The sequence below is a fragment of the Phacochoerus africanus genome, chromosome 6 (assembly GCF_016906955.1).
Source record: "Phacochoerus africanus isolate WHEZ1 chromosome 6, ROS_Pafr_v1, whole genome shotgun sequence".
Taxonomy (NCBI): domain Eukaryota; kingdom Metazoa; phylum Chordata; class Mammalia; order Artiodactyla; family Suidae; genus Phacochoerus; species Phacochoerus africanus.
In genome coordinates, this window is record NC_062549.1 from 2375469 (window position 1) to 2654242 (window position 278774).

A 278774-nucleotide genomic window follows, 5' to 3' on the forward strand; every position below is an offset into this window, starting at 1 on the left:
CGCTCCTCAAGGAGGAGACGGAAACCCGGCTGGAAGGCGGGTCCACTGGCCCCCCAGCACCCCCAGGCCACACTTGGCCACTGCCCAGCTCACCATGGCTCCTACCCCCCATGGCTGTCCCCACCCTGGGCTCCGTGTCCAGTCCTACGAAACGGGAGAAGGCCGGAGGACTCCTGCCCCATCCGCACAGTCACAGCCCCACCACAACCACCCTCAGCCCAGCACTGGGAGGCGCCCGCCACCCCACCGTGTGGGTGAGGAAACTGACGCCCAGGCCGTGCCGTCAGCGACTTACCTGAGGCCACACGGCCGAGCCGCCAGCCCCGGGCGGCCGCAGGTGGGGGGGGGCACTTTCTATGTCCTTCCCCCTTAAAACAGCCCCTGAAGGGACACTGAGGCCCAGCCCTCCACTAGCTGTCCAGGCGCCTGCCTCTGTCCCCAGGGTCCCCTCCCCTGGTGCCCCGGAGCGCAGGGGCACCAGGGGGTCAGGCGGGCAGGAAGGGTGAGCGAGATCCCAGAGGTCGCCAGGGCCGCTGGCCAAGGCCCGGGTGGACGCACGTCAGAGGGGCCGGCAGGAGCCACGGGAAAGAGCTCTGACCTGGCTTCAGGAGGCCACGTCCAAAATAACCAGCCCCACCGCCCTGCAGGGCCCCAGCCGGGCGCACGTACGCCTCTCCTCCCTGGGCGCTGCCAAGCTGGGTGCGGAAGGTCATGGCTATTTCTGGGCCGGCCTGGCAGGGAGACGCGGCACCCCGGCACCCCCAAAGAGCCAGCGCAAGAGGGGCGACCGAGGCCCGTCAAGGCCGGTCACAGCCACAGGACATGCGGCCTCGACCTGGCGCCGAGGGCCTGCAGGGGGGCCGCATGCTGCTGCCCTCCCTCCCCGAGCCGACTCCCTTTCCAAATGCCCCTCGGCGCTACTAGCATGTCAGGGTCACGCTGGCCCCTTCTCAGTCCACCAAGCCCGTGCTGGGCCCTTGGCCGGACAAAGAACCACATCTACCCTGAAACAGCCGTGGGCCCTGCTCTCCGCTCTCCAGCAGTCCCGACCCTGAGCAGAGCAGAGCCGCAGGAGGCTTTGACCATGGCGGGGACCACCCCCCCACACCCCGTACCCACACAAGAACCCCATGTCCTGCCAGCCCACACCCCCAGAAATGCCAGCACTGCCTCCTGCAGCATGCAGCCTCCAGCCTGAGGCTCCACCTGCCCCCGTAACTTTGCGGGCGCCGATGACCACCTGACCGATGGGAACATGAGGCCCAGAGAAGGCGTGAGGCAGCCTCACTCAAACCCCCAGGCCAGGCAGGCTCTCTGGGGACAAAGGGGCAGGGAGGTAACAGTTCCCTATCACACCCCATACCCAGGCTTCTGCCCCACACGCTCCTGCAAGCTGCTACTGCCCACAGCACCTGCCCCCCAAGCATGTGGCCAGATGGGGAGCCTGGCCTGGTTCCCATTCTGGCTCCCACACTGCAAGCTGCGTGACGTGGGGCACATCCCTCAACCTCTCTGTGCCTCAGTTTGCTCAGCTGTTACGTGGGTTCACTAGGAGGCCACCCCTCATGGAGCTGCCGCTGGCTGTCCCCCTGGGTCTAGCAAGATGCTGCCTCCCGAGCAGCCTTGCCGGAGTCCCTCGCGCGCGTCCACGTGCTGGGTAGCCACGGGGCTCTGACAGGACCCTGGGATCCCAGGGAGCCCACATTCACGTTGGCGATTCTCCCCATGGGTTTCCTGGACACCGAGGGGATGCCTTGCCCCAAGGACGTCTCTGAGCCTTCAATTCTCTATGGACACGGGGGTCTGAAGGGGGGGCAGCCGGTGGTGCGTTTCCAGAATGTTTCTGAAGCCAGGTCCTAGCAATAAGGTACATCACAGACCCGCCTCGGCAACACCAGGCCAGCGGGGCGCCCCTGCTTCCCCACTGGGAGGGTATGAGAGCCTCGTGGCCAGACCCCCACCTCCTGCTCGCCTCGCTGGACCCAGGCCCCATCTGTGAAACGGGACCCTGCAGACCCCTGGTTGTAGCTACGAGCAGTGGCAGGCGGGCCACGCTGGCGGTCCCTGTGTGACCATCATAACAGGGGAGGGGCAGAGCCCAGGGCCAGCCACTCCGACACCCCGAGCCCCGCCCCAGTGTCCGCACCCTGGCTGTGCCTCGGGACCATGACCTGAGGGTGGCAGGATTAGCTCCTGGATGCAGGTACCCCCTGCCATGAGAACTGGGGCCCAGCAGGAGCAGGCAGCAGAAAGGCCCCACCACAGGGAGCCCAGCGCCCCGCCAGCTGCCCAGCCACGTCACCCTCCCCACTGCCCCTGCCGCCCGCTTGGCAGCCCCGCCAATGGGCAGCCCCGCCAAGGCCAAGAGAGCTGCTTTCCCAGCCAGAGGCCGCACAGCGCGCCCTGGAGAGCCAGGCATCAGCACCCAGGTGCCGGCACCACCTCCCTTACTGTGTGCCTGTCTCCAGAGAGGAAGCAGGGAGCCATCAGAGCGGGTGACCCAAGGACCTGAGGATCCCGGCAGGGACGGGAAACCTACCAGCCTTTACGAGGGGCTGAGGCACCTTCCAGCCCAGGGGCCCTTGGGAGGCCCTGTGCATCGCTGCCAGGTGGCGGGCAGCTCCCGCCACCCCACAGCCTGGCTTTCCCTGGGCTGCACGGCCCCCAAGGGGAACGCTGTGGGGAGGGCTCAGAGGCACTAGCCTGAGGGTGGCACCCAGGGCCCAGGAACTCGGCCCCACCTGGCAGTGTCACACACAGGCCAGGCTCTCAGGCCTTCTCCAGCAGAGCCAGGTCAGAACTCGGGAGGATGGCTGCCGGTCAGCATCTTGGGGCCCAGGAGGCGCTGGGCGGCACCTGCTCCACGCCGGGCACAAATGCCCAGAGCCAGGTGGTGCAAGCCCGGCAGCCCCTCCTTGGCAGGTCCAGCAAGGCCACAGTAAGGACAGGACAGAGACAAACAAGTGTGTGCCCCCTTGGCTCTATCTGCCCCTTGGCCGCTCTGTGAGCCCCGCACAGGGCAGGGCCCGGGGTGCAGAGTAGGGTGGGGCGGCCCAGGTTCCCGGCTCAGGTGGGGCTGCCAGCAACACCCCCAGCCACAACTCTATGCCTGCACCCCGTGCACCCTGCCGCCCAGGCTCTGGGGACCCACAGCAATGGAAACACCCCAGGGCGGAGAGACCAGTGACACACCCCCGACAAAGAAGCCAGGCCACGTATGTGGGGGGCCAGGGTCACAGAGAGGGGAGCGGGGACCCTCTGCACACAGCCGTCGACCTGCCCCTAAGCCACCTCCTTCCTTCCCTGGACAACACCCGGGGCGGGGCATGGCCTACCTGTTCCCCCCCCCCCCCCCCCGCAGCTGAGCCCCGCATCCCAAACAGCGAGCAAGTGCTGGCTTCACTTTCTTCTCGAAGAGCGAATGAAGTCCCTGCCTGCCGCCAGCCCGGGCCACGGCCAGTTAATCCTATCTTGCAGACAAACCGTGACCCGCTCAAGCCAGGCCACGTGGCGCAGGGGAGCTGTTGACTTTGTTTTTTCCAATTGACATAAAATTCACCGGTCATCACAGTCACCGTTTCAACCATTTTAAAGTGCGCGCTCCAGTGCTTTTCAGCGGGTGCCCTGCGTCGCCTCATTGTCACCACCCCCGAGCTCCAGACCACGGCCTCGCCTCCCAAGAGACCCCACGCCGGAGGCCCGCCTCCCCCCACCCCGCCCCGGCAACCAGGAATCTGCTCCTGATGGCTATGAGTTGCCTGTTCTGGACACGTGGCCCCCACGGAACTATCGCCGGGTGGCCCTTTGTGTCGGCTCCTCTCACGCAGCGTGACACTTCCAAGGGTCGTGCATGCCTCGACGCAGCTCAGGACACCTTCCCTCGTGGCTGAGTAACAGTCCCGGGTGTGGGGAGATGGCATTTAGCATCTCTGCTCTTCGGCTGATGGACGTTTGGGTCATTCTGGCTTCCTTTCACCCCCGGGACTGAACAACAGCACATACCAGGGAGAAATGCTGGACAGGGGTCCAGGTGACACGGGGTGGCAGGTGCCTGGTAGCCCTTCCCCAGCCCATCAGGGCTGCACCAGGCTGCCAAGAGTGCTGACAGGCCTGAAGGGACAGAGGCCCAGCAGACCAGGTGGGAAGGGCCCCCCCAGGGTCCCCGGTGGGACGGGGCTGGCCTTCAAGGGTGGGGGATGTGCCAAAGCCTTGCGAGAACTTAAAACACAAGCGCCCCGCAGAGAGTGACCAGGGGTCTCAGACCTCCACAATCGCTTGCGACGGGCCTGGCAGGAGGCAGCGCCGGTTCAGAGGGTGTGCAGGGCCCTGACTGTGCCTTCAGCCTCACAGACTGAGCGCTAAAACCAGAGACGGGAGCAGAGATGGGCAGTGATCCATAGGGCAAGGCCACCCTCGCCCGGGCGAGGCCACCTCCTCCACCAAACAGCACGTTCATGTGTGACTTCCCGCCTCCAGGAGCCACTCAGTCGTAAGCAGGCAGGACATCCCCGGAGAGCTGGGCTGGCCCAGGTGGCGTCCTGGACAGCACCCAGTAGGACACAGAAGGACATGCCACCCCCCTGTGGCCTTAAGAGAGCCAACTGGGTGAAGGGGGGTGGCTGTCCCAGCACAGGGCACATCCTGAGCAAAGGCCATGAGGCAGGAAAGGGCAGGGAGCTGCCCACCATGGCAGACGGGCTTTGGGTACGTGGATCAGAACCGCTGCGAGGAGATGGGCAGGTCTCCGCAGTCCCACATCCAGGCTCGTCAGAGTCAAGTGCAAGGTGAGAAAATGGAAGCTCCCCAGAACCCCCAGCTCGGGCAAGAGGGCCACTGGGGTGGTGACATGGTCACACCTGGGGCCAAGTGTTTGGAGCCACCTGGGGTGGCCAGGAATCTGGGGAGCATCTGCCTGGAGCCAGTCCCCCGCTGGCATCCCTGGCACCCCCACCCTGCCCCCTACTCCCCGCATGGTGACACCAAGTCGATCCTATCCTCCTTGGCTGAAACCCTCCAATGGCACCCAGGTCCCACAGAAGCAAGGCCTATGACGTCCTCAGCACCCACTCTCTCCTCAGGCTGTTCCAGCCTCATCTGTCCTCCTGCTGCTGCTGAGACCTGCCACAGAGATCCAGCCTCTGGCCCTTTGCACCTGCTGTGCCCTCTGCCAGGAGCTCTCTGTCCCTGCCTCGTCCCGCGCTGCCACAAGACCTTTGCCTACGGGTGCCACTTACCTAGCGGCCCTCCTGGCTCCCCTGTGCTGCCCAGACCCCGCCTCCGCGGAGGCCTGCGCACCAGCTCACAATCATCACGCACCGACTGGAGGCTGCGGCTGTGCTGCAGGCCAAGGGAGCTCTCAGGGAGAACAGCTCAGGTCCTAGTGTGATGGCGACCAGGTGGTGACCCCCAGGCACCCCCAGGCCACAAGCCCAGCAACAGCAAGAGAAGGAAAGGGACCCTTGGCTGCCGAGGAGCCCCTGCCCCAACCACACCCCCAACACACTGAGGAGCTCTTATCTTTGACCCAGTTTCCACCCGGACGCCCTCACAGAAGCGGAGGGCCGTGGAGAGCCCAAGCCCCTCGGCTGCCACCAAGAGAGCACGGTGCACCCAGGAAGAAGTCTGGGGCTGAGGCTACCACTGTGCCAAGGCCAGCCTCCCCGGCTCCAGGCCCACGGCTCCCCCAACACCCCTAAAGCTTCTCCCATTTCAACGAGCGCCAGGGCCTCCCCGCCTCCTGCACTCCTGGTCACGTACGCAGCCAACGCCCCTTAAAGAAGGCGCCCTTCCTTCTCCCTGCTGCGTGGGACTCAGTGTCGCGTTACAGGCAGTGGGTGAGGTCAGCCGCACTCTGCTCGGGCAGGTAGCTGACCCTCCACTAACAGATCAGCGGCGAGGCTGGGTCACAGAACAAGCCTGGCACACGGTAGGCGCTTGGCAATGGTCAGTGACCCTCCTGAGCCGGGACAGGCCGGCAGACACGCCTCCTGGCAGTGGGCTCCTGGATCCCGGATCCGCCCCAAGCCCTGGTTCTCACGCTCACTTCCTGGGGGGCGGCGTAGGGGCGGGGTACCCAGCACACTCTCTGGGAGGACTTTGCCTATAAGGCCCCTGCGCCAGAGCCTCCCGGGGCAGGGGAGGGAGGGGACCAGGGAGAGAAGCAGAGGAAACCAAGGTGGGCGCCCCGTGGCCTCCCCACGGCTGCCCAGGCGGAGCTGTCTGACACCAGAGTGCATCAGGCAGGCGCAGAGCAGCCAAGACCACAGCCTCGAGGCCCCAGGGCTCAGCGTCCCTCCTGGGCCAGGCAGGCCCAGCTGGCAGTGTCCGTGGGAACGGTCCCCAGGCCCGGCCAGCCACACTCGGGTCAGGCAATGGGCATGGGGCTGCGGCAAATGCCAGGGCAGCTGGGCATGTCCCGAGGGGCGGAAGCCCAGCCCAGATCCTGTGCCAACTGAGTCCAGACCCACAGGCTGGTCTGGGGGTCTGGCCCAGGTCCCGAGGGAGGGGCGGGAGGGCGGAGTGAAAGCGGGCACGACCACTGCGACCTCCACCTCGCCTCCTGCCACCCTCAGCCGCAGCCCCGCCCTCCCGGAGGCTGCCCTCTTCGGCCCGCAGCCCCGTCCCCCACCGCCTTCCCCCAGCCCCTCCTCCTTGATCCTGAGCTGGCTTCAGAGTCTCTTCCTCGGGCCCCTGCCCTGCGGCTTGGGGTCTCCCCCTCCAACTTCTGGAGCCCACACCTCCCCTAAGGTCACACATTCCCCCCAGGGCTCCAGCTGCAGCGGCCTCGTCCGGGTCTGCAGACCGAGACTTCGCGGGCTGCGGCCGCACTGCGCCTCGTCTGGGGCCTCGGGGGGCAGGGCTGGCTGACAAGGTGCGTGGACACAGCGGACGATCGGCTCAGCCCACACTCCGGCCCACATGCTTGGCAAGGCTCTGCCCGGCTGTCCCCCGAGCTCCCTGCCCCCCACGCTCCACCCGGGGACCCCCAGCCACTGGCTGTCCTCACAGTCCTGGGGGCCCCTTGGGACGGCCCTTCCGGTGACTTCCTGCCAGGGAAGCTGGGGGGAGGGGTACACAGGCCTCCAGATGGCTTCCTGCGGCTGCCTGGCCACCGTGGGAACAGCCCAGGCCTCGAGGCCACGGAGGAGCCGGCGGGGGGGGGGAGGGGGGCGGGCGGGGGGGAGCAGGGAAGGGCTGCTTCCCCATCAGCAGAGCCCTTCAGCTCGCCTTGGGAGGCCCCCTTTTGCACCCCTAACCTGCCCACAGAAGGGACTCCCACCTCCGTTTACAGAGGGCGGAACGAGGCCGGGACAGGTGAGTTACAGCAGAGGCGGAAGCAGGACCTCCAGCCCGCTCACCGGGAGGAGGCAGGTCCTCCCCGACCTGTTTGAGAAATAAGAAAAGGAGCTCCCTTGTGGCCCAGCAGGTCAAGGATCCGGCATTGTCCCTGCAGCGGCTCAGGTCGCTGCTGTGGTACAGGTTCGATCCCTGGCCCAGGGACTTCCACAAGCTGTGGTATGGCCCAAAAAAAGAGAAAAATAAGGAAAATTGAGGCCAGAGAGAGGAGGGTCTCCCAGGACAGGATAAGCGGGTGGCCGTGCTGGGATGGGGGCCATCCTCCCCCCCCCCACTCACACCTGTAAAGGAGGGCTCCAGGCCACTCTACAAGGACCGCACAGCCCCAGCTGAAGGGGCACCGGGCGCGACACGCCCGCCACCATGAGTGGGGTATGTGGCCTGGAAGACGAGGCAGCAACGGCCACTGCCACACAGCCGACCGTGAGGATGGAGGCGGCGGGCTGGACCAGCGCCGCTCCAGCCCAGGGAAGGCTCAGGATGCTCTTACCCCAGGGCGGGAGCCTGCAGCTGCCTCCACCCAGCCCCGCCCCCCAGGACCCCGCCCTCCAGCTACTGGGATGCCCGCCCCCCCAAGCCCAGACGACACCCCTCCAGGAGGGCAAAGCGGCCCCCTGCAGGTCCTGTTCACCCACGGTCCCTGCTGGGCTTAGGACCACCCCTCTCCGTCTTCTCAGTACAGGCCTGGCAGCCCCTCTAGAGGCACAGGAAGGGAGGAGCCCATAGCCTGGGTCCCCCACCCCCTACACAGCAGCCAAGATGTGGTGACGGAGCCAAGAGGAACGCAGGGCGCTGGTTATGAGCCCATCGCGAGGGGTCCAGCTCATAAACGGGGTCCCTCTAGCCTCGGGGCCACAGTTGCCATCAGGAGAGAGGCCCACGGCCACAGCGACATTTCACACGCGATGCATAACCACACATGTGGGCTGGGAGATCCAGCCCGTGCCCAGCAGCCCAGAGCCCGCAGCAGTTGTGAGAGTCCTGGGCTGCTTGAATTTTCAGAAGGGACGTGACCGAACCTGAGCTTAAAGCCCTAACCGAGAATGCTGTTTGGACATCACCCGAACCCCAACATAAGTTCCTGGTGTCGGGTGGCACTGTCCCTGGAGGACCCCGGGCCCTGGCACAGGGCCAGACCCAAGAGCACAGCTTGACGGGCAGGAACTGCGGCACCCATGGACAGCCCCTCCCGAGGTCGCTGGCCTCAGAGACCACAAACAGCGAGTGGGTCACATGGGGCGGACGGAGGGCTGGAGGTGGGTTACCTGGCTCCCGGGTGACTCAGGCTTAACCAGCAAGGCCACCAGCTTTGTTCTGGTCCCTCCCCAGTCTGCTGCGGGGTCCAGGGTCTGCTCCAACCTCCTCATTCTCTAGAGACAAAAGCTGAGGCCCAGGAAGGGCAGGGGCCAGCTCAGGGTCACCCCGAGAGGCCTGGCAGAGCTGGGGCCATGGCTCTGGGCTCCCTGGGGCTGTGTGGAGGGGACGGTGAGGGCGAGGTCACTGTGGGGAGCCCCAGGCACCCTCAGGCACCCCCTGAGCTGTGCATGGCAACTCCCAGCAGATGGGCCACAGGGCAGCAGGCCAGGAACAAAGGCCAGAAGGAGGCCCAGCAGCCGACCCCGTGGGGAGATGAAAGACGAGAAAATGTTTGGCTTGGCAGGGCCTGGGGCCAGGCCAGGGAGGGAGGAGGGGGCCTCTCGCAGCACCAGAAGCGGGTCCCCGGAAGGTGACAGCAGAAGCAGCAGGCAGGGGCACCCTCCGGGGGCAGGCGCTGAGCAGACACCAGGTAAAGGCCACCGTATGCAGCCGTGGGGCGGTGATGGGACGCGCAGGCAGTGGCGGGAACTCCGGGTGGGGTGGCAGGGAATCCTCGTCGCCCTCTCGAGCCTCTTCCAGGAAGCCTGAGTCACAAGAGGGGCCCCAAGGCCAGGAGAGCAGCCGGAGCTCCAATCCCACGGGGATCGGATGGGGCAGGGCTCCTCCAGCTGCGCCAGCCCGGGCTTCGGGGTCTCTGCGGCAAGTGAGGCCGTGGGAACAGGCCCCTGCAGCTCCCAGGAGGGGCTGGGGGACGGAGGGGCTGATGACAGCAGGTCAGAGCCCCCCCCTCCCCCGGCAGAAAGGGAAACTGAGAGCCCCGAGGAGAAAAGCTGGCCCAAAGCCAGATGGCTCATGACCCGTCATCCACTAAGCGTGCTCTGGGCAGCCAGGCCTGGGTGCTGGGGAGAGGCCCTGCAGCGCTCTCCACGCCTGGCCAGGTCCTGTTCCCACACGTCAGCCATAGGCCACGCACCACACGCCATCCCACCAGCCCGCTCTAGAACGTTCAATGCCGCCCCTGCACCCGGAATCTGAGTCAGGAACTGGAAGCACAGCCTGATGCAATCTGGGGGTTCCATCTACCCACGGCAGCAACGCCTCCCGCGGGGGAACCCAGCGTCTCCTGGAGGATGTGTGGGAGCCCCTCAGAGAGCACCAAGCGACTGGGGCTCGTCCCCTTGACAACCACGGATCTGCTCCAGCCCCTCACCTGCTGGTGGACACCCACCCCTGGACTCAGCCAAGACCCAGCCAGGCTTGGGCTGGGCACACAGTAGATGCACAATAAAGGCAGGGGCTGAGAAGATCCGGCAAAGAACCTGGGGCAGTGAGAGGAGCCGTGGCGGGCTCAGGCCTCACTCCTGGGTGAGCTTCTCCTAAACTCCTCTGCAGCTTCGATGGCCCAGGACAGCAGAACCCCTCCAGCCCTGCTGCCGGAGCGCCACCTTCTAATGAGAACGCTGGTCTCCGGGAGGCCTGAGTCCCCCCCCCCCCAGGCCCCCTGAGGCCTCGGGCACCATGGCTCACGTGCTCACGCCCAAACGTCCACACCACCTGCCTTGTGAGGGCTCGCGGGGGACACGCCCTCCCCACTGAGGCCTGGGCACGGGGAAGGGACAGGCCCCAGGCCAGGGCAGGGTGGCCGGGCAGCAGAAAAGTCACTGCAGCAGGAACTGGGCTCAGCTGAGGCTTCCAGTCACCCCTGGCCTGGGCGGCCTTCCAGATTCCCAGCCTGCCCGCCCGCCCGGGGGCTCGGAGCAGCGGGGCCGGGGGCGAAGTCAGCCTCCTTCCTGAGCCACCACAGCCCAGGGACCTCGGGACGTGAGGAGCCTCGGCAACCTTTGGCCTCTCACTGCAGGACGGATGGACAATGACTCCCAGCTGCTGGGGGACAGACCAGGCTGCACACAGCAGGGACCCCACACACCCTGGCGACTACCTTCTCCGAGCCTCAGCCTCCCCACCTGGAAGTGGAGCCACCATGCTGCTGCCCAGAGCCGAGGTGGCAAGAGCCACTCTGGCCCTGGGGACGTGGACAGAGCCTTGCTCCACAAAACGGATCTGCCCTCGTTTCCTCCAGCCTTCAGAATCCCTCCAGGCCTGGCTTCCTGGCCAGAAAAACAGCAGGGCCAAGCGTGGGGCCCTCCAGCCAGCCAGGCAGCCCAGCCCCCGAAGGCAGGGTCCGAGGGGGCAGGGTCCCATCTGTGCTGTTCCCTGGTCCTCAGTGCCTGCAGCCCCACCTGGACACATGCACCTGTCGGCACACACGGCCCCATCGGTGGCGCAGTGTCACTGTCCCAAGTGAGAGACGGTATGGTGAGGCTTGGCAGGGACGTGCCAAGATGGCACAGCCACACCAGCCCCTCCTGGGGCGGCCCTCCCCCACCCCATGCCAACCCCCAACCCACCTCGTCTTGGAAGTCATCCCCTGTGGGGCGGGGGGAGGGAACACCTCCCCCGACTGCCAGCTCCATGGGGGCGGGGCCCGGGTGCGTCCTAAGAACAGCCTATGGGGACCCAGCTCCCAGTATGTGCTCCAAGTGGGGAGCCTCAGTGGAAACCGAAGCCTGACTGGCTGCAGAGAGCCAGATTCCAAACCACCTGTGACCTCACCGAGGACTGCCACTCAGGTGACAGAACCCTCCCTGCTCCCCAGAGGAGGCCCAGTGCCATGACCTGAAGCTAGACCCGCCATCATTTTAGCGCAGCCTGACACAGACTGACTGGTAAACTCCGTGGGGGCACGGCTTGGGGGCGGCAGCCTGTCCCCCAAATACCTGCAGTGAGGGAGGCCTGGGGGGTGGTGGGGAGACCCCAAGCCTGTCTCGAGTCCCGTGTACTCCTCACAGCAGCCTGCCCAGGAGGCCAAGCAGAACCCACTTCACAAATGGGAAAACCAAGGTCTGCAGGCTGAGAGGCTGGACAAGACACTTCCTCTCTGGGCCTCAGTCTTCGCATCTGAGAAGTGGGATGAATAACCTCATGGGAGGATTCGAGGTCCGCAAAGCACAGCGCCTGCACAGAGCTGCAAAGGGTTCTCCTCTGCTGGGCGAGGCCAGAGGCCCCCTGCGTCCACCTCCCTCCCTAGCCCGCAGCTCCACGCAGCGCCAGCCCAGGGGCAGGGCCCTCTGGGTCCACACACCATGGAGGCCAGGCATTTACTGTCACATGCCGGGCTGACGGCAGAGCCGGCCAGCCGAGAGAGGAGGCGCAGGGCATGTCCACCTTCAAAGCTGGGGTGCCCACCACACAGTGACCTGCTGGCCTGGATCCCACAACCTCAGAACCACTGTCAGGGTCCCACCTGTGGGGTCACCACACTCCACCCGGGAAGGCCAGGAGGCCAGGGCAACAGCTGCTCTGCTGCCTTGGAGGTAACATGCCACCCACCCCAACTCTGCCACCAGCCATCCACCCACAGCACAGGAGCATGGCATAAGCCGCCTAGGACAGGGCTGCTGCCCTGCTGGAAGCCAAGGTACTGCCTGGATGGATGAGGGCCCGCCGGGCTACCTGCCCCAGCATGGGTCTGAGAGGCTCCGACTGGTACCGCAGGGACCTGGAGCTCAGCCTTGACGACATCCACTGACACCCCCTCCATCTGTCAGGCAGCAAAGCCCCGGGGGTTGTGGCGGGCAGAGGTGCCAGAGCTCAAGTCCCCCCAAACTGTGCAGAGGAGGAAACTGAGCAGGGAATGGGGGAACAGCGAGATTCCCGGCCGGCCCTTGGGGAAAACGGACTCTGGGCGGGGGTCGCTGGCCCCCAGCATTGGGAGTGGGGGGCATCAGGTTACCGCGGGGATAAGTGGCGGACGGACGGCGCCCCGACCAGCCCCTGGGTTGGGAGGAGCACGTGGCAGCCGCCAGGCCCGCGTTTGCGCTGGAGCGGCCGCCAGGCGCGGGGTCCCGGCACGCCGGGAGGCAGCCTGCCCTCGGCCCGCGCGCCCCGCTACGCGCCCGCACCACGCGCGCGCCCCCGCACCACGCGCGCGCCCCCGCCCAAGCGGGCGCGAGGAGACTGACCTGGCAGTCCGGGCGCCGGCTTCACGGGCGGAGGGCTTGGGGCGCGCGCGCGCGCACGCGGGCCGGCGCGCGCAGGCGCGGGCCCGCTCCGGGGGCGCGGGTTAGGCCCACAGGGTCACGTGGACGGCGCGGCCCAATGGGAGCGCTCCCCACGCAGGGACACGCGGGCACACGCGCGCGCGCCGGGGCCCTGCCGGGATGAGAAGGGGCGTGGCCGGGGGGGAGGGAATCCGCCTTCGGTCAAGTGTCCCCCGCAAGCCGGCTGCGGCAGGACGGCGGGGCGGTCGGCAGTGGCCTGACCCCGAGCGAGGGTGAAGGGGGGGGTGCGTGGAGGCTGAGGGGTGGAGTTCGGGGTCCAGAGGTTTCGCCAAACTTCTGGCGTCCCCGCCTTCCCCTCGGGTGGAACCCCGCGCGCGCGCGCGCGAGCACCCGGCCCGGTGACTGCTCGCCCAGCCCTCTGTTACAGCGGCGGGGAAGTGGCTTTCCGGGGCTGGGGCCCTGCACCTTTTAAGGCCAGGCCCACACGGAGGTGCTCGGAAAGTGGCAGCTGTCCCTGTAAGGACCGCAAAGAACCCGGCGGAGGTGGGGTGGGGTGGGGTGGGGTGGGGTGGGGGTGGGGGACCTGGGGAGATCTTAAGGTGCCCCCTTGGGGACCGGTGAGGAGGTCCCCTTCTGGATCAGCCCTTCCTAGGGAGCTCACTGCTCAGCCAGTGGTGACATGTGGAGACTCAGGGCAGAGTAACGAGAGGTGGGCATGAAACCTGACGGGATCTCTCCCTGGCATCACTCACCCAACCCTGTCCCCCACACCAGTCCCTGGACCCCTGGAACCCTGGAACGCAAGAGAGCCTGCCCTTCTCTGCAGAATGCTACTGGCGGCATCTCACTGTCTCCAGGCCACCTGACCAGGCTCCCTCCACTTGCCGCCTCCCTGCCACAGCCTCATGCGCCTTCACACTGTTCCTCCAACGATCAGGGTCCCAACTGCCTCAGGGCCTTTGCACTTGCTGTTCCCTCTGCCTGGAAAGATTGCCCCTTGATGCTGCCCTTCACACGTGCTCCCTCTCAGCTGCAGCCTCCTCCCCTCACTCAGCCCCGCTGTGCCGGAAGCTCTGCCAGGGAGCCTCCCCCGCAGGCAGTTACACACACCGCTGATGATCTGGGTGACGACCCGGCCTGTATCCCCATCTGTGTCCCCAGCGCACAGGCCAGCATCTGGCACGCCAGAGGTATGCTCGGCCCTGGATGGGGGGTGGTCAGGTGATCCCCAGGGGCCCCACCCCACTCCTCCCTGAGACAACAGGGGGTCAGAGGGCAGAGCCCTGTAGGCCTGGGTTCAAACTTCAGTTCACCAGCTCATTGAATGTCTGCACAGCCTCCTGAGATAAGGACTGTGGTTCTCATGTGTAGATGAGACACAGAGAGGTTAAGCAACTTCCAAAGATCACACAGCAAGTTGGGGGTAGAGCTGGTCCAGGCCTCCCACATTTAACCACCAAGCTGGGGGGTCCCTGTCCTCAGTGACTTCAAGCAGGGGACAGGGGGGAAGTCCGTGCTGCCAGGAGAGGCAACAGCTGGCATGCATTCCAGCTCTGAGTTCCAAGGGCCCCGCCGCTGAAACGGGAACTCGCACCGCTAATGCAGCCCATTTCCCTCATCACTGTGGGGCTTCCGGGTCCATGTTAATTATTCCTTGGCGCTTTTTTTTCTTTTTTTCTTTCTAGGGCCGCACCCGCGGCATGTGGAAGTTCCCAGGCTAGGGGTCAAATCAGAGCTGCAGCTGCCAGCCCACACCACAGCCACAGCAACGCAGGATCTGAGCCGCATCTGCCACCTACACCAAAGCTCACGGCAACGCTGGATCCTTAACCCACTGACTGGGGCCAGGGATCGAACCCTCATCCTCATGGATACTAGTCGGGTTCTTAACTGCTGAGCCACGTGGGAACTCCAGTTATTGCCTTTCTTTTAATGTTCAGTTTGACCTCCCAGAGCAGCACCTGCATCCCTCCAGGTTCCTACTCTTCCTCTTTTGCTGCCCGCATCTCAGGGAGGTTTCGCCGGTGCCCTTTGTGTGGGGCCGTGGGTGTGGCCTTCCGCACGGGCTCGCAGGCTGGAGTCTCCTTCACCTCCACGCTCCTGGCATCGCTGTGGGAGGAGGATCCCGGGGCTCCATTCCCCAGGCGTTTGCTGAATGCCAGCCTCGGGCCATCCCACCGAGTCCACGCCGTGCCCTGCCGAGGAGGGCCCGCCACCCCCATCGTGCAGATGAGGAAGGCGACGCTCGGGTAAGGCAGAGCTGGGATTCGAATCCAGGTCTGGGGAGGCCAGAGCCTGCACCCCTGCTGTGAGTGGAAGGGGTGGGGCACAGAAGGGGAGAACTGAGTGGTGGTTTCCTAACAGGAAGATTGGCTCAGAACTGGTGGCCTTTGCCCGGGAAATGGGCTGCTGGAGCTGATGGCTGAGTGAGGGGAAGGCGGAGTCGGAACCAGGCCTAAATTCCAGACGCCCAGAGCCTCCGTGGGACTGTGGCCCCAGCCCTACCTGCTCCCAGTCCCTGGACCTGCTGAGAGGGGACCCCCAGCGGGGGAGGAGGACCTGCGGGAGCCGGGGGTTGGTCAGGGGATCGGCCCGGGGCGGGGCCGCTGAGGCGGGCAGGATTAGCGGATTAGCACCAAGGGGGACAAGGACGAGGTCAGTGCTAAGTGGATTTCCAGAAAGTGGCCTCCAGACCAGCAGGCCTGGCCCCGATGCAGCAGAGCCCCAAAGGGGAGGCCAGGGGTCCCCGCCCCTGGGCTGCCTTCGCCTCTTCTGGCCTCAGTCTCTTCATCCACACGGGGTCAGAGTGACAGCTCCAGCCGGGGCAGAGGAGGGGAGCAGTGCGGGCCTGGTTCCACCTGGCACCGAGCACACGTGGATGGTTTTTAGGACCGCCCTTCTGGAATGGTCCTCAGGTCCCAGCATCGAACAGGAGCAACGACAAAAGAGCTGCTGGTTCAACATTAGGTCGGGTAAAGGCAAAAGCTGGCTGCGAGGTATAGGACCAGAAGAGCAGCCTTGGGACTGACCCCTGGTGGCCGTGTCACCCGCATTCCGGCTGCAGAGGCAACAGCTGGTGATGATCTTGGCAGGACCCTCCTGCCCCGACCGTGCCTCACCCCAGGTGCGCCCTGGGCCCCTGAGGTGTTAACACCCAGGACAGCCCTCACCTGTGGTGCTCACCCCAGCCCCCCGCCCGCACAGACCATCCTCGGGGTGTCCTCTGGGGGGCCTGGAAGCCTCTCGAGGTCTCCACCATGCCGGCGCGTTGTCTGTCCCGCCTGCACTGCACCCGCGTCCCCTCCGGGCTCTGCTGTCTCGGGAACTGAACAGCAGCCGTGTTCCATATACGAAGAGGACATTGGACTTGGAGGACGAGCACTTGGGGGTTCATCTCTCTCAGGCCCCCATTTCCAGGAACACAGTCAGGTTGCTCAAATGATGAGACATTTTAGGTGTCAGCCATGTGTTGGTTACCCCGTGTGCTGCAGAACAGTCATCTCAGACTTAGCAGCTCGAAACAGCAATAACCACGTGCCCTCTCTGGGCGTCTGCGGGTCAGGAGTACCAAGGCTCAGCTGAGTGTCCTGGCTCAGGCTCTCTCGCGAGAGGCAGTCATGGCACCTCGGAAGGCACACTCGGGGCGCAAGGACCTGCCTTCATGCCGGCTCACTGTCCCAGCCGGCCAGCTGTTGGCTGCAGCCCCGTCCATCCTCCCGAGACCAGATCTCCAAGGGGCTGCGTGGGTGTCCTGGCCACACAGCAGCTGGCTTTCCCCCCAGTCAGCGATCCCAGAGAGCGAGGCAGAGCGGCCATGCATGTGTAAGCCGTTCCCAGGAGTTCCGCGTGCTCCTCCCGCCCTGAGAACGGCCACAGCCAGGTCACCCCAAACCCTGCCGGCCCCTAGGTCCATGTGCATCAGCTGCTCCGCACCTAGAGCCCCCAGAGCCCCAGGCCAAGCCCACCTCCTGGCCTTTGCACAGGATGCTGTGGCAGAGAGCCAGCAGCCAGGGGACCCAGTGGACCAGGGCTCCCATCCACGAGGAGGCCCGGACACCCACACTGCCCACGTTCCCCACACCTCCCAGGTCAGTCGGGGCCAGAAGGCTTGGGGCAGACCCCTCTGGGCACCGGCCCTCCGGCGCCCCTAACAGCCATAGGGCACGCCTCGCAGACGCCCCCTTGTGGTGACTGTGGAACGGGCCGGTTGCCTGGGAGTAAGAGCTAGGGGGTCACAGGCCTGGGCTCAGGGCCCAGTTTAACGCTCTAGTGTCCCCATCAGGCAGCATTTATGAAAAAGGAGGGCCGCGGTTTCACTCTGCGCTGGGCCCTGGAAATTATGTAGCCAGTCCTGCCTGGCCCCTCATCCAGCCCTGGGCACCGGGGACTCCAGGGAGATGGCGCCAGTGAAATGTGTGAGCAGAAACCCTACGCCACCCCGTTCAGAATGAAGCACAGACACCCGCAGGCACCACATCCTGGGACTGGCTCCTAATCCCTGCCCAGGGCCACCTCAGGGAGGGAGGGAGGGAGGGCGGGAGCCACCCATGCAGGACGTGTCACCACCTGCTGACAGTCCCGCTAAGCTCAGCCCGGGGGTAGGTCCCTTATCGCGGTCCTTTAGGGCCCCAGTGTATCTGAGTGTGTCCCCACCTCCTGTGGGCCCATCAAGGACAGGGTCCCGCCCTGTCTCCCCTCTGCACCCCAGGGGCCAGCAAGGCCGGACCAGAGTGGACACTGGGACCGGGGCCAAAACTCTGCTCCAGGAGCAGGCTTGGGGCTCCAGAGCCAGGCGGGGCCCGAAGGGTGGCAGGAGGCTCAGGGCCTCAGGGTGCCTGCAGCCACCCTGACACTTCCACCCGCAGAGACCGCGGTCCTGGGCGAGGCCCCTGCAGGTCAGAACCCCTGCCACACAAAGTCCGAAACATCAGCCCAGGCGGGTCTGTCCTTCCACCCCGACCCAACTGGGGAGAGCCCGGTTCAAGGCACTGACCCCCCCTCAGCACATGAGGTCCGGGCTGATAAAGCCGGGAGCCCTCCCAGGGGTGGTCCACAGGCAGGGGGCCACAGTGGGCACTGAGGGTCACTGCAGGCCTCACGGGAGTTAGCACAGAGGAAACAGGGTGCGATGCCTATGCAAGGGGGGAGGGTGGTCTCTGTGGGATAAAGCCAGGAGGCTTCCTGGAGGAGGAAGCTCCCACCAAAGCGAGAGTGGGGCTAGGGTTTGTCCAGAGAAAAGGACGTGGGGAAAGGACAGACAGCCAGGATCAGCAGCAGGCCAGGCATTGGGCGGGGGGGCAGAGAGGGGACGGTGGGGGCGCTACAGCAGGGCCATCAACTGTGTCTCAGGAAGCTCACCTCCAGTATAGAAACCCCCTCAATGTAGAAGCCCCCCAAAGTAGCATAACCCCATTCATAAGAGCCACAATGAAGGTCCTGTCTCCCCAGCCCCCCCCCCCGACCCCTCTCCCCGGCGCCGTCTCAAAGGTGGCAGCTCCTGACAGTCTGGGGAGCAGCAGGGTCAGCTGCTTGGAGGGTGGAATGGTGCAGGGAGGGTCCAAGGAGACCCCGTAGACCCAAGAGATCAGAGGCGGCCAGCCAGCCATCTGGGACACAGGATTGGACAAGAGCTGTGTGGTCGCCCAGGGTGGTGGGGACTGTCCAGCCAGGTCTCCCCACGTCGGGCATATTCTGACCTTGTGTAGTGAGGCCCCCTTTGGGGATCTTTGTCGGGGACACACAGCAGCCTCAGAACAGGTGACACCGTCACGACGTCATGGGGCCCCCAGCAGTGACACTTCCCGGGAGACAGCAAGTCCAAGCCAGGGAAAGCTGGTGGGACAGGGCCCACGTGAATCCAGGGGCTATGCGAGGCCACCATCAGTCCCTGGAACCTGAAGATGCTCCATCTTCCACATGTGTGTGTCTGTCTTCTCCGTGGGGTCTGTGATCCACTTTCTGCCCCTGCCCCTGCCCCCTGCATCCCCAGTGGGAGGACCCCCAGAGGGGTGAGCCCTGTGGCCGGGAGAGCTTGGGCGCCTGCAGGCGGGGGCCACCAGGGGGCAGCACCCCTCTCTCTGGAGCTCCCAGGGAGTGGGTGGCGAGAGGGACCCCGTGGCTCATCACACCCACCATCTCACACCACCCCAGGCTGACTGCGCCCCACCCCCCCAAACAGAGACAGTGTGAGGAGGCTGAGCCCTCATTCCTGGAAAACCGCCAGCGCTGCACGTAAGGCCCAACGGTGCAATGAGCTCCCTGTCACAGGAACATCCAAATGCACGCCACGTGCTGAACCTCTGATGCTCTAAGCCCGAGGGTGCAAACCGCGGCGCCCTCCCTGCAGTCAGAGCTAGCCACGACTCAGGAGGTCACGCCCTGCACTTCACGCACTGGGACGTCTCTGATGGGACAAAGCCAGGAGGCTTCCTGGAGGAGGAAACTCCCACTGAAGGGGGAGTGGGGTGGCTTGGCCATGGCTCCCTGGGTGGAAGGAGGGCCCGCCCTCCACTGAGGCCCCCATCCATCCCCCAGGTCACCGTCTGCGGGCTCTCCAGGGGCAGCAGATGCTCAGAATCTGGGTGACATCAGGAGGGTGCTGCAGGTTCCCAGGTGGGCAGGCAGGGGAATGACAGGTGCAAAGGCAGAGGTGCAGAAGCTTGTGGCATGGTGGTTACGCGAGGGGTATGCGAGGGCAACTGGCAGCACCAGGATGTGGGTGTGCCCAGAAAGCAGAGGGCCTCAGACGCCGTGTGATGTGCCCAGGCCTTGCTCTGTGGTGCAGGATGTCCTTCCAGGGCTTGGCGGGGACTTGTTAGGCGTGGCTATGGGCCACATCTGGCATCTACTGGGCGCTCGGCATGTGCCAGGCTCAGGCCAAGCACGTTTCCTGCTGCATCTCCTTATCCTCATTGGACAGAGGCAAAAACCGAGCTTCAGAGAGTGGCAGGAGTGTGCCCAGCCACGGAGGAACCAAGGCCACCCGGGGCCAGGACACCAGTTCTCTTAGCCACTCACCTGCTTGGGTGCTGAAGACACACTGGAGTGCCCTGTGATAGAGGGGGAGCTACGACGATGGCCCAAGGCAGCAACAGAATAGGAGGCTTGGAGGGAGGGGACTCCCACGTTTCTCTAGGTCTTAGAGAAGAATGGTAAAAAATGGACCCCACTCCTGGGCTGGTGACGAGCGCCCCGTTCTTGGAGGTAACCAAGCCCCACCCTCTGGCAGCAGATGCGCAGGCAACGCCCCCAGTGGAGGGGAGACCAGCTTGCTGTTCCAGACATAGCAGCATCTGAAACTCCTTTTGGGGAATTTTCTTGTGAGTGGTTTACAAGGCACAGGAAGGAACAGGCGCCGCCCAGCCCCACCTCGCCTGTGCCCAAACACGGCGTTTGGCAGTGGGCACCCTCAGCTGGCTCCCAGCCCAGGAGGAGGGGCTGCCCACCAGCAAACGACCCCCCACCCTGGCGCTGGGGACGTTTGGGCGGTGCTGGTGGAGGAAGCAGATCAGTGCAGGGTGGTGGTCAAATCTTTAGCAGATTTCTCTCTGCAAATAAAACTCCCCAGGAAGCCCAAGTTATGGCTCCAAATTTCTTTGTGATGCAGGGAGCGTCAGTAGAACACCTGCTTGTGCCAGGAGGAGACGGTGACAGGAAGACGCCAGGCAGCTAGGCGGCACGAGCCGAGGGCAGCAGCGTCTGATCCCTCCATGCAAAAAGCAAAACACACCTCACGTTCCATGTGCCTTGTGGGAGGCAGGGATTGTCAACATCCACAGGTGTCTGGAACGAAATAGAGGCATAGCGGGAACGTGCGCCTGCAGAGAGGAGTCGGGGTGAGGGAGGAGCGCTGGGGTGACACCCCAAAGGCTGAAGGTAAGGACTCAGACCCAGCATGTTCTCGAAGGTGCCAAGGCTCCGCTCAGGAAGCCAGAGGTGTAAGCAGTCCAGGTGTCAAAGAGCAGGCACCGCACAGTCCATCCGCCGTGGAATGTTCCGCAGCCACAGGAAGGAGTGACGCCCGGACACAGGCCGCGACGCAGATGAACCTTGAAAATATCGTGCTCAGTGAGGGCGCCGGGCACCCAGGACCACGTGTCCCTTTTGCACGCAGTGTCCAGAGCAGGCGAATCCATGGAGGCTGAGAGGAGACGAATGCTCACCAGGGGCTGGGGGAGGGATGGGGGTGACGGCTTAATGGGAACAGGGCTTCTTCTTGGGGTGATGAGAATGTTCCGGCCCCTGAAAAAGGTGATGGTTGCACGACATTGTGAGTGGACCAGCGCCACAGGATTGTCCATGCGAACATGGCTAATAGTCTGTTATGTGGGATTTTTTTGTTTTGTTTTGTTTTGTCTTTTTGCCATTTCTAGGGCCGCACCTGCGGCATATGGAGGTTCCCAGGCTAGGGGTCGAATCGGAGCTGTAGCCGCCGGCCTACACCAGAGCCACAGCAACGCGGGATCCGAGCCGCGTCTGCAACCTACACCACAGCTCACGGCAACGCCGGATCCTTAACCCACTGAGCAAGGGCAGGGACCGAACCCGCAACCTCATGGTTCCTCGTCGGATTCTTTAACCACTGCGCCACGACGGGAGCTCCTGTTGTGTGTATTTTTCCTGACTGAAAGCAGGGTGACAATGTGGATGGGGTGAGGAGACCGAGGGCCCTGGGAACCCCGAGGTGGGTGCCGCTGCTGTGTGTCCCCTCCCTCCCAGTCTCGGCGGTCACCGTCCCACCCCTGACATTAGGCGTGGCCGTGCCACTGACTTAGGCCCTTGGAACATGAGCAGAGCGACAGGGGCACTTCCAGGCCAAGCGTTTAAGAGCCAGTGGCTGATGTCCCCTCCTCCCTGTGGCAGTGGACCCCGAAGCCCCACACTGGGACAGCAGTGGCTTCATGTAATGGGGGAACCTCTGTCACTAGGGTCCGTCCCTCGGCCCAGGAGCCCCAGGCCCCCTCCCCTGATGTGCAATGGACACGTGGTATGAATGAGAAACGCGCCTTCACTGTTTCGGCCCCTGAGACTCGGGGCACAACCTAGACTGTGCTGACGTCTCACCCACTCTGGCAGATGACATCTGAGCAGGGCCCTCCGTGAGGCTAGAGGTGTCACAGTGCAATACAAGGGAAGAGCATTTCCAGCCAAGGGAACAGCAAGAGCAAAGGCCCTGGGGCAGATGTGTGCCCAGTGTGGTCAAGGAGAGCCAAGGTGCCAGTGTGGGTGGAGCCCAGAGGCCGCAGCGGAAGGCACAGCCCATGGGGCCTCTGGGGCCCCCCAGGAAGCACAGGCTGTCCCTGTAATGGGATGGGAGCCCGTCGCTGTTTTAGGCAGGGAATGACACGGCTAGATTTAAGCTCTAGGAAGATGGCTCTGGACTGTGTGGAAAACAGGATCTTTGGGCAGCAAATGATGAAAACCAGCCCTAGAGGGGCTTCCCCAGGATGGAATATTGTCTCTCATAACAGGAAACACAAAGGGAATGAGGGCTGCAGGCATAGGTTGATCAAGGCTCCAGCTGTGCTTCTCCGAGAGTCTCCCCCACCTTCACTGTTTCTTTTTTTTTTGTCTTTTTTTTTTGCCTTTTCTAGGGCTGCTCTCGCAGCATATGGAGGTTCCCAGGCTAGGGGTCTAATCAGAGCTATAGCCGCGGGCCTACACCAGAGCCACAGCAACGCGGGATCCGAGCCACATCTGCAACCTACACCACAGCTCACGGCAACGCTGGATCCTTAACCCACTGAGCGAGGCCAGGGATGGAACCCACAACCTCAAAGTTCCTAGTCGGATTCGTTAACCACTGAGCCACAACAGGAACTCCCCCACCTTCATTCTTTTTTTTTTTTTTAATTTTTTTGTCTTTTTGTTGTTGTTATTGTTGTTGTTGCTATTTTTTGGGCCGCTCCCGCGGCATATGGAGGTTCCCAGGCTAGGGGTTGAATCGGAGCTGTAGCCACCGGCCTACGCCAGAGCCACAGCAACGCGGGATCCGAGCCGCGTCTGTGACCTACACCCACAGCTCACGGCAATGCCAGATCCTAACCCACTGAGCAAGGCCAGGGATTGAACCTGCAACCTCATGGTTCCTAGTCGGATTCGTTAACCACTGCGCCACCATGGGAACTCCCCCACCTTCATTCTTAAGTGGGCTCCCCTCATGGTCACAAAAAGGCTGCCTGTTTATCCAGGACAACAGAAAGCATAGAAGCTGCAAGGTCAACACTGGTCACCTTTCACTGGCTTAAATCAGCCTATATTGCCCATCCCTTAACAAATCACTGGCTAGGAGGGTGAAAGGGTGACCCGTGATTGGTCAGAGGGTTGCACTGTAAAACCTCCAGCCTGACTGCAGAGAAAGGCACTGGGAGCTCAGAGCCATGCACCGTCTGGAACCCTGGCCAGAGCCTCAGGGATCTATCCACCTCTGCACTGCTCGACCACCTGCCGTGGCTCCCCCTGGCCCTCAGGGCGTAGCCCAGCCTCATGAGCGTGGCTCCCACCTGTGTTCCTAGACTATGTCATCCCTACGATGACCCTGAAAGGTCAATACTATTCCCTTCACCCTCAAGAAGAGGAAACTGAAGCACAGAGAAGTTAGATAATGTGCCCAAGGCCACACAGCAGGGAAATGGTGGAGCCAGGATTCATACCCAGGCAGCTGGCTCAGAACTCCCCGCCCTTCCCACACTGCCTGCATTCTGGCCACTCCCTCCATGGATGGCCACAGCCCAGCCTCCTCTCTCTGCTAGTGATGGGCCTTTCCCTCCCTGCCCACCACTTTGCTCCCCCCTCAGTTTTCAGAGACAACCAATATTCAGATGTCACCTCCTCCAAGAAGGCTTCCTGGACTCCACCTCTGAGGGAGCAGGGACCTGGAGGTCTGGGGCCAGGACTCAGGTCTGTCCCTGGTCCGCCAGTGACCTCTGAGGACTCATGTGTGAAATGGGGATGGTGACAGGTCTGAGACACCATGTGGAGGATACCCTGAAGTCCCCTGTGCCACCACCACCACCCCCACCACCCCTGCCAGCCAGAATAAGCTCAAGACCTCCCTCCTGCACTTGGAGTTTCCGCTGACAGCCCCAGTGTAAACACACAGGGGCGCGGGAAAAGACATGTCAGCCAGCCTTAAACAAACCTGCTCAGCAGGCCGGAGACAAGGAGCAGGCCAGCAGGCTGCAGGGGCTCTGGCTGGAAGGGCTGAAGTGGGATTTAAACAGGATTTAATTTACACAGGGGAAAAAATAATTATCTACAAGGCCTCGGACAAAGTAAGGTCTGCTTGTTCTTCAATGGATGGAGGGATGCAGGGAGGGAGGGAGGGATGATGGATGGATGGAAGGATGGATGGATGGATGGAGGACAAATGGCTAATGGATGGATGGATGGATGATGGATGGATGGAAGGAGGATGGATGGAGGATGGTTGGATGGAGGATGAATGGCTGATGGATGGATGGAGGGTGGATGGATGGATGAAAGAGATCATGCCCGCCTGAGACTAACCTCGGGCAGTAGCTCAGTGTCGGCCAGGGTCTAGGTTAGAAACTGGGAGGAGAGCATCAGTGTCCCCTCTGACCAGCAGCTCAGTGTGCTGGTCGGAGCCAAAGCTGACCCACTGCTACTCACTCCTGGCTGCACATCAGAATCTCTGGGGAGCCTTTTGAAATGCTGGTGCCCAGGCTCCTACCCAGACCACTGAAGCCAGCCTCTCCAGGGCCCGGCCTGGGCCTCTCTATTTGATCAAATGCCCAGGTGATTCTGATATAGACCCACACACTCAGCCCCACCCGGCCACTGGCTGCACCCCCAAACACAGCTGTCATCTCTCGGCTCCTCACTGCAGCACCCACACCGCTGTCCTCATCACACAGGTGGGGACATGGGCTTGGAGAGGCTCCTTGGATAGGAGGCAGCAGGGCTAGGATTAGAGTCCAACTCTGTCACCCCCAAATGTCCCCATCACCTCTGCAGAGGCCCCATCCCAGTCTCTCCAACCTCTCAGGGGACCAGGCCACGCTCAGACGTGGGACCCAGAAGGAGGGTCCCGAGGGTGGGGGCAGACGCACTCAGGCTGCTAACTGGCCTGTCCTGGCTCTGAGCCTCCAACTCTGTGCCGCCGTGGGGCCACGTCCCCATCTGCAGAAAGGCTGGGCCACTAACCCGCACACGGCTCTGGCAGACCCTTGCCACACAATTTCACACACAAGTCCTGGGCATTCAGAGGTCTGCTGAAGCCACCCAGGACTCCGGATCCAGACCCCTGCATCAGAGGACTCGGCTAAAAGGACGGAAGATTCTAAGAGCTTCCTCTTAGGGAGGAGGGTCTTGAATGACCAGGTTCAAGGTGCCTGGTGGAGGGAGAAGAGGCCGGTGGCCCCACCCAGGGGTCTTCCTGTGGTCTGAGAGATGCACACCCACCGCCATGTCCAGCCTGCCCGCCCCCGACACCCACAGACAGGACACAGAGAAGCCAGTGGCCTCCAGACACAGCCCCCACTGCTCCCTGCCCCAGGTGACAGGAGCACCCCCAGAACTGGCTGTCAGCTGTGACTCCTGGCCCTGGCCCCACTCCAGGCTCCCACTGGCGGGGTCTCCCTTCCCTTACCTCCCCTCCCCTGTTGGGCCTCAGCCTCAGTCCCACCAGCTGCCCAGGCCCTGTGGGCTTGGGGAGCGGGGCTCTCCAGGGGCTGGATGGGGTCCATGGAGCCCCAGGGCTCTGCCCAGTCCTTGGGCTACAGCTCAGGGCAGAAGAGGTGGAAAGCGGGGTGGTGGTCCCCTCCCCCAGCACCCCCAGGGCAGCCTCTCCCACGGTTATTCGTGGCGTCCGCATGCGATTTCTTCAGACTAGCACCCCACCGCTCCCAGCTTTGGGGACAGGGGCAAGGGACCTGCTCCCAGCTCCTTTCCCGCTCAGGTCGTGGGGAGCAGTCCCTTCTGTCACCAGGGTCCTGAGGCTGCAGGTCTCCGAGGTCCTGCCTTCCCAGGACAAGTCAGCGGAAAAGAGCCTGGTGCTTCTCAGTCCAGCAGGTCCTCCCCCGAGCCCCAGCCCTGCCCGGTGGTGACTGGCCCTCCCGCAGGCTTATTTCAGCCACACGGGGGAGGGGTTCTCTTCCGCAGCCATCGGAGCGGGGCCTTGGGGGAGCCCGTCTAGGCCCGGCAGCTGGTTGGCTGCCGTCACCTCTCACTGATGGTCCTGCTCCATCTCCGCCATCACCACCAGGTCCACTGGTGTCTGTGCGCTACGACCCGTTTCCCTGCCAGATTCGCACACTCACGAGGGGCCTGAGGTGCAGGGCCTGGGACCAGCACCCAATCGGGACACTTGGCTCACTTCCTGAGAGCGGGTCGGGGAGGGGCCAGAGCCTGGAGCCCCCCTCGCTGGAGGGAGAGCAGGGCCCATGCCCCCGACCTTCAGCCCAACGCTTGTGCCCTCTGCCCACTTACCCAAGGTCACCCCGGCGGGGATGGGACCCAGACTGCTGGCCACCCGAAAACACCCTTGACCACGCGCAGGCATTCTGACAGCCTGCAGAGGGCCCCACCCTGGCTGTCTCGCTCCTTCCCCAAGCGCCTCCGACCCACGCCGCACCCTCTCCCCCATCTAAACACCTTCTGGGTCTGGCCTCTGTCCTCCTGACATCCTTGTAAGCAGGAAGTAGCCAGCAGGCCCCGCCGGGCGGATCCCAGACACCACCAGCTCCGCGGGGAGAGAGGGGAGGGCTGGGAGGACCTCGGGGAGCACCCAACCCCCCTTCCCCTTTCAGAAGGAGGAACCCCCGCAGGGGCAGGGCCAGGCAGGGCCATTGCGAAGTGTGAAGGCCTTCCTTAAGAGGTGCCAGGGTCGGATGGGGGGTGGCATATCACCACGCTGGGTGCCCTGACTGCTGACTCCAGCCTGGTCAACATGAGCCCTGACCTAGGTCACACACTGAGCCCCGACTCTGGTGGTCACTGAGCCTTGACCCTGTCCCACTGTGGGGCAGGGGGCAGAGCTCTCCCTGTTTCTTGCTCCAGGGGAACCAGCTGAGGCTCGGGCCGTGAAACCCCAGCCCTGGCTCCCACCGTTGGGCAATTGCCAGGCTGGGACCCAAGCCCAGGTCTTGAACTGACCCTGGCACTGTCACTTCTCTCCCACCAAGGCTTCTGGAGACCTGGTCAGGGCCCTGGAGGGGCCACACGGGAGGGAGCACAGTCTCTCCTGGGCAAGTGCCGGGGGGCAGGGGCAGAGGGCCTGTGTCCAGCATTGACAGAGGGCAGCTGGGGGGTCGCTGGAGGAGACGGCTCAGGGCAGAACAGACTGATCTGGGGGCAGGTACTTCTTAATGGGGGAACACCTGGCCTTGCACCCCATCAGCAAGACCAGAGACTCTGGCCTGGTGGGGAGCAAAAGTCCCGACCCCCAGGGTAGACCCCGCTCACCCCATCTGTAAAATGCGCAAGACACTCAGATCCACAGCTGCTCCTGAGAACCTTCTGGAGTTGCATGCATTTCTGGTTCCAATTTTAGAAAGACAATAAATGCATATACTGTCTATTTTGTGACACCCCCATGGGGTCTGGGGTAGCCCCCCTCACACACACACACACACACACACACACACACACACACACACACACACACACACACTGGTGGTTCTGCAGCCGGAAGTGACAAGCTCACTCTGAGCAGGACGCACAAATCCTAACACCCTCTGGCTGGTTTTGATCCACTGATGCCCCTAAGGAGGCCTGAGTCAAGCCCACCTGCGTGCTTCCCCATCTCAGAGCAGTTTCGTCCCCAGGAACCTGGGCGAGGGGACTGTGAGGGCACGTGGCACCTGGCCTACGCCTTTGCCCGACTGCCTGCTGCCTCCCGCTGCCCGACACCGGCCCCAATGCCCAGCCCTCCCTCCAGCCCAGAGAACTGGCACCAGCTTTCCGGAAAGCCACCATTCTGGCCAACAGAAACACTGTCGCTCCTCCTGTTCCCACCAGCCCTCGGGGCAGGGGCAGTGGGGGGAGGCGGGGCCTGCGTGGACAGGGACCCTGACATCCTGCCAGCACCCTTGGCTGGGCTTTGGTCCCCCTGCCCAGGTGGACAGACCAAGATCAGGAGGCAAGCTGGGATGGGGCCGACGCAGGCTCTGCCAGCAGCAGGTGGGGCTCACATCCCCAAGTGCCTGGTTCCCTCCTGGCTCCACCTCCCACCAGCCTGGTGGCCTTGGGCCCTGCCCTCTCTGAGCCTGCTTCCTCCCCTGTAAGAGGGAGGCTGGTATGGAGGGTGGCCGCCTGGTCCCCGGGGGAGAGGGCCGGCCGAGCAGCCTAAACCCAGCAGCGTCAGAAGAAGCCGCAGGAAGGAAAGGTCGGCATTCTCTTTGTAAGGGGGGTGGGTGGCACCGGGAAGGCCCTCTGGGGACGCCTGCAAAGGCAGGGAAGGGCTCCAAGGGCCTGCCACCCGCCCGCCAGCCTGCCTGCCTGCCCATTTAAGTGGGCGGGCATTTGCACTTATTGAGCTCCTACTGTATAGCTGAGCTTCCGAGAGAGAGAAGAACGAGTGAGACTCTGGCCCTGTCTCGGGGACGGAGACACCTGGCCAGCGACAGAATTCAGGGCTGAGAGAAAGAGGACTGGAAACGCCGGTCACAACGGTGTGGATGTGGCAGGAGCTCGGCCTTCCCCGAGCCGGTGGGGAGAGGCCGCAGGGTGGCCTCCTGACCCGGGGCGGTGGGCGGAGCCTGGGGAGGGTCTGTCCTGGAGCCTTAACCCCAGGCTCTCAGACGTGACAGCAGCTTGGAAGTCTGGAACCACAGACTCTTAGAATCGATGACGACCGGAGCCTGGCGTCTCTGTGTCCCTCTCCTCAGAGGTCATCGTCCCCCTGCCCACCCGACGCTGCCACCCACACAGCAGCTCTGGGATGTGTCCATCCAGCCTTGGCTTGGCCGCTCACAGGGACGGGGAGCTCTCCACCTTCTGTGAGGGAAGGTGGACGGGGTGGTGCGGAGAACGGCACAGACGCCACCCCCTCGCCGTCCCCACTCCCACTCCAGGGCTGGGGAGTCGAGCCCAGACACCCAGGCCACCCCTCTAAGGCCTGCTGAGCAAACAGAGACAGACGGGGCTGTTCCGGTCCCACGGGGCGGTCCAGAGGCCAGGAAGGGCTGAAATAGAAAGCGGGTCCGAGGCCCTGCGGGGAAGTGGCCACCCTTGACCTGAGTGGGCTGGACTGGTTTGGCGCCGCTGAGCAAACCGAAGCCCAGCCCAGGCCGGAGCGGCTTTTGGGGGCCGGCCTGAGCCCCTAGGGCAGGCCTCTGTCCCTCTCTGGGCCTCAATTTCCCCACCGGTAAAAGTTGAAGGCAGCACAAAGTGAGCTCTGAGGGACTTCTGGGTGACAAATGGGGCCTGGAAGAGTGGCCCAAGGAATTTGGAGGACAAAGCCCAGGGGTGGCATTTCCCTAGCATTTCCAAGTGAGTCCCCACGACTCTGCACCAGGCCCGCGCTCAGGGCCCTGCACGGTTCCCCCCAAGGTAGGCTGTGGTCCAGGGCTGGTTGTTTCCTCTAGGAGAAGGGGTAGGGAAGCCCACCCCCCACACTCGTGTCTGGAAAATCCCACCCCAGGTTCTCCAGCTCCCCCACTCGCTGCGGTGGCCCTGACCCTGGGGACGAGGGTTCCCGTGGAGCGTCCCGCGTGAGGCGGGACCAGGACTTCCCGAGGGGAGAGGGGCCTGGCCTGGGGCCTTTCACAGGTCTTGTCCCCACTTTGCGGGGGAGACACTGGAGGTCGGAGCACATAAGTATGTGGTCCAACCCGGCTCAAGCCCCAGAGCCCCCCCACCCAGACGTGCAGCACCACGTCTCCCCAGGGGCAGAGAGAGGCCCTGACCACCTGGGCCTCCCCCGTGGGTGCCAGGCCCTGCCAGGGAGGCAGAGCACAGGAGGGGGCGCCTGGCCACCCGCCCAGCCCCAGCAGTCACCGGTCTTCTTCGGGTCACCCCTTCGGAGGGCAGAGGCCTCCCCCCGAGCTGGCTGGCATCCCCTCTCCCACAGGTCCCCTGGTCCCCCGCCACCGCCTCGCAGACAGCAGCACTCGGGGCCAGCAGTCCCGGCGTTTGCATCCTCCAGGGGCACCAAAATGAGGGGGCTGGTTGAGGTCTGGCACTGCAGGCACCAGGCCGGTGACAGGAGTGGCCTGGCAGTCGCGGAGTGTCCCCGCCTGCCTCTGGGGGCCCCGGGCTTCGCTGTTGCTTTTGTGGTTTAGTCCCTCAGAACGGCAGGCCCTGCAGTGGCCCCGGGAGCGCTGAGTCCTAGAGATGCCATCATGGAATCTCACAACACAGACACCGGGGACAGAGACACAGAGGGAGGGCGGGGCTTCTGTGGCTCAGAGAGGGCTTCCCGACAGGTGGGGCTGCCCCACCCTAAACTGCTCACATCAGACCCAGAAAGGGTCTTGACCCTTCACTTGGCCAACATCTGACCTCTGACCCCAGACACAGACAGCCTGGCCTGGCCTGGCCCAGCTCGTGGGAGGCGACCAGGGTAAAATTGCTCCTATGCTCTTGTCTCTGCTGCGGGCCACAGGAGAGTCACCCCGAGCCTCGTGGGCTCCAGCACCCCCACCCCGGGACCCCTGGGAACTACGGAGAAGAACCCCAAGGGCAAGGAGCGCTCCCCCAGTGCAGGATGTCAGCCGTGTTCCCAAGAGCCTCTCTGAGGTCTCTGTGGGGACCAGCCCTCCTGTGCCAGGCTAAAGCCCGCAGCCCTCACAGTGGGCACCAGGCCTGGCCGTGCTGCCTGTGACTCAGCGGCCCATAGCCGTCTCCAGCTCATAAAATTTGGGCCTCCGTGCGGCTCAGCCCTCCTGCCCCCATCCTCCCCCCCAAACATCCTGGCCGCCTCCAGCACCCCGCACAGGAATAACACCGAATCCACACTGCTTCCCAGCCAGGGACAGTGACAGGGATGGGCCAGCGGCCCCCACACCTCTCTGACCTCAGCTCCCCACCCCCGGAAAGTTACGACAATGTGCTAAGGAGATGATGCCAGCCTGAGGGGCTATGTCAGTGGGGGTCTGGCTGAGGGGGGGCAGGCAGCTGGGACCACCCTCCCCCAGATTCTGCAAGGACTCCCTGCAGCCCCCGGGGTCAAGTTCCCTTTCTGCTCCCTGCCCACCCCAGCTTCCTGGCTCATCCCTGCCCCCGCTCCCACTCACAGGGACCCTGATTGGCTTTCCCATGCCCAAGGGCCCCCCTCCCTCTGCCCATCCTGCTTCCTGTTACCTGGCTTTCTGGACCATGGCCCCCAGGCTGGCCAGGGCCCCCCCCAGCCCACTCCCTTGACCCCAAAACCCTGACCCCTGGGCTGGTCACAAGCCTCCACCCTGGCCAGGGTGTCTGTCTGGGGCGGGATGTCCCCTCGGCCACCACTTCTAGAGCCGGCCTTGGCCGGTGTGGGTCACCACCCGCTGTCCCGCCCCCCCCATCCCTTGTCACATCCAGGTCTTTCTCACGGGCCCGACCCCATGTGTCCCCACAGAGCCACCACCACTCATAGAGGTTATGCCAGGTCATGTGTGCCACCAGGCTGGTGCCAGCGCCGCAAACACACTCAGGCCTGCGTGAAGCCACATCCGCCCCGGGGACACACAAAAGCCCAGACACTGCAGGCGCTGGGTCACGGTCATGAGCACACACAGGCCCCTCAGGGCCGGAACTGGCAGAGCTGAAAGCCGTGCGGGAACCCAGGCTGGCGAGGGGCAGCCAGGATGGCCAGAGGCAGCCCAGGGCCCTTGAACCCTCCCAGGCAGGGAATGAATCTGCGTGTGCCCCCACCTCCCACGCGTGAGTGCCAGCGAGCTCTCCCGGGCCCAGACTGCGCCCCCAACAGGATGCTGGGGGGACCGACAGCCCAGCCAGGGAGGGAGCCGCCCTCCCTCTCCTTCCCTCCCCGCTCCCGGGTGCCTCAGTTTCCTGGGTCTGGACTCTGCCGCCCTAGGCTCCCTCCCCCAGGGCCCTGGACCCAGGCTTCCCAGGGGGCCGGCGGGGGTGGGGCAGAGCCTGCCCCGCCCCCACCCCGCCCCCACCCCGCTGCCTTTGCCCAAAAGGAGCCCCGAGCACTGGCCTGACGTCAGGCCCCAGGAAGGCGCGGTCGGTCCAGCACGGCAGGGCAGGAGTAAGTGGCCTGTGGAGCTGCGGTCGGTCGGAGGCGGCTCCTCTCCAGCCGCCGGGCGGGCGAAGGTGCGGTGAGCCCCCCTCCCCGAGATGGTCAGCGCCCACAACCTCGCTCCCCAGCCGGGCAGGCAGGGGCAGGGCGGAGAAAGGCGGGGGCACCGGAGAGCAGAACTCAGAGCCCCAGAGGGGCTTTGGGGTCCTGCTCTGCAGGGAGCCAGTGCACGGGGGTGAGGGGGGGGTGAGGGGCGAGTTGGCTGCCGATGCCCAGGCCAGCGTGGGGAGGGGGAGGGAGAGCCCCCAAGTGCCACTTGTGCTGCGGGGCTCCCAGTCCCCCTCCTCTGTCCTTCCTCCTTCCCTCCCGCGCTCTCACTGGTCACCCCCTGGGTGCCTGGATGTCCCCATCTGTCAAGGCACTAGAGCTTCCCCAGAGGCCAGGCCGGGAAGGGGGTTGGGGGACCCCAGAGGCATTGATGAGCTCTGGGACCTTGGCCACCCCACGCCCCCAGGCAGGGCAGGGCTGGGGGTTGAGGGACTTGTGGGGACAGGCTCCCGGTGGGGCACGGCTCCTGCCGTCCCACAGCCCAGGTCCTGCCCTTGCAGGGACAGAGAAACTGAGGCCCAGGGCGGCCGGCCCATGCAGACCCCCACGTGGACCTCACAGCTGGCACTGCCCCGCCTGGCTCCTGCCGGCGGTCACTGCCCTGTGAGAAGGCAGCGGGAACAGGGTCCCGAGGGGGAGGGCCGGCTGGGAACTGGCCCGTAGCCAGGGCGCTGGGCAGGGCAGACAAGGAGCAGCTGTGCGTCCTGGGGCAGGACTGGGAACGGGAGCAACCGGAGGGACGGTGGCAGCAGCTCGCAGACCCCGGACAGCCAGCTGGCCCTACCCGCTGGCCTCCGTGTTCTTCTGCCAACATTTGGTCCGTCCAGCTAGAGGGTCACCCAGGGCGCCACCTTCCCTCATGGCTGTGTGGCCATGGACAAGTCACTGCCCCTCTCTGAGCCTCGGGAAAAGCAGAGTCTTCTGCTTCTATAGCCCGGGTATATGGGGGAGGGGGTTGGTGTATCCCAAGTGCCTGCTGGGAGCCTGTGGGCTGGTCTCACTTTCCTGGGGTGACCTGAGGTGACGAGGTGGGCCTCGGCGTGCCCACCCTGCGGGTGAGGAAATAAGGCTTGAAGAGGCCAGAGGGCTTTCTTTGGTCACCAGCCAGTGGGTGGTGAGAGTGGAACGGAGGCGGAAGCCAATTCTAGGCTGGCGCTGGGACCCCAGCCCAGATCCTGGCCCTCACGGTGCTGCCAGTCCAGTCAGGGCAAAACGAGAAACAGGAAACAAATAAATATGAAGCTGTCGGGTGTGGGTGGGCTGCGAGCAAAGAAGCAGGTGGAAGGCCAAGCGGCGTAGGCAGCTGGGTGAGCCAGAGGGCCTCCCGGGATGCGGCCTGGGGCCGAGGAGCACCAGGCAAACGCGGAGCCCGCTCTGCCCCGCCGCCCAGGCCGCCCCAGGCCTCTCCCGGTGCCCCGAGCACAGAAGCCTCATGGCCTGGCATCCTCTAGCCCCCAGCAGCATCTCAAGGGCAGGTCTGGTGCCTCCGAAGCACATGGTCCTCGCTGTTCCCCCACCTTCCCACGGGGCGTGTGGCCTGAGGCAAGCTGCCAGCCCCCAGACCTCCGATTCCCAGGCCATGGTAAACTTCCAGCAGCGTGGGGCAGGCAGGAAGGTCCACAGGGCAGAGTTCAAATCCCAGCTCCTCCTCCCACCCGGATGGGTGACCCCAGACGGGCCACTTAACGTCCTGTACCTCAATTTCCTCACTGGAGATGTGGGACCAGCCACACCCCTGTGGGGGCATCTTGGAAGAAGGAGTGAGACCTGGCGGGGGTCACATCTCAGAGGCACCCATGAACTGTGGGACTGCAGCTCTGTCCCGGGGGAGGGTGTCCAGGGGCCCAGGAGGATGGCAGCGGTGAAACTTCAGCAGGTGCCACAGGCAGGAGGGCCACGTCCAAGTTCCAGGCTGAGGATGTACAGGCGGAGGAACCAGGCAGAGGTCAGGCCCGTGCAGCCGCGGGACCCACCCCGCCGCCCCTGGGCCGGCCTGGGCAGTCAGGTGCAGCAGCAGCCGCAGCCACCAGAGCAGGGTGGGTGACCCGGGGATGCCCGGTGGCTACACCCACAGGACCCCCAGGGGTGGCAGTCCCTGTCGCTGCCCCTCCTCGAGAAACTCACTTTTCCATCAGAGACAGGATCTCAGCCAAGAGGTCTCGGATGGCAGAACGCGAGCCCAGGGCAGGCATGGTGGAGCCCAGGTGCCCAGAGCTCCGTCCACACCCACGAGAGACCCGTTTCCCTGAGCTGGGCGGAGGGAGCCCTGCCTGGCTGGGCTGGGGATTTTGATTCTGGGTGGCGCCACCTGGGACCTGCGGGGTGACCCAGGGCCAGTCCGGCCCCCCTGGAGGCCTCAGTAAGGGCCCAGACGTCCCTGGATGGAACAAGCAGAGACGCAGACTAGCCAAAAACAGCAGGCAATGTTCTAAAGCATATGCTATGAAACCAAGAATAATCAGGAAAATAAACAGGCTGATGGTTCCCCAATAATGGCTATTTCGGCCTCAGAAGCCTGTGAGGGTCACCCCATCAGGGGCACAGGCTTTTCCAGGTACTCCGTGTACCCAGAATCTGATTGTGCCCAAACCCCGGGTCCAGAGATGCTCACTCGACCCTGGACACCCAACCCCCCACCCCCGGCCTGGGCCAGGAGCCAGTGGACCTGAGTTTGATTCTCAGCTCCACCAATTTCACACTGTGTGGCCCAGGGCAGAGCGTCCTCAGCACCACAGGTAAAGGGACTGAGGCTCTGAGATGAACCAAAACGCCATTAATGAGCACAGGCGGCCGGGGGGTGACAGGGGCTGACAGACCCGACGTGCGGGGTGACTGGGGGGCTTCCTGGAGGAGGTGGTAACCCTGCTCAGCTGGGAAGATCGGTGGGTAGTGAGAGTGGAACTGAGGGTGGAAACCAGTTCCAGGCTGGCGCTGGGACCCTGGGAGGGTGCCGAGGGGCCGGGCTGGGGGGCGCCGAACAGCTGGGTGAGAAACAGGCCTTGCCCTGCAGGCTCTGCTGGGCTCCTCAGGGGCTCATCCCACCAGAGAGAGAGAGAGGCGGGTGGCACGCTGTGCCTGGCTGTTCTGGGAGGCCCACCCGAGACGCTCGCAGTCTGATGGGGGAGGCACCGTGGGGTGGTCGTGGGCTGGCGGAAGCTCAGGATGCTGAGGGAGGAACAGCCAGGCAGGCACCGGGCCAGCCATGGAGGACAGAGATGGCTCCTGAGGAGCTGAGCGCAGGAAGAAGTCCTAAAAATGGGCCGGAATCCTGCAGGAGGGGGACAGGGAGAGGGAGCAGCTTGGGCGAAGACCCAGAGCTTGGAGGGTGCCTGGAGCACCGTCATGCAGTTGGGGTGCAAGGATCCTGAAGGGAGGGCTCCCCCAGCTCTGCTCAGAGCCTCGGGCTTTTCCCAGGGGGGACCCCGGCCCGGCAGCCCCATCTCTGCAGGCTGGTGTGACCGCACCCACCCAGCCTCCCCCAGGGGTCCTGGAGCTCTCCGTCTGCACATCTGGAGGGGTGGGGGAGAAGCGCCACCCTTGCCCTACAATGAGTGACAGCAGATCCCTCCCCTGTCCCCTCCCCCACCTCCCCACCTCTGGCCACACCTGCACCACCTGCTCTGCACACAGCTCAGGCCCACAGCAGCCCCCAAACCCACCTCACAAGCGAAGAGGCTGAGGCTCAGGGAAGACCCTTGCAGGGTCAGAACCCTCACTCCAAGGCCAGGCAGGGCGACCAGTGGCACACAATCTTTGGAGGGAAGCCCACAAGGTCACCTCAGCCAGAAGCCTGCCCCCCACCCCCACCCTGTGAGCCAGCTCTACTCCAGGCTCTTTGCACAGTGTGCGGGGCAGCAGTGTCAGGGCAGCAGTGGCCCCAGCATCTATGTTCCCCTGGCAGCTCACCCAGGCTTCCGTATCAGCTGAGTCCATCGCCTCCTCCAGGAAGCCTTCCCTGATCCCACCTCCCTGTGCTTCCCCTGTCACTGTACCTAGCATCCAGCTAGGGGGGCCTCCTGTCCCACCTGGGAGACCCTGGACGGCAGAGCCATGGCCCCCAATGCTCAGGTCCCACCGGGGAGCCATGGGTGAATAGAGGGATGGCGGGCAGGGGGTGTCAGGCCTGGGCCTGGGCCTGCTCAGCACAGGGCTCATCTCTCCCCTCCCTAGTCCTCAGCCTCCTCACCTGGAAATGGGAAGGGCTGGGCTTCCGAGGCTCTTGGGTAGAGGAGAGTGAAGCCCGGGCTTCTGTGAGGCAGGAGGCGCCCTAGACACCCGTGGAGAGCACTCCTGGGGTGCTTTGAGGGGTCAGCCCGGGTCAGCTCAGCCTCACACAAGCCCAGGCCCAGCTGGGGGCCCAGGCCAGCTGCTGAAGCTCCCTGTCTCTGGGTCCTGCGTCCTCATTCATAAAACGTGGATGAATGTTTTCCTCCCATGACAGGAGGAAGCCAAATGTCTCTCCCCAGGTCATTCTCACTGCAGGGAGGGGGAGGGGGCAGAGGAAGCAGGCATATCCACCAGAGGCGGGGGCTCTTGGCTCGGGGCAGAGAAAGCCGGCTTAGGCTACAGTATACGAAGCCCTTCCTTATTGTCAGAGAGTTTTGCAATGCACGGGGCTAACCCGATAGGTAGCAAGTTCCCCGTCCTCAGAAGAATGCAAGCTGAGTTTTCCACATTCATTCTCTCGCCCCTTTGACATAAACTGAATGTGAGTGTACTGGCCTCCCCCCCAAAAATTCACCTGGACATGTGGCTAGGCAATGACAGAGCCACCAATGCTGTGAGGGCCCTAGAAGTGGCAGCACATCTGCTTGAAGCAATCAGGGAGGGCTCTCTGAAAGAAGAGGCATATCTAAACTAAAGAAAGCTGACTGGTGAATAAGAAGGCATAGTCAGAATTATTTTAGTCACAAGGGACAGAAACTCCACTCAAAGTAACTTTACCTAAGAGAGAGATAACCAACAAGTCCCAGACTATTGGCTTCAGGCAGGGCTGGATCCAGGTGCTTGAACTATCCCAGGAGGTCTTGGTCTCTCCTCCTGGTGGGGTTCTTCTAGAGGAATATGACCATCAGCAGCTCGAGTCACATCTGACTAGCCTGGCAACCCCGGGGAAGAGAGCTGCCAGCCAAAGTCCCAGGGCTGGTAGTGATTGGCCAGGCTGGGGTCATGAAGCCACCTGTGACCAATCACTGTAGCCTGGGGGAGGCTGTCACCAGGGGTAGCCTGGGGTTTGGAGTTGCAGGAACCCAAACCTGAGACTAGGAGTTGGGCGGAGCCAAGCCACCAAAGGACTTTATCGCACAAACAGTGGGGGTGCTGGGGCTTCCTGCCTGGAGGTCCCCAGGGCTCCTCCTGTCCTGGGAAGAACTCAGCCTGTGTCCCCACCCCAGACCCCCGAGACCCCAGCCTTCCCTCCCCATCCCTCGGCCCTGCTCCCAGAAAGAGCCCTCAAGAGCAGTCGTGCAGGTTTGTGGCAGAAGGTACAGAGAGAGGGGCAGCAGAGATGTTCTGGAAGATGCAGGCGTGTTCGAGCCTCGGAGCACTTCAGGGCCAAGTGCATTCAGAGCATCTGCCCTTTGTGGACATGGGGAGACCGAGGCCTGGGCGGCCTGGGCAGTGGAGGAGCTCCTGACATGCCTCCCAAGAGGGCAAGAGGAGAAAGAGGAGGAAAAAGATGCAGGGAGAAGGAACCCCCAGAGCCAGAAACCAGTGGGGGAGAGAAGGGGCTGGTGGGGGCTGGTGGGGTGCACAGCCCTGGGCTCCGCCCCTCCTTCCTGCACAGCTGCTCGGTCCATGCGGGACCAGGACTCACCCGCAAGGCCATCGCCCGCCTGCCTGCCCTGCTGCCCTCCTGCTGTGCTCCAAAGAGGCCCCCTCGACCTAACCTCACCTTGGCTTGTAATCGGCCCGTCTCCCATCCCCCACCAGCTGAAACCCTCTCAGTTCCTTTCCAATGCCACCTACCTCTTGATGTGTTGGTCCAACCTCAGAAGTGGATTCCAATTCTGCCCACTTTCCAGACGAGGAAACTGAGGCTCAGGGACTTTGAGGTCACACCCTGTTCTGAGATGGAACCAGGTTTTGGATGGGGCACCCAGGATGGAGCCGGGCCTCTGGATGGCGACACGCCAGGCCCCTCACCCTACTGTGTGTCTGCTCCACTGACCGACCCTGACCCCGGAGAGCAGGTCCGCAGCCCTGAGTGTATGCCAGGGTGGTGGGCAGTGCCAGGCTGGTAGACAGGGCGAAGGGGACAGTTGCCCTGGCCCGGTTTCTGGGCCTTGAGCCCCGCACGGTGTGGCACTACCAGGTCGTGGCCCCTGCCCCCTGGGCTCCGGCCAGCAGGCCTGGGCTGCAGGGTCCACTGTTCCTCACCGGAACCAGAGCCAGGCCTCCCCCCTCAGGCTGTGGAAAGCACTAGTGACCCCACTGAACAGACAAGGAAAGCAAGGCTCACTCACTAGCCAAGGTCCAGGGGCCAGGGAGTGGCAGAGCCGGGCAGGAACCTAGGTCTCTGGGATTCTGCGTGCTCGCCACGTGGGACGCGTCTGAGGGCCAGCTCTGTGCCTCCCCGCTCAGACTGGCTATGAGGGCCGGGGTCCTGTGGTCCCCACCAAGGGACAGAACCTTCTCTCCTTTGCTCTCATTCCAGGCCGCATCTCCAGGCAGAGCAGGGGCAGGCACGTGGGGAGGGGCCACTTGCCCAGGTCCCCGCCCTCCCTCAGCACAGATACCCTGGCTGTGGGCTCCCACCAGGCAGACCGGGGTTCGCGTCCTGGCTCTCCCTCCCCGAGCGTCCCAGAAGCTGCAGAAAGAAAGCACTGCTGTTCCCTCACTTCGCAGGCAGGGAGGTGCGGGCTCACAGGGGCGGACCCGCACCCGACGTGACTGGTGGTGAGTGGGGCTGCCCCCGGCCCACACCGCCCCTGGCCACTGTTACTATTCAAACACTCCTCACCTGGCCACCACCCTGCTGCCACCTGCTGTGACATCCCACAGCGCCCTGAGCCCCATCTTCCCACGGGAGCGGCAGCCAGGGTGTGGGGCCTGGTGTAGACAGGGTTGCGGGGAGAGCAAGCAGGAGCATGGGGGTGCGCAGGGCTGGCGCTGAGGGCGTGGAAGGGGGGCCACTCTGCTCAGGGGTCTGGGTGCAGGGGGAGGATACACGCTTGACCAAAGCAGATTCGGGGGGTAGGGGACCCGTCTCATGGAGCGTCAAGGATGCAGTGGAGACCGATGGGGAAGTGAGGCCCAGAGTGGGAGTGTCTCTCGGAGGCCATGGGGAGCTGCTCAGCCCAGACACCTCCAGCCCAGCGCCTTCCCTGCCCCGAGGGGGCGGGGGCCCTGGGCAGTGGGTTCCCGAGGCCGTAGGCAGGCCCACCTGCCCTGGCCGAGTGCAGGGTCCGGGGACTCTCACCATCTGAAATCCTCATCTTTCGAAACAAGAGATGGTGGCCAGATGCCCAGAGAGTGGTCCCCGAGCCGTTAGACCAGCGCATCAGCAATGCGCGGGGGGGCAGAAGGACGGGCGGGCTGGGGTGCTGTGCAGGCGTCTCACACGCAGACAACCAGGCTCAGCCGAGAGCAAAGGGCGGGAGACGGTGGTGGAGGGCGTCAGGGGTGAGCGCCAGGGTGGGGCCGAGGTGACCGCAGGGTCCATGGTGTTTCCGGGGGAGCTCAGTGTGTGAGCGGGGTTGGCGCCCAGGCTGACAGCAGGAGCTGAGAATCAGCGTGGGTGGCTGGCGCCCTGTCCTCACCTGGCTGGCCTCGGGGGCATCCCACCCAGCCCCCTGCTCTGGGGCCCCAAGCCCACAAGCCTGGCCCGCACCCCCGAGCTCCTTTAGCCGGTTGCCGGCCAGCGTGCGAGCCTGTCCCTGGAGAGTTTTCTGGGAGGGCAGGGTCCCCAGGCCGGCGTCATCCTGGGACTCTCTCCCGGAAGAAACATTCAGGGATGTTTATCAACATCTGTCTGTGACACGGATTCAGACCTCGGCAGACACACTGGAAAGCCCAAAAGCACGTGGAAGGAAATTCAAAGACCTGTTGGCCGAGGGTCCGGGCCAGCTCCCCAGTCCCTGGGCCCTTCCTCTCGGGGTGTTTTTCATAGCAGTGGAGGGGCACGGGGAGCCATCTCCCCCTTCCCGGGGGGGGGGCCTTCTGCCAGAGGATGAAGCCCGCAGCCCCACAGCCCAGCCTCACCACCTACCTCACTGCACCCTCATGCTCACGGAAAGCTCTCCCTGCCCTGGCATCCTGTCCCTCCGGCTCACTGACTCCCTGAGCTGCCATTCGACAGAAACATCCACGGACCCCGTGTCTTAGGGGCTGGGCATACAGGGCAGAGGGCCAGCCCTCCCGGAGGACCCCGAGAGCTGAGCCTGGGCCGGGCCTCCCTCCAGGCCAGGTTGGGACCTGAGCCTCAGCTGGCAGGGGCTCCCCTGCGGTGCCTACCCTAGCCAGGCTGGGCATTTGGTCCCCAGGTCCCCAGTCCCCCAGAGGGCAGGACAGCCACCAGGTGGAAGCTGCCAGAAGGAGCCTGTTGCCTGAGGCTGAGCAGTAGCCAGCCGGGGGGGAATGGGCAGCGCCTGGCCCGTTCACAGCCAGAAGGCTGCAGGTGGGGGAGGGCACACCCTGCCGCCTGGGTGACCCACGTGCCAGCCCTTCTCCCTGCTTCCCCACAAGCCTTCTCCTTTCTCCCGAAAAAGCCAGAAATGCCCTTATTAGGAGGATCAGCCTGGCCCGGGATGGGGTGGGAGCCTGTTAACCCTTCATTTATAAACAAAAGGATAAATCTCAGCAAGTTCAACAGCCCCGCGGCGGGAACTTAAACAGAGTGGGCGGCCCTGGCCCAGTCCCCCCACCCGCCACCCCCACCGCTGTGCCGGGGCCACCAGAGCTGGACCAGGCAGGGAGCACGGCGTCTGTTTAACTCACACCCGCTCTGCTGCTGCTGCTGCTGCTGCGACCTGGCTCCGGGCTCGAGCCCCAGCGAGCCCCCCGTCGTGGGCCTCCAAGATAGCAGGGTGGCTGCCTGTCGGGACAGAGGAGAAACCGGGGTGGCCAGGGGGCTGGCTCACCGCCCCCCATCCTAGCCTCCTGGGCAAGGTCCCTTATAAGGACCCTTGCCTGGGGCACTGACCTCGTGCCACCCTTGGAGGAGGTGAGAACAGGTGGGCAACCTGGAGGACAGGGGCCTCGGGCTGGAGTAACCGTGGGCCTGGCTCGGTCCAAGGAGAACTGTGGCTTATCTGGCAGCAAGTAACAGTGCGCTGAGCCCCGCGGTGCTCAGTTGATCCTCCCAGCAGCTCTGCAGGCCCGGTGGTATAGGTTAGGACATGAGGCACAGAGAGGTTTAGCAACTTACCTGAGGTGGCACAGCGAGTGAGGGAGGAACTGGGCTTGGAGCCCGGGCTGAACCCCACTCTCTTGCCCATCATCTTACCTGTGCCACGCCGGTCACCCTGCCTTCCTCGGTCCCGGTGATGTCTCACAAGGCTCTCCACCTCCCGCTACGGGAGGAGCAGGCTCGGAGTCCTAGCGTGCTGCCAAACTCCACGCCGGCAGGTTCCAGGGCCGGGCCAAGCAGAGGTACCAAGGTGGGAATGTGGGGGTGCTCCGTGGGCAGGTGAGCCAGGTGCGATCCAGCCTCCAGGGTCACCCCATCTCCTTCCTTCCAGGCCCCGGGCTCGCGCTGGCCGCCGTCATGCCCTCCACATCTCCTGCCCCCAACGCCACGGCGCCGGCGGCGTGGACCAACACCAGCACGCCGGAGATGCCGCTGTTCCACCGGTTTGCCCTGCTGGACGAGGAGCTGTACGCTGCCTTCCCGGGCCTGTGGCTGGCGCTGATGGCCGTGCATGGCGTGATCTTCCTGGCGGGGCTGGTGCTCAACGGGCTGGCGCTGTACGTCTTCGGCTGCCGCACCCGGGCCAAGACGCCGTCGGTCGTCTACACCATCAACCTGGTGGTGACCGACCTGCTGGTGGGCCTGTCCCTGCCCACACGCTTCGCTGTCTTCTACGGCGCCCGCGGCTGCCCCAGCTGTGCCCTCCCGCACGTCTTTGGCTACTTCCTCAACATGCACTGCTCCATCCTCTTCCTCACCTGCATCTGCGTGGACCGCTACCTGGCCATCGTGCAGCCGGATGGGTCCCGCCGCTGGCGCCAGCCTGCCTGCGCCAGGGCCGTGTGCGCCTGCGTGTGGCTGGCCGCCGGCGCCGTGACCCTGTCCGTGCTGGGCGTGACGGCCACCGGCGGGCCCTGCTGCCGTGTCTTCGCGCTGACCGTCCTGGAGTTCCTGCTGCCCCTGCTGGTCATCAGCATCTTCACGGGCCGCATCATGTGTGCGCTGTCGCGGCCAGGCCTGCTGCGCCAGGGCCGCCAGCGCCGCGTGCGGGCCATGCAGCTGCTGCTCACCGTGCTCGTCATCTTCCTGGTCTGCTTCACGCCCTTCCACGCCCGCCAGGTGGCCGTGGCCCTGTGGCCCGACGCGCCGCCCCACGCCAGCCTCGTGGCCTATCACGTGGCCGTGACCCTCAGCAGCCTCAACAGCTGCATGGACCCCATCGTCTACTGCTTTGTCACCAGCAGCTTCCAGGCCACTGTCCGCAGCCTCTTCCGCCGGCACGGAGTGGAGTATGAGCCCAACAGCTGCGACGTGGTCAGCACGCTCCAGAGCTCCAAGGGCCCAGGCCACCGTCACATCCTCAGCACCAGACCTCAAGCCCCCTCGCGGGCCCTGGCTAATGGGCCTGAGGCTTAGTCCGCAGGACTCTGCAAGGGGACCAAAGGTCAAGACTGGGCTGGGCGTGCCAGGTCAGGGACAGAGCGGATACCTGCTCCACCCGGGTGGCACGTCAGGTTCACCTTGATCGATGGGTGATGGCTTCCCAGCGCACTGCAGGAAGGAAGAGTCTGAGGCCCCTGTGCTATGATTGATTAGCAATGTCTGCCATGGGTGCTCGAGAGGGTGTGGTGGTCTGAGTGCTGACTCGTTGACATCCCTAGGGTATGTGTTGTGTCCCTGGAAAGCTCAGAGGGGGTAGCCAGGAGCTGCTTCTCACTTGGGCCATTCTCCCCACCCAGCAGGGGCTCCTGAGAACAGAGACAAGGGTGTTCTAGGTTCTGGGAGTTCCGAAGAGGGTCAGAAAGGTAACTGGAGAGGCCCCCTCCCCACAGAGAGAGAAGAACAAGACCAGAAAGCAAGTCCCAAGGACACGAATGTCGCCTGAGGTGTTCACGATTGCAGGACCCCCACCTGAGGAGCCACGGATCACACGGAAAGCAGGCGGGACACCATGGGATGCTGGGTCGTGAGCACCGGGGCTTCTGGGCTGACACTTGAAGCAGAAGCCACTCTACAGAGAGACGATTTTCTGCCCACACGCCGTGTAGGAGGGTCTAAGTGGCACGTCCGGGGCCCAAGTCAGAATCAAAACCCAGCCCCATCTCCTCCAACGCCCCCATGCCTGCCCCATGGAGACCGCTCAAATCTTCCCAAAGCCCCCAGCCCAGCAACTGTCTCAGAAGACGCTGCCCACTGCCCCAGAAGCACGGTAGGGCTTGTGGCCCCATCCTGTGGATGAGCAACCAGGGGCAAAGACAGCAACAGGAACCCAGGCCTGCCGGGGTCCCCACACAGAGGCCTTTCCTCTCTCTCGCCTGGCCTGTCACGCCCCCTGCCTTTCCCAGGAAGGGAGCATCTCTCTGGCCTCTGGTCGCCTCCTCTGAGCTGGACTCGGGGATTGCCTCCATGTGTCTTCTGCTGAACATCCAAGCTCCCACGAGCCCTTCCTAGTCTGCAGTGGCGGGGGGGGGGGGGGCACCTGTCACGGGAGAGGAGCTCTGGGCCTCCCAGGCACCTCCAGCCACCAGGCTCCACCTCACACGTGGCCATCACCACTGAAACAGGTGAGATGGACTCTGAGCCCTAGGCTTGTCTTTTGTCTCCCGAGAGCTGTCCTACACGCTCGGTGGCTCCAGGAAGAGAGCCCTGGCCCCTGACCAAGCTCAGGGTCCTGAGGTGAGGCCTGATGGGGGACAGAAAGGCCATTTATATTCCCATATTACAGATGGGGAGTCTGAGGCTCAGAGAGGCAAGGGACCTTGCCAGGGCCGTAGAGTGAGAACCTGGGTGCTGTAAGGCCAGTGTGTCTGCTGGAGCCCCGTGGCAGGGTCAGCTCCTCTGGCGCCAGGACCTTGTGGGGTGGCCAGGGTGGGGGATGCTGGGGCCCAGTGGAGCCCATGTCTTGCTCAGTGGGGTGGTGGTGGAGCTGGGCCCCCAGCGCAAAGCTGCTTCCTGGCCCGGATGCTCGAGCAGCGAGGGTTGCGGCTGTCAGCATTAGGACCGCCATCCTTGGCCCTGACTGGGCGCCGGGCTCCGTATCCAGCCTCCCCCATCTCCCAGCTCAGGAAGGGGCCTGGCTCTTGGGAAAGGAGGGCAGGGGCACGTAGCAGGCTGACGCTGGCCCCAGGGGGTGGCACTAATGGTGGGTGTTCAGGCAAGGAGGCTCCAACAGAGCTTCGTCTCTTCCTGGCCTGCAAGCTGGCACCTGGGCAGTCACACTGCAGAGGGGGGCAGGCCATTGTCAGGTGTTCGCCCCAGCCCAGCACCACCTGTGGACTTGCCTCCAGGGTCAGCGGCCCTGGTCCCATCCCAAGCTCTCACTCTAATTCCTACTAAAGAGTGAGAGGCTGACACTAGCTGACTGCTGTGCTTGGGGGTGGAGGGCTTGCAGTTCTTCTGGAACAATCCCTTCCCCTGGGAGAAGGGGGTCTCCAAGGGAGGCGAGCCAGCATGGGTCTGACCAGGCACCTGCTGGGCCCCACGACTCTGCAGCCCTGCTTCACTCCGTTGCCTCATTCACCCCCACCGTCTCTGGAGGTGAGGATCCATGGGCCAGCCCCAGGGGGGCCCGTGCCCTCTCCCCTTGTCCGCATGTGCAAAACCACCGTCTATCCTTGGGGGAGAAAGACGCCAGGGCCCAGGGGAGGCCCCCACCACCCCAGCTTGAGTGGGGTGGCCTCACACCTGCCAGAGCTGTCGGTGGAGCCCACGCAGAACCCTCGCCAACTGGGCCTCCGTTCCCCACCCTCCACTCCTCACACTCTTCCTGGCCTTGTGGCTGGTGGGCAGGGGGCTGGGGGCATGCAATGCACCCACGTGACCTTGCCTGGCCCCCCCCCACCCCCTCAGACACTGGCCCCTGACCACTGACTCCCTCGCACTCCTCTCCTCCGTGGGGCCCCAGGCCCAGGAACCCCCAGAGTCCTGGCTGGGACTGTCCTTGGTCGCTCGGGGCCGGGGTGTGAGGTCCCTGCGTCCCCCTCCACGCGGCCTTCCCTCCCAGACTCTTGAAAAATCCAAGCAACGTGTGACGGCGTGTGTATTTATATCTGATGTAAACACTCTTCTTAACGAGGAGTCCTGGTCCTGAATTAAACCTGTTTACTCTCTTGTGCCCTCGATTCAGCGCCCTGGTGGATGGGCAGGGCTTGCCGTGGGGCACCGAGCCAAGGGGGGTCCTGCTCAAGCCCCGACTCCCCTCACTGTCCTGTGGAAGGGGTGGGGGACCTCCACAGGGCGGGATGTGGTGGTGGGTCTGAGGTTTCATCATCGCTGCTGAGGGCAGGGGTAGGGCCCCTGCAGGGGCTGGTTGGAGGGATGCGGGAGTCGAGGTGTGGGCAGCGTATGGGCACAGCAGCTGGGGTGGGGCGCAGAGCAGCAGCATGATGGGTCCTCGCCCCATCCTGCTCCCAACTCCGCCTGCCCAGGGGGAGAACATAGATGTGGGCAGGGCATCCAGATGTGCCCCAACACCTGGTCGGATCACCAAAGGTATGAGCTGGAGGGAGAGGGAGGAGAGAGTCAGCTGGTACACACCCAGCGCCAGCGAGAGAGGAGGGACTGAGGCACGACTTACAAAGAGCGGCTGAGCTGTCCTGTTCTCAGAACCGCCCCGTAAGCTGGATCGTCACCTCCATTTCCCAGACAGGGAAACTGAAGCTCTGGGTGTCTGGGAGGGGGCTCTAACCTGAGCCTCCAGGCCCCCAGTTCCTGCCCCACACAGCTCCAGGGAAGCTCAGGGTGAGAAGGGAGCTGCCTGCACGGCCTCATCACTCTGCTGTCTGGCACCCTCGGCGGCCGGAGGCGTCTAGAGGTAAATATTAGGGCCTGTTTAGATTGAGCTCCATTAATAGCAGGAAATGTCGCCAGGCGCCCGCCCTGGCTTCCTGGAGGCCTCGGAGGCCTGAGCAGAAGAGGGGGCCTCAGAGACGGATGTCCCCGCCTGGTGTCCTTCTGCCTTTCACCCACACTTCTGCCCCTCCCCGTCCCTCAGTCCCTCCGGAGGCTCTCAGTGGCCCCCCAGGCCCTCCCCTCCCTGAGCCTGGGACACGGGAGCACAGGAGCAGGTGTGAGATATGGGGCCAGCACCCCTCACGCCCGCCCACCCACAGTGGCCGTCCCCACGCCCGAGGGGCATCTGCTCTCCGTTCACAGAGGGGAAAACGAGGCTGGGTGAGGGGTTGGGACCGATCCCAGGCTAACCAGTGCCACCTTAAAAATGCCCCACCTGCATCCCTGACCCCGGGCCAAGGCCACGGCCACCCCCAGCCCCTGAGGAAAGCTGTAGGCCAGGGAGGGGCTGAGGGTCAGCAAAGCCCCCGGTGCCCAGGGGCGGGAGTTGGGGGGGATGGGGACAGAGGGGAGGGGCTGCCCCACCAGGGCTGGACAGGCCTGGAAATGGCCTCCCTTCCTCTGCCACCAGGCCAGGCCCTGCTGCGTCCCTGGCTTTCCCACCACCCCCGCCCCACTGTTTCCACACGACCCCCTGCCACCTGGGCCCTCCCCAGACCCACTGGCAGGAAGAGGGCACAGGACTCTGGCACCCTCCCCAGGGCGCCCCATTCTCTTCTCAGGCTTAGCGGGCCCACTGCCCTGCCAGTCTGCCCAGCCCGACCTCCTCTGTGAGGGTCCCGACCCCTCTGCCCTCCTCCCCCGGGGCCAGCCTGACGAATTCCCCCCGCCCCCCCACGGCCCAGCTGCGCCCTCCAGAATGGACCCCTGCCCCTCAGCGTCCTGGACCCCCCCAGCCCCCAGGGGGCCCACACCGTTTTTCCCCACTTTTTCACTCCCCGCCACCCCCCGTCATCCTGGTTCCAAACGTGGTGTGGACGTGCAGCATCTCCCAGGGTGGCATCTCCTATGCAGCCTGGGGACACGGCCAGGTGGTGGGAGCTCACAGCCACCAAACCACGTGGGACCAGCCCAAAGGGGCCTCCGGGAGGGCTTCATGGAGGAGGTGGTGCTCAAGCCTCTTCCCTCCTGGTCCTTGTCTTGCCAACCTGGCCGCCGAGGGGCCGTCAGGCTGAGCCTCTCCTGAGGTTGTGTTGCTGGGAGTTTTTCAGGTATTGAGCGCCTGAAGGGATGGCAAGGCCAGGGCTCTTCACCCCATTTTACAGATGAAGAACAGGCCCAGGGGTGTGTGGACCACACGCACTGGTCCCGGTCCAGCGCCTCCGCAGATCTGCTGACTCGGCCCTCCTGAGCCTCGGCTCTGTCATCTGTAGGTGGGAGCCTGCTACCCAGACTGCAGCTGCCCCCAGAACTGAGACAGCCCTGCCACCTCGAGACACGACATAGGAGTCCCTCCAGGTCCCTTTTGACCCCAGCCGCACCCCTGCCCTGCCCTGGCCTGTTCCCTGCCTGTAACACAGAGCTTAGAACAAGGGGCCTCTGCCAGTGGTATGAGCCCCTCAGTGCGAAGCTGAAACAGGAGACGTTCTGTCTGAGTCCCCCACCCCCGCACCCTGCCAATGCTCGGGCCCCGGTCCTGGGCAGAGAGCTGGCCTCAAAAAGCCTGGGCTCCCCAGTCCCACCCAGAGCCAGGGAAGCTGAGTGGGGGCTCCCGACGGGGGTCCCAGATGGAAGGAGGGGTGGCTCAGGGGAGGAGCTGCCCAGGTGCAGAATCACCTGCCAGGCCTGAGCCATCAGGACCAGGACCCATTGACTCTCCCACCCAGGGCCCATGGGGTGAAATGCACCTGAGCCTTGAGGTCTCCAGGCGTCCAGACGGTACCGGTGGCCTGGGGACCCGCAACGTGGAGCAGTCCTGGGAACTGTGAAGCTCTTCCTGCCCCACCCGCCTCCACGGGGACCCCTCCCAGGGGCCCACTGAGGTCAAGGGTCAAGTTCTGATCCATGGGGGTGAGGTCCAGGGCTCTGAGCCCCCACTCCAGCCTTCCTCCCCAGAGCGAAGCCATGGGGGCAGCTCCTGGGACCCTCACATCAGAGGCTCACAGAGCGGGTGCCACAGCAGAGCCCAGGGCGGGGGTAGAAGTATGTCCTGCCCATGCCAGGCCCCTGGCCTCGCCAGCTTCTCGGGCCTTAGTGAGTCACACGCTGTCCTTGAGTCTGTTTCCTCTTCTGCCAAAGAAGGGACAATTTACACCCTCTTGTGTGTATGTGCGTGGTGTGTGAACATTGTGTATGCACATATTGGAGTGTGTATGTGTGTGTGTGAATGCAGGTGTGTCGGTGTGCATTGCGTGACTGCACAGGTAAGCACAGGTGCGTGTGTGGATCTGTGTTGTGTGCAGGTGTGTGTGTATATGCATGTGTGCTGTATATGCATTTATTGCTGTGTAGGCACATATGCTGTGTGTATATCGTGCTATGGACATGTGTGTTGTGTGTACATGTGTATGTATATCGTGGGGCGTCTGTGTGTATTCATGGGGGTACCTGTATATACGTGTACATGCATGTGTGTGTGTGTTGCTGTGCCTGTGTATCTTTAGGTATGTATACTGTTGTGTGTGTGAGTTTTGTGTATGTGTGCATGTGCATTGTTGCGTGTGTGTGTGTGTGTGTTGCTGTGCCTGTGTATCTTTAGGTATGTATACTGTTGTGTGTGTGAGTTTTGTGTATGTGTGCATGTGCATTGTTGCGTGTGTGTGTGTGTGTTGCTGTGCCTGTGTATCTTTAGGTATGTATACTGTTGTGTGTGTGAGTTTTGTGTATGTGTGCATGTGCATTGTTGCGTGTGTGTGTGTATGTTGCCAGGGTGCTCAGCCGTCAGTAACTGATTAAACGGAGCTAAGGAAGGAACAGTGCATCTCCCTTCGTTCCTTCCGCAGCATCCTTTATCTTCCTGCGGCAGCTATGACCTGAGGGTCTCCCCTCAATCCCCCAACAGTTCGCCTACTCACCTCCACCCCCCCCCCCGGGCCACACACACACACACACACACAATCCACTCACATCGACGGAGGCCTCTCCATTCTCACTCACCCCTCTGGGTTGGTTGGGCCGTCTTGGCACCTCCTGATACCGCACACATGGCAGTGGGGGGCACATTCTGGCCTCGGCCAGGGCAGGATGCCTGGCCCCTTGGAGCTGCCAGTGATCTTGGGCCAGCACCTCCCGGGCTGGCCCCAGGCACCCCCCCGCCCAGCTGATCCCTGGGGAAGGCCTGGTGGCCCGAGGTGTCCTGGGGGCCTGGAGCCACCAGGTGGCGCTGCTGGCCTGGGAGAGGCACCTGAAGCGTCTGCCGCCCGCCAGGACCCAGGCGGGCAGGGGACCTCCCAGTCGCCTCTGCCACCTGACCCTCGGAGGGCTGGCCGGCCCCAGAGCTGGCAATCCTGGAAAGCTGCTCAGAGGGGCTGCAGCTTCCCTGTGTCCTGGAGAGAGGAGTGACACAGCCGGGAAGCCCCTGACCTCTTCAGCTCGGCCACCTTCAAGGCAGCGCCTGGCTCCAGGTCCCTGTCTGCCCACCGCCAGAGGGAGGCTGGGTGAGGGGGTCACAGAGCGGGAGGAGTGGACGGAGGGCCAGCCCCGCCTTGTGGGCTGTGGAATGAGGCTGATGACCCAGGGCACATGTGGACGGCGGCTCTGTGGCAGCTGCTTCCTCCTCCAGCTGCATATTTTAGGGGAGCTGAGCGCCCCCAGGGCCATACACGGTCTCCAGGTCCAGAACCTCCTTCACCACCTCATGAGCCCAAAGAGGGACAGACAGCTGTCCTGAGTCACACAGCGAGACAGGTGAGCCCGCTGTGTGGGCAGGAGAGAGAAGGGTGACGAAGGGTTGCGATGGCCCAGGAAGCAGCACCCTGCGCTTCCCAGCACGGGGCTGGCCCCGGCCCCAAAGCCTGGCAGAGAGGAGGCAGGAGACAGACAGACAGACAGCTGCATGCCAGGGAGAGACTGGGCTGGGTATGAGTCACTCAGTGGTCCCTGCTCCCTCTGGTCAGGTGGAGGGGACAGGCCCTATACTGGACACAGAGGGGGTGTGTGCCCTCGGCCCTGGCCAGGCACCTGGGCAGTGACACTGCCCAGACCTCATCTGCCCGTCTGTCCAGCGGTCCCCATGGGGTCAGGGGCAGCCCCACCCTGGCTCAGTGAGGAGGGAGCCTGGCCTGCACCAGGGGCCACAGGGCCTGGAGAGGTCGGGGGGGCCTGGCCTCACCGGACACTCCCTACCGGTGTCCCAGGAGGCTTGAGTCAGGGGCCCTGGGGACCGAGGCCCTCAGCAGATCTCCCAGATGAGGGCCCGCCCATTGCTCCCTCAGACGGGCTTTCCCTGCAAGATATGCTCGCTCGGAGTTCCCACTGTGGCTCAGAGGGTTATAAACCCAACTAGGATCCATGAGGGTGCGGGTTCAATCCCTGGCCTTGCTCAGCGGGTTAAGGATCCGGCATTGCCGTGAGCTGGGGTGTAGGTTGCAGATACAGCTTGGATCCCGCATTGCTGTGGCTGTGGTGGAGGCCGGCGGCTACAACTTCGATTTGACCCCCAGCCTGGGAACCGCCATATGCTGCAGGTGTGGCCCTAAAAAGACAAGACAAAAAAAAAATCTCTCCTTCCTTCCCCGACCCCCACAGCCTGTCCCCCGTTCCCAGAGCTTCGCACCTTCCCCCAAACCTCAGGCCCCCAAAGAGCAGGCCTTTGCTGGGCTGAGGGTGGAAAGGACCCTAGAACCCAGAGCTCAGTTACCTACACCAGAGCCACGACGCCTTCCCGCCGTCCATCATTCTCTGCAATGGCTCCAGAACCTTCCGTCCACTCCCTTCTCCCTGCCTGTGGCCTCTGCCCACCCCCAGCCTCTCCCAGAGACCCCCTCAAGGAGGACAAGAAGTGGGGGCTCAGGGTGACGGAGGCGAGAGAGGAAGCTTTGCAGACGTCTGGTCCGTGCATCGAGCCCTGGCTTCCCGGGAAAAGCTGCTTTCCTGGTTTCCCGTTGGCTGCACGCGGCACCTCGAAGGATCCCTGCGGTGCCCTTGGGACGGTATACCCCCCACACACCTGGGGGGGTCCCTCCGGAGACAAGCCAGACCCCACAGAGGGCGTGCTGGGCGTGAGGAAGGGCCCAAGGGACAGCGGGCCACGGTGTGGGGAGAAGGGAGTGGACAGGCTGGGCTGTCGGAGGCCCACCCCAGCCCATGCCAGGCACGCCGGAGGCTCTCCAGAAAGATCTGTGCTTGTGGGGCTGGGGTGAAATTCCAGATCTAGCCCTTAGTTGCTGTGTGAACTTGGGGCAGGTGAGTTGACCTCTCTGAGCTTCATGGGTAAAATGGCCATATGAACTTGGACTTCTCAGGTTGTTGTGATGAAAATGCAGGGGAGGGGATGAAGGGGTCAACTGACCTCCACTCACATGCTAATGGGAACAGTCCATCGATCAGTCACTCAACAAGCACTTACTGAGTTCTTACCAGGCTGCTTGGCACAGAATGGAGGACGCAGCCACAGGTCACCATCTGCTCCAGTGTGGCAAGGTCCTGGCAGAGACTATGGTAGGGCTGCGCTGCCTGCCAGGAGGCTGGGAGAGGTCTTTCCAGAAAAAGTGACATTTTATTGGGTTTTGAGGGATGCGTAGGAGTTTGCCCTTCAGAGAAGCAAGCGAGGGCATCTTTGGCAGCAGCACTGTGGAGGAGAGGCTCAGAGGTGTGGTGGTGCAGCCACATCGTGGGAAGCATGGGGTCAGAGACCCAGCTGCCTGGCAGAAAGACCTCAGGCAGGTCACTCCCTTCTTGGGCCTCAGTTCCCTCGTTTATAAAATAAGAATAAAAATGCTGTCTCCCCAATGAGATAATGGCTCTGGCAAGTGCCAGGCGAATGCTAATGTTCCCTACTTAATTTTCCATGTTCTTTTTTGAGGCCAGGGTTATTTCTGTCCACACTTGGCTATTTCCAGGCCAGAGCTCGCCCTTTCCCACAAAGGATGCAGCTCCCAGGCTGGGGGGGAGCACAGTGCGGGAGGCAGGAGCAGAAACAGGACCTGTCTTCCAACAAGAGCAGCACAGCCCCCCCCCCCAGTGGACAGGAGCTAGTGTGCGCTCCCTCCCCCCTGGAACCCAGTTTGAGAGCCCCCCACACACACTCCTAGCTCCAAACCCCCCTTTAGGATGCAGTGGGACCCTTGCCCATGAGATGTCAGGGGGCGGGGATGAGAGCAGTGACCTACCTACATGTGTGACCTCGCCACCCCCCTGGAAAGCACCCCCCAGTCAGCCCATCCCCCACCCAGAAAACACCTGCAGGACCAGATGGGCAAGGAGGGACTCCTGGGGTCTTCCCTGCCCTCCAGCCAGGTTCTCTGCCACTGGCCAGGGAGCCTGGGCACCTGGGCATCCTCCCCCAGCCTCTGAAAGCCCCCATCCTGCCCCCTCTCTCCACCCCAAGAGGCCACAGGGCCACCCCAGCTGTCCACAGGCCCCGCTACAGTGCGGGGTGGGGCATAAGAAAGAGCAGGGCCCACGAGGGTGCTGAGGGCAGGAAGGTCCAGTGGGCATGAGAAGGGGGGGTGGGTGCCAGGAAGGAGGGAGGGAGGGGTCCCCTAGAGATGAACAGTTTGCTGGAAGTGGGGCCAACAGGCCTCCCCCCAAGCAGGTGGTTGTCTGCTCCAGGCCCTTGCAAGGACGCTCAGGCCCAGCCAGCTCGATTGGTGATGTCTGCTGTGGGCACAGTGTGTGGGACGGGCATCTGCCAGGACACTGCGGCTCCTGGAACCTTGGAGCTGAGTGTTGGAGACGTTGCATCCCCAAGCGTTCCGAGACCAGGGAACTGTGGGACTGGCCAGGCAGGAAGGTCACCTGCAGAATGTCCCCGGTCCTCAAACAGCCTGGGGGGACGTGCATGCTCCCTGGCCAACCCCTCCCCAGCCCAGCGTGACCCTCAGGACGGGGCTCCCCCTGGGAGGACAGAAGCCACTAAGTCCAGGCCCTGGTAGCAAGGGAGGCAGGCCTGGAGCGGCGAGGGCTGTGGAGAGAGCACAGCTAGGACCCTGCAAAGAGGAGTGCAAACCCCGGCTTCAGCCCGAACGTCTGGATGGCTTTAACAGATGAGCCATTAAACAGACACACAGTGGAATATTACTCAACCGTAAAAGGGAATGAGGCATTGAGACATGCCGCAACACGGATGAATCTCAGAAACATTTCTGCTGCGTGAAGGAAGCCACACACACACACACGCAAATCATACTGCATGATTCCATTTATAGGAAATGTCCAGAACAGGCAAATCCACAAAGACAGAAAGGAGATTAGTGGCTGCCAGCAGTGGGGGGAGGAGGGGGCAGTGCCTGCTTCACGGGAACCCGGTTTCCGTTTGGGGCGATGGGAATGTTCTAGACAGAGACAGAGCTGGTGTTTGTGCACCCCTGTGAATATACCAAATGCCACCCGATGGTACCCTTTCACGGGGCGATTTTGTGTTATGGGAATTTCACAAAAAGACCTATTAAAAAGTCCTTATCTGATAACGACGCCCCACAAGATTAACCAGAAGTACCACCTGTGCTGCTTGTGACCCGCCCAGCGCTGCCTCCAGCCAAACCCCGGGCTCGCCCAGGCCGGCTGAGGTGAGTCAGCGGGGACAAGAGCAGCGCTCACCCCGGCTTCCAGCCCCCAAGCCTTCCACGCCACCCGCCACCCTGCTGTTCCCGAGGGGACCCCAGCACCATGCGTGGGCCCAGGGTGCCACCGCAGAACTGCCTCCAGAAGGGCCTGCACGTGGCCTGCGGGGGCGGGGGGGGTGGCGGGGTCACAGCTCTGGGCCAGCCTGAGCCCAAGTCCACCTGTCGCCAGGGCTCCTGGCGGGTCCTGGGATTGGCCTGACCCACCCCCGCCCCATGAGGGCAGCTGGGCAGGGCACTTGCCAGCACCAGCCTGGGGCCGCGGCTGGCCTCTGGCACTAAAGAAGCCTGCCTTCGTCTCCCGCCGCTGCTGGACCAAAGGACCACACATTTAGCGCCTTAAAACTACACACGTTTAGGGTTCCCGTCATGGCTAAGTGGTTAACGAATCCGACTAGGAACCTTGAGGTTGCAGGTTCGATCCCTGGCCTCGCTTTCAGTGGGTTAAGGATCCGGCATTGCCATGAGCTGTGGTGTAGGCTGCAGACGCGGCTCGGATCCCGCATTGCTGTGGCTGTGGTGTAGGCTGGTAGCTACAGCTCCGATTAGACCCCCAGGCTGGGAATCTCCATATGCTGCGGGAGCAGCCCTAGAAAAGGCAAAAAGACAAAAAAAAACAAAAAACAAAAAAAAAACTACACGTGTTTATCATTGCCCTGCCTTTCAGCCACTCCTGCCCCTTCCAGCCAGGAGAGGTCCCCTCAGGGCCCATGCAGGCCCTGGCAGGTCCTGCCCGCCGCCCCCTCACCTAGGCCCCTGGTCCACCCCTCCCCTGCTGCCCCCATCCAACGGGTGCTCCCTAAGGGCTGGCCCACTGGCAAGTACCCCGCCTCCCCGTGCTGCCCAGCAGACCCTGGGGACTGAGCAGGGGTGTCCTGGGTGGCATCCCTCCCCCACGCCAGCACCCTCGGCCCAGCCTTGGCAAAGCCTTCGTGTCTTCCAAGGCCTTGGCCACACCAGCCACTCGAATAAATTAATGTTCCCATCACTGCTGACTCACGAGCGAGAACACCAAGGCCCCTGCCAATGTCCGCCCACCCCAGGCCTTCTGGGGAGCAGCACTTCACCCCATGGGGACAGTGCCATGAGCCCGAGAGGCCGCCAGCTGCCCACATCAGGGCGCCTGGGCGTCCCTCCTGATAGAGTTTCGGGTCTTGGCACCCGAGCCGTCGGGGATCTTGCTCCAGCCCCCACAAGGAGGGCAGACTTGAGGAGGAAATGGAGCCGGGGTGGGGAGGAGCCTGGGGGTCCAAGTTCCCTCCCAGCTCTGACTCCGAGGACTAGAACCGGCCCACGCCCTGGAGGCTGCGTCCGGGCCCCCACCCTCCACCCCACTCCCACTCCTCCCACCCCAGACCCATCCCATCCGCACCCACTCCCCCGGGGGGGGGGTGTAAGCTTCAGCTCAGACTTCTGGGCCTGGGAGGACCTGGAGGACCAGCCGTAGCGCCTCATCTCTTAGAACAGCCAGGGGACCTCGGGGACCCCACGTTCCGGGAGAGCAAGACCCCTCAGCGCTGGACAGCCCCCAGTCCCCTTTAGCCCCCTTCCCTAGGCCTGGCAGCCGGGCAGGCCTGGGTCCGCAGTGCCCCCTAGCCTGGGGGGGGGGGGTGAGCTGTGCTGGCTGAAGGCCCAGCGAGGTCCTGGGCACGGAGGCCAGGGGCCAGTTTGCTGGGAGAGGAAACCGGAAGAGGGTCTCCAGGGGGAGTGTGGGGACGCCCAGGGTGTGTCAACCTGCTGCTCAGACACGGCTCTGGGTCTTGGAGGAAGCCACCCTGGGCCTCCATTTCCCCCTCAGTAAAATGGTTAGAACTGGAGCTCGCCCACGGGGCAGAGGTAGGCAAGGGGCTGGGTGCCTGGGGCTTGACCACCCAGGGCAGGAGCCCTCACCTGGCTCTGAACATGCAGCTCGGGGGCCGGAACCCAGCCTGGGCTGACCCCAGAGCCAGCCCTGCATTTCTCCCACCCTGAGACACGGGTGGAGAGGAGACACAGGCGCCCAGGCCACCCGGACCAGGACCCAGCGGCCTGGCTCTGCCGGGACGTTCTGCAGACTGAAGGCTGGATTGAAAAGGAAAGTTCACATTCTACAAAACCTATTTGGGGTAAGCTCTCATTTTTAAAGTACTTAAGCCCTACAATAGCACACCACATCCAGGAATGTTTGACGGCTTTATTTTTAGCGAACAGTTTGTATGAGCACCTTTTGAATTAAAAGCGCCTGAACATGCGGCAGCAGAGGAGGTGGAGCAGGGCAGAGAGTGGGCAGGGAGGGTGTCTCCCCCAGCCAAGGTGTGACTAAGGGCACGACACCCCTCCAAACGGGACAGTGGACCAACCGGGAGGAGGGGAAGGTGGGGCAGACGGGATGCGATGCCATCAGGGATGCTGAACTGCTCATTCATTACAGACCTTGCCACGCTCTGGATCTGAGGGGGCGCTTTACCGTCTCACCCCTGCTCTTCCCCGGCCAGCCTCGCCGGGACGGGGCGCGGGTGGGGGCTGCATCCCAGTTTACAGGGAGTCAACGGGCACCAGGGCACACGGGCCTCAGGGAATCCTGCCAAGGCCCAAGCTGGATGTACCTCTTGGGTCAAGCGCTCCGTTTGAAAGCCAGAAGGTCCCCTCCTATCCCACCTTTCCAGCATCCCTCGGGAAGCCCTAGCTAACGCAGCCAGCCGAGTAAGGGCTAAAAAATGTCCACGGATGTGGGAGGAGGAGATACACTGCTTCTGCTCCCAGATAACCTGATCATCCACGTAGAAAATTCCAGAGAATCAACAACAAAACCCCGGACGCTGCTGAGCAATTACAGCAAAAGTTACAGGAAAGGAGGGTCGGGCCGGTGAGAAAAAAGAAATGAGCTATCGAGTAACAAAGAGACAGAGAAGAAGCTCAGAAATGCGTCCTGCTAAATGAGAGGGGTCATTCTGAAAAGGCTTTGTATTGTATGATTACAACAGCAATGCATCCTGATAAAGGCAAAATTGTGGAGATGGTAAAAAAAAAAAATCTGTGGTTGCCAGGCGTTCAAGGGCATGGGGGGGGGAGGGTGGATGAACAAATGGATGGCAGAGACTTTTTAGGACAGTGGAACAGTCCTGCAGGATGCTGTGGGGGGATACATGTCATTATTCATTTGTCACAACCTTCAAAGCGTAAAAACATAGTGTCAACCCCATTGTAAAGCGGGGACTTGAGTTAGTGAAAATGTATCAGTATTGGCTCATCAGTTGTAACAAAGGCACCAGCCCATGCAAGCTGTTAACAATGGGCAACACTGCGGAGGCGGAGGCGGGCAGAGGCCAAGGGGTATATAGGAACTCTGCGCCTTCAGCTCAGGTTTTCTGTAACCTGAAAATTACTTGAAAAAAATGAAGTGTCTTAAATAAATAAACAGCCCTGCTGCATGTAGCAGTACATACATTAAAAAAAAAAAAAAAAAAAACAGAAGGCACAGAAGACCCCCAGCACCCCTCGATGTCACCGTGATACCCAAGAAGGGCTAGGCTCGGGGTACTGCGAGTGGTGTCAGGCGGGAGCCCCCAGCTGAAAGAGCCGCCTTGACCAGGCTCCAGCCATAGCGGTGAAGCCAGATCCAGAACACTGCCGTCCATCTCTCTGGGCTTCCTCTGCTGTGTGATGCAGGGTGTTCCAGGGCCTTCTCGGGGCTCCTTTGCTCTCTGCAGGATGAAAGAGCAGGCCACTTGCAGCAGGGACTCAGGCTCTGGGGTCTGCTGGGCCGGGGGCATGGGTGGGGAAGGTCCTGCCTGATGTACCTCTTCCTGATCTCCACCCCACCTTACCCTGAATTCTCACAGCATATTTTTTCAATCACACCCTAGTACCCTATTTGATAGAGGAGGACACTGAAACTCAGTGAGGTAAAGGGACTTGCCCAAGGGCACACAGCTCTTTCATGGCAGAGCAGAGTTTGAATCCAGGACCCCCAAGAGCAGCCTCCCTTCCCCTCCATCTCAGCGGCCTAGTTAATCACCCTCATTGAGCCAGTTTTCAGGGGTCCCACCAGGATTAGGGTGGGGTTTGAAAGATGAATCGGGTGCTCCCCACCCCATCAGCACGTAGGCAAGGTTCCATCCCGGTTCCACCCACCCCCCCACACACCCACGCGGGGTGACCTTGGGCAAGTTACCTAACCTCTCTGAGCTCCTGTTTCCTAGTCTGTCGATGGGCCGTTAAGAGGATTTATTTCCTTTATAAATAAGAGATAATGCACAAAAACAAAGCCTGCTGCACAGAACAGCCCTAGTAAGAGTCAGCTGCTGGCAGCACCTCATGAGTGTTTGCTTAACCCAGGAATGTTATAGGATCAAAGCCAGGCGACCCCTCTGGTGGGGTTTCAGGGCTGTGACAGCAGCTGAGGGAAGGGGGAGCCCTGCAAAGACCCGAGGCCCACATCAAGGCCCCTCACGGAGTGTTGGGTCACCAGAGAGCTGGCCGTGGGGATTAGGGGGCCCAGGATAGATCTTATCGGATCAAATGCTGCCCTCCCCTCAGGGAATTTATAATAAGTGCTCCTTTCTGCTCAGCACTGGCCTGTCTCCAGTGTGGTGTGGCACTCTCCCACCCTCGGCCCAGAACCCCACCTCTGAACAAGTGACCCCTCTTCCATCAAAGTCCCAGACTGAGAAGAGGAACAGCTGCCAGCAGAGCCCAGGACCGGCTCTCACCTTGCCCCCGCTGCCCTGGCTTCATCTGCACTCCTCGGGCCTGTGTGCAGACCTGGGACCCACAACAGGAAGGCTGAGCTAGTCCAGCTCTGCAGAATCCCCACCAGCAGGCGGCTGGGGAAAATGAGGCTCAGAGGTTTAAGCAGGCATCCATGGCCACCCAGGGACTCCTCTCCTTCTCTGAACTTCCAGCCCGTGCCACCCATGCCCAGGGCCCAACCTCAGCCCAGCTCCATCCCCATCTCCTGGTCCAGTGCTGCTCTCCAGTGGGTGCTGGGCCCGTTCTCCCACCTTTTTTTCCCAAAAGGGCCAGTCTGGCAAGGACCGCTCAGGATAGGGGAACCGAGAGGGAATAAAGTCTGATACAGTTGAAAGTGGAAGCAAAAGCCCCAGTGGGAGGGATGGGTGAAGGCAGGGCCAGAACACAGCAGGATGCTTCAGGCGCCCAATAGCTTCCAGGAGACATGTGGCATGAACTCTGGGCCCTGAGAAGCGGAACCAAGTCCTGGAGAGTAGCCCCGATCAGGCCGCCAGGCTCCCCCTCCAGCCCACCTGCAGCCTACGTAGGGGGAGCCTAGCCTTCAGCTCCTCCCACTACCGCCCACCCATGGAGGCGGGACCAGCAGACGATGCACCCCATCTTCCCCAAGTTCATTCTCCATGAGCAGATAAAAGATTAGGAAGGTGAGGCAAACACTGCCTTTATTCCCGAGTCAGCGGATTCTGAAGTGGGTGCTCAAGCACAGAGCCACAGTGGGCTCCCTCTCAGTCCTTACCGGAACCAGGCAAAGTCCGGATCCCCGGGGGCCCTGTGACTCAGACTGTAAGAGCCGCGCAGAAGGCGCGCAGCCTGCGGGCAAGGCTCCCGCGGTTGGGCATGCGCAGAGGGCACCCCCGCCCCCCCCGCAGGCCGGGCTCGGGGCTTGGGCATGCGCAGAGGACACACCGCCTGCGGGCGGGGCTCCCGGGCTGAGCATGCGCACGGCGTCCTTCTCGCCCCGGGGGCGGCGGGGGCGGCGGGGGCGGCGGGGGCGGCGGGGGCGGCGGGGGCGGCGGGGGCGGCGGGGGCGGCGGGGGCGGCGGGGGGCCTGGAGCAGCACCTGGGAAAGCGCGCTCCAGGGGGAAGGGCTTCCGGCGGGGAGAGGGCGCCCCCGGGCTCCGCGCACCCGCTCTACCGGCCAACCTGTCGGGAGGCCGGGTGGTTTGCCTCCTGCGTGCCATGCCGCAGCCACCCACCTCTGCCCTTGTCCTGTCCGAGCTCGCGGGCCCCACGCGCGCTCCTGGGAGCCAGGCTGTGCTTTTAGGTCAGATCACACCAACCCTGCTCAGCCCCGGCTCCCGCTGCTCTTAGCTGAGAGGACCACCCTCCCCGCCAAATCCCCAGGGCCCAGCACAGGGGCTGGCACTTGGTAGACGCTCAGTAGATATTTGGGGTGGGGAGGGAAGGGCAGGGGAGAGTGGCACCCCAAGCCGGGCATCGTGGGCTCGTTGGAGGACCCCACGCCCGTCTCCTGAAGGAGGGTGCACGGAGTGAGGGAGTTGGGGCTGCCGGCCTGGGAGCCGGGTTCAGCTCAGGTGAGCAGAGGCCTCACGCCAGCAATGAGGAACGACCGGAAACTTCCACGATGTGGCTACAGACGGCTCTCCTGCGGACACACAGGATCCCGTTGAACTTGCACCCTGGCCTGTGAGAGAGGCGTCCAGTGCCCCCGTTTCACTGAGGAGCAAGTGGGACATGAGACCCTCGGCCAGGGTGTGCTCCTGACCCGGTTCTCTGCCGCCCTGAGTCCTGGCGCAGAGGCTGGGGCTGCACAGGCGTCTGGCGCATGTTCCCCAAGAGCCCTGCTGGCTCGTTGGGGCAGCCCCATCGTGCTCCCAGTGCCTCAGGACCGCCAGGCCTGGTGCTGGCCCTCCCGTGGGCCCCCGGGCCTTCTGCAGCTGCTGGGCCGCCCTGGCTGAGCGCCCACCAGCGTGTCAAGTGCTTCCCGAGGGAGTCCCCAGGGCGGCCCCCGGCCTGCCGCCTGCTGCACAGTGCATCTAAGAGGAGGCCTTCCTTCCGGGCGCATCCGCCAGGGCCGCCAGGGTCAGGCCTTGGGTCACCCTCCAGCTGCGACAGGAAGCCTCACATTAGTCTGGAGTGGGGGGCAGGCAGGGGCCAGGAGACTGACCCCGGGCGGCTGGGGACACCAGCTGTCTGGGCTGAAATCAACTCAGGCAGTTGTGCAGCTCTGTGACCTACCCACTGGACACTTGCTACCTTCTGGGCCATCTGGGAGTTCCTCCTGTGTGCCCTCCCATCTGAAGCGGGAGCCCAGTGCCAGCCCCAACTTGCCCCTGGACAGGGGCCTCCCACCAAGCCTTGCTGTCTCCACTCTGGCCCCCACAGCCCATCCTCCACGCCTGTGTTGTCCAAGGCTGGGACCGCTGAGCCCCTGTGGCTACTGAGCCCTGGAAAAGCGGCTAGTTCGAACCTGAGATGTGCTGTCAGTGGGATTTCGAAGACTTAGGGTGAGAAAAAAAACGCGGCCACGGATGTGGCCCAAAAAAACAACACTAAAACATCTCAATAATTTTCTAGTATATTAGGTTAAATAAAATACATTATTAAAATGATAATCAACAAGATCCCACTGTATAGCACAGGGACTTATATTCAATATCCCGAGAGAAAACGTGAAAGAAGATAAAGAATGTATATGTGTGTAACTGGATCCCTTGGCTGTGCGGCAGAAATTAACCCAACATTGTAAATCGACTGCATTTCGATTTTTTAAAAAAGTTGTAAAGCAACTACAATAAAAAAATTTTTTAATAAATTGCATATTTTTTCCTTTTTTTAACATGGCTATTAGGAAATTTAAAGTTGCTTATGCATCTGGCATTCGCTTTCTAGTGGGGAACAATGCCCACACCGCCAACAGAGGGAACTTTTCAAACCGAAGTCATTCCCTGACTGAGAAGGACTCAGGGAAAGTCCTTCACACCCAGCGCGGGGACTTTTCTTTGGACTCAGGGTCATTTCCAGCTGCAAACCCCATCTTCCACCTGCCCCACAGCCCCACCCCCTGTGTAAGCCGTCGCTCCCCTGGGAATGCCCTTCCCACCCCTCCCCTCACCCCCTCCCTCACCCGCTGCCACGCCCCACTGGCATGGGGTTGAAGAGGCTTGGACGCGGTGCCAGGGTCAGGCGCGGTCGGGCTGAGTAACGCACCTCTGAGCCTCAGTTTGCTTGTCTGTAAAATGGCGCATTGAAATGGGTCCTACCTCATAGGGCCGAGGTGCTGCTCAGAGAGAGGGTGGGCGGGGCACACTGCAGGTGCTTGGGAACCTTTGGCTGGAGTTGCTAAAGGGGCGAGGTCAGTGGAGCAGCCAGGAATTTCGCAAATGTCCGGACCCCGGGGCTGAGCTCCGGGTGGCAGGTGGGGGGTGGCGGGAGCAGATCCCACCCACTGGTGTCACCCAGCTGTTCTGCCCGGGCTCAGAGGCAACCCAGAGCCCCGCCTTCCCCCAGTGGTGGAATGCCCGACAGTTGTTTTTCTGTTTCCTTGAGGAGGGCGTGCTGGGCTTTTGAATGTTAACGTGCCTGCGCACACGTGGGTTGGCGGCCTCCCGCTCGCACTTCCCACCTGTTCGTGCAACTGCCCTTTACTGCCTCGCTGTCTTCGTTCACCGGGCTGCTGGAGGCCGCACCGCAGCGCAACGGCTGAAAAGAGACTTAGAGACTCCTGGCTCTGCAGGCGGAGGTCTGAGGTCCAGGCGTCGAGGGAGAATTGGTCCAGGCGATCTCCCGGTGCAGTGGGCCCCTCTGAGCCCTGGGCATGTCAGTCACACTGGACGGGGGTCACTGTAAACCACCTTAAGTGGATGGCCTCTGGAAAGGCCCCATCTCCAAAAGAGGTCCCGCTGAGGTCCTGGGGCTCAGGGCTCGGACACAGGCATTTAGGACACGATTCAACCTGTCACACCCCCCCAAAGGGAGGACACACCCAATTTCACAGAGTGGGGAGGCACAGATGGGGAGGGAGCGGGTCCCATGTCCCCCTGCGGGGAGGGAGGCAGGCTCTGAAGATGAGGCTCCCAACCTGTGGGTGAATCAAGTTCGCCAGGGTGGTTGTCACGGTCAAATTTCAAAATCAGAGCCGTTGCAACAGCCTCCTCCTCCTCAGCTAATTGGCCGGGGGCGCCTGGGGGGTATCGATGTTTCCTTCCAGGTCCTGACGTTCTTGCCGCCTGGCAGCGGCCCTCCCGGCCACCCCAGGGCTGCGATGCTGTCCCCCCGCTGGGACCCAGGCAGGCCCGTTCTCCCCTCAGTGTTCCCGTCTGCAAAATGGGCCATATGAGGGTGAGGGACAGAAAAGCCCACCATCAGAGCCCACGGAGATTTGTGGAGAGCGGGTCTCTGCATGCCAGCCAGCAGCCTCGCTCCGCGAGCTCCAGGGGGGTCTCCGGAATACTCAGAGACCCTGCAGGGGCCTGACCAGCGCACTTAGAGATGATGGGATCCAGGGGTCAGGGAAGGGCGGGGCAGGGCTGGTCCTCAGGGTTCTGGTTCTCACCCCTGTGTCCCTCTTTGCCCCCCCAGGTCCAGCTGTGAGGTGACACCAGCCCTCAGGGAAGACTCTCCAGCCAGCCTCCTCACTGGGTATTTTGAGCTGGTCCAGGCGTGGCACCTTGCATCTCGGTGGTGGGAAGGAAAGCCTTCGTGAGGGAGGTTGCACCCTAGGTTAGTTTGGACGGGGTGAGCAGCGTGGGCAGGGCTGGGTTGCGAAAGGAAGAGACAGTGTGATTGGGAGTGTGGCTGACCCCCGACAGTGACAGCAGCCAGCTCAGGACACCCTCATAGTGCAGAGAGCTGCACCCCGCCCCTCACCATACCCCCAGGCCTCCCAGGGACCTGGCCTGTCTTGAGCAGATCTGCAGACCTCAATATTTTTGCACATGCTGTTCCTTCTGCTGGAATGCTTTTCCCTGTCTTGTCTGTTAAAAGAGACTAGCCCCTCCTTACCACCTGGCCCAGACACCACTCATGCCAGGAGGCCTCCCTTAGCCCGGCTGTGCCCTTTCCCCATCACAGCCCCGCCCCATTTCGCAGGTGAGGCAACTGCAGCACGGAGGGCAGAGTCACTCTCAGGCAGCGGCCAAGACCCCATGAGCTAAGGCAGGTCCTGTGGCCTTTCTCCCTGCGTCTCACCTGCCGGCTCGGTGTCTTCACAGGCAGGCTAATCGCCTGCCCACCTCACCCCTGGGAGGGTTGTAGGGCCTGGGAGCCCCGTGGGAGTGGAATCCTTGTCAATGGCACGCCCCACACGATGCCACAGGAGGCTCAGAGCCAGGCCAGGTCTCAGCACCCCACTGGGGAGCAGGGACAGCTGGTTGGAGGGCCACGGGGGCATGGCGGGCACAGGCCCCCCGCTGCTCGTGGTTTCTGGTGGTTTCCTCCACGCCTCCGGGGCCACGTGAGGGCTGCCACATGCTGTACGAGATCCCTCTCTGCCCCAAAGGGCTCAGAGTCGGAGGCGGACCGTGCACTGTGGTTACCGAGGATGTCGCGCCGCAGAGACCGGGCAAGACCCTTCAGCTCCCCGCCAGCCTCAAGGAGTCTGAGATGTGCCTAGAAGGAGTTCCTGTCTCGGGGGTTCAGATTTCGTGTCTCCTCGCTGCTGTCTCCTTTAGCAAGGGCATTTCAGGCAAACTACCTCTTAGGTCCTCCCGGCAAGTCCTGTGCTTTCCCATCTTACAGATGAGGAAACTGAGGCTCAGCCAGGTGAAGGCTACAGATCTTCCCACCCACCAGAGGCAGAATCCAGAAGGGGCCCCGTGTCCCTGATGAGGCCTCAAGGGACGAGCAGAGGCCCCCTTCAGGGGCCCCGGGACACTTTGGCTCCAGAGCTGGCAATGACCCTGCTGGGGTCTGGAGGACCACCCCCCTGCGGACAGGGCCTCGCTCTGTGGCAGGGACTTCACTCATTAGCCCCTCCCCCTCCCCCAGTGCCCAGCCCACAGCTGGGTCCTGCCAGGTGCCCCATTTCACAGGTGAGGAGACTGAGGTGGAAGGAGCCCAGCGTTGCACAGTAGGGAATGCTGGAGCCAGGATTCCAGACGGCAAATGGAGTGCGTAGCGGGGTTTCCCCACTGAGAAGCATCCCAGCACCTCAAAAAGGGGAGCCTCCCTGGGGGCTGCTGCTGGGCCCAGGGGTCAACAGGGCGCCAGATGCAGGCAGATGGAACGGTGTGGGGTTCACGGGTGAGCATGGGTGGAAGTGACCTTTGCTGTGGGGACCCCACTGGGGACCATGTTGGGACAGCAGCTCCTATTTCTCTGGGACCCGGGGCTGACTCTCTCCGGGATGTGAGCTGCAGAAACAGGCGACCTGAGGACAAGGAGTGCCGCGTAGCAGGTTTCAGGTGTGCCTGGGACCAGGAATGTGCGTGAGAGCAGAGAGGATGGGCCGCGCAGGGGGGGAGGCGGGAGGGGGCGGGCGTGGTATCTGGGCGGGCTCGGCGGGCACATGTGGATAAGTGTGCCCACGTTCACGCGCGCCCATCTGAGCGTGTTCCCCTGCGGGTCTGAAGGCCGAGGATCCCCATCGGGTGCCCCCTGCCCCCCGCATCTTTCTGGAAGGCGGCAGAGAATCGAATGCCCCAACCGTCCGTGCTAGTGCCAGTCGCGCCCGGGCCCAGCAAGGCAGTGACAGGGAAGTAGGCCAGTGGTGGGGGTGTGGACCTGAATAGCTGTGTCTGATTTCAGCCCACGCCCTTGGACCCTAACCCCAGAAATTAGGGGGTGGTGGCTCTCCGGGGCCGGTCGCAGGGCCTGCACTCGGAGCTGTCACCCCACAGACCCTCTCCTGGCTTCAGTGAGGCTGCTCCCTGCCTCAAGCTGCAGATGTGGAAGCTGAGGCCCTGACCGGCTACGTGACCTATGTGTGTCCAGATGGGGCTGTCTGCGTCCCCAGGGCTCTGACGGCACCGTGGCCTCAGGAGCCATGTGGCCCTGGGCTGCCACCTCTGCACACCTGCGCTCCCCTGGGGGCTAGTGGCCTTGAGGCTGCACCGGCTCCTCTCCTGAGACCAAGGAGGGGGTCCCTGGGACCGGTAGCCCTCCTGGCCATAGCTACCTCCAAAGTCCCTGCTCTTAGAGCCACTGGGGAGGGTGGCACCACAGGGCTCCCCAGGCGTGGGGCACTGGCAGGGCCAAACCGCCCCAGCAGGTTGGGCAGGAACTGGGTGGACCTCGTTCTTTCCCTGCACCCCACCCCTGCAGGACGAGGGTGACCTTATTCCTGGCCTTGTGGACATCCTGGGGCAATGGACAGAGGGTCAGATCACTGCTGTCACCTCCAGGGGGGCCAGGCCACAGCGCTGCTCTCAACCTTTGTTCTGCTTTCTCCAGTGGAGTTCAGAACACGGCCCTCGGGTTGCAGGATGATGCTCAGATGAGCGAGGCGGGTCGGGCTCAGCACAGGGTAAATGCTCAATAAAATGCGGCCCCGGTTAATTCCGGCTCAGCAACGCCTCATCTATGAAAGTGACGGGTCCACCAGTGTGAGGTGCCAAGTGGGAGTGGGGGCGGCAGGCAGGGCCCTCTGGGGGTCTAGAAGGCTGCTGGGGCAGGACCCCCCCTCCCCCGCCCCGTCACCTCTGAATTCAGATACGCCCCCGCCCCATGGCATCTGGTTCCTTTTCTTTTTCTTTTTCGACCAAATCCAAAGCATATGGCAGTTTCCAGGCCAGGGATCAAATCTGAGCCCCACTGCAACCTATGCCACAGCTGCAGATTGCCGGATCCTTAACCCACTGCGTCACAGCGGGAACGCCGAGGTCCTGACAGCTCTCGGGGCTCAGAGCCCCAGCTCTGGATCAGCCCGCCTGGAGTCTAGCCCTGGTTCTGCCCGATGCCCGAGTGACCTCATGTGCATCTCACTTCACTGCTCTGGGCCTCAGTTTCCTCAGCTGAGCAGAGGGAATGAAGGAAGCACCTGCTCCAACCAAAACGGACTCTTTGAAGACGGAAGAACCTGTGGCAGTCGTGCTGCCCTGGCCCACAGAACCCCAACCTGCCTGACCTTGTTACCCGCCACCGCTCTGTCTGCGGGGCCGGGCCTCCGCATCTCAGCGTCCCTGCCCCCCCCACCTCTCAGCCCTTCCTGAGTTCTCCCTAACCCTCCAGCTGTTGGGAGGCAGCCCTAGTCCCTCTGACAGCCCTGCTGTCACCCCCGGAGCCCCGCCTCGGACCAGCGGCAGCCCTCAGTAGGGAGGGGACACACGAGCCAGGCTGTCCACATGTTCCCGAATAGCCGGTGGCCCAGGCAGGAGGACCGGAGGGGAGCCAACCAGGGGTAGGATCTGGGCCCGTTGTGCTTGAAAAAGACAACTCTTCAGCTTTGGGAAGGTGGGCACGAAGTGGGCCAGATGGGATGCCGAGGCCAAGCTCTGGGCCCCCTGGAGGCCTGGGCCCTGTGGGCCGGGGTCCCCCACCCCCACCTCTGGTCCTTCGCACCCCTGCAGAGGTGGCAGAGCAGAGGGAGGATGCCTCCAGCCTGGGCCCACAAGCTCGAGGTGGGGAGGGGAGGCCTCAGGCCGCAGGGACGGCCTGTTGACCCAGCCCTCAGAGACTGCCGCCCGGTCCCACGGTGTCCTGGGCCCCCATCGCATGTCCCAGCTAATCGCAGCTAATCGTGTGCAGCCTCGCCCTCCCGCTGCCCTGACCTCCTCCTGGCCTCCCTCGCCCTCCCGCCCCTTCCCGCCAGCCGTGCCCACGCACCCTCGTTCCCCACGCACCCTCCTTTCTTGCCATTGTCTGCTGGTCTGGTCCACCCACTGTGGAGGGTGTGCCCTCCAAAGCCATCACCCTCTCACCTGCTGTGAGCAGGCTGGGGCCACTTCCCAAAAGGCTCATCTGAACCTCACTCCAATGACTGGACCCTATTCGACCACAGCCAGACCCCAGCCCTGACACTGGCCAAAAGCCCACCTTGGCACACAGATGCCCTTGCTCTGAGCTGACCAGCCTCCGAGCCTGCGCTCAGGTGGTGCCCTCCTGCCCACTCCTTTGAGCCAACCAGCCTCCAAAGCCTTCTCCAGGAAGCTCGAGTACGGGGGAAGACGGCTCACTGGTCCTTTGTCGGCCCCAGAGTGTTTTGTATGATGGAGACCTGGCTGGGCTGCCGAGGGGCCAGGAGGTCTTTTAGGGCTGGAACTGTTGCTGAGTGACCCTTGGGTCTGAGCAACTAGAACAATCCTGGCACAAAGTAGACGATTCTTTTTTTTTTTTTTTTTGGCCACACCCAGGCCAGGGATCAAACCCTCACCACAGCAGCGACCTGAGCTGTTGCAGTGACAACACTGGATCCTTAACCTACTGAGTCACAAGAGAAGGCCAGATGGTTTTTTTGAAGGGGTTTTTTGGTTTTTGGTTTTTGTTTTTTTTTGCTTTTCAAGGCTGCACTTGCGGCATATAAAGGTTCCCAGGCTAGAGGTCGAAGCAGAGCTATAGCCACTAGCCTACACCCCAGCCACAGCAACACAGGAACCGAGCCATGTCTGTGACCTACACCACAGCTCACAGCAACGCTGGATCCTTAACCCACTGAGCCAGGCCAGGGATTGAACCCGCATCCACACTCGGAACTCCCAGATGACTCTTAAATGAAGGAGAAAGAAGACGGGGCTGCACTGTGCAGAGAAAGAGACGGACGGCCCTGAGTCCACCGTAGGGGTGTAGCTGCTACGGCAGGGCAAAGGGCACCAGCCCTGGCTGAGCCCCGTCGGCATCACTGCTGAGCACTGATCCCACTCGTAGACTCATCCTAATGCTAATAAAAGACCGAGCCCTGATCCCGGCTGAGTTCTAATCCGATGACAACTAAGCCCTGGTCCCGGTCACAGGCTGAGCCCTGACCTTGCTCGGAGACTGAGCCAGGATCCCGGTCACATGCTGAGCCCTGATCCCTGTGCACACCCTGAGACCTAGCCTTGGTGAGACCCTGAGCCCTGACCCTGGTTATACATTAAGCCCTGATCCTACCCTCCCTGTTGGTTCTAGTTTTCCTGGCTGAACCCTGACCCAGTTTTCTCCCTGACGGAGCCTGTCCCTGTCTCCTGAGTCCTGACCCTGTGGCCCTTGCTCCTCCTCTTCCTCGCCAGGCAGCCTGGAGAACGGGGGTCTCAGCTCAGTTGCATCCTAGGCCCCAGCTTTTAGCTGATGCGGGAGGGGCTGAGCTGCTCCGTCCTTTCCCGAGGCCCCCGCAGCTTCGGCTCAACCATCCCCATGGCCCCCTTCCTGCCTCCCAGCATGCTGCCGGGGGTGACCCTGGGACCCAGCTCAAACGCAGAGCTCCTTGGAGCCGGAGCTCAGTAAGAAGCATGGAAATCAGGCCTCCTGGCAGCACCGCCTGGGAACGTGGGGTCAGTGCTGTCTGCAGGCTGCCCTGCTTCCCTGCTTGGCTCTGGACTCCGGTCACCCCCGGCCACTTCCCCTGGGCTTTCTGACTGCAAGGTAGGACACTTAACAGGGCTACACCCCTGTCCCCTCAAGCGGCCTACGTCCACCCCCACATGGTGGCTGCGGTCCCCGTCCCCTCACCAGCACCTCATTGCCTCTGGGCTCAGCACCACCCTTTACCACCTCCTTTTATAAAATAAGAAACCGGAGCTCCCTGGTGGCTGGTTAAGGATCGGGGATTGTCACTACTGTGGCTCAGGTCACTGCTGTGGCACAGGTTCAATCCCTGGCCCAGGAACTTCTACAGGGTGCAGGCATGGCCCCCCCCATAAAAGGAAAAGAAAGAAAGAAGCCACCATTTGTAAAGCCCTCGCGGCATCCTGTGTCTGTGCTAGACCAGGGCCAGGGTTGGTCAGGCCTCCGTAAGGCTGCCCGCATTTTCCCAGCGTCTTTTCACCAGAGCCTGGGCAGTGAGGTCCTAGCACTCCATTGACCAGGTGAGAAAACTGAGGCTTATGGAGGCTTAGATAAAGCTTTACTGCAGGTAATGGCTCCATCCGTGTCCTGCACCCATTGGCCAGTCCGTCCTGGGGTATTCGCGTTCACCCAGAATCTAGCCACTGGCCCCCTTGAGGTCACTGGCCAGTCTCCCCTGCACCATCACAGAAGCCCCTGTGGTCCCCCTGCTTTTCTTCTTGTTCTTCTTCTTTTTTTTTTTTTTTGGCTTTTCAGGGCTGCACCTGCAGCATATGGAAGTTCCCAGGCTAGGGGTTGAATGTTGAATTTGAGCTGCAGCTGCCGGCCTACACCACAGCAACAGCCACAGCAACACCAGATCCGAGCCGTGTCTGCAGCCTACACCACAGCTCACGGCAACACCGGATCCTTAACCCACGGAGCGAGGTCAGGGATCAAACGCGCAACTCCATGGATGATAGTCGGGTTTGTTACCTCCTGAGCCGCAAAGGGAACTCCCCGTCCCCCTGCTCTGCCTCTGCTCTAGAGGACCTTCTCAAGTGTGAAGTTCACTGTGACCCCCACTGCCCAGACCATCCCGACCCGCACACCCGCTCAGGGGCCTTCCTGGTCACCCCGTGGGGACGGCGCTCCACCCCGGCCTCCTTCCTCGGCTTTCTTTTCCCCCACAGTATTTGCAACCACGGGCTTCTATTACATACTTGTTGCTGAGTCTCCCCACTAGAATATAAGCCCCGTGATAGCGGGGACTTGTCTGTGTCACACAGGCTCAGTGAGACCCCAGCATCTCAGAGACCGTCTGTTCTGTGTGCTGAATGAAGGCGCGTGTGGACCGGTGATCGCGTGGATGGACCAGAGGGTCAGCAGAACCAGGAGGCAGCCCCATTTCCACTGGTTTCCAAAGGGCAGAGCCTGGGCGGGGGGCACTCCTCTGGCGCCCGACGCTCACACCCCTGCATGGGCCTCAGAGAGCAGGACCAGGACCTTGTTCTCTGGGACACGTTCTCTTGTTTGCTGTGCCCTCTGCACTGGCCAGGCGTGGGCACGTGCCCGCCCCAGCCAGGGAGCCGGGGAGCAGTGAGGCAGGGCTGAGCCAGCCAGCAGGGCTGAGAGGGTCGTAGGGCCAGTGGCTGGGGCTGGTGTGGGGCCAGAGAGGGCTACAGCGAGGAGCCCAAAGAGGCCCCCCTGTGCCACGCAGGGTGCGGCAGCCAATGCCCAGCCCCTGGCATGAGAGTAGGCCACTTCTGGGGTGGACACCTAGGAGCCATCCCCTGCCCTCCTTCAGGCCTCTTGCAAAGGATTCCCTAAGGGATCTCACCTGTCCTGCCCGTGCCCTGGCTCGCTCTCCTGCTTCCCCTGGGGTCTGCCACCCACTCCTTGCTGTGTGGTGCCCGTTCCTTGTCCTCTCCTGACCGGGGTGCAGATTCCAGCAGGAAGGGACTGCATTGTTCTGTCATCCTCGTTGCTGCTTCCCCAGTCTCTGTGACAGGGCCTGGGACAGAGCAGGTGCCACTCCACGTTTATCGCAGGCATGAATGGAAATCACCGAGGCCAGCCCCTGGCACCCAGGGAGGTCACGGTCGGAGCTGGCCATTGGTGCAACTGCAGCCCTGTGTGAGCTCGGGCCCTTCCGTTGACTCTTAGGTCCCCATCTGCAAAATGGGGACAAAAAAAGTCGGTCCCCACAGGGTTCCTGTGAGGCTCCAATGAGACCTTGGACAGGAAAAGTACCTTAAAAAGTGTAGCTTGTGCTGTAAATGGTGATTCAGGACACAACCAAAGCCCAGTTTTATTTTTGCTGCCTGCTGGGAAGCAGGGATGACTGTGAGCTGGGGTGGCCTGGGAGGGCTTCCTGGAGGAGGCAAGCACGGACAGGAAGCCCCAAGACGGAGGGAGGGCACTGCTGATGGGAGGAACAAAAGGCAGGAGGGAGGAGCGCGAGTACAGCCAGAGAACTGAGGGGGCTGCCAACAAAGCTGGGGTCGGGGGGAGTCCCGGCTGAGGTCCGTGACCCGGCTGGAGCACCCCAGAGGCCTGCCCTGCCCTTGTTGACATCAGCAGGTGCAGCCTGTGCCAGAGGCCCTGGGTGGGGTGGCCCTACGCATCGCCTGCCTTCACCCTTCGTTCTGAGAAGAACTGCCAGACGCCGCGCCCTCCACCTGCCGTGAGTGGCTGGCTCCCTACCTCCTGTCCAGGTTGCCCTGGTCACTTGGTTCACAGCTGAACTGGAGGGGCATTGACCGTCCCTCGCTGTCCCGACAAGTGGACTCAGACTGCCAAGCGGACACTGCAGCCCTCTGGGAGTTCCTGCCTGTGATCTTGGGCAGAGGACACAAGGACTCAGAGCCAGGCGGCCTGTGTTCACATCCCAGCTTGGCCACCTGCCCCTGCAGGACACCAGGCCTGCCACCCACCCCATCGTGCAGTGTTCCTCTCGTAACAGACGTGACACTAACATGCCCAGCAAGGGCTGATGCGGGCATGAGGTGACCTTGACCAGGCAGCCAGAGCTGGTGCTCAGTCTGTTGAGGCAATCACTTTTTTTTTCTCTTTTTATTTCCTTTTTTTTTTCTTTTTCTGCCACACCCACGGCTTATGGAAATTCCCAGGCCAGGGACGGAATCCCAGCCAAATCTCTGAACTACGCCACAACTGCGTCAACTTGGATCCTGAACCCACTGCACTGCACGGGGCCAGGGATTGAACGGGTGCCTCTGCAGAGACAACAGGATCATGAACCTACTGCATCACAGCGGGAACTCTGTACCGACCACCTTTCATTGTTCCCGGGCTCTCAGGTCCACGCCAGACCAGCATGAGCCCTGAACATGTGCACCTGGCTAACAGAGAATAACACTAAGGCACAGAAAGCTGGAGACTCGTTCACAGCCAGGCCTGGCTGCACAATTTTTAGGCCCAGGGTGAAATGTTCCTGTGTTTTTAGGAATTGCAAAACGGCGGTGGCAGCCCGCTAAACCAAGGGCGAGGCCCTTCTGAGCATGGGCCTGTGAGAAGCTGGCCAGCAAGGGGCGAAGCTGGCCAGCCATAGGCAAAGCTGGGACTGGAACCCAGAGGGCTGGCACCCAGCGGTCCCCACTCAAGGACTCCTGGGTCCCTTCCCACCAGAGCCTGGGGCTCCTGCAGGAACTACAGGCTCCACAGGGCCTGGGACAGAGGAATCCCTTAGCGAGGACACTTCATTCCTTAGGCCCCAGTGGGGAGGGGATGGAGAGGCTGGTGTTCCAGCCCCCCCCCTCCCCCGTGTGTGCGTGTGTGTGTCTGTGTGTGTGTGTGCACGCATGCACATGAGCCCCCTCCACAGGGCTCCCCACCCCAAGTGCACTTCCTCCTGTGACACTAGGGTGTCTAAGGAGCCCTCAGTAGCAGCGGCGGATCCCTCTGGGGGGTTAAGAAGTGAGAAGGGGGAGTTCTCGCTGTGGCACAGTGGGTTCATGCTCCGTGGAGGCACCAGTTCGATCCCCGGCCCTGCGTGTGGGTTAAGGCTCTGGCGTGTTGCAGCTGGGGTGTAGGTCACAGTTCCAACTAGGATTCGATCCCTGGCCCCGGGAAATTCCATGTGCCACGAGTGTGACGGAAAAAGAAGTGAGAAGGGGAGAGGACGGGGCAGACACGGGTGAGAAGGCACCAAAGGCACTGAGCGAGCGGCCTGGGAGGGCGGGGAGGGGGTGGCCCTGGGGACGAGGCGGAAAGGTCCACACGGTGGCCTCGGTCGCCCTGCCCGCCATGAGGACAGTCTGAAGCCGCCTTCCTGGGCTTCGTCTCCCACCCCTACCCATCCTTACCCTGTCACCAGCGGGGACAGCCCAAGCCCCCCTGACCCCCAACCCAGCCCGAAAAGACCTCCCAAGGCCCCCTCACCCTCAGGAGAGAGGCTGGACTCCACAGCCCAGCACCAGAGGCCCCGCCCACAGCTGGAGGGTCTATTGCGCAGCTGCGTTTCTTTACTCCGCAGGGTTCACGTAGACTATAAGACAACCAGGGAAAGAGCAGGGGCACAGGGACACGGCGTGAGCCCCTCCCACCCGGGGGGGACGCTGCCACCCTGTCCCTGCCCCTTTATAGCTTTTCCCCACAGGCAGCCTATCCCAGCCCCAACCTGCTCATCTCATCCTGGACAGGCCAGGCCTCCTCCAGCTCCCAGGCTACAAGGCCCTCCCCCCTTTGGGTGAAAACACACCCCAGATCCCTTTGGGGGGACGTCTGGGTCTGCGCAGACGTGGGGAGTGCGCTCCGGGGCGCCTTGCCTGTGTGCATGACCCCGTCTCCCCTTCGTGCCCCCCACTGCAGCCCTGAGCTCTGGAAACCAGTGGGCACAGAGGCCATAGGGTGGCCCGGAAGGAGCCTGAACTTGCCATGAGAGGCACCTGTGTCCCCAGGTGTCCATATGAGCCAGGTAGGCTCTGTGACTCGAAGTGGCCACGTGACCAGGTAGCCATATGACTCCTGGCAATCGTCTGACCACAGGTGATTGTGTGACCCAGGGAGCCATGGGACCCCAAGAAGCTAGAGGTTCCTGGGAGGCTGAATGACCCCAGGTAATAGCCTTATGACCCTGGGAAGCCAGCCAACCCCAGGCACCTCCCCCCAGAGGCTCTATGACCAGTCACCTCTGTGACCTCAGGGAGCCTGTTGCTCTCTTGCTAATTCCGGCATCTGGGGTCCCACCATGGATTTATCCCTGAGGGTGGGAGGTGGGGGCAGGTCCTGTGCTCTCTGGTCTCAGGTTCCATCATGGGTAACTGGGGACTCTGCCTTGCTTAGGATCTGAGACCTGGAGGGCGTGGCCCACCTACCCTGCCTCCCAGGAGGTCCCCACCCCACCCTCTGGGGGGTCCCAGCCTCTCCGTTTTGCCTCAGGGCTCACAGAGATGAGGCCTTTTTCCCAAGGACTCTCAGGGAAGTGGCGGAGGGGGATTCTGTCCCTGGACTCTGCTTTGGGGGAAGGGCGGCCGTCAGGCAGACAGCGGCAAACCAGCACCCCGAGAACCTGGCCCGGCTCAGAGCAGACGCTCAGCAATACCTGGCGATAAATGAGTCCCGAGATCCTGGGACTTGGCAAAAGCGTTTGTTTTTAAAAGTGCGTGTTGCTTAAAATACCAAAGGGGGGTGGGTTAAAGGATCCGGTGTAGGCCGGGCAACTGCGGATCTGACCCTGGCTCAGGAACTTCATCTGCTGAATCCTGAAAAAAAAACAAAAAACAAAAGGGAGGTTTGCAAAGGAGCCTAGGAGGCGTCCACGCAGGGGGTCCAGCTGGCACACGTCTCAGCTTGCAGGCTCTTTTCCCCCTCCTGGGCTCCCCCTCAGGTGCTGTCCCTGTGTAGTCGGAAGTCTCAGGAGAGTCCTGGGTTCAGTTCCCTAAAGGGGTCTGAAAAGTGGGGAAGCGGCCTGGGGCACAGTAGGCCCTCGGTTAAGGAGCAAGCTGATTGCTTCAATCCCAATGAAATCTGAGCCACCCCAGGCTCAGGCACAGCAGCTCGTTACTGGTCCAGCTGCTGCGCAGTGCCTGTCACTGATGGGTACAGAATCACCGATTCCTCAAACGCGCTGCGAGGCAGGGTCTGTCTCTACCCTCCTGGGAGCTGAGGGAGCTGAGGTGACGGGCGCGGGGTCGGGGAGCAGGTCAGACCAGGGCCAGGGGTTCAGCCCAGACGCAGCTGTGCTCCTGACCCCGCCACCTTCTCGAGGTAAGGTGCCCTCCATTTCACAGACTCAGGCTTCTTTACAATGAAGTCAAAGTTCAAACGCAGGCCCTGGGACCCCTGAGCCTGTCTGTCATGCCTCCACTCCCCAAACCCTGACCTGCCCTGAATCTTGCCCCTTCCTCCTACCTCTCCTCGGCCAGGGTCCCCCCCCCCCCCGTCTCCTGGCACCGGGATCAGAGATGCTAAGGTCACAGGGGCCTCATGCCCTCTGCTGCAGGTGTCATGCGCCAGATGGGTTCACAGGATGAAGATGAAAGCATGTGACCTTTGTAGACATGTGACTCTGGGGAACACACAGAGGGCTGGTCCTCAGCAGGTGCCAGATCAAGGTTGGCTCATGCTGTGTTAGGGGTCTGTGGACCTCCCAGAGTCTGTACCGGCCCTAAAGAAGAAATTCCTTTTTTTTTTTTTTTTGTCTTTCTACCTCTTCTAGGGCCACTCCCGCGGCATATGGAGGTTCCCAGGCTAGGGGTCGAATCGGAGCTGTAGCTGCTGGCCTACGCCAGAGCCACAGCAACGCGGGATCCGAGCCATGTCTGTGACTTATACCAAAGTTCACGGCAACACCGGATCCTCAGCTCACTGAGCAAGGCCAGGAATCGAACCCGCAACCTCATGGTAGCTAGTCAGATTCGTTAACCCCGAGCCATGACGGGAACTCCTAGAAATTCCTTTTCTCTCTCTCTACTCTGTTACCCTCTTCATCCAAACATGTCTGCAGCCCTACTGTGGGCAGGCTCTGGGCTGTATCAGTGAACCTGGCCTGGTATCCGTCTCTTGCACAGGGCTCACAGACCACTAGAGAGGCAGAGAGTGCTCAGTTAGAGTAGGGGTTTGTGAAGAGGCAGAGTGCCTCAGAGCTCACGGGAGGGGGCCGCTCACTCCTCCAAAGCAGGGCCTCTGGGAGGGCTTCCTGGAGGAAGTGATTCCTGGCAAAACCTCCAGAAATGGTTAAGGTTAGAGTTTTGTGGTTCTTGGGCCCTACTGGGCCATGGAGGAGGAGCGAGCCCTGCTACGAGGGTCCCCAGGTGAGGTGGGCAGAAGGCAAGGTTGCAGAAGTAGCGACGGCGACACTGCGCTTACAAATGAAGACACAGGATTGGCTCTGTCTTTTGTTTAAGACTATGGAGAACGCGAAGAGCGACAGTTGCACAGCAGGTGTGGAGCTCTTCGCGCACAGGACCTGTGCGACCGTGACAGGTGTCCACACACATCCTGCTCACGCGCCAGGCCAGCGTCCAGGACAAGAGGGCTTCACCTGTCCAGCTCTCTCTTCACAGGACAGGGCCCCAGCCACTCAAGAGGGGGTGAGCTGGAGTTCCCTTCGTAGCTCAGGGGTTAACGAACCTGACTAAGATCCATGAGGGTGCGGGTTCGATCCCTGGCCTTGCTCAGTGGGTTAAGGATCTGGCGTTGCTGTAAGCTGTGGTGTAGGTCGCTGACACAGCTCGGATCCTGCGTGGCTGTGGCTGTGGCCGTGGCCAGCAGCTGTAGCTCCAATTTGACCCCTAATGTGGGAATCTCCATATGCCACAGGTGCGGCACTAAAAAGCAAAAAAAAAAAAAAAAAAAAGAAAAAAGGGAGTTCCCGTAGTGGCTCAGTGGTTAGCAAACCTGACTAGTAACCGTGAGGTTGTGGGTTCAATCCCTGATCTCGCTCAGTGGGTTAAGGATTCGGTGTTGCCGTGAGCTGTGGTGTAGGTTGCAGACGTGGCTTGGATCCCGAGTTGCTGTGCCTGTGGTGTAGGCCAGCGGCTCTCGCTCCAATTAGATCCCTAGCTTGAGAAACTCCATATGCCGCAGGTATGGCCCTCAAAAAATAAAATGGGGGGGCGGTGAGCAGAAGCTTGGTGGGGCCTCTGCCAGCCCTGTTCCCGGGCCACCCTGGGCCGCTGGATGGAGAGGCCACTGGCCACAGACTCACCCCCCCCCCCACACCAAACACCGTCCCTTTGGGGGTAGGGCTTCAAGATGAATTTGAAGGATGCAGACCTGCAGTCCTCAGACCTTTCTTGCTGGTGGCACTTAGATGGGCCCCCGCTGGCTAGGCTGGGATGGAGTGCTGGCAGAGTGGACCTGCCCCTGGCCCTCATGCTCAGGCGTGCACACGTACATGCACGCACACATGCGTGGGCTCACGTGCAGTGTCAGGGCACATGCAGATTTGGGCTGACCTGTGGAGGTCCAGACAACAGAAGGAAATCCGTCCATCTCCACATCCCATGCATTTATTTACTTTTCCAGAAACATTTACATGAGTTCCTGTTGTGGCCCAGTGGAAACAAATCTTGCTAGTATTTGTGAGGAGTAGGTTCGATTCCGGGCCTCACTCTGTGGGTTAAGGATCCGGCATTGCCGTGAGCTGTGGGGTAAGTCACAGATGCAGCTTGGATTCCACGTTGCTGTGGCTGTGGTGGAGGCCAGCAGCTGCAGCTCTGATTCCACCCCTAAGCCTAGGAACTTCCATAAGCTGCAGGTGCAGCCCTTAAAAAAGAAAAAAAAAAGCAAAACAAACAAACAAAATATTTATGGAGTGACTACAGGTCAGAGCTTATGCTGGGCTCCGTGGCTGTGGCAGCTAGTAAGCTGCACGGTCATCATTGCCGTTTCATTGTGTGAATACATCACAGTTCACATATCTGCTCCATGGTGGATGGGTGTTTGTGTTTCTGGTTCCACTACGGGATCCTTAAGGCCACAGAGCAGATCTTGTTGCCAGCTCTCATCCTAGAACCTGGTGTGGTACGTGGCTCAAAGCCACTCAGGAATTAATTGCTGATTGAATGAAATAAGGAAGATTCAAAAATCACCAGCATTTAGTGTTTGGTGAACAATTAAAATTATTAAGTCCTCGCGCTGTACCCCTTACAGTATCAAGTCTTTTTTTTTTCTTCTTCTTCTTCTTTTTAGGGCCACATCTGCAGCATATGGAAGTTCCCAGGCTAGGGGTCAAACGGAGCTGTAGCTGCCTGCCTACACCACAGCCATAGCAACTCGGGATCCGAGCTGTGTCTGCGACCTACACCACAGCTCACGGCAACGCTAGATCCTTCACCCCCTGAGTGAAGCCAGGGATCAAACCCGCCTCCTCATGGTTCCTAGTTGGGTTCTTAACCTGCTGAGCCACAGCAGGAACTTCTGTATCAAGTCTTTTTAAAAAGCACTATTTGACCCACAAGATGACTTGAGCTCGGTGTTATCAGATGTCTCATTTACAGATGAGGACTTGGAAAGGTGAAGTAAGGTGACCAACGCCATGTAGATGACACGCAGGACAGCTGGAGTGGCTTCTGCCTCCATCCTCTGTCAGCAGGGGCGGTCGATAAACAGTTTCAAGCACGCGCGTGCGATGTGTCAGGTGCCACTTTAGGCTCTTTATGTTTATCTTCCTGAGGTTCTTATTAATCCCTTATTGAAGCATCCCATACATATGGAAAGTCACACAAATGATGAATGTGCAGCTGGAGAAAATTTCATAAACTGAACATATTCACATAGTCAGCATCCCAGATGCTCTCGTGTCCTGATTCTTGCACCCCTCCCTCCAAGGTTAATCACCCTGCTGACTTCTGCCACCATTTTATACATTGCTATAATTTATATACCAGGATACTCCATGTTTTAGGGTCTGGCTCCCTCCCCCAAAATTGTGTGTGAGAGCCGTCCATATTGTATGTATTTATAGATTGTCTGTTGTCAATGCATTGTGTGAATGTATCATAATTTGTATATCCATACTATACTATTTCTTTTGTTTTATGGCTGCCCAAAGTTCTTGGGCTAGGGGTTGAATCAGAGCTGCAGCTGATGCCACAGTCATGGCATTGCCAGATGCTTAACCCCCTGAGCAAGGCCAGGGATGGAACCTGCATCCTCATGGAGACTACATGGGGTCCTTAACCCATGGAACCACAGTGAGAACTCCCCATACTGTGATTGAGGGGCATTTGGGTAATTTCTACTTTCTGACTATTCCAAACAGTGCTGCCATGAACAGAAACAGGATCATATAAGGAGGTCCTAGGGTTTACATAGAACCAAGTACTTCCCAACGGATTTCCAAGGTGACTGCATCACTTTTCATCCCCCTCCTCCAATCTGGGTGTGAGAGTTCCAGTTGCTCCTCTACCTTGCCAACACTTAGTATTGTCAGATTTGCCCATTTTTACTGCTCTGGAAGTCGTGCAGGGCACCTTTTATCTCTAAATCCCTTCAGCAACCCCATGCGATGCACTTTACAATCTCTATATTACAGATGAAAACACGGAGGCTCTGTGAGGTGAAGTAATTTCTCCAAAGCCACTTAAACCCTGGCATGGGCACAGGGCTGTCTGATCTCAACCCATTATATCATCTGTTTCTCTGTTTATCAAGCTGCCTTCCCTGACCTTGTCCCCAGGGGTTCCCAGCACCCGCGTCCTAGGGATTACAGCCACTCAGGCTTGCTGGGTGATACCGGATTGGTGCCCTTGGCCTGTGTTCAGGCCGCGAGTGGAAGGTTCCGGCCCGGGGTCTAGCCCAGCTCCATAGCGCGCTCATCCGCTGGAAGGGCAGGGGACGGGGGCGCCCTGAGCTTTGGAAGGTGGTGGAGGTGTGGGGAGGAGGACATGGCCCTGGGAGAGGTAGGGAAAACCTTGAGCAGGTTGTTTGCTGTCGCACCTGGGGGCGGAGCCCACCCTGCCAGTCACCCGCTGAGGGGGGCAATTAGAGGAAGCTAGGCTAGGCTCTCCCGGCCCCTCCGAGAGGAAGGGGTTTGGGGAGGACGAGGAGCGGGGTGAAAGGGGGAGAGGCGGGGGCGGCAGGTTCCCCCTCCAGCGGCCACCGAGAGGGACCCAGCCGGAGTCGGGGCTGGGTCAGGGCTCTCGGTGAGGATCTGGCGCTCGAGCCGGGAGGAGCCGGGGCTGGGGGCACGAAGCAGCCCCTCCCCCGAGGCGGGAGGCGGGACGCGGTCCGGGGAGGGGCCGGCCCAGGGGCGGGGCCTCGGCCGACGGGGCGGGGCGGAGAGGTGGGCGGGGCGCACCCCGACCAATGGGCGTGTGCGACCCGGGCCCCGCCTCGACCTCCCGCGGCGGCTGCTGCATAGTCATGAGCGCAGGCCGGCGCTGCGTCAGCGGAAGCGGCGCGCGGCGGCTGTTTCCGACCTGATAAAGCGGCGTTGTCCCCGCGAGCCGGCCGCAGCCTCGCAGCGCTCTCTCCGCGCCCGCGTCGCTCGCAGACTGACCGCCCGCCCGGCCGGCCGGCCGAGGAGCAGCCGCCGCTGGGCCCCTTTGCCGCCGCCCCCGGAGCGCCGCGCCCCCGCCGTCCCCGCCCGGCCCGGCTCGGCCGCCCCGCCGCGCCGCCGCCCCGCGGCCCCGGCCGGAGGAGACAGGTGAGCGGCCGCCCGGCCGGCCCACCACCCCCGGCCCCGCACCTGGCCGCCCGGCACCTGCCGCTCCCCACCCCCACTGCCGCGCGGCCGCTGCCTCGAGCTCCAGGTCCCGCTCCCGGCTCGCCCAGCATCTCTTCCCTGGGGAAGGGGCCCCTGCGCCGCTGCCGGGCGCCTTGTCCCGCCCGGACACCCACCCCCGTTCTTTGCTCCCTCCCTTCGCTCGGACTGCACCTGCCCCATCTCGTCTCTAACCTCCCCAACCTACTGGAGCTTCCCGGGCCCCTCCTCGCAATGTGCACCTTCCCGTGGACCCTTCCCCGGTCGCACCCCTCAGCGTCCCCCACCCCCATCTTCTCGGGTTACTCTACCCGGAGGGAAGCCTGGCGCCTGGCCCCTAGATCCAGACCCTGCTCTGCGCCCTCGGCCTGACATGGCCAACTTCTGAGAGTTCATCTTCTGTCCCCACTGTCTGAACCCCTCCTTCCCCAGCACGCGTACCCCCCCAGCACGCCTAGCCAGGCTTCCACACTTGGGGCTCCGAGCTACCCTACCGCGGCACTGCCAGTGTTTTTGCCTTATCTGCACTGTCCTCTGGTCTGTCCCTTTGAAGACACCTCTGTTTCCTGCCTCCAAGCTGTCTGGAGGAGAAGGGCCAGTGCATCCGTGCATCCAGGTCCAGCGTCTCTGCCCTGCAGAAGTCCTGCACATTTATCTGCATCTCTGCACGGCTTTCCCTTCCCAGTGCTGCCTCGCCCTCCTAGCGCTGTTGAGCTTAACCCATTCGTCCCCAAGGTGTGTTGCTTTTGATGGGGTTCCTGGGAAAAACATTCCAGCAAAGGGCTTTTCAGGGGAGGTATGTCACAACGGGAGGGGCAGTGGCTTGGGAGAAGCACAGCCTCCCAGTTAACCATTCATCATGATTTCTTGGTGTGTGTGTCCAGGGGGCACTTGAGCTGCTAGGGAGTGGGAGATTTTTTTGCTTTCCGAATGGGGGCACTGATGGGTCAGACTGAGCCGCCCAGCACCATCGGAAACCCCAACTGACTCCAGGAGAAGGGGCCCTGTTGCTCCTGGTTTTGGGGGCATCTTTAGCCTGATCCCTGGGAAGGGAGGAAGGGTTAGAAGATGAGTGATTGAAGCACTTGTTTGGCGGGGGGTGGGTTGGGGGGTGTGGTGTCTCAAATGATCGTCAGCCTGTTTCCCCTGGGAAAACCCAGGTGGATCTTCCCGGCATTATGCGAGCCTGCCCTGCCCTGCCCTCCAGGTGTCCCCTCTTCTCCCTTCAACAACAGACAGGTAGGCTAAGGGGGACTCTTCCATCTGTCTTGTTTGTGCTTGTAGTAGGAGAAAAAGGAAGAAAATAAAAAGCCAGAGGGTTGGTTTACTGATGGAGAAGTGTAACGTGACTGGGCATCCGGAGCGCCAGCTTCCTTTAAAAAACGAATAATCTCACTTTTCTACTAGATCTGAATTATGTTTTGCAAGAAAGTTTACTAGATGCTTGGGAGAGATCTCACACAATCCCCTTGAAGGTGGGGAGGGGCAGCAACTGTGGCCTGGAGCTACGGGGGCCCCAGCTGGGATGATGCTGGAGCGTGGAGGTTAGTGTTTCTGGAGAGAGGATGGGGAGTAGGTGGTTTTAAAGATCAGGAATTTCAGTCCCATTCTGGCTCATTGTTTTTTATGGGCAGCAGCTGTAAGGGAAAGAAGGGGATCATTTGAGATGCATATTAGGTATTTAGTAATGGGTGTGTGTGGACTGGGCGTCCCCCAGGGGGGCTCTGGGCCTTTGGGAGTTGACTCCTTCCCTTGCAGAGCTGTGTGCTGCAGCCTTGGCCCGTGGTGTCGCATCGTGAAGGCAGAGCAGAGCTTGGACTGGGTCATCTCCGAGGAGGCTTGCAGCTCTTAACGGCTTGGGCCTCTCTCTGCCCTCAACTTTGCTGGTCGGAGAGTGGGGAGGGGTGGGAGGAGCCTGGGAACGGGACCCTGCCCTCCCAGAGCCGGGAGATCCCGCCCTGAGGTCTGCAGGGGAGGAGGAGCTGCGGTAGCGGCAGCTCCCCGCTCCCAGGTGGAGGAAGGGAACCCCTGGGGGTATGTAGCCTGCGTTTAGGTTACGTGGTGTTGGATCGGTTTGACCCATGTTGTCAGAGGGATGGGGAGAAGGAAAGCGGATGGCCTCGCTGGGGTCTGGGCTTTGCTGTCATTTTATAACCGTGGTGTCCCTTTGTCCCTGTCACTCACCTGCACCCTCTGCCCCTTGTCCTGTGGAGCCCAGAAGCCCAGCCCTATGCAGCCAGAAGGGTGGTTGTGACTACTAGCCTTTGGGCCTGGCACGGAGTGAGGGTGACTGGCGAGCGCCGTAGGTGGCAGACAACCCCAAATTGCCAGTGCCCTCCTCGGAAACAGCCCTGGCAGAGCCCGGTCTGTAATTTGTGGAGCCGGAACGCGCTGGAAGCCGTGTTCCTGCAGAGGGTGGGTGAGGACGCTGCTCCACGCTCACCGCCTCTGCTTTCCCAGTTTTTTTTTGTTTTTTTTTTTTGGATCAGGACATAATTCCGTTGGCGAAGGTGCACGCAGTGAAGCCCCGTTAGAAGGGCTGCCTGGACTCCAGGCCAGGAAACATGAGAGCATTTTAGCTTTGCGGAGTGGAAATCTGACCAGAGGGAAGAAGCCTCCCAGCTGAAGAGCCGCCACACAGAAGGCGGGGGAGGACCCCCGGGCAGGAGCCCGTCGGCCACCGTCTGCAGGGGCTCCCGGGCTCCCAGGCGGAGGCCCGGCCCGCGGCCCCTCCCCCACCCGCACCCAGACAAGCTCCCCTTGTTTGGATTCGCTTAATTGCCCCACCGAAATCAATGAACAAGGATCTTTTAAAACGTGGGACTTTCGAAATATCCTTCGAGGGGCTTGCTTTTTTTTTTTTTTTAATCTAACGCTAAGGCTTTGTGAAATAAGGCACTTTTGGTGACCTGGGAGCTCGTGGACCTTTTAGCTGCTTGCAAAGGTGGCCTCTGTGCCCCCAGTCCGAGCGCTGTGTGTGCACAGGCGTCAGTCCCCTCCCCTTTGGGCAGCGGTGACGCTGGAAACGTTCGCTGGGGGCCTGATGGTATTTGTGAACCTGCCTCTGTAGACGGCGCTTTAAGAAGATTAAGAGCCACAGGTTTGCAGGGCAGCAGCGTGACCCGTTGTTTCCTGGCGCTCACGCGCGCCTTTCACACCTGGCTCCTGCTGCAGTGCCATCTTCCCGCCTTAGCCCGGGGGTGTGTGTGGGGGGGCATCAGCCAGTCCCGGCCACTTGTGCTGCTCATCTCGGGTTAAACACCCTGCCAGCTTTTTGAGCGAGGGGATGGGACAGGAGGCAGGTCCCGAGGTGGAGAGGAGTGCTGAGTTTCTCTTTGGCCAGTTGGAACCCCAGTTGGAGATAGAGGTCACCAGGGTCCGTAGCAGAGGCTGTGAGCCCCCAAGTGCTGGCTGTCCCAAGGGGACCCCCTCGCAGCTTTTCAGCTTGCTGAGCGCGGCTGCCTTGCCCTCCCGCCTCTGCTTGGCCTGAAGCCCGGGGGAGGGAAGCTTTGTTCCACCTGGGCCGTGGGTGTTTGCCTCTGCCTCCTCCCAGACCTGTTGAAGGATCCTGCTGGCGGTGAGAAGAAAACTGCCTTCCTGAACCGGCCCGAGAGGTGCTTTATTTTGCTGCCTGCAAAAGGACCTTCCAGCCTCGGATTGTGTGGGGCTAGCCGCTTTTGAGTTTTTGGAGTTGGCTGGAGGGTCTCTCCCGGGGTTCTGCCTTTTAAACGCTGGAGCCTGTTGAATTGTTCGGCGACCAAATTCTTCCCATTTCACAGCGAGGAAAATCTTGAGTGCAGAATTCATATAGCAAACCCTAAAACAGATAAAGAGGGGTTGGAAGGCTGTGCTTATCTGGTCCAGATGTGCCTTTACAGCCAGATCTTCCCGCACAGTTTTCAACAGCTGTTTGGACCCTGCAAGACCAGAGAACCAGAAATAAGCTCCTCCTTGCCAGCATTTAAGTTACTGTTTTAGGAAAATGTATTTATTCAAAAAAAAAAAAAAGAATGATTTTTGGTTTGGAAAGGGAAGAGACTATTTCTCCATCAGTTACTTTGAGGGGAGGGGTTTCGTCATCTCACGCAGGGGATGAACTTGTTTTTGCAGAGGGTGTGGGCGTGGGGGCACCCGTGAGGTCGTGGAAGGCAGCGCTTTGTTCGTCGTGGCCGCTTACGTTAGGGCTGTTTCCGAGTTCGACCGCCTTAGAGCAGAGCTCTTCAGACGTTTTTGCACCTGTTCTGTAAAAGAACTTTGGAGAAACTATGGCTACCTTTTTAAGTTGACATCTCAACTTTTTCTTGCTAATATTAAGTAGCTGTAAAAGATGTAGGTTTGAGTTTACTGTAAACATAGACATTTGTTTTTTAAGTCCCCCCCGCCTTTTTTTTTCAGCTGCACCTGCAGCATATGGAGGTTTCCGGGTCAGGGATCGAATCCAAGCCGGAGCTGCTGCCTACACCACAGCTGCAGCAGTGCTGAATCCTTAACCCACTTCGTGAGACCGGGGCTCAAACCGGCGCCTTCAGAGACAAGCTGGATCATTAACCCACTGGGCCACAGTGGGAACTCCAACACAGACCTTTAAAATAACTATTACATTGCTCTTAAAAATTTCCAATGTGAACTACTCGAATGGGTTGCTAACCCACCAACCCCCTTTAAAAAAGGAGCAAATGGTTCTTAACTGTTGTAACGTCTGCATCTTTTTTTCTTTCTCAGCTTGTCTGTCTGCTCCATTTTCCTGTGAGGAATTTTATTCTAATGTGGTGCACTTTTATATTTGAAAGCCTTTTATTGATTCTTCTCGCTTCTCCATCACAAAAGTTTACAGGAACATACAGAAAACATTTCTGTGATCATGAGGCTGTGTTAACTCAATCCAGAATAATTTTTCTCTCACTGTAAATATTATCACTACAGAATTGATGACAGAAGTGAAAATGTCCTGTTGAGCTCCATAATCACCGAGGGAGTTCCCGCTGTGGTTCAGGGGTTAAGAATCTGACTACAGTGGCTCAGGTTGCTGGCGAGGCGTGGGTTTGATCCCTGGCCCCGGCGCAGTGGGTCAGAGGAGCTGCTGTTGCTGCAGCTGTGGCTTAGGTCACAGGTGCAGCTCGGATTCAGTCCCCGGCTTGGGAATGGCCGTGTGCTACAGGTGCGGCCGTTAGAAAAGAAAAGAAGTTCCCAGATGCACAGAATAAAAATACATCCGAGGAGCGTGTCTTAAAGGGCTGGTGGGGGGGGGGTCCCTTTAAGGTGCCTCAGTAGGAGGAATTATCCACCTGTCCTTGTTGCCGAGGGGACCTGCCCTGAGTGGAGGGGCTGGGACTTCCACCCCCGGCCTGTCGGTAAACTGAGTCTGCGTCACCCCCAGCCGAGGACCCCGAGGACCCCTTTGCCTTTGCACACCGGCTTTAAAGTGCTGCCGCTCACGGGACTGCTTGCTGCATGGGGGGTGTCAGGAGCCGTCGTCACTCCCTTCATGGCCACGTCAGTGATGAACTCTGTCCCTTTATACCTAACTGCGTGTTTTCTGATGGGCCGTGTGACGGGGCGGAAGATGACACATGTCATAAATGTGTTTTGGTTCCAGGCAATGCGTTTTTATGTGGTTGGGTTAAAATTTAAGCCTATGGAATTGTGCTTTGGGTTAAATTTTAATTTTCCCGAAAGAGGTTGGAAGCTGCTGTTGGCTGGGCTCTGCATTCTGAAGACGGTTGGGGGCCCAGTGGGTGGGGGTTTGCAGGTGCCCCACGCGGCCTGAGGCTTCCAGAGCTGCGTGGGAGGCCCCAGCCAACTGAAATTTGATAGGAAAATAAGTTTCTTAATTAAAAGACAAGGCATTCCCGTCGTGGCTCAGTGGTTGACGAATCTGACTAGGAACCATAAGGTTGCGGTGTTTGATCCCTGGCCTTGCTCATTGGGTTAAGGATCCGGCGTTGCCGTGAGCTGTGGTGTGGGTCGCAGATGAGGCTCAGGTCCTGTGTGGCTGTGGCTGTGGTGTAGGCTGGCTGCTGCAGCTCTGATTAGAACCTTAGCCTGGGAACCGCCATATGCCGTGGGTGCGGCCCTAGAAGAGACAAAAACAAAACAAAACAACAGGTTGCTCTGCCTTCATGCCCCAAAGCAGGAAATACCTAGGTATGTGGCGCCTGGCACACAGGAGCCCTGGCCGGTACCTGCCCGGGGTGGGGAAGAGGACAGGCTGCTCGCCCGGCTCTGGATGTGCTCTTGTGGGTCAGGCTCACGTCTCACTGTCTCCTGTCCTCAGGTCCAGCCCTTCAGAACCCACTTCAGGATGCTTCCCCTCAAACGTGGCCTTGTAGACCTCCAGGGACAGTGTGTGTCCTCAGATGGAGAGGCTGTGCCTTTGTTTCCAGAGCTAAGTGAAGGGAGCCGCTTGTTCCGGGATCGCGTCCTGGGGTCTCTCTAGATAGTCTGACGTGGGCCCTTCGTGAAAAGCCCCAGAGGGGCGCCTCCTCTGATCTCTGAGCACACAGCCCTGTCCTCACTCCTTGGCCTTTCAGGCCTTGATTCTAAAATCAAGGATTAAGGCTCTTAGGGCAGGGCTTAGAGACAGGCCTGGCTGCTCTCAGAGAACAGGCTGCCGAGGCCCCGCACAGCGGGCTCAGTTGCTCCGGGGACTCCTGTCTCACTCGGGGCTTGACTCCGGCGCGCCTGTCTCGCGCAGGAGCTGGAGTAACCGTTACTGGGTTTTTCACATTGCTTTTGTAAAACCGTTGCATTAAAAGCTTGGTGGGGGAGGACTTCCCATTGGGCTCAGTGGTTACCGAATCCACCTAGGAACCATGAGGTTGCAGGTTCGATCCTTGGCCTTGCTCAGTGGGTTAAGGACCCAGTGTTGGGTGAGCTGTGGTGTCGGTTACAGATGCGGCTGGGACCCTGCGTGGCTGTGGCTGTGGCGTAGGCTGGTGGCTACAGCTCCGATTGGACCCCTAGCCTGGGAACCTCCATATGCCACGAGCGTGGCCCTAAAAAAAAAAAAAAAAAATCAAAGCTTGGCTGACCCCGCACGCTCTGCACACCGCTACCCTCTGCTGGATGGAGCCAGACCTTCTCCATGATTCTGCGAGCCATTGGAAGCAGCTGTGATTGGGGCTGGGGAGGGGCTGCGGGGTCGAAGCTGTCTGGTTCTTTGATGGTGAGCCTGGTGGGACAGGGAAGCCCGAGGAAAGCTCAGGCCTGTTGGCAACGTGTCTCGCCAGCTCATCCTTGGATTATTCGGATGTCTAGTGTTCTTAATTCTTAAGAGGCTCAGGAAGGGCCCTGTGCCTTATTCTGCAGCAGGAACATCATGGAGCCCGTGTTATGCCATCCCTGGCTTTGTGACTTGGCCAGAAGCTGCCCATTGCTCCCAGCTTCAGCCTCTGTATTTGTTCCTGACACATAGCTGGCCCCGAGAAATAGCGCAGAGGGCTGGGCGCCTTGTAGAGCCCTCTGCTCATTTCCTGACAGAACCCGGCCAGGGCTGGGCTGCATTTTACAGGGAGGAAACAGAGGCACAGAGAGGTTAAGCCACTTGCCCACAGTCACACAGGGCAAACGCTAGAGCTCACCCACGGGGGCGCTGGGCCCGAGGCCTCTGGGTGCGGGACGCCGCCACCCTGATGACCAGCAGGGCTTGCAGGTGCATCAAGAACATGCACGTTTCTGAAGTTTGGGGATGGTGATTTTCTCTTCAGTGCTGTGACTGCGTAGAAAAGAGTGAATTTTCCCAGGGTGAATGATGTTCAACCAAATGCAAAATAAAATTGGGAGCGTTTTTTTTCAGCAAGTGAAGGAGCGGGTGAGGAGAGACAGAAGCCTCGTGCGGAGGTGCAGGTGCGTGGGGCGCGCCGGCCAGGGTCTCGGGGGCTTGGGGACAGACAGGCAGGGCCACTGGCTAGTTATCAGTCCTTGGTTGATTCCCAGCTGTTTGAGCAACTTCTGCAGAAGAGGCTGTGCAGCGATAAGGGCCCCAGGGGAGACGGGCCGTTTGAGGTCGTCCAGCCGAGACACGCCTTTGCTTCCGTCGTGTGGGTCTGGGAGAGTCTGGAAGCCGAGTGAGTGAAGGCTGTGCTTCCTGTCCAGTTACCGTACAGCCTGGGGAAAGACTTTGGACAGTTTTAATATGGATTTCCTCAAGGCCTCTCAGAACCTAGTCGGTCCAGGGCTTTATTCCTGCACACGTCTGCCTGGGCTCGGAGTCCTGGGGATGCAGGCTGGGGTCCCAGGTCTGCCCCTCACGGCACCGCCCACTGCCCTGCTTGCCCTCCCAACCCACTCGTGTTTGGTGACAGTCCAGGGTGCCCTTGACTTTAGCAGCCTGAACAGGGGGTGGCTGGGATGTGGGGTTTTGGGGGAGGAATCTGCAGGGACAAGCTCCTGAACTTCTAGCGAGGCCGCCGTGTGAGCTGAGCCTGGGGCTTTTGTCATCAGCTCTGATGAGTGGGGCTCACCCTCAGCGCCTGGTGGCTTTGGGGTGCCTGGGCGCCCCCCGTCCTCTGAGTGTCGATGGGGTCTTTGCAGCCCCCAAGAGTCCCCTGGATGCCCTCATCAGGCACCTGTGAGCGCAGACCTTGGGCCAGGTTGTGTGTGACATGCCAGTGAGATTCAGGGTTAACTTGTGAATTTGCTGACTGCTCTGCAGGAGGGTGGTGTCCCCACTCTATAGATGGGAAAACTGAGGCCCAGAGCCCTTAAGTGACCCACCTGGAAATCTGTGTCCTGACTGAATAATACCTCTTCCAGAGAATGTGCCAGGGACAGTGCGAGATGCAAAAGCAGATTTAGCCTAAGCAGAGAGGTGACAGCTGAAGAATGATACACAAATGAGCGAGGACTCAGTGCTGGTCCAACACGCAAGAGAATTATTACCACCTTCAGCTGAGCCCATTCAGGGAAGACTTCTCAGAAGTGGAGGCTTTTAGGAAGAGACAAAGCCTGACTGTCGGGGCCTGAGGATGCGGCTGCTGCTTTGGATGGTGGGACGTACCTTCCACGGCATCTATATTAATAAGTGATGATGTGGCCAGGGATGCCGCCAGGAAAGAGTCATCATGGAGCTTGGATGGTGGCCTTGCCAGAGCCTGACCCCCTGGACTTCTGGGAGGGGCAGGAGCTCTGCTCCAGAGCCAGGGGGGTGGGGCAAGATGCACTGTTGGCTGCTGTGTAGTCCTTGAACTTCTCAGAACCTTGCAGCAGAAATGCTCTGTACTAAGTGTGGTATTCACAGGCCTCTCTATGCCTGCCCTCTGCATCCACCCGCTGTGCCTGTCCACTGCACCTGCCCACTGCACCTGCCCTCTGTGCCTGCCCACTGTCCGCTGCGCCTGCCCCCTATGGCTCAGTTGATGGGAGGGGCTGCCTTCAGCACCGTGCGCTTGATCCAGGATTAGATGTGGCTTAAGTGCATTTGCACATGGACTGACCGAGCCCCCAGCCCTGGTCAGGGTGTGTCCCTCCCTGCCCACTCAGCTGCTTTCCTGGCCTGCTTTCCTGTCTCCTGGTCTCAGGGTCCCGGTGCCCCCTTGCTGTGGTGAGGGCTCTTGGGCAGCTCAGGAGATAGTGCGAGGCTGGTGCTTGGTGAAGCCGGCCCAGCCCGGGAAGGTGGGTGCTCCAGGCTGGCTTCTCTGCCCGGCGGCCCATCACACGCCTACAGGGCAGGTTACAGCGAAGGCCTGTGTCTGTTGAAGGCCTGTGTCTGTTGAGCGCTGAGAGCTTTACACACCCAGCTTCTCGTGACATTTAAATTTAAAACAGCCCTTGATGAGCGATTATCCTCATTTTGAACATGAGGAGTTCCCCTCGTGGCTCAGTGGTTAACGAATCTGACTAGGAACCATGAGGTTGTGGGTTCAATCCCTGGCCTTGATCAGTGGGTTAAGGATCCGGCGTTGCCATGAACTGTGGTGTAGGTCACAGACGTGGCTCGGATCTCTCATTGCTGTGGCTGTGGTGTAGGCTGACGGCTACACCTCCGATGGGACCCCTAGCCTGGGAACCTCCATATGCCGTGGGAGCGGCCCCAGAAAAGGCAAAAAAAAAAAAAGAGAGAGAGAGAGAGAGATAGCCTTCTCTTTATTAATGGGCTCAAGGGACGGGCCTCGGCTCACCTAACTGGAAAGCCGTGGCTCTGCGTGTTCCGGGGTGCCCGACCTTGGGCTGTACCTGCCGGCCAATTGCAGCGAGGAAGCTGAGGCCCGGAGCAAGGAGGCGCCAGGTCCTGCAGAGACTGGACCCACTGCCTGCCGTGGGACTCTGACTCGGGACCCACTGCTTAACCTCAGGGTCCCCACCTCAAAACAGGCACAGCGGTCATAGACCAGGGGAGCTTGGGATGCCCGAAGCCCTGGGAGCACCCACAGGTCCTCCTGGGCCAGCCACGCTCCCTGGTTCTTCTGGGCTCCCCGCTGTCTCCTGTGGCTCTCTTGCACTGCGCCCTGTGGCCCTGGATGGCCAGGGCCGCTCTCCTGGCTGTCGCGTGGTGGTACATGCCCGCTTCCCTCCCTGGACACCAGAAGACAGATGTCTAGGCTTGGTGGCCGCTGAAGCCTATGTGGATGGCCGAAGCGTGGAGCCTGCAGGCCTGTGCCCTGCTCCACGGAGTGTCTGGGTCCCTACCTGCCACTTCCCTGCTTTTGTCCCTGTCCTGTGGAACGGGCCACTGGGAGTGCCCTGGAGGATAGGAGAGGGAGGCCTGGGTGTGGGCTGGCCCCCAGGGGTGCTCAGCACACTGTGACCTGAGAGTCATCTCATCCCGTGCCGCCCAGCCTGGGGAAGCGGCTGGCGTCCCTCGTGGCCTGGGTGTCCTTGGAGTATGTGGAGTGGGTCCCCGTGAGGCCCCGGAGTGGCCCCACTCTCCAGGCAGATCTGTCCTCTAAGCAGGGTCCCATTCACGTCGGGTGTGCTGTGTGGTGTCTCAGGTTCAGTGAGCCAACACCCCCTGTGGGGGATGTGGCTTGTCCCATTCCGCCGTGGCGGTCCCCACCCTGCCGTGGCGGTCCCCGCCACTGGAGTTCTAGAGTCATGGCTGGACCAGGGGCCCAGTGCTGATGAGCACTTGCTGGAGACGCTCCCTCAGGCGGAGAAGACCCGTGTCCAGCGACCCCTGACCTCTCACCCATGTTTTGGGGGCTAGAGGCAGGAGGCCTGTGCCTCTGGGCCCTGGTCGAATACCACGCTGGCGGCAGGGAGCAGGGGAGGGGTCTCAGCATCCTCCTGGTGAGACTTTGGCCCGGCCGGTTCTTATTCTTGCCACCAGCTGGTTAAGCTCCAATCCAAGATTTCTCAAACTTTTTTTTCTTTCTTTTTAAGGCCACACCCGTGGCATATGGAGGTTCCCAGGCCAGGGGTCCAATGGGAGCTACAGCTGCTGGCCGGGACCCCACAGCCATAGCAATGCCAGATCCGAGCCACGTCTTTGACCTACGCCACAGCTCATGGCAACGCCGGGGATCGAACCCGCGTCCTCGTGGATGTTAGTTGGGTCGTCACCACACTGAGCCACGACGGGAATTCATTCTCAACCTTTGTTTCAAACCATTCGTTTCACTTGTCAGCAGATTTTCACCCCAGAGATCATGTCTAGATTTTCACTTTTTAAAACTGCAGAACTGTCTTAGACACGCAGGACTTACTGCCAAGCATCCCTGTCCCCGCCCACGACACAGGAGGCCAGACCCGGTGGGAACCCACGAGCCTGGCTGCAGCCGTGCCTTGTGCTTCTTCGTCTGACGCTGGGCAGAGCTCCCCACATCGTTGGTCTGATGGGACCCGCTCAGGCAGTTGGTGCGGAGTTTTCTCTGCATGGGCCGGGCGACGGCATGGACTGCGTGGACGTGGTGTCTGACGCCCAGTTCTGACGAGTCACGTGCTGTTTGGGCCTGGAGGGCACACTGGCCTTGTGCGTCCGTTTCTGCATCCTCCTTACTGTCCTGCAGCTGAGGGTCGCTTTCAAGGCCGATGGGTTTTATCTCGATCTGATAACAGATTGATCAAGCACTTCAGAAAGTTCCCAGAAGTTCAGAAAGTGCCCAGGGTGGCTGCACGGGTGTCAGCGACATGGAGCGGTATTCTCTTTCTTCCTGCTGGTGGCAGGAAGCAGGTGGTATCCACGAGCAGGGCCAGGAGAGTTCAGGCTGTGCAGAGGGTGGGCGGGGCTGAGGGACACCAGCAGTGGGGGTGACCCCACTGCCAGGCCTGGCTACCGCTGGGAGCCTTCCGCCTCTGGGCCAGGCACAGAAGGAGCAGTGGTGGGACCACGTGCGAGGGGGCTGGTCTGTAGGAGACAGGGTGGCCTCCTTCGGAGGGGCCTGGCCAGCCAGTGGTGGCCTGTCAACGAGAGCCTGGAGCCCAGCCCTCCTGCACGGGCCCTGGGCAGAGTGGGCTTTCCTGCTGCCTGGCCTGGGTCTCTGTTTGCTGGGCGCTGAAGGTGTAGCTGAGAGTCCCCGGCCGAATGGCCAGGGGGCCCTGGTCCCCGGTCTGACCTTACTGGGGTGTGCGTGGGCCCTTTTTTCCTTTCCTGGGGCTGCATGTGGGCTCCATTGTACGCTTGGCAGCTTGTGGGCCCTTTGGGTGCGGTGACACGGAGCACTGGGCACACAGAGGCTGGACGAGAATAGGAGCTGGGCTAAGTCGGGGTCCGAACTGAGGGCCTAGGGCCTGGCACCCAGCGCCCACGGACAGCTCAGGAACCGCGGCGAGGCAGGTGTGGCCAGGCTGCTTGTCTCGAGTCCGCGTGCAGATCAGATTGAGGCTCGTGTTCAGTTATGAAATGTGAGACCAGTGTTTTGCTGACCTGTTTTTTCTCACTTGGTCCCTCCCCAGCTCGTTCTGTCCTGGGTTGCTTTTCAAAATGAATGAGCTAATGCAATATACGGAAGGTTCAAAATGAGCTCGTCCTCACCCTGGCGAGCCAAGTAAGTAACATTTATGCAGGATTCCTCCGGACCCGGGCCTTGCCTGGCTGACGTTATTTCACCTGACAGAATGACAGTCGTGTTACTTGCCAGTGGTGGTTTGTACTTTTGTCTGTTTCTTTAGGATCAATTCTAGGAATTGTGGTTTGATCTTTACTTTCTCATGTCACCAAGTGTGTGTGTGAGCTTCAGAAAATTCTCAGCTCTATAATAATCTGGGCTGGTCCTTGTCTTTCCTGAGTTTAGAATATGTCTTTTTCTGTATCTTTGTTTCTGTCTGCCTTTTTTTGTTTGTTGGTTTGAACCTCCATTGCCCAATCAAATTCTAAAGGAACTTACAAAAGGAACTTGACTTTTAAAACTTACGAAAAGATGGTGTAACAGTCATGCCGTGTAGAAACCCCTTTGGCCAGTTGAGCGAGGACGTGACATCCCCCCTCCTGTTTCTCCAGCTGGGGTGGCTCACCCCTGTTTGGGAATCTCGTGAAGGTTATGGACCTCTCTCACAAAAATGTGGAGAGACATCACTCTGTGTGTGTGTGTGTTAGCTAGTGTTCGCGGGGCTCCTAACATCGCCGGGAGTGGCCCTCCCAGACCCTGCAGGGTGGCCTGCCTGCTCTGTCCCCAGGCAGCTGCAGGGCGGGCTGGCGCCGGCTGGCCTCTCCCCGAGGGGCGGTGCTGGAGATCAGTCCCCAGGGCACTGACTCACCCTGTTGCCTGGCTGCTGTGCCCAGGATGAGTGGCAGCTGGCCGTCGCCCTCGGGTGTCCACCCCAGGCGCTGGAGGGTCTGAAGGGTGGGAGCTTGTTGTGATGGTGAGGTCGGGATGCTCCAGTTTACTTTGCAGGGAATGTAGGGTAGTTAAAATCAGCAGCTCGAGCCCCGGAGAGTCAAGGTTATCCCGGAGAACTGCGCAATGTCACACTGAGAGCAGACTTGGGGCGGCGGCTAGAGTTCCTGCCGGAGCCCAGCCGAGGCAGAAGGGTCAGGCTCGCCGCCTCAGCTCGAGGGACCGTGGTGTCAGTGCCGAGAAGCCCTGAACAGGGCCACTGGGCTAGACCTCTGTCCCCACTGCCCCGTATGTGGGGTCCACAGGTTCCGCGCCCATGGCCGGCGGCACTGTGCGGCTTTCTAGTCTGAGGGACCGGCGTGCCTGTGGGGGGTCCTGGGACCCACCCTGCACGGCCACAGAGAGGCGGGTGTGGTCACTTGCATAGGGTCAGAACGATACCGTCTATCAGACGTGTGCGTTATGTAAATTACCTATCGTGATGTGTGATATGTACTTATCACGTAGTGTAACATACTGTATGTGACACACATAATTATACATGGAGGGTGTATGACATACGGTCTAGTCTCGTCGTGGGAATTTTATTTAAAGTCTTTGGGGGGGATGTCCGGCTGTCAGGGTTCCAGTCCCCACCAGCTCCTTTTCGTGATAATGTGAGGGACAGCATGGTTCTTCGGGCCGTGATGGGGGCTCTGAAGCTGCAGTGCCAGGGATTCCCTGGTCCCCTGCATCCCGGGCACACTGGGCAGAGAAGGCACCTGACTGGCTCCCAACTTGGAGGAGTGGGAGGGCTGGCAGGGGGCCTGCTTCACCCCGAGTCTCTTTCCGGCCCCCTCCAGGCCCGTCTGCAGAGGCCGTCACCACCGGGGACCCTGGAGGCCTCCGGAGCCAGGCCACTTCGTTCCTCTCGAGACAGGACGTGTGATCTTTCTGGCCCAGCTCCTTTAAGCTGGGAAGAACCGAGCCTCTACCCACTTAGAAAATCACCTCTTCCTACTCTTCAGATAAAGAGAAGGCAGCAGTTCCTGATAATTCTCAGCGATCTGTGACCTCATCTGTGGGTAGAGATTAGAATCTTGTCTGAATGGGAAGCCACGAGGCAGATCACTTCTTTGGGACTTTATGCCTCCCTCTGATGCTGGCTGTTAGTGTGAAAGGTGGATTGAAACGAAGATTTTTTTTTTTTTGGTTTTTTTAGGGCCACACCCGCGGCATATGGAGGTTCCCAGGCTAGGGGTCCAGTCGGAGCTACAGCCGCAGCCTACCCCACAGCCCCAGCAACGCCGGGACCTTAACCCACTGAGCGAGGCCCCGCGTCCTCATGGATACTAGTCGGGATCACTAACCACTGAGCAATGATGGGAACTCCCCAAAACTCGTATTTTTGGTCAGGCCGGGCTCCCGTTCCTTCCTTCAAAGGAGGAAGCGCAGGCCTCACTTGCTCCCCACCCCCACCTGGCAGCTGCACCACTGCGTGGTGCCCCTTACCCCTTGGGTTCCCCCGTGTGCTCCTTCAGCGGCCGGCCCTCCCTGTGAGCGCTGCCTGCCCATCTTCACTTGGAGGACGAGGAGTCCCATCAACAAGCAAGAGCAGGACGGGGTTCTCGCCCTCCCCGATGACTCCTGCCGTTCTTCCCAGCCTGGCAAGGAGAGCGTTAGTCGGCTCATCCCAGCGCTGGGAGGCAGCTGTGTGCCCAGCACTTAAGATCCTGTGTCCTCTGGGCAGATGACCCGGGGCCTCAGTTTTCTCATCTGTAAATTGGGGCCAGACATAGTATTCATATTCACCACGTTGGACTCTTGGGAGGAGTGAGTTCATGTGCACAGAGCAGCTGAATAGCAATTGGCTCAGGAAGACTGGGCAGTTGGGCAGCCAGGTGAAGCAGTTGACGTCGTAGTATCAAGGGAGAGACTGGGCAGTTCCCGAGAGGCAGGGGGTGGCAGTGGGGAAACGGGCCCTTCCGGAGACCGTCCAGTCCTATACGGGATGTTGGGGCATGTGCCTTAGCAGAGGGGCAGAGCCAGCGCTCCACAGAGCTGGGCGGGGCGGAGGGAGGCCGTGCTGGAAGAGGCTGCCAGGGGCCCCGACAGCTGGGCTGGCGTGGCACGTTTGGCTGCCTGTCCTGGCTGGGGCCTGGAATCGGGGGCGGGGGGGGGGTGTGTGCACAGAAGCAGGTGGTTCTGCTGGACGCCCTCACTGCACGTTGGTTCCTCGTGTGGGAGCTGGGTCCCAGGACTGCGGGCACCAGCTGGGGCTCAGGGTGAGAGAGGTGGAAGTTGCCCTCCACTTGGAGAGCTGGAATTCGGGGAGCAGGCCGGAGGAGTGGCAGCGAGCAGCTGGGAGGGGCCCAGGCTTGCCCCGTGTGTAGGCGAGAGCAGGTGGGGCCCATGGCGCAAACTCCTCGGGACTCCTCTGCGGACCTTCCCTGGAAGGTCGGAGAGTGCTGGTGCCCGCAGGTGCTGGGTTGCTGAGGGCCCAGCCCTTGAAGAGGGTGGTGTGGTGAGCGTTGGCGCAGTGAGCCTCTCATGGCCTGAAGTTTTTTCCTGATAGACGTAGCAGATGCCCCAAAGAATAACCTCTTTAACCAAGCGCATCATTTTCCCATGTGGAGGGAACGGCCTCTAATTGACTCTTCAGCCAGCAGGGCCATCCCAGCCAAGGCCCTGTTCCCTGGGAAGAATGTGGAAATCCAGATGCACCACGTGGGGGTTAACGAGGGGGCCGGCCCTGGGTCGGGGGTGGCTCAGGGCCTTGGAGGAGGGAGGCTGGCGAGGTGGGGGAGGTCCGAAGCCCCCTCGCTGCTCTCCTAGCCCAGGCCGATGGCGGCTCCCTCCTGAAAATACCACGCCGCATCCAGGTGACCTCACCTGTCAGGCCATCGGGGCCGCTGAGTCATGATGCTGTAAATTATATCCGCAAGGGAAGGCTTGTAGCTGCGGTTATGTCTTCTCCCTGTTAAAATTAGTCTTGAGGAGAGAGTGAGGTGTGCTGAGTTTACAGCCTGTCGTCTTTACCGGCTTCCTGCCGGCCCTGCAGGCCGCTCGCCTGTGAGGACAGTGCCCTTGGGGTGTGGTTCTAATGGTAGCGTCGAGGCTCGTGCAGGTGGGAGAGGAGGGATGCGCCCATCCCCTGCCGTGGGGCTCACGGCCTGAGAGGGCAGCGGTGGCCTTGGGTCCCGGCCTTGACGTTCTCAGGTCCTGCCGGCAGAGCCCTCCCGACCTGCCTTGGCGCGGCCGGCGGCGCGCGGGTGCGAGCGCGTTGCTGGGGGAGGGTGCACATGCGTAGAAGGCAGTGGTGTTGGGGGGGGGGGTCTGCTGTGGGGGCAGGGACAGCGGAGAGTCAGCTGGCGGACTGCGCACGGCCGGCCTTGCTCTTGAGGTCGGGCTTCTGGGCCAGTGGGCAGGAAGTCCGACAGGTGCAGGTTAAAGCACTGCCGTGTTCATGGTGCCCCGGGGGGACCCCCCCGCTTGCTCTTGAGCCGTAACTTACTCTGCTTATTCTGTGGTGCCTTTTCTGGAAAGGAAAGGATTTAGGGTGGTTTAGGCAGAGGATGTAGCTGAAGGGCATTTGTCAAGGTTCAGTGCAGTCCGTTGGCTGCCCCGCCTGCTCACCCACTCTGCCTGGTCAGTTCCCAATGAGTGTGCATGGAGGCTGCCCCCGGCCTGGGAGCTTCCCCGGGGCAAGGGGGCATCTGCCAGAGGCCACCGTGTTCCCTCCTCGTCTGTTCCCAAGTCCCATCTTTCTAGCAGGGATTTGGGAGCCAGAGGGACTGAGAGCTCAGACTCCCCACCTCCCTGGGGGCTAGTGGGGGCGCAGGTGGAGGTGTTGGGGCCCCAGCCCAGGGGCTCCCAAAGACTGGAGCCAGGCCTGTTTCCCTCGTACCCTCGAGGCAGCTCTTGCCTAGGAGGTGCCCAGAAGGGGTCCTCCACAGACTGCTTTCCCTCCACCATGTGTGACCCTCACTGCCCCTTCATGTTGATGGCCTCAGATATGTCCTGATATCAAAGGGTGAAAAGCCCCCCTCGATGGTTCTAGAACGAGGCTAAAACTCAGTATCGAGCATCCTCAGGGATTGTCTGGGGAAAGACGGAAATCTCCCGTTTGCACACATCCTGGGCGTGCAGAGCTGCTCCGGCCTGGGCAGGCCTCAGGAAGTGTGCACAGAGCTCCTTCCTCTGCCTCTTCAGCGTCTTGAACCAGCGTCTTGAACCAGCCTCTGTGCTGGGCTTTCCCCTACGCATCTGCCCCCGCCCGCCTTGTCTCAGGCATGTGCGCATCCTTGGAAATATCTTCAGGGAAGATGAGCGCAGGTGTGCACTGAGCAGGGTGCACTGGGCAGGGTGTACTGGGCGGGTGTGCACTGAGCAGGTGTACACCGAGCAGGGTGCAGACTCACAGGCGTTTTAAAGACCAGTCTTTTGGATGGAGTGGTGCAGTGGGTTAAGAATCCATCTGCAGCAGCTTGGGTCACTGTGGAGGTGTGGGTTCAATCCCCGGCCTGGTGCAGTGGGGTAAAGTTCCCAGCGTTGCCACAGCTGTGGTGTAGGTCATACCTGCAGCTTGGATTCAAGCCCTTGCTCAGGAGTGTCCATATGCTGTGGTTGCAGCCATAAAAATTTCTTTTAGCAAAAGATCAGTCTTTTGGAGGCAAGCGCTTGGGTGGGGTTCACACCTGGGAGTGTGTGTCTGGTCTTCTGAAGTGGGTCCTTCTGCAGAAGAATAGGACACACTCTGGCCTGGGCAGATCCCAGGGCCTGTCACCCTGGAGTGGGGGTGCAGCAGTGCTTTAGTGAAGGCTGAGTGGATGTGGGGAGCTGCCTCTGCTCCAGGCAAGGCTGGCCGTGGTGTGAGGCCGGGCTCTGAGCTCGGAGTGAGAAGTGGAGCCTCTGGCCCAGAAAGCCCCGTTGGGATGGTGGCGTTGGTTGTCATCCAGCAGCTGCTCTTGCAGAAGGACCGGGGGTGCAGGCGGGGCCTGTTCCTTCTCACTCACTGGGCCGCTGCAGGAGGTGAGATGCGGGCCGTGGAGGGGCCACCGAGGACCGGGGGGGCGGGAAGCCTGTCGTGGAGCCAGGCTGGCCCTGAGCCCCATTCTCCGGACTCGGCCTTGCCGGAGGCTGCTGCGTTTGGTGGATGCTCAGGACAGATATGGCTAGAGGGGCACTTGCTTTTGCCGTGTGAGGCCATGTGGAGACAGAGAAGAGACCCTGGGCTGTGGAGGGGGCAGCGCCCAAGTGGGCCCGCTGGAGGGAGCGAGGAGCTTCCTGCAGTTCAGCCACCTCACGGGACTTAGAGCGATACTGGCCAGCGTGGTATTGGATTAGGTTTTTATCCGCCAGGAGAGAAACCAAATAAACAGAATAGAGTTACTTTGGGCCACTGGCCAAACGAGAAGCAGTTTGGATCTGGCGACCTTTTTCTTTGGGTCCCTCTTCGCTGTGGAAGGTGTTGACTCGTATTCCCTTTCAGAATAGGAAGAACGGCTTCTTTTCAGAGCAGCAAATAAGGAAAAGAATGAAAGCGTCGGGGCGTCTCTGTTTCCAGAGGCTCCCCCGGGAGGAGCGTTTTTATAGACACCAGACGTCCTCGCCAGCCCGGGCCAACTTTCCATCCCGCGATGCCGCGGGTGCCCCGGGTGCCCCGAGCCAGCAGGGGCCTGGGAGGCACGGACCCCTCCACCCGCCTCCGAAGCCAGCACCTGCCCCCCGCGGCCGCCCAGCTTCCCCTGTGACCACGAGCTCTCACGAGGACGCGCCACAGATCCCAAACCTCAGCATTTCCACGGACGAATTGCACAAGGTCGCCGTCCTTGCTGCCTCTCAGGGCAGAGCAAAGCGCTCACGGCCGAGTCGGAAGCTGGGGAAGGAAACGCGACCCGGCTCCGTTGTTAAGGCAAGGCTGCGCTGGGAAGACCTCCCGCCCCGTCTGACTTTTGCACCCGTGGTAGCTGGCCCGGGTCCAAAGCAGCACGAGTGTGGTGTGTGTGGCAGAGGCTGTGCCTTGCTCCGACCCGCGTGTGCTGGGCGAGGGACGTGTGCTGAAACGCCTCGTGAAGCACTGGGCACCGCCGTGCTGCCGTCGGGTCCCTGGAGCACACCCGTGTCTGCGGTAGCCCCTCTCTCTGTGCCTTGACGCTCCGGAGCGGTCGCCGCAGGAGAATCCCCGCAGCTGCGTGCTTGGGGACTGAGCCCCTCTGCTGCCCTTCGTCCAGTGGCCCTGGGGTCACCCTAAGAGTGTCAGCAGAGTTGGGAGCTGCCTTGAGTTGGAATTTCTGGAGAAGCTGAGACATTTTGGGCTGCAGTGTCAAGGGCTTCCTCATTTGTGTCCGCTCCGCCTGCCTGCGCCCTGTGTCCTGGCGTGCTGGACCACAAGCCATAGGGAGCCCAGAACGTGTGGGGGTGGGGGGTGGGGAGTGCACATGTTCCGTGACCTTAAACATCTGCCTGCTTGGAGGGGCTGCTGCTCTCCCACGGGGGGAATTGCCAAGTGCCCCCAGATTTTCTCAGCACAGAGGCCCTTGGTGTCCTGGGGGGTCCTGGGCCTCCCCCGCCCCCGCCCCCCAGCAAAGGCTCTACATACACAACTCAGGGCGTGGAGGGGCCTTTACTGGCGAGGTTGTGGGGTTGGAGTAGCAAAGCCTTACGACAGGTTTCTCATGTAACAAGTTGTCACATGGCAGAGCTCAGGGCTGGTTGGGGGTTCATCGATGATGCCTGTACCTGCAGCCTGGCCTGGAGCACCTGCTGGCCACCTGGTGCTGGGCCCATGCCCGCTGGCCAGCAGACCCGCCCGGCTCCCTGGTGGAGGGCTCTGAAGTTCATAGAGCCTGTCCTGTACCGCTTCCTCTGGGCCTGGGCAGCTCGTGCCACTTCCAGGCACCCAGACGAGAAGCGACCCTGGGGTCTTAGGAGAGAAGGAAACTAGTGCGGGCCCAAGACCTGGGGCCCCTGAACCGGCAGCACCCTTGGGTGACTGTCCCAAATTCAAGGCCCAGCTGCCTCCACAGGGAAGGGGCTTGGCCTCTCGGACATCGTCTGCTGTATGCAGCCTGGGCCTCGGACATGCGGAGGGCAGTTTGCCACCCTGGAGGGTGAGGAAGGGGCAGCAGAGGGGAGGTGTGGGCGGGTGGCAGGAGGGGCTGAGCCCAGACAGACAGTCTGGTGGGCCCTCATGTCTTCAGGTCAGGCCATGCCTGCTGGGGACACAGTCAGTTGGCGAGAGTGGAGGGGGTGAAGCCAGTGGGGGCGTAGGGCTCCCGTGGAGGCGGACCAGCCTGGGAGGGGCAGAGGGGCAGCCGCTGACGGCAGCGGGGCAGCTGTCAGCCTTGCTGCTGGGATGTCCACATGAAGATTCTCAAGACTGGCGAGCACGCAGGTCGGGCTGCTTGTGACCACAGAGCCCTCCTTCAGGCCCTCAGGCTGGCCAGCCAGCTTTCCGAGCTTGGAGGAGGCCCCAGAAGGGGCGGCTGGGAGGGCAGGAGGGGGGGATGGCCGGCCAGCTCTGCTCCAAGTCTCCGGCATTGTCGTTGGGCCCCCGTTTCCCCTCTGAGGTTGCGGGGAGACACAGCACCACGTCTGAGCCTTTCTAAGCCAGAGCCCGGTCATTGAGGGTGTTTGTTCCGTTTCTGGAGGAGGTTCATGTCCATTCTGGCATGTGCTCCAGGCTCCTTGGAGCCCCGTGGCTGACCTGAGTTGGGTCCAGCCTCTCCCCGCCTTGTCTGCCGCAGGGCTCCTGGACAGCACGCCTTCCCTCCCAGGCTTGCCCGCTGGGCTGTGCTGTCCACACGTGAGTGTCTCCACGAAGGGGCAGAGTGCATCCTGCAGGCCCCATCGCTGGGAAGTGCTGGTCACGGTGGAGCCAGTGCACCCTCCTGCTGTTGCCAAAGGTCATGTCCAGAACCTCCGACCCCTGGTGGGTGGGCAGTGCGGACACTGGCTACCCTGTGGTCTCAGCCAGGGTCCCTCCTTCCAAGGCACCTAAAGGTGTGTGTGGGGAAGCAGGTGTGCTGGCTGGCACCTGCTTACTGAGCCATCACCTGGTGGTGGGGAGGTCCCGGCCGAGGAGTGGGGGACCTGGGGACGGGGCCAGGGGCCTCCAGTCAGCTGCTCTGAGCGTTTGTGCACAGGAGGGGCTGCCCTTGGTTCTGATAATTGAGGAGAACCATTAATCTGCACTTTAATTCTGCCTCCCAGTTATCTTTTTTAGTGACAACTCTGGGTAAACGTTCTCCTCAAACTGACGGTATTGTTATCAGATGACTCTTATATTCTTCTGGGCCTTTCGCACCAAAATTAGACCCTGCGGCGTAACTTAAATCCTCAGGCGGTGGCTCCCCGCGGTTTGGGTTGCATGGCCTTTAGGACTAGGTACCGGAGCACTGCGGTCTCTCTGCGGGGCTGCAGCCAAGGACTCGGTTCTGCGGGGCTTTCCAGAACCGTCTTCGCCGAATGCAGTCGGAGGTGGCCCGTCCTGCAGCACGTGGCCAGCTGCATTATTCCAGTTCCCAGACTGTGTAGGCGTTGCCCCCGCTTCCAGTGGGCGCTGGGGGCTGGGGGCCCGAGTCACCGCCTCTGCGTTTGCGCTTCAGGCGGGCGCCCGATCCTCTGCGGTCGTTTCCCCGCAGTGAGTCCAGCGCCTTGCGAGCTGACTCCCTGCTTCGTCTCAGGGTGTGGCATCCTAGGGGCTCTGGCTGGGAGCCCCGCCTTGCCTGTGCGTTTGCATCCGCCTCTGCCGTGCTGCAAGCTAACACCTTAAAGCTCCTCCAGGTGAAGTCAGGCTGGGAACATCTGGAGCCCTGCACAGGCCCGCCCAGCCTGGCTGCGGGCATGCTCCTGGGGTCCCTGGGCGTCGTGTTGGCCCCCTCTCCCCTCACTCTCTGCGTTTGGTCACCCAGGCCACTTAACTATGAAGAAATTCAGTTAAAATCAAATTTAAGCTGTGAAGCTCCTTGTTCGCTCTCATCCCAACAATCGTCTTAAAATCTCTCCTTTCAATTCATTCCATTTTTCAGTTCTTTTCTTTTCTTTCTTTCTTTTTTTTCGCAACCGTGGCGCATGGAAGGTCCCAGCCCAGCGATTGAAAATTGAATCTGAGTTGCTGCAACGCTGGATCCTTAACCCACTACCAGGCCAGGGATCAAACCCGCACCACCAGGGAGACAACGCCAGACCTTAACCTGCTGCATCACAGCGGGAACTCCCCATTTTCTACTTCTCTTTCCATCTGCCAGGGTGGTTGCTTGTTGGGTGCCTGGCACTGGCCCCCCACCCCCATCAGGAGATGAGCCCAGGACACGCTGGCAGGGCATTGTGGTTCCCCTCCAGCTGCTGTGGTTCCTGCTTCTTTGCTTTGTAAAACTGCTTCTTTGGCAGCTTTCACTTCTCTTGTAGGCGAGTCTCAAGCTAATATTTATCCTGCGAAGTATCTTAAAAATGCCGGAGGGCGAGGATTTGCAGAGAGCTTTATCAACTTTTGAAAGAGAGTCATTGTTACATTGATAAACTGAGGCACTGCTGACAATAGCCAGATTGTGTTTGAACTTGCAACCTTTGAAGCAACAGTTAGTTTTGTGAACAGATGGGATTGCGTCGGCTGTACTTGTAAAGAGGTCTTTATCCTTGCGGTGTTTGTTGGTTACTGCGCGTGCGGGGGAGGGGGGACCTGGTTTTGTCCTGCGTTCAGGTGCTGCTCCCTTTATGATTGGCAGGCTTTTCAGGAATGTGCACTTCTGTACTTGGAGCCCTGCCTTTTTATGAATTGTCCCTTTTTAAAAGTGGAGGTGCCGCCTTCCGGAGAGAAAATGGGCCTCCCCCGGCGGCCGTCAGAGTCTTAACAGCGTGGAGAATAGAAAAAGCGCTGTGGATCCGTATGGTGGGGGGTGGTATTTCCGTGGGGTCCGGAGGTTTCTGTCTGAAGGAAAACACTCTGATAGTGAACTTATTCCTTCAAAAAAAGTCAACTGCAGACCTTCCCTGAGGATGTAACTTTCCAGCGACAGGAGCCCCGCAGCCCGCTTCGCCTCTAGAGTGGATGGAGGGGTGCCTCCGGGGCCGGCTCCCCAGCACCCCCACCCTCATGCCCCTGCTTCCTGCCGGGCAGTCCTGGTGTTGGGGGCAGGCAGGGTGGGTCTGGAAGAGGCTCCTGCGGCTTGTGTACCAGGACAGCGTGGCTGGCATAGGGCGGTGAAGACTGGGGCGGGAGCTCAGGAGGCAGGTTAAACTTTACCAGGGCTGGGAGCCCTGTGGGGGACAGAGGGGGGTCGCCCTGGGGGCTGAGGCCGGGAGATGCGTGGTGCCGCTCATCAGATGGCCAGAGTGGCGCTGCCTGAGCACGGGCCCCAGCGCCGCAGGCAGAGTGCTGCCTGTGCCCTGCGGGGACCTGGGTCGGCACTGAGCGCTTCCTCCCGGGACCGCTCTGCCTGCCCCTCGCTCTTCCTCCTTTGTCTCTGCCCCTCACCGTCCCTCCCTCCGGACTCCCCCCCCCCACCCCGCCCACCGCAAGCTGCACCCAGAGCTGCCTGCTCGTCCCCTGTCCTCCGCTATCCCCACCTGGCCACACAGGTGTTCCTCTTGTCCACACCCCGGCGTCATGGCCTTCGCAGCCTGTGTGTAAACGGTTAGCTGAGCCGTTTGGGGCCAGCCCTGAGCTTCTGGGGTGGGGGGGGACCGTTTTCTCGCTGACCTCATTTTCCAGATCATTTTCTAGGTATGTGTCTCACATTACGATTATCTGCTTTGTGTCATGCCAAGTGCGCCGTCTTAGGCATGTGTGAGGTCGCACGTCCTGATGTTAAGGGCACGTTCTCGGTGGTTTGGGCCTCGTCACCACCCAGCTCCAGAACTTTATCTTCTGCAGCGGAAACTGCAGCCCTTACGTTTATTCATGATGCACCTAAAGATTCCCTGTAAGTGGTAAGGTCCCGGGGTGGGTGCTTCAACTCAAGGCCTGCTTCCTGGAGGTTGAGGGCGCCCGTCTGGTGTCGGGCTGTCGGGGTGTAAGCCCCATGCTGGCGGCCTGGGCGAAGGGGGCACAGCTTAACTGACGCTTGTGAAATGCGGTGTTTGAAAGCGGTGACTTCGAAGTGAATTGCCGTGTGCTTCCAGTGGCGGTGACACTCCCCCGGGTCAGTCCCGTTGGCTTGGCTTGTGCGGTGACGGTCAAGTGCGCGTTCGTGTTGCGTTTACATAAACGAACTATAGTAGCTTTTTGTGTTTCGAGGATGCCGTTGAACCCAGAGCAGCTTGTTTGTAATTATTCCCCAGGTTTTAAGTCCTCGTGGGCTCCACTCGTGAGCTTTGTCGGGCTCAGTGGCGAAGACACTGCTCTTGGGGACCGCCGTGGGCGTTCTCCACGTGCACGGGCTTCTGTGGAGCCTGCTGACGTGTTTGCAGCCCAGTCACCAGCTGACCTGCCCTGGGCACCCCGGCGGGAGCCTGCTGGACCTTACTGGTCTCCTGGAATAGGGAAAGGAGAGGTTTGTGGCCGCACCTGGCATGCTGGGTGTGGCTGGCGCTGTGTGGTGTTGGGGGGCCGTGTCTCCGAGGGGGGCAGACGTACCTCCAACCTGCACATTAGCCGTGTCGGGACCTCGTGGCCCTTCCACCGGCGCTCACCTGGCTGGCAGGTGCCTGGGAATTCTGGGCCTCCTTTCCGGCTCGGACTGTTTTCCCTGGTGCTGTGTTTTGCTGTTCTCGGCCCTGGCTGGAGGCGGCATTCTTCTGCTGGCTCCCCGATGGTAATCTGATCTGGACGGCGGTGTTTAGGCCTGGGGGTGTCGGCACCCGGGATTAATGAGCGGGAAGGGTGCCTGTGGGTGTCTGCAGCTGAGCAGCCTGGATGAGGCTGCTCACCCCCTGCGGGCGGGGCCCCGCCTCCCAGTCGCAGGTGGGTGGCCCTGTTTCCCACCTGGTGCCGCGCCTTCCTGTCCTGCTGCCCTTGGCCCGGAGAGGGAAGCGTTGACTCCCTTCTCCTTGATGCACATTAAGCCTGGTTTCAAGGCTGGCCCTGAGTGTCCCTGGGCGCAGAGCATGGTGGGAGAATCTGTGATGGACGAAGCAGGTGGTGGTGCAGCTGGGGGGCGCATCTGACCTCGGTCCAGTGGGGGGAAGACTAAATAAAGCAGAGCGAAATCTGAGCTGGGGGCGGCGATAGGTGCTGTGGGATGGAAGGCCCAGGGATTGTTTGGAAACTGGAGTGGCCACTGGATGAAGTGCCAGACCAGGGACACCAGAGGGAGGAATAAATAGCCTGCGTGTTCCAGAACGCCTGGGAGGGAATGCTGTGCTCCTGGGCAGGGTTAAGGACCAGTCTTGAGTCACTTAATTGCTGATGTCAGATTGGGGAAAGCTGCTGGGACGGTTGTTGGTCATCAGCTTTGAGTCTGCAGGTGGCTTTTCAGAATTGCCACCCCCTTCCTTTCCTCATCTAACCCTCAGGAGCTGCTTTGCATTGATTATAAGCCTCGATGTTGTCACTGCTGTGGCGACACCTGTGTTTGAGCCCTGCTGGGAACTTTTGTATGCCTTGGGTGCTGCCGAAAATTTAAAAACAAAAACCAAAAAACTCTAAGCCTGTTAGCATTGTCTAGGCCTTCTGAGATTCAACTCTTTTTTTTTTTTTTTTTTTTTAATTCTGTGCTCACGGCATATGGAAGTTCCAGGGTCAGGGATTGAACCGGCAACACAACAGCGACCCATCCAAGCTTTTGACACGTGTTGAAAGCAGTGCCATTTTTAAGAAGTCATTTTTGGTAGGGCCAAGACTGTCCTGAAATCCACAGGCAACACTTCAGCTCCTGTGCCCCCACGGAAGTCTGCCTCTGAATAGCTGCCTTTTCAAGATGCAGGAGGATTCAGGTACCAAACTGGGTGTCTCTGTCATCACAGAACATCAGGGGACCCCCAGGTCAGGGCGACGGGTCTCCATGGCGGCGGGAGACCATTCCCTGAGCGCACAGTCAGATGCACGGCGTTCGGGCAGCTCACTGCTGTCCCCTCTCCCCCGCGGCGTTCCCTGAGCTGAGACGGGCTGGCCGAGGGGGCAGCTGCCCTGTCCTTTCCTGTCCTCTGCCTGCGGGGAGCTCCCCGACGGGGACCGTCCTGGGACCAAGCCTTCCTCCTGGTAAGACTGACTGTAGGTGACGTCAGGGGCCTGAGGCGCAGGAGGGTTTGTGGCGCGTACAGGGGCTCGAGCAGCGTGGCTGGGGACCCCGGTCGCGGTAGCTCAGCAGGGCCAGGCCATTGTGTGAACGGTGCACACCGCACTCACCCACCTGCAGCCGAGGTCGGGCGTGTAAGGGGGGGGGAGTGCAGAGTGCTGGGTTTTGTGGGGGTTTCTTTTTTTGGTTTTATGTTAAAAAAAAAACAACCCACTTTTTTGGAGTCCCCGTCGTGGCTCAGTGGTTAACGGATCTGACTAGCATCCATGAGGACACGAGTTTGATCCCTGGCCTCGCTCAGTGGGTTAAGGATCCGGTGTTGCCGTGAGCTGTGGTGTGGGTTGCAGATGGGGCTCGGATCCGGTGTTGCTGTGGTGTGGGCCGGCGGCTACAGCTCCAGTTGGACCCCTAGCCTGGGAACCTCCATAGGCTGCTGGTGTGGCCCTAAAAAGACAAACAAAACAAAACGAAACCTTGTTGAGGTCTAGTGGGTTTCCAGTGTTGTATGCGTTTCTGCCGTTCAGCGCAGTGACTCGGTCACACACACACACGTATTCTCTTCATGTTCTTTCCGTCGTGGTTTGTCACGGGTGTATTGATTGAATTCGCTGTGCTGGGCAGCAGGACCTTGTTGTCCAATGCTGGGTTTTGTTGTTGTTTTTACGGTCTTGGATTGAACCCCAGGCTAAAGCCGTATGTGTTTGTCTTCCTTCACCAAAATGCTACCTTAAAAAAGATGGTTTTGTTTGATATTAACGTTCCTCAAGTGTATTTCTTGCTGCTTCTCTTTAAAAACACAGGCGCTTTGTGTTTTTCTGACACATGGACCGTAATTCAAATAATCCCGTATTGTTAGACGGTCGAGCGCGTCCGGGTTTGCTGTTTGTGGTCCTGCAGCCTTTTCTGCCTTGGGACGAATGAGGCATCTGGAAGCCGCTTTGATCCGATATTGCATGGAAGCAGCATCAGAAGGTTTCCTTGTCATCTGGGCAGTTGTTAGTGGTAACCCTCAATTATGCCCCCGTCTCTGAGGTCAGTTCTTGATTATATGTGTGTAATATGAGGAATCTTTCTTTTCATTTTTTAATACCGTTTGGTTGTTATGCCCAGCTCGCCTCTCTCCCACGTCGTGGATGGCAGCCTGTGTTTATTGGTACCTGGCCCTGCGCCTTAAATGAAGTAATTAGAAGCTTGGAGAAATACTAGTCTCTCCTGGAGCTGCTGGCAGTGGCTGCTCACTTGGTGATCCGGTTGCTCCTGGGCTCGCCGGGGTTCCCAGAGCTGCGCACTTTAAAAGCTTGCTTGCTGCTGTTCCCATGGCAGCCAAAGCTTTATTCTGACCTGAGTGGCTTAAAGGAGCAAATTGACGGGAGGGACGCTTAGAAGAAGGGGAAGAGAAAGACGCCTTGCAGCGTTTTAGTCAAGACAAACCAACCACCCAACAGGAGTTCCCACTGTGGCAAGGTGGGTTAAGAACCTGACTGCAGAGGGGCGTGTTTGATCCCTGGCCCCGGCAGAGCGGGTTCGAAGGACCCCGCGTTGCTGCAGCTGCACCTTGGACTCAGTCTCCGGCTTGGGGACTTGCGTGCGCCGTGGGTGTGGCCATAGAACAATAAATCACTAAACAAACCCACTCGCGGATTCGGGAAACGACCGAAAACCACATAAAGGTCGGAGGTGACGGTAGGAGAGCGGGTCTTTGGGCAGACGGTGCACGTGGCAGGCAGTGTTGTCCTCGGGGCCCTCTCCTCCTTTGGGAGCTTTCCGAGCGGGAGGCGGGCCTGTCCTCCCTCACATGTCGGGGACAGTTTGCTGTCGTGGAAGGCGGAGCTGGAAGCTTGATTTCCGTCCCAACACCTGCCCTCGCGCGTTTGGGACGTAGAAGAGGTAGGCTTCCATAGGAACCGATGCCAACCGTGTCTGCCATCCCTCAGCTGTCACCAGAGTTTGCCAGTTTAGCCTCCATGTGCCTTTCTGCTCATTCGTGCTTTTCGATGGTCTGGAGCAACAGCTGCCCCCGGGCACGAGGGCAGGGGCAGCCCAGAGCCCTGGAAGGTGGTGCCACATGCTCTTCTTGCGGGGTGGCAGGGGCTCATGCACATCCGGCGGCAGAGCTGACCGAGGCTCCCCGGCGGGTGGTCCCTTTGGGGAGTGGCTCCTTCTGGAGGGGTCAGGAAGGGAGCTCCCCGGGGCCTGCTGTGAACTCCGTTCTGCTCACCCCCCGTCCTGCTGTCTGTTCCCTTCCTAAGAGACGTGGTCCTTGCGTATCTGGGCAGGTCTGTGACCCCCAGGAGCCTGAAGGTCCCAGGACTTCTCAGTGGGATGTTCCCTTGGCCTCTGGAGTTGGATGTGCTGGAATCCCGAGGCCCCCACAGTGGAGGGAGTTCATCCCCCTGGCAGCCTTCCCATTGGTGCCCTGCACTGGCCTCCCCGGGCCCTTCCAGGAGGACTCTGTCCCCCGGTGCACTTCCCTGCTCGTGCCAGAAGGGCACAGACGTGCCTGCTGGACCCTCCCAGGGGAGTTCGGCTGAGGTCCTTCGCCTCTGCTTTCGAGGTGACCGCAGCTGTCCTCTAGGTCCAGCTGAGCCCCCGTGGCCTGTCCCTCTCTCTGCCTGCCCTGGGGTCACAGGTCTTGGAGCGGGCGGGGAGACGCCCACCACACTGATTCCAGCCCCAGTGGGGCTCCGGCCAAGGTGGCGGGAACCGGATCTGGTCCCCCTCTGCTGTCCTGGGGACCAGGAAGCCCCGGGCCCGTGGGAGGCCTTTGCGGCCTGCAATTTGCCACTGAGAAGGCAGGGCCCGCCAAGGCCTCCCAGCTGCGCCCGCAGGCTGTGCTGGCGTTTCTTGGGGCCCCCTGGACCTGGGATGGTGATGGTTTGGAGGACGCCGAGGGTGCATCTGGACTGTGCCCTGCCTCCTGCTCCAAGAGCCCGGGTCACACCTGAGAGAGCCGCTGGACTTGTGCCCTGTCTTCTTACGGGATGTCGATTGCTGGAAACTTCCACGTGGGTATGACATGGTGAACTGCTGTGACGTATCCGGAGGGTGTGGTGACTTCTAAAAAACAGGTCTTAAGAAGAGTGTGTATTTTGAAAGTTTTCTTAAATTGCAGCATGCCAGTTTAAAGGCCTTAAAAAAAAAAATCTCTCCTGTTCTTGGCTTTGACACGCTGGTTCCTGCTTCCCATTCAGAAGAGAGAGGGATTTTCCCGGAGCGCTGTGAATATCCTGCTCTTCTCTCTAAGAGGGAGGGATCTCTGAAAATTGGTTTTCTTCTTTTGAATGGAGTGATTGTGGTTAGCCCGGCTCTCTGCCTTCCGAGCTTGCACATTCGTTGTTGTTTTAAAGCCACCTGGGTACCGTGCTTCTTTCCCACGTGACCCAAGCCCCTCCTGCCCTTGGCCCGTGCGGTCGGCGAGTGGACGGAGCGGGCTGGGCTGCCGTGCGCTGAGGGGCCTCCTGCAGGGAGCACCCCCGCTGCCCCCTGGGTGCCCGGGCAGGAGAAGTAAAGATGCTGGTGCTGGTGCCTCAGGGTTTGATGGCTCCCGAAGGGAGAGCGGGGGCCGGGCCACCGCAGGAGGCCACACCCCCAGGGCCTTGACACCAGGGACGGTTCCATCCCGCGGACGCACAAGAGGGGCCTCATCCCCCCTCCGAGAGCTGTTGCCTGCCCTGTGGTGAGCCCTGTGACCTCTGGATGAGGGACCCCGGGGCACTGCCTTGGGGGGGAGCAGGGTGCAGGGCAGGCGGTGTCCTCAGCAGGAGAAGGCGCCTGAGTCCCCAGGGCGGGGCTGCTCCGCCCGTTGCCCGGGTGCCCATCCATGGGGACGGGCGTCACTTTAATTAGAGTGACTTGTTAGAGCGTAGCAGTGTTTTCATCCCTTGTTCCCCGGGGGACCTTTTCAAATTTCCCTTGATTCAGGCTCTTAATACTCAGAATATTTCACACACACTCACACAGAGTCGTCCCCACCCCCCCGTCCCGAGCCTGAACAAGTTCAGAGCAAACTGACCAAAAGCCGTGCAGATTAAAGGACCATCAGGTAGCCGTGTGTCTTGCTTGGTCAGTGTCTGAAGTGTTTTTGTCCTCGCGACACAAAAGCCGGGGTATGAAGAGGCAAGTCCCAGGTCGGCCTTTGCTCGTTTCTACTTAGAGGGGCAGCGTACTGTCCCGCCGGGACCTTTGAGGAGGAAGGGGGCATGGTTCCCGCAGCCAGCAGCTCACACTGGGAGCAGGTCCGTCCTGCCCAGAGTGCGGCCTCAGTGGACCTGGCGAGCCCAGCAATCTACAAGCTACTTCTCTCTTTTTTTTTTTGCTTTTTAGGGCTGCACCTGTGGCCCATTGAAGTTCCCAGGCTCTAGGGGTTGACTCAGCTGCAATTGCCAGCCTACACCACAACCACAGCAACATGGGATATTTAACTCACTTAGCTAAGCCAGGGATTGAAGCCACATCCTCATGGACACTGGTCAGGTTCGTAACCCGCTGAGCCACAGTGGAAAGTCCTGGAACTTTCATTTTCAAACCACCTCCCTTGGCCTCCTCGGTTGAGGTGGATTCAGTGTCACAGTCCGTTGGAGCCACCGTAACAACACCCTAGATCCGGGAGTCACCACTCGCCTGCTTCCAGTTCACAGAGGTCCCGGGGGCCTCCTCTCTTTATAGGGCCCCGCCCTCGTGAGCTGACCCCCTGCGGCCCGGCCCTACCTTGGGGTTAGGAGTTCAACTTGTGAACTGGGGGGACACATACTAAGCCACGTGGGTGTGGAGCTGTGTGTTTGGGGGTACCGCAGAGTCACTCCTTCATGTTGATTCTGTAATTCTTTAGCACACACATCCTAAGTGAGCAGCACTTTAACCAGTGTGGGCTTCTGCAGGTGACACGCATAATATCTAGTGGCAGGTCAGGTCATGGTGTGAGAAAGGGCCCCCAAAGTGTGACATCCTTTTTTTTTTTTTTTGTCTTTTTAGGGCTACACCTGCAGCATATGGAGGTTCCCAGGCTAGGGGTCCAATTGGAGCTCTAGCTGTCAGCCTACACCACAGCTCACGGCAACACCAGATCCTTAACCTACTGAGCGAGGCCAGGAATCGAACCTGCGTCCTCAGGGATGCTATTCAGATTCGTTTCTGCTGAGCCACGAGGGGAACTCCTTCTTTCAGATCTTTTCAGTTGTGTCCTCTGTTTTTTTAATGTAAGGAATTAAAAAAAAAAAAAAGACTATTTGTTAGAACAGTTTTAGGGCCACAGCAAAGTTAGGCATAAAGCGCAGAGTTCCTGTAAGCTCCAGCCTCCCCGTCATCAGCATCCCCACCCGCGCGCTGCCTTCGTGAAACGGGTGAGCTGCGCGGACACAGCCGAATCCCCGAGAGACTGGAGTTTGCGTTCGGGTCCTCTCAGTGCTGCCCGTTCTGTGGGTTGGACGCATGTGATGATGTGGCCGCCGTCGGTGTGTCCTGCGTAGTGTGCCTGTCCTCAGACTCTTCTGGGACCTGCCCGTTCTGTCCTCCACCCCAGCCCCTCCCAGCCGGCTCTGGACACCGGTCTTTTCATGCTCCAGGTCTTACCTTTTCCAGAATGTCACCCCCTCAGATGGGCTTCCTCGGGCGACACGCATTTCGGGCCCCTCCGTGCCTCTTCATGATCTCATGGCTTATTGCTTTTTAGGACTGGGTAATATTCCCTTGATGTACCAAGGGAATTGGTATTATTGATGGAGCCACCCTCTCAAGGACGTCTCGGTTGACCCCGGGCTTTGGCCATTAGGAACAAAGCTGCTGTAAACATCCACGTGCAGGTTTTTGTGTGGCCCTGGGGTTCCAGCTGCTTTGGGTGAATACCAAGGAGCGTGACTGCGGGGCCGCACGGTGAGAGCGTGCCCGAGCTCTCTCTGCCGGAGTGGCTGCACCGTTCTGGGCTCCCAGCAGCAGCAGGGTTCCCGTGGCTCCACATCCCCCCCAGCATGTGATGTCGTCAGTTTCCCGGATTTTGGCCATTCCAGTAGGGCGTCTTGTTATTTTATTTTATTTATTTATTTATTTATTTTTTTGTCTTTTGTTGTTGTTATTGTTGTTGTTGTTGCCATTTTCTTGGGCTGCTCCCGCGGCATATGGAGGTTCCCAGGCTAGGGGTTGAATCGGAGCTGTAGCCCCCGGCCTACACCAGAGCCACAGCAACGCGGGGTCCGAGCCACGTCTGCAACCTACACCACAGCTCACGGCAACGCCGGATTGTTAACCCACCGAGCAAGGGCAGGGACCGAACCCGCAACCTCATGATTCCTAGTCAGATTTGTTCACCACTGCGCCACGACGGGAACTCCCGTCTTGTGATTTTAATCGCATTTCCCTGATGACAGGGCACGTGCAGCATCTGCTCACATGCTTATCTGCCCCCTGAGGTTCTTTGGTGAGATGTCCGTTCAGGTCTTTGGCCCGTTTTTTATTTTTTTTATTTTTATTTTTTTGCTTTTTAGGGCCTCACCCACATCATGCGGAGGTTCCCAGGCTAGGGGTCAAATCAGAGCTATAGCTGCCGGCCTACGCCACAGCCACAGCCACAGCCATGCCAGATCCGAGCCGCGTCTGCGACCTACACCACAGCTCACGGCCACGCCAGATCCTTCACCCACTGAGCAGGGCCAGGGATCGAACCTGCAACCTCATGGTTCCCAGTCAGATTCGTTTCTGCTGCGCCACCACGGGAACTCCTGGCACATGTTTTAAATCAGGTTGTTCACTTATCATTGAGCTTTGGGGTGACAGTCCTTTATCAGTGTGTCTTTTGCAAGTATTTTCTGGCTTGTCCTCTCATTGTCTTGACCGAGCATTGATTTTATGTTGGAAATTGATGGGGTTTCCTAAATGCTTCTGAGGAAATAACTATAAACAGATTTATCAGATTTTTTTTCATTCTTATCAAGGGTGCTTTGAGCTTTTGCCTGATTCAATTTTCTGCCTTTTACTCTTGGTCCAGAAGCTCATCTTCTTCGTGATATGTTGCTGTTTCAACTTCCGTGGCTCCTGGGTGTCGTGGGTTGGTGTCCTTTGCTGTCGTCATCTAGAGAGAGAGGGCGTTGTGCTGGTGGTGACAGAGAGGCCCCTGCTAGGGAGTGTTAGGCCGGGTCATCGGTGGTTGATGGCGGACCGGGTTTCATGAAAATATTAGTGGCTGGAGTGAATTTGGGGAGGGAAGTCTGCCTGTTTTAAGTGGCGGGTGTATAAAACAAACAGCTGCTGCCACATACCAGGCACCACGAAGCTTTGCCGCCCGGCCCCTGCGCCCAGGACTCCACGCACACGCTCGCACGCGGGGCCGAGAAAGGCGTAAACGTGGGCTAATTCCGCCCCCACTGTTTTCCAGGAGGGCAGGTCCCTGGCCTTTGTCATCGCGCTAACGTCGCTGTTGTGGCGTCGCTGCTGTGGCCGTGAGGTTGACTCTTTAACCGAGGCCTGGGCTGCCCGTCAGAACGTACCCTGCAGTTGCTTCTCGATGAGTTAAGTTTACAGCCAGCTTCCCGCAGCACACCGAAGGAAGTCACGTGTTTTGGCATCAGTTACCCTTAAATTAGAAACAGGACAATAGAGGAAGTTGTTGATTGGAACAATTGCAGTTTCACTTGTCTGAGTGCATCTGCAAATCATAACCAAATCGCTGTTGGCGAGTGGAAGCCCCGACGTCCCTGGAACAGGCTCCGGAGGGAAAGCCGCCGAAAGCGGAGATGCAGGAAGCGGCTCGGCGGAAACTTGCCCGCGCTTTCCCGCAGCTCAGGAGGCAGCCCTCAGGCAGGCGGCGTTGCCTGTGTTTTCGGGAAGGATGGGTCAGGTGTGTCGGGTGTGTCGACAGGCATTCACTTCGCTCGGGCCTTTTGAATTAGGTGCCTCCGGGAGAGAGCATTTTCCTGCTTGGAGATCTTTTGTGGTTAACGGCTCTAGCATTTATAGCTTCCTTAAAGAAAACTGTTTGCTTGCTGTCAGAAGGTTACCTCCGGGGTACCGTGTTGTGGGCAGTAACCTGATTTGGGGGTGTCCAGTTGTCCCCTGAATGAGGTGACATACCTGCACACAGGCGGCCCCGCTCACACACACGACCTTTTTCTTCTCAAAGCAGCCTCCCTCCCCTTGTCTTGCAGAGCAGGGTCCCCACGGAAAGGGGTCCTCGAAATAGGGTGCGTGGGGGAGGCTGTCAAGGAAGAGCTTCACGCCACGTCTGTTGAGAGCCCAGGAAGGGGCACACGTGTGCTTAACTCGGGGTTCAGGCTCTGCGGGGTGTGCGAACACGTGGGCCGGCAGGGCACTGATGTGTCCTGGTTCTGGGTAGATTTGCTGCGGATTCGTTGTGGTCCTCTTTCCTGTGCTCACTCCGCCGGCGAAGGATGATAAACTCGCCAGCCTCAGCTGGACAGGGAGGGACCCGTGTGCACTCGACAGGGGCTGGGGACGTTCACAGACAGTCAGACTGTCCGAAAGGTAAACCACATCCGAGGAAGCTGACAAACCAGCGCGGTTGGGAAATAGAAGGAAGACACCATCCGGTCCACAGCAGCCAGGGGGGTTCCCGTCTCGGGGCGGCGGAAGCGAATCTGACTAGGAACCTTGAGGTGGCGGGTTCGATCCCTGGCCTCGCTCAGTGGGTTAAGGATCCAGCATTGCCACGAGCTGTGGTGTAGGTCGCAGATGCGGCTCGGATCTGGCGTGGCTGTGGCTGTGGTGGAGGCCGGCGGCTACAGCTCTGATTCACCCCCTTAGGCTGGGAACCTCCATGTGCCGTGGGAGCGGCCCTAGAAAAGGCAAAAAGAAAAAAAAAAAGATAAGATAGCAGAACAGTGGAAGGAGTACTTTGAAGTCTCCTGAAAGGCCCTGGGTGGACCTGACAGGTGGGTGCAGCCCTCCTTCTCGCCAGGTGAGGTGGCAGCCAAAGGATGGCACTTCTCCCTCAGCTAATTTGTGAAATCAATGGAATCTCAGTAAAAACACCCTCCCCCCTCCAGTCAAGCTCTCACAGGTCAGAGGCTCCCAAAGCTCCGGCAGATAACCAGGCAGGAAGGAGGAGGGGCTCTGGGGAGAGAGGCGACAGCGCAGGGAGGGACCCAGTGCAGGCGGCGTCTGTGTGAGAGGAGCCTGGAGATGGCAGCAGGTGCTGGGAGGGCACTGGTAAACCACGTGGAGACAGCTGGATGGCCGCTGGGAAACCTCCCACTGCCTCCTGCCTCGCGCCACAGGGGAACGTGGGCAGAGACGTGGCAGCCGCTGGGTTTCCCGGGAAGCGAGGCCGAGGCATCCCTTCGCGGCCCGTCACGGGGCTTTCTGTGATCTTCTCAAAACGCGTTCCAATTGCGTCCTGTGGCCCCAGGAACCCACCCTTCAGCCGTGGCTCTGCAGCAGAAGTGCCCTGCTGGTCCCTCTGGCCTTAGCCCCTGGACCTCTGGTTCTCCTTCAGGATGGCCAGTGCCCAGGCCGGGTGGCCCTGGTCCTCTCTGCTCTCCCTCTGTCCCTAGCCCCACAATTTGGACCTTAGGCACCCACACTCCTTGACGCGGTGCCGTGATCCTTCTTGCTGCGTGTATAAGCCTAACACCTCAACTTTACTTTTAAATGGCTCTATAGCCTCCATTCCCTAAAATCCCCAGGGCTTTGCAGAAAGGCACCTGGCTGTGCCAGGCGGTACCCTGCTGAGGAGCCGTTGTCCTCAGGGTCTCCGGCTTTGAACCAGGCCATCAGCTTTGGAAGAATCCAGTGCTCGCCAGCATGAGTCAATTTTGGTAGGCAGTTCAGCCTTATTTGAAATGACTGGAAAGTTGCCTCGGTGCTTTTAAAAGCCAGTCTTGCGCTTGGGAACTGTGCTGACTGGCATGGGCAGTACCCCTGCCGCAGAACCCCCTGCACAGACAAGGGCTTCCTACCTGCTGCTGAGCCACCTGAGCTGCTGAAAGTGCTGACACCTGTGTCGTGTCACCAGCGCAGGTGGCAGCGAGGTTACCTGGGTGCAGTCTGGTCATTGTGCCCCTGCTGATTCCTTCCGTCTGCCCTGGAGAAACAGCGTCAGGGCAGGAGTCCCTGGCAGGTCACCGCCCCAGGCAGGCTCCCTCCTTGAGAAGACCAGACCGCGTTTGTGGCTGGGGTTGAAGTGGGACCTGTGTGTCTGCCTGCAAATGCAGATCCCTGGGCCGTCGGACTAGCCGGCACTGAGTGTGAGGCAGACTGCCGACCACGCAGGCGGCTGTGACCCGCAGTTCAGAGGGAGCTGGGCAGGTGACGAGACGCCCTGCCCTGGAGAAGCCCCGTGGGCACAGCCATCCACCCAGCTGCCCCCTCCCTCCTTGCTTTCTTTCCAAAAGCCGCTGCTGGACCCTTTAAGAAATCTGGTGGGGCCCTAAGCATGGGGAGGGACTCAGGTGTGCCGACTGGCTTTACCCGGCAGAGCGCACACTCTGGCGCTGACCTGGTGGTTCTCGACGTGCGCCTTCCCGAGGACGCGGGCCTCTGCTCCCTAAGTGTCAGTCACCCCTCTGCGGCTTTCCAGATAAGGTCAAGACTTCTTGCTTAGAATCTTTAGCTGATTCAGCAGGCCTTCAGCTGATGCAGCCGTAGGCCTGGGGTTGGAGCCTGGAGCCTGGAGCCTGGATGTGATGGAGGCCCCGTGGCCGGCGGGGCTTTCTTTAAGGCCCTGAGCAGCTCTCATCCCTCACCTCTCCTCTGCATCTCTTCCCTGTGTCTCCTGCTCTGGCCGGAGCAAAGTCTTGCCTATTTAAGGCCCAATGTGATGAGACTGGTTGTTTAAGCCCCTGAGCAGCTCCCATCCCCCTTCTCTTTGAAAATAAGCACTGGAAAGGCCTGGGTGAGATGACGGGGAGGGAACAGCTCGTGCCCCTTCCTCTTGTAAACCTGGCCCCAGGTGCCCCCCCCCCCAATCCTTGGGGAGCCGGGCTTGGGCTGATGTGCATTCCCCTGTCCTGCTCTGAGTGCAGGCTGGCTTAGGAAGGCGTAGGTGTAGTGCGGTTGCCTTTGCAGCTCCTGGTCCAGGCGAATGATTCAGATGTGGTGCCCAGGCGTGTCAGCATTTGGAAAGAGAACCTTTTCCTGTTTAATAATAATAACCTTAGGAATTAATTGTTCTCTGCCGTGGGGGCCGTCCTGGGTGCTTCAGGGGGGGCCGAGCCCCACGAGGGGCCATAGCAACCCCCCTCCTTGTGACAACCACGTGTCCCCAAGGGTGCAGATTGTCACTGGATGGGAACCATGGCCTTAAAATACCTTGACTGTACTTAGTACAGAGCTTTTAGCTGTCACTGAAGCGACTCTTAGCAGAGCCTTCTTTATTTCAGGCAGGCGTCTCAGGATGCACAGTGGGCCGGGGGTCATGGGACAGAACGGAAGGGTCGATGATTCTAACTGCGTCCTGCGGGTGTCTGAGAAAACTAGTTACTGTCGTTCCTGCCAGAAGCCTGGCTCTTCATACAGGCTTTCAAGACATGCACTTTCCGGGAGCTCCCGTCGTGGCGCAGCAGAAACGAATCCAACTAGGAACCATGAGGCTGTGGGTTCAATCCCCGGTCTTGCTCAGTGGATTAAGGATCCGACGTTGCCGTGAGCTGTGGTGTAGGCCAGCAGCTACAGCTCCGATTCGACCCCTGGCCTGGGAACCACAGGTACAGCCCTAAAAAGGACAAAAAAGACCAAAAAAAAAAAAAAAGTCTTGCACTTTCCTCACGTAAAAACGACCCATCTTATCTGGTGGGAAAAGATATCTAAAATTATTGACTGTTTTGGAGTTCCCATTGTGGCTCAGCAGGTTAAGAACTCGACTAGCATCCATGAGGTTGCAGGTTCGATCCCTGGCCTTGCTCAGTGGGTTAAGGATCTGGCATTGCCGTGAGCTGTGGTGTAGGCCAGCAGCTGTAGCTCCGATTCGACCCCTAGCCTGGAAAGCTCCATATGCTGTGGGTGTGGCCCTAAAAAGAAAAAAAAAAGACAAAATAAAATAAAACCGTTGACTGTTTTGGTATAAGAGCAACAGGTTGACTCAAAGGTGGTAAAGTTTAGTCTCGGGCCAGGAGTGGCTCGGAGACAGAGGTGGCATGAGAAGGGCGGGGTGGTGGTAACTGTTACCGCCGCTGTTTGTTTTGTTTACTTTGTATGTGTGAGAGGTTTTGTGATGATACGTTTTTAAAGAGACGGCAGGAGGATGACAGTTTGGAAACACCGGTTTTAACGGATGCTGATTACACGGTGGAGGACAGCCGGGAACGCGAGAGCCTGCCATGCGGAGTTGTAGTGAGACCGGGGTGTGGGTGTAAGAAGCCACTGTGTAGGAAGGATCCCGTGGACGTGTGGTTTCCCGGGGAGGTTTGGGGGAGGGGACAGGGGCACGAGAAAGCCCCACTTTGGTGGATGAGTGAGGTGGGGGCTCTGGACCCAAGGTCAGCTGCTCAGCCTTGCCAGCAGCCAGGCCAGGGACCCACCATCCCCGCTGGGGCTGAGGAAGGGAGTAAATGAAGCCTCCTCAATTTCTGGTCCTTTCTAGGCAGAGTGGGAGAAGGAGCTAGCCAAGGTCACCTTGGGTGAAGTGAATATTAACTGGAAATATTTTTATTGAAAGCAGTTGAAAATGGTTGGCAAGGAGTTCCCTGGTGGCTCAGTGGGTTAAGGATCTGATGTCACTGCTGTGGCTTGGGTCACTGCCATGGTGAGGGTTTGATCCGTGGCCCAGGGAACGTCCGTCTGCCACAGGTGTGGCTAAATAAATGTAAAAAGTGAGCAAGTCTGAAGTACAGGAAAAACATATATGAAAATGGTAAGCTACCAACCCACACACCTGCCTTCACCTAAAGTACAGTCGCTTTGCTACGATGTGGAGGGCACCAGCTGTGGGGTGGCTCGGACTGCCCGCGTCAGGAAGAGCGGGGGTGTTAACTGCCCCCTTGGTCCTGCCTTGCTGGGGGCGGGGCACTCTCCTAAAACCTTTCTAGGGGGGGCGTTTCTAATTAGCATCTCCACTTCCACACTTGACGGTGGTGTGTTCGTCCGGGTAGAGCCAACGTCCCGAAGCTGGGTCGTAGGCCCCAGGGTGGGGCACGGGGTCCAGGGCCGCTGGAGTGCCCTTTGCAGGCTGGGGTTGGCAGGCCCCACGACGTGGTGCTCCGTGTTTGGCCCGCAGGTTCATTTTCCCCCAGGGGCGCCCTCACCTGGAGTCCAGCGCCCGGAGGTGGCCTCTGAGCCCCCCTGCCCCCTCCCTGGGCCGGCTCCCCGCACCTGGGCCCCAGCACCAGCCCGCTGTCACTGGCCGAGGAGCATCGACGCCCAGCTCCCCCTGTCCCCTCCTCCAGCTTCTGTCCTGTCTCCTCCGCCCTCGCCCCAGGGTTGGTTCCATACGAGAAAATGATGTTTCTCTAGAAAAGGGGGGGCGGGTTCCGCAAGGTGAGCACGGGGGACAGAGGTCGTGGTCTCCCGCGTGGCGAGGGCCGCCCCACGGGCCGGGGCACCCGGGTCTCGGGTCGGAGGGCTGGGAGGCCGTGGGCCCGCGTCTGACCGGCGGGGCTCTTCCTCTCTTGCAGACCGCCAGTCCCTCGATGGGGAGCGACGGGTCACCTGTGTGTGTCACCTTCCCGCCTCTCCGTAGCAAGAAAAGGAGCTTCTGCACCTCTTCCCTCATGATGATGAAACTGGTATTAACTGAATGGCACTTATGGATTTTTAACTCTAATTCGCAGTAAGCCAGCAAGCCACATGCGTAATCCAACCAAAAATCGTTCTGTTTTGCCGCGCGCGTCTCGTCCGACTGGGAGAAGCTTCGAGCGACCGCCTGTACAAAGAGGAATCTAAGTTCTCGCTCCCCGAGGACCACCGCTGAGGCAGAAAGAGAAGACGTCCTAATTTATCCGTAAAGATATATGATAGTTTATTTATCTAGATAGAGTGCATATATATATATATTTTGGTGGTGATGAAAATGGCTCCGCAGAATGCCGACGCGGAATCTATGCAAGTTCAGGAGTTGCCCGTGGCCCTGCCGGACCTGAAGCCGGGAGGCACGGAGGCCGAGCCGCGGGACGAGACCATCAGCGAGGGCTCCATAGACCGCATCCCCGTGCGCCTGTGGGTGATGCACGGCGCCGTGATGTTTGGCCGGGAGTTCTGTTACGCCATGGAGACGGCGCTGGTCACGCCCATCCTCTTGCAGATCGGTGAGTGTGCCGGGTCCTGGCACAGCCTGAGCCCGTGGAGCACGTCCCCGGGGCCTGCCGGCCACCTGCCTTCGGGCTCCTCTCACGGCGGGCGGGGGCGGGGCCCCTCGGATGTTCCCGAGAATGAGTAGGATTCCGCCGGGTGGGTGTTGGGTGTTTGGGGGCGTGCGGCCGGCACCCTTCTTCAGCCTGGCCCCAGATGCCACCTCCCCCCCGCCACACGGTGCTCCCTGCTGCCCCCAGCCCTCTGGAGGCGGTCCCCGGCCGTGTCGCCCTGGCTGAGCCCCGGAGCCTCCCTGCCCCTTGGCTCAGATTGCTTCTCTGTAAAGCGAGGAGAGTTGCCGAGCAGAGTCCCCGGTTGGGTACGAGGCACACGCGTGCCTGGAGTGACGCCTGGCTGGGGAGGACCCTGAAGAATGCTGGTTCTTACTGTCATCCTGTTAGCGCCGTTATTACCAACTTAAATCCGAGTTTGTGGTGGACTTGAGGTGGCTGAATGGTGGCTCTTGCCAGAAATCCTGGGAGTCTCAGAAGTACACTCAGGTCCGCATACCAAGCCTGGTATGTCGAAACGCTGGCATCTCCTCGAAACGCTGGCATGCCGGGGACGCCACTGGGCAGGGGTGTCTTAGGCCCTAAAAATGTGTCAGAGTGTTTAATTTTCCCTGTTGTCTAAGGAGATTTTATAATCTGTAATTTTCCAAGAGATCTGGGTAGGGGGCTAAACTCATTTGAAAGCATGTTTCGTTCTAGAATTCCACACGTGCATGGTGAAATGTTTTTAAGCTCTGTTTATCTTGGCTGTTGTGGAAACATTTCTTTCTCTGAACAGGATAAGATGCTTCTTGTTCAGGGAGCACAAACCAAGGCGGCTGCCTTGCGATCAGTCAGGTGAGCGGGTGGCCCTGGTGCTGGGCAGTGCTGGCATCTGGAAGGGCATGGCAGGTCCCACCCCTGCCCCGCACCCTGTCCCCTGGCACCCAGATGAAGGGGCAGTGATGTGGTTGCTGTTTCCCGTAGGCTCTAGTTTTCACCCTGAGAGATGCGTGGGGCCCGACGTGGTGGCCCGCAGCCCTCAGGAGTTGAGAGCCTCTCCGGAGCCGTGGGGCGTGGAGCGCGGACGAGCTGGGCTCGCTCTGTCCTTCTTTCATCTGCGTCTTTACCGTCTCTGACTTGATCCCCCTCGCGCCCCTCGGGCGCCGCATGTGCCACGTCACCGAGGGCAGACAATCGCCACACCTGTCCCCGTGATGGCGGAGGCGGGAGTGACCCGGCCGTGAGGGGGAAGCGCCGGGCTGCTGGGCACGAGGCCCCGGCCTCCGGGCAGCAACACGGGAAGAGGCTCATTGAGCTTGGACCCCCAGACCTTCTTTGCGACCAGACCCCAGGGTGGGTACAAGCCAGTTGGCGCGGAGTTTTACCAAGCATTCCTCTTGTCCCTTTGATTTGCAGGGACGTGGGCTCGTGGGTTGAGGTCGTTCGGGAAGCAGCTGTCACTCAGCTCAGGTGGTTAGAGTCGGGTGCCATGATGGGACTGCCGGACCGCCCCTGACCGTTAGGGTGACAGACACCGAATCCAGAGCTTCTGATCACTGAGAAATACAGCGATGTCTGGAGGAGCGATCTGGGAGCCCGTCATCTCCCCGTCTCCTTAGCGATGGGTTATGTGTGTTACGGCGCGAACCTAGCGCGAACCCTAGCCCAGCACAGACCCTCGGAATTGCCCACCTTCGCGGCGGGGAGTCTCGGTGTCCCCACGACTTAGATTGCAGTGTTTGGCTTCGAGCATTCCATGCATTCCACGGGACTTGTGTCGCGTTTAGGTAATCCAGGATGGCATATGCTATATATTTTACCAGATAATACATGAAATGTAGCTTTTGGAAGCTGCAGGTATGTCTGTTCCACACACGTCTGTCCCAGAAATGACGGGGCCGTGGGAGAGTTGTCAGTGTCAGTGGCGGCGACAAGCCCACCTGAAGGGGGAGAGGTGACCCGTGTCTGTGGCCCTGAGCGCTGCACAGCTGGGCCAGCCCGGGAGCGGCCTCGCCGCCGCCGCAGAGGGTGTTTCTCGAGGTTGGAGGAACGGTCCTCGCTGAAGGGGCCTCTTAGACGGGCTTGGATTGCGTCCCGGCAACAGAAAGCTCAGTTGACTTCTCCGGCTGTTCTTTAATGGCACTCTCAGGGGCCACCTGGTGATCAGAACTTTCTTTCTTTTTTTTTGGCTTTTCCCCTTTTCCAGGACCACTTCCTGCGGCATATGGAGGTTCCCAGGCTAGGAGTCAAATCAGAGCTGTAGCCACCAGCCTACACCAGAGCCACAGCAACGCAGGATCCGAGCCGCATCTGCAACTTACATCACGGCTCACGGCAATGCCGGAATCTTAACCCACTGAGCAGGGCCAGGGACTGAACCCGCAACCTCATGGTTCCTAGTCAGCTTCATTAACCACTGCGCCATGACAGGAACTCCAAAATTTGTATTTTTTTGTTTGTTTTTTTTTCTGTCTTTTTAGGGCTGCACCCGCCAGAATTTTCTGATTGGAGTCAGTTTCGTAAGATGTAAAGTGTTTCTTTGTGCCTGGATTTTGTGTAGTAATAATTATTGAAGCTGGTATTGAGACAGTGATCTCCCACTTGGCTGGACAGTTTGACCCCCTTGGTAGAGGCCTACAGCTGTGCAGCCACCGCCACGATTAAGAGCAGACATTTCATCATCTCCAGAGGCTCCCTGGTGGCCCTCATGGCGTCCTCCCCGACCCGCAGCCACCTCCACCTGCCCCAGCCCTTTCCGAAATTCTTATAAACAGCAGTCACAGTGTATGTGCTCTGGTCTCTGACTTGGCCTAAGGCTTTTGGGGTCCATTCATCCGTCCTGCTGCCCTAACTAGTAGTCGTCCACTGGTGGACGCACCCCTCATCTCTCCTTGTTCATCAGCTGATGGACATGTGGGTTGTTTCCGTGCAGGGGCTGTTTTCTTTTTCTTTTTGTCTTTTTAGGGCCGAACCTATGGCATATGGATGTTCCCAGGTAGGGGTCGAATCGGAGTACAGCTGCCGGCCTGAACCACTGCCACAGCCACAGCCACACCAGATCCGAGCCGCATCTGTGACCTACACCACAGCTCACGGCAACGTGGGATCCTTAACCCACTGAGCGAGGCCAGGGATCCAACCTGCAACCTCATGGTTCCTGGTCGGATTTGTTTCCGCCGCGCCACGACGGGAACCCCTGGACGAGTGTTTTCTGTCTCATGAGTGGAGACCTGGAGTGGTGTGGCCGGATCACATGGCACGTGCAGGTTTACCTTTATTAAAACAGCCCGTTCCCTCCAGCATCGGGTGAGTTCCTGTTTCTCCACGTTCTTGACAACATTTGCATTTTCCTAACGGATGATGGCAGGAAGCATCTTTACATGCGCTTATTGGGTGTTTGATATCTTCTTAGGTGAGGTGTGTGTTCAGATTTTTGGCTGATATTTTAATCAGGTTGCTTGTCTTATTGATGGGTTGTAAGAGTGTTTTGTTAGTTTGTTTTATTTTGTTTTGGGCTGGGGATCAAACCTGAGCCACAGCCGTGACCATGCAGAATCCTTAACTGCTAGGCCACCAGGGAACTCCCAAGAGTTCTTAATAAAAGAAGTCCTTTATCAGATACATTTGCAAATGTTTCATCCCTTTTTAAAAAATTTTTATTATAGTTGATTTATAATATGTTAATTTCTGCTGTACAGCAAAGTGACCCAGTTGTATGTATATATATATTTTTTCATTTTCTTTTCCATGATCGTTGATTGCAGGATATTGAATTCAGTTCCCTGTGCTCTAGGGATGTCTGTTCCACACACATCTGTTGGACCTTGTTGTCTGTTCATCTTATATATGATAATCTGCCTCCACAGAGCTCCATTCCCAGTCCTTCCCTCTCACCCCTCCTCCCGCTTGGCAATGTGGCTTTCCTTTCTTAATGGAGCTTAAAAGCGAAAAATTTTAATTTACGTGAAATTTGGTATATCTTTTTTTTTCCCTTCTTTATTTATTTTTAGGGCCACACCTGCGGCATATGGAGGTTCCCAGGCTAGGGGTCGAATCGGAGCTGTAGCTGCCGGCCTGCATCACAGCCACGGCAGCTCGGGATCCGAGCCACGTCTATGACCTGCACCACAGCTCACGGCAACACCACATCATCATCAGCCCACTGGGCGAGGCCAGGGACCAGACCTGCAACCCCACGGCTCCTAGTTGGACTCGTTTCTGCTGCGCCATGATGGGAACTCTTTTATTCTTTGTTTTAAATAAAAAATCTTTGCCTGACCCAAGGTCATAACGATTTCCTTGTTTTCTTCGAGAGGTTTTATAGCTTTACGCTCACGTTTATACCCGGATCCATTTTGTATTAATTTTTATGCTCAGTAAGAGTTGAGAAGCCTCCCCCCGCCCCCCGGAGAAGGGGAAATCCAGCTGTTCAGCACCATTTATAAAGACTCTCCTTTCCCATTGAATTCAGCTCACGGCACCTTTGCTCAGAGTTAATTGACCATATGCATGAGTCTGTTTTTAGACTCTTTATTCTGTTCTGTTTATCTTTTATCTTCAATACCACAATGCATTAATTACTGTAGCTTTATAGTAGTTCTTGAGGTTGGGAAATACAGGTTCTCTGACTTTATTTTACCTTTTAAAACTTGTTTTTGCTGTTTTAGGTTTTGCATATTTTCACATAAATTTTCAAATTCGTTTATCAATTTCTACCAAAAAAGCCTGCTGCTGGATTATCGCTGGTGTTGTGTGGCATCTACCTGTTAGTTTCGAGAGAAGTGTCGTCTTGTACCGTGTCCTCCATTCTGTGAAGGCGCCGCGTCTTCACCGCATGCTCGGGTCTTAACTTTCCCAGGAATGTCTTGGAATTTCCAGCACAGAGGCCCATGCATATTTTTATAAGTTTATCCCCAAGTATTTAGTTATATCAAGATTATACTGGAGTTCCCGTCATGGTGCGGCAGAAACGAATCCAACTGGGGACCATGAGGTTTCGGGTTCAATCCCCGGCCTCGCTCAGTGGGTTAAGGATCCGGCGTTGCCATGAGCTGTGGTGTAGGTCACAGGTATGGCTCGGATCTGGCGTTGCTGTGGCTGTGGTGTAGGCTGGTGGTTACAGCTCTGATTTGACCCCTAGCCTGGGAACCTCCATATGCTGCAGGTGCGGCCTTAAAAAAAAAGAAAGATCCCCCCAAAAAGAAAAAGTTACACTGTTTTAACTTCGATTTCTGATTGTCAATCGCTGTATATAGTAGAAATGTAAAAATCTTTTTATATATTGTCCTTGCATCCACAGTCTTGCTAACTTTAGTCGTAGTTTTCAGTGTCTGTGATGTGTCGGCAGTGATGTTTCCTCTTTCTTGTTATTGGTAACTCGTATCTTCATTTTTTTTTTTTTGTCTTTTTGCCATTTCTTGGGCCGCTCCTGTGGCATATTGGAGGGTCCCAGGCTAGGGGTCCAATCGGAGCTGTAGCTGCCGGCCTGCAACACGGCATCCGAGCCGCGTCTGCAAACTTCACCACAGCTCACGGCAATGCCAGGTCCTTAACCCACTGAGCGAGGCCAGGGATCGAACCTGCAACCTCATGGTTCCTAGTCAGATTTGTTATCCACTGCGCCACAACGGGAACTCCGTATTTTCTCTTTTTTTAAATTTTTTGAGGCATAGTTGACTTACCGTATGTCAGGTGTACAGCGAAATGATTCGGTTAGCATATATCCTTTTTCAGACCCTTTTCCATTGTAGGTCATTACAAGATACTGAATGTGGTGGCCTGTGCTTTCCAGTCGCTCTATATTTACTTTATAAGTGTAGTATAAAGTAGCATCTCTCTCTTAATCCCAAATTCCTTATTTACCCCCCATTCCCCTTTGGTAACCATCCGTTTGTTTCTCTGTCCGTGAGTCTGTTTCTGTTTCATAAATAAGCTCATTTATATCATTTTTTTTAGATTCTGCGTATAAGTGGTAACATACAGTATTTGTCTTTCTCTGAATTCCCTTAGCACCATAATCTCTAGACATCTGTTTCTTGATCAGTCTGGATAAAGTCTTGTCATGTTTATTGATCTTTTTGAAGACCTGGCTTTTTATTTTGTTGATTTCTCTATTGTTTGTCTACCTCCCTTTTCATTAAATATGCTCTTCATTTTCCTCTTCTGCCTACTTTGGTTTTAATTTGCCCTTTTTCTAGTTACTTAGGGTCACGCTTCTAGCATTGTTTTTTAGATTTTCCCTTCCTGATAAAATCACTTATGAGAGAATTTTTATTTCTAATAAATAAAATTACTGTTACCCAGAGGGGTCTGAGTGCGCGTAGACGGGACCCCAAAGACGCCCGGGGTGCCTGCCGTGGTCGCAGCCTGGGGGCCCCCCGGGTGCCCACGGCCTCATGTTCGTGGCCTGGCGCAGCTCCTCCTCTTGCAGCGTTTCTTCTGACTACCAGCCTGCACCTGCCGCGAGGGCATGTCGCTTCTCTGACTAGGTTACAGGTGGTCGTGACCTCCAGCTGTCACCGTCATGACCTCCAGCTGTCGGAGACGCTCTCTCGCCCTCTTGGCTTTTACACTTTGGTGAGTCACGCTGTCCTCTTGGAGAGACGTGTGTGGCTGGGGGCTGAGGGAGGCCTCCAGCCTCTGGCCGGAGGGCTCTGAGGGGCTCCGTCCAGGCGCCTCCCTCCAAGGAGCCGCATCCTCCCGCGTCAGCCAGGTGAGCGCAACTGCAGGCCTTCCCCTCTCAGAGCCACAGCCCCAGCCCAGCCGGCCCGGATTCCTGACCCGGATCCTGACCCGTAGCAGCTGTGAGACAGTAGATGCTCTGGGCCGCCGCGCGGTGCGTGACTGGTTACCCGGCAGTGGGTAGCGATGCACCTGCCATGGTAGCGCTTTGGCCACGCTCTCCCCCGTCGTCTTTTGCGACATTCAGTGTGTTCCCCGTTACCTGAACAGTCAACTGGGCCTTTCCGTCGTCATCCTAAGTGTCATTCTCAGTTGTGTGTTTTTGTTTTGTAAACTTAAGTCTCTGGGCTTTTGTTTTTGGTGGCAAGTGGTCTCCTGTGAGCCTCATGGGCTGACAGCAGCCGTGGCGGGCCTGTCCCTCTCCATTGCCGGCTGATGGGGCCCTTCTTTTGTCATGTTCTGTGAAGGAGGCTGGAGGATGCGGTGCCCACCCGCCTGCCGCCTCTCCCCTCTGACCCTGGAGCCGGGAGTCGCTGGGCCCGCCCACCTGCTGGTGGCTTGGGCACGTGTCCTGGCGGCAGGGTGTTGGGGGGTAATCACCTGCTCTTTCATAGAGGGGGGTAATTTGGTGAGGCACCGTCCACTCGTGTTTGCTGGCCCCCTGTGACGTGTTGTCCCCCCAACAACATGCATAGCAGGGACACCTTGGTGTCCTGTTCATGGGAGGCTCTGCCTTGGGGGGGCCTTTGCCCGGCCAGGTGGGGACCTGAATTCAGGGCTCCTGATTCCAAGTGACACCTTTTTCTGAAAGAGCCTCTAGCACAGGCTAGTGGTTTTTGTTTGCTGGTTGGGTTTCTTTTCTGTCGCTGGTGGTCAGAACCGGGATTGCCTTATTCCTCAGTGGCAGCGGGCGATGCAGAATTGCTGGGCCCGGGCAGGAGGGCTCTGAGATGGCAGGGGAGGAGGTGGGCGTGACCTCTGGTCGGCTCGGAGGGGACACCGACCTCCATGGGAGACACGGGTCTGCAGTCCCGTGTGTGGAGCTGGCCTGCTGCAACCAGCCCGGCTCTAAATCCTCGCCATGGCGTTTTCACCAAGTTCAGAACTCAGAGGTCACGATAGTGTAGACGGTGAGGTTCCCATCCCTGACACCTGGTCCTGTGCCCAGAGGCAGCTGGTTCCTTTTTTTTTTTTCTCTCTCTTTTGAAAATTACTCAATGGATTTTATTGCATTTGTAGTCGCATGGTGATCGTCACGACCCAAGTTTACAGCATGTCCATCCCGCACCCCAAATTTGTGTCTCCTTTGGAAACCACAAATTTTTCAAAGTCTGTGAGTCAGTCTCTGTTCTGCAAAGAGGTTCAGTCTGTCCTTTTTTCAGATTCCACATACCAGTGAAAGCGTTTGATGTTGGTGTCTCATTGTCTGGCTGACTCCACTTAGCATGATAATTTCTGGGTCCATCCATGTTGCAAAAAACGCAACATGGTATTTCATTCCTTTGAATGGCTGAGTGATATTCCACTGTGTATATGTACCACATCTTCTGGATCCACTCCTCTGTCGATGGGCATTGAGGTTGCTTCCATGTCTTGGCTATTGCACAGAGTGCTGCAGCCAACACTGGAGTGCATGTATTTTTGTGAGTCATGGTTTTCTCTGGGTAGATGCCCAGGGGTGGGATTGCTGGGTCAAGTGGTTGTTCTCTTTTTAGTTTTCTGAGGCATCTCCATGCTGTTTTCCACAGTGGTTGCACCAAGGTACATTCCCACCAGCAGTATAAGAGGGTTCCCTTTTCTCCACACCCTCTCCTGCACTTACTGTTTGGAGACTTTTGACGATGACGGTTGACAGCTGGTTTCTTGCACCTCCTTCTGGAGGTTTCCTACCTGGGTGACACACGAGACAAACAGCTCTGTGCCTTGTCACTGTCCCCAGCAGCAGCACAGAGCACACAGAGCAGACAGAGAACCCAGGTCCAGGTCCAAGCAGAGAGCCCGTGGGTCTCTCAGGCTGTGGCTGCATCCCCTGTGGAAGCGCCCTCCCCGCTCCACCCCCAGGGCTGATCCATGCTCTGTCACCTCCGCCTCATTCTGAGAGGCCGCATCTCCTCTGTACAAGAGATTCCCAGCCAGTCATCAAACATCGCAGCTTTTGGAGGATACGTTAAAAATCTGTGTGTTCTTAGGCTCCAGACTCAGAGCCAAATGAAGATCAGAGTAGCACCTAGAAATTGCTGTTTTATTACTTCTGGTAAGACCCACAAACTTGCGGTGAAGACAAGGGTAGGGGGATGACATGCTGGGGGCTGGTGGCCCAGGGGCCCCCAGGGGGGCATAGCAGTGTCCCTGCCTGCTCCCTGCAGGGCCAGTGGTCTGAGGGCGAAGGAGGGGCTGCTGGAAGCTTCTGCAGACCCACCTCTGCTGTGTGCCCAGCACTGGAGGTAGGTACCCATATGCACGGTGCATGTGTGTGTGCATCTGTGCAAACGTGCATGTATGTGTGTATACGTGTGCATGTGTGCATGTGTGTGTACGTGTGCGTGTGTGCGCACATGGGTGTGCATGTGCATACGTATGTGTGTGTGTGCATTTGTGTGTAGCTGATGGATCTGGCCTCTCAGCCTTAGGGTCAGGTGGGAACCTGACCCCCCCTTGCAGGTGTCTAGGCACAGCCTGCCCAGGGCCCCAGCAGACCTGAGGGCAGCGGGCGGCTCCTGCCGGAGGTCTGTTCCCAGACAGCCTTTTCCCCTGGGAACGAGACCCCCCCCCCCTCCATTGTTCCTCTCCGGGTTCAGGAAGCGTCCTCGAGGGAAAAGGAACTCACAGGAAGAAGCAGGTCCCTCGGCTCCTGCTGGGGGGGCGGCGGGGGTGCCGTGGCGTCTGGGAGCGATGGAGTGTGTGCAGGTTATTCTGCGGGAAGGTCCTTCAGGCAGGATGAGACTGCATTTTGTGTATGTCTGTTGTTCAAAAACACGCTAGGCTTTCCCCCTTCGCGTCTTAGCATAACGTGAACCAAGGCTCCTGGGATGTGAGCTCCTGGAACCGGAAGTTCACCTGTTCTTCCTGGGGAAAAGCCTACCCTTTAAAACCTGCCTTCACGCACTCAAAGCTCAAGGGCCCTAAGTGCCAGCCCTTTGCCTCCACTTCCTGGGTCGTTGAGGTCAGCGCCCGCGGCAGGAGCGGGGTAGGAATGTGACCTTGGCCTGGCCTGCAACCTCCAGCCACCCGCCCAGTCAACACCCTTCTGCGGGCCAGGCGCCGTCCCTGTCCTGGGAGCGCGAGGTCACAGCCCAGCCCTCCCAGCAACTCCACGCCGATGAGTCACGGTTAGCGTTGGAATCCATGGGGTGTCCCCTGCAGCCCCCTTGTGTGAGCAGAGCTGTTGCTGGCGGCCTTCCTCAGGATGCATGGACTGTGTACTTCCAGTGGGCGGCTTCCCCCCAGAAGGACGTGCCCAGCTCGGATACACTTGCCACCTTCCTGGGGACCCCTTTGCGTGTAGTGACGCCCCAGGGGCCTTCCGCACGGAGCTCTTCTGTGTGGTTTTCCTGTTTTGTCGGAGCAGGCCCAGCACTGCCTTTGTGCCGGGAGAGTTCCTAAGGCTCACCTGCCCTGCTTCCCGCGGGTCACTGGCACCCCGTTACTGCACGAAGCTGCATCATTTGAGGGCTGTTGTAAAGAATCAGGTGACCACCTCGCCTGAAGAAGGGACAGCTTGGGGAGGCGGGAGGCCTCATCCCTTGAAGGCCTGGAAAAGGGGCAGAGTGGTGGGGGCGTGAGCAGCGGCTCTGGGGGCCACAGCCCGGGGAGGGAGACACCGCTCAGACACCCCGCGAGGACACTTGCTGTCCCAGGGGGCAGGGAGTCCAGAGGCGTCGATTCTGTGCCCGTCGCAGAAGCAGTGCTCACCAGGGCATGGGGCCCTCCCCGCCTGGGGGTTGGGTCCCTGGGCTGAGAACAGCTCAGAGGGATCGAATTTGAATTCTGCACTGGGGCCTCCGTGTTTCTGCAGCAGCTGGAAAGAGCACATTCGGCCGTCCTCCTTCAGGGCTGGTTGCCGAGTTGAGCTTCTTATCAGGCAGGCCTTTTCACGTCCCCGGAAACTGGGGCCGGACAGGCCTGGGAGAGTCTTCTCAGAAGCCTCTCTTGGGCTGCGTTTCCCACGGGACCGCCCAGCCTGCACTTGGATTTGGTGGCCTGTCTGCAGGTGCCTGGAGCGGAGGCAGGTCTGCTCTGCCCCCCAGGGCCTCCCAGTGTTCGGGAGGGGCGCCCAGGCTCCTTGCAGTGGGGACGTGGGAGACGCCTGTCCTTGTGTAGAGAGCTCCGGGCTCCGCGTCATCACGGTCCCGCCAGAGCGCCAGCGAGCGAGGGGACAGGTGCGCCCACGGGGCTGGAGGGGCTGCGGGGCGGGGGGGGGGCACGTTAACGGCCCCCAGGGACGGCCCTTCAGAGACATGAGCCTTAAATGAAACAAGGCGGCTGCAGAAGGACGCACCCTGGCTCGATTCCACCTAGACGAAGGATCAGGAGGCGTCGGAGCCATGGACACGGGAGGAGCAGGTGGGGGCTAGGAGCGGGCGCCGAGTTGGGGCTTTGCCAGGTGAAAGTCCTGTGGGGCTGGGTGGTGACGGCTGCACAGCACGGTCAGTGTCCCTCAGTCCCGGAGCCAAGCCCTTGGAAAGCGTTAGCGTGGCGACCTCTTTGGGATGCGTGTCTCACCCAGATTTGTTAAATGTGAGAAAAAGTCGGGGGGGCCTCACCGCGGAAGATCCGACTGAAGAGTGGATTTCCTGCGGGCCAGAGACTGAGGAAGCCTGAAGGGTGACACATGGCCCGGGCCGGGAGGGGGCCGCCCCCCCCCCCCCGCCCCCAGCCAGTGAAAGCGCTTTCCAGACCCGGGCACGTGGTGTCCGCTCCCGGGAGGCCTGACCTGAAGGCCCACCCAGGCCAGGGGACCCTCGCGGTGGCTCCAGACATACAGGCAGCGCACCGGGGGCACAGGCACGTAAACAGGCAGGTGTTCGTCCGAGTCTCCCGAATTTTGACCGAAATAATTGAAAAGCTGCTGTGCGGGGCCGTTTTGTTTGGATTGGGAAGTCTGGATTTCCTTGTGTTTCAGATCATTGTATTTTAGAAACAATGAAATGTCAGCTGCAGTCCTTTTTCCCAAGGAATTATGTGCCTGTTATTCTTTCATCAACCGCTTATTGAGCACCTACCAGGTGCCAGGCATGGTGCCAGGTGCCCTAGAGGGGCCGGAGCAGCCTGCGGGACAGCGGGGCCACGTCATGACAGGGCCGTTGACTTGGGAGCGCTCGTGGGAACGCTGGCGCCCTGGTTCCCAGGATCGAATGGCTCCAGGTCAGGGTCAGCCTGGAGGGAGGTCAGCTCTTCTGTGAGCCAGGCTGGGCCGGGCCAGGCCGGGTGCCCGCCAGGCCTGGGGTGAGGTCTGGAGGAGGAAGGCTCTGTAGGAGGGGGGCATCGGGGACACTAGGATCAGGACGGGGGCAGCGGTGGGCCCGAAAGAGCAGGCAGGGCGTGGGGAGGCTGTGGAGAGGAGGGGGCGGGGGCCTCCTGGGCGCAGACAGAACAGGGGTCAGTGAGTGGAGGGGACCCAGCCCAGGGAAGGCCATGGCCTGGCAGGGAGAGGCCTAGAGGACAGGCAGGCGGTGGCTGAGTCTGCAGGGCCCCCGAAGGGCTTGAGCTCGGGGTGGAGATCTGCCCGGATCCCATCACAAGAGGCCTTTGTGCCATGCCAAGGAGGTGACTTTGGGAGAAACCTGAGCGCTTCCGCTCTTTTCCAGCACTGCGCACACGGGCACTGGTAGAGCAAGAAGGGTTTTGAGAAGTCTTAGCAGTAAGTAATGTCTTACATTGTAGCTGTTTCCAAACATGCTAGGCCGTTAGAGTTTTCAGTCAGAGGAACAGAACGTGAAGCACGTACAGTCGGCCCTCCAGGTGACACATCCCTGCGGGTCCCACCAACGGCACATGGAAAATACTCAAGAAGTTCCCAGAAGGTTCCAAAAAGCGAACCTGGAATTTGCTGTGCCAGCAACTGTTTAGAGAGCACGCACGTTGCATTGGTGTTATCAGCACCCTAGAGATGATTCTAAAATACAGGAGGACGTGCCTCGGTCATACGCACATGCTCCACCGTTGTCTATGGAGGACTCGAGCATCTGTGGAAATCCGAGGGGGCCCTGGAGCCAGCCTGCGGGCCCTGGGGGTGACAGTACACGCCTGGGTTGAAGAGGACAGAAGAAATCCTATCAGTTCCTCCTGCGGAAAGTGATCACTTAACTTTCTAGTGAAAGCTAAAGAGACGTTAAACTCTATCAAGACGTTGCAAATGTGTGTTAAAATGCTAAGACAAGATGCCAGGTAGCCCAGAGACAGAGACGGGATTCGGGGTGACCCGTGACCTCCATGCACGGTGGGCCTTGCGCCCCTTCCTCTGGGAGTCTGGCCCCGAGGGGCCCTGGCTGTTCCTCAAGACAGGAGTTCTCCTGGAATCCTCTGTAAATGTTTAATATTTTCCTTGAATATGTCTCAAAACGAAAATTATAATCACAGACAGGTTTTTTTTAATGGCAAGTTTTAGAACAAATGCTCTCTTTGCTCTTAAAAAAAAAAAAAAATCAGGAGTTCCCGTCGTGGCGCAGTGGTTAACGAATCCGACTAGGAACCATGAGGTTGCGGGTTCGGTCCCTGCCCTTGCTCAGTGGGTTAACGATCTGGCGTTGCCGTGAGCTGTGGTGTAGGTTGCAGACGCGGCTCGGATCCCACGTTGCTGTGGCTCTGGCGTAGGCTGGAGACTACAGCTCCGATTCAACCCCTAGCCTGGGAACCTCCATATGCTGCGGGAGCGGCCCAAGAAATAGCAACAACAATAACAACAACAACAACAACAAAAGACAAAAGCAAAAAAAAATCACCATAGAATGTGTCCACCAGCAAAATATTTCCCAGATGATGGTAATTTTGTCATTAAAAAAAAAACTCAAGTTTTACACAAAACGCGTCAATTGCGCAAATTGTGCGTGGATAGGCCTTGTCTTTGGGGGCAGTATGGGTCCTGTGCCCCCCATTTCACTGGAGAAGAGGATGTGGGTGTATCTTCCAGCTGCTAGACGGTGTGGGCCCATCACGAAAGAATCAGGCGGGTCTTGTTAGAAGTGCCTTATGCTGATCTCCCTGGAGCTGTGTCTCCCTGGAGGTGCAGAGCCGGGTGGCAGGGAAGGGTGGGTCTCAGCTGGAGGCGGTCAGGGCTGGACCACCTCTGGGGTGAAGAGCCCTGCCCTTGGGCCTGAATTTCCCAGTGTGAGAGCAGAGGGGGGCAGAATGCTGCCCCGGGGGGGTGGGGGGGACGGGGTGGGACGGGGGCAGAGGCGAGGGGCCCAGGGCCAGGGGGGAGGGGGGACCCTGAGTCTAGCCAGCGAGTGCAAGGCTTCATCAGTTTCAGGCATGTCGTGTTTTGCTTAAGTTCCTTTGAAACTTACACAGGCTTCCGTTTTGCTGTCATCCTGGAACACGACGACTGGGCGCTGCTGCCTGTTTGGAGGGTGGGTTTCTGGGCCCAGCCGCCGTCCTCTGGGCCCCATACGCTTCCTCTTCCGCGACGGGGATCCAGACGCTGGGTGCTTCCCGCTTCTCGGGGCTGTTCTGCTGCCCGGAGCTCACCTGCCACAGGGATGGCTGAAGGCCCTCGGCCCCCACACCCCCGTCCTCTGTGAGTGCGTGACAGCAGTTTAGCCCGCCAACTGGAGCTGCCGCCTGTGTAGACGCGGCACTGCCTGGGTTTGAAGGGCTTCTCCTACACCAGCACCTGTCACCCGACACTCATGACTGAATGGGGCCTCGCGGGCTTCTCATGCATTTTAATCACTTCATCTAAAAGCAGCGCAGGCCAGGAGGAGGTAGAGCGCCTGTCCACCTCTGGGGGTCTGAGGAGCTGAGCACAGTGTCTGTAGGGCCTGCCTCCCTGGGCCCGAGGCTCTCACCTTCCCTGGAGGTGACACAGCCCCGCCTGGGGGCGCAGGCCCGCATCTGCCGAGAGGATACGCACTTTTTTTTTTTTTTTGGTCTTTTTGCTATTTCTTGGGCCGCTCCCGCGGCATATGGAGGTTCCCAGGCTAGGGGTCCAATCGGAGCTGTAGCTGCCGGCCTACGCCAGAACCACAGCAACGCAGGATCTGAGCCGCGTCTGCGATCTACACCACAGCTCACGGCAACGCCAGATCGTTAACCCACTGAGCAAGGGCAGGGACCGAACCTGCAACCTCATGGTTCCTAGTGGGATTCGTTCACCACTGCGCCACGACGGGAACTCCAGGATACTCACTTTAACAGCCAGCTCCGAGGTCACCATGCAGGGCAGCCGCTGCTTGCTGGGGAGCGGGCCGGGAGTGCTGCCTTTCCCTTGTCACCAGGTCTGGTCTGGGGCCCTGCTGCTTGGCAGGCAGGATGTGATGGGGGCTCTGGCCATGGCGGTGTGGAGAACGTTCTGCAGGCGGCCTGCTTGTTGGATAAGGACCAGGAGGAAAGACCTGGCACATCCCCCACCCACCCCGGACCCTTTTCTTTGGGCCCCGGGGGCTGTGGGCTGGGAGGAGGGAGGCACTGACGAGAGGTTGGTGGCAGAAAGCAGCAGTGAGTAGGGCTTAGGGACTGGGCTGGGGGAGCCTGAGGGATCTCATCTGTCCCCCTCACCGTGGAGGGCTCCTGAGGGTCCTGGGGACAGCGCCGACGCCGAGGGCATCGGGGCTCTGCAAGGGAGGTGACTTGTCTGGGGGTTCACGACCAGAAAGCATAGAATCAGAATGGAAGCCTCTCCTTTTCTTCAGACCAGGCCGCCTCCACCTGCCTGGACCAAGGCTGGCCTGAAGCCTCAGGGATGCTGACACGTGCGTGGAAATGGCTCGCGGGGCGTCAGGCACTGCCAGGCAGCCATTGCTCCTGCCATCACAGCATCGTCCCCAGAGCAGGGGGTGCCCTCCACACACCAGCCTGCCGAGTGCCTGTGCAGGGTCAGCCTGGCTCCCAGACACTCGCCTTATTGTCAGCCCACTTTTCAGTTGGGGAACCTGGGGTCACCGGATCACACGTCCTCTGGAAGCCTCATTCCTTTGCGAGTTTCTTCCAGAAAATAGGGAAAATGTCTATGCGTGGATCACCTCGGCGTGCAGCGCCCCAGGCGTCTGACTCTACAGGTGTGAGGCGAGGGAGCAGCGGTGGCCCCAGGTGCTCTCAGGTGGGCGTGTGAGGTGTGTGAGCTGGCTGGTCGGGGAGGGCTTGGAGGTGGGGCCTCAGAGGGTCCTTTCAGGCCCCCGCCCATGGCTGTTTGTCCCTGATAAGGTGTGGGGGCCCTGCTCAGCCAGTGCCGGGGTCTTCAGGCATCCAGGGTTCCCTTAGGGGACCTTCCTGGGGGCAGAGCTGCTCCCCCCTGTGTGACAGCTCCTGATTGAAGGGCTGGCGCTGCAGCAGAGCCACTGCCCTGCCGTCGGCACTGAGACACCCCTGTGGCTCTCATCTGAGTTGATAACACAGAACTCAAGGGCTGTGCTTCCCGCCTCCTGGGGCGACTTGGTCGGCTTTGGGACCCGCTGTGTGTGGGTCACAGGTCCGCTTGTCTGTGCCACCTGTTCTGAGAGCAGGTGGATGCCCAGGGAACGTGCCTGTCACTGTGGAATTGAGCTGTGCGTTGTCCTGGCAGCGTCTTGACCGCACTGCCCGTCGAAGCGTTGTAGCTCCGCTGCCCCCGAGGTGGGGGAGGCACGAGTCCATGGAGGCAGCGACTGGCCTTCGTTTCCTCGTCTGACCCCGTGCTGCCCGCCCTCGTCACTGTGTCCACTTCACACGTGGAGAGGACATTCCAGGCCGAGGCTGCAGCCCGGAGCAGAGCCTGCACGTCCCTCTGGTGCCCACGGGCCTGGCTGGGGGCGGGGAGGGAGCCCTGCCGCTGGGGGGGCTGCCATGGCCTCGCTGGGGGGTCATCACCTGGTAGGAAGCGTGCAGATGAGACGTTCTGGCCACACGTGTCTGCCAGGAGCTTCCGTGTCGCGGCAGTGGACAGGGCCAGCGCCGGGCAGTAGGGAACTAACGCTCGAGCCAGTCCCCTGGGATGGAACGTGGTGAAGGATGAAGAGAGAGAGTGGGTGCAGAGACGCGGGACTGGGCCACTTTGCCGCACAGCAGAAGTTGACGGAACAGTGTCGATTAACTATAATTTTAAAGAAAAGTTTTTAAAAAGCAACGACCGCTCGAGGCTTGTCGAAGCAGCGACTGGGGCCGTGGGCCTCCCGGCACGTGTAGGGTGGGGCTTCCACGCAGGGTCCCGAGCCGGACTGGAGCCTGGCGCTGGCTCAGAACCGAAGGCGGCAGGAGGGCTGGAGCCTGGTGAGGTGGTCTGGGGTGGAGCAGCCCTGCAGGTGGGGCTGGGGCCTCGGGACGGTGCGAGGGATGTCCTTTCTGTTAGGGCTCTAGGGGCTCACTGTGGCTGCAAGGTGGCGGGGGGTGGCGAGAGACCAGGGGAAGACTGTTGGCTGCTCGTGAAAATGCGAGGGCACGAGGGAGTTAGGCAGCTTCCGGAAAAGGGGAAGCAGAACATTTAGGGCAGAGGGGACAGCGTGTGCAGAGCCCCCGCGGGCAGGAGGAACTGTCCTGAGACCATTGCTGGGCTGGGAGGTGGCGCAGGGATTTGCAGATGGTGGGATTTGCTGATGGCAGGGTGAGGGCTGGCATGTGTGACAGCGCCTGGCTGGGCGGGCCAGGGAGACGGGAGGGGACTCCTGGGCTTCTGCCAGGGTGACTGGGCAGTGGTGTGCTGTCTTTTCCCCGAGTTCGGGGATTTGGAGTGGCAGGTCCAGAGAAACACCCTGGACGTGGGGAATTCAAAGAAGGCCGGGGTCTCCGAAAACCTTGTTCCCTTCGTGGCAGGCTGTGGGCTTCTGAGACAAAGCCTTGGACCTATAGGAGGGGCAGGCACTTGCAGCCGACCTTGAGCTGTGAGTTCAGGCAGGGGCTGCTGCGGGACATGCTGTGCCTTGAGTGCTCTTTCGGAAGTTTCTGGAACCTCAAGCTGAGAACTGTGCCGTTTGTCATACAACTAGAGTGACATCCTGTGTTTTCATCAAGACGCTTGCTTATCACGGCATCTGTTTTTCAACGCTGTGGGATAGCTGGGTGGCGGGGAGCGGCCAGGGCTCTGGCCTGCGCTGCCGGGAGGGGAGGCCCTGCGGCGGGCCCCGGGGGAGCAGGAGCTGCGCCCACTGCTCTCCCGAGGCTCGGTGCCTGCAAGCGTCTGGCCAGGAGTGACCTGCAGGGCTGTTGAGGCTCCTTGTTTCAGCATGGGCCTGACACCCCAGAGGCTGAGGTGTCGGGGAGCTCCTCTGGGACTGGCAGTGGCTGTGTGAGGTTATCCCCTGGTGATTCTCTGGGACCCCCTGGCCCAGGCTCTGGGGACCCCGCCTCCAGGTACCTGCCCTGCCCTTTGATGCTGGGAGGCTGCTTGGAACCCGGCCTGGGGCCGCCCGCCTTCAGTTCTGTGTCCCTAGGCCCGGCCAGGGCTGGAGGCTTGTTCCTGCCCTCCAGGAAGGGGCTTGGGCCGCACGGGAGCCCCCGGGCACATCCCCAGGGACTGTCTCTTGGCACCTGGCAACTCCAAGGCTCCCCCTTCCAAGTGGAGGCCCCAGGAAAGGTGTCTGAGCTGATTTCCCCTTTTTCCCATCCTTCTGACCTTCCCCTGGCTCCGGGATTCTGGACATTTCCTCACAGCTCTGGAGGAGGTGGTGCCCTCTGCCCAAGCAGACCTTCCCCGCTCAGGGGCCTTGCCCTGACTGGGCTCTGCCTCCGGCCTGTGCTCACGCTGGGTCCCGCCTGGGGGTCGTTAATTCCTCAGAGGTCACGCCAGGCCGCTGAGATTTCCCACAAAGAGCGAGTTCTCATGGGTTTCATGTTATCATGGGTTTTGTCTGAGAACACAAGCCTATCTTGATGGGGAGGCTTTGTCTATTGAAGAAAGAATGTAGTTCCTATTCCCATTTCAGATCTTTTGTTAAACATTTATAGGCAACTTTCCCGGCCCCCTGGCCCCCCTCCCCCCAGAAGGACCCGTTTATCAAAAAAGACGCAGTGTTGAATGGGGGACGCCGCGCGTGACCGAGCGTGGCCGCCGTCGCCCGTGACCTCGCACAGCCCTCGAGCGGTGACACACTCAGTGTTTCCTGTGAACGGGGAGCCTTCCTGGTCCCACCATTGTTGTTCGCCTTGGCCTGGAAGAAAACAAAAATTATTTACTAGGCACCGGTGCTGTGTGTTTAGAGCCTGGCTGGGAAAGGCCACGTCCCAGGCGTCCCAGCGGCAGCCGCGCCGGGGACGAGGCTGTGATCTCAGGGCCACGTGGCCTCCGGAGCGGGGCTGGCTCACTCATCCGGGGCCCCTTTGGGGATGTGATGGGAAACGGTTGTTTTTCTGGCCAACGTGCCTACAGTGAAGAAGCTGTGGCCCAGTGTCCCCGCGTGCCCGGCGCTGGGTGCCTCCGGCCGTCCTCCAGCCCTGACCACTAAGCTCGGAGCGCTCTTCCAGAGTGATTTGCAGGAGAACCGGGGAGAAAACAGGAGGCGGGAGCTGCTCTCGGTCCTGTGTGCTTCGCCTGGGCTCTGCCTCGCAGAGGCCCTCCCTGGGTTTGGGGGAGGGAAGCGCGTGGGATGGGCACCGCTGCCCAGCGCCAGGCCAGAGGAGCCAACCCTTGTGCCAACCTGCTGTGGCCTCATGAGGCTTTCATCCGAATCTAGTAAATGACCTAAACTGGCAGGTAGGCAGCCTGGTGGCCTCCGAGGGCATCAGGCGGGTAGTAGGGGACATGGGTGGGAGGAGAGGGAGGAGCACTTTGGGGGGGTCAGGGGCAGTAACGGCGCCAAAGCTAGAGGAAGGGGAACCCCCGGCGCCGTGGCAGCAGCGACTCCTACAGGCCGCAGCCCCGGGGGTACAGGGCTCTGATGGGGCCTTGGGACCAAGAGGAAGGGGCAGGTGGCCTGAGGGGGCCGCTGCTGGGCCAGGTGGCTCCCTGCCAGCGCCATCTCCCCGGGCCCTCGGGGACTGTGAGCTGGTGAAGGTGGCCTGGGTCCCGGGGAAGCCCTGCTCACCCTGAGGCCGGCCCGGGCTCTGGGCCGTGTGACGCCGGTGGCATGCCTGGTCCTCCTGGGCAAGCAGGACACAGGTTTGCGGTGAATTCTGACCAAACCCAGCCTGACAGCTTTCCCGAAGGTTCCTAAGATTCAGACAAATCGCATGACCTCTTGGGTCTCAGCTGCCCTGTGGGTTTTCTGGGAGGGGTGACAGAGCTTCCCAGCTCACACCCGTGAACCCCGCACCCGAGTCACGCCTCATATAGTCACAGAGGCCAGAGGTCGTCTCCGCCTCTCTGGACGCGCGCACGGAGCACGGGCTCCCCTGGCTGCCCCCATGTGTGCACCTGACACCCTGCTCTGAAAGACCGAGCCCAGGGCCCCGCTCACTGGAAAGGAGCCTGTGGGGTCGCAGGCGCTGCAGTCTGTGCAGAAGCAGGTGGGTGAGTTCAGAGCGGCCCTGAGGATGCTGGCATGAAGCTTGGAAACGTGGCGCGTGGGGGTGGGGGTGCGGAGCTGCCCTCTTCCTCGTGCGTTACAGCCTCCTCAGTACAGCAGCTTCTTGGGCTAAGTACCCGCATGACTGCCAGCATGCGCTGGGCCCCGGGAACCTACGTGCCACTTTCCGCATGGGAACTGGTCCTGGTTCAGCCCTGCAGGCGCCCAGGGGGCTGTGCTGCTGAAGCCTGAGCTGCCACGTGAGGCCTCCTCTGGGCCCCCTGGCCCCTCCGGGCGCCTTCTGGGCCCCTGCTGGGTGCAGGCGCTGCCCTGGCTGGTGCTCGCCACTCACTCCCCGCTCCCTTCCAGGGCTGCTTTCGGTGGAGGCGGCTTTCTCCGTGGCCTTGCACACCAGCCTCTGCATGCGTGTCTGTGCTGTGTGTGTGCTTGGCAAGAGCCCGACCCTGGTGTCCCACACTTGCCTGTCCTGTGGGTCGGGGGTGTGCCCTGGGCAGTTGGTGGCCAGGGCCTCTGCGGTCAGTCTTCAGATGCTCCAGGCTGACACGGAGCCTGCAGCTCCGTGAGCGTCCCTCGTTCGTGGGAGAGTCACATGAGTCAGAGAGTGAGGAGAAGTAGCTGTCCTGTGACCAGGCCCTTGGTCACAACTTGGTCACAACTGCAGTGATGAGACCGTGCCCAGCAAGAGTAGCTTGGCCACTGTCCCAGTGAAGAAGCCGAACCCTCAAGGAACAGTTTTGCCCGTGCAGTTTCCTGGCCACCTGGCGGCATGAGCCAGCACCTGAGACAGAAGAGGGGCCTGTGGAGTCCCCGTTGTGGCACAGCGGTTAACGAATGTGACTAAGAACTGTGAGGTTAAGGGTTCGATCCCTGGCCTTGCTCAGTGGGCTAAGGACCCGGCGTTGCCGTGAGCTGTGGTGTAGGTCGCAGACGCAGCTCGGATCCGGTGTTGCTGTGGCTCTGGCGTAGGCCGGTAGCAATAGCTCCGATTCGACCCCTAGCCCGGGAACCTCCATATGCCACAGGAGCGGCCCTAGAAAAGGCAAAAAGACAAAAAAAAAAAAAAAAGAAGAAGAGGAGGGGCCTCATTGTTTCGCAGCTGGTTTTGCATGAAGACGGCCTCACGTGAGGCCACAGAGCAGGGCTGAGACATCACTGGGCATCTGTACTCTTGCTGTCTTGATGAACCAAGGACAGGGTTCAGGACAGGTTAGAGCCAGGGGACCCCAAACCCCTTTTGTCGTCTCTGCTCACTTTGCTGGCCGAGTCCTGGAATGTGCATTCGTGAGACAGGTTTTAGGTGGAGCCAAAAGGACAGGACGGAGCTGTCTCCTGCCTCCCAGCACCGGGGAGTCAGTTGAGGCTGAGTCCAGCCAAGGTAATCACTTATGGGACCAAAAACATCCGTGCTCTTCAGAGGAGCGCCGCAACACGTCGCCTCTACAACACGTAACTTGGAGCGTCGGTGCTCCCCGTCTGCGTCACCCGACACACGGGACAGACTGGAGAAGAGGGGGCGAGAGCGTCCCTCGAGAGAGAGGAGGCCGCGAGGAGTCTGACCCCAGAGGGACGACTTGGGTTGGAGTCAGCAGACAGGCCGACGCTGCTCGAGGACATAAAGGAAAACAGGCTCACGATGGAAAAAGCAGGAAATCGCCACAGAGAAGGAGAAGCTGGTTAAAAAAAAAAAAAAAAAAAAAGGAACCAAATGGAAATTGTGCAACTGAAAAAATGCAGTGTCTGGAATAAAAATGAACAGACGGGGTTCAGAGCAGGCGGGGAGGAGAGAAGAAAGATGCAGTGGACTGAGACGGGCGGGTGGAAAGGCAGGGTGGAGAGACCCCAGGCTGACGAAGAGGGTGCGGGCGCCAGGAAGCAGTGGGGGAGAGCGGAAGGCCCGCAGCCCGGGGAGAGCGGAGGGAGGTCGGGGTGGGAGAAGGGGGGGCGAGGAGTACCCCAACTCTCCAGAGCTCGGTGGAGGCGTGAACCCGCAGCTGCCCGGCGCCCGTGGGGGTCCAACGGCTGGAACCCAATAACAGGGCGACCCCGAGGGCACCCGGGGGACGAAGACGCGTTTCTCGTGTGCAGTCACAGGACCGCCACGGCCTCGGAAGACAGGGGGGCGTCATCTTCCAAGATGCAGGGCGAGGGGAGGGAGCCCCAGCAGCCTTTAGCAAGAAAGAGCGAAGTAGCACGCGCCTCGATGGCGCCCGAGGGCGCGTTGTCATCGGCAGGTCTCCACGAGGCGCTGGAGGCGCTGAGGGTGGCTCTTCGGGCTGAGGGGCCGCAACACCCCAGCAGCGCGGCTCTCGAGGGAGGAGGCGGGGAGGGCATGGACGTGGCAGGACGGGCGGGTGAAAAGAAAGGCCCTTGATCCCTCTAAACTAAGCGACGCTTTCAAGCTCCCAGCACAGCGTGGGGTGTAAGGTGTGTGCCGGCGACAGCAGGGGCCGGGGGGTGAACGGCCAGACCTGACACGTGTCAGAGCCACTAGCAGACCGAAAGCGAGGTGTAACGTGCCATCCCTAGAGCAGCCGCCGTGGAATCATGCTAAAAAGACAATGTGAATCAGGATGGAACGTGAAAGGACATTCAGTTAACCGGCAAGAGGGCAGGAGCCGGGGAACAGAGGCGCAGGCTGTGGCAGCCGGAAAGCAAGTAGTACGGGGGTGGCCCTGACGTCCGGGCGTAGGTGGCCAAACACGCCAGCAAGAAGGAAAGACGTCAGAATGCATGGAGCAATCCCCCTGCTGTTTAGGAGATGCTCTTAAAATAGCGTGTCGGGCAGGTGCCGCCTCGTTCCAATGAAGCGTCACTGACAGATGCTGAAATTGGAATATCCTAAACTTTGTATGTGTCAGGAAAAGTTCTTTTTTTTTTTTTTTTGTCTTTTTAGGGCCACACCCATGGTATATGGAAGCTCCCAGGCTAGGGGTCAAACCAGAGCTATGGCTGCCAGTCTACACCACAGACACAGTAACAGTGGATCCGAGCTGTGTCGGAGAACTACACACAGCTCGCGGCAGCACCGGATCCTCAACCCCCTGAGCGATGCCAGGGATCGCACCTGCGTCCCCAGGGTTGCTAGTCAGATTCGTTTCCACTGAGCCATGGCAGGAACTCCAGGGAGAGTTTATATTTTGACTTCTTTCAACCATTTAAAAATGTAGCAATGCTCTTAACTGGCGGGCTGCACCGAAACAGGCCACAGTGTTGGTCAGCCCTGTCCTAGAGCCTTGACCTTGAGAGGAAGTGGGCTCTGGATGAACAGCTTTCCTCCAGGTAGCAAAGGATGACAGCAGGGCCCTGCCCACCTGAGGCTCCAAGAGGGACTCCTTGCCAGCCTCGGACACCGTCCCGATGCTTCCTATGTCCCCGGAGCCCAAGCGAGTGTGTGAGGTGATGCTGTGGGCCCCGTGTAAGGCCTGGCCGGGGTCTCTCTTGGTCTTGTGGGGCCACCCTCTCCTCTCCAGCCAGATGAACGCCACCCCCTTTCCACTCTCCCTCAGATCCAAGGATCTGCCCTCCCCACCTGCCCGGTCCCCAGAGAGCTGTGGGCCACCCCGACGTGCTTGTTGCCCAGTGAGCTTGTGAGCAATGCCCATCTCCCAGGGGTTGGAAGCCGCCCAGGCCGAGGGCCAGGGCAAGCTCAGCAGGTCCCAGGAGTGTCATGTGTGCGCAGTCCCCCAGCTCCCAGACCAGCATTGAGCTCCTTTGTGACCAGGGGCCAAGGTGACGGATGCCGGGGCGGGAGGCTGGCAGGGGTGGGCCGGGAAGGCAGCTTGGGACAGATGGCAGGCCTGGCAGGTGAGGGCACTGGAGGAAGAGGTGGGCCACCCACAGCTGAGGACCAGACTCAGAGTGTGGGATAGCAAGGGTCAGCCAGCAGCAGTACCCAGGGTCAAGGGTTGGCCTCTTCAGCCCAGAGATAAGCGAACAGCGTTTGGGGTCTTCGGGCTGACCCCGCTGCAGGTGCCCTGGGGTTTGGTTCCGTTCAACAAACGCGAGTGCCTCCGTGGGCCCTGTGCTGGCCGGAGAGGGATAAACCGTCAGCCACCCGTCCCCCTCTTGGGAGTACATGCAAGTGTGGAAGCAGCAGGGATGCTGAGCCCGGGTACGTGGGAGCAGGCACGTGGGGAGGCCTCCTGGGTGGGTGACCCCTGCAGAGTTTGAACAGGAGCCAGACAGGGGTGAGAGCAGGTGCAGGAAGGCCAGGCCCCCAGGCCCGCCTGCATGTGTGCGTGCGCCTGCACTCCTGGGTGTGTGCACACGTGTGCTGCAGCTCTGCAGAGCCCCATCACCCAGCTAGTCGGGATTCATTGAGGAAAGTTACCATGTTTGAAAAAAACCGACAGAAGCAAGCGTCTGGGTACGTGAGAAAGCTTTCCTTTCTGGAACGGACTGCATCGCACCAGCTAACTGATTTCGCGAGGGGTCATTTCTGAGACTCCCAGTGCTCGACAGCGTGTGATCCTGAGTGTGGACATTCGGCGTGGCCAGCACAGCCGTCGCTTCCCCCGATGCCTGGCTGATGGCGAGCCGCAGGGACCCGGGCCTGCCGTGTAGACCACAGCTCGTCAGCGGAGCACCCTGAGCAAGCCTCTCATTTCCTGAAGCGTCGGCACATTCTGCTGACTTGAAATGGGACCAGAACTCCCCTTCCTAAGGCTCCTGCGGTGTAAAGGTCGAGGCCGACACCTCGAATTCGAGGCTGGATGCGTAAATATTTTAACGGGCACGTTAGCAGTGATTTTGAAAGGTGCTTCCCTCCTCCTTTGAAATGACTTCCTCCTTCTGCACAGTTTATTTTTCTTAGTAGTTAGCACAATATTCCATTTCTCGGCGCCTTTGGCGGTGTAAAACATTGGCTAAGTGGCCCGCTGGCCTGCCAAGGCCCCTCTTGTTTTCTCAGGTATGCTCTCCGCTGCAGTGCGACACAGAGGTGCGCGATCCAGGTCTCCAGCTGGGCGAGTTGTCACCTGGGGCCCCGTGCAGATCCCGATCAGAACCGCCGGCAGCCCCCATCCTGGCTTCTGCCAGCAGAGCCTCCTTTAGGCCCTCTGGGCGGCGTGTCGATGGATCCCCCAGTGTGTGCTCTCGTGCATCTAGTGTGCGCGGGGTTTGGCCGTGTTGTGTGCAGGGGCTTGTGCATTCCAGGTGCTGCCTGGTGCTCCCTTGTACGAACGTGCCAGGGCCTCGCGTTTGTGGGGCGGGGCAGGACTGGGCAGCATAGACTTTGAAATCAGGCGGCCCTGGGTTTAAATCTTGGGACCCTCCACTTTCTGCTCTGTGACCCAGACCCAATTACCTAACCTCTCTGAGCTTCCAATTCCCCATCTGAGAAGGGGCCGCGGTGTCCCTGGGCGGCCCAGAGGATTGAGTGAGAGAAACACCAGACACACCCCTCGGCTCCCTCTGGACACACACTCATGCTTCCCTTCTTGCCACCCATTCTCGCAGCCACTCAGAAGCCGGCTGCTGGGGTCCCTTGGCGTGTTGGTGTCTGTCAGGCCCCCGTGCATTGCGGTGGATTTCGGCCAGCGAGGCCCAGGGTGCTGGGAGCCCAGGCCCTCGCCACCGTGACGCTGCGGTCCCCGACCCGCCTGGCTCTGGGCTGACAGGCTCGGCGCCTGGGGCCCGAGGGTGGCGTTAGCAGCCCCCAGGCCCTGGCCAGTGCTGGTGGAACGAGAGGGGCTCGGCGTCGGGCCACCACCCCCCGCGCTGCGGGCCTGGCGTGGCTCCTTCTTCCATCTGCGACGGCCGCCGTGTTCGCCCGCAGGCAGATCCCAGGGCATCCGCGCCGCGGCCGAGGTGCTGGCCTCGGGCCCCCCCCCCGGGGCTTCCCGGCTGGGCTTTGGTGGAGGTCGTGCCGCCCGCCCGCGGGTCACGCCGCGTGTCTGTTGCAGGCCTGCCGGAGCAGTACTACAGCCTCACCTGGTTCCTGAGCCCCATCCTCGGCCTCATCTTCACGCCCCTGATCGGCTCCGCCAGCGACCGGTGCACCCTGAGCTGGGGCCGCCGGCGGCCCTTCATCCTGGCGCTGTGCGTGGGCGTGCTCTTCGGGGCCGCCCTCTTCCTCAACGGCTCGGCCATAGGTGAGTGTCCCGGCCCCGGCCCCGGCCTCCGCGGACGGGCCGGACGGGCTTCAGGCCCGGCCCACGTGGGAACGCCGCGGGGACCTGTTCTCAGGGAGCGCTTCCTGTTGTTTGTAATGCGTATCTGACACTGCGTCCTGTTTCCAGCATTATTTCAGAAATTATCTTTTTTTTTTTTTCTCTCCTTTTCTTAGACTTGGTTTTGAAAATGTCCAGACCTGGTGTGGTCCTTGTTTTTTTTGTTTCCTGTGCTCAGGGTTTGCGTTGCTTTTGTTGTTGTTGTTTTGTTTTCAGTTAAAGCAGCTCTATGTGGGAAAACAGCTTTTGCCTTGAGGGCGCCCGTCAACACTGGGAAGAACACAGCCCTGTTTTCCGGCAGCGGTGGCTTCCTCCGTGTTGGGACAGGCGGGCTTGCCCCAAGCCTGCGGCGGTCTGGCGGGGGGCGCTGTCCCCGGAAGGCTCAGGAGGGTGGGGGCCGCAGAAAACGTTTCTGTGCAGCCAGAGCCTCCCTGGGCTGCTCAGAGGCCTGCGTGGGGCCGGCTGCGCGAGCTCGGCCCCAGGCGTGGTGGGGGCGGCTGAGGGAGGCCCCCTGAGCTGCTCCCCTGGGCTCCTCCAGCGGGATGTCCCCAGGCCAGAAGTCCAGGGGGCACAGTTCAGTGGGAGCCCTGCGGCTTTCTCAGGGGTGTCTGTGGGGTGGTCCTGCCCGCCAAGGCCCTCCCGCCCCACACCCTGTCTGTCTCCCGGGCATCACGGGGTCAAGGTGGCCAGCAGGGAGCGCCTGGACAGAAGCCCCCGCCCTCGTGCGGGATGGGTCTTTCTGCCACCTGCCTCATGTGCAGAGCTTGGAGGCTGGTCCCAGGTCCCGGGCCCCAGACTGTGAGCCCAGTGCCACCTAGTGGACAGAGTGCCCCTCAGTCCCATAGCCGTGAATCCAGTAAAACCCGCTTCAGCTCAGCTGTCGGGGAGCAGGTTGGTCTGCCTTCACCTGAGGCAGGTGTGTGATTATGGCTTATAACCTACTTTCGGGGGACGTGCGCCAGAAGTGAGACCGTTTGCTTCTTCAGAGCTGCATCCTTCTGGAACCCAGGCCACACGGAGAATTAGCTTGAATAAGTCCCGGTGGAAGGAGTGAATGTTTGTGAGCTACTATTTCACTTCTGATCTGGCAGATCTGGAGTAGCTTTGGGCTGTGACACAGCCTGCAGGGCTGCTTGGACGCCTCAGCACAGGTGCACGAAGGGGCCATCAGTGTTGTGGCCTCCACAGGTTAAGTCCCTGTAAAGCGAGTTGGAAAGTGTGCGCTGTGAGCCTCCCTCAGTCGGAGTCAAGCGGAGCTGTCCTCTGTGACGTCGCAGTGTCCGAGGAATCCAGCGGCGCTGGGATGGTCAGGAGAACCCACGTGTTGTGGAGGCGCAGACCCTAGGTCGGCAGGCACACCTGCTCCCTCGAGGCAGCTGACTTCGGCCTCCCGACAGGGTGCACGTCGGTGCTGTGAGCGCCCGGGCCTGTCCCACGCCCCCTTTTCTCGATGCTCTTGGCGCTCCAGGCAGCCCCCGTGAAGGCAGGCAGGAGGGGCCGCTCCCCGTTTTGAGTTACAAAGCATGAAGGCGAGTGAGCTCAGCGAGGCCCGCTGGAGAGTGATGCGAGCAGCGAGACAAAACGCTGCAGACGCAGAAACGGGAAAAGCGCAGCTCCCCTTCCGTACGGAGAGTCTGTGCCAAGGAGCCCACCCCCTCTGGCTGGGGTGGGAGGCCACCGTCCCCCTGGGAGGCCCCTGCCTGCACCTGGGCGCTGAGGTTCGGCTGCTCCTTCGTGCCTGGCCAGGTCTGTCCCTCGGCGATGTCCCCAACCGGCAGCCCATTGGCATCGTGCTCACGGTGCTGGGAGTGGTGGTCCTGGATTTCAGCGCTGACGCCACCGAGGGGCCCATCCGAGCCTACCTGCTGGACGTGGTGGACAGCGAGGAGCAGGACATGGCTCTGAACATCCACGCCTTCTCTGCCGGTGAGAGCGCACCCTTGACCCTGGCCCCCACTGCCCGGGCCTCACCGGGCTTGTCTGAGGTCGGGGGTGGGTGGGCGAGGCGGCTTCCCTCCGACCCCGGTGAGCGAGGCGGCAGGCAGGACCCCAGCAGGGCCAGTGACTGGTCTGGGGTCGGGAGGGCCCTGTGCGGGCCGCTCCCTGTGGCCGGCAGCCTTCACGTCGATGGGAGGTTGGTGGAGTCCTGAGCTTAGGGGGTGGCAGTTCGCCCCCAGAGTGGCCACCTGCTTCCCGTCCCAGTGCCCGTCCCTCTTGGTTCAGGAAGCAGGATCCGTCAGGTCAGGACCCCAGACCTTGGGTCGGCCGCCGTCCTTGTTCCGTCGTCCTTCCCCTTTCTCACCTTGCGGTTGGGGGCGGGGTGGGTCTGGGTCCCTCCCGGCCGGTCTCCCCCGTCGGCGGCCAAGGCTGCCTCACCCCTCATAGCTGTCTCGTTCCCTCCTGTCCCTCAGGTCTTGGTGGGGCCATCGGCTACGTGCTAGGGGGGCTGGACTGGACTCAGACCTTCTTGGGCTCCTGGTTCCGCACGCAGAACCAGGTGCTCTTCTTCTTCGCGGCCATCGTCTTCACGGTGTCGGTGGCCCTGCACCTGCTCAGCATCGAGGAGGAGCAGTACAGCCCCCAGCAGGAGCGCAGCGTGGAGGCGGCCGACGCGCTGGCTCCCGGCCTCCGCGCCAGCGTCCTGGACGGCGGCGCCCTGTTCCCCGACGAGGTGCAGTCGGAGCACGAGCTGGCCCTGGACTACCTGGACGCGGGCCTGGCGCGCAGCAAGAGCGACTCGGTGCTGCACGTGCCCGACGCCGCGCTGGACCTGGAGCCCGAGCTACTCTTCCTGCACGACATCGAGCCCTCCATCTTCCAGGACGCCTCCTACCCCAGCACGCCCCGCAGCACCAGCCAGGAGTTCGCCAGGGCCCGGCCGCCGCGCCTGCCCCCGCTGCGGCGGGAGCCCGCCGGGGAGGATGAGACCCTGCTGGAGAACCACCTGGACGCAGCCCGGCTCCCGAACGGGGGCGGCTCCCCGCCATGCGACGGCCTCGTCGGCTTCAGCAGGGCGGACGTGAAGCCCCCGGTCGCGTCGGGCTCCGTGCGGCGGCGCCGGCACATGTTCCGCCGGCAGGCTTCCAGCACCTTCTCCTACTACGGCAAGATCGGGTCCCACCGCTACCGCTACCGGCGGGCCAACGCCGTGGTTCTGATCAAGCCCTCGCGCAGCATGAGCGACCTCTACGACCTGCAGAAGCGGCAGCGGCAGCGCTGCCGGCGCCGGCATCAGAGCGGGGCCACCACGTCCAGCGGGGACACAGAGAGCGAGGAGGGGGAGGGCGAGACCACCGTGCGGCTGCTGTGGCTGTCCATGCTGAAGATGCCCAAGGAGCTGGTGCGGCTCTGCCTCTGCCACCTGCTCACCTGGTTCTCCGTCATCGCCGAGGCCGTGTTCTACACCGACTTCATGGGCCAGGTCATCTTCGAGGGGGACCCCAAGGTGAGCACCCGGACCCCACTCGGGACACTCGCAGCCACTTGTGAGAGACACAGGAGACTTGGGGAAGCTAGGCGGTGCCCTGAGCTCAGGGCGGCCCCAGCGTCTGGCAGGCCGCCAGCACGCGTTCAGCCCAGCATCCGGGTGGGTGTGTGCGGGGCTCCGGTGCTGGCCTGTGTGTCTCCTACGGTTAATGTGGTCGGGGGTCATCACGTGACCCCGAGAGGGGTTCACACCTGGGCCCACGGCAAGCAAACTGCCAGGCTGTCACACCTGTAGGAGCACAGTGGAGCCAGAGACGGGCCCCATGCCAGCTCTCGCCAAGTACAGACCACCCCGGGACTTGGGGCATAGAATAGCCAACTGTGGTTACTTGCGGCCGGGTCAGCTGGGCACGGCCTCCAGTCTCCACGGCATCAGCTGGCTCATATCTACCTGTACCTGTGTGCCGAGGTTGGGCAGGATGGCCGCAGTACCGGCTCGGGCCTCCCCAGTCTCTGAGCTGCTCTGTGCCAACGCTGGGCTCCCAGGGGGCATAGGCGGGAGCAGGGCTGGGGTAGATCTTGCGAATCACCCTCTGCAGCCCGACCTGGGTCGTGGCTACTTTGCCGCCATGCGGTGTTTCCATTGCCTGCGGTAACCAGCTTGCCTGCAGCTAAGAGCAAAATAACCCCCTTTCCCTGGAGGTGCAGCATGCCGTTCCCGCCCCCTGAAGCCCAGTCCCGTTTCTCAAACAGGCCCCGTCCAACTCTACGGCCTGGCAGGCCTACAACTCGGGCGTGAAGATGGGCTGCTGGGGACTGGTCATCTACGCGGCCACAGGTGCGACCTGCTCAGGTAAGCGGCCCTTGGGCAGCTGCTCGGCCACCAGAAAGAGAGGCAGCATCCTGCCCTGCGGACAGTGGGCCCTGACTGCACAGCGGCATTGAAACCCGTGCATTTGGGGGATGAGCCGCTGCAGCTGATGTCCCGAGACCCTCGGCGGGCTGTCCTCCATGCAGGCGCCTGCCTAGGGCCCCTGGGGTAATGGCAGCGCTGCCCAGCCATGCCCCGAGCCAGGAAGCCAGGGAGAGGTGGGCCAGGCATCCTGCTCTTGCCTGAAGGCGTGCAGTGGGTCAGGGCCTGCTCGCGGTCCGGGCGGCTGGACAGAGGCCTTTCCCTAGGGGTCAGCTGTGTCCAGGAGCACAGGGGTTCAGGGTGCCACGCTTCAGTCCTGGGAGCCACGTGACGGCACCCCTTCTGGAAATGGTGCAGAGAGGGTCTCCTAGGCCAGTCTAGGCTGGGCCCCCTGCCTGTTTTCTCCCCAGGAACGAGCAGGGTGACTGCCAGTAGCAGGAGGCAGCCAGTGCTGAGTTCCCAGGACAGCTGGGTCAGGAGGATGGACAGCAGCCTACCCTAACCCTAACCCAGACCCAGAGGGTGGGCCCCCAGGAGGAGAACCAGCCACAGCGCAGTTCTCGAGTTAGGACAAGGCCCCCCCGAGCGGGCACCGGGTCGGTGGAAGGACCTGGCAGGGCAGGGAGGCCCCAGGGAGCTGCAGGGTGGGGCCGGGTCCTGGGGTCGGGAACCAAGACGGAGTGGGGCCCCTGGTAGCAGAGTGGGGCCCAGCGAGCCGCAGCCCTGCTCCGGGGGAGTGTCGGGCACCGCAGTGGGGTCCCGTGCGCGGTGGTGGCGGGGGCGCAGGGACAGAGGCCGGGCCGGGAGGAGGCGGGCTGTGTGGGGGGGGGCGGGGCGGAGAGCCAGCAGGCCGCACCCACTGGTCACCGGGCGGCCTCGCCTCCCCGCAGCCCTGCTGCAGAAGTACCTGGACAACTACGACCTGAGCATCAGGGTCGTCTACGTGCTGGGGACGCTGGGCTTCTCCCTGGGCACGGCGGTGATGGCCGTGTTCGCCAACGTCTACGTGGCCATGGCCATGATCAGCTCCATGGGCGTCGTCTCCATGAGCATCTCCTACTGCCCCTACGCCTTGCTCGGCCAGTACCACGACATCAAGGAGGTGCGTGGCCGGAGGGGCGGCGGGGGGCGGGCGAGGCCCGGGGGCGCCGTGTCCCCGGCCCAGGACGCGCACCAGGACCCGCGATCAGACCCATCTGGCTCCAGAGCTCGTGCGGGTTCCCCGCTCAGCCCCAGACAGAGCGCTGTACCTGCTCGGGGTGGGGTCGGGGGAGACGGTCGCGACACGACCGTCCCCTGGGGGGAGCTCTGACGTGGCCCGGAAGGGGGCGGTCCAAGGCCCGGGGCGCCCTGCCCCTTCCGCGGCTGGCACCCGGGGCGGGGGCTTCAGGTGCCTGTCACGGGGTTGCGGTTTGGCGAAGAGTGGCTGCCTGGCTCCCAGGTTCCCCTCACAGGCCCCCAGGGGAGGGGGAGCTCTGCCCAGCACTGTCCCGTCCCGCGTAGCTTGTCGCTTGGAACAGCGACAAGGCAGGTGACATCCATTTTAACAGCACGTCACCTACCCCAGTAGCTCAGGGACATCCGCGCAGCGCTGCCGCGTTGTCGTAGAAAATGGAGCTGCTTTGTCTGCTCCCCGAGGCTCCGACCCGCGGCGTTTACGTCACACCTGCAGCACCTCTCGTTGCAGACGGGCCGCCTTTCAGAGGCTCCGTAGCCCCGGGCAGGCTCTCAGAGCGGCTGCAGACCCTGTGGGGGGAGGAGAAAACCACAGGAAAGCTCACGATGGTCTCTCCCCAAACCCAAAGACCTTTAGTCCTGATCACACCATGCGCAAAACTAGGAAAGCAAAAGAAATGCACCGTGATTGGGCGTCGCCAAACACACAGCCCGGGGAGTCCCGAAAGCAGCGTTGTCTTTTACACCCGCTGTGGAGCTGAGGTCCAACCCGGCTGCAGAAGTGTCTGCAGGGGTCGGTGAACAGCCTCGTGGCTGGGCAGCGGGGAACAGACACTCGCAGCACCAGCCAGACCGGGCGCAGAGCGTGAAAAGTTCACGCCCTGGCTTCTGACACCGCGGCTGGTCCTGCTGCTTTTTGAACGTTATAAACCAGCCGGTCTGCCGCCTCTGTCTCCCCTCGGGCCTGTGATTCCCACTTCCGCGCCCTCGCCCGGGTTCATCCATCCTTCCGGCTGGGGGCGGCTTGTCCGTCTCCTGGGTGGGGGTCACCGCTGCTGCCGCCCAGGACTTTCTTGCCCACACCTTCTCTTGCACCTGCACCCTCAGCCTGCGGTCCCCCGGGAGAGACTGGGGGGGGGGGGGTATCTCTGTCTGACTTAAGGTGAAAGATCAAACCGCGGTCGGTCTGTCCTCAGAAGCTACCCTGTCTCGGGTAGTTTTACAAGGCTTGGAATCTGGTAGCGTCTGTCTGGGAATCTGCTGCTTCCTCCAGATTGTCTTGGCCCCTCGTGACCATCTCCTTTTCATTTAAATGTTAGAATAAGCTTCTGGGCTTTTTTTTTTTTTTTTTTTTGGCCCTGTGGCCTATGGGCCGGGGATTGAACCCGAGCTGCACCTGCAAGTGTGCCCCAGCTGCAGCAGTGCCGGCTCCTTAACCCGCTGTAGCACCTCGGAGGGTCCCCGTGCCCAGCCCTAACACGTGTTACTTACGTTCCTTGCCTTATCACAACGGCCAGAACCGCCAGTGCTGTGTCCAGAAGCAGTGAGACGGGGTCAGGGAGCCAGGCGGCGTGGTCGCCCAGCAGCTGGGGGTCAGGCAGGCTTGGGTCCAGGCTTCTGAGCCACCGTTCCGACCGCGGGGATGTGTAACCGCCGGCCCTCTGACCGTGTTCTCTTGCAGTACGTCCAGCACAGCCCCGGGAGCTCCAGGCGAGGCTTTGGCATAGACTGCGCCATCCTCTCCTGCCAGGTCTACATCTCCCAGATCCTGGTGGCCTCCGCCCTGGGCGGCGTGGTCGACGCCGTTGGGACTGTGCGTGTCATCCCCATGGTGGCCTCCGTGGGCTCGTTCCTGGGCTTCCTGACGGCCACCTTCCTGGTCATCTACCCCGAGGTGTCCGAAGAGGCCAAGGAGGAGCAGAAGGGCTTGTCTTCCCAGCCGCTGGGCGAAGGCGGGAGCGGCGGCGGCGAGAAGCCCACCGTGCTGCGGCTGTCCCGGAAGGAGGGCCCGCAGGGGCCCGTGGAGACCGAGTCCATGGTCTGAGCCGCGCTGGCACGCGCGTCCCGGGGGCGCAGGGAGGCAGGGGGCGCACGCCGCCCCGCGGGCTGGCTGCTTGGGCCTGGGCGGCCTGCACAGCCCAGAGCCGCTTGGCACAGCTGAGGCGCGGTGGCCGTGGGGGAGGTTTGCGCCACGAGGCAACAATGCCAGCCGCGTTCACTACGTTTTCCACAATTAAAAGAAATCGTTTGAAATCTTTTTTTTTTAATCGAAAAAGATCTTCTAATTTCAACGGTATCTTTTATTCTGCAGGTATATTACTCTGCATGTTTTAAAACTGTAAACCAGATTTACAATATAGACAATAAGCAATTTAGAAAAAAAGTAAGATTTCTGCATTTCTAAAGTCATCATTGAAAACAAAATATATGATGTCCTTTGCTATATCTTATCTGAATACTTCAGATAACAGTCGTGTAGTCAGTGACTAAAACATTTTTATCCAATTTTTCCCCTGTGGATGCCTACAGGTATTTGGACGTTCTGTCAGATCTCGTCACATTTTGTTGGTGCTGCAGCTATTGGAGAGTATTTTTCTCTTTGATTATTTTCGGGGGGAAAAGTTCTTCCCCCCCCCCCCCCCAAACTGTGGTTTTCTTAGAAGAACAGCATCTCCTGTTTTCCTCAGAGTTTTGCAGATTGTGCCCGGTCAGCCCTGTTCCAGGGCGGCGGGCAGTGGCAGCAGTGACACCAAAGCTGGGAGGAAGCAGGGCCCCGGGATTCTCATGGGGAGACCAGGGCGAGTCACGGGCTGGGATGGGAGGCCCGCGGGGCGGCCTGGAGCTGGCAGTTTGGCCCCACGCGTGGGCGCGCCGGTGCCCAGCCCCCGGCCCCCAATTTGTCCCAGGGCCCCCAGAGGGGCTGTGCCTCGCCTGGCACTTCGGCCCATCTTTCAGCCACTCGCTGGGGAGACAGACGACGGGCAGGGCTCCGGCCGCCAGGCCCGTGCTCCTCTGGCCTCCACGCCTGCGCGCCCCACTTGCTGCCACAATCGGAACCGTCTCACGGTGAAGAGAGGGTATCTTTGGGACAAAAGGAAGGTCCCCTCATGGGTCAGCTCGAGCGGAATTCCTGGGTCCCGAGAGCACCAAGCTCGGGTGCCCGGGCGGCGCTGTCGTCACCTCCGCAGCTGCTTGGAAATATGCTCTTCGAACCACAGTCTCTTTATAACTAAGCAGTTTCTGCTTTGGCTTCTTCGGGACAGCCAGTCTGCGTTTGCCGATCTCAGGAGGAGGAGGACGGCCTGCTCTTTCCGGAGAGAGGGAGACAGTTATAATACTTCGCTGCCTCAAGTTGATGGTTTTTTTTTTTTTAAATAAAGTACTTTAAAGTGCATGAGAATCATGCTGCAATATGATCACATTCTAAAGCCAATATATCTATATATCTATTTCAAGATGAAACTAAGCAGTTTTTAAATAAACGACTTGAATTTTCTATGTATCAAAAGGAACAGCTGTGTTTACTGTACTTGGCCGGCCTCTGGTCTTGCCCTGTCTCGGTCGCTGGGGGCACCTTGCAGGCTGTGACTCGTGTCTGAGGAGCAGCGGTCCCCGTCCACATCGGACGCGTCCACGGGCCACGTGTCGCTCCCCTCAGAAGCACAGGATCACGCAGAACCAACCAGAAGACACAAGCATTTTCCACGTGCGTGCCCTGGAGAGCAGCCTGGGACAGGAAATCCATCCTACCACCGAAGGCCCGGCCGGCATTCCCGCCACCCCCACTGATGCCCCTGGCCAGCCAATGTGCCCCCACAGGTGCCCTGGCAGCTCCCTGATAACGCAGTTGGACCGCCCGAGTGGCTTTAGGATGGGGGCCGCCTCTGCCGTGGTCTTGGCTGTGGTCACGCCGTCCCGACTGCTGCTGCTGCGTGGCTGCTTTGCTCCCCGGGGTCCCTGGCAGTGAGAAGACAGGGAGGCCAGAAAGCAGAGAATACGGGGAGGGGTCGTACAGCCCAAGTCAGGCTCGGAGGTGGACCAGCCGGAGGGGCAGCACCCCCTGGGCCCGCCCATGTCCATGGCCAGCGCTCAGGGACGTGCAGCCGGCCCAGGGCCCGCCTGGGGCCGGAGGGGCTTACGGCAGGACCACCGCCTGAAAAGCCTGTTGACAGCCCTCGAGACCCCAGCCCGAGACTCGATTGTCATCTGGAAGAGTGAAGACACCCGCGGATGTTTCGTTGAAGCCGCCTTGAGGAGCGTGCCCGCGGTGAAGGCGTGCGAGGCGCGTGGCTGCTGTCGGCCCCTCGGGGCGGCAGTGGTTGCACTGGGCAGGTCTGCACAGGTTCCGAAGCCCTTTGGATGTTCATGACCAAAGCGTGTCTTACTGCGTCTGTCTGGGCGAGCAGGTGCCTTGCAGTCTGCACCAGAGGAGCAGTTGTGGAGCTGGCCTCCGACAATGCCCTCCCGGCCCCTCGCAGGTGGGGGGCCGTTGAGCAGGCAGGTGTGTGTGTTGGGGTGCTTGGGGTGAGTGCTTTCAGCTCCGCTCCATCCTTGCAATGAGATTATTCCCAGGTTGCACTGACTTGAAACTCTGTGTCATCACCTAGTGTCTTAAGAAAGGCTGAGCGAGGCAGGCCGACTGTGGCGGGCGTGCGTGCTCTCTAATGCTGCACCTCAGACTCGGCGGGGAGGCGGCGTCTGCCCCAGAGCAGGTCCTCTGTGGCCCGCTCGCTGGAAAGGCCCTCTGTCCCATGCGCCAGCCGAGGGGACTGGTCAGGCTGTGGTCAGTGGGCTGTGGCGCCACTGGGTCGGCTGGCCGGGTGGCTGAGGCTAGAGACAGCTGGGAGTGGGGGTCACAGGTCAGAGGGCTGGGAGTGGGTTTGGCAGGGATTTGGTTGGTCACCACGTAATATTAGTGGACTAGTTGCCAAAAGGGGGTAGGTCTGACTTGCATCTTTTGTTCCCTATAAAAGTCAAGCTGAGTGCAGAATCTTAGAGATGCCCCAGACACGCGGCAGAGTCTGCGCCTGGCAGGAGGGCACCCAGGGGAAGGCGTGGAGGCTGTCGGTGTCAGCCAGGTGGCCCTTTGTCCCCATGGTGTCTGCATTTAGCACAGTGACGCTCCCAGGTGGCTGGAGGGCTGGCCGTGGCGTCCAGCCTGCTGAGCTGCCCCAGGAGTCTCGGGGACCAGCAGTGTTCCGGCTGGGAGGTGGGGGCTGGGCCCCAGATAGTCCTCAGGTGTGTTTCTCAAGGCACAGGTGTGTGGCGAGGTCACTCTGTCCCCGCCCCCCCCCCAAAAGTGGAGCCTCTCCGAGGGCAGGAGTGACCTAGGCTGTGCGAAAGGGCAGTCTTCTCTCCCTGGTGGCCCGGGCCTCTGCCGCCTGTGCTGTTTGTGCGGCGTGTCTGAAAATCACTCCAAAGGTACCAGCCTTTCCCTCCCAGGGCTGACGGTGTGCACGGCAGCCGGCGACAGAGGCGCCTCCACGTTCACGTGATGCGAAGCGACTTCGAGCTGGTGCCCCGGCTTCTGTCCACCTCAGCCCCCGGCCGTGAGCGCAGGCGCACCTGCCAGGGTCCTCCTTGAGGGCCGCTGCCGGGAAGATGCACGGCCGTCTGTCCTGTCCCATCTGCGGGCGGCTGCTGCTGAGACGCCCCATCCATCTTCCTGTCCGCTTCCAGGCCCGCTGGAGGGGCTGCCCCCCAGAACCCACTAACTGAGCACCCTGGGCACGGCTGTCGGGTGCCGTGGACGCGGCACGACCCTCGGACACCCACACGCTTGGGGGCTCTGCCTTCACCTTCTCATTACCTCTTCGTGGGGAGCCGGCCACCCCGGACCTGGCCCCTCTGCCGGTCACCCTCGGGACTGGGCCGGCTCCGTGGGGACCTCCGGCAGCGAGCTGAGCGGTCTGCGTGTCTCCGGTGCCGTGGACCAAGACGCTCGGGGTGGCAGGACAAGCCGATTATTGGAAATGCCCCTTGTTACCAGAGAAACTCCGGGGCATCTCGGAACAAAACTTATTTAGTTCCATTGTGAACTGGCCACAGGACAACTTTCTATCAACTTATTAAGTTGGAGCACTGTCCTAGCTGTCGCTGATTCTAGCAGTGACACAAGTGTGTGTTAAACACATGATGCTTCATGAGGAAGGGACTGTGAAGACGAGTACTCGCTCGCATCGCTCAACTTTCTACAGGGTGGGCGGACGCGGCCTGGGGTCTGTGTGTCCACGCAGGGCCCTTGGCCCCGTGCCTCCTCCCGGGAGCTGCAGCTGCCGGGCGCTGTCTGTCCCCCACACCCGTGCACAGGCCTGTCCACGTGGCGCTCACCTCCGCGTGTAGACCCGGCCCTCCCTGCGTCGGCTCTGCTCTGTCACCTCCGTGGCTGTATCTCAATAAACCTTTCCCGACCAGGTGCCAGTGCGGTGTGTCTGTCACTTGCCCGCAACCCCTCTCTCTGCCTTGGGGGTGGGGGTGCTGAGTGCCCGGGGGGCCCCCCCCTCCCCTCTGGCCCAGGAGAGTCCAGTGTGGGGAGAGCAGTGACCCCCCTGCGCTGGCCGAGGCCTGCTGCCGGGAGTGGGTGAGGTATGGGCTCGTCCCCCAGCTCCAAACCTGGGGTCCACGCCTGAACCCTTGGGGCCCTGCCAGAGGTGGGGTCCAGGCCGAGTCGGCTGGGGTGATACGCACCCATCCTGCTGACTGTGCTGCTGACCCGACAGCCAAGACCCCGGCCAAACACCCAGCAGCCCTTCCTTCCGAGGCCTGTCCTGGTGGGCGGGCAGCGGGGTCCAGACTCCTGGGAAGGGGACTCGGGAACAGCCCTGGTTACCATCAGCCAGCCAGAGAGCCCCCAGCGGTGAGTGTCACAGCCCGGGTGGGGCCCTGGTCGGCTGCAGCAGCTGTCACCCTGCAGTTGACAGCAGAGGAAAGGAAGGGGGTGGGGCTCGCCAGGGTCACCCTGCAGAGCTGCAGACTCAGGACCCACCTGAGCAGGGAGCAGGCCGGCCTGGGGAAGGGGAGGAAAAGGGGGGTCGTGGGGGGGGGTCGTGGCGGGAGGAGGTCACCGAGGGGCCCTGGGGTCGAGCCTGGGCATCGGGGTGTCAGAGGCTGGGAGGCCCCTGGACCTTGGTCCTACGCTGTGACCTGAAGACAGTACCTGGGCGCACCTCCCTGTCGTGGGGACCAAGGGCTCCCCACATTCCTCTGTGCGGGGGCAGGGCAGGGTGCAGGCAGGAGCCTCAGGCTCTGCCTGTGACGAGCGACTTGGAGCCTGACCCCTCCCCGCCTCCCCATTCCCTTCCCAGCTCGGGCGAGCGCACGGCGCCCCTGCTGTCGGCCCAGCCTGACCCACCCCCGCCCCAGATGCACAGAGCGAGGGTTGAGGAGGGGTCAGTGGACGGTGGGTGCCCCAGACCCCACCCCAACCCACTCGGGCTGATGCAAACCTTTTTTTTTTTTTTTTTTTACGAAAAATTGGATCACACCGTGTAGAACTTGCAATCTACGTTTTTTGTTTAGCGAAATAATTCCTTTTATTCCCACATAGCGCCCCCCTACCTTCTTTTAACAGTCTCAACAGAAGGCTTTTGTTAAGTTTCATTTTTATTGGAAAACCAGAGAACGTCGTACTTGCATCTGTTCTGGGCCTCACCAGGTCCGCACTGACTAAATTGGGTTTCGGGAGGTATGTGCCCTGGGATGCTCCCGGGAGCGGAGGACCGCAGGTGGGACAGAGGTAGACAAGCACGTTCACGAGTGAAAAGAACTGAATTCAGTGAGACATCTCACATCGGGCCTCTCACGCACGCAGAGACCCCCTGGCTTTCACTGCATCAGCCTTTTGTTTGCTTCCCATTTGCACAGTTTTTTTAGGTCCTTCTGTTCTGTGCTGGGTTCTTCAAACAAAACGGAGAGGCTATATTATAATTTTCAGGTCAGGACACGGCTCCAAGGCGCCGGAAGCCGGATGCGCAGCGTCCACTGCGGGCGCTTAGACATGCTGGAAAACACACCCACTCAAAGGGAAGCGGGTGTCTTGTCCAACCTGAGGATCCTGGCGGGGGCTGGGACGGACCGGAGACGAGGAAGGAACCCCGGGCTGAAGGGCGCAGGGCTCCTGCGAAGGGCTGGGGAGGCGCCGAGGGGAGGTGGCGGCAGCGAGCGCCCCACCGCAGGCCTGGCCGTGGGTTGACGGCCCCAGGAGCAACGCGGTTCCCAGCACAGCCGCTTGACTTTGGACTCGGGCATAGGCGTCTACACGGCCCAAAGTAAGTAGACGTCTGGCATTTTGCTCCTCTGAGCATCATGCATCAGGAAAGTGTGCAATGCAGGGTTAACTATGATTTATTTCTCTGTTTGCAACTTGTATTTCTGCTGAAAACGTGCGCTTTATTGAGGTGTCACTTACATGTAAGAAACTGACCAGGGGGTTCCCGTCGTGGCGCAGTGGTTAACGAATCCGACTAGGAACCATGAGGTTGCGGGTTCGGTCCCTGCCCTTGCTCAGTGGGTTAACGATCCGGCGTTGCCGTGAGCTGTGGTGCAGGTTGCAGACGCGGCTCGGATCCCGCATTGCTGTGGCTCTGGCGTAGGCTGGAGACTACAGCTCCGATTGGCCCCCTAGCCTGGGAACCTCCATATGCCACGGGAGCGGCCCGAGAAATAGCAAAAAGACAAAAAAAAAAAACAAAGAAAGAAACTGACCGGTTTTAAGCGTGCCATTTGACAGGCTCTGGCAGATGTGTAACCAACACTTGCAGCCAGGGTAGACTCCTCCTCAGAAAGTCAGACACAGGCCTGGTGATGACACGGTCCAGCAGCCCCGCTCGGGACACACCCCGGAGAAATGGGCACAATGTTCGCACAGAAATGTCCATAGGCGTGTCCTCAGCGGCATGCTTTGTCACCTCCAAAGTCCCCTGAGCTCCTGCATAGGTATTTCCTCCCCCCACGTCTTGTACACGACAATCACTCAGTTTTTGCCTTTTTTTTTTTTTTGGTCTTTTTAGGGCCACATCCGCAGCATATGGAGGTTCCCAGGCTAGTGGTTGAATCAGAGCTGTAGCTGCCGGCCTACACCACAGCCACAGCAACGCAGGATCCGAGCCGCATCTTCGACCTACACCACAGCTCACGGCAATGCTGGATCCTAAACCCACTGAGCAAGGCCAGGGATTGAACCCCCGTCCTCATGGATATTAGATTCGTTTCCAAGGCGCCGCCACGGGAGCTCCTGTAGGGGGTCCTTTGTGGCGAGTGTCCCTTACTTAGCATCAGCTTTTGAGGTCCGTCCACAGTCTTGCAGGCGTGTTGCTCTGTTCCCTCTTGTCGCTGAGTAATATTCCACTAACCGAATGTCTTGCAGGTCGCTTATCCACACAGCAGTCGATGGGCCCTGGATCATTCCTAGGTTTTGGTTATTGTGAATAAAACTGCTGTGAACATCTGAGTACAAGATTCTGTGTCATGTATGTTTTCATTTCTCTTCCATAGATGCCTGGAGGGATTGGTGAGTCATGCGGTATGTAAAATTTTAACTTTATAAAAGCTGCCAAACACTCTTCTGCCGGGGCTCTGATTTGGCATGTGCCACAGTCGGCGAATGAGCTTTCTGGTCGCTCCCGCCTTGTCGGCCTCCTAGTCGGCACAGTTTTAAAATCCCCCTCCGTTCTGGGGGGTGTAGTGGTGCCTCCTGGGGTTTAACCTGCGTCTCCTCCTCCTGTTTACCTACCACTTGTCCGCCTTCCTGGTTTTTGGTCCTGTTTTCTTTAATTGGTTTGGCTTCCTTGTTACTATTGGGTTTTAAGGGAACGAGTCCTTTATCTGCCACATGCTTTGTCAAGACTGCCTCCCCATCTGCGAGAGAAAGGAGTCTCCCTTGTTCCCGATTTCAGAGTGAAGACACTGACCTCGCCGTTACGTGTGGTGTCCGCGGTGGGGTTTTTCGGTAGCTGCTCTTTGTCCAGTTGAGAGTTTCTTTCTATTCCTAGCTTGCTGAGAGCTTTATCGTCAATGGGTGTTGAATTATGTAAAACACGCTTTTTCCCAATCAGTTGGGATGAACTCGTGTTTTGCTTTTTTGTGTTTGTTAAGACGGCAGATTACATGCGTTGGTCTCGAATGTTAGACTAATTTGCGTTCCTGTGATAAATCCTACTTGGTATTTCATCCTCTTGCTAGATTTGATTTCCTAACATTTTTTAAAAAGATGATTTTAATGTTTCTGATGGAAAATCGGTCTGTGTTTTTTTCTTTTTAATACCTTGTCTGGTTTTCGTAGCAAGGTAAGGTTACCCTCACATATGAGATAGGAAGCCTTCCACTCCTTTTATTTTTATGAAAAAATTATAAAATTTATATTATTTACTCCGTATGTATTTGGGAGAGTTCATCACTGAATTCTTTATGTCATTTTCGCAGTGAGAAGGTTTTTTTTTTTTGTCTTTTTGTCTTTGTTGTTGTTGTTGCTATTTCTTGGGCCGCTCCCATGGCATATGGAGGTTCCCAGGCCAGGGGTTGAATCGGAGCTGTAGCCACTGGCCTACGCCAGAGCCACAGCAACGCGGGATCCGAGCCACGTCTGCAACCTACACCACAGCTCACGGCAACGCCGGATTGTTAACCCATTGAGCAAGGGCAGGGACCGAACCCGCAACTTCATGGTTCCTAGTCGGATTCGTTAACCACTGCGCCATGACGGGAACTCCATGTGAGAAGGTTTTTAATTACGGATTAAATTCCTTTATTATAAATAAGCCAATTCAGGTATCTGTTAAATGAGCTTTGGTTAGTTGTGTTTTCACAAAATTTTTCCATTGCATCTAAGTGGGCAAGCTTATTGGTAGCAAACCCAAAATATTCCCTAATTCTTTCTTAACAGCAGTGGAATCTGTAGTGGTGTTCCTGTTTGTTATTTAATTGAGGTGAATTCACGGCCAGTGACAGGCACAGGTGCAAGTGTGCCAGCCCGTGAGGGTCTGGCATATGCCCGCGCCTGAGTAACTTAACTCAGTCTGCAGAGAACAATTCCTTCACGCCACGGAATTCTCTCTTGACTTCTTCCAGCCCAGTCCCACCCCACACAGGCGACCCGTGATACAAGTTCCATCACGGTGGATGAGTTTTGTCTGTTTTGAACTTCACACCAATGGAAACCGTCTGGGGTCTTTGTGTCTGGCTACTTTTGCGCACAGGACGCTGGAGGCACACACGTTGTTCCACGCGACAGTGATTTACTTCTCGATATAGAACTACACAGACTTTTTTTAAAGTTATAGTTGACTTGCAGATTTTCTCTTACTTCTTGCCTTGGTTGCATGAAGTTGTTTTTCAAGAGATTTATGCATCTCATCTAAGCTCTCAAATGTACTGGCACCAAGATCTTCATGGTGCCCTTTCGATGTCTGCAAGCTTGTATCCCCTGTCGCATCCCTGATACGGTAACTTGTCTTCCCTTATTTTCCTTGCTCAGTCTTCCCAGAGTTTACCTTCTGCTTTTAAGAACCAAGTTTTGGCTTTCTTGGTTCTGTTTTTCATTTCATTGATTTTTCATCTTACCTTTATTCTTTCCCTGCTTACTTATTTGGGATTGTATGTTTTCATTTTTCTATAGTCTTATAATGGAACTTTATTTATTTGTTTGTCTTTTTAGGGTCGCATCTGCGGCACATGGAGGTTCCCAGGCTAGGGGTCTCATCAGACCTGCAGCCGCCAGCCTACACCACAGCCACAGCAACGCCAGATCTGAGCCGAGTCTGCGATCTGCACCACAGCTCACAGCTCACAGCTGGATCCTTAACCCACTGAACGAGGCCAGGGATCGAACCCGCAACCTCATGGTTCCTAGTCGGATTCGTTTCCGCTGCTCCACAACAGGAACTCCTATGATGGAAATTTAGATTGTCTACTTTAAATCTTTCCTCTGATAGAGGTGTTTGAAGCTTTAATTTTTCTTCTGAGCACTGCTTTAGCTGCATCCTATGAATTTTGAGTCATTCTGTCTTCACTATCACTCAGTTCAAAACAGTTTATAACATCCCTAGTGATTTCTTCTCCTAGACCCATGGGTTATATTTGGAAGCATGTTGTTTAACTTCCAACGTAATTTTCATTTGGGGGTTTTTAGGTAATTACTGCCTTTGATGTCTCATTTAATTTTGCCGTGGTCTGAGAACATATCCTGTGACTTAAATCTTTCGCACCTTCTGGTCAGCAAGTACATAACCTAGCTTGACAAAGACCCTGGGTGTCCTTGAAAAGACGGGTCTCCACTGTCGTTGGCGTGGCCTTCTGTAAATCAGGTCGTGGTGGCGGGCTGTGTCGAATCTCCTCCAGCCTTGCTCATTCTGGATTTGCTTGCTCTGTCAGTTTGCTGAGGAGTGTGTCAGCATCTCCAGTGAGAGTGGGCTTGTCTGGTTTCTCCTGCAGTCCTAGTGTGCGTGTGTCACACAGCGTGACTCTGCTGCTAAGCGCAGACACGTCCAGGTTCACCTCGCCACCTAGATGCGCCAACCCCTCCGCCACACGCACCCTGTCCCCTGTCCTGTGCCCTCCGCTGCCGTCGTCTAGTCTGATAGTCACAGCTCTGCCTGCCATTTAGGCTCATCGTCTGCAGGGCGCAGGCTCGTCACCCTTCACTCTTGGTCCATGTGCACTTTGGCGTCTGGAGCGCATCTCCTGCAGGTGACATGAAGGCGGCCTCTGACCTCTTTTCAGGACACTTGTCTTTGGATTCAGGATGACCCCATCGTAAGACCCTGAACCTAATTATATCTACAAAGATACTTTTTCCAAATGAGATCACCACCCAGGTCCCGGGGGCTGGGACGTGGATGTCTGGATGTCGCTCTCAGGGCCACCATTCAGCTGCAGTAGTTCCGTCACTTTTATTTGCACCTTCTTCTTTTCACAAGAGCCCAGCAGGCAGCACAGGACCGAACATCCTCTGAGCTGCTCCCAGGCCTGGTAGTGGATGGCCCTTCTGTGTCTCCAAAGCAGCCCTATGAGAAGGAGCTATTTTATTTTGATTTGATTTGATTAATGCCTCTATTTTACAGGCATCAACAGGAGGCCAGGTCCTCCTGCCCGCCCCCCGCCCAGGGTCCCAGGCTGCCTCTCTGTCCCAAGGCGCAGAAGCCCAGAGCTTCCCAGCAGGCCAAGCCATTCCAGGCCGCACCCCGCCTGGGAGAAACCAGCTCTGCGGTGTCTACGAGCCCCACCTCCCGGGGCGCTGAGCCTCACGGTGCTAAACACCAACGCTGGCAGAGGCAGCGACAGCAGGGCCCCCTGCCTGGCTTTCCAGCCATGCCCCCACCCCCCCCCCCCCACCCCCCCACCCCGCCACCATGCAGAGAAAGCATTCCTACATCTTCCTGAGGAATCCTCTAGAAATGGACAGAAGTCACACCCTTGTAATTCAGAAGGCACAGCTCCCTCCGATCCCCGGGCTGTCCTCTGAGCGCATCCTGCTGGGCGTGTGTGTGCGGGGAGCGGGGCTGACAGGCCCTGGAGAGAGCCTCGCCCACGGTCTGCATCGGCCAAGCCGGCCAGGAGCTCCCCGCAGCCCCGCTCCTAGTGTGAGCTACACGGGCTTTTCCGGCAGCCGTTTGATGCCTGCAGGGCGGTCTCGTCTGCTTCATGAGTCTGGCTCCTCCAGGGCCTCTGCACGACTCAGCGGTCTCGGCCCCAGCTCAGCGCGGAGGCGCCGAAGGCCCGCACGTGCCTTTCCCTCCGCAGTCCCCACGGGCGGGTCCCTCGCCCGCGACAGAGCCGCGCTCGCGCGCCGCCCGTTTGCTCCCCGCGAGCCCCACGGGCCGCCGCCTCTTCCCCTTGGGGGTGAAGAACGTGTCCTAAACGCCTCTGGTCTTTCTGCGCTCACTTCAAACGCAGTCGCCGTCGTGGCGAAGCTTCCCCACCGAGAACAAGGAAAAGCGCGAAAGCCGCCCTCCACCCCCACCCCCACCCCCCACGGCGGCCCTGGGGGGGCGGCGGGGGGGGGGGAAGCTCTCCGGCGAGGCCGGAAGGGCGGAAGCGGACAGCAGCCGCTACTGGGTCACCGAGGGAGTGCACGTCTCCACAAGGTGAAAACCCCCGGGGACGGGTGGGTCGGAATGCAGTACTGATGGGGATTCTGACACGCTTTTCATGTGTGGTGGGTTTAGGAAAGCCCAATTCCACCTTCCGCCCGTCGCTGCTGGCCGGCCCCCTTCTGGAAGTCGTGGAAACACCCCTCCCCAGAGAGAGAGACGGACTGGGTGGGGGCACGTGGAACTAGGCTGTCCAGCTGCTCTGCGCACCATGGTCTCAGAATGCTCCAGAATGTCACTGTTCGCACCTTCCGGGCCCCTGCAGATGCCTCTAAAGCCTGGCTGTTTTCAGAGGGCCTGACAGAGACCCTCGGCGACCTCTCTGGGAGGGCGAGGCCTCGCAGGGTGCCCGTCCCAGGCCCAGAAACCCGGGGCGGAGGGTCCGGGGCCAGGCCCCTGCAGCTGAGTGCATCATGGATCCACGGGGACAGGCCCCCAGGCCCCGACACACTGCTCCCTCTGTGTCCAGCAACCACGCCGAAACCTCCCTCGCTGACAGTTTGGGGACGAAATCTGTGTTACGGTAAAAATACACAACTGGTCTCTCTCCGCAAATACTTATTTATAGCCAGTCTGATTATCCTCAGTTAAATAATAAGGCACCATCTACATATGCACACACGCTGTGCAGCGAGACCCGAGTAGAGTGGAAATGAAATGTACACTGGTATCTGGTGAGAGTCGGTACGTGCTATTTTAGGTGGAACTCTGGTAGAAAAAAGCTTTAGGTCTCTTCATTATAAAAATGTTGCGTTAGTTAAAAAGAACAAGAAAAGACACAGCTTGCCTGAGCCGGCCACCCGGTCCAGACAGCCTTATCACAGTGTTCTCCCTGGGCAGGCCCTGGTCACCTGCTGGGATGGGAAAGAGCCGGGGCAGGCGCCAACCTGTCCAACCACAAGGAGGTCATTTAAAAAGAGCCCCTCTTGGAGCTCCTGCTGTGGTGCAGCGGGTTAAGACTCCGGCTGCAGCAGCTCAGGTTGCTGTGCAGGTTCAGCCTCTGGCCCTAGGCAGTGGGTTAAAGGATCTGGTGTTGCTGCAGCTGCGGCTCAGATGCAGTCCCTGGCCCGGGAACGTCTGTGTCCCAGGGTGCAGCTGTGAAACAGAACAAAAACCGACAGCCCTTCTCACGAGCTTTGCTGGAGACGAGGTCAGCGTAGGGCTGGCAGGCTCTGGGGCTCCGTACTCGGCAAGTGGCCTGCAGGAAGAGCACAACCGGAGACTCGAGGTCGGCAGGTCCCGGGGCTGTGGCTAAACTGCTTCTGGCTGGCCCGCGTCGCAGGTGCTGGAACCATCGAGACAACGCAGGGGGGCCTTCTCAGCAGGTGCCGCCTGAGAAGCACCCCGCCCTGGAACGGTAGTTCAATCGGGTCCGAGACAGGAAGGGCGGCTTTTCCCGCCGAGACCGAGGCCGGAGAGCCGGGCAGGCACCTGCGGCGGCCCCGCCCACCCGCCTGGCCGCCCCCGGGGAGAGGCGCCGGCGCCCGCACGAGGCGCGTGGCTGCCGAGCACGCCGTCCGCGATGCTGGCCCGCGGTCACTCGACCTTCCAGATGGCGATCTTGCCCTCCTCGCAGCCGGACCCGCTGAGCACGTATCTGTCCTCCGCGGAGCACAGGGTCTTCACGGTGTCCGCGTGGGCCACCAGCTCCTTCTCCACCGTCCGCCGCTCGGCATCGATGACGTAGATCTTCCCCTTGGGTCTCCCCTGCGACAGCCCCGTGCCGCCCACCCAGATCTGCGAGGAGAGCGGGCCGTGAGCACGCGGGCCACGCGCCCCGGCGGCCGCGGGGGCTCCGGGGGCGCGGCCCCGCCTCACCTGCTGCTTCACCCTGATCATGCACGTGATCGCCGAGCAGTCCCGGAGGCAGACCCTCTGCGGGGGCCGCGCCAGGTCCTCCAGGCTCCAGACGTAGATGCTGTCGTACCTGGAACAGGCCGCCCACAGCTGCTCCTGCTAAAATGGAACGGGTCAGGACACGGGGTGGCCCAGGGGCACGCGGGCAGTGGCCCAGCTGCGGCAGGTACCTCGTGCAGGAGCTGGAAAGCCAGGAAGGCGCTTCTGTCCTTAAAGCCCTCGTTGATCTTCAGCTCTTGATGGAGGAATCCACTCGCGGTCATGACCACGATACTGCTCCCGGCACCTGCGGGGCGACGAGCCGGCGTGAGGGCCAGGCGCAAGGACCAACGCGCCTGACAGCCGCGCTGTGGCTGGCGGGGCCACGGGTCCTTCCCGCGGCCGGCCGCCCTCGGATCGGCCTCGCTAACGGCCTGGGGCGCCCCCGCGTTTTCTCAGGGACACGCAGACCGTGGCCCCATTGTGCTGAAGAGGCCGCCCCGCTGCCGAGGTTCTGGGGGAGTTCCTGTTCCCGAGCCACAGCACCCGCTGGCGAGGGTCAGAAGTGCAGGTGACAGTGCCCTCCCTGGGGGCCTCTGGAAGCTCCTCTTTGTCTGTTTCTGGTCACCACGCAGGAAGCCCAGGCCTCCCACGCCACATCACCAGAGCCACAGGTCGCCGAGTTAGTACTGCAGAGAGGAGGCTGGACCGAGGCTGGGTGCAGACGGAGCCCCTCCGAGGAGAGCGAGGGGCTGCAGGACTGTCCCTCCACCTCCCGCCCTGCGCGAAGCCCCCGGGCAGCACCATCGACCACAGAGGAAGGGACAGGAGAAGGGGGCGAGCCCCCCAGGTGGGCTCCGGCTTCCTATCACGGGGAGGGGGGGCGGTTCATGGCCACAGAGGAATGACCCCTTGTCCTTGGCCACCCCTGGGACTCCAAGCCCAGCGGCCCCCGAGCCCACACACACCTTTCCTGTGAGACCCGGGAAGCCGGCCGCAGCCTCCCCTTAGCAAGCCTTTTACCCCGAGACGCCCTGTCCTCCGGCACCAAGGAGGACCTTTCGGATGCTGCTGCCTGTTAGGGACACCTGCGTGGCAGGAAGTCCTGCCGAGAGACACTGCTGTCACCTGGGGCCCTTCCTCAGCACCAACCAGCAGGCTCTGCACGCTGCCTGGCCCGGCTGGGGGAGAGAGGGCCAAGCCCACGCCAACCCTAATGGTGCGAGCACAAGGGGCCGCGGTGGGGGCAGCAGGTGCAGGTGGGACCGGTCACCGGCCCCGAGGTGGGCCAGACACCCAAAGGGAAGGCGCCCCTGCCATGGGCGGAAGGACCTGGGGTGATGCTCCCGCGGGGGATGCTGTCTTTCGCTGCCCCTCCCCCTTCAAAGCCGGGCCTGCCCATCCCGCCAGGGCCACCCGTGGGGGTTACTGTCACTGACCCTCACACCCGTGGATGCTCCGAGGCCCAGCCTCTGCCTCTCGCATCTCTCAGGAGTCAGCGTGCTCTCACATGGGAAGGGTTGTTTTCCTCTCACTTTTCACGTGAAGAAACAGTCTCCAAGAGGACAAGGGACCAGCCCAAAGTGACCAACCGTGACAACACTTAGATTTGAACCCGAATGGGCACAGAGGCGGCAACTTGAGCCACCTCACAGGGCAACCGCTGACCACGAAGAGCAGGATCGGGGTCCACTCCCTCCTAGCAACGACCGGGGCCTCGTCCTTCGAGGACAAAGGCAGCCTCCGTCCAGACTCTGGGAGGCACCGAGGGTCTGCAGTGCGGTGACAGGGCCAGGAAAAGGGAAGCTGGGGGCGCCCAGGCTCACCTCGCCAGGGACGTGAGGCATCGCCCTGTCTACCCACCAGCCTCTCTTTCAGCGCCCACAGGCCACGTCTGGTGTGTGAGCGAGGTTTTGGGCAGCTAGGCCTGTTTAGGTGAAGACTTAGAACAAACCCTGCACAGGCAGACAGACACCCTCTTTCACCCGAAGAAACCCCGCTTCCTCTTGTACTTTTGCCACTGTCCCTAAATAGGGAGGATGGTTGCTGGGCTCATCAACTCGAGAAACAAAAGGGATTCCATCCTTCAAACAAGGTCATCCACCCTCCTCCCGACCTGCGTGTCCCTCGCTGTACTTAACAGGAAGCTTCTGGTCCAAACGCATCCAGGGGGAGACAGACAGGCAGGCAGACACACACACACACACACCCACGCCTGACAGTCCCTGGAGATCCACCAACGCCGAGGGGCACGGTCTTTGAAAGAAGGGAAGGACACGCTGTGAGCTGAGCCGTCACCTGGGTCTCCCCGGAGGGGCACCTCCAGTTCTCTGTGGGGCACTGAGGAACAGAGGTTCCCGCGGTACACAGCAGGCCATCTCGGTTGAGGGCATGCAGACAGAGGGGGAATCTCCTCCAAATAAGGGGGCCCCAAAACATATGTATAAACAGCAGAACTGGAACATTCGAGACACGAGAAGAGATTTCAGAGCTTCCTAGGGCTACGCAGGTAAGAGTTCCAAGTTCTGGCCCATCCCTCTTAGGCTTGGTATACACCTTGGGCCTTCCCTTGAACCCCTAAAAGGGCCGTGTGTGTGAGAACAAAGACCACACAAGAAGCAAGGGCTCTGCCCGGCAACGAAGGTCAAAACGAAATGTACTCACCACCCTAGAAAACCCGAGAACCCAGCCTCTGCACAGGGTCAAGGTGATCTGCCCGTCCTTTAATGACCTTCAAGAACAAGACTTAAGGCCCTTTAAAGAAGGCTACAGTTCAGAGTCGCCTCAGCGTGCCATCGACGGTGTCCAAGACACAATGAAGATTACTATACACGCGAAGCTCGAAAATGTGACTAAAAATCAAGAGGGAAAAACCCCTGTAAACAGAAGTGGGTCCACAGGTGATCCAGCGTCCAGCAGACAACGGCTTTAGATTCACATGGACAAATATATTGGAAAACTTCCAGGGAGATACGGCAGGAGGGTGAAGCGTGTGTAATTCAGGAGAGGGGGGTTGGGACAAGTGGCAGAGCGGAAGGGCCAGGGCTCACTTTCTCATGAAAATACCAAAATCACAACTGCCGAACAGCCATCAACAAAACAGAGTGGGACTCCAGAACTAAAATGAGAATTTGCTGGGTGGGTTTCATAGCAGACGGCACAGAAGAAGAAAGGTTCAGGTCTCGGCCAGACCGAAGCTCACGAGAGTAAGAATGAAAAAATTCCAGCAGTGTCTGAGGCCTGTGGGGTGTTACTGAATAGTCCAACCAACATGTAATAAGGATCCCAGAAGGCATGGGAGAGAGAAGGGGCAAAAGAAATACTGGAAGAAGTAATGGTAAAAGGTTTTCCCCAAGGGGTTCCCGTCGTGGCTCAGCAGTTAACGAACCCAACTAGCATCCACGAGGATGCAGATTCGATGCCTCACCTCGCCCGGTGGGTTAAGGACCTGGCATTGCCGTGGGCCGTGGTGTAGGTCACAGACGTGGCATGGATCCCACGGTGCTGTGGCTGTGGCATAGGTCAGCAGCTGCAGCTTCGATTCAACCCCTAGCCTGGGAACTTTCATATGCCGAGGGTGTGGCCCTAAAAAGACCGGAAAAAAAAAAAAAGGTTCCTCCAGAAAGAAAAACCATAAGCAAGATAAACCGAAGCCCTTCACACCTGAGCACCATAGTTCTGCTCATGCAAACCAGAGAGAAAACCGTAAAAGCAGCCAGACACATCATATTCAGGAGGACAGTGAGAACGACGGCAGACCTCTCGCCAGGAGCAAACACAGCTGGAAGAGAACGGAATGCTATTTCTGATGTGCGGGGAGGAGAAAAATTACAACTATCAGCCTAGACTCTGTTTACAGCCGATGCAGATGCTAAGAAACACTAGAGGAAGTTCGTAGGTTAAGGGGCAGTGATGCAAGATGGAAACCTGGATTTTAAGAAGGAATGAAGCGCACCAAAAATGGAAACTATATGGGCACAAATAATTTTTTCTTAATTGCTTTAAAAGACCATTAAATACTTAAGCAAAAACAAACAAACAAAAAAAAACTTAAATAGAAGGTTTGTCACAATCATAGAAATAAAAGCCTGCCTTTAACAATAACAAGGGGCAGGAGGAGGTAAAATGGAATTTTACTACCGTGCACCGTGTCCATTAAACATGAAGTGGGGTAACAGGTATTTAAGGCAGACGTGAGACGTTAAGGTTGCATATCACAACCCTCAGAGCAACTGCTGAAAAGTAAAACAAAACCCATAGAGCTCAAAAGACAGGAGAGAAGATTATTCACTCTAATGAAGGCACCCAAAAAAAAAGAACAGATGAGGGAAAAATAAGTAAGTTTTCACTCAACCATGCCAGCAACAGCCTTGAAAGTGAGCAGACGGACGGGCAAAGGACCTGAAAAGACGTCTCTTTGAGGATGACACAGGTGGCAACAGCCTGTGAAAAGATGCTCTCTAGGAATGCCACCAAAGCCCCAAGGAGGTGACAGCTCACACCCACCAGGACAACGAGGGCAAAGCACAGACCCTGTCAGGTTGTGGTGCCGGTGTCGAGGCACGAGAAGCCACACAGACTGCCCGCGGGGACAGAAGGCAGGGCGGCCGCTCCGGGCAAGAGTGGTAACGTCTTCAACGCTGAAACCCCGTTAACCCAGGTCCACCCCCAGCAGCATATGGGTAACGGCGTTGCAGCACCCATGCCACAAAGCCAAGGCGCTACTGCTACCCCAGCCTCATGGGTGAGTCCTTTGAAAAACACTGTGTTGGAACTGAGCCAGGTGAAAAGAATACCTGCTTAGAGTCCACTTATGGAACGTTCTGGAACAAGCAAAGCAAACCCAAGACAGAATCCCGAACTGTTGTTTCCTGCAGAGGGTCGGGGAGCTGTGCTGGAAACGCCCTGTGTTGCGGTTGTCAGGGTTACGTGGGGGGTACTTCCGCTGAGACACAACGGCACACCTGCATCTTGTGCAGCGCATCCTTTGTCAGATGTGCTTCAACTTAACAGAAGTATTCACACCATCACTCTTGTCCCCTGGCACATGCCAGGGGAGCCCTCGGAGGGCAGGCCGCCTTTGCGGTGATGCCCAGAAATACAGAACACAGGCCAGCAGCCACCACCTGCTGATGAGGTCTGCACCTCCCCGCCACTCCCCTGCAAAGGGCCCTGCTCAGATCCACAAGTGACAGGGCCACCGAGGGCTGTCGGAAGGAGTGGCAGCGACCCCGGGGGACACAGGGAAAGCAGAGGCAGGGGGCGTCCTGTCCCGTCAGCTGCAAGGTCGGGGCAGACTCAGGAGGGGAGCGGGGAGCCGGGCGCCCAGAGGAGCCAGACTTCCCAGTCCAAGTGGGGACACGTGAACTGAAGGCAACGGGCCGTGGCTGCCGGTGTCGCCTTCTCCCAGCCTGGCAGGCCTGAGGGCCAGGGCAGAACTTACAGCACCACAGGCGGTCTCCGTACAGGGTGATGGACGAGAGCCCGTTTCCCGGCACCTGGAACCTGCTGGTCACCCGCAGCGAGCTCACGTTCCAGGCCAGCACCGTCCCATCCGCGCTGCACGAGTACACGGCGCTGCAGGGCAAATGCACACACTTCACCATGGCCCCGACATCCCCGTGAGTCTTTGTCCAGAGAGAAGAGAGTGACCTCCAGGGCAAGCAGGCACAGCACAATGGCGGGGGACAGACACGGTCAAGGTGGCCGGAGTGAGGCTGGGGGAGGCAGCGGGAAGGGGCGGGTCCTTGGGCCCACCCGGCACCTCCCCTGGTGTTCGCTGCTCCAGGTCAAGGGTGAGCGCAGGGTCGGTGACTGGCAGCTGCAGGGGAGGTGGGCTTGGCCGGTACCGGGTACGGCCCCTGCCCCGCTGATGGCCTTTAATCTCCGGGTGAGAACCTTGGCCCACCTGCCTGAGGACAAGGGTCCCCCTGAAACATGAGGGATGAGCAGAAAGCTTCAGAGCCATGGCCCCATGTCCAGGAGGGGCTGTGCCCATTCAGGGTGGTGGCCTGGGCACACCTCACGGGGGTTGGGGGGGAGGCCGCCCAGTTCTCCCGGCCCCTGTCCCAAAAGTAGGACACAGCAGAGAGCAGAAGAGACACGGGGCTGCCTTCAGGGAGCGGGCCTTGATGCACCAAAGACAGGGAGGGAATGAGGTAATAAACACAGCCTATGGTGAATCACATCCCCGAAAAAGATACATTCAAGTCCTACCCCCAGGACCCCGGTTCCTCACAAGGCCACCTGCTTTGGAAATGGGGCCCTTACAGAGGGAGTTAAAGGAAGTCCTCAAATGGACCCTCATCTAACACGGCAGTGACCTTATAAGAAGAGACACAGGGGCCCCGACAGGCAGACACCAGAAGCCAAGCAACAGGCCGGGAAGGCCGAGTGCCAGCCGCCAGGACCACGGTGCGTCCCCGGAGGTGGTCACCAGGAACAACTTCTCTGCACCCGCGGCCAGAGACGGACAAGAGTGCCCCTGACGCCTCCTTCCAGACCCGCTTCCCTGCCCGCCCCCGCCCGGCCCCTGCAGGCGATCGCCCACAGCGAGGTGAATCCTCCCCGCCGGGGCCCGCCCAAGCGCCAGGCAGCCCGCCCGCCCTCCCCGGGGACCGGCCGAACCTGGGCGCCCCGTCCTGCACCACCAAGCCCGTGACGCTGGCGCGGTGGTCCGTGAGCTGCTTGTGGCAGGACATGCTGTGGACGTTGATGATGTAGATGACGGAGTCCTCGGAGCCGACCCACACCTGGCTCTGCTCCACCATCACCATGCAGTTCTAACCGGGGCCAGGAGAGAGGCAGGGGCACAGGGTTACGGCCCGAGCGCTCGCGGCCCGGCGCTGGCCGCTCCCGGGACCAGCAGGCTCCGATGGCCCCCGTCACCCTGTTGCCACCCGATCAGAGCGTCACCTTCCTGTCTAAGGTCCCCTTATTTGATACGCACTTGACCCTTGGACAACGTGGGTTGGACGGTGAGGGTCCACTTACACATGGGCTTTCTTCACTAAAGACATCCTGCAGCCCTGCACGAGCCCGCGGACACAGAACGAAGGACACGCGGCACTGACAGTAAAGTCACACTGGACCGTCGACCGTGCAGAGGGCTGGCGCCCCGACTCCCCGTTGTTCAAGGGTCAGCTGCACCCCGTCGGCTCATCAGAACTGAACACGTCCTGGTCAGGCTTGTCTAATGCACGTGTTTTCCTGGCACTTCAGCTGTACACTAGGGCGTCGTTTTAAACAGCAAGAGCATAATAAAAGGCACTAACTAGCCATGAAAGGACACCTGTCTACAGTTTGGGCTGAACGCAGAAGGCAGAGTCGCCTTGCTGGTAAGACGCAGGGACTCACCCTTCCCTGCTCTGCACACAGGCATGTCTGCGGAAAACCATTAAACCGTGAGCATTTATCCTGCACTTACAGATAAATGCCGACGGGGAGGTAGATGTGAAATCTGCAATAAGGAGGCCCAGTTGTGTCTCCACCACAAAGCTGAGCGCTCTCTGCAGCCAGAGTGAGTTCTCTGGGATTCTGGCTTAGCAAGCTCAATGCCAGGGGTTATTGCTAGACCTTGCGAAATTAGAAATTAAGAGCTAACATGCTGGGAGTTCCTTCTGTGGAGCAGTGGGTTAAGAGTCTGACCACAGCGGCTCGGGTTGTTCCAGAGCTGTGGGTTCAGTCCCAGCCTGGTCCAGGAGGCTAAAAGGATCCGGTTCTGCCGGCCTGGGAACTTCCTTAATGGCCTGAGGCCATTAAAAAAAAAAAAAAAAAAAAAAGAACTAAGACATTGAAGCGTTAGAAAAGCCACACGAGCATGTGAGAAAGAGCCGTGTCTGCCCGCACCATCTCAGCCAGCTGGTCACATCCCCAAACTGCCCTTCCCCAGAACTTCCTGGGCTGGTGTCCAGCTTCACTCACAAGGTGGGCAGCCTTTACTGGTAACTGAACAAACGTCTAAGATTTTCAAATGTAAGCAGATTTCCAAGCGTGGCAGTTGCATCCCGCTGGGGGGTTGACTGGATGTAATGCCAGTATAATCAGTATCAACGGTGGCAAACTCTTCCTTCTCTTTAAGTCAGAAGAAAGAGTTTATTTTTACGGAGAGTTTTAATTTCACCAATAAATATTCTCATAAGTTAGAAAAAGATGCTACCTTGCTGATTTCAGAATTAATCATTTTAAAAAGCCCTTTCTTTTGAGGCATCTACCTGAGAAGTGTCACAATTTCAGTAAAATGTCTTTCTTTCGTGACCCAAAGATAGCTTAGAAACCACTTTGAACTTGGAAATTCAGAGGAGGCAGCATTTTCTAGAGATAATTGGCTAATTTTCTTTCTTGTTGAATGGTATAAAATATCTCTGTGAAACAAGTGGGAAGATATTTTCAGATAATTGGGACAACTTTCTGATTTAACTGTTACCTGGCCTGATTGGGGAGCAGTAGAGAGTGATACAAAATGCAGCTTTTTATTTTCACCAGGATTTTAAAAGTCATTCTATTATTAAGCAGTCTTTGAAATGCTTGTAACTGAGAACCAAGAGGAAAAAATTAAGTTTTAGAATAAGAATAATGTCCTTAATTTCTCCTTCTTGTTTCCCATTTGTTCTAACACATCATTAGACTTTTGTAAATATTTTTTGCTTTAATGTGCCTCAGATCCTGTCCCTTTGACATCTGAGGCTCATTATTTAAACATGGTGTGGGGGGGCGGGAGTTCCTGTCATGGCTCAGTGGTAACGAACCTAACTAGGACCCATGAGGACGCAGGTTCGATCCCTGGCCTCGCTCAGTGGGTTAAGGATCTGGCGTTGCTGGGAACTGTGGTGTAGGTCACAGACGTGGCTTGGATCCCGAGTTGCTGTGGCTGTGGTGTAGGCCGGCAGCTGCAGCTCTGATTTGACCCCTAGCCTGGGAACCTCCATATGCCACAGGTGCGGCCCTAAAAAGACAAAAACAAAACAAAACAAAACAAACCAAAACATGGTGGGGGGATGGTTTAGCAGTTTCAAGAATGATCCCCCACCCTCTCAGCAACATGTATTTAAATTCACAATATTTATTCCACCCCATTTTCGGGAAGCATAGATATGCCACTGATTGTCACATTATTTTTAGATGGTGGAACGTGCCCATCAAAATTGATACTTATTAGAGGTTTTCTGGTGGTGCAGCAGGCTAAGGATCTGGTGGTGTCACTGCTGTAGCCTGGGTTTGATCCCTGGCCTAGGAACTTCCACATGCCGTGAGTGAGGGCCTCCCCAAAACTGACACTAATTAATGCTGAACACTTAGGTACGTAAACTTTACTATATCCTGCTTTTCACATCAAACATGAAAAAAAAAAGTCGTTTCGTGTTAAAGGAGGATTTTCCACCAAGAACCCTGCCGACGGCCCCTTCTTTTATATCCTCAGAGGGTGTTAGACAGGGCGAAGCCACCAGGCAGCAGATGTGACAGTATTCTGAGCAGCAGAGGGGGTACTGGAAGACACTGGAGTCCTGAGCTAACAGGTAGCAGCGCTGGGAAGAAAGCCCACGGGTGCCCCGCACCCTGGAAATACCAGAATTCGCAGGACCGTTCCAGGCAAGGTCAGAGGAAGGCCTTGGCCGTGGGTGACAGCTCGCAGAATCAAATGTAGGAAGTGGTTTTGGAAGGGCCGTGCAAGGCCTTGAGAAATCTCCAAAAAGCCCGCTAAGGATCCAAAACTTGACCTCAGGTTCGGAGGGTGGGTTGAGGTGGTTTCTGCACGAATTTACTTTCTTTCAGTTAGATAATGCTGCCTAAGTTATCAGTCTGAAAGCCCAAAGAACTGAGGCTTCTCGACCACAAGAGAACTATGAGATCAAGCAAATTTGATTCAAACGGTTCTCAGTTTTCACCCCCAAATATGGTAAAGTGATTGCAGCGTCTGCTTTCCACGCCTGGAAATGCAAATGTGAGAAAACCACCCTGCCCTCTCCGTTCCTAAAACCATCTTTAGGCTTCAGAGTGGGGGGTGGCTGAAGCCCTTATCTGCTCACTAAACAAGAACGTTTAAGTGAAGGTCGGGACAAGCTTCCATTTCGTTTGAAAGCTCAAGATAAAAACGAGCGCCCTCCTACTTGCAGGATGCGGTGATGCTGTGGGATTCGGGCGTCCTGGCGCCTTTACGGGTGGACCGCTGGCTTTCCAAAAGCACAGCTTAATCTGGAAGCGTTCTTGAAACTGTCCGCATTTGATGGCACTCGGTTTACTCACCAATTTAGAATTGCCCACTTTAAGGCAGTGCTGGTGAATCGTCCAAGAGGAGGCATCAAACACGACCACCTTGCCTCCGTTCAGAGCGCACCATAATTTGGGGTGGGCATCCTCAACTTTTTCTGCTGGGTCGAGATGCCCTAAAAAGGAGAGCAACCCGCAATGGTGAAAGGAAACCCTTGGCTGCATCAGCATGAGGTTCGTACCACAACTCAGATACGCGGCCCAGGCCCCCCCGGGTGCCAGGTGCCATGCCAGGTGCCCAGGATACAAAGGCAGGCACAGCCCCAAGGGCACAGAGTGGGATGGCATCACGGAGCCAGGATCCGGAGCAGATGTATTCTCACACCTGCTCCAGATCCTACCATTATTAGGGAACAGCATTTCAGGCAGGGGGAACAGAAGGAGCAGGAGCCGGGCCAGGAGGAAGGAGGGAGACCAGCATGCCCCCTGAGGGCGCGGCCAGGCTCCGCTTGCCCCACACCCCCGCCAACACGTGGCCGCCCCAGTCGTTCCCATCTTGGCCATTCTGATGGGGGGAGATTTCGGTTTTGCAGCCGTGGTTTGTGTGCATCTCCCCAGCTGCTGGGGAGGCTGACGGACCGCCTCTGGGGTGGAGCGTGCGTGTCTCCCGCCCACCTCTGAACCCGGCTGTCTTAGTCTCCGCCGTCTGCGCGCATCCTTGACAGATGCCCACATGAGCCTCTCGTCGGCTCTCCGGTCTTGTGAACGTCCCTTCCTGTCAGCGACCACCCCTTTCACCCTCTTGAGAGTTTCTTCTGAAAGTCCTCAGTGTCGTCAAATTCGCCAGCCTTCCCCTTTATGGCCCGTGTTTTTTGTATGCTGTTTGTGAATTCTTCCTTACTGCAGAGCACGCATATATCCTCCTAAATTATCGCCTAGCAGTCGGGTTTGCATGCGGGTTCTTGCCTCTCACGCTCAGATCTCCGGCGTCCTGGGACTGCCAGGCGTATGTGGCCTGAGGCGGTCGGGCTTCGTGTTCTCTGCACAGCACCGGACCTTTTATGATGGAGTCGGGCTCTCCTGACAGGGGCGCCACCTCCGTCAGGCTTTCCGGGGTCTTCATTGCCTTGGTGTCCTGGCCCCTGGGGGAGACGGCCTCCTGCCCCCTGGGATGCAGTCTCAGGCCCCCAGAGACTGGGACGCTGAAGCTGGCTTGGGTGCGTAGTGCCTGGCTCCCTTAACTCCTGGAGTTTTCGGAGGGCCTGGCCGGTCCTCCCCTTTCCTGACGGGCCCTGACCCCACACAGTTGGCCAAGCTCTGCTCACCTCTTCCCCCACCGGCAGCCGCTGCGCGGGAAGGGGGACCCCACCGTTCTCCGTTGTTTTTATACCTTGTCCAGCCCTGGTGGGTGTTCGCAGAGGGACGTTACGCGCCCATCAGAACGGGCAACCGAGCAGCTAGTCAGGTAACTTAAGGGAAAGTAGCGCTTTCTCGGCGCCGTGATGAAAGCCTCCCGGGCTGTGGTGCTCCCATCGCGGGACCTCAACCAAGAGCCAAGACCGGATAAACTGCAGCGGGACGAGGTCAGCCGCACTCTGCTCTCGTTCACACGTGATCTGTTGCTTTTCTGGGTCTTCTAGATGCTCGGGGAAGAGACAAACCTCTCCTGCTGGGGGGCAGCTCGGCCTCGGAAACTTTGCCCACCGGGAACCGTGTGGAGTGTGAGCTGCCCGCCGTGAATGGCTGGACGGCTCCGTGAGGCCCCGACCAGAGAAGGGGACGATGGGCAGAGCGCACGGCGGCTGCTAATCACTCCCCATCGGATGGACTGGATGCAGGGCGCCTGGATACACTGGTTCTTTTCTGCCCTGAACGGAGCTCCTCTGTCCCCGGCACTGGAAGCCCTCAGAGGAGCGCTCTGCTGCAGCGCTCGACCAGTCAGCGTCAAATAAAAACGTCTGGCCAGTTGGCAGCCAGTGACACAAGGCCGGTCTTTGTTTATCCTCGGGTCTGTGGCAGCGCCAATTCCCACCTCCTCTCGCGGCTTGGATGTGCGGCGCAGGGGCCCCGAACATGTGCAGGGGGGGCTGTCCGCCAGCAGGCAGAGGCACGTGGTGACATGTGCAGACCAGCCGGGAAGGACAGTCATTCCATCCCAGTGACAAGAGGCTGGATCAGAGCGAAGGGTGTGAGCGAGCGCCTGATCCACTGCGCCTGCGCTGCGGACGGGCGAGGATGGTGAGGCCCGACGGGCCCCAGGCGGCGCCACCCCCGCCGTCCCTCATGACCGCGCTCTGGCCTCTGTGTTCACGGGGCGGCAGCACCTGCTCTCTCAGGGTTTCGCCTCCACAGGGACAAAACCACCCTCATCCTGCCCCTGCCCCTGCCCCTGCCCCTTCCACTTCAGGGCTGACCGCGCACCCAGGTCGGAGCTGCCGGACTGTCCCAAGCCCAGCGGGGAGCGAGGAGAAGCCTGTACCTGGGGTGTAGAGCAGGACGTCCACGGCGCGGGGGGCCGTCTCCCCTGCGGAAGGGTTTATCTTATGCTTCAGTGTCTCCGAGGTCGTCTTTGGAACCACCATGGGCACTGAAACGAAACCAGGGGGCATGAGGTCCAGGCTCCATGAAACCCATGTCATCCCGCAGCCTCGCTCATTCTGCTGCCCCGAGGAGGTTCTGGGGTAAAACGTCCTCGTTTGCAAAGGTGCAGCCTTCCTTCAGGAGGACACTGAGCTAGAGCCGTGTGGACCTGGCCCAACAGAGCCCACCCATGCCTCGCGTCGCTTTTGGTTTAAGTGCAGCTCTGGCCACACTCGCCCAAGCACTTCTCCAGAACCCACCGGCGAGCAGGTCCTCACCCGCAGCGCCTGGGGCCATTGTGTGGCTGCCATGGGGGTGTCCTGTGCCCTGAAGGACATTCAGAAGCACCACTAGCCTTCCCAGCAGATGCCAGCAGCCGGCACCACACACACACACACACACCACCCCCACCCAGTCATGGCCAGATGCCTCCCCCAGGGAAGGGGTGCGGATTTCGAAAAGGTTCGTTTTCCAACCTTCTGTCATTCGTCACGAGTGGACCCTAACTGTTAACTTAGGCCAGGATCACGGACTGTTGTCTCGTTAAGCTTTACACAAGGGAGGCGGTTCTTGGCCGGGAGCAAGGGAGCAGGGGTGCTGAGCACTGGGGATGCCCGCTTTGCCACGTGGCATTAGGAGTGACTGTGTGCGCTGTTTATAGAGGAGGGCGAGCCTCTTCTGTGAACTCCGGGAGATTAGGCACGAGCTTGGAGCGGTCTCAACAGCTGAAATGTAGGGTGCATCTGATTCCGTCCCTAATTAAGGGAGACAAAAGCTCCAGCGGTCAAGGTCGCGGACAGGTGGCTTTGGTGGGGGGGGGGTCATTCGCCAGTGCTCACGCGGTGAGGTCCAGCGGTCGGGGTCATGGTGCAGAGGTCCCTACAGCCCTGCGGTGGGTAGGAGTCCAGCCATGGGGCTCCAGGGACCACAATGGTGGCGCCACAAGCCGCTCAGCAGCCTCCTGCAATTTTCTACTCTGCTTGAACCACCCGGCGGGAATTCTGTGGTTGGTGGCCGAGATTCAGGACCCACACGCAATACGGTCTGGTGCGAAGTGGACTGTTACACAGACACCGCGCCAGTGAGGGGCCCCAGGAGCCGAGCGCCAAGGTGCTGTTCAGCGAGAAAAGGAAAGACACCAAACAGGGGGCGACATTCCTCCAAAATGAAGAATATAAAAGGAAAAAATCTTTGAGAAATTTGGGATTGGTTCTAACTGCTGAAAGCCTAGCAGCTAAAAACCACTTGAGGCGCGTGTTCAAGAGACCAGGGCTGCGGCGGCGTCCAATGGGGCTCATCTTACTCTCACTCCTCAGCTTATCGAAGTGCGATAACTTGGAGGCGGCATAGATGGCACCGGGCGACTGCAGCGTGCCCACGACGGCGTCCATCAGCAGGACGTGGGTCAGTGCCTGCTGGACATACTGGGGGTCCTACAGGACAGAAAGCATTTCGACACAGCGTCACGGAAGCCCCTCCGCCGTGAGACGCCGTCACATTACACAAAACGTTCTTTTAAAGATGCATGTTTTTCGAAGCACCCCAAAAAGTTTAAATTTGGATCCGATGTCATGGAATTGTTTTCTCTCAACTGAGACAAACGCCAGCTGTTTACAGCAGGATCAGCAAAACTCCTCTACGCAGGGCCAGGGAGAAAGACCAGCTCTGAGAGCTACGCCGCCCATCACACCCGCTCCCGCCTGTCGAGGGCGGAGGCCACCCAGACCACATAAAGGGGCTGGCGGGATGGGGGCCAGCGGGGCTGTCCTCACGGCCTGCCAGCCCACGGGCTTTGGTTTGACTCTGCTGGTTTGTGCCAAATAAACCAAACGGTCAGCCCAAGGGTCAAAGACCCTGGAGTGTAAGGACTTGGGCCCCCCTCCTCGCTGCTAACAGACGTGCTCCCTCTGTTCTCGTGGCCTTGGGCTCCTCCGGCCACGAACGTCCATCGCAAACGGCCACTCTCCCGCCCCTAGCCGTCCGCCCTTTCCAACACTTCCCGCTGTGGTGGGGCCAGTCTCGCCGTCTCCGCCAGTCAGTGGCCGCTCCCTAGGTGGGCTCCCCACCCATCCTCTGGGGCCGTTTTGTGGGGTTCCCCCTTCCTGCCACTCAGACAAGACAGGCCTCCTCCACGCTGCGTGCCACCTCCGTCCACGGTGCCCTCCCCGGCCAGGAAGCCTTGATGTGATCTAATTAATAATCAAAGCATCGACTGGGCCCGAGGCAAGTGGAGGAACAAGCCCCAGGGTACAGACACCCCCAGGGAGGGGTCTGATACATCCCGGACCAAAACCCAACCCTGCAAAGGGGGAGAGCCGCTCAGAGCGGGGGTGCCCAGGACACCCGACTCAGACCTGCCCGAGGCCAGCCCCCACCACCTCCCCCCCGACCCCCGACATCACCAGAACTGGGGAGGGGGTAGTTCGGGGGTGGGGGACAGAACAGCCACTCCCACGGTCCACCCACACTCCTGCCGGCCCCGGCACCTGTCCCCAGGGCCTTGTGCTGGTCCCGCAGACCCAGCCGCCTCAGTGCCGGCTGATGCGACGCGTCTGATTCAGCCCATCCTGCGCCCGGGCCAGGCCCGAGTCCCCGAGCTTCACGGCTCGAGTGAGAGCGGACAGCAGCCCAGGCCCCAGACCTTGTGCTCGTCGGCCAGCTTCTTCCCGGCCCACATCTCCTTCACCATCAGGTGCCACAGGTCGCACTCGGTCTTGAGGTTGGCTTCGAAGACTTCTTTCTTGGACGCCGTTTTGATTTTTAAGGTGGGAATTCTCAGAAGCAGAAAAGCGACTGTGGTGCTTCTAACTTCCTGCAGAGGCAGACAAAGAAGAGGCTGGTGGGTGAGGTGACGCCCTCAGGGACACCAGGGCTAACAAGAGACTGCTCCTTGTCCCCGCTCGGCCAGCACTTGCTGCCATCTGCACATGAAGGCAGAGCCGTCAGGGCTGCCTGGGTCGGGGCTGGCAGAGGGAGGTCCAGCAGGAACCACCCCCCCAACATGATCTGTTCTCAGCAACAGGTGACATGCAGTGGGGTCCCAGGGGCGTCCAGGAGCTCAGCGAGGCTTCCCGTGGGGCTGTGTGATCTGTCAGCCCTTCGTGGCCACACAAACGACTCGTCCACAGCATGTAAAGGGGCTTCATTCTTTTTTAAAAAATGTATTAAAGTTGCCTTACAGGAGGAGTTCCTGTCATGGCACAGCGGAAATGAATCCCACTAGGAACCATGAGGTCGCGGGTTTGAACCCCGGCCTTGCTCAGTGGGTTAAGGATCCAGTGTTGCCGTGAGCTGTGGGGTAGGCCAGCAGCTACAGCTCCGATTAGACCCCTAGCCCGGGAACCTCCATATGTCGTGGGCACGGCCCTAAAAAGACAAAAGATAATAAATAAATTAATGAATTAATAGAGTTGCCTTAAAATGCGGTGCTGGTTTCAGGTGTGCAGCCAAGTGAGTCAGCCGTACACACACACACACATCCATTCTTTCCAGACTCCTTCCCCACACGGGTTATTACAGAGCACGGAGTCGGGCTCCCTGTGCTGAGCAGCGCGTCTAAAGGTGCTTCATTCATCCACCTCCTAAAACTCTCTTTGCACCTCTGGGAAGGAGTCAGCAAAGTGGGGGGGTGGGGGGACCGAAGGAATCGGGGAGAAGGCGGGTCCGCGGGCCCGGCCTCAGCGAGGTGGCAGAGCAGCTTTAGTGCTTTTCTGTCTCGGCCACTGCTTGGTAACCGCATGAACACACCTCACCTGCCGCTTACAAGTTTAGGAAACACGCCTGGGAAAAGAAGGCCCAAGATGAGTGACGAGCTCAATTCGGGTTCCTCAAGGGGGAAGAGGACGCTGACGTCGTTACAAAATAAGTAACGGGGGCCCGCCAGGAAGCTGAGGAGGGGACGTGAGACCCGGCAGCGCGGGGGCGGGCACGCGGCCCTTCCCCGTGAGGCATCGCGGTGCAACATCCGTGCTTCTCCGATGCCGTCTGCCCAGAGCACCGCCAAAGAACGAGCCTGCTCCGCGCTCTCGTGCCTCCCCACACACAAGGCAGCCCTCCAGGAACACCCACGGCTCTAAGCGCGTTCCCTACTAGATCCGTTCCGTCCCACCCCACTTGTCAGGTGAGCAAACTGAGGCGCGGCCCGAGACGCTGGTGGCGGGGTCCGAGGGTCCGCTCTGGCCGCGGAGCCCCCCAAGCCCGGGGCCGCCGGGGCTGCTCCTACCTCCATGTCTCTGAAGGCGGCGATCTCCACGTAGCCCGGCCGCCCCTCGGTGAGCAGGAACAGGCGCTTCTGGGTCATGGCGATCTTGCCGACGCCGAGGTTCGTCTTGACGGAGCTGGACAGCTTGTACACGCACTCGTTCTTGTCCAGGTGTTCGAGCGCCGACAGGGGCAGGCTGACCTCTTGGGCCTCTGCTTCTGCCTCCTTCCAGCAGTTGTAGAACTCTCGGAACGTTTCTGGGTCAATCTGTTTCTGTTGTCCTGAGTGTCATCAAGAAAAAGGGTTTCTTACCGCTTCCTGCCTATTAGGAAGCAATGCTTTACCCGCTGGAGGCAGCAGGTGGCGTCAGGACCTAAGTCTCCCTGGATGGAAACACCTGGGAAAGCTGCCCCTCCCTTTCCCAGCTGCTCCAGGTGCCCAGATGGGCACCTGATCTGGGCCGAGCCTGGCTGGTCCTCTCCAGCCCCTAGACGGAGGCCTGGAGCGGAGGGCCCTTGCTGACAGGCAGGCGGGTGCCAGGAGGATGCCCCCTGCCCACGCTGTTCTGCTCTGTGTTTGCGGGTCTGCTGTCCCCGCTGGCGCCCTGCTCAGGAACCGGGAACCTCCCCATCCTGGGCTGGCTGGAAATGGCCAAGAGAGGCCGTGACAGCTCCGCTGTGGTTATCTGGGGAATGACAGCTCTGGGTGGCCAGTGAGAGGGGGCAGCACTGGGGCAGGTCAGCAGAGGCAGTGCCCCGGCCACGCCCGGGTACGGAGTGAGAGTTGCTGCCGCTGTCAAAAGGAAGAGCTGGCAAGTCAGACCTCGCCACCACGAGGCACCGGCACAGGGACATTCAGGAGAAAATCTCAACCTGGCTGCAGGGGTCTCCACGCTGGGTGGCCGGGCGCCAGAGCACATGCAGGCGGCACCTGACCCCACAAAACTGTCCTCGTCCCACTTCCACTTTGGAAACGCTCCTCGGCACAGCCGCACTGGACGGGGGCACCTACGTCTACACCTCTTGGTGAGTCTGAGCAACTGCGTTTTAATCAGAAGCATTTGCTGTTTTAAGTGGACAACATAGAAGAAAACACAGTCTCAACAGCCAAGCAACAAAAAGCCCAAGAACTGAGGAAATGAGAGAGGGGAGCTGGGGAGAACCACAAAGCCATTATTTAACCAACGTGGGGGCCAAGGATGCAGGGACGAGGAGCCTGGAGCCCAGTGCCCTGTCCCTTCCGTCATCAGGACAAACCCTCGGCCACCTGGGCCCCTGCAGCCTTCTCCTCTCACAGATGGACGTGAGGCGGCCCCCAGGCTCAGGGAGCTGGGAGCTGGGGCACCAGAGGCCAGGCACCCCCGAGGTGAGCTTGTGGACCCACCTGCGCCATGGCCGCACCCATCTAGACAATGCACGCTGGCGGCCACTGTGCCCACGGGGGGCTGCCACACGCGCCCATGCCACACGCATCCACATGAACAGAATGCCCATGGCCGTGAGAACAGACTGCTCGTTCTTCGTCTGCCTCCAATTCAGCACCAAAATGCCTCTCTGCGCCCCCCACCCCCACCCCCACATGCTCCCAGTCCATCTAACAGGGAGGCAGGGTCAGGGGCCCCACGCTCCCGCGGGCCACGCCGAAGGCCGCCCACGACAGCCTCCCCGCCTTGGGGCCACACCACGAGCGTCCTGCTCCACGACTGTCAGCCTCCGACACGTGTCCTCGGTCGCATCTGTTCATTCTGAGACGACGACATTCAGCTTTGACCGAGACCTGGACACATTCATTTGGACACACGCGTGGCTGCCAGGCCGGAGTGTACACCTGCTGCTGGGCCACAACGGCTCACATGTCCCAGGATCAAGACCGCTGGCGAGCCATGTGCAGGGTAAATGGAGCCAAAGTGACCAGAGGGCCATCGATGTCCCTGACAGCGCGGGTCACCCAGGACGCCCTCCTGCATGTCCTTTCCACGTCGCTGAGCATAAGTCTGGGGCTGCTGGACGACGCTCGTGTGTCCAGCCCTAAAACCACGCTTTCTGGCTGCCCACAGCGGGGCCACGGGATCCGCTTCAGGCCAAGGAGAGGGAAGCACTGGGGGACAGACCCTCTTCTACCAGGAAAACAGTGACACCCGAGCCATGGGCCACCCTGGGCTGTGTAGCAACAGGCTGGTATAAGGTGTCATCAAGCAGGGGCCCCCATGGGTGCTGGATGGCCACGCCCTCATCAGACTAAGGGGGCGTGAACAAATGGTCCCTCACGCTGCCTGGCAGGGGCAGGGGGGCTCACGTGTGTGTGGAAAGGATGTGAAACTAGGCAGGTGCCACGTACTGAACCGCGGTGTCGTCACGAGGAAGGGTGTCTGGTACCTGTTACCACCAAAGGACAGCCGTTCCGGGGCACAGGGGCTTCTGCACAGGAGGCGGAAGGGGAACCTTCCCGATGAAAAATGGCAAGACTGCCGGGCAGGTCAGAGGAGGGGCCAGGACAGCCCGGAGCACAGATGCAGACGCGCGGCCAGAACAACGGCACAAGGTCCCCTCCCTCGCTACGCCACAAAATCCTCCCACAGACAGCACCCTGTGCTGTCCCGGGGGAACCCCACACCTGCCGTGGGGACGGTGCCCCCCACCCCACCCCCAGAGGGCTGCTCGCAGTCCCAGAGAGAGGTCCATCTGCACTCGGGGCACAGGCGGGGAGCCTCGCTCGTCTGCATCAGAGAAGTCAGTCCGGCTGTCCTCACGTGCGACACCCTCAGCAGTAAAGACAGCGACGCGATAAACTCTGAAACGCTGCCCTGAACAGAACCAGGACTGGACACGCACACCACGTGATTCGGGAGTGGTTTAAAACACACAAAACCTAAGTGCCATTTGTGGGCACATCCACATGTGGCAAACGCATGCCAACCACTGTCAGAAAGGAAAGGTCCGGTTTGGACGCGTCCCTCTGGGGGGCTGGGGAGGGGGAGGGGTGCTGGACCAACCAGACGACCGCAGTAAACATGGGAAAGTTGGGGGGCGGGGGGAGCCTGGCACTGGCCAAGCTCTCTCCGGGCTGCTGTGTGTCTGAAACCTTCCCACTGGAGCCTGGGGTCCCCAGGTGGGAGGGGGGGCCACCACGCAGTGAGTGGATCCCCTGGGACGGGACGGGACAGATCCCATCAAGCTTCCTGGGCCCTCCGCGCAGAGGCCCAGCCAGCCCCCCATCCGCCCCTGCCAGGGAGCTGGCGGCGCCCACCCCCCGCTGGTGGACTTGCCCTCGAGGGCCTGCCTCCCACGACCTCGCGCATCCTCGTACCGACGGTCAGCGCCTCAAAGAGCCGGTGGATGACGCCGGTGTCCTTCACGATGCCGGACTCCTGGACCCTCTTCACGAAGTCATCCAGCTGCAGGTGCGTCTTGGGCAGCTCGAAGTTCTTGACGCGGTCGTCGGCCTTGGGGGCGTCCACAGGCTTGTCCATGACCTCGCTGATGAGCCTGCGCAGCTCAGGCATCCGCTCGGCCTGCGCGCGCTCGTGGCCCGACAGTGACTCCACGGTCCTCTGGACGAGGTCGGCGGGGAAGATGTGCACGTCCGTCTTGTAGAGACTCTGGAAGTCCAGGAGGGCGCCTAGCAGCCGGCCCTGCATCAGCTGCACGAGGCCGCGCAGGTAGAAGTACCTGGCCAGCAGCACCGAGTTCTCGGGCGCCAGCGAGACCATGGCCTTGCTCAGCTGGGCGACACAGTCCTCGTAGAACACCTGCACGCACTGGGCCAGCAGCGGGAAGTGGACTTCCGGGATCTTGAAGGTGTAGGTGGGCTGGAGGGCCAGGCTCCCAGCTGAGGGACAGGAGAGGAGTAGTCGGCACAGACCCCACGTGAGCAGCCCGCCCGGCCCGTCTCCCCGGCCAGCGTCCCTGCGCCTGGCGCAGCGTGAGGGAGGAACCTGTGCGTCTCTTCCGGAAGACACCCCGCACCCCCTCGCGGCCCCCATGGCACCCTGAGAATGCCGAATCACGTCGTTTGCTAAAACTGGCGATGCCAAGTTGGAACACGTGGCAGTGGGTCTTTACTGGAGGCTTGAGCTACCACCTTAGGCCAAGAGGTGCCTGCCAGGCAACAGCTGTCTCGCTCGCCTCAAGAGCAACCCGTACAATGGGTGCCGTCACCGCGCCCATCTCACAGATGTGGGGGGGACTGAGGCTTCCACTCGTCCCCGTACACAGCTACTGTGCCCACACTTAACCCAGGTGAGTGTCACACCAATGCCTTCAACACATGTCATGGGCAGCTCCCAGGCTGCTCACCGCAGGGGGGTGGGGTCTCAGCCACGAAGCCCCTTGAGGAGGAGGACGGAGCCTTGAGGAGACAGTGGGGAAGCTCCAGGTGAAGGGTCAGAGGGCAGAGAGCTGAGTGCATCCCCAGAGTGAGTGGGCAGAAGGGAAGTGTAGCCACCTGCCCAGGCTCACACAGCTGGGAAGCAGAGGTGCAGGGGCCTCAGGGGTCCTTAAGGTCTTTTCACTCGAACACGGGGAGGGGGTGTTCCTCATTCAGCCCCCAGCTCTTCCAGGAACACATGGGCACCAACTGGTAGCTGGTGCCTCAGCCCCGGGCGGCGGCCACCAGGGGGCCCAGGCGGCGGCCACCAGGGGGCCCAGGCGGCTCACAGCACCTGGCCTCGCCCGCTCTCCCGCCCACTGTGGCCCGAGGGGGACTCCACCCTGGGACTGCACAGAGCAGTGCATCTAAGCAACAGATGTCACATGTGACTCGCTTTGCTGCAGCGCACACGGAAATGAGACGTGGCTCACAGACATCCAACGAGCTCTACAGTAACTTAATGCCAAGCAGACTCTGAGCTGACCTTCGGGGCTGTGCTTTGCTTCAGAGACGCAGCTGCTGCCTCGCATCACACGTCCCTCCCCCGGGAGGTGCCTCCCCGGAGACCACGGCCGGGCCCCTCCAGTCACACAGCCACTGCCCGTCACGGGCCCTGACCTCGCGCCCTCCGTGTCAGGACACAGGACACCTCCGCTGATTCCCTGACGTTACCTCTTTCTCTTTATCGCCTGCCTTCCTCCCAGGAGTGCCAGCTCTGCAAGGGAGCGGGCACTGGCCTCCTTTGTACCCAGGCATCTAGGAAGAGCCTGGCAATCACTGGAGGCTTAGCAGTTGTGACCCCATTAGACACTGATCTCGGTAACCACGCGCTTCCTGTGTACACACAGGTGTACGTGCACAGACACACAGCATCTACGAAGACACCGAAACCACGGCCGTGGTTGTCTTTAGCAGGGAGACGGGGGGGGGATGCAGATAAGAAACCATGCTATAATGAACACGGTTTACAAAATGAATGTTCTAAAAATGCTTCGAATAATTAAACTGCTGGGGGGAAAAGCCCCATTCCATTCGAATGAAAGAAGCTGCAGTTTCATTGAACGACTTGCCATGTCAGGACCACGCGCCTGACAAAAGCCACAGAAGGGGAGCCGCTGCACCACCTGCATGGCTGCTGCCGCCATCCGCGGTGTGTATTTTCCGAAGCGACGAATTGCGGGGCAGCAGCTCGGGCACCGCGATGACCTGCAGGTCGGGCATGCTGACCACCTTGCGCCGGGGGGCCGCCTGCAGCAGCGTGGACTTCCGGCTGGCCATCTTCTCGATGGTGGGTCTGCGCGGACTCAGAAGCGTCCCGTTTATCCTGGGCAGAGAAAAACCACCACTTCAGAGCTATGACGAAGACTGAGGAGCAGGTCCGGCTGGGCACTGCCCAGCGCACTGCCAGCATGCCACGTTCCTGTGCCGGGTGAGAAACAGCAGGGCCAGGGCTGCCCCCCACCCCCGCTGCCACATGTGGTTGTGGCGGGAGAGGCCTGTCTGCAGCCAGGAGAGGCCACGACACACACAACGCACCAGGCTCGTCGACAGCGGATGCATGGGTGAGGGTTTCTGGGTAGCGTGGAGGCGGCGGGAGCCGGGAGGAGGCGGGTAGCGAGAGGAGGAAGGGGGGGAAACGGCAGGAACAGGGACCCGGCCTGGCCACCCAGGCACCTGCACGGTCCCAAGCAGAGGTGCATGGGGTGGGGCCCGACAGGTTACCCCACTGGTCGTGAACCTGACGTGTGAGGCTTTTCCAGCTGAGAGGATTGTCTATCCATCCAAACAGCCCCCGGAGCCCCAAGCGTCCCGCTGCCTTCGGAACCCAAGGCAGACCTGTCCTCCTCCGACTGCGTGTGCAGCTCCATCTGGGCGAAGGCGTCCATCCGTCTGCTGAGCCGGGCCTTGAGGAACGCGTGGAACATGTACGTCTCCAGAACCTGCAAGAGGCCGGCGGGTTCGCTGCGTGCGCCCCAGGCCCTTCCCTCTGTGCCGCCAGCCGCCGCCCAGCCGCCTCTCACCAGCACCTTTGGAGGGAAGGTCCCCAGCACGGGCCGCTTCCTTAATGTACCACAGCCTAAGAGTCCCCCTCAATTCCTCACCAGCCAATCTGAATCGGCCGCTCTTTGCACTTGAAAAACACAAAAAATCCGAAAGCCCAAACCACCCTGTCCCCCGGGACAACAGCAGCTGCAGCAGGGACTGCATTCTGTCGTCGATTTGGGGTGTCCTGGGACGGTGGCCTCCCAGGGGCTCTGCAGACACACGCAGAACCATGTCCAGGTCGGCTCCCGGGGAGCGTGGACGCTGCCCGGCCCCGGGAAGGGGTGATGGGAAGGTTCTGGATCCGGACGGAGGGAGGGGCTGCCGGGCACCCCCTTGTCAAAAGCCCTCGCACACAAAGCTCCACACACAAAATGGGTGCATTTGGTTATGTGTCCATCACACTCTAAAAAGCCGATTGAAAAAAAGCCGAGCTGGCCAGAGGATCAGAAGGAACCAGGCTAAGACTAAATAAAATAGTAAACCGATGCTGGAAAACCCTTGTTTCGAAAAACAGTTGAAATCCAGAAAAACACAAAGGACGGATGATGCACACACCTCTTACCTGTTTATAAAACTGCTGGTCCCCTGGAGCGCGAGTTTTGAGAAACTCCTCACTGTTAAACACCCTGTGTTCGTAATTCAAGTGATTCTTCACTTCCCTGATGAAAAGAGGTGGTCTAAGCGCTGAAATACTTTGCAATACACGAAAACCACGTTACTCTCAGCAGAAAAACAATGAGAAGGACGCACACTCCGAAAAGCTCTGTGCTGCAGGGAGATTATTCTGAGCCCTGAGTGACGCCGACTGGTGTATTTTGGGGCCAGGCTGTCTCAGAACTTGGAGCACAGCTTCCCCTCCGGCTGGAACGGAGCCCCAGGAGGGGCGGGTCTGTCTTCTGCAAGCCCCGGAGCAACTCGTGCAAATGAAGAGGCGACACGGATAACTGTCCACACAAATACAACTGAGCCAGCTGGTGCTACCTAGGGGCAGCCAGACCCGAGTATGAACCCAGCTCAGCCGTCAGCCACTTCCCCATCCACACACCGTGGGAACTCTGGCACACGACCCCCACGTCTAAAGCAACAGCCTTACTGACAGAATCCACGAGCCTACCAGCGTAATCAGTACGCAGCTCCTGCAGTGTCTGCCTTCTCTCGAGAGGGAAAAAGTTCCTTCCTCTAGGGGACGTAAAGTTTTAGAATCTGATACCGTATTTTCTGCTCTTTAATGAACTAAACTCATCAAGCTTGCAGAGCATTCTAACAAATCCTTCCTCGTGAAAGAGCCCGTCTTCAAAGAACAAAAGGAAGACAACATTTCCACAACCACAGAAGCTGCGGCTCTGAGGAAAGCGCTAGTTCAGCCTGCCTCTCACACAGCATCCCGTTGTTCCCTCGTCAATGGTTGGCTTTAGGTAGATATGGTCACCAAATCACTCCCAGGGAGCTCTGGTCTAAACCTCTCCCAAGCGAGGATCTGTCTGGATCAGAAGGGGACCTGCTACAGGACCCGGGGAGAAGGCTTCAGGGACACGTGAAGGAGAGTAGGAAGAATGCAAAGCCTTTTCCACTACTAATTTCTCAAAGGTGTGCTGTACATAGGCCTGTATTTCTCAGATGTTCTGCACATTTAGGTCAGAAATAGCAGCACGAGCCCTGCAGGAAATCACACGGAAACAAACACATCTTCCTGTCTCAACTGATCCGGCTCGAGTGCTCGTTCCCAAACCACACAACAGAGGCTGCTGGTGACAGTGACAGGGATGAGGAGAAGGAAAACCTTCCCCGGGGCCAGTCGTGGGTGCTCCAGCCTGGCCTCTCCTCCGGTGGGCTCCATTCCTGAAATGATCCGTCTGCCCCCCAACCCCGGGCTGACCATCTAAGGCGGTCACTTGCGGGAGAGGCGAGGGGGTGGGACAGACCCGGCGGGACCGACACTGCCAGGGACGCTGCGGCTCAACTTCCGGGGCAGGGCCTCTCGCATCCGTCAGTGTGACGTTTCAGGCCCGGAGCTCCAGACCGTGGCCACCGTGGAGTTGGGAGCTGGCTGGGGACCCGGTCACAGCCCCAGGAAGTGACGGAAATACCTGAAGATGCTGACGAGCAGCTGCAGGCAGATCTGCTGGATCTGGCAGTTAAGCCTGTGCTGCCAGGCCCGCCGGGAGGCTCGGCCCTCGTTCAGGTCCGTGCTGGCGCAGAGGTGAGCGAGGTGCAGCTCGTGGTGCAGCTGAAGGCTCTGGATGCTGGAAAGGAGCAGAGGGACACTGACCATGGCTCACGGGCTGGGGAGAGGGTAAGCAGCACTCGCAGGTCGCTCAGGACACTGAATAACTGGGGGCGGGGCGGGGTCACTAAAGATCCGACCCCGAAGAGCCGCATCACCTCCGCACAGAAACGCCCACCGGTGCCCAGCCCGGGTCTCAGTCCACGCGCGGTTTTATCCAAGCTGACTCACTCTGCCCCCTTGCAAACACCACCCCTTCACAAAGGCCAAAAGGCTTCTAGCAGTCAGGGCTGCCCGTGGGAACGGTGAGGTTTCCTGTCCCCACGCCCCACCCAGGCAGACCGGGGGGCACCGAGGGACAGCCACATTCTGGGGATTCCCGGGGACAGAGGCTCGTCAGGCAGGACCCCGGCCTCCCCAACACCACCTGCAGCTGCGCATCTAGATGCGACTTGGGAAGCCAAGGAGCAAGTCTGAGGCTTTCAACATGCAAATTAAACCCACCCAAAGTGTCTACCCACCGCCGTCCCGAACACCCACCACCTGCACGCAGGCCGGCTGGGTCGGGGGTAGATGGTGAGGGGTGACCACAGGCAAAGCCCAGCCGCCTGGAGCTTGCGTTCAAGTGGGAAGAAAGGGAAAGACAAACGCCCCCCAACAGGAGGGAATGGGAGGCGGGGCAGGGACCAGAACAAAGTGGGGGAGTCTCTCTGGCGACCTGGGACCTGAAAGGTGGGAGGCAGGATGCACACGGCCCTGAGCACACAGTGAGGGGACACTGGCCCCCCAAGGCCCCAGCGGGTGTCAGCAGGCTTGCAGGGCCCCTGTGGCTCCAGCATGGGTGGGGGGTGGGGAGGTGAGACCAGGTCTGGGGCTCAGCAGGGCCAGTCCAGGCAGGGAACCCTGCTGCTTTACCCCGCCTGTGACGAGACCTGCGCTGGAGACGCATGGCCAGCCCTGGCTGAGGGGTCAGGCGACCATCACCTAGCAGGAGTGTGGCCACGACTCTGCGGCCATTCACCCTGCAGAACTAGGGTCCTGCAGAGAAAGGGATTTTGATGACTCTTCCTGCATAAAAGTGCCAAGAGCTGCCTGTGGCAGAGTCGTGCCCCACCAACCCCAATGCCGGAGCATCCAGCTGCGGGAGGGGCGGTCCACTGCCCCCAGGCCCTCCTTCTCTCTCCCCCAGACCCCTGAGCCGGGGGGAGGCGGGGGTCCCAGTCCTGTCCCGCAGGAGGTCAGGCGGGGCAAACACACACTCCGATCAAGGTGAGGAAGACAGCGTGGCGGGAAGGGCCAGGCACGAGGGCGTCCCGGGGAGAGGGGCGAACGCCGCACATGGGCTCTTGTGCACCCCACATTCCAAGAGGGGGGGCGCCACATCCCAGATCACGGTCCCAGAGCCCTTCACAGACGTGCCACCGGCCACACACAGGTTAGTTCACATCCAGAAACAGTCCCCCATGGTGAGCCTGGGACACCCCACATCCCACCCTGCGGGGTCTAGCCAGGTGAGAATCCACCCCCAGGTGCACTCTAGAACTCTAACAAGAATGTGTGCAGATGCCAGAACCCAGCCCCTGGGGACACTGCGCCCAAGCAAACACTGGAGCAGCTGCGCCAAACGCCGACACACACGATGTGGACTCTGCTTATCAGCAGGTGAGCCGACGAGGAATGCAGGTCGCCGTCCTGGTTCACGTGGGAGACAGTCCCACCAGGGCCCCCTTGCTGGGGTCCCCCCCGCCCCCCCCGGCCACACAGGACTCCACTCCCACAGCCTGGGCTCTGGCTAAGATGAGGCACCAGCAATAAGCCAGCCCTGCCACAGACTCTGCGGAAACCCTTCCGGGGGAAGGAAGGAGCGATGCCAAGGCGTCCTGGGTAGAATTAGGTCCCCAGATTCATGTCGGAGCCCTGACCCCAGTGCTCAGAGCGTGACCGTGTTTGGAGTCAAGGCCTGAAGGAGGCGGTGAGGCGCTCCTGTGTGGTGCCGGGGTTAAGGATCCAGAGCTGTCACTGCGGCGGCTGGGGTGGCTGCTGTGACATGGGTTCAATCCCTGGCCCAGGAACTTCCACATGCCGTGGGTGTGGCCAAAAATAAACAAGTTTTAGAAAGGGATGATTAGGAGTTCCCATCATGGAGCAGTGGAAACAAATCCGACTAGGAACCATGAGGTTTCGGGTTCCATCCCTGGCCTGGCTCAGCAGGTTAGGGATCCAGCGTTGCTGTGAGCTGTGGTGTAGGTCACAGACACGGCTCAGATCCCGCGTTGCTGTGTTGCTGTGGCTGTGGTGTAGGCTGGCAGCTACAGCTCCGATTCGGCCCCTAACCTGGGAACCTCCATATGCCGCAGGAGCAGCCAAAAAGAGACAAAAGAAAAGGTGATTAAATTAAAACAAAGTGGCTGGGGCTGACCTAATGCAACATGCCAGGGTCCTCAGAAGAGACGAGGACACAGATGCACAGAGGGACAACCGCGTGAGGACACAGGGAGGAGACGGCCATCCCCAGGCCAGGAAGAGAGAGGCCCCTGGGGGAAGCAGCCCTGCTGCCACCTTGGTCTCGGACCCCAGCCTGCAGGGCCGGGGGAGAAGAAACACCTGTTGCTCAGGCGGCGTTTGTTAGGGCGGCCCGCGCTGACTGATGCACAGGGCAGGGCAGAGGTGAGACCCGCTGGCTCGGGGAGCCAACACAGACACCCGCTCCGGCCCCTCCTCAGCGCCTCCACGTCTGATGTCCCAACACCAGAGGAAGCAAAGGGGAAGAGCCAACACGGAAGTGAGACGGGCTGCGTCATCCTCGCCATCCGTGTGTCGCAGCCACAGGTTTCCTGCGAGGCCTGCCTGCAGTCCACGCACGGCTGGAGGACTAGAAGCAGGACCTCCCCCGCCACCAATTTATTAGATTCCCAAGGGCGGACCGTCCTAGCAGGACCCCCTGAGGGAGCCTGGCTCTGCCCCCACCCACCCCGATGCCAGGCTCTGCCCCCACCTGCCCCGATGCCAGGCGCCCTGGGGTGCACCTTCATGTCCCCGAGTGAGTAGTACTGAGACCTCCCTTCACCCGTAGGAGACGCGCAGGCGGGACGGGCCCCACTGGCCTCCCCACCACAGCGGGCACAGGGCCTGCAATGACCACACGTGCCCGCTTTGCAAGAAGCGTCGTGCCCGACCTCGGCTCATGAAGTTAAGTCGTAGAGACAAAAAACCCACAGAGAGCAACAGCATAGCCAAGAAAACACAAAGCCCTGAGACAGCTGGGGGAGTGGCCGGGGAGGCGACTTCCCGCCCGGGGAGGGCGGTGGCTCACAGCCAACCCCCACCACAGTGCCACAGGGCAGGGCCCCATCCGTCCACTGCAACACACACCCCGCCCAGCGTAGGCCGGTGGCGGGCACTGGGAGCCTCCAGAGAGCAGGAGCGTGAGCGATCCCGGGCTCAGGACCTGGGCACAGAGAGGGTCAGGAGGTGCCCCAGGGCAGTGACCGCCCCCTGGCCTGGGGGGGGCCCCCAGTTACTATCTACAGACAAGATCAGAACGAACATAAATGACTTTTATTTTTCAATACTCGCAAATAACTTCCAAGCGCTTAAACACACAAGCCGCCCGTTAACGTCTGCTTAGAAAAGACGCACGGGACTGGCAGGTGTGGAATCCCAACGCGGTTTTCCCAGCGCGCGCTTCTCAGCCCTTTACCTCTGAATGAACGTCTGTGCCGCCAGGAGAGGGATGTCGGGCACGTCGGCGTCCTCGCTGTTGGAGGAGGAGATGCTTCCCGTGTCGATATTTATCAGAATCAAACCATCAGCTTCCTGCAAAGTAAGTCACTGAAGATCAGTGTAAGAATCTGAATCTATATACACCTTTGAAGACACAAAGATGCATTCTGCTTTCACTAAGATCGTGCTGCTAATTAAATTATCCCGTTTAATATGCACACAAAGCCTTCTATTATCTACCCCCAAGATGCAGCCTTTCCTAGGAGTTAGGTTACCAAGCTAATTTGATTAAATCTGCCTCTGTGAGCCAAGATCCCCACAGGTCAGGCCTCCAGCTATTCTGGTACAAACACTCCATGTGCTACTTCAAGGAGCCTGGAGAGAACATTCTAGAGCTCCAGCAAGAGCACCCCTGACATTCAACACTCTCCCCCTCCACGGACCAGAGCCCAGGTGGGCCCTGGGCTTGGAAACCCCACACGCCTAAGGGTTCTTGAAATGTGTGCACGGCTAACAGGTTAAGTCTTATCTGTGATAAAAATACACAAATGCGTCACGCACTTCAACGGTCCCAGGAATGTGAGGCCAGAATCCTCCCGGCCTTCGTGCCAACAACCTCTTAACTGTGTTTCGGCGGCACCTGAAATATGCACAGACGTGCCTCCTCGGGCAGAGCACTAATCGGCAGGAAAAGGGGCCACCCTGTGAGCTGTTACAAGGGTCCCTTCCAAGCTCCCAGCACCATCGAGAAAACATCCAAACCCCAAGCCCTGCTATTTTGCCCTGAAACCTTCCAGAACAGGTAATCCCTGAAAGACTTCCTGGCCACGGACTGGAACCAAGTCAACACGCCTGCAAGTTCCCCCGCAGGGCCTGAGACATGATGGTTTTTCCCTAATGACTAAAAAAAGAAACACAACTTTAAACTCCAAAGCATGCCTATTTTTTCCTCGTTTGCAAGGGTGATGTTTTTCCGTTCCTTCCATGAGGTCTGAATAGCCTTTTCCTAACGTGTGTCTGTCCCCTGGTGAGTCACTCTGGCAGGAACACAGCCGCCCCGCCTCCACCCCAGGGGGCCCTGGGCCAAGCCTGGCGCCTGCCCCTTTCCAGGATTTGCTCTGAGAGGCCTGGAAAGAGCAGACACCCTGAACACAGGGGGCCTGCACCCCGTGTCCCTCACGCTCTTCTCACAAATTTTCAATCAGAAGCGACCTGAAAATCTCCTCGGTACCAACTGCCAGTAAGTGCTCCACATGGCTAACCACCGGGGAGATGCCCGTCCAAGCCAGCCCGCGGGAGGGCGAGAGTCGCAAAGACGGCTGACAGGCGGTGGCCGAAGTGGGAAAGCGGAGCTGGCCCTTGGCTGCAGCGGGTAAAAGCCGGGGTAAAAGCCGGGCCGCACCGCGGACGTGCCTGGCGGTTTCTCCAACGGTGAGACGCAGCGTTAGCCCCGCACCCAGCAAGCCCTCCAGGCCAGTGAACTCCCGTCACACCAACACCTGCACATGCATGCTCACAGCGGCTTCAGTCCCGCGGCATCAATCACAACCGTCAAAGTGAGAAACGGCCCCAAATGCCCTCAGCTCATGCGTGGATAAACGAACTGTGGTCCTCTCATCTTAGGGACTCCTACTCAGCCATAAAAATAAGGTGCTGCTACGTGGATGAGCCTCAAAAACCATGCACGCTGCTAAGTGAAAGGGGCCCGTCATCAAAGACCCCCCCCCACCGCTGGATGATCCCACGCACGTAAAATCCACCGACACTTATGGAACAGGCAAACCCACAGAGACAGACAGTTGTCGCCAGGGCCTGGGGGGGGGGTGCTGCTAATGCGCCCGCAGGGTTTCTTTGTGGACTCACAAAAAGTCTAAAATTAGTCACTGCAGCTCCACCAAGTTACTAAAAGTCACTACATTGTACACTTTAGCCCAGGACACTCTGTGGTATGTAAATTCTGTCTGAAAAAAAAGAAGCTGTTTTAAGAAAACCAAACCTGGGAGTTCTCTTGCGGCGCAGAGTTGGGCATCCGGCTTGTCACTGCAGGGGCTTGAGTGGCTGCTGTGGTGCAGGTTCAATCCCTGGCCTGGGAACTTCCACGTGCCCTGGATGCAGCCAAAAAAAAAGAAAACCAAACCCCTGCTCTGCCTGCTCTCGAGGTGATCGCAAAGCCACGGTGTAAGCCCCTCTTCTAAACACACCCTGTCTCTGGGCAGCGCAGCGGTAAAAACGGCTACCACGTCTAAGCATTTACCGTGGGCCGGGCTGGTCTACGGCCCCTGACGCTGCTGTGACAACGCAGCCGGGCATACTTCCTGTCCTTTCTCGGCCAGGACCCAAGGATTTAACACGTGTCACAGGTCAGCCCCGAGCCAGTACACGGCCCCTGAATTCAGCAAGGCCCATGGACGCCTTTGACCCCGAGCGATGCACGGCAGGCATGCGCATTTTTTAGGAAGTAGGTCCACAGGACTCATGAACAGCAGAGGCTTAATCAAAAAGATAAAAATGGAAAATGTGGAGCAATAACAAGGGGGGGCTCCCATCTAGCAAGCCCTGTCACCCGCCGGGCTCCCAGTGGGACGGGGGACATTCCTCAGCCAGAGCCCTGCCCAGGCAGCCTAGGCTGTGCCCCACATCACAGATGAGGAGACTGAGGCTTAGCAAAGGCGAGTAAGTCCCTCAGGGTCACGGAACTCGTCATCAGCAGAGGCAAGACTCGAACTCGGTGCCCTCAACTCCAAGGCCTGCCCTGGCCTCCCTGAAAACTCCCAGAAGCCCCCCGAGCTGCTGTGGATTCAGGTGACCTGAGACGTGACGTCAGGGGGTGGCTCTCAGAGCGCGGGCCCCAAGCCCACCCCAAGGACACAGGAGGCAGTACCCGGTGTGCATGGCGCCCTGTGCCCGCCCACCCCCAGCCCGCGGCAGGCTGACCTTGCTGACTTCCGCAAAGTGGTCGAGGTGGCAGCCCATGAGGAAGGACGTGGGTGCCATGACGAAGTCCAGCATCTGCCCGGACAGGATGGGCACGAAGGTGTGCTGCCACTGCAGCGGGTGCAGGAAGGCCATGAAGCACTCGGCCACCAGCGTCAGCAGGGCCCAGCTGGACGAGAAGAACACGAGGCGCCGCTCCGTCAGGAGGCAGGTTAGGATCTGGGGGCAGAGGCACCGCGGGCCGCCTGAGACGCCGGCAGCCGCCTGGACTCAGGCCGCTTCCCCAGCGCCCCCGGCCCACCCGCCGCCCCGAGGCCGCGCCGCCCCGAGAGGGCCCCGTGCAAACAGCGGGTGCGGTGGTGAACGCCGGCCGGCGGCAGAAAACGAAGGCCAGTGGGCACCGACCCCCCGGGGCGGGGGGCGGCCGCGTACCTGCAGCACCTTCTCGGGCCGGAAGCACAGCAAGGGCAGGTGAAGGTCCAGGTCGATGAGGGGGCTTTCAGGGTCCGCTCTCGAGGGGAACACGATCTGCAGCGGCTTCATGTTGAAGACCTGCGAACGACCGTCCCCATCGGCCTAAACACACCCTGTCTCTGGGCAGCGCAGCGGTAAAAACGGCGACCACGTCTAAGCATTTACCGTGGGCCGGGCTGGGAGCTGCCGCCACGGAGGCCGAACGGCTCTGAGGCGCATCGCTCTGGCTCAGAAAGCGGCCGGCTTGGAAGACGCGCTTTCTTCCGCACCCCCTTTCTGTTGGGCCCTGTCTGCGACGTGTGGAAGCTCCAGCGCAGGGACTGAACCTGAGCTGCAGCCGTGACAATGCCAGATCCTTAACCCGCTGAGCCCGCAGGGCACTCCAGAAAACACTTCTGAGGACTCACGCTGCCACCTTCTATGTCACAGGGCAGCAAACGGCCTAGAGGGAACAGAACTGCCCGGGACGCGGGCCTACACGGACCGGGTCCTCGACGTCGCCTTCCGCCAAACTTCCTTAAAGTCTTCATCAATCAGCAAATGGCTCACCCGCAACACAAAGACAGCTGCCCCCAGACACCCGCCCCCCCCCCCCCCCCCCCCCCGCCCAAATCCTCACTCCGCGTGTCAAGCGGCCCTTAACAAGGACACCCTGTTCTTGCTTCCTTGGTTTTCACGTACGTTTTCAATTTAACAGGCAAAGCTCCGCACAGGCGTGGAATTCAAAAAAATGTAAGAACACTTTATTTTGCTAAATGATATTCTTTAAAAATGACACTTCAGGAGTTCCCGTCAGGGCGCAGCGGAAATGAATCCTACTAGGAACCAGGAGGTTGCGGGTTCGATCCCTGGCCTTGCTCAGTGGGTTAAGGATCCGGCGTCGCCGTGAGCTGTGGTGTAGGTCGCACACCTGGCTTGGATCTGATGCTGCGGCTGTGGTGCAGGCCGGCAGCTACAGCTCTGACTTGACCTCTAGCCTGGGAACCTCCATATGCCACGAGTGTGACCCTAAAAAGACAAAAAAATAAAAATTAAAAAAGCTTAAAATGACACTTCAAACTCAAAGCCCATGTGCCCTGGATGCCCATGATGTGTCAGAGGTCAAGGCGGACACGACGGAGGAAGCTGGGGTCCCTTCCCGTGGGGCTGCCCGGCCTGCCAAGGCGGTGGGCTGTGGACAGCAGGGGGAAGGCGCTCCTGGTGTCAGGCACGCAGAGGCGCTTTCCGCAGCAGAAGGGGGGCCAGCGGGAGCAGAGCTTCGGGGACACAGAACAGAAAGAAGCAAGGGGATCTGCTGACGGACAGACTTCCTTAAGGAAAACCACAGAAGGACAAGAAATTGAGGGAGGCGTGCGGGGCTGAGAAGAAGGATGGCAGGACAGCATCTCGCTCTGCATTCCTCCTTCGCGCCGCTGGGCTACTAGTCTAAGTGAACACCCTCATGCAAAACCAACAACCCTGGAAACAAAAACAGACTGTCATTTCAGCCAGGACCTTTGCACGAACGTGCCTCCATCCAATACCCGGGGCCCCTCTGCTTTCTTATTCCCAGCTTGGCTACAGAAGCAAGACATTAAAAAATAAGGCAGATTCACTTATTTGACAGATGCCTTTGTTTTAAAGGAAAACAAAACCGAGTAAAGCAGAGTCATGTCCTCCAAGTTGTGATGAGTTCGTGATATATCCACAAAGCTTAAAATGAAAAATTCTCCTAGTATTTCAGAAAGGAAATGTGTCAACCATATACCCAATTAAAGATAAGAACTTTGAGTTCCCACTGTAGCTCAGTGGAAATGAATCTGACCAGCATCCACGAGGACACAGGTTCGACCCCTGGCCTCACTCAGTGGGTTAAGGACCCGGCGCTGCCGTGAGCTGTGGTGCAGGTGGCTCGGCTCCTGAGTGGCTGTGGCTGTGGTGTAGGCCGGCGGCTCCAGCTCCGATTCGATCCCTAGCTTGGGAAGCTCCATATGCCAAGGGTACGGCCCTAAAAAGACAATAATAATAATTTCTTTAACCCCTTCCTCTTTGAGTCGTCTTGGGGCCTGGGGAGGCCCGCTGGGCACGGGACTTCTGAAACAACAACTACAGAAGGATGCGGCCCAAGGCCACTTCTGCTGGCTATAAGCAGGCTCTCCGGAACCAGCGGGAGTGCTCAGCTCTTCTGAAAATTGACAGTGTCTATGCCCGAGATGAAACTGAATTTTGTCTAGGCAAGAGACGTGTTTACGTGTGCAAGGCAAAGAATAACATGGTGACTCCGGGAGGAAAACCTAACAAAAGCAGACTGATCTGCCGAAAGGTGACTCCTGCTCATGGCGACGGGGGCGTGGTTTGTGCCAAATTCCGAAGCAACTTTCCTGCTGAGGCCCCTGGACACAGAATCCACATGATGCTGCTGTACCCTTCAAGGATTTAAACTTATTGAAAAGTAAATAAATAAAGGTGGATTTGTTCTCTTGTAAAAAAAAAGAAGAAGATAAAAAACCAAATATGCAGGCTTTTGTCACTGTCCCAGCAACACTGTTGCTGCAGCATCTCAAGGACTGTGCTAGCTAGCGATTTTACAGCACTTAATATTCACACCTTCTGAGGTGGGTTCTCTTATTCTCCCCACTTTCAGATGAAGAAGCTGAGAAGGGAGAGAGAGATTTTAAGTAAATACTCTGCAGATTTCAAGTTGCTCGCAGCTCCAGAAAAATAATAGACTTTGCACACAGATCCACACAGAAAGTGACTCGGGAACAGTAAGAAAACCTGTGTCTCACTGGGCACATCCACGGATGCCCAGAATTTGAAAAGGAAGTACAACCAGACCGCTGGCGGGCAGAGAAAGGACAGAGCAGGCCCAGGGACCTGGGGTGCACCTCATGCCTCTCCTTGGGCTGGAGGTCCAGACCCCTCAGAGAAAGGGCTGGGGCCTCGCCTCCCCCCTCCCCTCCTCCCGTCAGCCCAGGTGAGAGCAGACCCTGCCCGGGAGGAACCTCTGCTCAAGACACAGAGACCACAGCTCACGACCGTCATCTATGACAGCCTCCGACCTGAGGCTGGCTCGCCGTGGGTTCCGGAAAACCCTGCGGAATCAGCTCCTGCATCAGATGAAACTGGCCGAAACCACCTCTCTGATGTCCTCACAACAGTAGACAGCCACTATCATGCGACAGGCCCTGGGGCAGACCTTGAACTTGATCTAACAGCTCACTGACCTGTTAGTGGAGGGTCACGGTGACAAGCATGATCCAAACTCAGCCCATCTGGACAAACCATGAGCCCCATCAGCAGACCCGGAAGGAATGAGCACTGCCAGCCAATGCTGACACCGTCATTCATTTATTCACTGAACAGCGCTCCCTGGGGCAGCGGCTAAGCTCCAGGCACAGCAGTAAGCGCTGGAAATGCAGGCCTGAACGTGCCCTCTGTCCTCAGGCAGCTCAGGTCCGATGGAGAAAATGGACATTGAACAAAAACACTCGCACAAGCAAGCCCTGGCTGCAGGCTGTGCTGAGCTCCACAGGAGAGCTAGGTGCCGTGAGTGATGGCCTGGGAGGTGGCTCCGAGAGGCTCTCCCAGAGACACGGCATCTGAGCCAGGCCTGGGTGAGGAGCAGGAGCCGGAGGGAGAGTAGCACTTCCCAGAACAGCATGTGCAAGGGCCCTGTGGCAGCGTCTCCGAGGAATCAACCCAAGTCCAGTGTAGCGGGAGAACCGTGACTGAGGGGGTGAGCCGAGCTGGCCAGAGCTGGCCTGCAACACAGGGGCCCGGAATGCAGGTCTGGGTGAAGGGCGCCAGTGAGAAAGCACTTTTAAGCACAAAAGGACGGTCTGATACACAGATTTTAATGACCTCTCCAGCCACTGTGCAAAGGCTGACTGAACATAAGCTTGAGAATGGAAGTAGACAGACCCCTGCTTGCCTGAGCCGTGGAGGGAGGAGAGACTGGTGGCCCAGATGGTGGTGGCAGTGCACGTGGGTGAGCTGGGAACAGATGATGGAGGCCCAGGCGTGCCTGATGCGGCGGATGTGGGCAGGAGGTGCCAAGAATGACCTCCGGAAGAAAGGGAAGAACCAAGGGCCAGTTTATCCAAGATCCCGAGATACAGAAAGCGGGTGTACGTACTAGGGACACAGTACTCAGGTTCCAAGACAGAGCACAACGTTAAGCCTGAAACTGTTCTGAACTCGGGGGTTCTGGTCGTCCGCTGCTACCGCCAGTCCTTGATGAGTGTGTGCGGAGTTTCTGGAACAAGGATGAACACCTGGATGGCTTCCCTGCACAAAAACGCCGATTATACACGCAGGAAAGAGGAGGCCGGGCACAGACATCCAACAAATGTTGCCCACAAAGGCTGCTGGGAGGGGGAGCAAGGCAGACAGACGTCCTGTTGTGCCTTGGGCCTGTGGCTGGGATGCCCCCACAAGCAGACCGCTGGGTTTAGGGTGACGTTACATAAATACACTTTAGGAGTTCGCATCGTGGCGCAGCAGAAACGAATCTGACTAGGAACCATGAGGTTGCAGGTTCCATCCCTGGCCTCCCTCAGTGGGTTAAGGATCTGGCGTTGCCATGAGCTGTGGTGTAGGTTGCAGACGAGGCTTGGATCTGGCGTGGCTGTGGCTGTGGCTGTGGTGTAGGCCAGTGGCTACAGCTCCGATTAGACCCCTAGCCTGGGAACCTCCATGTGCCACAAGTGCGGCCCATTAAAAAAAAAAAAGAAAGAAAAGAAAATATATACACACACACACACACACTTTATATTCATAATCACTAATATTCTAACAACTGAACTTTTCAACTGGCCCTAATAATCAAACTACAGAAAAACAAGATGGACCAGGGTTGCCTTCCAGACATAACAGAGCGAAACTGACTTGACATTTATTATACACTGAGACTTGTGTCTCTTTCTAAAAAGGAAGCCTCCTACGGTTAAGTTCGTGTGGAAATCTCTGAGTCAGACAGGTTTCATCACCCAGCTTAGCCGGCTGCGGTGTTTCTCAACTACAGGGGAGCGAGGCCTTCCCTTCTGCAGCGGTCCTTCACCCTGAAACCTCCATCACAAAATAGCCAAGGACATCCTGTTTCACCAAACCCAGCTCGGGAAGTGCTTGTTTACCCATTAAATAACACAATGGCACTGTGAATAACAAAAAGATACAGATAAACCAGTCACGTCTTATTACACTCAATAGAAGAAAACATCGAGTTAAACACAACACCCAAAATATTCCAGATGAAAGGGAAACTCGTAACGTAAGTAAACGTTGTGTGTTTTCTGCAAAGCAAGTCATACGTTAACACGTTAATGATCAAAGGGGCCTATCACTAGCTCAGCATCTGCTTATCATGAGCCACTCGGCAGAATTCAAGCCCAAATATTGACTTTAATATTTGACTTTAAACCAAAATTTTATTTTTAAATTTTTAGAATATAAATTTTCTAATTCATTTCTACGTTTCTAACCTTTGGAAATGGTTAGAATGCTTCAGGAACTTGAGAAGCATAATTTAAACAGAGCTAGAACTTAAGGAAATCATTTAAACCATCTTTATCCTCTATGACTTTCACTATTTGCAAAGAAAAAACAAGATAATTCTGGATTTAATTACCAAATGGAGTGGTCCAGGCGGCGGGCTAGGTATTAAAGATAGTTTTGCGGCAAAATCTTTTATGTGATTGTCAACTTCGAAATCTTTACAGAGCTTCAGATGAGTCAATAAACTGAAATTTAAAAAAAAAAAATCAAGTCACGAAATAAAAATGAGAATCTAAACTATGACGTTTAGAATGGATAAACAACAAGGCCCTACTGCACAGCCCAGGGAACTGCATCCAGTCGCCCGGGACCGAGCATGACGGAAAATAAGATGAGAGCAACAGAGCGTGTGTGTGTGTGACAAGGTCGCTGTGCTGCACAGCAGAAACTGCACAACATTATAAATCAACTACACTTAAAGTTTTAAAAAGGGAATCTAATTGTCACCCTCAGCATTTCCTTTTTTCCTTTTTTTTTTTTTTGTCTTTTTAGGGCCACACCCACGGCATATGGAGGTTCCCAGGCTGGGGGTCGAATCAGAGCTGTAGCCGCCAGCCTGCACCACAGCCACAGCAATGTGGGATCCGAGCCGTGTCTTCGACCTACACCACAGCTCACGGCAACGCCGGATCCTTAACCCGCTGAGGGAAGCCAGGGATCGAACCCGCAACCTTATGGTTCCTCGTCGGATTCGTTAACCACTGCGCCACGACGGGAATGCCCCTCAGCATTTCTCATCAAAGGTGGCATCACTCTGCCAGGAGCTCTAGGGCTTTTCGCCAGCAGGGGAGTCAGACGATGGCATCCCGGCTGCGGGGGCGGGACCGTGTCTGGAGGGGCACACAGACCAGGCCCCCACAGTGTGTGCGCGGCTCACCAGGAGAGGCAGTCCTTGAGGGCGTTGTAATAGGGGAACCTGGAGACCACGCACACGGCAAAGGGCACGAAGCAGCCAGCCGCGCTCCCGCTCGGCCCCGACGCCTCCCATTGAGTCTTGCCGTTGTAGAAACAGTGCTTGTCCTGCAGAGAAAGCAACAGCGCCGTCACCTCCCCACCAGGCAAATCCCAGGCTGCATCTTCAACAGCACGGGCCTCTCCGGACAGAGAGGGAACCGCAGGACTGCCTCCCCCGGCCTGCCCGGCCCCTCCCCCCAGCCTCACTGCCACGTCCAGGTGAGCACCGGCCTCACTGCCAGTGCTGCTGGGGCCCCAGGGGGAGCTTGCGCTGATGAGGGAGGTGCTGGGTCACAGGGCTGGTGAGACAGGCCCCCACCGTGGAGAAGCCCACGGCCCTCAATGAGAAGGAGCACATGGTTAGAACACAGTGAGCCACAAGGAGGGGCTGCGGACTCTGCTTAAAAGGAAAAGGCAGCTTCGAGGGCATCACGGACCAGAGGCGGGAGCAGGAGGAGCCTCGCCTGTGCTGGGGGGACCTCGGCCAGAGAGCAGCACAGCTCTCTGCACAGCTTACAAGGGGCGCAGTGTCCGGGGCCCACCATCTGGGCCCCAAAGGAGGGTCCCGTGGGGCTGGAAGCAGGCGGCCGATCCCTCCGTACCTTCTGGCCCATCGTTTCCCTACAAGCTCTCCAAGGCCAGCTGGTTCGCACACAGCGGCTCCGCCCAGAAAACGGGCCCCAAATGCAAGATGGCCAAGTCAGCCTCTCCAAACCCAAGGCCCGGACCTGCCACACGCAAAAAGTGGGAACCACCCAAAGGTCCGTCAGCTGAGGAACGGATAAGCAGAACGGGGTTTGTACACACCGTGGAGTATCACTCAGCCGTGAAAGGGAATGAAGCACGGAGACAGGTGCTCCAAAAGGGACCAAGTCTGAAAACACTGTACGGAGTGAGAGAAGCCCGATATAAAAGGGCCACACATCGTGTGGTGCCACGTACATGAAATGTCCAGACGCAGCAAAGCCCCAGAGGCAGAAAGCAGTGAAGGCGCCAGGAGCCGGGGGCAGCGGGGTCCCTGCTGACAGGGCAGGGCTGCCTTCTGGGGTGAGGGACCCGCTGCGGAACCCAGCCGTGGTGCGGGTGACACGACCCGGCGAATGTGCCTTAACGCCACTCAACTGTACGTTTTTCACGGTTAAGATGGTGATTGTGACACGGGTTTCACCCTGATTACAAAAACACGACCCAGACCAGCCCCAGAGGGCGCGGGAAGCACGTACGTGCAGGGGGCGGTAGTACTGGGCGACCACGCCGTGGGTCCTATTGCCGCAGACGTCGGTCAGGACCAGAAAGTGGACGCGGTCCTCCTCGGGCTCCGAGGCCACACGCACGCCCCCTGCGCACAGAGAAAAGGAAAGAGACGCCTCATTCCGGCCACGTGGCATCCCCCCACCATGGGGCCTGGAGTCCCTCAGCTGCAGGGCGCGTCCCTCTCTGCCGGGCCGCCACGCCCTTTGGCGGCCAGGAGAGCGAAGCTTCAGGCGCCCCCGCCCTCCGCGGCCAGCTCTGTCCCCGCGCGCCAGGTGGCAGCTGTTCCCCGAGCCCGGCGGGGAAGGGGTGTCCCAGCCTAGCCGGGTTATGACCCCACAGGCCAGGAAACCGCACCAGTGTCCGGTGGAGACTCCGGACAGGTCCTTCTGGGAGTGTCCTCAGTCTGGGTCTTCCAGAGCGCTTCTCAAAGGCCAGGGAGAAGAGGACCGGCCTGCTGGGCCCAGGATCTGGCCGGCCCCGGGCGGGCGGGCTTGTGCGCACCTGGGAAGCACAGCTGCGGCAGGGCCAGCAGGTCCACACCGTCGGGGATGCCCGCGTCCTCGGGCTCCGCGCCCCGGGGGCCCCTCCCGGGCTCAGCTCTGGGCCGATCTCGCTTCCTCCGGAAGGAACGTCGCTTGGCCTTGCCCAGAGTCCCGCTGCTTGCGCCGGCTGCCGCCGCTGCCGCTGCGCTGTCCTCCTTGCTGACAAACGGAGGCACGAAGACGGACAGGACCTCCGGGGCGAGAGAGGGCGGGCTCTTGGCTCCCTTCTTCTGGGCCCCCTGGAGCAGACAAAGTGAGGTCACACGGCCGCCTCGGAGCACCCGCTGCCTGTTTCCCCGCCTCGCCAGCCCCCAGCCCCGGGGTGAGATCTGCCTCGAGCGCTGGCTTTGCCCGCCAGCCGCTGGTGACGGTAAAGGCATTGCTCTGAGGGACTCTCCGCCCCACATTCAGCAGGTCACAGGCCTGGCCCCCAGCTGCTAACGTGGACGCCACACCAGCCCTCGGCTCCTGGGGCCGGCACCGCATCGGGCACCCGAGTTCAGGTCCCAGCATCACGGGAACCACAGCAGCGATCACCCAGTCCCTCTGAGCTTCCAGGAGGTGGGCACAGGGAGTGAAGGAGAGTCCTCAGCCCCCCAAGAAGCCCCCGTGTCCCCTAGGGCGTGATCGTTCTGTCACCCCAGCCCTGGGAGGACGCGATGAGGGTAAGGAAGGCCCTGAAGGGCCCAGAGAGGAGAGGCCGCCTTCTCCCCCCAACTGACCGTTCCAGGGATCCATCAAAGGGGCTCCCGCAGCCTCAACTCTCTAACTTGGTCCAAGATTTGTTTAATCTTTTATCTTTTCATTCTTCCTCCCATAACATGAAACCCCTTCTGTCTCTTTTCTATCAAACTAAATATCTGATAGAGTCCTGCCTAGTGAGTCAGGACCAAACAAACACTGGAGTCAGGCTGACTTCAGATCTTCCAAGAAAGGGGTAGGAAACGCAGCCTGTGAGACAGATCGGAGTGGCTCGGTGGCTCCAGACGGGCAAGATTAAAGCAGGATACTCTCTGGCTATGAAAGCCCCAGGGAGGCACGCGGTGGCCGGGGTAATGGAGGAGAGGCTCATCCAGGGTCTTTGAGGGACCCTAGAAATGGCCCCAGGAAGAACACCACTGTCACCAGGAGAAACGTGACCCTGACTGGCAAAAAAGGAATAGCCAACATCAACAGTGAGGTAAGACTCAGCGGTACCAACAGGAGACTTGTAGACTTAACAGAATTTCTACAATGATGGTGTTTTCAGGCAGTAAATACACTCTAAACTCAGTAAGTTTTTTTTTTTTTTCCCCCATCTTTTCTAGAGCCATACCCGTGGCATATGAAGGTTCCCAGGCTAGGGGTCTAATCAGAGCTGTAGCTGCCAGCCTGCACCACAGCTCATGGCAATGCCGGATCCTTAATCCGCTGAGCAAGGCCAGGGATAGAACTGGCAACCTTATGATTCCTAGTCGGATTCGTTAACCACTGAGCCACGACGGGAACTCCAATAAGCTTATTTTTAAGCTATATGATTTGAAATCAGATAACATGGGGGGGGGTGTCTGTTTGGGTTTTTTTGTTTTGTCCTTTTAGGGCCACACCCATGGCATATGGAAGTTCCCAGACTAGGGGATGAATCAGAGCTGCACACACACCACAGCCACAGCAACATGGGATCCAAGCCACAGCCGTGACCTCCACCGCAGCTTGTGGCAACTTCAGATCCTTAACCCCCTGAGCAAGGCCAGGGATTGAGCCCACATCCTCCCAGACGCTATATCAGGTTCTTAACCCACTGAGCCATAAAAGAAACTTCCCAGATATTACTTTCTTTATAGTTGGGGGGAAAAGTTAATGCCAGTAGGAACCGAGACCCAACATGGGAAATCCTTATTATTGCATAATTTAAAAACCTTTTTATCAGGCATGAAAGGAATCCTTTTCTTCAATTATATGGAAACTTGTCTAAAACCTTCCTATCAAAGTCTAGCAGTTCGGACCTAATTCACTATGAAAATATGCTTGTCTATTTCCTCCTCACGTGGAATGTGGTTCCCACAGGGACTGGGCCGTACACGCCACACTGTGCAGCACCTCCTGGTATAAACCACAGAGGAGCACATTGAGACAGCTGATGGCCCCTCTTCCTGCAGCTTCCTGAGCCCCCTCCCCTGCCCCCCACAGCTTCACCCCTCCTGCAGCTCCTTGGTGGCCCCCAGCAGACCCCTTCTGCCCAGCTGTGACCCTGGGGCCAAGTCCTAGGTCCCAGTCCGCCCTTGAAGACTGGCCTGTGGGGTCCTTTCAACACTCCCGCAGTTCCGTCCATGCAGGGAGACAGCTCCCAGGGTCCTGTCCCGTTCCAGCTGCCTCCCAATACACCCAGTGTCCTACAACTTTCCGTTTCAAAAATTAAGCTCGCGCTCGTTTCCAAAAAGCCGGCCTTTCCCCTCTGCACTCCCCTCTGTGACGAAGACGGCGCCACTCGGGCCTCAAGAGCGGGGCCAGCACTGCGGCCCTCAGTCTCCGCCAGGACACCCACACCCCCGGCCGTGGGCCTCAGGAAGGCCTCTAAAATCAGCCCAGCTTCTGCCCCACCTGTTCCACACGTGCGAACCCACAGATCAGATTAGGTACAGATTCACTACCAACCGATGGGTCACAGTTACCACCCTGAGAACAACCCTCCTCCTCCCACCTGGCCCAGGGCCCCCGCCTGCACCCCCGTCCACTCTCCCAAAGGGGGTCCCCTGTCTAAAGAGCCACGTGACTCGTCCCTCACCAGCCCCAACAGCAGTGCCTCCTGCCGCCTGGTGCCAGCCTTTTACCCTGGAGAACCAGCCCCGCAGAACCACCTCTGTCTGTCAGACCAAACACGGGGGCTGGTTTCTACACGTTACCCTCATGGCTACATATTCCCAGGCAGGTGTCACGTGCACATGTGTCTGGGAACGGGCTGACCACCTGCACTGGTGGTGTACCTGGGCAGGCCAGCCAGCGCCCCCAGCCTCGGTCACCTCCACACATGGCCTGTGTCGCCATGCTGTGCTTCCCCCTGCCCTGCACTCCGCCTGGCTGGTGCCCTGCCCACTCCTCACCCTGTCTCCTCACCATCAACCCCCTTTCCTCACCCTGCTGCCAGGCCCACCCGCCTCTTTCAGCCATCACACCCTGGCCCGTCACCTACCAGAACGTCGCCACCTGGAGCCCACCTCCTCTCCCCCTAGCCTCCGAGCGCATCACTGCCCTACGCAGTGGTACCATCTCACCCCCAGATGGCCGGGTGGGGTGAGGCAGAGCTATGCTGCCTCCTCTCCCCAACCCTCCAGTTGGCACAGAGGATGCTCTGAGGGGAGGCCGTCTGTCCATCCATGCCCTGGCACTCGAGATCTTTTAGAGGCGTGCTCAGCCTGGATGCAACACTCATCATGACACTAAAGTCCCTCAGCTCGGCAAACTCCCAATACTCACCATTCCTCACCGCAAGCGATGTGGCCACAAGCCAGCCAATCTGGCATTTAGCTGTTCATTTTGCATCTGTCTTTTTTTTTTCTTTTCCCAGAATGGAAATCCCTGTTATCATCAGATTAGATAAGCAACACAGTCTGATTTTTAAAAATAATCACGGTATAAAAATAATAAAGGAGACAACGGTAGAAGGGAATGCGGTAACCCCATGACTCAAAGGTAACACTCCGCCTGTGGATACGTGCTTCCCACTTTTAAAACGTATTATTTCATAAATACAATCCTCATGTTTAAATGATTTCATTAGCTTTTGCCCCACCTAACAGTAAGTGTGCTGACTCCCCTGTTGACACTTTAGAGTGTCACACTGTGTGACCGACCATTCAGCACTGCATTTGCCCAACCCCCTTCTGAGTCTTCCTCCCTCTCAACAGGCAGCAAGGAAGTCTTCTCCATGGGTAGGTGCCCACCTTCTCCCTCCCTAACTAGAGTTAACTCCTGAGCAGTCCTGGACCCCAGAGGGTTCATGGGTTACTTCCCATACATGTTGCAACTGCCTGCCCCGCCCTATGCCCACGCCCACCCCCTGCCCTGAAGATGAAATCCATTTCCACAGACCCCGCCCAAGGCAGTTTTCTACTCTTCCCTCCCAGACCCTGACTTAGTAAAAGTAAAAACCACACCACTCTAATTCATTGGAAGCACTGCGGGATGACCTAACGGCACTGATCTTCACTACCGGACTGCTTGTCATTTGTGAAATAAGACAGAGATTTTTTGAACTGCACTGTCCAACCTAGTTGCCAGCAGCCATATGTGACCATTTAATTAAAATTAAATGAAATATAAAAATCCAGTTCCTCAGTGGCACTAGCCACACTTCAAGCACCAAGAAGCCCAATGTGGACTGCTGCTACCATACTGGATGGCAGAGATGAATAACACTGGTTGTCATCATCTGGAAGCTTCTGTTGGACAGAGCTGCTCTAGAAACTGGAAACCAGTATACTCTCCACCAAAAAAACACATCAAAATGTGCCTTCACACACAAGATGTAAGCCAGGGGCCAACACTATGAAAGCTCTTTTACCCCCACCCAGGGATGAGTTTGTGATGGGTCCCTCCCATCCTGTATCCAGTCTCCATAGCAACCAAGAAGGGAGGGAAAGGTAACTGAGTAGTAACTGGGGAGCAGTCTTGACTGCTGTATTGTCCAATGCTTTGTCACTAACCTCAACAAAACAAACACCACCCCTCTAAGCAATAAATAAAAAGTTAGGACACTACACTATTCTATCATGAAGCTAAATACTTCTCATACCTCTGGGTTTCTGTTTTCAAGTATCCCCAAATCAGAATCACCTGAATCAGAAAGGAACGGCAATTTTTAAAAGTAAAATTAGAAGTTATTCAAAAGCCTCAGACACTCAAAAATAGAAGAGCTATAAAGATAAAACTGAATAAATGAAATCCTACGCTTGGTTAATTGCACTATTAATTTCGGTCTTACAAGCAGAATGTCACTCCAGCTCACAACACTCCTTTGCTCTTCAACTATTTTTCCCTCCACATTTTGCCAAACCCCTAACAGAATCAGGTTAAGACTAAGGAGGATGAAGGTTAAAAGGCAGAGTGGCAGTGGCCAACTGCCCACTCAACTTGGGAAATGTTGCAGCCGCTAAACTAAACGTTCGGTTCAGGAAAGTACCACCATAAACGTTCCAGCTGATTCATCCTGTTCACATCATGACAACTAATAGACATGTTGTAATCACCCAAGAAGCAAAGGCGCCTAATTTCAGAGAAGACCACAAATGAAAGCAGATCACTTCCCATCAGGAGAAAAGGAGGCGGGAATGCCATTTGGCCCTGAGAGCCAGAGGGACAACTCAACTCAATCCACAAGGGTCGGGGGGACAGAGACCAAAGGGGACCCAGGCATTATGGAGGCTCAAGGAATAAGAAGGGGAGGGAAATGTAAAGATAGCCTTTTTTTTTTTTTTTTGTATTTTTAGGCACATGGAGGTTCCCAGGCTAAGGGAGCAATGCGGGATCCTTAACCCACTAAGCAAGGCCAGGGATCTAACCCGAAACCTCACAGTTACTAGTTGGATTCGTTTCCACTGTGCCACAATGGGAACTCCTAGAAATCGTCTTAACTGGCTTTATAATAAAGCCAAGGAGTTGAGACCAAGACACTATCAGACATTTATCCGGTTAATTTGTTTGCCACGTTTCACTCCTGTTGGTGAGGCCCATTCAACCCTGCCGTCTTAAACTCAAATGCCTTTCTATGCATTTCCGTGCTGTCCTCTGGAACAGGACGAAAGGAAGCCAGCGCCCAGATAACTGGGCAGGAGAGCACAGGGGGCATCAACCCCAACCGAGCAAAATGACAGGGGCACAGACATCAAGGCCAAGGGGGAAAGGGGCCACAGCCCCACTGCAAAGAGAGCCAGGGTTTCAAAAAAAGGAACAACACAGGGAAGACACAAGGAGAAGGAGAGTGTCTGAAGCTGTGGTCCCCAGGAGGAGACAGGAGCTTGTCGCTCTGGCTGCCAGGATTCAGGGCGGGGAACAGGGGGAGGTGAGCTGCAGGTGTTTTACAGCAGGGAGAAGAGCAGCTTGTTTCATCGCACAGCGACGAAACGCAGAATACATGAAGTCGGTCCTCAAGTCTAGAACTTAAAATATCCTTATGCTACGCCTTAAACAGGAGACAGTGACACTGTGCAGTGAGTGAAACCATTCCCTAGCGATCCGGGATTCGGTCCTGAAGGCCGAGGAGCTCCGGGTGGCCCGGCCGCGTCTTCACCTGGCCCAGGTGAGCGTCCTGAGACCGAGGAGCGAAGCACTTAGGCAGCGCCCAGACCAACGGAGGGCGCTCCTCGGCCGTCTTCGAGGAGCGGCTCCAGCGGGTCCCACCTGAGAGCCGCTCGCCACTCCCCCGCGGCTGGGAGGGCGGCTGCTGCTCTCGCTCGGGGGGGCTGGAGGTGGCCGGCGCGGCCAGCCCTCGGGCGCAGCGTCCCCACCCCGCAGACGCCGGGGGCGCGGTGCCACCGCACGCGGCGGGGGTCTCGGGGCCCGGCTCTGCGTCTCCGCTCTCCTGACGCCGCCGCCCGGCCGCCCCGCCCGCGTCAGGGGCCCCGTCGGACCCTTACCTGCTCAGGGCCTCGGAGGCTGTCCCGCGGGGGCCCCAGGAGCGCGCACAGCTCCAACAGTCCCCAGGGCAGCTCCAGGTGCTGCGGCGCGGCCTCCGCCATGACTGCTCCACGGCCGCGGCCGGCTGGGCGCACCCTGCTCGGGCGCCTCGGGCTACCTGGCCCCGACCCCGCGCCGCAGCCGCGCCTCCGCCCGCCGCCTGGCCCAGCGCCCGCGCGATGAGCAGCCGGCGGCGGGAGCGCCGTCCGCGGGGCGGGGCCTGCGGGAGGGGCGGGGGCCTGCGGGAGGGGCGGGGCCTGCGGGAGGGGCGGGGTCTGGGCGGGTGGCGGGGCCTGGAGTTCCCGGACCGGGAGGGGCGGGGCCTGGTGGAGAGGGGCGGAGCCTGGCGGGGCCCGGAGGGAGGTCGTCATTTCCGAACCCGCCCGGCGGGCCCGGGCGCGTGCGCGGCATCTGCAAGCCCAGCCCCTCCGTCGGCCCGGTCTCTCTCTGTCCGCTCCCCCTCCCCGGGGAACCGAGGAAGGGGTGGGCGAGGTCCTCAGGTGGCGCAGGAGGGCGCCAGCCCCACGGGCGGAAGGTGCGAGAGTGTCTTACTCCCACAAGGCTCCGGACCCTCCCTGGAAGGACTAAGGCCAGGGCCCCTCCTACTGCCGCCGACTCCGGGGAGCCCTCCTTCGCGCAGGGCTGCGAAATTGGCCGGGTGTGGGTGGCAGGAAAGGCAGACGGGGAAAGGGTGCCTGGTTAAGAACTCCGGGTTGTAACCTAAGGCTATTCAAGTTTGCTTGGAGGTTGAGTAAAGTAGGAAAGGGGGCGGGGGTGGGCGCCGCTAGAATGGAACCCGGGGAGCGATGGAGTGAGGAGGGTCTGAAGATGAACAGGGACCCTCCCCCGCCAGCTCCAGGCCTGGCTTGATCCCAAAGGCTGGGGCTGGTCTGGGTGCCAAGACACAGAACTTGGAGGCGACCCAGGTCCGCGGTTCTGGCTTTGCCTCTTGGGCAGCATCTATAAAACCGAGTGTGAAATGATTCCAAAGGAACTTTTCTAGTTCTATTAATCTATGATTCTTTTTTGAAAAATCTGAAATGTTTAAGTAATAGTGTCAGGGGGGTGCGCTGCATCCGGAGGCAGGATTCCTTCATCCTTTCCAGCCTGGTGAGGCCACTCAGAGGATTTGTGTTTCAGGATTAAGTCACGTGACGATCCTGAGTCACAGCTGGTTCTTACTCAGGTCTGGGGGCTGCCCAGAATCCCTGGCTCTCATCTGTGAGTTGTGACCAGTGGTTGCAGCCACTGACTTCAGAAGAAGGACAGATTTTGCTCATACTGGCCTGGCTCTCTCTGCCTTGTTCTGGTTGTTGGTGGCCTCAGCAGAGGGCAGAGTGGAGTCTGCCCCCTGGGTATCCACAGTGCTCAGAAAAAACACCTACAGATGCCGTTAGAGGTGCGACCTGCCCTCGAAAGGCAGCAAAGACCCAGGCTGGCATATGGCCCCTGTGCAGGCTGTGACAGCCGAGCTCCTCAACGGCCTTAAGCCTTGGCTTCCTGTTTGTCCAAACACCTCAGGCGTGGCCAGGATTGTCGGTGGGGACCCAGGGAGGTTCAAGCAGGAGCAGGTGTCCCTTTTCCTCCATGAAGTGGAGGACTTAAGGAAGGGAGCTCCAGGTCGGGTGGGATGAGCTCCTAGCTTTTTCATTTGTCCCTGTTGCTCATTCTGCAGGGACTTCCAAAGTGCCTGCGGAAAGGTTTGCCCCAGCCTTGGGAGTGTGCTAATGAGGTTGGAGAGAGAAGCGGAGATAACCAGCAACCAAAATCCCAGGAGCAAGAAAGGGTCACTTAGAGGCTGACGATGCAGATAAGGGGACCAGAGGAGAGGGAGGAGCAAAGCCTGGCTGACCAGAGCACCTGCCCAGGCGGGGGTTATCGCCGAGGCACCTGAGAGTCAGGGAAAGCACAGCTCCGATTGGCTAGAGAACTTGCTGGCACAGTGCCCGCCGTACAACAGGCTTTTCCTGAGTCGGCTGCCCCTCCCCTTCCTCCCCCAGCCTGTGGAATTTGTTTGCTGTTTTGTCCAGCTCTCGGGATTACTATGCAGTACTATGAAAATACTTTGCCAACCCTAAAGAATTGATACAGAAATAGGGGGCGAGCACAATGCTGTGACTCAATGACACTAAATGTTCCCTTTGAAATGGTTATTTTTCAGGTGAGGAATTTCACCTCGATCAATTATTTTTTTAATGGCATTTATGAGGCCTGCAGTCTGTCAACACTTCTTTGGGCATTGTAGAAAGGGTTTAGGCATGAACCACAATTCTTTTGAAAAAACATTGGGGGTTGAGGGGAGAGCGTCATAACATTGGATTTGGCAGTGATTCCTTACATACGACATCAAAAGCACAGGCAATGGAGGAAAAATAGACGAATTCACCAAAACTGAAAACTTTTGGTGCATCCATGGGCACTCTGAAAAAAGTGAAAAGGCAGCAACCTGCAGAACAGGAGAAAATGTTTGAAAATCATATATCAACTAAGGAACTAATATTCCACAGCTTAGCAACAAAGGAACCCAGTTTTAAAAACTGGACAAAGGCTTGAACAGGCATGTCTCCAAAGAAGGTATACAGATGGCCACAAAGCCCAGGAAAAGGCACCAGAGAGACACAAATCAAAACTCCAGTGAAACACCACCTCACACCCATTAGGAGGGTCACTATTAAACCAACCAACCAACCAACCAACTCAGAAATAGCCCGTGTTGGCCAGGATATGGAGAAACTGGAATGCTTGCACGTTCTGGTAGAAATATAAGATGGAACAGCCAGTCACTGTGGAAATGGTGTGACTGCCCCTCAAAAAATTAAAAATAGAATATTACCATTTGATCCAGCAGTTCCACTTCTGGGTGGGTGCCAAAAAGAACTGAATCAACTATAATAAAAAAAATCAACTGTAATAAAAAATTTTTAAAAAAGGAATTGAAACCAGGGAGTTTAAGAGGTGTTTGTACACCCACGTTCCCAGCAGCATTTTTCAGAATAACCAAAAGGTGAAAACAACTCAAGTGTCCCTCAATGGACAGACGGATAAAGAGAGATTTTTTTCAATGAAAACTGGGAGCCCACTCTAGGTCACACATCTATCCATGGTTTAGCGCACGGGTGCACGGCTTTCTCAACTTTTTCCCATGCTTTTCAGAGCCATGTGTGAACGTGAAGTGGTATCTTGATATGCGGATATAAATCTACAAGTTCAACCAATTTATTCAGGACATTGTGGTTGGTGTGTGAAAGTGAAATGGTCTCCAGTTTAAACACCTCACAGCGACAGCAACAAAAGTAGGGACATATGTGTGGGACGATCAGTGTTCTGCTCTAGAGCAAAGTCACTTTGTCCCTTGAAGAAACGGAGGAAGGGTGCTGGTGACCCGTAGGAGCTGCCCATGTGACAGCTGTGGACAGACCAGCCATCTGTCACCCCTGCATTAAAAGTCAAACCCTGCAGTGCAATGGGATCAGCAGTGTCTTAGGAGCACTGGAACGCAGATTTGAACCCCAGCCCGGCACGGTGGATTAAGGAGCTGGCATTGCCACAGCTGCAGGCTAGGTGGCACCTGCAACTGGGATCTAATCCCTGGCCCAGAACTCCATATACTGCGGGTGGCCAAAAAAAAAAAGTCCCCGGGAGCCCCATTTGAGTGCCACAGCTCCACCTCTCCCTATGCCCCTCCTGTGCTCCCCAGACCCTCATCAGCGTCTCCCCCACCCCCAAACATGGGGCACTTTCAGTCTTCCCTGCAGGCTGCCTAGGAAACACGTTGCCCGCTCTGGCCTGCACCCACCCCAGGTCACCTCCCCCCACCCCCCACCCCCGTGGGAAGCTGGGCTCCCCTCTGAACTCCAGAACCCTCTGATCTGGATTCCAGCCTCCTTCTCAATTGCCAGCTGCAAATCCCAGTTCCAGTATTTGCTATGTATTTGATCCTGGACAAGCTACTTCATCCCTCTGGGCCTCAGTTTCTCATCTGTTAAATGGGGATACTCATAGAAGGTACTATGATAGTACCTACTTCGCAGGCTTGTTCTGAGGGTCCAGGGTCACGGAGACTACCGTTAACGGCACAGTCTCACTGTCTCCTATCAACATTGACAGGAATTGTTCACAGCCCCCCCCCAGGTGATGGCAGGTAGGGACCAGGCCACGTTGACACACATAACCCCAAAGTACCTGGCCCGAACACCCACACGCAGCAAGCACGCGGTACTTGCTCTCTGAGGCACTCAGCAGCCTTCGGAGGCACTTTACCAGGTTACAACTCTTTTTCAAACATTTAAATTACTTTTCCTCACAAAAACTTTGAGGAAGGGCTTAGCTGGTTCTCCACACAAAAATGTAAGCCGAGCTTCAACACTTCTTGGGAAAGTGCAGTCACGAATCTGTAAGCCAAGAAAAAGACAGTCCAGGAAAACAGTTTTCTGCTGGAAATGAGGGACCAGCCTGTGGAGAGAAGAATGTTTAACACTTAGAAATCAGAGGTAACCCTCCACACTCAAGCCCCTCGTACTGGCTGTCTGAGCTAGGATGTCACGTCCCCTCCCGAGCCTGGGTTTCTGCATTTCTCTCCGGGTGTTTACGGAGCACCTACTTGTGCCTGGTCCTGTCGTAATAGCCAGGAACACAAAGAATAAAATACAAAATATCATCTACCTGGACTTGCTATTCCCATCATGGCTCAGCAGAAACAAATCTGACTAGCATCCATGAGGACACAGGTTCGATCCCTGGCCTCGCTCCGTGGGTTAAGGATCTGGTGTTGCCGTGAGCTGTGGTGTCGGTGGCAGACACAGCTCAGATCCTGAGTTGCTGTGGCTGTGGTGTAGGCTGGTGGCCACAGCTCTGATTTGACCCCTAGCCTGGGAACTTCCATATGCTGCAGGTGTGGCCCTAAAAAGACAAACACATGGGCACACACATGAGTTCCCACTGTGGCGCAGCAGAAACCCGATCAGTATCCAAGATTCAGGTTTGATCCCTGGCCTCAGTGGATTAAGGATCCGATATTGCTGCGAGCTGTGGTGTAGGCTGGCAGCTGTAGCTCTAATTTGACCCCGAGTCTGGGAACTTCCATATGCTGCACCTGCGGCACTAAAAATGAAATGTGTATATATATATATTTTATATATATTTATAGAGACAAGCCCCTCCCCTGCCCAGGGAAGTCCCAGTACAGCAAATGTGTGTTCAGTGGAGGGTGGGAAGCAGAAGTTGTTTGGAATTGGGGGAAGTGCCCCAGGGAGACTCAGGCAAGAGAAGAACCCCAAAACCCACCTTGAAAGGTAAAGAGGCTTTTTCCCAGGGGAAAGAAGCCCAGAGGGCACAGCAGGCAAAGCAGAGGGAACAGTGTGGTGTGTGTGCAGAGGCCTGGGAGCAGGCACTTGGATCCCGCAGCATGGGAGCTGGTGAGGGACAGGTCTCACGCCCCCTGCTCTGCCCCAGCCCCTGCGACGGCCCCCAGTGCATTCCTCAGGGAGGGCTGAAGGTGGCTGGAGAGGGGGCAGGACCAGACCAGGAAGGCTGGGGCACCACCCACGCTCAGGAGGCAGGCATCTACCTGGGGATCAAGGCAAGTAGCTGAGGACTTTGACCAGGAAAGGAAGGGCCCAGATAGGTACTTGAGAAGGCTGAGTCGGGCTGCAGAGCAGAGACGGGAAATGGAACGGGCACAAAAGGTCTCTTCACACCTGCCGCAGGAAAGAATCCCATGGAAGGATTCAGCAACCCCCCCACTAGGCCCTTCCCCAAACTGTGGAGGACAGCGGGTTGGCCGCAGGCACCCCAGGCAATGTAAGGCACAGCCCGGGTTCAAACCCCCCCCCCCCCGCCCCCCAGCTGATGCTACATTTTGTCAGTTGCGCCTTCAGCCCTCCCCAAGGAATGCACTGGGGGCTGTTGCAGGGGCTGGGGCAGAGCAAGGGGCATGAGACCTGTCCCTCACCAGCTCCCATGCAGCGGGCTCCAAGTGCCTGCTCCCAGGCCTCTGCACACACTTTCCTCCCTCACGTGAAAACATGGAGCTCCGCCTGACAACTTGACAAACGTTTCCTGCCCACTGGGTGCCAACCCCTGTCGCTCCCAACGGCTCTGGTGCACAGTAGGGCTGAATTCAAATCTGCCCTGACGTGGACCTGGCCAGGGCTGACAGGCCAAGAGACTCGGGGCAAGCTGTCGCCAGCGCCCTGCCCTGCGTCCGGCATAAAGTAGCAGATGCACAGGAGTATTTGATAAATAAAAGAATACATTCCCAGGATCCAACCGTGCAGAACCTCACTGACCTAATATTAAGGAAAGAACAAAATCACAGGAAACACACACCATGACGCCACTCCACAAAGCCCAAGCGCAGGTGAAACACACACACCATGAAGAGCAAGGGATGGTGACACGACATTCAGAGAGGGAACAGGCTCAGCTCTGCGGTCCTTCGTGGGTGGGGCAGGGGTGTCCCTGTGAGAATGAGTCTCTGGAAGCACTTTATCAGAAGAAAGAGAAAGTCAGTAGTTTCATCTATTTCTGGGCCACTGCTGTGTTTCAAAGAATGCCACTGCAGCGAAGATACTTCCCCAAATTCAATGCCAAGCAACCGGCCCAGACCTCAGTCCCGAGAAGGGGGCCTGGAGCTGGGGAAAGACTGAGAGAATGAGAATGAGAAGGAAACGTGTGACTTCCAAGGGAGAGAGGGGAGCTCGCCCACCGCCTGCGGGCCCCCGACGGGCTGGCGGCCAAGGGGACGCCCACTTTGGAACTCCACTGCCCTCAAGAAGGGTCATCCTTAAAGAAAATTGTAGGAAGGGAAGGAGGGCGGAAGGGAGACCTTGGAGCCTTTGGCCCGGGCACCAGGAGCCCGTGGAGACTCCCAGGGAGACTAGCCGCAGTGCAGAGCAGCCGGGTTGGGGCCCCCACGGCCGGGTGGCCACACTCATCCTCCTCCGTGAAAAGGCAGACAGGAAGCTGCGGTCGACTGCTGCCGTGTGCTCGGGCGGGCGGAGCGGACAGATGTGAGAACTGTCTTAACTCATCCGGACTGGGAATCAAGACAAATAAAAATAGAGAGCTAACAGTAAATGTGTGGGAAAGGGGAAGTCAGGTACCAGCCCGCCCGAGGGCCCACGAGGGAAGCTCAGGGTCATTCAAGGTTATTTCCCACTGCACCCGCTACACCAGCTGTTCCCGCTGTCCTGGAATGCCCTCTCTCCTTTACTCCCCGGATAACTCTGACTTAACCTTGCTTTGGCTCAGATACTGCCTCCTCCAGGAAGCCCTCCCTCCCTGCCTGCTTCCTGTACCCAGGCTGTGGCCCCCCTCCCCACCACCTCACACCTCTTAAGTTGTTATTGTGTCCCTCTGACCTTGAGGCTCCCAGCCCCTGTGCCTGCCCTTAGGCTTCAACTTAGTAACCAACCTGACCTCTCGGTTGATCCTGGCTCCAGAGCCTCAGCTCAGCCCCTCTCACAAGGGCATGTTCCTGCCCTGCACCCAGACCAGTGGAAGGGCACTGGAGGCAGAAGGACCTGCCACCAGCCCCAGCTCTGTTCTTCACTAGCTGCGATGGCACTGCAGACCCCAGGGCGTGAGAGCAAAGGGGACTCTCAGTAAATGCCAACACCCGGCTCCACTTGGGCCCTGACTGCCCTCCTTGGGACCTTCTGCACGCTGCAGAGCCCGGCTGGGGCAGACGAAGCTGCAGGCCGCCAGTAGTGATCGTGCACCAGCAGCTGGTTGCCCACCTAATTGGTGCTTTAGTGCACAGATGTATTCTTGTGTGTTTTGTTTTGTTTTTTTTTTCTTTTTTAGGGCTGCATGGAGGTTGCCAGGCTAAGGGTTGAATCAGAGCTGTAGCTGCCGGCCTACACCACAGACACAGCAATGCCAGATCCTTAACCCACTGAGCAAGGCCAGGGATCACACCCACAACCTCATGGTTACTAGTCAGATTCGTTTCCACTGCGCCACAACGGGAACTCCAGGTGTGCTCTCTTATCCAGGACCCCATGGCCCGTGGCCAGGTGTCACCCATTTGGCAGATCAGGTCCTGCAGGCCTGCAAAGCGAGCCCCTTACCCATGAGCACACAGTGCTCAGTGTGGGCACGCAGAGACACCTGGAGGTTGGTCTGAGCCAGAGCCCAGACCCTGCCCATGGCCAACCTGCCCACCTGAGGCCCCTCTGCAGGTGGTTAACCATCCCTCCCACACCAGAAGGCCAGCATTAGAAGGGAATTTCAGACCATTTGGCCAAACTCAGCTCTAACTCCCCTGGGGGGCAGTGAAGGTTCAAAACTGGAAACAGGGAGTTCCCGTCGTGGCGCAGTGGTTAACGAATCCGACTAGGAACCATGAGGTTGCGGGTTCAGTCCCTGCCCTTGCTCAGTGGGTTAACGATCCGGCGTTGCTGTGAGCTGTGGTGTAGGTTGCAGACACGGCTTGGATCGCGCGTTGCTGTGGCTCTGGCGTAGGCCGGCGGCTACAGCTCCGATTGGACCCCTAGCCTGGGAACCTCCATATGCCACAAAAGCGGCCCAAAGAAATAGCAAAAAAAAAAAAAAAAAAAACTGGAAACAGCCCCTTCCCATCATAAGAATGCATTTCTGCGACAGGGGATTAATCCAGTGAGGCTCTTTTTTTTTTTTTTTTGGTCTTTTTAGGGCCGCACCTGTAGCATATGGAAGTTCCCAGGCTAGGGATGAAATCGGAGCTGTAGCTGCTGGCGTACACCACAGGCACAGCAACGCCAGATCCGAGCCACATCTGCCACCTGCACCGCAGCTCACCTTAATCCACTGAGCTGGGAACTCCCAGTGAGGCTCTTGAATGGGTCCTGAGTAGGGCACACTCTCTCCCATCTGCCCAGGAGGGTGGTCCTTCCCCACCCACAAGAAGGGCGGGGCCTCCCAGAGATGCTGCCCACCCCCCCAAGTGGGGCTGGGGTGGCCCAGGCAGTTTGAGCCTCATCAAAAACTCTTCCTGGTCCCTTGGGCCAGCTCAGGTCAGAGTGGCTGCTGGGCTTTCCTGTCCCTCTTCTGTCCGTCCTCACGTCCAAACCCAAAGCCAGGCTGAGCCCAGGGTCAAGGACTGGCAGAGGCCAGCAGGCCCAGCTCCTGCCCAGCCCAGTGGCTTCTCTCTCAACTGGCCCTCAAAGCCACCAACACGTCTCCGGGGTGTGGGAGGGGGGATGTGGGGGGGGGGGCGGTGCGCGCGTGTACGGGGGATATTGAGAACCACCCGAGGAGGGCCCTGGACCTGAGTCTCTCCGCCCGGTCCTCCACCCACCTGTCACCCGCTGAGACAGCCTTTTCAAGCACCTGGAGCCCTTCCAAGAACCACACACCAGTCTTCGCGGAAGGAAGCAGCCCCTCCCACGTCTAGGAACTCCCCCACCGCCCCGCCCCGCCCCGCCCCGCCCCGCCCCGCCCCGCCCGCTCCCTGGGAGCCGAGCCCCGCCCAGTGGAGAAGGGGCTGGTGACTGTGGCCTCGGAGAAAGGCTCAGAAGGCCGGCGGGAGTGGGCTGGGGGTGGGTTTGTTTAGGACGTTGTCACTGCCTGAAGGAGGGCTCTCTGCCTGCAGCGGGTTCTGTTTGGGGAGCTCTTCTCCGCCTCTCCCCCACCCGCTGCCCTGTGCACCCGCCCCTTTTCCTGCCGCCTTCCCCTCCACCGACACTCCCCAGGATAGGGGTCACGGGGGACCTAGCAGTGACCCCCCCCAAACCTGCCCTCAGCATTCACCCCGGCCACCGCCACTGGCCCTCACCCCTTCTCTGTGCCTCTCCTGCTCAGTCCCCCACTGGACTGGCCACTCGGGTCTCACCCTGGCCTTGGCATCTGACTGGGGTCTGCACGGTCCACCCGGCTCCATGGACAGTGTAACAAGCTCCACCATTCCCCACAGGCACGTGCATCATGGGCCCTCTGCCTCATGCTCCCCCACCCTGGCACCACACTGGGGGCCCACAAGGTCTGGGGCCAGCCCAGCCTCCTGCAGTGGCCCAGGGCTCCCAGGCTGCACCTCATGCAGGCTTAGCACCCCACACCTGGATGCATCCCCTTCCTCCAGACCTGCCCCCCCAGAGTCCCCATGTCGGGGACCACAGGTCCCCCTTGCTCGGCTGACGGAGCCAGACACCTACCCGCTCCCCCGCTCGCCCGCTCAGCGGCCAGTCCCAGCCCTGGGGGTGCTAAGCCTGACCCCCTAACCCCAGCCTTTCCCACCCCACCCCAGGATGGGATTTGCCCCAGCCCCGAGGGCCTGACAACCCCAGGAGTCTGTGTCAGCCAAGGTCCCTGAGAGGAAACATCGGGGGGGATTAAGCAGGCAAGAAATGTCTCAGGGGACGCCTGGGGGACAGTATGGGGAAGGAGCCGGGAGAGCAGCAGACCCTGGGGTGGAGCAAATAGGGTTCCCCCCAGATTCATGTCCCCCCGGACCCTCAGAACTCTCTACTTGGAAATAATATCTTTGCAGGTGTAATTAGCTAAGTGAAGACAAGGTCGATCTGGGGGGGCCGTGGATCATAGGACTCCTCATGAAAAAGGAGAGAACACAGGTGATGCGGCCACAAGCCAAGGACACTGGGGACACAAGGAGTGCCGAGAGCCACCAGGCGCTGTTAGAGTCCATGGACGCGTGGCTGCTGTGGCCTTCGGGGGCACGGGTTCCTGCCCAGGCCTTGATTTGGGGCTGGCTCCCTGGGGGTGCCCGGAGCTGGTTGGTGGCCCAGCTTGCGGTCTGTGCTCACAACCCTGCTTCAGTGAATGAATAAGCCAGTGCAGTTGCTCCTGCTGCAAAGCTCATCCAGCCGCTGCTGACACTGTTCTCAGGTGTCTGTGGGGTGAAGGCGCTGAACCCCAACCACCAGGTCTCAAGAGCTGGCAGGCTTGCTGGAGATCCCCACTTCCTGCCCCTTTGGAGACAAAGTTTGGCAAAGAGACTGAGAGAAGTGAGGCACAGAGAGTGTTTGCTAAGAGAGAAGATTTCTTCCTGCAGAGAAAGGGGGGGCGGGCTCCAGGCGGGGTGGGGGTGGGGGGGTGGAGGGAGGAGACAGAGAAGGCAAGCACCTCGTGCTTTGGGGGTGGTTTAAATCTCTCGGATGGGGCAGTCCTTCCGGGCTTCCTCTGGCCAGTCATCCTGCTTTGGCCTTGAGTTCACAAGTGGCCTGACTCAGCGCCCCCAGAGTACACAGCAGCTTTCAGCCAAGACAGATTCTAGTGCAGGGTTTCCGGGAAGCTGACAGGGTGTCCTGAGGTCTGGAGCCCCTCCCTTCTCTGACTCCTGAGGGACCTTTCTGCGCATGTGTAGTTCGGGAGGTGTCCTTGACCTCAAGAATGAGAAATATGTGCTCTATCTTTTTGGTGTGTGTGTCTTTTTAGGGCTGCACCCGCAGCATATGGAGGTTCCTAGGCTAGTGGTTGAATGGGAGCTGCGACTGCCGGCCTCCACCACAGCCAAGGCAACTCGGGATCCAAGGTGCATCTGCGACCTATACCACAGCTCATGGCAATGCCAGATCCCCAACCCACGGAGCGAGGCCAGGGATCGAAGCTGCATCCTTAGGGTTCCTGGTTACATTCATTTCACTGCGCCACGGCTGGAACTGCATTTGTTTTCTTCTCTCTCTTTATCTTTTATCCCAGCAGGACGCAGCTCCCCTTGCTCCTGCCATAACCTTTATCTTGAAGTATCTGTCCACGGGGGACAATTCCAGTTGCTCAGCCTGAACCCATCTACCCCTGGCCTCAGGAGCCCTCACGCCAGGCCCCGTGCTGGGCTCTGGAACATTGGGAGGAGCAGGGCGGCCCCAGCGACAGGCAGGCAACCAGTCCTGGAGCACCGGGCGGGCCAGGTGCGCCTCCCCTGCTCCCACCGCCCCGGGGTCCTCTCACCTCACGCCCCTCGCCCACCTGGCTCTCCATCCTGGGAGGCGGTAAGCTCCCCATTCCAGCGCTGCACCCACACGTGGCCCAGCCCTTGTGCCTCCGCCCTACACTTGCTCTATTCCCTGGGTCCCTGGAGCTGGGTTATTCCAGACCTGCGCTGCCCAGCGTGAAAACCAGCCGCAGGTGGGGCTAGCGCCTGATGTGGATGGGTGCGAAGGGAGCCTGCTCTAGATTCCAGAGACGGCGCAGGAGGAGAGGGGAGTGCCTCTGTACTGATTTGGGTGCTGACTCTATGTTGAAAGGAGAGCATCTCAGATATACCGAGTTAAATAAATGTGTTGTCCCTTCACACCCTGTGAATTTCACCCGTTCCTTTTCACTCGGTTCAACACGGCTGCTAAGGTTACATCTGTGGCTGGCATTCTATTTCTCTTGCGTAGCCCTAGTCTGTATCTAATGATCCTTGAAAAGAAAGTCTGGAAAACACGTTCACAAGCGTCACAAGTCCACGCTGACATGAGTGGAGCTGCTATGTGTCAGGAACGCAGAGACAAGCCAGCTGGATGCCTGGCCCCTGGAACCTCCATGGAGGGCCAGGTGCCCACCCTGGGCCAGGCTCCCAGGTGGTCCAGGTGCAGGACTCAGACCCAGGTCTGGGGGGCTGCTCCACGTGCTTGTCCGAGAGCAGGCTGGTGGCTGGCTGAGCGTGGGTGTCCGTGTTCCCTTCTCGGAGACGGGCTGGCACACGGCTGGGTCCCTCTGTGTCTTTCCCTGCCCTAGTGACTGCCTCTAGGTCAAATGAGGTAGTTGGACCCAGGGTGGCCAAGGGGGATCCTGAGCTGCGGTGGGTGTTGCACCCACATGGGGCCGGCCCCCTGCAGCCTCTCGGGTCATGGGCCTCCGCCACATCCCGTCAGACATAGAAGCAGGCGTTGGGTTTATACGGAGGACCCTGCGGTGTCGCCTGTGCTGGGCGGGGTGCTTACAATCATTTTGAACCTATTTTTATTAACCCCTTTTTACAGACATGTAAATGAAAGTGCCAAGTCAACCTGCGATTCTCTTTCCCTTAATGTGAAATCTTTCTTTAGACTGAGGTTCATTTATGTAAAATAAGCTTTCCTTGAATAGACGAAGGGCGCCTCGTGCTGTGACCTCTCCCCACTCTTTGGCTCCCCAGACGGGTCAGAAAGACCATCTTGCCATGTCACCGCGCTGGCTGCCGTTTGGTGACGGATACGAAGCTCTGCAGGACGGTTTTCCTGAAAGCACGTCATTCTCATGGGGACATTTGCCGCCTGATCACGAAAGCTGGGCATCTGTGCTCTGGTCACACTTCCTGGCTCATCTAGACCTGGTGTATTTGACAAATGCTCAGCTGATGATTCCGGGAAAAAAGAAACACCACCCAGAGACACACATAAACCGTACAGGCTGGGAGGCACTTGGCTTCTTCACAATTTGCAAAACTGAGCGGAGCTCCTTTTAAAATACGGGTGTTCGAAGAGATGCTGGTACCTGGCTAACAGCGCCATTTGGCGATTTAGAATGAAAAATTATGTTGTTTATCACGTAATCCTTGCCACACCCGGCAGGTGAGAGAATATCCCATCAACACAAGAGAAACGGGGTGGGCATCTGAGGAGGAGCTGGTGATGAGAGGTGAGGTTTGTGGGGCACCCACCTCCTCTGAGGATCTCTGGCCACCTTCCCACATTGACCTGCCACCACCACACTCTAGGCAGGGGGGTCCTGGTCAAGCCCACTTCATAAAACCCAGGCTGGGAGAAGCCCCGTGGCGAGTCAGAGCTGGAGTCCATAGGATGCCCCATGAGCCCTCGGGTGCAGGGGGATAAAGGACTCATCTTCTGCCACCAAAGCCACCCCTTCAGCTCGAAGCATCTTTGTTACTCAGGCAGGTCCCCCACCTGCCTCCCGTCCATCATTACTGGTGACCACACCCAGGGCTGCCCTCCCATGCCTAGCCTGGCACCCAGCCTCACCATGGTGGAGTGGCCTTTGCACCCAGCTGGGGCCTTGGACTGACCTTGACTGCCCTCCTGAGCGGACGCAGTAGCTGCAGGGAGCTACCAGTCCCCTCGTAGCAGTTCCTCCCCTGGACAGTCATCTGCTGGCCGAGGGGGAGGCGCTCACTGCTGCCTCCTCCTGTGGGAAGTGGCCCTCCAGGCAGACCCAGCTGGGGGTGGGGTGGCTGGCCCTGAAGTCCTGTCGTTGCTCTGCCCTCCCCCTCCCCCACTCCCCCACCCCCCGGCCGGACTCTGAGCCACTCTCCCCACTGCAGCATGTGGCTGGGTTGTCATTCACTCCTCTGCTTAAGGGCCTTCACTGCTGCAGCCCCCTTGGCCCGGCATTCCAGGCCCCCCAGGCTGGCTCATTCAGGCTTGCCTCCTGTCCACCCCTCCACTCGCCCCCAACTGCCACTGACCTTGCACAGCCTCAGCAGCAGCTACTTCTCAGGCCCTTCCAGGCCCTTCTATGCCATTGTTCCTTCCTCAATGGCCCCCTTCCCCGAGAGCCTCCTTCCTGAAGCCTTCCTGGTTCAGCTGGCAGTCACTCCCTCACCTGCACCCTGTATCCGTGACACCCCTGCTTAGTAACAAAAAGGAGCAACTCTGACAGCCAGGTGCTAAGTCCAGAGTCTTGGGATGGGATGCTAAGCCCTAGAGTCACAAAGGTGAGCAAGTCAGGGTCTCTCCCGGTGAGGGCTTGACTGCTGGCCCGGCAGACAGACACGGAAACAGTTCATTGCCAAACAGCGTGCTGAGAACACAGAAGACAAACTTATGGTTACCAGAGAGGAAAGGGAGTAGGGATAAATGAGGAGTTTGTGGTGAGCAGATACATAAAAAAGATAAGCAGGGAGTTCCCGTCGTGGCTCAGTGGTTAACGAACCTGACTAGTGTCCATGAGAACGTGGGTTCGATCCCTGGCCTCGCTCAGTGGGTTAAGGATCTGGCGTTGCCGGGAGCTGTGGTGTAGGTCCCAGACACGGCTCAGGTCCCAAGTTGCCTTGGCTGTGGTGTAGGCTGGCAGCTGCAGCTCCAACTCAACCCCTAGTCTGGGAACCTCCAGATGCCCCAGGTGTGGCCCTAAAAAATTAAATGACATTTGGGACCAGGTTTCTAGGATCTTAATTTCATAGTCCAGTTACACACACACACACACATAGACGCACAACCAAAATAACACGCTGAGTGTCGCCCCCAAGCACGGCCGAACAGCGAGGGGCCTCTCCGGGCAGAGGGGGTTTGGAGGAAGTCTTCCTTGGGGTGAGGCTGGGTGAGCACCTGGTCCACGGGGACTGTCCCACATCTCGCACGGAGCCCTCTTTCCAGGACCTTCCATCCTAAAGGCCGATGAAGAGGCCCCTCCCTACCTCAGAGGCGGGTTCCTCGGGGGACAATCTGGGGGACCCTGCAGTGAGTAGTTGTTATCCCCCAACTCACGGAAAACCCCCGGTGAGCTCAGAGCTGGGGGCTCCTGCCCAATTCCACACACACAGCCCGAGGAACTGTGAGTGCCCCTTAGGTGGGTTTAGGTGTGACTCACCTGAGAGGGCAGGCGTGAGGCCCAGGGGGTGGCCTGGCATGAATGAGCACTAGACACGTGTCTAAGTGGCTCCTCCTTTCTCTTCAAACCAAGCACCATGCTAAGCTGGTGGGTCGTTCTCACCTCACACTCACTCCCCTGCCCCAGCCCCCCAGCCTCCTGGCTCTTTCCCGAGCCCCCCAGGCATGCTTGCACCATGGGAGTTTTCACGTGCTGTTCCCTCTGCCCAGATGCTGTTCCTGCATTAACATCTGTGTGCCTCCCTTCCACACCTCCGTCTGTCTTTATTTAGGTGCCACCTGCGCAGTGAGGTCTTGCAGGGCCATCAGATCTGAATGCACCTCCTCCTAATAGGCACTCCCTCGCCCCCTTCCCTGCTGTGGTTCTCCCCTCGGGGCACCTGTCACTCTAACCCCCCGTCCATCACTCCCCCATCTTGTTGGTCATCGGTCTTCGTGTCAGGAAGCTCATAAGGGCAGGAATTTGGGTCTCTTGTTCATGGCTGTATCCCCAGCATGACGGGCCCTCAGTGAGAATGTTCGGATAAAGCCTGAAGGAGCCTCTGAATCCTCAAAACCACCTGTCGAGGTCCCCTCTCGACGTGACGCTGCTGTATCTGTCTTGGCACGGACTGGAGCCTGACCAGCCGGGTGCTGGTTTGGGACCCGCTGCATCCCGGAGTGTAGTGGTTACCACTGAACAGACAGGGAGAGGGCAGGGGGCCCAGGGTGGACTTTAAAACCCCTGCTGCTATTAGGGCCCCCAGTAAACTATTTGGATGAGGACTCTCTTTCTCTCTCTTCTTTTAGGCTCTCAGACTCTAGCTTTGTCTGTTTATTGAAGCAGAGCTGCTGTATCACATTCTATCAGTTACAGGTGTACAATACAGCGAGCCACAGGTTTTACAGATTATTGCTCATTTATAGTTACCGTAAAATATTGGCTCCCTTCTAGGGTCTTTGCTTTTGATGGTGAAAAAATATGTATTTAGAACGAGCCAGTTGGACTCAGTTTAGATGATCCCAGCTTTGGCAACATAACTGTATTCTCTCTCTGACAGAGGCTGGGCCCGGCCACGCCCCGTTGCCACCGAGAGCCATCGTAGCCCAAGGGACCAGGTGTCAAGGGCCTTGGCATTCAGCGATGAATATGGACTGTTCTATCTTCTTGGCACCGACTCTGTTGGGCTTGGGGGCATGCCAGGGTCAGAAGGCGCCAGCTGGTGACCCCCAAAGGCGCTCTTGCAAGGATGTTTGGGCTGCGGGGCGGGTGCCTTGTGGACTTGCCTTTGCTTTGTGGCGGTGCAGCCTCTCAGCACTGCCGCCTTGGCTTTCCAAACCTTTGCTTCAGCTCTGGGGGCGGGGTGGGGGGTGAGGGGCTTCCTTCTTCACTTTTAGAAGCATCTTCGTGAACAAGGGGGTGGGTCATTTTTAAAAATCTTTAAAAAGTTCTTTTGCTAAACTCAAGTCACAGTTCCTTATATTTGATTGACTACAGTTGGTAAAGCACCATGTCAAAGATGACAGCTATTTTTCAAAACCACACTGTGGAAGACACTGCCTCCTATCTAAAATACTTTTTTTTTTTTTTTTTTTGGTTTTTAGAGCTGCACTCCGCGGCATGTGGAGCTTCCCAGGCTAGGGGTTGAATCGGAGCTATAGCTTCCAGCCTACACCACAGCTCATGGCAACACCAGATCCTTAACCCACTGAGCGAGGCCAGGGATTGAACCCAAAACTTCGTGGTTCCTAGTCGGATTTGCTTCCACTGCACCACGACGGGAACTCCCTAATATACATTTTCCCTTCCTCTTTGTTCTGGGGATGGCAAGGTGACCACCCAGGAAAGGGACATTTCCCAGCTTTCCTTGAAAAGTAGAGTGAGGGAGGAGCCATTGGGTAAGGCTTCTAAGAAGGTTGTTACACACTACCCTCTTCCTTCTTCCTCCTTCCTGGTCCACAGAGCTGGGATGTGATGGCTGGATCTCTAGCAGCCATTTTGCACCACAAGGTGCTAAGAATGGCAGAGTAGAAGGCATCTCGGACTCTGATGACTGTGGAGTTAGTTCTACGCCAACCCTGGACTGTGTAGTTCCATTTTTCTTTTCCTTTCTTTCTTTCTTTTTTTTTTTTTTCCATTTTTGGCCACCCCGTGGCATATGGAACTCTCAGACCAGGGATCAGATCGCAGCCACAGCTGCAGAAATGCTGGATCCTTAGCCCACTGTGCTGGGCCAGGAATCAAACCTGCGACCCAGCCCTTTCAAGACACTGCTGACCCTGTTGAGCAACAGTGGGAGTTCCATAGTTCCATTTTTCTAATGTGAGAGAGAGAAACAAATTTATCTGGCTTAAGTCACTGTTATTTGAGGTTTTCTGGACTATGTTGCCTGATCTAATCCTAATGGCTGCAGAAGAGATCATTCTTGTCTCCAATTTATAGAAAACAGGGTTGAGCACCCGCCATGGCCAGTCTTCAAGCTGGGGTCTGGATGTATGTTGTCTGATGACTTCTTACAGCGACTCAACGAGGCAAGTGTCATTGTCCCAGTGTACAGGGAAGGAGGCTGAGGTCAGAGATAAGACGACCGGCCAAGTAGAAAGCCGAGGCAGAACCGACACTCTCCCAACCCCGGTGTCCTTCCCATTCTGGCCCAGACGCCGCCCGGAGCAAACATTGAATGGTGGGATGTAGACGCGAAGGCAATCTGGGGATAAGCAGAGCTTTCCGACCTAAGGCCACGGTCCTGTGGGCTTGTCTGTTCACAGAGGTAAAGAATCGTCGGATCAGGAGTCATTCGAACCCTTTGGGACTGAGTTTCTCCACCTGTAAAGTGAGGTTGGGGCAGGGCTGGTGTCACCCATCAGGACCCCTCGGGGCTCCCGCCTCTGGAGTTCTAGCACAGTCTGTTCCGGGACTTCTTACCAGCGTGGCTTAGAATTAACCCTCTCCTCTCCACAGAGGGGCGACTCCAGGAGAGCTAACTAAACCCCTGTTCTGGCTGGGAGGGAAACTTTTCTGTAGTTTGAGAACCTTCTGGATCGGGCAGGAGCCCCGTGGAAGCGAAAGAGGAAGCATCCTTCTGTTTACCTTCCTCTGGTGACGTCATGCTTCCTTGCTTTGTGCAGAACGAGCCTGCTGGCGGCCCACCCATCCCCTGGGAACACCTCACTCAGCGCTGCTGTGAAAGGGCGCACACGGCCCTGCCTGCGCCCCAGAAACAGGAAACGCTGTGTGGGGCCCACGGTCCTCTCTCAGGGTGCTCCTCTCTCTTTAAAGCCCCCAGGACGGCTCCTAGAGGCCAGGCCCCATCAAACCGGTGGCCCTTCGTGCGGACAAGGGGGCAGACTTGGAAGGCGATGGCATTGGGTCTGGGGGGGCCTCGGGGACCTTGGAGGAACCCAGAAGGGACAGGTCTGGCCCCAGCTTTGCGCTCACAAGCTGGGTGACCCTGGGCAGGTGGCCGGCTTCTCGGGGGCTGCGTTTCCCGTCAGGACGTGGCGAAGCAGGTGGTGCCCAGGATCCCGCGTGGGTCCGGGAGCCACGGCTCGCCAGCCACACAGCCTCGGCAGGTCCCAGCCTTAGCTTCTCCATCTGCCTCGCGAACAGGATGGAGCAGCGTGGATCAAGGGCAAGTTTGGACAGGATGGACAAGAAGGTCCTGCTGGCTCTGAAGCTGACCGTTTCACCTGAGCCCCGTCAGAAATAAAAAGAAATCTCTGCGCTGCAATTACATAGTGGGCACATAATGAATGAGGCATGGGCAAATGGCAAAATTCCACAGTGGTTGGGAGGCCGGGCACTGAGTCGGAACATTCACTCATCTCTGTCTACCAAGCGCCCACTGTGTGCCAGGCCCGGCTGGGTGCTGGGGATCATGCCACAGACAAGAAGGACACAGCTTACGGTGGAGCTTACGTTCTAGTGGGTAGAGGCCAACAATAAGAGGAATATACCCAGGGAATCATTCCAGTTTGTGCCAAGGGCTGGGATGCAGTGGAAAGTGACCAAGGCAGGGGACCTTGCTGAAATGTGAACCATGAGAAGGGGGCAGCCAGGAGGGTTACAGGAGGGGCAACATTGGGCTAAGACCCTGACTCGGGGGCTGAGGGCAGGGATATGCTCTGTCCAGGACGGCTGGAGGGTACGGTGAGAACGGGACCAGATAAGGCTGACGGGGTGGGGTCAGATCATGTAAGGCCTTACCAGTTAGAGTGGGGAGGCTGAGTTTATCCTGAGTGCAAGTGGCAAAAATGGGTGGTTTTCCTTTTTTTGGCCTCACCTGTGGTGTGCAGAAGTTCCCTGGGCCAAGGATCGAACCCATGCCACAGTAGTAACCAGAGCTACCACAGTGACACCAGATCCTTAATCCACTGAGCACTAGGGAATTCCAAAAATGGGTGATTTTCAGCCAGGGGAGTGACATGGGTCTGGACACAGCCTCCTCCAGTTGCCGGTCCTGGGCTGGGCTCCCCTTAACCTCTCTGGGGCTTAGTTTCGTCTTCTGCAAGATGAGACCAACACTAGTAATGGCTTTGCAAGGTTTTGGCGAGCGTGACCTGGGACGAGGCAGGTCGGCTGCTCTTACACGGGACCTGGCCCAGAGTAAGGGCTCGATGCGTGTCAGCATGGCTGTGATATAAACGACTGTGAAATATCTCACACGCCCCCTCCCCTCGAGGGCAGGGGTCTGGGTCCACTCTTGCATCCAGCTGTTTGGAGGTCACATGGCTGGACCTCCAAGGCTGGGTCAGGAGAGGCCACACAGCTTCTGTCTGGCTCTTGAGCCTTGGGGGATCCCTCTTGGAAGGCAGCCACCATGTTGGGAGGGAGCCCAAGCTCCAGAGAGAGCCAAGCAAGGGGACCACACGGGGACCCGCTGAGACTCGTCTCCAAGCCATCTGAGCATCCAAGCCAGGCACAGGTCCTGAGAGTGAAGAAACCTCCAGATGGCCTAGCCTGTAGCTGCTTCCATCACTCCAGGCACTGGCTCATCCCGGCCGAGGCCCCAGCCAGAGTCCTGGGCATCGTGGAGAAGAGGCAAGCGGCCCCCACTGAGCCCTGTCCGAGTTCCCCCCCCACCCCAGTCCAAGAGCACAAGGGCGTGGCTGCAGGTGGATGCTTTGGGCCACACACAGGGCCCGGCCATCGGAGCCGCCAGGCAGCACTGTCGTCGCATCAGCCTCCTGCCCGCCTGGCCCTCACGTGAGCACCCATGCGAGCAGTTTTCTCTAATGCTCGTGTTGGCTTTTAAGAGATAGTCTGGGTTTGTGGTTTCAGAACTTGTTTTTTAAACAATAAAATTCTTTGTATCAAGTGAAATCTCAGGCAAATCCATGGGAACTGGAGTAGGGCGTCCAGAGCAGCCTTCTCTTGTCCTTTCCTGCTTTGTGACCCCTGGGACTCAGGGCAGCTCAGGGGCCCTGAGAACACAGGTCTCCCTGGTCGGGACACGTGGGGCCGCTTACATCTCTCCTGAAATAGCTGCTGGCTAGAGCAGCGAGGGTCACCTTGACAGCGGCAGCCGTCTGCCCCCCACCCCACTCTGTCCTTCCAGCCCAGCCTCTGGTTTGCAGTCTGGCCCAGTGCCCTAGGACACCGACAGGGCAGGCCACCCACTCCTCTGTCCTCTGATGACAAGGAACCCACTCACGGGCTTTTCTAGCATTCAGGGAAGTGGCGGGGAGGGTGATCTGAGTGCAGGCTAAGCATGCAGGAGGTGTTCAACTGTGCAAGCAGAAGAAAGTTCTTAGGACACAGTGGGTGCCTGATAATGGTCCCATCTTCCTTGGGAATCAGGACATCTCAGCTCTGGTCTGGCCGGGTGCCCCCCAGGCTCAGTTCCTTCCCCCCCGCCCCCCCCACCCCCATCACATATGGGACTTGCTGGTCCTGTGGCCAGTGGGTGGGTCAGGAGATGCTGGTGCGGCCCCACCCCAGGCACTTCCTTGCCAGGTCCCAGTTTCCTCCTCCGTCTGGCAGAGTGAGACCACGTGCTCTAACAGCAGCAGTGTCCGTGACCATCCTGCATCCTGACTCTGGCCACAGCCAGGGTTGGGGCCTCTTGAGAGAACGGGCTCCTGGCCTAGACTCCAGATGGGCCTGCAGGGGCCCAAGGTCGAGCAGGAAAGGACTCCTGTGGGGCCTGGGCCAGCAGCCACTCTGGGGCCTCAGAGGCCTGAAACCTCAAGAAAGGAGAGCATCGCCTATTAGTACAGACCCTCCAAGAAGCTCCGGGTTGAAAGAGTCACTTGTAATCTGTTTACAGTTCTCTAAACCAATAGTTGGCAGCTGGGGAAATTTTGTCCTGGGACCATTCAGTGATTTCTGGGAACACTTTTGATGGCACAACTGGGGGAGGGGTGTCTCTGGCATCTGCTGGGTGAGACAGGTGCTGTTGGACATCCTGCAATGACAGGACAGCTCCCCACGACAAAGAATTCTCCGGCCCCAAGTTTCAGTAGTGTCAAAGTTGAGGAGCCCTGGTCCACACCGAATCCTATCCACCCTGCAGAGCCTGCTTTAATGCTGCCTCCTCCAGGAAGTCCGCCGGTCTGCTGTCTGTCATTAACATCCTTATTGGCTTTTAATCAAGTTTTCCAGCCCTTGGAAGCAGTTACAGCAATTATTCTCTCCCGCAAGGGGAATAGACTCTTATAAATCGTTCTTTTTTGTTCACCTTTGTGTTGTAAGATAAAACACATCTGCTGAGAAACACAAAAGCTTATGTACAGCTTAGTGAACGGGTCATAAAGAACCCCTTTAACTACACTCCAGGCCAAGAAAGAGACTTTGGTCCCCCCTGGAGCTGCCTGACGACAGTCATGGCCCCACCTTCCCTAAGTACCACTGTGCTACCTTTTACAGAAATGCTTTCCCCATGGGCCTTGATACTTTCATCGCCTTCATCCATCTCTGGACAGTATAGTTTAATCTTGCTCTTTTGAAATACTTGAGCCTTTCTCTTTATTTACCAGTTTTTAGGATAACTAATTGGCTCCCTCTCATCTTCCACAGATGACCAATCAGGGCTCTAGTTTAATATCACTATGAAAACGTAGATTAGACACATTTGATAGGGGTTTTTTGGAACATATTATAAATCGACAAAATTATAGTTGATTTACAATGTTGTGCCGAACTGAAAGTTGGTTTTTGTGTGTATGTCTTTTTGATTTTTTAGGGCCGCCCCAGCGGCACATGGAGGTTCCCAGGCCAGGGGTCAAACCGGAGCCACAGCTGCCGGCCCACGCCACAGCCACAGCCACACCAGATCCCCAACCCACTGGGCGAGGCCAGGGATGGAACCCACAAGCCCATGGTTCCTAGCTGGACTCGTTTTCTGCTGCACCACGATGGGAACTCCTGAAAGTTTTAATCAATTGCAGTTACTATCCTTTTCCCAGCTCAGCTTGACCCGTCCTTGGCCAGTGGACGCCTCTGCAGGAGGGACCTGGAGACCTTTCACCAGGATCCTAGTCTTTCGGTTTTCCCACTGTCTGTTGTGCCAAGGTTATCCAGGCTCATCTCGTATATTTCCTGCCCCAGACCTGGAATCAGTCCTTTCTCCAAAAAGCCCTGGCTCATTTTGGTAGGAAATCATAATTCAAGACCATGATGTGGGAGTTCCCGCTGTGGCGCGATGGGCTCGGCGGCGTCTTGGGAGCCCTGGATTGCAGGTTTGGTCCCTGGCCTGGCACAGTGGGTTAAGGATCTGGCCTTGCTGCAGCTGTGGCTTTGGTCTCGACTGCAGCTCAGATCTGATCCTTGGACCAGGAACTCCTTATGCCTCAGGGCAGCAAAAAAAGGAAAAAAAAAATTTCAATATGGATTCCAGGAATTCTCTTTCTACAGGGTATTTTTTTTTTTAACTTTTAGGCTTTTTTAATGGACAGAGCTAAGAAACATACCAATGTCTGTTTATTTATTTAGTTTGTCTTTTTAGGGCTGCGCCCGTGACATATGAAAGTTCCCAGGCTAGGGGTTGAATTGGATCTGCAGTTGCTGGCCTACACCACAGCCACAGCCAGGGCCACACAGGATCCAAGCCCTGCCTGCAACCTACACCACGGCTCACAGCAACTCTGGATCCTTAACCCACTGAGCAAGGCCAGGGATGGATCCAGTGTCTTCATGGATACCAGTTGGGTTTGTTACCACTGAGCCACAGTGGGAACTCCCCAGCATTTCTTTTAAATATAAAATGCAGAGTTCCCTGGTGGCCTAGCAGGTTAAGGATCTGGTGTTGTCACTGCTGGGCAGTGGGTTCCCTCCCTGCCCTGGGAACTTTTGCATGCCACAGGCATGGCCAACAAAAGTAAAAATGTTTTAAATTAAAAAAATAAATGCCTCCTGATTTCAAACTGACCTTCCAGTGAAAAAGTCATTCTGACTTACAGTCTTCTAGGTTGCACCCATTCACTCTTCCGCGTAGAGAATTCTGGCTCTAAGGACACCTGCGATGATAAAATCCCAGATTCTCCTAATTATGCATTTGCTCTAGTCCACGTCCGTACCCTCGACAGTCTTGGATAACAACACTGGTATATCACCAACACACATGCAACCGCCCAAAGCAAATACATTTGGTCATGTGCTCTCCTCACCCCCACCCCTGCTTTTTCTGTCTCACCTGCATCCAGGTGGTCAGGTGCGTATTCCCTCTGCCGGGCTTCCCTCAGGCTCAGTTCTGCGTCTGACGTCGTTGCTAATGCCTTTCCGGGCTGCCTGAACCCCGTCCAGCTGTAGGATATCCCCAGGACCCTCAGACCGTGGGAATGAAATTCCCTGACTGCCTACAGGCTGCTACGCACCTGTGCCTTGTGTCCTTCCGAGTCTATTTTGCTGGATGTGCTGTACCCAGCGTGCATTTTCTCCCTTGAGTATTTTCAGTACATTTCTCCTTTTTCTTCTGGCAGGAAGGGTTGTTGCTGCAAAGTCTGAAGACAATCAAATTTTCATTTTCTCCTGAGGCCCTGGCTCTTTTCACCTCGATTCCAGAAGGATTTTTTTTTTCCTTTTCCTTTAAAGTTGGGTAATTTTACTAGACCATATCTCGGTGTTGGCTACACTGGGTAGATATTCTCCAGCACGTGGTATGCTCTCTAAGCGTGTAGTTCTGAACCTCTCTGTCTGCCGAAGGCTTTCTGGAATTACAGGGGTCAGTGCCCTCTGGCCCTCTGCCACGGCATCTTCTGCAGGGACTCCGTTAATCAAGTGTTTCATCTTTGCCAACCTTCAGTTTGCAAGGGTCTATCTTTCTCTTGAACACTCTTTAATCTGTGTCCTTGTAACTCTTTGAATTTAAAAACGTTCTTCCCCTTTTTAAAAATTTATGTATCTTTTTAGGGCCACACCTGTGGCACATGGAGGTTCCCAGGCTAGGGGTCAAATTGGAGCTACAGCTGCTGGCCTACACCACAGCCACAGCAATGAAGGATCTGAGCCACGTCTGCGACCTACACCACAGCTCACGGCCACATCGGATCCTTAACCCACCGAGCAAGGCCAGGGATTGAACTGTGTCCTCATGGATCCTAGCCAGGTTCGTTACCACTGAGCCACAATGGGAATTCCCACGGTTCCCTTTTTTCTTACGGCTTTATCTACTGGCTCCTTTCTAGTGTAGTCTTTGTTTCTGAAATTATTTTTTCCTTAGTTTAAAATCTTCCCTGATTTCTGCCTCCTGTGTCTTGGCTTTCCTGTTTCTGATTTACATTTTTATTTCTTGCCTTTGATTTTTTTTAAACATCTTTTAGCTCATTTTGGATCATAGTTATGTTTCTTCTTTTCTCATTTTGCTTAGTTTGTTTTCAGAATCTGCAAACCTAGCATGTTACAGTGTGTGTTTCAGGAACACTTTCATTGTTTACTAGGAATGGTATTCTGCTCTTGATTTTCATTTTAAAAAATAACTCCGGTTAGACCCCTGGCCTAGGAACCTCCATATGCCGCGGGTGTGGCCCTAAAAAGGACAAAAGACAAAAAATAAAAATAAAAATAAGAAATAACTCTGGGAGTTCCCATCATGGCTCAGTGGGTTAAGAACCTGACCTAGTGTCCCTGAGGATGTGGGTTTGATCCCTGGCCTCGTTTGTGGGGTAAGGATCTGGCATGGCCACGAGCTGCAATGTAGATGGCAAATGTAGCTCAGATCCATTGTTGCTGTGGCTGTGGCGCAGGCGGGCGCCTGCAGCTCCAATTCAACCCCTAGCCTGGGAACCTCCACATGCCACAGGCCCAGGGCGGGGGGCGGGGGGTAGGAGGGAGGAACAGACTCTGTGTGGAACTATCTCCACGGTTTGATCTTGCTCGTATTAACTAGGTTCTGATCTTTTAAGGCTGGTAGCTCCGGACAGCTTTTGTTTTCGTTTCTGCTAGCCCAACAGAAAGAGCATGGCGTTCTGGGTCAGGGATCAGACCACAGCAGCAGTTGTGACCTACACGCAGTTGTGGTGACACCAGATCCCTTAACCCACCATGCCAGGCTCGGATGAGAACTTTCGTCCTGGTACTGCAAAGATGCCACTGATCCGTAGGACCAGAGCAGCAACTCCAGGACGACGTTTTTTTCTTCTTCCTATTCTTTTTTTTTTTTTTTTTTTGCTTTTTAGGGCCACACCTGCTGCACATGGAGGTTCCAGGCTAGGGGTTGAATCAGAGCTGCAGCTGCCGGCCTACACCACAGCTACCGCAACGCAGGATCCAAGCCGAGTCTGCGACCTACACGACCGACACCACAGCTCATGGCAATGCTGGATCCTTAATCCATTGAGTGAGGCCAAGGATTGAACTCACACCCTCGTGGATCGTAGTAGGGTTCGTTTACTGCTGAGCCACGAAGGCAACTCCCTTTTTTCTTTCTTTTTTTTTTTTTTCAGGACAGCTTTTCTAACTCACAAGAGCCCCCGCTCAGCCTGGACTCTCTAGGACACGTCACATGGGGTCTGGAAAAGTGGCCCCTCACTTTCTGAGATTTTGGGGCTCTGCTCCCCTCCCCCACCCTTACCTGGCCCCTGTCTTGTCTCTGTTGTCCTCGTCCTGCTCAGCTTTGACTCTGTGCCAGCGGCTTCTCATTAGAGTGGACCCTGTCGTGGAGGGCGCCCTGGCAGTTCTGAGGGTTCAAGGGGACCCAGCCCTCACATTTCCCTGCAGCCCCTTGGACTCATCTTCTATCGGATGGGTGGGACCTTGTGGTTCTGGTCACTGGCATCAGGTGGCTGTACATTCTGCCGGCTAAGTCCCATGGTCCCTGGGGCTCCCATGCTCTTGGCTCCATCAGCTGCCCAGCTGCGTCCTTCATCCACCCCCCACAGAGATGTCGGTGCCTGACCTGCGGGTCTGGGGTCCTGGAGGCGGGGCAGGTGGTGGAACTCTGGATAGATTTCAGTAAACTGAGGTCCGAGGGACCAGAGCCCCCTTTCCTGGGTAGAATCAGAAAACCCTAGGATTATCCACACCTACTTGGATTGTTTTTCATGGCCACACCTGGGGCATACGGAAGTTATTGGGTTGAATCAGAGACACAGCTGGGGCCTACGCCACAGCCACAGCAACGGCAGAGCTGAGCCACATCCATGTCATATTTGTGACCTACACCACAGCTTGCAGACCCTTAACCCACTGATCAAGGCCAGGGATCAAACCCGCATCCTCATGGAGACGACATCGGGTCCTTAACCTGCTGAGCCCCAGTGGGAACCCCTTCCCACCGACTTGTAATTTGGGATTTCTGGGGATGCTTTTGGCGCATCCTCTCATAAACGCCGTTCCTCTGTTGGGTTTGCTGCCTGGTCACCCGTCATGTTCAGAGGCCCCGGCAGCCTGGCCAGGCAGGGGTGACACCACAGGACAGGCTTGGAGGGGGAACAGCTTGCCAAGGGCCCTTAGCTGGCATATGGCCAGGTGGGACTTGCCTCCTGAGGTGACATCATGGGCTGTGAAAGCACCTGGCACCACACCTGACACCTAGTGAGTCATCAGTCATCCCTTGCTTATGAAGCACCTACTGTTTGCCAGGCACTGTGCCAGAATGGGGGTGGGGAGGCTGCCTGAACCCACCCCTCCACCCCCAGCAACACCTCGCCAACCAGCTACTGCCCGAGTTCGGTCTGCACCCCCTCTCCCTAGACCTCCAAATGGCTGTGGTCTCCAGTCTCACCCACCCTCCACCCACCCTGCAGTGGCCACAGCCCTCCAGGGGCTCCCACCCCCGGCAGCCCCTCAGGAGCAGAGCCCGAGCTACCATCTCTGCTTCTCTGGCCACATCAGAGTCCGTGCAGTGAATGTGTTGATATTCAGGAGATATTAACCACTGTGGGTTTCCCCAGCCTTCCTACCGCCCACAACCCTTCCCGGATCTGGCCACAGCTGGGGAGAGTGTTCAAAGTCTGGGGACAGGGTGACGGTGATTCACAGGGAACCGATGAGCTGAACCAGGACGGCCTCTCACCTCCAGGCTCGGCAGAAACATCTGGGTGAGGCGTCTGCCCGCCATCCTTGAACCCCGCTCCAATGGGACACCCCAGCGGAGGGAAGGCAGCCCCACCCCGCCCCCAGACAGGTCCCTGGGGATGACACCCAGAAAATCCGGGGGGAACAAAGGGCAGCGAGGAGACCGAGCCTTCACTCTATGCCTGAGCCAGCCTCCCGGACACCCCTGCATCTCAGAGGGTGACGGAGGGCAGGTCCCCGTGGGCCTGAGAGTGGCACAGTGGGGGACAGACCCATACGGGCTTTGGCAGCAGACACAGAGCACATGGCCACTCCCCACACGGACGACAACACCCGGGGATGACAGGAATGGGGCCATCTCGGCTGATGTCAGCCAACACGGAGAAGCCCCACCTCCAGGCAGACTCCAGAGTTTGGACCTGGGACAGAGCCCAGGGCAGAGGGGCGACCCCGGAGGGACTAAGAAAAGCCCAGCAGTCAGACCACCCCAGCGGTGTTTGGCCCGGGGGCCGCGGGCAGCTCAGAGCAGCACTGGCGCGTGTTTGCAGAACTGCAAACCCTGCTCATGTAAACAGAGGCGTTGTCTTTTGGTTTGTTTGTTTGCTTTTGTTTTGTTCTGTTTTGTCTTTTTAGGGCCGCACCTGTGGCATTTGGAGGTTCCCAGGCTAGGGGTGGAATCGGAGCTACAGCTGCCGGCCTGCACCACAGCCACAGCAACGCTGGATCCTTAACCCAATGAGCAAGGCCAAGGATCGAACCCACAACCTCATGATTACTAGTCAGGTTTGTTAACCACTGAGCCATAATGGGAGCTCCAGAAGGGTTGTCTTACTGTACCCAGCTGGTCAAGAAGCCCAGAGATGTGCCAGGATCACCCAGCAAGAATGTGGGGGTGCTAGGCTCTGACCGGGGATTTTCTGAGCCAGGAACCCAGTCCCTTCCCCTGGGTCCACAGAATGGGCCCCCGCCCTGCCTCTAGCCTGGTCCAGATGTGGCCATATGGCCTGGCCAGGCCATAAGGGCCCTGAGGCCCAGACAAGGTGCCTGCCACTGCCAGGGTGGGAACTGGGGGTGGGACTGAGGCCTGGCTGCTGCCTCAGGGCTCGGGTCCCCAGAGATTTCCAGAGAGACCTCCTGGCCTGTCTATACACCGTGGACCTGGAAGAGGAAGAGCCTCTTAAACCAGTTCCCTGGAGTCTGGCCTGGCGCCGGGCCCTAGCTGTTTGAACTCCTCGCCCGAGCCAAGTTCAGTTTCCCGCTGGATGGGAGGGGCCTAGCGTTCCCTGGACCCTACACCCTAAATTCAAGCCCAGGGAGGCTGCCAGGGGTTCCTTGTTCATTTAGCAAGTTCTGCTTGCGAACCAGCACTGAGGGGGCACTTCCCTGGGTGAGGTGGCAGCAGAGAGCAGGCTGCAGAGCACGCCCCCCTCATGGGGGAGAAACGTGCTGTTGACACTAAGAGCTGGGCCCATGTGGGGCCGGGGGCTTTGTTTCTAAGTCTTTTCATTGTCGCAGCCCTCAGACATGGTTGTGCTCCTGTCTCCACTTGGCAGCTGCAGAGATGAGGCGCAGGAAGTGTGGCAGCTGCCTGGGGCCACGCGGCTCTAGCCCGTGGCTCTCAGGCCTGCCTGCTCGTGTCCCCCTAAAATCCGTGCTGAAAACCTAACCCCCAGGGAACAGTATTCGGGGACTTTGGGGAGGTCATTAGGTCATGAAGGCGGAGCCTCCACCAAGGAAGAGGAAGAGGGGCTGGCCCATCACGCGAGGACAGAACAGAAGCCGCAAATCAGGAAGAGGGCCTTGGCCTCCCCAGAACCCGGCCACGCTGGCACCCTGGCCTTGGACTGCCAGCCTTCGAGACCATGCAGAATACGTGCTGTTGAAGCCGCCGGTCTGCGGCCCAGCAGGTGCCGGCCCAGCAGGTGCCCAAGCCAGCCTGTTATAGCCTGGGAGGTGTGAGCCCAGAGTCTGTGATAAAAACGTAAAATAAACAGAATGTTAGATGGAGATATGAGCAGAGCAGAAAAGCAAAGCAGGAGAGAGAAGAGTGTGTCTATGTGTGCACATGTGTACGCATTTGTGTGTGTGTGTCTCTGCGTGTACATATCTCTGCTTATGTGTATATATGTGTATACACACGTGTCTGCCCTGCATGCCCTTATCTACGAATATGTGTGTGCACCTATGCACGTGTATCTGTGTGTGTATATACATACGTGGCATCTGTGCGTGTGACTGCATGTCCACGGGGTGTATCGTGTGTGTATATACAGATGTGGCATCCGTGCTTGTGTGTCTGTGTGCGTAGGTGTTTATTGTGTGTGTATACACAGGTGTGGCTGCTGGTGTGTGTGCGTGTATGTCCATCTGTGCTTGTGTGGCTGTGGGGTTGATGGGAGTGTTGTTTGCCAGTTTCGGGAACTTGATCTTTTTTGTCTTTTTGCCTTTTCTAGGGCCGCTTCCCATGGCATATGGAGGTTCCCAGGCTAGGGGTCGAATTGGAGCGGTAGCCGCCGGCCTACGCCACAGCCACAGCAATGCCAGATCCGAGCCACATTTGTGACCTATACCACAGCTCACGGCAATGCCAAATCCTTAACTCACTGAGCAAGGCCAGGGATTGAACCCGCAACCTCATGGTTCCTGGTCAGATTCGTTAACCACTGCACCACGACGGGAACTCCGGGAACTTGATCTTGGGGCTGGATGGCCCTCCTGGGGAAGAGACCACGTGCCCCTGCTGTTGCCTGGGGTCCATCCAGGGCCCCTGAGGCAGGATCTGCTTTTCCTTTATCTCTCTGGGCACTGCATGCCTGGTGAGGGCACCTCACAAGCTCCCCATCAGCCTGGTGCTGGAGGGGCTATGTGGGTGGCCCGTGCAGTGGGGCACCTGAGCGGCCGAGCATTTGTGGGGCCCCTGCTGACTGCTGGGCTCTGGGCTCGGGGCCTGAGCAGCATCTCCCTCGAGCCTCCTGAGAGCCCAGGAGCCCTCATCGGAGGCCGTGACAGATGAGGAAGTGGAGTAACGTGACCAGGGTGGCAGAGAACAGTCGCCGTTCCCAGACCTGGAGGGGGCTCGCTTGGCGGCGCGCAGCCCGGCAGCCGCTGGTCCTCCTGCCGCAGCAGAGGGCCTGTTCACTCATTCAATCACTCCTTCATTCTCCCGCGTGGTGCTCCCTGAGCCCAGAGAGGGGACCGCGCTGCCGGGACTGGTCGGATCTCAGCTCCACTCCTGCACCTGTGCATCCAGGGCCAGAAGCCTTCCCTTGGAAAGCTGCGTGGGGTCAGGTCTGTTCCTCCTTCCCTGGCATAACCACTCATCTCCTTCCTGGCCGCCTTCCAGGCAGCCTGGGTGAAGGCCTTCGACCCTGCCCTCCTGCCCTCCCAAATTTGCAGTGGGGCCTGGGGCCACCCCGTGTCCTCCCTGCAAGACTTGGGGGGGCACCCTTCCCACTATGTGTGAAGACGAGGTGCTTGGCTGCAGGAGCAGGAGCCCCTCCTGCCAGGATGGGCAAGGCTGGGAAGGCCCCATGGTGGGCAACTGGGTCCCAGAGAGGGACAGCACGGACTCACTGCGGCAGCTGGGCCCCTGCTCTGTGTCAGATGTGGGCTTGCGCCTGGTGGGCTTGGCGGAGAAATCTGCATGTGGGACCCCCTCCCTACTCTTGTCTAAAGGTCACCCACACGGGAGGTGCCCGGTGGCGTGCCTCTTTGACCTACCCCAGGGCAGGTGATCTCACCACGACATAATGTCAGGAGGTGACTCCATGACAGAGCTTCGGGTTCTGAGCTGACCCCTCTCTGTAAGTGCATATTTTGTCTATTGTCACATCCCCCAGACCTGGCAGTGCCCGGCACATGGTAGGGCCTCAATAAATATATGCTGAATGAATAAATGAAAAAAGAGTTACACCACTGGGTGGTAGTGGGTTTATAAGTGGGTTTTTTTTTTTGGTTATTAAAAATGTTTTTGCATTTATTACACAAAATTTCAATGTCAGGGGGGAAAATGCAGTTATTGCAAAACCTGCACAGCTGGTGTGGCCACAGGGAAATGAAGGGGCTTTTGGCCAAAGCAGCACTGCAGCTCCCTTAGGGTCACAATGACTAATGTGACATCCACACGTGGCCAAGATGTGGACGGGCCCGGAAAGAACCAAGCGGGGGGTGGGGGGAGCTGGGTGGGGCCTTTCCTCTGTCTCTGTCTCTGTCTCTGTCTGTCTCTCTCTCTCTCTCGTTTCCACTCTGGTTATCACATTGCTGAGATGAACCATTAAATTCAGGAAGGAAGACAGTGGGGGTGTGGTCACGGAGGTGTTGGGCTGTGGGGGTGTAAGGGATGCAGGGGTTCAGGGCAGCTCAGTTCACTTCTAGGCGCCTCGGTTTTCCCATCTGTCAAGTGGGCTTGCAGACTAGCTACTGTGAGAGGTGATGGCTGCCATCCCTGGGCTTGGTACTAACCCTGTCCTCGGGGCGGCCTCACTTCCTTCCCTTTTTCCTGCCCCGCTGCTCACAGGGTTAAGCAAGACTTTGCTTGTTTACTGGCTGCAAGACCTGAGCTTGCAGCAGCTGTCTCATCTCTGCCACTTAGCAATGGGCACCACACCCCTTGAAAGTGGGCACAGCAGGGCCACCTCCCTGGGCTTTCGAGGGGGCTCACTCTTCCCTTAGATACCTGTGCACAGAGGACCCTCTGGCCCCTCCTGCGCGGGACCAACAGCTCGGCTCGAGGCTCTGCCTCTGCTGCCCTGTCCTTCTCCTCTCTATCCCTGTACTGGCAGGTCCTGAGCTGGCCCTGAGAGAAGCCAGACTCTGCTCTTTTCTCTCAAAGCCAAAAAACAAAGGCTTGCATCGTGTGCTATTGCTCAGCACTTTGGGAGAAGAGGGTAAATATGAGGCAGAACTCCAGAGAGGCAGGGCCCATCTCCAGGTTAAACTCCTGCTCTGTGCTGCTCTCTGCCAGACATCCTACAATATGATCTGGTTATAATATCGTTACAGGTAAGTCATCCTCTTCTTACAGACGAGACCAAGTTTACCACATAGTCTGGCTCCTAATAGACTTCGAAAAATATCTGTTGGATCGGTGCATGGACGATGGATGGACAGAAAGGTGGGTGAATGGACAGATGGATGGAAGGATGGATGGATCGATGGATGGATGAGAGTATAACTTGCCTACTCAGAGCTTGCCAATGGCAGAGCTGGCGAGGGTCCTACTTCAAGTGCAGGCTCTTCCTTCTTGTCCTCTGGAGTCGGTCACTGAATCTACATATCAGCAGCTCCCACATTACATCCTTATCCTAACCCCTCCCTGAGTCCCAGCACCTTCTCTCTGAGGTGGCTAGGTTTCTCCTTCTGGACATTTCGGGGCAGGGCCAGTCTCACGGACATGCCACGTGTGCAGATGCACAGGCCACACACAGAAGAGCCCCACACTTGGTTTAATGCTCTGCTGTTGCCATCATGAAATGATCGGTAATTTTATCTTTGAACGTGTGCTTCCTAATTGAAGTTTCATGGGGCAATGGAAGAAGAATGTGAGCAGGGGAGATTCATGCAGTACCCTTATTTCTGGTTCCTCGTGGCCCCACACACATGCTGTGTTTGAGACGCCACTGGAGCACCGAATTCTGGTGGACCCACCATCTACCCCTGCACCCACTCACCCGTCATCTATCCATCCACCCATCTGTCCACCTTCCACCCCTCCACCTGTGAGTACAAGGTCGTGTCCTGTGGGTGTGGCCAGCTTCCACAGAAGACCGGTACGCGCTGCACCTGGCAAGAGTGACACCAAAACGGCAGAGTGAGCTTTGTATACTTACCACTCTTCTGGCGAGGACAAAATACACTTGCACGTACAAACGGCAAAATACAAATCGTGCAATGGTAGTGAGTCCACGTACAGGCTACGTACTTTGCATTTAAAAGTGGTCCCCACAACACAAAAATGAACATCAAAACATTCAAAATTGTGTTTATTTTGTCTCATTGGTATTATAAATTTAATTGGTATTTCTTCAAAACACAGAAGTTCCCGTCATGGCGCTGAGGAAATGCATCCAACTAGGAACTATGAGGTTTCAGGTTCGATCCCTGGCCTCGCTCAGTGGGTTAAGGATCCTGCAGTGCTGTGAGCTGTGGCGTAGGTCGCAGATGTGGCTCAGATCCCACGTGGCTTTGGCTGTGGTGCAGGCCGGCAGCTGAAGCTCCCATTGGACCCCTAGCCTGGGAACCTCCGTATGGAGATGTAAATTTTTTCACTTTTCCTTACTTAGAATGACACTAAATAGCAAATTAAACACATGGTGACAGGGACTTCCCGTTGTGGGGCAGCAGAAACGAATCCCAGTAGTACCCACGAGGACGTGGGTTTGACCCTGGCCTCGCCCAGTGGGTGGGAGATGGGCACTGAGCTGTGACGTAGGTCGCAGCCGAGGCAAACACACAACACCACCGAACAAAACAAACAAAAACAAGAACACAGGAGGAATGACGCGGGTGGGACGAGGCCCTGAGCCCGCAGACCCGGAGTTCTGCCCCCTAGAGGGCGGGGCGGACCATCTTGACCTTGACCCTTTCCCTCCCAGCGGACTGTCGGCGGCGTCTGCAGCCGCTCCCTGGTTCCTCGTCGGGGGATTCCTTCACTCCGCAGCGCGTTCTTCTCCCCCAGGAAGAGACCAGCTGGGGACTCAGGCCGGGGAAGGAGCTGCCGGAGGGGCAGCGCGGGAAAGGCGAGCGCCTCCCCCCAGCTCTGCCGGCCCGGCTTCGCCCCGCCTCCCCGGCCGGCCGTTCCTACGGGGCGGAGTGTGCGCCCCCTGCTGGGCGCGGGGAGAAGGGCCCAGACCGGGTCCCGCGGTCGCTCGCGTTTGTCTCCAAGCCTCTGAGCCTCGGTGGGGCGGAAGACAGCTCCAGCGTTCAGGGTTGCAAAGGCACGCGCCCTTTGACCCCGCCATCCCACTCCTAGGGATTTCGTGCAAGCACGTCCACACCTACCGGGCAAGATGACGGAGAAGACGTGGGTACGAGGTTATCGCTGATAAATAAGCAGCGTCAGGTGAGCAGGATGGACATGAGAGAAAGCCCTGCGGTCAGAGGGACTGAAGGGGGGGCAGCGGTGCCCAGCGGCCTTGGCTCCCGTCCCGAACGGCACTCCCTGGACAAAGATTCCTGGGGGTGGGGACCGGGGGCCAGAGGGCAGTGTGGGGTGGGGTGCCAGGCGGAATGTCCTCAGGTGACGTCACAGGAAGGCTGAGCCAGATCCTGCAGGGGACTCTGGAGGGTGAGAGAAGCCTCATCATCCTTGGGGCTAAGTTAGGACAGGCCCCCCCCCCCAGCCCAAGGCAAGGGGTAGGGGCCTTAGTTCTCCCTGCCTCTCAGTCGCTGAGCCAGGGTCTGTTCTCCAAATGGGAGCCTTAGGCGCCAGCCCTGGAAGGGAAAGCAGCAAAGTCGGAGGAGGGGTGGTGCGCCCACCCTCCAGGGCTGAGCGGACGGGCAGAGCCCCAGCACCGTCTGCGGAAAGCGTCAGGGAACAAAGGCAAGCGGGGAAAGGCAGGCCGAGCCTACAGCCCAGCCAGGAAGGCTGGGAGCCTAGATACTGCATTTGCTCCCTGCAGGACAGCAGGTGAATCTGGATCGGAGGCTGCCTCTGGGGGAGGCCCCAGGAAGCAGGGTGACAGGATGAGTGACCGCCTTTTCCTTGTCACATGTCCGTACTTTCTTTTCATTTATTTATTTTGTCTTTTTAGGGCCACACCCACGGCACATGGAGGTTCCCAGGCTAGGGGTCTAATGGGAGCTGTAGCTGCCCGCCTTCTACAGCAACGTGGGATCCAAGCCGTGTCTGCGACCTATACTGTAGCTCACAGCAACGCCGGATCCCAAACAACTGAGCAAATCAGGGATCGAACCCGCAACCTCATGGTTCCTAGTCGGATTCGTTCACCACTGCGCCACGACAGGAATTCTAGTACTTTCTTTTTAAAATTTCCACCAAATACAGCTTATACCTGCTCAAAAAATGACATTACATTAAAAACCAATCTTGCCACATTCATGGACTGGAAGAGTCACCATTCTCAAGTTGGGTGGCCAGGTCTCTGCGTGATCCCTCTCAGAATCCCAGCCAAGACAGACCTCGGGCCCCCAGAGCCTGCTTTGCCCACACACACAGAAGTCTGAAGTGGCTAGGAATTCACATCACCCCACACACAGCTTCTTTGCAGAAATTGACGGGCTGATCCAAAAGTTCTCCTGGGCATTGAAGGGACTATAGAATGACCAAAATAATCTTTTAAAAAAAGAGCAAAGTTGGAAAACCCACGGTCTTCATTTCAAAACTTACCGTAAAGTTACAGTAATTGAGGCTGTGTAAGGTGCTGGCATAAGGGCAGAAGAATGGGTCAACGAAATAGAACTGAGGATCTGGAAATAAGCCCTCACATGTATGGACAGTTTTTTGTTTTTTGTTTTTTGTTTTTTTTCAGCTGTGCCTACAGCATGTCGAAGTTCCCAGGCCAGGGAGAACCACAGCAGCAGCCCAAGCCACTACAATGACAATGCTGGATCCTTAACCTGCTGCACCACAAGGGAACTCCCTGGACAATTCACTTTTGATAAAAGTTCCAAAACACTTCAATGGGGAAGGGAAGAACCTTTTCAACAGAGGTGCTGGGACAACTGGATGCAAATGAATGAAGCTGACCCCTACCTCACACCACATAAAAAATTAGCTCAAATGGAGCAATGATCTCAGTGGAAGAGCTGCAACGATAAAATTCTTAGAAGGAAATGTAGGGGTAAACGTTCATGAGCTTGGAGTAGGCACTGAGCTCTGATCTCCCTAAGGTCCCGTCTCCAGATGCAGTCACATTGGGGGTTAGGGGTGTCAACAAGTGAATCTGGAGGCGATGCAGTTCAGTCCATAACACCACTCACAGCCACCAGGGTTGGATTATTCAGAGGCAGGTGATAAAGACTGTGGGAGAAAATGTGGAGGGACCCTGCTGGAGGCGACGCCTGCTTTCGCAGTTGCTGGCCTCAGGAAAATCAGCATAAGATGAGCTTTCAAAACTCAAGAATCTTTCTTCATCATTATGGTGGCAAAATATACATAACAAGGAATTTACTATGTTAAATATTGTAAGTGCCAAGTTCAGTGGCCTTAAGTGTATTCACATTGCTATTTTTTAAAGTACATTCACGTTGCTGAAGACCCTTCAAAATTCAGCCAGTTACACAAACCCAAGCCCCCAAGCAAGTTTAGAGAGAATCCGCCTGCATGAGACTCCCCCGAGGGAGCATAAACCCAGGCATCAGGCATGAATGAAAAGAGGCCACGCCTTTGGCAGCAAACCAAGGCAGGCCAAAAGTTGGCCAAAGTCCTCACGGCAAAGTTGGCAAAATTCCTCAGCTCAAAGGGCATACGTCAGCTTTTACAGGCTGTTGCATGACATGGCACACTGGCCTGGCTGTTCCACTGGTTCAAACCTCAGCTCATCCCTCCCCCGCTGTGCCCCTGAGCTTTTCCTGGTCTGTAACCTGGAGCTGAAAAGCCAGCTGCCCAGGGGGCTGTCATGAGGGGTAAACGAGATGATGCCAAGCCTGGGGGCGGGTACGACCCTGTCTGACCTCTCCAGCCTCAAAGCCAACCCCCTTCCCCCAGCCCCCAACCCCAGGGCATCAGACCCTTCCGCAGCGACCCCTTCATCACAGACCTCACACTCCAGCACCTTCGCTCCCTGTCCTCTGGCTCTCCCCACACGGACCTCCCCCACGTGAACTGGTCTCCCCAACCTCCACACCTGTACTTATTGCTGTGGGTTCAATTGCGTCCCTCCGCCCCCAAAAGATACGCTCAAGTCCTAACCCCTGGTGCTGTGAATGTGACCTCATTTAGAAATGGGGTCTTTGCAGGTGTAACCGAGTTATGATGAGGTCAGACTGGAATAGGTGGACCCTAATCCAATGACTGCTGTCCTCTTGGGGGTTTGGCCCAGACACACGGAAGGAGGATAGCGAAGATGGAGGCAGAGAAGGCGGGAGGTCTCCAAGCTGAGGATCGCCAAGGACCCCTGGCCACTCCGGAAGCTGCGAGGCGTGTCCTCTCCCAGACGGCACAGCCATGCCGACTCTCTGACTTTGGCTCAGTGAGCCCCTGCTGTTCTAAAACACCTGCTTTGTGGTACCGTGCTGGGCAGCCCCAGGTGACTAGTCCCCTGCCCTGTCCCCTCCACAGCATCACCGCCCTCTGCCTCGTCTTCCCAGCACGACTCCATCCTTCCAGGCTAGTCTCAAAAGTGTCCTCTTCCTCCAAAAAGCCCTCCCTGGGCATCTGTCCTCACCCTGCTCCCTCCAAGGCTGCTTCCACAGGTGTCTGCCTCATGCCCAACCTCCCGTTGCCCCAGGTACCCAATGCCCCAGAGTGAAATGTGCTGGGTGACCTCCTTGAAGGGTTTAGAAGAGGCTTCCTTCCCAGAAGTGAGCCTGAATTGGGTTTTGAAGGATGAATGAGAATGTGCCGGTTGGAAAGGTGACAGCTTGTGCCAGTCACTGAGTACACTTACCTAGTCATGTGTTCTTTCAACCAGCATACCTAGAGACTTTTGCATGAAACTGGTTTTTTTGTTGTTGTTTTGTTTTGTTTTTGTCTTTTTAGGGCCACATCCAAGACATACAGAGGTTCCCAGGCTAGGGGTCGAATTGGAGCTATAGCTGCTGGCCTACGCCACAGCTCATGGCAACGCCAGTTCCTTAACCCACTGAACGATGCCAGGGATGGAACCTGCATCCTTGTGGATACTAGTCAGATTCGTTTCCCCTGAGCCGTGATGGGAACTCCATGCACAAACTTGTTCACCAGAATGTGGCCTCAGAGGCAGGAGAGCCCCTCTCTTACCTCCAGCGAAGCCCCCCACTCTTCAGGAGCCCCGAGCAGCCCTGGACCGGCCTTTGTTCATGCCCAGCCGAAGGTTGTGACTCAAAGGTGTTTTCCAAGGGGGAGAATTTTGCAGGAGGAAAGGGAGGACAGGGGGACTCAGAGTGAAGAGGGAACCGTGCATATGGGCAGGGAACAGTCCTTACCCCAAGTTCAGGTCTGCTACTTTCCAGCTGAGTGACCTGGAGGCTCTAAACCCTGGTTCTTGCCTGTGGAATGGGCGTGACAGTGCCGGGCCTGGTTCCTGGTGGGCACTTGCTGGCATTGGTGAGGCCTCTATCATCCACAGTAACAGGCACTGGCCAGCAGGGGGCGGCAGCCCCTGCTGCACCTGGAGAGTCTGGTGGCAGATACCACCCTGGTTACCCCCTGGGGCAGGGAGGGGGCAGGTGGCTGAAGGGCAGCTTTGGAGCCAGGTGGTCCCTGAGCTGCCCTTTCTACCTTGCCACTCTGCGAACAGGGCCCCCGGAAGTACCTCGGGGCCACAGGCCTCCAGGCCAGGCATGGGCTCTGGGGGTAATGGATCTCCTGGTGTTTTGCTGAGCGGCCCACTCATCCTCTCAGCAGCCCAAGTGAGCAGTCATCCTCCCACATCACACGTGAAGAAACCAAGACACAGAGAGGTTCAGGAACTTGCCCGAGGTCACACAGTAAGTGGCGGAGCTGGGATCAGAACCCAGGTGCTGCGGCAACAGCCAGAGCCCACACTCTTACCACCAAGCCTTATGGCTGGTAGCCGCCCCAGCTTCTTAGTGATGATGGACAAGGAGAAATTATCCAGATGAAAAGGAGAGGGGGGAGTCTCATCAAAGGGAACAGCATGAAGGTGGCCCAGAGGCATGAGAGTTTGGGCAAAGAAGCAAGGCCTTCAGAATTGCTGCCCCGGGGGAGGGGGAGGAAGGAGGAGCAGAGGCGGCAGGAGCCAGGTCCAGGGGAACAGCTGGAGGGCTGAATACAGGGGGGAGAGGAGGTCAGGTCTGTATTTGGTTTTTGTCTGTTTGTTCGTTCGTTTAGGGCCGCATCTGCTGCATGTGGAGGTTCCCAGGCTAGGAGTCAAATCAGAGCTACAGCTGCCGCAGCCACAGCCACAGCAATGCAGGATCTGAGCCCCATCTGCCACCTACATCACAGCTCACGCCAACGCTGGATCCTTAAGCCACTGAGTGAGGCCAGGGATTGAACCCACGTCCTCATGGATTCTAGTCGGATTCGTTTCCACTGCGCCACAATGGGAACTCCAGGTCTGTATTTGGAACCTTCCCTATGCCCTTGGGGTGGAGAGGGACTGGAGGAGCAGAGGCAAGACAGGAAGGTGAGCAGGGCTGTCTCCAGGAGGGAGCCACGGAAGGCTGGTGACTCTCCAGGCTGCTGTGACCAGGCTCCTCCGTCAGGCCTCTCTTGGTGACCGGGAACGGAAATCTGCAGGGGGCATTTTTATCAGAGGCTGCAGGGGTAACCCAAGGGCAGCCAGGCCCCCAAACCGAGCTCAGGGCATGGCAGGCCACGGGGACGCTCTGGTCTGCCCTGCTGGCTCCTCTCCCCTGCTGGCTTCCTCCCTCTCTCTCCCCCGGGTGATCTTTCCTTTCGGGCCTGCGGCTGTGGCTCCTTCAACGCACAACACGTGTGTACAAGTCCCAGGGAGGGAAATCACGGGTCCAGCCTGGGGCAGGTGCCCACCCCAGGCCATTCCATGCGGCCAGCAACAGGGTGATGCAAAAGCATGGCGGGTCCCTGGGAACCACGTGGATGGAGCTGGCAGCTCCCGGAAGGGAGGAGTAGGACCGCACCAGACATCTGGGGCCAGCGGACCGCTGCCCTGGCCAGGCAGCAAGACACCTGGTTTCAGAACACTACCTTTCGGCGCTCCCATCGTGGCTCAGCATGTTACAAACCCGACTAGGATCCATGAGGATACGGGTTCCATCCCTGGCCTCGCTCAGTGGGTTAAGGATCCAGCATTACCGTGAGCTGTGGTGTAGGTCGCAGATGTGGCTCGAATCCCACGTTGCTGTGGCTGTGGTGTAGGCCGATTCAACCCTTAGTCTGGGAACTTCTGTATGCAGCAGGTGTGGCTCGATAAAGAAAAAAAGAATTACTACCTTTCTCTAGTTTGGGTGGACGTGTGCAAGTGGCCCAGGGAGCTGGATGGGTCCAGCTGGGCACCGCTGCCAGCGTTGGTTGCTTGTCGTTCACACATCTCTGTGCAGGAAGGCTTAAAGTTTTCAGAAAGATCTAGGCTCAAATCCTGGCCCATCACTGGGGTCGATTAAATTCCCTGACAGTCTTCCTTTGAGAAGCAGGCCCCACCTGCAGAATATGGCAGAAGTGGGCTCTGTACTGATTTCTGGGTCTAGGCTTTGCGAGAGAGGCAGGTTCTCGCCTTCCGCTGTGTGAGGCAGCCCAGGCAGCAGGTGCTCAAGCCAGCACCAGCTTGGTGGGGAGGGGAGCCCCAGCTGCAGTCCAGCTGCCCTACCAATGCCATGGGGCGCAGACCAGCCTTCCCGGCTGAGCCCCGCCCAAACTGCAGGTTTGGGAACAAAATAAAATGCTTTATGAAATGTTTTACGCCACTGAGTTTTGAAGTGGTTTGTTATACAGCAAGAGATCACTCAGAATAACTTATGCCCTTGCTCTGAGGGGCTTCATCCTCCCGCCCTCTCTCCTCCAGTTAACGCGGGAAGCCAGTGGGGTGGTCCGCAGAATCCTGGATCAATTTTCCTTTCAAGGTTAAAAAAAAAATCTGTCGGGGAAGCAGGCAGGCGGAAGCCTGACAAAGACTAAAGAATGGCCCTTTGTCATCTGAGCCACAGACGGAGAGGGAAGGGGCCCCCATCCCACTGCAGCCTGACCCTGCCAAGGTCACCAGCTGGGAGGGACAGGACAGGACAGAGAGCAGATGCCCAGGGGTCAGGGTCAGGGGCTCCCCTTGCTGGGCCCAGGGTGAGGCTGCTCTGACGCAGGACCTCAGTGTTTCTGAACTTTGAATGGTCAGGACAGGCACACACGCTTCCTTCGCAGCTAACTATGCTCCTTCCTGAGGCTAAGGCAGGTCAAAGGCTTGGGGGCCAGGCAGGCACAGGAGGGCCCTGGTCTGCCCTGGGGAGGTGGGAGGGTGAAGCCCCTTAGAGCAGGGGCCAAAGGGGAGGGCGCACTTAGCCAGAGGTCACGGGGATGGGGGCGAGGGGGGGCGCACAGCCGTGGGCAGGTCAGAGGCCGGTTTCAGGCCCTGCTCCTCCCCGGCTGTGTGCCCTCTCTGTCCAGCCCACAGTGGCCTGGCCCCTAAGTGGGCCAAAATGCTCCTTGCAGTGTGCACCCCACCTGCCCAGAGGGCTTTCCACTCCCTCGTCACCACCCCTGCCTCGCCATCCCCTGCCCCCCACACTGGCCCACCAGGAACTGTGCAGGGTGCCCCTCTGGACGTTTCTGCTGGACTCTGGGCTGGACCACTGCTCTTCTCATCATCTCCTTTCCAAACCACATCTGTCATGGTCCCGGCAGGAAACAGATGGCACGTGCCAACGATTTTCTGGAAGGCCTTTGGCAGAGGGGCAGTTGACAGGCGTGAGAGCAGGGCGAGGAGAGACAACGAGGGAGGTGGCACCCCCGAAAGAGACGGTCCAGGGCCACCCACGTTCAGCGGGGGCTGGAGCTGCCCTCACTCCGCATATTAGATGCGGCTGTTGACGCTGTTTTGCACCAAACAAATCTTTTGAAAATGTTCGGGCACCTGGGCGTCTCCGTTCTCCACTCACCGCTCTCGTAGGCCATGCAGGGCCTCTCTCCCACTCGTTGTGCTGAAGGCTTTTCCGGGGGCCGCGTGCCCACTTTAAAAAAAAATTCACTGTGCTGTTGTTTCCATTGGTAAAGAGTGTTCTTTACCATGAAGATATTTAACGCGTTCCTTGGGCGAGGAGTTACATAAAAGCAGAATGAATTCGTAACCATCCCCTCCCTTGAGGAGGGTGCAGAGACCTGGGCATCTTAGAGGTGGATGCTGCGCTGGGGGAGGAGGCTGGGGGTGGGTCCTGAGGCGGACCCCTCCTCATCCGCCCCCGGGCAGCTCCCCGGTGCCGAGCATCAGCTTTGCACTGGGCTCGGGCTACTCGTGGTCCAGACACGGCCCCCATTGGCCGGGAATGTGGAGCTCAGAGCTGGTGCAGGAGGGGGCCCCAGGTCTGGATTCGAGGCCACACTCGCCCAGGCCACCTGCTTCCTGCACAGGAACAAAGGAGAGAGGCTTTCTGGACCCAGAAGGTGTCCAACACAGGGACAGGACCGCCTGGGGCTGAATGGCGGACACTGGTAGGGGCTGCTGTCGCATTGTCACCGAAGGGTGACTGGAGCCAGGGGAGGAGTGTCTGTGCAGGAGGGGCTGGGTGTAGGGAGGTTGTGGGAAGCTGGGTCAGAACCTGGGGTGACCCTGGGCCTCCCCAGGTGAACTTGGCTCAGGAGGAGCCTGGCAGCCAAGAGCTGGACCCCTGCAGCCCTACTGTGCCCAGCAGCCCAGCTCCACAGGGCTTCCACCTGCCTCCCTCTGCCTGATTCACAGATCCTTCTGGAAAGGGCAGAGGCGGGGGATGGGGGGGGGCCAGAACTGCCTGATCTCAGAGGTCCACCGGGACGGCCCAGAAACCTGGCAGGAGGAGGAGGGCAGGAGAGGCCCAGAGGTGAGGGGGGTGCTGTTTCTGCCCCTTGCTGCCTGGGGGTCTGGCTGCAGAACTCCAGGGAGTGGTCAGTGTGAGCGTGTGGCTGCGTGAGATGGTGTGCAAGGGTGAATGTGAGTGTGTAAGGGCATGCGTGTGAGAATAAGGGTGCATCTGCGCGTGAGAGGGAGTGTGTGAGTGAGAGTGCGTGTGCACCCGAGTGCAGGTGCAGGGCGTGCGGTATGGCCTCGAGCTCAGCCCCAGGAGCGGGGCGACCCCTCGTCCTTCGTGCTTCTGGGCTGCAAGGCCTCCCACCGTAGCTGCTTCTGGGCTGGACCCACCCCCCACCGAGGCCCCTGCAGAGCCTCTGACCCCGTCGCAGCCCCCTGTCACCACCTTTCTGAGGCTCCGGGAGGGTAGCTTGGGGCCTGGTGAGTCACCCACCCCCGCCCAGGAGAGGCGATGGCACCGAGGGTGCCCACATTCCTGGGGCCCAGCGTCACGGGGCAGGACATTCTGTGGGTGCTGGGGCCTTGGCGGAGAAAATGACACTGGCTCATGGCCGCCTGGAAAAACAGACCCAGCCACCCTGTGGGACCCGTGGGGACCACCCAGGTGCCCCTCCCCAGGACCCTCGATTAGCACTGGCCTGTGTCCCCCACCCAGGCCGCTCACGTGGGGCTTATAATGGGTTGAAGCGTGTGCCCCCACATTCACTGTTGGTGACGGCTGAACAGCTGAGCCCTGCAGCAGGCAAGTGTCTGCGGAGGCAAAGCTCTGAAGTACAGGGTCTCCCTTGAAGACAAGGTATTCCTGCTGCTCTACACACAACGTAAAGTGCACTATGTCCTAAGGGTACCCCCCGGATACCACTAAGAAGACAACCTTGTCAGTACCCATGCCTGTTCCTGCCCCCTAAGCTCGTCACCTTCCTTAATGAAAGTCATGTGGGCTAAAGCCTAGGCGCCTTTGGGTCTCCGGGACAGAGAGCCTCCTGGTCCCCCACTCTCTAACTGTAAAGCAGTCTCTGTTGCACCGTCTCTCTTCCAGGACTCCCCATTGCCCTGCAGCACTGGACGCGGCCGTCACGATTGCCAGAACCCCAGAATGGAAACGGTCACTTGCAGGTGTCACTGGTAAAGGTGAGGTCACGCTGGGCAGGGTGGGCACCAGATCCAGTGGCTGGTGTCCTGGGAAGAAGAGGAGACACAGAGACAGGGAGGAGGCCACGTGAGGACGGAAGCAGAGCCTGGCGTGATGGGGCCACGGCCAGGGAACACAAGGAGCCCCCAGAGCTGGGACAGCAGGAAGGACACCACCCCCTGCCCCGCCCCAGGGCCTCTGGAGGGAGCACGGCCCAGCTGACACCCTGATTTCAGATTCGGGCCTCCAGAGCCGGGAGAACGCACTTCTGGTTTTTAACGCCAGCTCTGGTCATTTGCACAGCAGTCCCTGGACATAGACACCAGGCATATCCCCTCCATCCCCATCCCCTCGGCTGCTTTTTGATTTGTTTTTGTTTGTTTTGTTTTGTTTTGCCTTTTTAGGGCTGCATATGTAAGTTCCCAGGCTAGAGGTCAAATCAGAGCCATAGCCACTAACCTACACCACAGCCACAGCAACGCAGGATCTGAGCCCCATCTGCGACCTGCACCACAGCTCACGGCAACACCAGATCCTTAATCCACTGAGTGGGACCAGGGATTGAACCCACATCCTCATGGATACCAGTTGGGTTCTTAACCCACTGAGCCACAATGGGAACTCCCTCCTCAGCTGTTTTGGCTAAGTTCTGGAAACAGCAAGGCCTGCTACCTTGGCCAGGGGGAGGGGTTTGTGTCCTGGGGTGGCCACGAGACCTGGCTACCACCCTGAGACCCGGCCCTGCGTTCCTGCCACGGCCCGTCTCCCCTGGGCTCCTGGGCAGCAACTTAGCAGAGCCGGCAGGGAGCCTGAGGCCATCCATGCCTGAGAGGTGCCGGCCGCCTCTGAGGGGCCACGTGGTTTAAGGACTCCCCTGACCCTTCAGGTGGCGGAGCAGGGCCCTCCAGGATGCTCCCCTAATTACTCTTCCCGGGACACCTGCTTCCCAGAGGATCTGGGCTGTAACTGCATTGTTATCCCCATGTTATAGAAGCCAAAACTGAGGCTCAGTGAGGGGCAGCGGCTTCCAGCCCACAGAGCTTCCCTCTCACGCTCCCTGGGCTGGGTGGGCGGTGCGTGAGAGCCAGAGGTCTGCGCCCCAGCCCCCCCATCTAGGCAGCCCCGGAACTTCCCCCACTCAGGCAGCTCCCCCAGCTGCCCTGGCTGCCACGGTGTCAGAGGAGCACATTCCTGAGCCTCGTCCAAGGAGACGCGCCAGAGCCCTCCCGCCTCCAACATCAAAGCCTCCGTTTGTCAGCTGAGGCCTGGGCCACTTCCTCCCCAAGCAAAGGAGGTCAGGGAGGCAGAGGGTCCCGGAAGTGAGTCACGGGACCCCAGCCCCACCCCCAGCCCCTTTCTGGGCCTCGGGCTCCAGACCTTGCAGGACTCTCATCGTCCACCCACAGGGAGCGCTGCAGGCCGTTTCCAGACCAGGCGCGTTCTTTCCTGCCTCTGGGCCTTGGCATGTGCGGTTCCCTCCTCCCGGAACAGCCTTCCACATCCTTCAGGGCCCAGCTCCAGCTTTAGTCCACTGGGAAAGCTCCCCTGCGTCTCGGGGTGCCCCCCCGCCGCCTTCTGTACCCACTCTGTCACAGCTCTTTCCTTGTTGTCCCTGGGGGTGCGGGTGGGCTTGAAGGAGAGAGGGGGAGGGAGGAGAGGAGGAAGAAATGAGCGGGAGGTGGGTGCTCACCGGGTCCAGGAGGCTTTTAGAAAAGTGCTCATCCATCAAACTCTCAGGGCTTGGAGCCCAAGCAGGCCCGCTGTGTCTAAGCCTGTCGCTGTCACAGGCGGGCTTGCAGTGGGAGAAGGGAGGGAAAGATGGATATTTATCAAGGTCTGAGCTGGGTGTCGATACCCAGCGCCTCAGCCAGCCCCCATGACCACCCTGGCAGTTAGTTTGAGCAGTGGCAGATGAGGAGATCGATGAAGAGACAGAGGGTCTGGGAGGCAGAAGCACGGGCCCAAGGCAGACTGTGCTGCCATGGAGCCAGCCTGACCCGTACCAGGCACCTGGACGCGGAGGAGCAGGCCACGTCCAGAGGCCCTCATCTGTGGGGGCACAGCAGCGCTGAGAGGCACCTGGGGGCTGGATCGCTGGTGGCCCGGGGCCAAAGGGCTGTGAGTGTTCCCTTTGGCGCCCCTTCCTGCAAGCTGGGCCCCAGCTCAAGTGGGGAGAAAAACCAGTCAGACCCGTCAGGCTCCCAAAACTTTCCACTGAAAATAAGTACATCCTACAGCAGAAATTGGCACAACAGTGTAAATCAACTACACTTTTGTAAAAAATTTTAAAAAGTAAAAAATAACATAAAATAATAAAAACCAGGTATGTCCAGCAGGGGTCGCCTGTGAAGACAGACCGGGACCAGGATGGGAAGAGAGGCAGCCCAGCGCTCGCAATTGTACCACAGTTCCCCGATTAGCTGAATTTCTACCAAGAGCGTGTATTATATGCTTTTTTTGGTGTTTTGTTTTGTTTTGTTTTTTGCCATGCCCATGGCATGCAGAAATTCCTGGGCCAGGGATGGAACTTGAGTCACAGCAGTGACAATGTCAGACCCTTTACCACTAGGCCACCAGGGAACTCCCCATTATATGGTTTTTTTAATGAAAAGAACGTGACCATCCAATGACCCTGAAGTATCTGGTTCCCCTGGAACCTTCTGTACTTCGTGACAGTTGGGACAAAGCCACAGAGGCCTCTGACCTCTCAAAACTGCCGATTCAATGTGGATTGCGGCACAAGGTCCACATGCCACAAAACAAAGCACTCCATAACCAAGGAACAACGTGCTATAGGAGTGTGGCTGGGGGAGCAGTCAGGGAGGGCTTCACAGAGGAGGCGACCTCTGAGTGGGGCCTTGGAGAGTGAGCAGGATTTTGTCAGAAGGAAAGTGTGCAGGGAGATTTGGCAGGCAGCAAGGAGAGGGTTGAGTGCCAATGTGGCATGTGACCCATGCGCCGGGAGGAGTTCGGGGAGGATGAAGAACGGGTGTGGCGCTGAGGGGTCAGGAGATCAGGCTGGTTGAAGTTGAAACCAAAATTGCAAAGTACCTGAAGTTTTTTTTAAGGGCCACACCCACGGCTCATGGAGGTTTCCAGGCTAGGTATAGGTTCCAGCCTACACCTCAGCCACAGGAACGCCAGATCCAAGCCGCATCTGTGACCTATGCCACAGCTCACGGCAACACCAGATCCTTAACCCACTGAGGTGAGCAAGGCCAGGCATCGAACTTGCATCCTCATGGATTCAAGTCAGATTCGTTTCCCCTGAGCTACAACGGGAACTCTGCAAAGTCCCTGAATGTTGAGCAAGACTTGCAGGTTTTCCTGCGGGCTGATGACTTTGGGCTTGCCCACCAAGGGCAGAGCTTTTGGCTCTGGGTTCTGATGCATAGGCCCAGCTGGTCCTGACGGACTCCCGGGCTTGCCGTCCATTGCTGCAGCCTGGAAATGTGAGAGCAGGAGAGTGACAGCCCAGCTGAAGCCTGTGTGTGAGGCAGAGGACATGCGGCCCAGCGGGGGCAGTGGGATGGAGAGAAGGGGCTGGACCTGGATAGATGGAGGAGGGGGACACGGTGGGGGGGTGGGGGTGGCAGGGCAGCGCCCCGGCGTCTGGGCTGGGAGAAGGGCAGGGACAGGAGACTGCAGCACACGTCACGGTGCCCATCCAGCTCTGCGTCCGCAACCCTGAGCCCTCAGCCCTTCTGAAGCATCCTTCAGCCACCTGGGTGTGTGACAGGTGTCTACCCGGAGCTCTCCCTGTTCCAAGCCCACCGGGCAGGTTTGTGTGGCTCAGACGTCAGCTGGGCTGGGCTGCCCAGCATCTCCCAGAAGCAGGTCCCCGAATCCTTATGCAGGATGGGCCCCGAGGCCTTTCCCGGGGCAGGTGGGGGATGGAGGTGAAAGAGCCAGGGGTTCACAGCTCACCTGCGTGGTCGCTGAGCTGCTGGCCACCCCCTGTGTGAGGCACAGTCGGCTGCTACCAGCCCTCCTTTCTCATGCCCAATTCCCCAGGCCCCAGGTTCTGCAGGGCACCCATGCCACACAAAGTCAGGCCCTGACCCTGTGAGCTCCAGCTTCCGCTTGTAGGTCCAGCTTGCTCTCCCAGTCTCACCATTGCCCTCCCTGACTACCTGTCCTGCAGACTTTGGGCTCCAGCATCAGCTTCGGGACATCAGCGTGCTGGCCGGCCACCCTGCTGCAGGCACTCCGCCCTGTGACCCTCCCATGTGCGTGTGCTCGTGTGCGCTGTGGGCATCCTGCAGGTTTTCTATCCAGCCATCCTGGTGAGACCTGCTTCTCTGGCTGCGTCCTCACTTGTGGCTGACCTGGGGGCGCTGGACCCCCATCCCCATTTTAACACACACACAAGCACACAGCTTTGGGAACAAAGGGTAAGTGGAAGCCCAACACACATGTTTTCAAGCTCGGAAAATGATCTGATCGTTGCCACCCGTCCCTGTTGGGGACACTGCACGCCCCCTTAACTGCTGCCATATTAGGGAGGGGGGAACTGAGGCTCCCTGAGGCCAGCGATCTGCCTGGGGCCCCAGGGATGAGGGGCAGAGCTGGGACTTGAACCCGGATCCCTTCGAGGGCAAGACGGCCCCCAGCCCTGGGGCCCCACGCCTCTCTGCTGCACCTGGAGGGGCTCAGTCTCCCCAGAGTCCCCTTTCTGGTCCGCTTCCAATGTTTCTGTTCCTGGTCTTGCTGTGCTCGGAGTACAAAGGCTCGGGTCTCCTTTCAAGGGATCTGTCTTTCAAAGGTAGCAGGATGGTGTCTATGCACCCCCAGCTCCCATTTCCACGGGGGGCAGAGACTGACTACCCCCCACCCCCAGCCCAAGCGAGGAGCAGTGCCTGGGGCGGGAGAGCAGAGACTCTGGCCTAAGCCAGCGCTGGGTTGACCTCCAGGCAGCCCTGCCCACTCGAGGGAGGGTCTCTCTCGGGCAAGCGCGGGCTTCTCCGAGCCTCAGTGTCCTCTCCTGTAAGTGGGAGGACACCTCTCACCGACTCCAGAAGACCTTGAGCTTGAGGGCCTGGGCCCCAGGCACCGGGCAGCCCTGAGTGGAGCCCAAGCACAGCTCCCCTCTCCCTGCCACCTCCACGTACTCCTGGCCACCAGCACCTCTGCCTCATCCTATTTGGAGCCCACTCACAGGGGAGGCTCCAGCCCTGCAGGCCGGTGTCTGCTGCCAGTTAGGATGCAGGGTAATTACACGGTGATTACAGACGTGTGCCGCCACTTCTTAATGAGCCACGCCTGCTCGGGCAGAAACATCTCTTGTCTCCGAAACGCAGGGATCGCGCAAGCAGCCAGGCCTGCGTGCCGACCTTGAGGAGTGGTTTTCAAACTGTCCTCAACCCCTCGGTGGCCAGATATTTTCCACAGACAACGTGTTACACAGATGCTCAGCGTGGGAGACACACAAGATGTGGGATGAGAGGACGGTGTGGGTGGCGGCCTGGGAGAAGGTCCGGAGTCTCGCTCGCCCTGCAGCTCGGGGTCCTGGGGAGATGGAGGCGGGTGGGCCCTGGACAGCATCAGGATGGCCAGACCGAGGGGGAGCGCCCATATTGACCAGCTGGTTTGGGGGTTTCAGCATCTTTCGAACCGTTCGCCATGCGCCCTTCCTCCTCGCCTTCCTTCCTCGTCTTTCTTTTCTCTGTGCCCCCCTTTTTCTCTCCCTCCCCCACTCCCCCTTCTTTCTTTATTCCTGTCTTCCTTCCTCCCCTTTTTTCTCTCTGTAAAGAGCTGAGAGTAGAAGCAGCCACCCAGCCCCCGGCCCTGTCAAGCCCCCAGGTAAGACAGCCTCCCTGCCCCCACACCTCCCGCCCGAGGCCCCGTGGCTGAGCACGTTATTGGCAGCTCTCACCTGCGCCATCCTGACAGCCCCTCACTAAGGTCTTGGCTGCTGGGCTCCTCTCTGCCGTCCAGGCTGCTGCTGGGACCCCTACCAGGGCCCCCCCACGATGGCCAGAGGCGCCCCACACAGCATCGATCTGAACCTCTCCAGGGCTCCACCACTGAGCTCGTTCCCTCCCCTCCTCTTCGTGGTCACCGCATCCTCACGAGCACACGCACATGGAGACACTCACACACTCACACACTCGAGTGGGACCACATGCACGTGCACACACCCGCACACAGAGAGGCTTATTCCCGGGACCATCCTGGACTACCTCCCACTTCCAGGGCGTCTCCCACCCATGGACGGCTGAGCTCCTTCCCAGGCAGCAGGATGGACGCAGGGCCCTCTGCCACCCCTCCCTCCCCGGCCTCGCTGAGAGCCCCACCCCGCATCCTCCTGGGGACCACGTGCAGCATGGGTGGACATGGCCCTCTGGGAAGGCACTGCGTGGGCTCCCGAGGCAACGCCATGTCCTCCTGCTAGGAAGCGTGGACTTGAGCGACCTTTGGCCTTCTGACCTCAACTTTCCCCTTTGTCCTTTCTGGACTGCACAGTCAAAGCCCAGAGGCGGAGCCGCTGTCTTGCACCTGTGAGGATACAGCTCTAAAGATGGTGCAGTCCCGAGCAAGAGGGGCCTCGTCCACCCTCTAGGTGGTGCTGCTCCAGCCCGGGCCTCTCTCCTGCCAGGCTTCTTGTTTTGTGAGAAGGAGAAACCCCTCCTGGTTAGGCCGCTGTGCCAGCTGCTGGTACACATAGTGGATGGAAATTGGGCACAAAGGCAGTTCATGGGACACCTCCTCCAGCAAGCCTTCCTGGATTCCCCGGGCAGATTCCACCTGGCGCTCTGTGCCCTCGCTCACAGGGTTGGCCCCCGCCTCATCGCAGTTAACACATGTTGTCTCTCCAGAGAATCAGGCACACACCCCAACCACCCACAAGGATAGACAAACTTCCTAGGGGGGGGCCCATCCTGCTGGGGCAGGTCCCCCCTTTATTTCATAGCGGAGTGCCTGGCGGGGAGTTTCCGCGCAGTGAGGAAGAGGAGGAGGAGGTTGGGGCTAGTCCAGGCCACCACAGTCCCAGCTCTGTGACCTTGAGTTACCCTCTTTAAGCAGCTGTTTCTGCATCTACGAAACTATAATGATCTCCTGGGGGCTGTGAGGCTCAAATGAGGAAATCAATATGGAAAGATCTGGAGACCAAAAGGCACTGCTGGACAAATGGAAACGTCCATGTCTGGTGAGGGTTGTGGCACTGGAGCCTTGATCAGTCGGAACCACACAGGGCAACACACACATCACATGTGCATCTCACACACCCTCACTCACACCCGCTGCAACACACACATGTCCGCGCCGTCATGCACACCCGCAGGCACGAGCACATCTCTAAGCCACAGCAACTGAACTCCCCTTGGAAGCTGCCCAAACCAACCTTAAGCACAAGGCAGTCCGCCCTCGATGACTGGGTGCTGATTTGCAGACGGGCCAGGCTCCTCTAGGTTCTCTTCTCTGAGCCAAACGTGGTGTCATCACCTCATGTGCTCGCGTCTGGCATCCTGCTCCCCACCCCAGGGCACAGGAGGCCTTCCCATAGCTCAACAAACAAGGGAGCGGGGAACCGAAGAACCTTCCAGCGCAGGCTGTCTAATGCAGGATTTGGAGGGAGAGGCACTGGCCCGCTGCCCAGGGCCTGCAGCAGGCAGAGGGACCCTCGCCCCGTCTCTATCAGACTGTCTCACAGGCGGTCCAACTGTCTCCCCATTTCTCTCTCTGTCTCCCTTTCTCTCCATCTCTCTCCCTCCCCGCATCTCTGTCTCTCTCTGCACCGGGCACCCTGCAAGAGCTGGAAAGCCAGGCCTGGCTCAGGGCTGCTCCCGGTGGCAACCAAGGCCCAGCCCCTCCCCACCATGATTCGGAGATGGTCAGTATCCAGGCTGCTTGTGCATTGGACAGACATTGCTTGAGCACCTGCTGTGTGCCAGGCCTCAGCTCGGCCCTGGGAGCACAGTCAGGATGCCCAAGACGGTGGAAGCCCTGGAAGGGATGGAAAAGAAACGAGGAGTTCCCGTCGTGGCGCAGTGGTTAACGAATCCGACTAGGAACCATGAGGTGGCGGGTTCAATCCCTGCCCTGGCTCAGTGGGTGAAGGATCCGGCGTTGCCGTGAGCTGTGGTGTAGGTCCCAGACGTGGCTCAGATCCCGTGTTGCTGTGGCCCTGGTGTAGGCCAGTGGCTAAAGCTCCGATTGGACCCCTAGCCTGGGAATCTCCATATGCCGCAGGAGCGGCCCAAGAAATAGCAAAAAAGACAAAAAAAAAAAAAAAGAAAAAGAAAAAAGAAAAGAAATGAATGTGTGTTGGGCACTCCCTACCGCTGCCAGGCCAGGCCCCGTGGTGATGCTTCAACGTTTGACTTAGTCCCTGTACCAGCCTGGGAGGTATTTGCTTACTTGAATAGATTCCACCAACTCTAGCAGCTTAAGGTACAAACAAGGCCTGTTTTTAATGTTCAAACTGTTCACTTTCTAGTGCCTCCCAGACCAGCAGGAAGGCCATTCGTCTTCTCTCTGATTCTCTCTCTCCCCTTCTCCATCTCTGTCCCTGTCATTGTCTTTCCCTCCAATCCAGCAATCCCACTTTTTTTTTTTTTCACTCAAAAGAAGTGAAAGCAGGTGGAACCGCTATGGAGAACAGTATGGAGTTTCCTTAAAAACTAAAAATACAGAGTTCCCATTGTGGCTCGGCGGGTTATGAAACCCACAAGTATCCATGAGGATGTGGGTTCAATCCCTGGCCTCGCTCAGTGGGTTGAGGATATGGCTATGAGCTACAGTGTAGGTCATAGATGTGGCTCAGATCCCATGTTGCTGCAGCTGCAGCATAAGCCAGCAGCTGCAACTCCAATTTGATCCCTAGTCTGGGAACTTCCAGGGCCACAGGTGCAACCCTAAAAAGCAAAACAAACAGACAAACTAAAAACAAAACCAAAAATAGAATAAAATAGCATCCATGAAAACACAGGTTCCATACCTGGCCTTGCTCAGAGCATTAAGGATCCAGTGTTGCTGTGAGCTGTGGTGTAGGTTATAGACGCGGCTCAGATCTGGCGTTGCTGTGGCTGTGGTGTAGACCAGCAGCTATAGCTCTGATTCGACCACTAGCCTGGGAACCTCCATATTCTGTGGGTGTAGTCCTAAAAAGACAAAAAAAAAAGAAGATGGGGTACATCTATACAATGGGATATTAGCCTTAAAAACAGTGAAATATCGCCATTTGCAGCAACATATATGAATCTAGAGATTACCATACTAAGTATGATAAATATCACGTCATAGGGAAAGATAACTATCGCATGAGATCTCTAAGATGTGGACTAACCGAAAAATGACACCAAAGAACTTACAAAACCGAAACAGACGCAAAGATTTTGGTCTTTTTTTTTTTTTTTTTGTCTTTTAGGGCCGCACCCACGGTATATGGAGCTTCCCAGGCTAGGGGTCAAATTGGAGCTACAGCTGCAGGCCTACACCACAGCCACAGCAACGCCAGATCCTTAACCCACTGCGCAAGGCCAGGGATCGTACCCACATCCTCATGGGTCCTAGTTGGGTTCCCTAACTGCTGAGTCACGATGGGAACTCCGACTCAGAGACTTTGAAAGCAAGTTCACCGTCACCGCAGGGGAAAGCCGGGGCGGGAGGGATCAGCGCGGGGTTGGGGTCGACCCACACACACCCCTCCGCAGAAACAGGCGACGAGGACCCAGTGCAGAGCACGGCGGAACCTACTTGCGCTGCGTGATGACCTATGCGGGAAAGACTCTGAAAAGGAACGGGGCTGTGCACGTGTGACTGCTTCACTTTGCTGTGCACCTGAAACTAACACGACCTTCTAAGTCAACTGGACGCCAATGAAATGTATTTATGTATTTATTTTCAATAAATTAAAAAAAAAAGACTCAAGATCTGGACAGAGGTCATAGAGTTTTGGAAAAGCAGAGATTTTAGAGGTTATCTGGCTCAGATCTCCCATTGAAGAGACGAAGACTTTCAAGCCAAAAATACCTCAATGAGCTGTCCAAGGCTTGGTGTTGTTTATTCTTCCTTTTGAAGTGTCTTTTTCTAGATTTCCTTTCAGGTAAGGTCAGAAATGACTCTACACATTTAGACCGTTGATTTTCCCCCCAAAGACCTTCGTGTTCCTAATGTTCCCACTTCTGAGTGACCACAGACCCTAAAAGATCACTTGCTGACCGTGCAGCAAGTCTCAGAGGTGACACGAATCTGAATGGGCAGTTGATTTGGAGATGACACAAAGTATGGGGTCAGACCTTAAAAAAAAAAACCAGGAGTTCCCGTCGTGGCGCAGTGGTTAACAAATCCGACTAGGAACCATGAGGTTGCGGGTTCGGTCCCTGCCCTTGCTCAGTGGGTTAACGATCCGGCGTTGCCGTGAGCTGTGGTGTGGGTTGCAGACGTGGCTCGGATCCCGCGTTGTTGTGGGTCTGGTGTAGGCTGGCAGCTGCAGCTCCAATTAGACCCCTAGCCTGGGAACCTCCATATGCCGCAGGAGCGGCCCAAAGAAATAGCAACAACAACAACAAAAAAGACAAAAGACAAAAAAAAAAGCAGACAAATGCCATATGATGCCACTTATATCTGAAATCTGGCACAAATGAACCTTTCCACAGAAAAGAAACTCATGGACTTGGAGAATAGATTTGTGGTTGACAAGCGTGGGGGGAGGAAGCGGGATGGACCCGGAGCTTGGGGTTAATAGATGCAGACTCTTGCCTTTGTGATGGGTAAGCGATGAGATCCTGCTGTGCAGCACTGGGAACCATATATGTCACTTATGAAAAAAGAAAGTGTACATGTATGTGTAACTGGGTCACCTTGCTGCACAGTAGGAAAAGTGCCAGAACACTGCAAACCAGCTATAGTAAAAAAAATAAAAATCAGGAGTTCCCGTCGTGGCGCAGTGGTTAATGAATTCGACTAGGAACCATGAGGTTGCGGGTTCAATCCCTGCCCTTGCTCAGTGGGTTAACAATCCCGCGTTGCTGTGAGCTGTGGTGTAGGTCGCAGACGCGGCTCGGATCCCGCGTTGCTGTGGCTCTGGCGTAGGCTGGCAGCTACAGCTCCGATTCGACCCCTAGCCTGGGAACCTCCATATGCCGTGGGAGCGGCCCAAGAAATGGCAAAAAAAAAAAAAAAAAAAGACAAAAAAAATAAATTAATAAAAATCATGGTAAATGAAAAAAATTAAGAAAAAATCAGGGAGTTCCCATCGTGGCGCAGTGGTTAACGAATCCGACTAGGAACCATGAGGTTGCGGGTTCGGTCCCTGCCCCTGCTCAGTGGGTTAAGGATCTGGCGTTGCCGTGAGCTGTGGTGTAGGTCGCAGACGCGGCTCGGATCCCACGTTGCTGTGGCTCTGGCGTAGGACGGAGACTACAGCTCCGATTCGACCCCTAGCCTGGGAACCTCCATATGCTGTGGGAGCGGCCCAAGAAATAGCAAAAAAAAGAAAAAGAAAAGAAAAAATCAGAGCTCCACATTTAAGCCACTGCAGAGATTGTGGTGAATAAAGTGTGTATAAAATCTGAAAAAAAAATTGTATCCAAGAAAAAAAAAGGGAAAGCAGAGTCTTGAAGGCATTTGCACACCCATGTTCATAGCAGCATTTTTCACAAGAGCCAAAAGCTGGGAACACCCCAAGTGTCCATGGACCGAGGAACGGATGAAACAGGGAGGCGCACCCGTGCAAGGGGATATTATCCAGCCTTGAAAAGGAGAGAAGTCCTGGCAGATCCTCCGGCAGGGATGGACCTTGAGGACAGTGTGCTCAGTGGGATAAGCCAGCCACGAAGGGACAGATGCAGGGAGAGTCCACAGACCGGAGGGCCTAGATAACAAAGCTCAGAGAGACAGGAAATAGGATGGTGGTTTCCAGGGGCTGGGGGACAGGAGGTGGGCGTGAGTGTTTAATGGGAACAGAGTTTCCATTTGGGAAGATGGAAAGTTCTGGGGATGGAGGGTGGGGATGGCTGCATAACAATGAATAATGCCACTGAGCTGTAAAAATGGTTACGATGGGAGTTCCCTGGCAGCTAAGTAGGTTAAGGATCCAGCATTGTCACTGCTGTGGCTCTGGCTACAGCTGCGGCACCAGTCTGCTCCCTGGTCCGGGGACTTCCACTATGGCCGTGCCCCCCCCCCCCCATAATGGTTAAGATAGGAACTTTTATGTTGTTGGTGTTTTACCACAATTAAAACAATGGCAACGACAGTCTCTGTTGGTCGGAGTCTCTGGGGGTGGGATAAGAAGCGTCAGCTGCGTGGTGCTGGATGGCCCAGCGTGGGTCTTCCACGGGCACCCTTATCTCTTTGAGGGCAGGAACCGAGTCACGGTTATCTCAGGGTCCCCAGCCAGTATTTGTTGAGTGACTAACTGACTGACTGGCTGCTTCCGCAGTACAGTCCCAGCCTGGAGATCTCTGGGAGAGCCCAGACCCTGGGCACTGGAGTAGCAGATGTGGCCAGGAGCCCTGGCGCAGCTCAGGAGCCAAGGCCGCCTGCCAAGAAGGAAGTGCCAAACAATAGCCCCCCAGAGACTTCCCTGATGCCGGATTTGCTCCTCTAGGGACAAAGGAGGCTTCCTCTGTAGGAAGTGATACCCGAGGGAGGGCTTCCGCTAGAGCTAGCTGGGGAAGGGCCTGCGAAGGACAGGCAGGAGGAGGGGCGTCCTGGGCACCCACCATCCCTGGGCCTGGGCACCAGAGGCCACGACAGGCGGCCACCTCCCTGGAGGTCAGAGTCAGGACGTGAGGGTCAGGGAACACGCATTTGCATCCCAGCCCCCTGTTCATGGCCGTGTGGCCTGGAGCCCCATCACCAGCTCCCTCCCTGTACAGGGGACAGGCCTCACGCAGGGATCACTGTGCATCTAGGCTCCTTGATCCAAACCACCCAGACCCGGGCCCACCCTCAGTGTCGCATGGCACTCCTGGGGAAAACAGGCAAAAATAAACAGAGATTGAAAAGGAAGTAGGCGCAAACCCAGTGCGGGGCGGTCAGGGAGGTGATTAATCTCGCCTCTCCAGGTCTGGAGTTAATGAGGAGCCTGAGTCAGGAGGCAGATGGGGACCGACCCATCCGCTGTGCTGCTGGAAATGAGAAGCTGTTGGAGAAGTTCTGACTCAGAACCAGGTGGCCCCTGCTCTGTCCCCTGCATTCAAGGTAACCACCCAAGAAGGAGCCAGGCTGTGGTGGACGCCACGGGCAGGCTCCCAGCCCCCAGCCCCCAGCCCAGGAGAGCCTTCTCCAGGGAGCCCACTAGGGCCCGAGGGAAGGTGGCTGTGGACTGGGGGGTCCTGCTGCCAGGGAGGGGTGGAGGCAGAGGGACGGGATCCCACCCAATAGCGGTGTTGTGTCCATGGACCCCTGGGGAGCAAGGAGAGGCTGCCCACAAGGTAACAGCTGTGAGGAAGGAGCCAAAGGGGTTGAGGGGTTGAGATCCGGAGTGGGGGCTGGGGTGGGAGGTGGCCACGGAGCTGGCAGCTAAGCAGCAGGACCCGCTGGAGTGGAGGTGGGGGGCACAGGGTGCAGACGGAGGGAGGGAGGACATCCTCGGTGGGGTCGGGGCAGCAGCTGCCAGGCTGTGCCGGCCAAGAGGAGGCCCGCAGGGCTCACAGGACGCCTTCCTGGCCTCCCTTCACTGCCATTTGGGGGTCCTCCCGAGAGGGTGCCTGGAGCGAGGCAAAGGGGAGAGGCCAGGAAGAGGAGAGAGCCGGAGAGAGGAGTGAAGGTGCAGAACGTGGAGAGGGCAGAGCCCAGGAGTTGGCAAAGGACAGAGACAGGGAAGGGGCGGGAGGTGAGCAGAGCTGAGCGGACGGGGGTCCCTGCTCAGCTGCCTGTGAGGCGCACTCGCATCCCCTCCCCACAGGAGCGGGAGGTGCTCGGGGTAGGGAGAGGCAGGGCGGGCTGGGGGTGGTGCTGGGGGAGGGGGCGGTCGAACCCCTCCCCCCACCCCCGCAGGTGCAGAGCCGCACTTCTGCTTCCCTGCCTCACTTCTCCCGCCCTTGCCCTGCCCCGATCCCTGAGGCCAGGTCAGATCATTGTCCCCAAGGGTAAAGGGCTGAATTGCGTTCCCCTCAAAACTTATGTTCAAGACCTAACCCCCAGTCCCTGTGAATGTGACCTTATTTGGAAGAATCCTTTGCAGATGGAAGTGAAGGACCTTGAGATGAGACGTCCTGGATGCAGGTGAGACTCAGCTCCAGTGATAAGTGTCCTTGTGGAAAGAGGGAAGGCCCCATGAAAGCACAGTCAGGGACGGCAGCCACAGGCGGCTCTGAGCCCCTGTCCCCAGCGGTTTGTTACAGCAGCTTCGGATGCTCCATGGATACCAAGGCACACGAGGGAAGGCAAGTGTCCCTGACTCCCTTCCCCTCAGGTCCCGCTTTCTGGGAAGGAACTTGGTGGCCAGGGCACAGGGTTTAGAAAGAAGAAGGGAGACTCACAGGAGCGGCATGACCCGCGGCTAGGTGGGCTGATGCAGCTGCATGCGGTTTGAGTTCTGCAGAATGCCCACACCGCTGGGCACCAGGGCTTCCTGGCGCGGCTCAGACCTTCCAGGCGGGAGGGAAGCAATCTCAGTGAAAGTGCCGTCTGCGGTCAGCGGTCGGAGCGAGGAGGAAGTGGGGAGATGACCCAGCTCTTTGGGGCGTGCTTCTCTGCACCTAAACCCACGGCTCTGCTTTTTTCCAGCAAACCTGTACCAGCACAGTTGAACTTGCCTCAGTGCCAACACAGCTTAACCTTCAGGGCCCCTCACTTGCGAAGACCCCCTTCCGCAGCCCGGTTCCTGTTTGCGTATTCCTTTTGTCAAAGGGGCCCCCTCTGCAGATGGGAAAAGTATTGGGTCCCACACACTCTGGCTCCCTCCCTGTTGACACCGGGGTACAGCACAAAGCCTGCAGTATAGACGCTTCTGTGGGTTTTCTGTCATCTGAACATCCACCCAGCCAGTCCTCCGTGTCTTCAGCCAAGCTGGATTATCAAGTCCCTGCTGTCTCGGGATGTAACTTGGAAAGAGAACTCAGAGAAAATTTGGAGGCAAAGTAAATGGGCTGCAGCAAGATGCGCATGAAGAAAGAGAAAGGCTGAAAGGGGAACCTGAGCAGAGAATGGTTGTTCTACCTGGAAATCATGACGGCCCCACCAAGGAGATGACCTCCAGTCTGGGCTTTTAAGGATGGGTAGGAGTTCGCCAGGAGACAAGGGGGAGGACAGCTTAGGCCAGGGGCACTGTGCGGGCAAAGGTGTGGGACAGCCCCTGGCCCTGGGGCAGCAGTGTGCGACAGCCTGCCTGGCCCATGGGGCCTGCAGGATGAAGAGAGAGGGAAGGGCCTGGGCTGGGCGTGGAGTCCTGGGGCAGGGAGAAGTAACAGGTGTGAGGTCCGCAAACTTGGCAGCTTAAAATGAGAAGAATCTCCTTCCTCTGAAGGCTGGGGCAGGGGTGGGGGTGAGGTGTTTCCAGGCCTCTTCCAGCTGCTGGCTGTTGTGGCAGTTCCATCGTCCAGCCCCTTGCAGCTGCACCCTCCAGTCTCTGCCTCCCTCATTACAGGACCTTCTCCCTGTGTCTCTCTGGGTCCCTTCGCCTTTTTTTTTTTTTCCAGCTGCACCCACATCAGGCAGAATTTCCAAGCCAGGGGTCGAATGCACTCCACATCTGTAAGTAACCAGAGCCACTGCAGTGACAACGCCAGATTCTTAACCCACTGAGCCACCAGGGAACTCCCCTTCTTCTCTTCTTATGAGGACACCAGCCATAGTAGAGACGTTACTAATCAGGTAATTCAATTACATCTGCAAGGACACCAGAGTATTTCCAAGTAAGGTCACGTACACAGGGACCTGGGCTCAGGGCTTCAATGACCTTTCTGGGGACACAGTTCAACCCACAACAGGGAGGAGGAACCACAGGACTTGGTACTGATTAGATGGACCTTATGGCCTGAATGGTCTACACGGCCTCCCTCCCACGGCACATGTTGAAATCCTGATACCCTTGTGACCGCGTCGGAGACAGGGCCTTTAGGAGGTGAGGACGGTGGCTGTCTGCAAGCCAGGAAGAGAGCTCTCAGCAGAAACCTTGTGCTGCCAAAACCTTGATGTTCCAGCCTCCAGAACCGTGAGAAGAAAGTTTCTGTCCTTAAGCCCCCAGTGTGCGGCATTTTATCACGGCAGCCTGAGCTAAGACAATGGGGTTGGGGCTGGATGAGCAGGCAGCAGAGCGGAACTGAGGAGGAATTCCCCAGGCTCGGAGGAAGCTCTGACCCACAGGTGCTGGGTCCCGATGGATGGCCCGGCCAGGAGCTGAGGTTTTAGGGAGGAATTGGACTCGGCCCAAGGCTTCCAGGAGCCGCAGGTCAGGCAGGGAGTCAGGAAGGGGCCCAGGCCTGCCGGGTACAATGATGCAGGTGGTGGCTGGGGGATAAGGGGCCAGGACAATCGAAGCGGCCCCAAGGGGCAGGGAGGCCCCAGGGAGGGGCCATCAGAACAGTCAAGAACCCGGTTGTTGGCACTTCCTCCGGCCTAACTACTCAGCGTTGTCTCTGCAGCAGCTCTGGATCAGTCCCTGGCCTTGGAACTTCCACATGTCGAGGGTGCAGCCAAACACTTTAAAAAAAGAACTCTTGCCTGCTCTGACTGATGGCTCCCAGGCCAGGGATCAGATACGAGCTGCAGCTGCAACCTGCGCTGCCGCTGCAGCAACGCTGGATCCTTCAACCCACCATTCACTCTTATGCCGCTTAAATGTCACCTCCACTACGTGCAGAAGCTCGATGGACTTGAGCACGTAGATCGGGCAACATTTGGGGGGTTAGGCCTCACAGATGGTC

At 58.9% G+C, this 278774-nt stretch overlaps 3 protein-coding genes and 1 long non-coding RNA gene across 15 annotated transcripts; 2 read left to right on the forward strand and 2 right to left on the reverse strand.

Annotated features, from left to right (window-relative positions):
* Positions 1-31858: 31858 nt before the first annotated feature.
* GPR20 (G protein-coupled receptor 20) lies at positions 31859-45459 on the forward strand. 4 transcript variants are annotated; one of them, XR_007135375.1, is made up of 3 exons: positions 39184-41580; positions 41670-42807; positions 43081-45459. XR_007135375.1 is itself a non-coding variant. In XM_047783144.1 (2 exons), the coding sequence occupies exon 2, from the start codon at positions 41696-41698 to the stop codon at positions 42752-42754; it is 1059 nt and encodes a 352-aa protein (XP_047639100.1). In that variant the 5' UTR covers positions 31859-31955; positions 41670-41695; the 3' UTR covers positions 42755-45459. The 4 variants fall into 4 exon arrangements, 2 of the variants coding, with proteins under 2 accessions (XP_047639100.1, XP_047639098.1); XR_007135376.1 differs by having other exon boundaries at positions 43171-45459; XM_047783144.1 differs by lacking the exon at positions 39184-41580 and adding an exon at positions 31859-31955 and having other exon boundaries at positions 41670-45459.
* A 35115-nt stretch (positions 45460-80574) lies between these two features.
* On the forward strand, positions 80575-160130 carry SLC45A4 (solute carrier family 45 member 4). Of its 3 annotated transcripts, none has more exons than XM_047783146.1 (8): positions 80575-80614; positions 121094-121723; positions 147933-148121; positions 149946-150125; positions 150611-151644; positions 152379-152478; positions 153429-153640; positions 155396-160130. In XM_047783146.1, the coding sequence occupies exons 2-8, from the start codon at positions 121483-121485 to the stop codon at positions 155756-155758; spliced, it is 2319 nt and encodes a 772-aa protein (XP_047639102.1). In that variant the 5' UTR covers positions 80575-80614; positions 121094-121482; the 3' UTR covers positions 155759-160130. The 3 variants fall into 3 exon arrangements, with proteins under 3 accessions (XP_047639102.1, XP_047639101.1, XP_047639103.1); XM_047783145.1 differs by lacking the exon at positions 80575-80614 and adding an exon at positions 98996-101474; XM_047783147.1 differs by lacking the exon at positions 80575-80614 and adding an exon at positions 115160-115365.
* Positions 160131-168339: 8209 nt separating this feature from the next.
* On the reverse strand, positions 168340-217478 carry DENND3 (DENN domain containing 3). 7 transcript variants are annotated; one of them, XM_047783150.1, is made up of 23 exons: positions 217287-217477; positions 210635-210914; positions 210103-210218; positions 208803-208945; positions 207999-208110; positions 202349-202468; positions 201917-202135; positions 198960-199075; positions 195123-195278; positions 193598-193694; positions 192826-192929; positions 192114-192313; positions 189928-190449; positions 186643-186902; positions 185062-185232; positions 183724-183853; positions 182320-182427; positions 179877-180016; positions 176262-176416; positions 175078-175211; positions 169826-169941; positions 169617-169751; positions 168340-169535 (listed from the first exon to the last, which is right to left on the reverse strand). In XM_047783150.1, exons 1-23 carry the CDS (start codon positions 217386-217388, stop codon positions 169335-169337), a joined length of 3837 nt encoding a protein of 1278 aa, XP_047639106.1. In that variant the 5' UTR covers positions 217389-217477; the 3' UTR covers positions 168340-169334. The 7 variants fall into 7 exon arrangements, with proteins under 7 accessions (XP_047639106.1, XP_047639105.1, XP_047639109.1 ...); XM_047783149.1 differs by having other exon boundaries at positions 169617-169754; positions 217287-217476; XM_047783153.1 differs by lacking the exon at positions 189928-190449 and having other exon boundaries at positions 169617-169754.
* A 3701-nt stretch (positions 217479-221179) lies between these two features.
* Positions 221180-226670, reverse strand: LOC125128643 (uncharacterized). Its single transcript, XR_007135299.1, has 3 exons — positions 226607-226670; positions 224153-224362; positions 221180-221778 (listed from the first exon to the last, which is right to left on the reverse strand). It is a non-coding gene; the product is annotated as an uncharacterized LOC125128643 (long non-coding RNA).
* Between the last annotated feature and the right edge of the window lie 52104 nt (positions 226671-278774).

What these genes read in the sequence shown, in the direction of transcription:
- GPR20 (XM_047783142.1), top strand. Translation starts at nt 41,475, where the DNA reads ATGTCTCACAAGGCTCTCCACCTCCCGCTACGGGAGGAGCAGGCTCGG. An exon ending in CAGGGCCGGGCCAAGCAGAG is followed by an intron (nt 41,581 to 41,669) that starts GTACCAAGGTGG and finishes CCTTCCTTCCAG; the next exon opens with GCCCCGGGCTCGCGCTGGCC.
- SLC45A4 (XM_047783146.1), top strand. Translation starts at nt 121,483, where the DNA reads ATGAAAATGGCTCCGCAGAATGCCGACGCGGAATCTATGCAAGTTCAG. An exon ending in CCTCAACGGCTCGGCCATAG is followed by an intron (nt 148,122 to 149,945) that starts GTGAGTGTCCCG and finishes GTGCCTGGCCAG; the next exon opens with GTCTGTCCCTCGGCGATGTC. An exon ending in AGTACCACGACATCAAGGAG is followed by an intron (nt 153,641 to 155,395) that starts GTGCGTGGCCGG and finishes GTTCTCTTGCAG; the next exon opens with TACGTCCAGCACAGCCCCGG.
- DENND3 (XM_047783149.1), bottom strand. Translation starts at nt 217,388, where the DNA reads ATGGCGGAGGCCGCGCCGCAGCACCTGGAGCTGCCCTGGGGACTGTTG. An exon ending in GCCTCCGAGGCCCTGAGCAG is followed by an intron (nt 210,915 to 217,286) that starts GTAAGGGTCCGA and finishes TGTCTGCTCCAG; the next exon opens with GGGGCCCAGAAGAAGGGAGC. An exon ending in CTCAAGGACTGCCTCTCCTG is followed by an intron (nt 208,111 to 208,802) that starts GTGAGCCGCGCA and finishes TTTAAATTTCAG; the next exon opens with TTTATTGACTCATCTGAAGC.